The 274862-nt window shown below is 58.3% G+C and overlaps 13 protein-coding genes across 43 annotated transcripts in view; 7 read left to right on the forward strand and 6 right to left on the reverse strand.

The window, feature by feature from the left end:
- Window positions 1-10695: 10695 nt before the first annotated feature.
- Window positions 10696-83688, forward strand: MUC6 (mucin 6, oligomeric mucus/gel-forming). The gene is made up of 34 exons (XM_074273574.1): window positions 10696-10853; window positions 29863-29925; window positions 30367-30396; window positions 30748-30801; window positions 31625-31865; window positions 32131-32257; window positions 32340-32427; window positions 32728-32837; window positions 33022-33229; window positions 34793-34915; window positions 35227-35347; window positions 35794-35932; window positions 36084-36188; window positions 36874-36946; window positions 37425-37562; window positions 38300-38461; window positions 38918-39012; window positions 40662-40794; window positions 40975-41224; window positions 42474-42526; window positions 42720-42829; window positions 43209-43360; window positions 44403-44544; window positions 44779-44889; window positions 45881-46066; window positions 46545-46784; window positions 47323-47479; window positions 49520-49666; window positions 50164-50226; window positions 51125-51190; window positions 52153-52401; window positions 57783-58043; window positions 58922-59097; window positions 83589-83688. Exons 1-34 carry the CDS (start codon window positions 10796-10798, stop codon window positions 83604-83606), a joined length of 4449 nt encoding a protein of 1482 aa, XP_074129675.1. The 5' UTR covers window positions 10696-10795; the 3' UTR covers window positions 83607-83688.
- A 2153-nt stretch (window positions 83689-85841) lies between these two features.
- Window positions 85842-134306, reverse strand: AP2A2 (adaptor related protein complex 2 subunit alpha 2). Of its 4 annotated transcripts, none has more exons than XM_074273575.1 (23): window positions 134080-134306; window positions 117759-117827; window positions 113492-113634; window positions 112229-112422; window positions 108763-108892; window positions 105657-105758; window positions 98842-98950; window positions 98185-98335; window positions 97480-97648; window positions 97260-97397; window positions 96994-97176; window positions 96457-96554; window positions 96102-96333; window positions 95556-95729; window positions 91699-91862; window positions 90957-91034; window positions 90283-90365; window positions 90080-90169; window positions 88741-88864; window positions 87948-88064; window positions 87800-87869; window positions 87337-87471; window positions 85842-87256 (listed from the first exon to the last, which is right to left on the reverse strand). In XM_074273575.1, the coding sequence occupies exons 1-23, from the start codon at window positions 134144-134146 to the stop codon at window positions 87179-87181; spliced, it is 2898 nt and encodes a 965-aa protein (XP_074129676.1). In that variant the 5' UTR covers window positions 134147-134306; the 3' UTR covers window positions 85842-87178. The 4 variants fall into 4 exon arrangements, with proteins under 4 accessions (XP_074129676.1, XP_074129677.1, XP_074129678.1 ...); XM_074273576.1 differs by having other exon boundaries at window positions 98185-98332; window positions 134080-134299; XM_074273577.1 differs by lacking the exon at window positions 90957-91034.
- Window positions 134307-142060: 7754 nt separating this feature from the next.
- On the forward strand, window positions 142061-173963 carry CHID1 (chitinase domain containing 1). 8 transcript variants are annotated; one of them, XM_074273597.1, is made up of 14 exons: window positions 142076-142168; window positions 143390-143490; window positions 144804-144935; window positions 145419-145568; window positions 146792-146924; window positions 147673-147717; window positions 148403-148509; window positions 153823-153884; window positions 162238-162330; window positions 164875-164979; window positions 165363-165518; window positions 172141-172221; window positions 172897-172939; window positions 173718-173963. In XM_074273597.1, the coding sequence occupies exons 3-14, from the start codon at window positions 144825-144827 to the stop codon at window positions 173814-173816; spliced, it is 1185 nt and encodes a 394-aa protein (XP_074129698.1). In that variant the 5' UTR covers window positions 142076-142168; window positions 143390-143490; window positions 144804-144824; the 3' UTR covers window positions 173817-173963. The 8 variants fall into 8 exon arrangements, with proteins under 8 accessions (XP_074129696.1, XP_074129700.1, XP_074129698.1 ...); XM_074273594.1 differs by having other exon boundaries at window positions 142077-142168; window positions 173517-173963; XM_074273595.1 differs by lacking the exon at window positions 143390-143490 and having other exon boundaries at window positions 142061-142168; window positions 173517-173963.
- Window positions 173964-175969: 2006 nt separating this feature from the next.
- On the reverse strand, window positions 175970-229877 carry TSPAN4 (tetraspanin 4). Of its 10 annotated transcripts, none has more exons than XR_012483226.1 (10): window positions 227407-227575; window positions 218147-218218; window positions 209192-209271; window positions 187396-187587; window positions 182491-182565; window positions 180810-180911; window positions 177665-177796; window positions 177258-177341; window positions 176422-176584; window positions 175970-176345 (listed from the first exon to the last, which is right to left on the reverse strand). XR_012483226.1 is itself a non-coding variant. In XM_074273604.1 (10 exons), the coding sequence occupies exons 4-10, from the start codon at window positions 209252-209254 to the stop codon at window positions 176516-176518; spliced, it is 717 nt and encodes a 238-aa protein (XP_074129705.1). In that variant the 5' UTR covers window positions 209255-209271; window positions 218147-218218; window positions 227407-227520; window positions 229829-229877; the 3' UTR covers window positions 175970-176515. The 10 variants fall into 10 exon arrangements, 8 of the variants coding, with proteins under 8 accessions (XP_074129705.1, XP_074129707.1, XP_074129704.1 ...); XM_074273604.1 differs by adding an exon at window positions 229829-229877 and having other exon boundaries at window positions 175970-176584; window positions 227407-227520; XM_074273606.1 differs by lacking the exon at window positions 227407-227575 and adding an exon at window positions 229727-229877 and having other exon boundaries at window positions 175970-176584.
- On the forward strand, window positions 228324-229181 carry POLR2L (RNA polymerase II, I and III subunit L). Its single transcript, XM_074273620.1, has 2 exons — window positions 228324-228739; window positions 228857-229181. Exons 1-2 carry the CDS (start codon window positions 228645-228647, stop codon window positions 228963-228965), a joined length of 204 nt encoding a protein of 67 aa, XP_074129721.1. The 5' UTR covers window positions 228324-228644; the 3' UTR covers window positions 228966-229181.
- Window positions 229878-230583: 706 nt separating the features above from the next.
- On the forward strand, window positions 230584-231411 carry LOC141546085 (DNA-directed RNA polymerases I, II, and III subunit RPABC5). Its single transcript, XM_074273621.1, has 2 exons — window positions 230584-230946; window positions 231087-231411. The coding sequence occupies exons 1-2, from the start codon at window positions 230852-230854 to the stop codon at window positions 231193-231195; spliced, it is 204 nt and encodes a 67-aa protein (XP_074129722.1). The 5' UTR covers window positions 230584-230851; the 3' UTR covers window positions 231196-231411.
- Window positions 231412-231790: 379 nt separating this feature from the next.
- CD151 (CD151 molecule (Raph blood group)) lies at window positions 231791-236993 on the reverse strand. Of its 2 annotated transcripts, none has more exons than XM_074273616.1 (8): window positions 236865-236993; window positions 234801-234929; window positions 234103-234294; window positions 233367-233441; window positions 232995-233099; window positions 232713-232871; window positions 232492-232578; window positions 231791-232360 (listed from the first exon to the last, which is right to left on the reverse strand). In XM_074273616.1, the coding sequence occupies exons 2-8, from the start codon at window positions 234882-234884 to the stop codon at window positions 232301-232303; spliced, it is 762 nt and encodes a 253-aa protein (XP_074129717.1). In that variant the 5' UTR covers window positions 234885-234929; window positions 236865-236993; the 3' UTR covers window positions 231791-232300. The 2 variants fall into 2 exon arrangements, with proteins under 2 accessions (XP_074129717.1, XP_074129716.1); XM_074273615.1 differs by lacking the exon at window positions 236865-236993 and adding an exon at window positions 235819-235930.
- A 400-nt stretch (window positions 236994-237393) lies between these two features.
- On the forward strand, window positions 237394-251840 carry LOC141546082 (uncharacterized). 2 transcript variants are annotated; one of them, XM_074273617.1, is made up of 4 exons: window positions 237394-237626; window positions 241514-242370; window positions 243607-243880; window positions 251607-251840. In XM_074273617.1, exons 2-4 carry the CDS (start codon window positions 242059-242061, stop codon window positions 251708-251710), a joined length of 690 nt encoding a protein of 229 aa, XP_074129718.1. In that variant the 5' UTR covers window positions 237394-237626; window positions 241514-242058; the 3' UTR covers window positions 251711-251840. The 2 variants fall into 2 exon arrangements, 1 of the variants encoding a protein (XP_074129718.1); XR_012483227.1 differs by lacking the exons at window positions 237394-237626; window positions 251607-251840 and adding an exon at window positions 244135-244477 and having other exon boundaries at window positions 240237-243880.
- CRACR2B (calcium release activated channel regulator 2B) lies at window positions 238893-253048 on the reverse strand. 7 transcript variants are annotated; one of them, XM_074273586.1, is made up of 10 exons: window positions 252965-253048; window positions 248081-248262; window positions 247891-248002; window positions 247213-247390; window positions 245410-245556; window positions 244736-244826; window positions 244471-244563; window positions 240051-240238; window positions 239687-239758; window positions 238893-239417 (listed from the first exon to the last, which is right to left on the reverse strand). In XM_074273586.1, exons 2-10 carry the CDS (start codon window positions 248252-248254, stop codon window positions 239246-239248), a joined length of 1227 nt encoding a protein of 408 aa, XP_074129687.1. In that variant the 5' UTR covers window positions 248255-248262; window positions 252965-253048; the 3' UTR covers window positions 238893-239245. The 7 variants fall into 7 exon arrangements, with proteins under 7 accessions (XP_074129687.1, XP_074129686.1, XP_074129688.1 ...); XM_074273585.1 differs by having other exon boundaries at window positions 248081-248265; window positions 252965-253016; XM_074273587.1 differs by lacking the exon at window positions 252965-253048 and adding an exon at window positions 251441-251581.
- Window positions 250588-274862, forward strand: part of SLC25A22 (solute carrier family 25 member 22) — a 40547-nt gene continuing 16272 nt past the window's right edge. The window contains exon 1 of the mRNA XM_074273612.1: window positions 250588-250655. The gene's annotated coding sequence lies outside the window, so the exon portion shown is untranslated. The remainder of the gene's footprint in view (window positions 250656-274862) is intronic.
- Window positions 254639-263335, reverse strand: PNPLA2 (patatin like domain 2, triacylglycerol lipase). Of its 3 annotated transcripts, none has more exons than XM_074273589.1 (10): window positions 263168-263335; window positions 262348-262629; window positions 259766-259998; window positions 259370-259435; window positions 258714-258923; window positions 258279-258339; window positions 257870-258088; window positions 256916-257048; window positions 255518-255640; window positions 254639-255431 (listed from the first exon to the last, which is right to left on the reverse strand). In XM_074273589.1, exons 2-10 carry the CDS (start codon window positions 262532-262534, stop codon window positions 255188-255190), a joined length of 1476 nt encoding a protein of 491 aa, XP_074129690.1. In that variant the 5' UTR covers window positions 262535-262629; window positions 263168-263335; the 3' UTR covers window positions 254639-255187. The 3 variants fall into 3 exon arrangements, with proteins under 3 accessions (XP_074129690.1, XP_074129691.1, XP_074129692.1); XM_074273590.1 differs by having other exon boundaries at window positions 263153-263335; XM_074273591.1 differs by lacking the exon at window positions 263168-263335 and having other exon boundaries at window positions 254639-255425; window positions 262348-262731.
- Window positions 264434-265918, reverse strand: RPLP2 (ribosomal protein lateral stalk subunit P2). Of its 2 annotated transcripts, none has more exons than XM_074273619.1 (5): window positions 265784-265918; window positions 265409-265532; window positions 265279-265327; window positions 264644-264745; window positions 264434-264553 (listed from the first exon to the last, which is right to left on the reverse strand). In XM_074273619.1, the coding sequence occupies exons 2-5, from the start codon at window positions 265529-265531 to the stop codon at window positions 264480-264482; spliced, it is 348 nt and encodes a 115-aa protein (XP_074129720.1). In that variant the 5' UTR covers window position 265532; window positions 265784-265918; the 3' UTR covers window positions 264434-264479. The 2 variants fall into 2 exon arrangements, with proteins under 2 accessions (XP_074129720.1, XP_074129719.1); XM_074273618.1 differs by having other exon boundaries at window positions 264434-264556.
- Window positions 266259-274862, forward strand: part of PIDD1 (p53-induced death domain protein 1) — an 11474-nt gene continuing 2870 nt past the window's right edge. Inside the window, 14 exon segments of the mRNA XM_074275997.1 lie at window positions 266259-266398; window positions 266517-266731; window positions 270931-271287; window positions 271437-271850; window positions 272144-272200; window positions 272203-272352; window positions 272430-272484; window positions 272567-272768; window positions 272852-272980; window positions 273072-273251; window positions 273341-273479; window positions 273580-273715; window positions 273802-273952; window positions 274037-274160. Coding sequence (XP_074132098.1) covers window positions 266259-266398; window positions 266517-266731; window positions 270931-271287; window positions 271437-271850; window positions 272144-272200; window positions 272203-272352; window positions 272430-272484; window positions 272567-272768; window positions 272852-272980; window positions 273072-273251; window positions 273341-273479; window positions 273580-273715; window positions 273802-273952; window positions 274037-274160 — 2449 coding nt within the window.

Here is a 274862-nt window from a genome sequence, read left to right on the forward strand (position 1 = left end):
GACCTCTGAGAGCCGAACTGAGGTTGCATGTGAGAAAGAACAAGAGGCGCCCCAAGCAGCAGTTTCTGGAGGACTCCAGAGTTCCCTGGCCCGGGATTTCCAGCAAGGCCTAGGGAAAACCTTGTGGGGGATACAGGACTGGGCATTCCGGCCCAAGTGGGGGTGTGAGGAGTGTCGCCCCCCCCCCCAGCTCGGAGAGACTCTGAACTTCCCAGACTGGGACCTGCGCAGCAGCAGGAATGCAAACAGGCCCGTTGGGGTCTGGTCCATCCGAGGAGAGGGTCCTCGGACCACCCCTAGAGATTTCCTGTCCTCTTGGTGACTTGGGCTGTCAGCATGCACTTATTAAGCACCTACTAAATGCCAATCACTGTGTTCCATGCTGGCAAGACAAAGACAAAAACCCAGTCCCTTTCCTCAAGGAACTTCCAATTGAACTGCAGGATAACCAGAAGTTAATTCACCTGAGGGAAGAGGCTGACATGGAGGGGAATCAGGAAGGACTAGAACCACACTTGAGACCTAAAGGAAGCCGAGAAACACAGGAGAGAAGGGAGGGAGGGTGTTCCAGGTTTGGAGGACCGAAAAACACCCAGAAGCAAGGGATGGAGTGTCCAGAGCAAGAAGGCTCCTGTCACTGCTCCAAGGTGGGGAGGGGAAATTGGAAAGGTCGGCGCTCTGAAGAGCTGGAACCCCAAATAGAGCCAAACCGAGCCACTGCATTTCACATTTGTTCCCCAAGGCTCCAAATGGCCACTGGAGTTCATTGGGCAGGAGGTCACGTGGTCAAACACACGGTACAGAAAAATCTCTCTGGAGGCTGAATGGCGTGGGCAGAGACGGAGGCCACAGGTCCCACAGCCGTCCAGTTGTAAAGAAATAAGGGCCTGCACAGGCTTGGGTCAAGGACAGAGCAGAGGAGGGGACTTATGGGAGAGCTGTTACAGATGTAGAATCGAGGACGTGGCAGCTGATTGGATGGGAAAGGTGAGACAGTCAGGAGTGGAGGCAGATGCCCAGGCTGTGTCAGCAGGGTGCCAGGGGAAGGGAATGGTGCACAGCTGTGGGAAGGGGGGTGAAGGGGGACTGATGACTTCGGCACTGGACATGCTGGGTTCAAGATGTCTACAGGACATCCAGGTTGAGACGCCCAGCATGCTACTGGGGTTGGAAAAAACAACCCTGAGAATCGTCAGCATCAAGATGACCCCTTGTGCTCATGAGAGCTGAGGAGATTGTCGAGAGCAGTGAGTAGAGAGAGAAGAAAGGCAGAGAGAGAAGAAAGGCCCTACCCATAATCCCGGGGACCCCTGGGATCAAGGGATAGTCCAGCAGGTAGTAGGAGAGCCAGGGCAGTGTCCCCAGAACAGAAAAGTGTGGAGAGAAGAGAATGTTCCAGTGTTCAAGGCTGCAGAGAGGTCAAGAATTTGGTGGGAGAAAAAGCCACTCGATTTGGCCACTAAGGGACAATTGGTCATTTTGGAGAGAAGAGGGTGAGTTGGATGATGAGGTTGGGAACCAGGCTGTAGAGTCGAGAAGTGAGAGAAGTGGAGGTAGTTAATGTCAATGGCCGTGTAGACAGAGACAAGAAGGAAGCTTCCATTCAACTGGAAGTAGTCAGCAGGGAGGCACCTCCTTTCCCACTCTGCTCCAAAGGTTCATGGTTCATTGGAACCATGCAGCCTATGGGAGGGCTCTGGGAACACCGTGCCTCCAGAGACTTGGGCAGGGATGGGCCAGTTGGTCAATTGGCAGATGCTAGGCCTGGGGCTCTGTATGGATGCCCTCAGGGCAGGAGGTGGGACAGGATCCAGGCTGCCTGCCATGGTGCCCAGGATGCCAGGGGGCATAGAGATGGGAAATTCTGAGGTCAAAGCCAGTCTCAAATGCTTATTAGCTGAGTAAGTCATTTTAACTGCCTGCCTCAGTTTTCTCATATATAAAATGGGGATTTAATGAGTAGAGCACCTATTTCTCAGGGTAGTTGTGAGGGCCTGTAAATACTAGCTATTCTCCTTCTTATCCTTGGAATAACGGTACCCTCACCTCTGACAAAGCAGGCGAGCAGCTTCCCTGTACCTTAGGACAGAGACCGCTGCCTGGGGGGCTCACTCAGAAGTGAAGGGACTTGGGAAGGTCCCACAGCGCTGCCCCTGCCTGCCATGTTCCCCAGGGCAAGGTAAACTCCTTAGGTCTCTCTTGCCCCCAGCTGCTTTATTGCTTGGGCTCCTAGTTGATGCCATCTTAGCCGAGAGGGGAGGGGTAAGGGAGGCATTCACCAGTCTGGGGAGCTGTCAAGAAAAAGAACCCCTGAGTTCTGTCCCAAAGTGGGATGGGATCCATTGGGAGGGTCCCTGCGGGACTCCAGGACCTGTTAGGGATGTTGTGCGGGGTGCTCCTGGGCATCTGCAGATTGGACCGGAGGCCTCTGTGGTCCCTACCAGTTCTGAGGTCTGGGATCCTGGGAATCAGGCTGGCACAGAGGGAATCTGAGATTGGACTTCTAATTCTGGAGGCTCAGGCTGAGGCCCCTGGCACTTCCTCAAAGTTGCTGATGGAGGGGTAGGCAGCGGTCTGTGAGGCTTCCTGGGAGGAGGGCTGGTCAGCCCTGCCCTTCCAGGCAGCAACAACCACGGGGGGAGATGGGGCCCTTGGCTTGGCTCCCACCCAGGGCCACACAATGGCCACACCCCGGCACCTCTGAGTGTGTTTTTCCAAAGCTGTTAACTCACAATCCGTGCTTGACATTTCCTCTGCTTATCCTGGGGCTGCTGATCCAGCCCACAGAGATAAGGGGGAGATAGCGGGTCATTTTCCCACTAAGTCAGGACATGCCGCTAACAGGAGGGCAGCGGCCCTTTTCCTGGAAGGGGAGCTGAGGCCTGAGCCTGAGAAATCTCCACAGGAAGGTGGCCCCGCCTTGGGCTGCCCCATTAGAGCCTACCCCGGCCATGGATGCTCCTGGGCAGGGAGCAGGGAAAGTTTGGGCTCTTCTTTTCTAAAAGGCTGGGGAGCCCTGCTTTGTTCCTTAGATAGAGCCTTATTTCACTCTAAGTACAAGCGGTCCTTGGACTGGGACTCTGCCCAAAGCTCCAAGCAGGACTGGCAGTGGGCTCCAGGAGGAAAGGAGGGTCAGCTCTGTCCCTGGGGAGGACCCAGTGTTGGGGGAGGATCCCAGAGTGGCTTCAGACACCTTCCAGACCAACTCTTTTAGCCTCTTCTGCCCTGAGCCAGCTCTGATTGGGAGAAGCCCAAATCTGCTCCTCGGGCTCTGGCGTCTGCCCTGGGGGCAATCACAAGGAGGCTAGACCCTCATCCACAGGATGGCGCCCCAGAGGCTTGGAAGCAGCTGGGACTTGGCTTTTCCTGGCTGAACTGCTAAAATCTTTAAATCAAAAGTGCCAATAAAAACATAACGAACAATTCAAGGGAGTGTGAGGTTCTCTCCAAATAAATGTCCTGAAGGAAGAGGGTGGTTACAGAGGACTCTCAGAGAAGTGGCCTTCGTAGGAAAGCCTGCAATGCCTGAGTGGGGCCGGTGAGGTTACCCAGGGTGGTGAATGAGGACTGGTTGGGCTGCTTCTCCCCCAGTCTCTCTTTGTCTCTCACTTTCTCTCTTCTTCCCTTTTTCTCTCTTTTTTCTTTCTCTCCCTCTCTCTTCCTCTGATTCTCTCTGCCTCTCTCTTTGTCTTTTTCTCTGAGTGTCTCTTCCTCTCTCTGGCTCTTTCTCTCTGTATGTGTCTCTCTGTATGTGTCTCTCTGTGTCTCTCTTTTCCTTTCTCCTTCTGTCTCTCCCATCTCATTTTATCCCTCCATGGGTTTCATTATTACTTCTGTGCTAATGATCTCCAGACATCTATGTCCAACACCAGTTCTTCCCCTGATCTTTCATCTCACATCAATAATTGTCTATTGGACATTTATATCTTGATGACATTTCAATATGTACAATCCCAGAACTCATTATCTCTCCCTCCAAATCCCCCCTTCACAAACTTCCCTACTTCTGATGAAGGTGTCACTGTCCTGGTCTCCCAGGATTACTGCTTTGATGGTGCCCTTGATGATTATGAATCAAAACAGTGCCAAATCTTGGTGTTTGTACCCATGCCACATTCACCCCCTTCTCCATTCAGTCCCTGCCTTTTTTCAGGCCCTCAGCTCCTCTAGTTTAGACTATTTCAATGGCCCCCTAATTGCTCCCACTGCCTTAAACCTCTTCCCAGTCCAATTCAATCTTCACATAGTTGCCAAAGTGCAGGTCTTAAAGTCCCGGCCTGATTATTTCAATCCCTACTCAATAAATGATGAGGAAATTCAGAAACTAGTAAATAACAATGAGAACATTACAAGGTCTACCATCAGGATAATTTGCATATCTTTTAAAAGGCAGTACTTAATTCCATCAAAAATAAAATGCAAACTAAGCTGAGAGAGATAACAAGATTCTTGGCTCCAGAAGGCAAATGGGATTCAATTTTGTGCTGATAGTAACAATCCAAAGAGCTCTTATGATGCCCTGAAGGCTATTTATGGACTAAGATCTATGGAGTATTTCTATTCAGTGCTGATGGAGCCACATTGATTAATGATAAGCACATGATCTGGAGAAGTAGGCTGAATACTTTTCATAATATTCCAGAGAAAACAGAAGTGAAACAAGGCTGCCCATTCTCCCCGCTATTATTTGTAGTAGTTTTGGAAATGCTAACAAGAATAATAAGAGAAGATAAGAGAATTAGAGGCATAACAATAGGTAAAGAGGAGAGAAAACCATCCCTATTTGCTGTTGATATGATAGTAAACCTGAAAAATCCTAGGAAATTAGCAAAGATACTAATTGTAACTATCATCAGCAAAATTTCAGACTGCAAAATAAGCCCTCAAAAATCAATGGCATCTTTATTTAATAACAACAAAGCAAAAGAATAAGTAATAGGAAAGAAAATCCCATTCTAAATCAACTATAAAATACATGAAATAGCTGAAGATCAACCTATGAAAGCACACAATTACCAAGTGCTCCTTAGAGAAAAAAGAACAACCTAAATAGTGGAGAAATATTCAGTGTTCATGGCTAGGCTGTGCCAATACAATAAAAATGACAATTAAAAGTAATTTATACTTTTAATTATATACCTAGAGAAATCAAATCACCAAGGGAATATTTTACATAACTTGATAAAAATAATTACAAAATTCATTGGGAAGACCCAGAATATCAAAGGTGAATGAGATGAGGTGAGATCTTTCAAGACAGTTGTGAAAATCGAGTAAGGCTTCATCTACTTCAGAGTTCGAGTAGGCCTGAAGGACTCTGAAGTTCGAGCAAAGGGCATTGCCTTCCCCTCCAATGATATCATCTCCCTATTTCATCCAAATATGGGCAACTATGTACTTATTGGTCAAGTTCAATTTCTTGCGTTTAGAATGTAAGACTCTCAGCCAATGAGGATGAGGGTCAGTGGTGGGAGGGGGAGTTAGGGATTAAAGGCGCTGTCCTGCCCACAGGAGGCGCTTCCTCTCTTCCATTGTCTACTCCAAGGGTGGGACGCCCTTCTCGAGAGAATGTACAATAAACTTTGCTTTTCTCTAGAGCTCTCTCCAGCTTTTTTTATTAAATGGTGTTCCCTCACCATTTCCGTACCACACAAAGGGAAATATGAAAAGACACAGGCATGAAGAAAGAATAATACTTCTTGACTGTTTTATAAAATAGCAGTCAATAAATACCTAAAGAGCTATCAAACTGTGCATACCCTTTGATCCAGTATTTCTACTGGGTCTGTATCCCAAAGAGATCTTAAAGGAAAGAAAATGACTCACATGTCCAAAAATATTTATAACAGCTCTTTTTGTAGTGGCAAGAAACTGGAAACTGAGTGGATGCCCATCGCTGGGGAATGGCTAAAAAAGTTATGGTATATGAATATAATGAAATATTAATTTTCTATAAGAAATGATCAGCAGGATGATTTCAGAGAGGCCTGGAGGGACTTACATGAACTGATGCTAAGTGAAGTGAGTAGAACCAGGAGAACATTGTACACAGCACCAACAAGATTATATGATGATCAACTGTGATGGGTTTGGCTTTATTCAACAGTGAGGTGATTCAGGCCAGCTCAATGGTTTTGTGATGGAGAGAGTCATCTGCACCCAGAGACAGGACTGTAGGGACTGAACGTGAACCACAACGTAGTGTTTTCAATTCTTTTGCTGTTGTTTGCTTGCATTTTGTTTTCTTTCTCATTTTTTTCCATTTTTATCTGATTTTTCTTTTGCAACATAATAAAAGTGAAAATATGTATGGAAGAATTGCACATGTTAACATATATTGGATTACTTTCCATCTATGGGAAGAGATAGGGGAAAGGAAGGAAAATATGGAACACAAAGTTTTGCAAGGGTGAATGTTGAAAATTATTTATATATTTGTTTTGAAAATAAAAAACTAAAAAAAATGGGAAAATGAAAAAATAGTCATCAAAATTATCTGATATTGGTTAAAAAAAATAAAGAGATAGATTAATGGGAACAGACTGCAATGAGAGAATCAGAAAGAAGAGGACTAAATAACCAGTGTTTGATAAAGTAGAAAACATCAATTTTTGTTTCAGTCCTTTATGATTCTTGACAAAGGACTAGAGGGATTTGCTATTTTCTTCTCCAACTCATTTGACAGATGAGGAAACTGAGGCAAACAGGGTTAAGTGACTTGCCTACAGTCACACAACTAGTAAGTTTCTGAGCCAGATCTGAACTCAGAGAGATGAGTCTTCCTGACTACAGCTCAGAATTCTATCAACTGCTGTCTGTAAAACACAAATTACTTAAGAAAAACCTTCTTACTTGATTTTTGAAGTTTAAAGAAAACTGGAAAGCAGAGTGGCAAAAATTAGACTTAGATACTACATCCCACAGTACATTATTAGTGGATAATGCACTTAACATTAAAAAAGAGAGAGAAAGACAGAGACAGAGAAGAGAAACAGAGACAGAAAGAGACAGACACTGAGATTTACACTTCTCTCTGTATTCTTAATCAAACAAGAGATAAAGGCGATTACAAAGGCTAAAATCATTACCTTTGATTACTTGAAACTGAAAAACTTCTGCACATTAAACATTAATGCGCCCAAGACAAGAAGAGATTTGCTATCCAAGACTATATATTCATATTCATATACAAATATATTTATAATTATGTGTGAATAGAGAGATAGAAACAGAGACAGAGAAAAGGAGAGGAGAGAGACAGACACACACACACACACAAATACATACACACATGCTATTCCTAAATAGAGAAATAATCAAAGGGACAGTTCTTAAAACAAAGACTGCAAAGTGTTCAAAACTACACAATAGAATGACAAAATCACTAGTAGTAAAAGAAATAAATATGGAAACTACCCTGAGCTTTCGCTTCACTGAAAATTGGTCAAAATGTCCACTTTGGAGAAGGACAAGGACTTGTGGAATGACAGGCACACTAATACTTGCTACCATTTTGGAAAGCACTTTGGAATCATGCAAATAAGTGGCTTAAAGTCTATAGCCTTTGAACCAGAGATTCTACTACTGGGCTTATAGCCCAAGGAAGCCATCCATAGGAAGAAAGTCCCCATAACATAGTTACAACAGTACTTTTATGATCACTAAGAATTAGGAACAAAATAGAAGTCCATGAATTGGGGAATGGCAGTCCATGTAATGGAATATTATTGTATTATAAGAAATTATGTCTGTGATGGATATAGAGAAGCTTGGAAAGATCTACATGATCTAATGCAGAGTAAAGTCAGCAGAGTCAAGAGAGCTATCTACATAGTAACTTTAATAATGTCAACCAAAAGAATAAACACAGATTTAAAATTTAAAAAAAAAGCAAATGTAACAAAATTATAAAAATCAAGTTGTAGAGAAATTAAAATACCTGAGAGGTCCACATATACACACACCCATACACACTCACAAACATACATACACACTCTCACACACAAACACACATTCTCCCCAAACACATATACACACATCCTACACATCTCTTTCTCTCTCTCTGTCTCTCTGTCTCTGTCTCTCTGTCTCTCTGTCTCTCTGTCTCTCTCTGTCTCTCTCTGTCTCTCTCTCTCTCTCTCTCTGTCTCTCTCTCTCTCTCTCTCTCTCTCTCTCACACACACACACACACACACACACACACACACAAACACTCACACAGACACACACACATACTCTCTCACAGAGTGACCATCCTATTCCAGGCACTCATCATCTCTGTCCTGGACTATTTCATGGCCCCTAAGCATCTCCCTGTCTTAATTGTCTCCTCTCTCCATACAGTCACTAATGAGCTTTTCTTTCTCCCCAGCCCAACAAATTCCTGAGTGTAACTCTATCAAATATCAAATACCAGCTGTCTGGTGTTTAAAGTGCTTCACAACCTGACCCAGCCTACCTTTCTCCCTTGTTGGACATTCTTCTCCTTCACAAACTCAGAGGTCAAGCTAAATTAGCCTTCCCCATCCTGGCTGCCCTCCCAAAGTTGACACCGTCATCCCAATGAGGTCTGCCCAGGGCAGTGCCCAGTGGGATCATCTTCTCCGGGGTAAAGGAATCAGGGGGAATCATTCACTCTTTCCCCAGAAGCCAGGCCCAGTCCCATACCCCCTGCCCCAGCGAGAGGGTTCGAGAGGTCTGACCCAAGCCAAAACTGGCCATTAGAGAAGATGAAGGCATCTGTGTCTCCAGAGGGAAGACCTCCATCTTCCTCTCCTTGGCACCTTTTAGCCTTCTCTGGCTAGAAGAGAAACTCTTGGAGGGCAGGGACTGTCTTTTTGCTTGCATGTGTATCCCCAATGCTTTACACAGTGGGCTGCACACAGCAAGCACTTAATAAATGCATGTGGCTGTGGACTGACCCAGAAGCCTGTGGGGCTTTATTGCTTCTTCAGGCAGGAGATCTGGGGTGGGATTCTGCCTGTGACACTGATCATCTGCTTAGTTCTGCTCTCGGAGCCACAGGTTCCTTAGCTGTATAATGGGTCTGGCAATGTGGAGAGGACCTTTCTCATGAGGTCCTGGGAGATGGTGCTCCCAGACGGCCAGCTTCGCATCCACCGCCAGCCCCAGAAGCTCTCCATCCCTGGAGTCCCTTCTGACCAGGGACTCCTCCTCCTCCTCCACGACAGGACCTGACCTTCACCCAACACCCTGAGGTTTGCTGAGATCCTGACCAGCTGCTGCCAGAGCGTCCAGGAGCCGGGACTCCAGAGGGCTCGTTACCGGTCTCAGATATCGGGGCAGCTCCCACCAGCCACGCTCCTGCCAGCTGAAGAGAGGGCCCGCAGTGGTTCTGCTGGGAAGCCCCGGGTGCGGGGACCCCAGAGTCTCCGGGAGTAACCCTTCCTTGTCTGTGCTGGGACAACCCTCTTCAGTGGGAAGATTTCCTTCCAACAAGCTTGGATGAGCCTCTTTTATAGCCTCGGGTGTCCCATAAGTTCTAGTGCAGTTTTAAAGTCCCAGAGCCCGGGAGCCACGGGGCCTCGAGCTGCTGCAGGAGCTAATCAGCGGCCCTCGTCTTCGGCTGTCCTCCCTCTGGGCCTGCTCTCCATTCATCCATTCATTCATTCACTCATTCAGCAAATATTTACTAAGCACTTCCAGGTGCCCAGACACCTGGAAAGGCCCAGGAGGATCCAGGCCTGGCCCCTGGCCCTGAGGCTCTGAGGCTGGGGCTGATTCCTGGGCGCCTCGGGGCAGGCAGGACCAGGAACGCTGCCAGTGCAGGAGAATCAGTGAACATTCCGTGGGCCTACTGTGTGCCCGGCACCGAGCTTGTGTGAAATGGCCCGTCCCCCAGGGCAGCCTTGGCAGGAGATGGGCAAAGGCTGGCAGCCCCTGAGGTAGGGGATGTTGGGGGAGGCCATGCACAGGGGCAGGGGCTGGAGGCTCCTGAGGGCCCCGGCAGGCCCGTCCCTCCCTGGAGGGCTGGCCCTCAACAAAGCTGAGCGCCACATTGCCAGTGATCGGGTACCCCTCTCTGTGCCTTCCCTTTCCTTGGGCGCAGTCCAGCCCGGGGGCTGCCCTGCCTTTCCCTGCCCCACAGGAAACCACTCACTCACTCACTCACTCAGGAGGTCTCCCCTTGGGATTTCCCCGAGCCTGGCCCTCCATGGTCACCCCCTGGCCCGGCCGACCACCCAAGACCTTGCTAAAGGAGCGCATTGACGCTGGAGGCTTTTCCGTCCCTGGGACAAACAGTGAAAGGGGCTTTGGGTCAGAGGGCAGCCATATTCTATACCCTGCAGAGGGTGACCCTCACCCAACCTTGGTACAAGGCACCGGGCCGGGGGATGCCAGCAGTTGGTGCTGAGGAGCCGCGCCCCCTCTGCGGGGCTCTTCCAAGCTGGGCAGCAGCCCCTCCCACCTGCCCCCCTCCCGGCCGCACGCAGGATTCTGTTTGAAGAGAGCCCGAGGGGGCACAGCAGGGATGGTGCGGGAGGTGAGAGGGGTGCCCGCTCTGCTTTCCAAACACCGCTGAGGTGTGCTGCCGATAAAGAGCAAATCCTGTTTGGCCCCGGCCCGCCTCTGCCAGCTGTTGTAATCCCCGAGGTTCCTGAGAAGGAGGGAGGGCCCCACCTGCAGTACATAAGGTGTCCCAGCCTCCGGGGCAGGCTCAGAGGGTGGCGGTCTCCTCAGTGCCCGCAGAGCAGGACCCGCTGTCCAAGGCGGTCCTGAGGAGGAGGAGAGCGGAGGACAAAGAGGAAGCGGTCTCTCCCTTTCGGGCCCTGCCATGGTCTGGTCATGGGCACCATTCCTTCTGCTCTGCTGGGGGGCCCTGCATGGTACAGGTGAGTGTGCCCGCCTTCTGTCCGAGGGGCAGCTCTCGAGCACGGCAGAACGTGGGGAAGGGGAGAACCGGGGGTGCCCCTAACTTCTGAGCGGGCTCCCGACCCCCGTGGGAAGGAGAGCTGGGTCTTTGGCCAGCAGACATCCACTGGGCAAACAGCCGTCTCACATGGTTAAGTGTGATGAATGGGACGGAGGAACTGGGACTGCCCTGCTCCCAGGCTCAGCATCCAATAAATCACAGGGCGGTCGCTAGAGAGGCACCCTTTACCTGGAGAAGGGCCTCACCGGCAGGTACGAGGCCCCATTCCTTCCCCAATTTCAGCCAGGACGGCGGAGCTTCTGCTCCAGCCTGGGCATCCTCCTGGCCTATCTCAAAGAGCCTGGCACAGCGAGCCCCTGGGAAGCAAAGCCCAGCCAGAAGGCCTGGGAGAAGTGAGCTCATTTGGGCACACGAAGTAACTTCTACAATAGTGGAAAGGCCAGACAGAACTGGCAGGGCCCTGGCATGTCTGGGGCACAGCCCGGTTAGGATGGGGCATGGGCTCTGGGTCACGCTGGTCTCACGGGAGATTGGGCAAGGGGATGGCAGAGCACAGGGCTCTCCTGGACAAAGTCTGCTGCAGAAATGGTAGGGGAAGGCCGGAGGTGAGCTGCCCTCTCCTAGCCTCCCCGGGAGTTTGCTGCTCCTGAAAGCCACTGCCCAGCACTGGGGCTGGCAGAGGGGCTCTCCATCATCAGGGTCCACACAGCGCCCACTCATGGCTCAAACATCCTTAAAAGAAGGCAGACTGGGTCTTTTCCTGCTCCTCCCTCCTCTGGGTCAGGGGGACACCAGATACTGCCTTCCCCAACACTCACAGATTACAAATGATCTTGCAGCCTTTGGGGAGAGAATTCCCCCCAGGAATCCTGGGCAGGTCCCTACACCCCAGAGGTCCCTCCATGCTCTTCTTGATTTACTCTGTTCCTCTATCAAACCTCCATCTCTCTGAGTTCTCATCCCATTCCACCCCATCTCACTCCAGTCCCTTGGGGCTGCATCACTTGGTCTCCCAGGATGGATTTAGACCCAAAGCTCCCAGACGGGCCAGGGTAACACTCAAGTTCAGCTCCAAGGGGAACCACTGAGGTATCCCACAGAATAGACAAGACAACTCCCCAGCTTCTGGTGGGGGGGTGCTTCTTCTGGGAAGGAAGGCTCCTCCACTGGGGAGGGGGGAGGCAGCCTTCGGCCTGCCCTCTCTCCCAGCAATCCTGGGTTTGGAGATTGTTTGGCTCCCAAGTCTCCCCATTTCCAAGCTTCACAGGGTTTCAGGTAAAGAGAGATGTGGCTGGGGAGGCTGCCAGCAAGGGGAAAGCAATCACCCTGGAGTGTGGTGCAGGGGGCTTGGTGGCAGCCCTGCCTCTGACATTCCCTCCCTCTCTGATCTCGGGCAGGCGCCTCACTCTGGCTAAGCTTCCTCAGTTTCCTGCTTTGTTCACTGGGGCTTCTTCTAGTCCAAAATCCTGTGAACAGCCTGATGTCCCCTCTCTGGCCCCAAGAATGCAGCAGGTGCTTAGTCTGGTGACTAGGAAGGGACCGAGGGAAGGAGAACTCAGGAACCTTTCCCAAAAAGTCCAAGCAGGGCAACTTCTCCCTGAGCTGCTTCTAAGGTCAACCATCAAGAAGGGAAGACTAGATTGCTTCACCCCTCAGAGGGGTCATCACCTGCTCATGAAAATTGCTTTTTTCCTCTGAGATAGCGCACCCTCCCCGGCTCTTTCCCTGCAGAGTCGCCTGGTTTGGTGTTTGATATGAGTTCTTGGGCTCCAGTGGCCATCACCTTCTGGCCCCAATGCCAATTTACCCTTCCCCACTCCCACACAAACCCCAGCTCTCAACAAGTGAATCAATTGACAAGCATCAGTTGTTCCAGTCCAGTCCCAGCTGGGCCCTGGGATGTAAAGACAAAAGTGAAACAGGCCTGCTCATGAGTGGCCTCCCAACTAATGAAGGAGAATCATATATGTTGCTATAGATATACAAGATGTGGGTACAAAGGGATTTTGATAAGAAGTCTCCGGAAGCTGGGACGGAGTTGGGAGCAATCAGGACAGGGTTTCTATAGAAAATGACCTTGGGCTGAACTTTAAATGAATTAGCCTCTAAGAGGAGTACCTGAGGAAGGGGGCATTTCAAACATGAGGGAAAGCCAGAGCAAAGGCAAAGGCAGGAGGAGGTCCTCACAGGGTACGTGGAGGAGATCTAGAATGGGAAATCAAGTCAATTAGCAATTATTAAAAGCACCTACTAACTTTTAGGTCCTGATCTAAATGAGGGGCATACAGAGAAAGGCAAAAGGCAAGTCCCTGCCCTCAAGGGGCTCCCAGTCCAGTGGGGAAAATAAGATAAAAATAGCCAGATACAAACAAGATATATGCAAATTCGATTAAGGATAACATTAGAGGGAAGTCACTAAGATCAAGTGGGACTGGGAAAGGGTTCTGGCAGTAGTGGGGACTTTAGCTAAGAGTTGAAGGAATACAGGGAAACCAGGAGGTAGAGCTGAGGAGAAGGGAGTACATTCCTGGTATTGGAGGACATCAAGGGAAAAGGCCCAGAGTTCCAGGGTCTTGTTGGAGCAATGTCCAGGAAGCCAGTGTCACTTGGATGGAAATAATATATAAGAAGACTGGAAAAGTAGGAAGGAGCCAGGTTATGAAGAATGGCTTTGAAGGCCAAACAGATCATTTTATATTTGTTCCTAAAACTAATAGGGAGTCACTGGAGTTTATTGAATAAGAGAAAATGACATCATCAGATCTATGCTTTAAGAAAACCTTTAGTACCTGAATGGAGGATGCATTGATATGGGGAGAGAATGAAGACAGGCAGACTTTTAGCAGCTATTGAAAAGGTCCAGGTCTCAGGGGATGAGGGTCAATACCTGGGGGTGGCAGTGCCAGAAAAGAGAAAGGAATGCATTGGAGAGAAGCTGCCGAGGTGAAATTGATGAGAAAGTCTGTAGAGAAATAAACAAGAGATGTTTCAATGAAACAGACAAGAAATGTGGCAGAGGAAAAATAGACAAGAAATGTAGTGAAACTGACAAGAGATGTTGCAGAGGAGAAACAGACAAGAGATGATGCGGAAGAGAAATAGACAAGAGATGTTGCAGAGGAGAAACAAACAGGATATTGCTGAGGAGAAACAGACAAGAGATGTTGCAGAGGAGAAACAAACAAGATATTGCTGAGGAGAAACAGACAAGAGATGTTACAGAAGAAAAATGGACAAGAAATGTAGTAAAATTGACAAGAGATGTTGCAAAGAAGAAATGGAGAAGAGATGTTGCAAAGGCAGAATTGAAAGACTTAGACATAGGGGGAGTGAGAGATAGTGAGAAACCTATGACAAACCTAACTTGGGAACCTGAGAGATGGGGAGGATAGTGTTATTATGAACAGTAATAGGGAAGGGAGGATGTGGGGAAGGTTCATAGGGAAAGAATAAGTTCTACTTTTGACTTATTGAGTTTAAGAAAGCCATAGGAAGGAGGACCTGAGTTCAAATCTGACCTCAGACACATAATACTTCCAAGCAGTGTGACCTTAGGCAAGTCACTTAATCCCAATTGCTTTAGCCAAAAAAAAAAAAAAAAAAAAAAAAAAAAAAAAAAAAAATCCATATTAATCATATTGTAAAAGAAAAATCAAGAAAGAAAAAGCAAACAAAAAAGGTGAAAATAGTCTGCTTCCATCATTCTTTCTCTGGATGAGGATCCAAAGGCTGGAAATTGTTTTGGATCATCTCCTTGCTGAGAAGAGCTAAGTCTCTCATAGTTCATCATCATGCACTCTTGCTATTACTATGAACAGCGATCTCCTGGTTCTGCTCACTTCACTCAGCATCAGTTCCTATAAGTCTCTCCAGCCCTTTCTGAAATCATCCATTGTCAACTAAACGCTCACAATGTGCCCAGCACAGGCTGAGAGCCGGGGAGACAAAATGCAGGTGACAGTGTCTGCTCTGGAGGCTGTCCCAGCCTGGGACACAGGCAGACATGGTACGGGCAAGCTTTGGGGAGGGGAAAATGGAGCTGTCTAGGACAGCACTCATAGGAGGGTCAGGGAAGGCTCTTGTCCAACACAGGATGTTGGCTGGAATCTGAAGCTAGGATGCAGAGAGAGGAGGGATAGTACCAGCTGGGGGTGGGGGGAGGCAGCCAGAGAAAGTGCCCAGAGATGAGAGATGGAGGGTCTCACTCGGGGAACAGTCAAGAGGCCAGTGAGCCTCACTGGACCACAGAGGGGTAGAAAATGCAAGAAGATTGGAAAGAGGGAGGGGGGATGGCCAGCTTGTGAAGGGCTTTGAAGGCCAAGCAGAGGATCTGATGTTTGAACCCAGACACAATGGGAAGCCAGTGGAGTTTGTTGAGCGGGGAGGTAATATGTATTTTAGGAAGCTGAATGGAGGCCTGGAATGGGGAGAGACTTATAGCAGGCAATCCCACCAGCACCTATCCCAGCAGTCCAGGCAGATGAGCTCCTGTACTAGAGCATTTAGTGACCGTGGCCATGCAGGGAACAAGGGCTAGTGGAAAGGCAAAATTGGCAGGTTTGGACCAATTGGATAGAGAGAGTGGCAGATAGAGAACCTGACACGGACTTACGGTGACATCTGAGCAACAAGGAAGATGATGGGAAGTTTGGGAAAGTGGAGTGTTTAGGGTGGGGAAGAGTTCTGGACAAGCTTAGATTAATGTGCCTATGTGACAGCCAGTTTGAGCCATTTAATCGGCAGCTGAAGATGCAAGACTGGAGGTCAGCAGAGAGTTGGGAAAATAAGCAGATTTGAGAATCGTGAGCAGAGAGAAAATTACCAAATCCATGGAAGCTGATGAGAGGGAGAGGAGAAAGGAGCCAGGACAGTGTTCAGGGCCACCCACAGTTACAGAGAGCAGGCTGCCAGAGAAAGCAGGGATGGGATGAGGGAGCACGTGTCGGAAATATAGGGGGAGAATCAGGAGAAGGGAAGATCACAATATTCTAAAGAGAAAGGCCCACAAGGAGAAGTGTCCAAGGATGCCAAGAGATCAAGGAGGAAGAGGATGGGACATTCAAGGGGACAGTTAAGCAAGTGGAGTAAGTGTGAAGGGAGGCGTTGGTTGAATGACGAGGCTGGAACCAAACTGTAGTAAGCTAAGGGGCGAGCAAGAGGAAAAGGTAGAGGCGTCTGTTATAGAGTCCTTCCTCAAGAAATTAACCACAAAAAGCAGAAATAGGGGAGGGGGGGATCAGGAGGAAGAGACATGGGCATATTTGCAAGCAGGAGGGAGGCAGCCAGGAGTCAGGAAGAATCTGAAGATCAGCGAAGATGGAGCAAGGTGGTGGAGGAGATGGGCTAGAATGGGATTGCTTGTACAGCTAGAGGACTTGCTCTGGTAAGGAGGAAGAGGGGATCTTCATATGGGACAGACATGAGAGAGGAGAGAGAGAAGTGATGGCAGCTGAGGAGGAGGAGGAGAGAAGAAGGAGCTCTCAAGGAATGGTCACAATTTCTTCTGTAAATTATGAAGAGAGGATTTCAGCTAAGAAGGGGGAGGGAGAAGAAACTGTGGGAGGTTTGAGGAGGTTTGGAAGAGCTATAATAGAGAGTAAGAGAGAGAAAAGATAAGGAAGATGAGATGTGCTGAGCAGCAGTGAGAGCCCAGTTGAGGCTATGTAATATAAACTCATAGGGGAACCGGCCATCATGGTTTGTGATTTTTCACAAGATTCATTCAGCAGCAGGTATGCAGGAACAAAAGGGGAGATGGTAGGAGTGACCCAAGGCTGAGACTTGTTGAGGCAAGATCTTCAAGAGGACAAGGAGTCAGAGACCCAAGAGGATAGAATTAGGAGTCAAGCTGGGGAAAGGAAGAGAGTGTGGCCAGTGCAGAGGAGATGGCCTAGGAGAGCACTGAGAGGTTGAGTGTTTGGAGGTCACAGTGTAGACACAGAGCAGGGTTTGGAGTGCCAAGGTGGAGGAGAAAGAGTGAGGGAAAGTAATGTGGAATCACTGTGGGAAAACAGATGAGAACCAGACGGCGTTATATTTTTCCTTTCCATTAACCAAAGTCTTGTTTCTCTCACTCTCATCTTGCCCACCCTTGTAACAAGTATACATAGGCAAATAAAATCAATTCCACATTTGTCCAAGTTTAAAAACTACATGCCTCTGTGTACACTCTGGATCCATCACCCTTCTATCAGGCACCAAGCAGGGGGTTTCATCATCTATCCATCCCCTCCCATGTCCCAGGCTTCTAGGGGTGCAATGGAGAGGGAGCTGGACATAAAGTCACATCTGACTCTCCATGACTCTATTTGAGGTTTTCTTGGCAAAGATCCTGGAGGGGTTTGCCATTTCCTTCTCCACCTCACTTTTACAGATGAGAAGACTGAGGCAAACAGGTGAAGTGACTGGCCCAGGGTCACCTGCTGATCAGTGTGATCTGGATTTGAATTTGTCTTCCTGACACTAGGCCTAGCATCTTATATCCACTGCTCCCCACAACTGTCCATATTATTTTGTAATTGTATTCATATAGTTCCTGCGTAGGTTTTGATCAATAGAAAGTCTTTTATATTTTCTGTAGTTATTTTAAATACAAATTCTCTATTTTTTTATTGCTGGATTTTGTTGGTAATATATAGAAATTCTGGTTGATTTATGTGATTGGCTATCTCTTGCAATTTTTCTGACATCTCAATTCATTTTTAGTTTGTTGTGAAATTATTTGTCATATGTCACCTACAAAAAGTAACCATTTTGCTTTCTCTTTGCCTCTGTTTCGTCCCTTGGGTGTTTTTTTCTTGTTTTATTGCTAAACTGCAAATTTCTAAAACCATTGCAAATGGTAATGTTGATGTCTGTCCTTGCTTCACCACTGACCCTGCTATGTAGAATGTTGCCTCTTGGCATGAGATGGATGCTTGTTGGCACCCTGGGAGAGATCCCATCTGTGATTGTAATTCTAGAGCTTTTTAATTTGAGCAAAAATGAGTGAAGTATCAAAAGCATTTTCTGCCATCCATGGTCATAATCATGTGGTTCTTATTATCAATACAATCAATTATGCTGATTGTTTTCTCAATGCTGCATCTTGGTATAAACCCAACCTGGATATAGCTTGTAATCTCTGTGAGATGTTGCTATGTTGCTGTTCAGTTTTCATATAATTTTCAGTTATATATGACTCTTCATGACTTTAATTGGAATTTTCTTGGCAGAGATTCTGGAGTAGTTTGCCATTTCCTTCTCCATTCATTGACTGTTTTTATTCCTCTCTTTTGTTGATGAAAGTATTTAAAGATATAAAATTTCCTCCAACAACAGTATTGGCTGAATCTAAAGTTTTTTGTTTTTGTTTTTTTTAAATATATCTTCTCATTGCTTACCCTGTTTAATGAAATTATCTATGGTTTCTAGAATTTGTTCTTTGACTCACCCATTCTTTAGGATTAATTTTTTTGATCTCTAATTTCAATCACTTCAAGTGTCCCTTTATTGAGTATAATTGTATTGTATTATCATTAACATCCTGCTTCTTTGCATCTATTAAATTTTATGTCCTTTTACATGATCAATTTTATAAAAGTGGTATTAAAGCTTAGATTATAAATAAGAGCTTTATAATTCTGTTGCCACTCAATAGTCACTCATTTTACAGATTAGGAAACAAGGCAAACAGGATGAAGTAACTTGTTCAGAATCATATAGCTAGGAAGTTTCTGAGATCAGATTTGAACTCACAAAGATGAGACCTTCTGAATCCAAACATGGTTCTATGTGCACTATGGTACCACCTAGCTACTTATCATACGTTGCTATAATAACTTACATTTAAAAAAATTTACATCAATATTCATTAGGGATATTGGTTTATAGTTTTCTTTCTCTGTTTTGACTCTCCCTGGTTTAGGTTTCAAGACCATATTTATAGCACAGAAAAATTTGGTGGGGTGCTTTCCTGTCTTTTTTTTTTTTTCAAGTAACTGATGTAACACTGGAATTAATTGTTCTTTGTTTGATACAATCCTCTGGTCCCACGGTTTTTTTGGTTGTGACTATTGTTCTTACTTTTGGGAGCTCATCTGTGGCTTGTTCATTTTTTTTTTTCTGAGGTGATGTTAAGTCCTCTATTTCTTGTTTTGTAAATCTCGAGAATTGTATATTGTTGTATTCATCAATTTTATTTTGACTGGCAGTTTTATTGCATATAATTGGGCAAAACAATTTCTAATAATTTCCTTTATTTCTTATTTGTATTAATCTTTTTCTTTGATTCTGATCATTTGTTGTTTCTCATTTATAAAACAAATTAGCCAATGGTATATCTATTTTATTGTGTTTCGTAAACAGCTCCTGGTTATTATTCATTCCATCGAGGTTTTATGCTTTCAATTTCATCAATTTCTTCTTTACTTTTCATTATTTCTATTTTATTTTTTGAGATTTTAAAAAAATTTGATTTTCTTTTTTTTTTACACTAAATTCATTGACTCTTTTTATTCCTCTCTTTTGTTGATGAAAGTATATAAAGATATAAAATTTCCTCCAACAACAATATTGGCTGAATCTAAAGTTTTTTGTTTGTTTTTTTAAATATATCTTCTCATTGCTTACCCTGTTTAATGAAATTATCTATGGTCTCTAGAATTTGTTCTTTGACTCACCCATTCTTTAGGATTAATTTTTTTGATCTCTAATTTCAATCACTTCAAGTGTCCCTTTATTGAGTATAATTGTATTGTATTATCATTAACATCCTGCTTCTTTGCATCTATTAAATTTTATGTCCTTTTACATGATCAATTTTCATAAAAGTGGTATTAAAGCTTAGATTATAAACAAGAGCTTTATAATTCTATTGCCACTCAATAGTCACTAAAGGGCTCTCATATCTTTTAAAAAAATTTATTTAATATTTTTCCCAATTGCATTTAAAATATTTTTTATATTTTTCAAAAAACTTTTGGGTTCTAGATCCTTTCCCTTATCCCCAATCCCAATCCCCATTAAGAAATCACATATGAAGTTATGCAACACATTTGCATAAAAGTCATGTTGTGAAAGAAAACATATTTTACATCCTAATTTAAAAAAAAAAATGCTCGAGAGGTGTTTTTAATTTAATTTAATTTTTTAAAAATAATAGTTTTTATTTACCAGATATATGCATGTGTAATTTTACAACACTGACAATTGCCAAACCTTTATTCTAATTTTTCCCCTCCTTCCCCCCCAATACATGTTAAATATGTTAAAGTATAAATTAAATACAATATATGTACACATGTCCAAACAGTTGTTTTGCTGTACAAAAAGAATCAGACTTTGAAATAAGTGTACAATTAGCCTGTGAAGGAAATCAGAAATGCAGGTGGACAAAATTAGAGGGATTGGGAATTCTCTGTAGTGGTTCATAGTCATCTCCCAGAGTTCTTTTGCTGGGTGTAGCTGGTTCAGTTCATTACTGCTCTATTGGAACTGATTTGGTTCATCTCATTGTTGAAAATGGCCACATCCATCAGAAGTGATTGTTTTTTAAAGAGAGAATATGATTTAATCTGTATCCAAAACATTCAATTTCTTATTTTGGTACAGGTAGGATTTTTCATCCATCATAAGTCCTTCAGAGCAATTGTGGATTCTTTCAATTTCTATTTTACCCTCTGATTCTAGAATATCAGGACAGTTTTCCTCGATAATTTTTTTCTTTTTTTTTTTTTGATGAGGCAATTGGGATTAAGTGACTTGTCCAGAGCCACACAGGAAGTGTTAAGTGTCTGAGATAAAAATTTGAACTCAGGTCCTCCTGACTTCAGGGCTGGTGTTCTATCCACTGCACCACCTAGCTGCCCCTTAATAATTTCTTGAAAGATGTCAAGTCTCTTTTGCTGAGCATGGCTTTCAGATAGACCAATAATTTTAAATTATCTCTCTTGGATCTACTTTTCAGGTCAGTTGTTTTTTCCAAGGAGCTATTTCTATTTTTTCCCTATTTTTTCATTTTTTTTGGTTTTGCTTTATTGTAGCTTGATTTTTCATGACGTCATTAAGTAGGGCTCTCTTTCCAGAAGATGCACTGTCCCAAACTTCAGGGGTTTTGTATAGCTGTTTTCAGAGATTCTTCTAGGGATCTAAGCATAAATCCTCTTTTCTACCCTGGAATTGTTAGGAGTGTCCTCACCCTGCTGTAGCCGTAAGATCTAGTGTGCTAAAGTAACAGAGTTCTGCTTTGCTGATTGGGGGGACTGCCTGCACTGGCACTATACTGACTCCTACCCAGTTGCCACAGGGCTTTTCCAATGACCTTCCAGATTTTCCCTGGTGTTCCAGGCCAAGAGGTGCAGAAGCCATCAGTACTGTTGCTTATTAAGATTCAGAGGCTCTATCCTGCTGACACTGGGGCCTGAGCTGGAGCATCAGCCTGCACCAGGACTGCACCACAGTGTTAACAGACCTTTTCTGCTGAGCTTCTAAGTTGCCTTCAGCTAGAAAACATTCTATTCCATATTTGGGGGGGTTCTGACATTCTAAAATTTGATTAGAGTTATTAAAGGAATTTGGAGTAATTTGAGGGAGAGATTGGGTGAATTCCTGCCTTTACTCCATCTTGGTTTTGCCTCCAGTCTCTCATATCTAACTTTTCTTAAATTCTATTCAGGTCCTTAACTTTTTTGTGTTTGATTTCTCTAGGTCTAAAAATGGTACACTAAAGTTCTCCATAATTAAAAATTTTCCATTAAGTATCTAGATACGATATGTGTGTGGGCGCACATTTCACATCTATTTGATATGTAGATATTTGGTGTTCATCAATGGTTTTTATATGATATACCTTACATTTTCTCCCATTTTCCAAACTTTTTACTTTGTTTACTGTTTCTTGCTGTGGCATAGAGTCAGTAACTTTTATTTTGGTCCATTCTCATTTTTAGGGACTATGTTTGTTTGGTAAGTTTGTTGTACCTCATGCTAAGCTGTTGATTCCCTTTCTAAGTTTTTTCCTTCATAACCCTTTCTTTTCTAATATATTCTTATCGATTCTTCCGGAAAATCATTTGAAGACTCTTGGTTCATCTCATACAGGAGTTCTAGCTGAGTTTGTGTCCAGGCTATATTTTCCTTCAAGGCTTTGGTTTAGAGCCATTTTTCCCTCCCGAGTTTGTCTCTTGAGCATGTCAGTCACCCTACTAGCACTTTTTATCATGACCCAGCTGGGTTCTTCAAGGGTTTCAGCCTGGGAGACCTGCAAGCTTTCGGTGCACCCAAAGTTGTCTAACCCAGAGCAATGTCTGTTCTCCTGGTCTGTGCTTTGCAAATTCCTGACCTGGAGTTGGGTTGGAGCAACACAGCTGTGGGCTTGACCCTGACTGGATCACCAGTGGACTTCAGCTAGACTCACCTAGCCTCAGCTATTGGGATAGCTCTGCAGTGGTCCTCAAACTGTTTAAATAGGGGACCAGTTCACTGTCCCTCAGACTGTGGGAGGGCCGGACTATAGTAAAAACAAAAGGTCACACTCTGTCTCCACCCCTCAGCCCATTTGCCATAACCAGGCTGGCCGCATAAACGTCCTCAGTGGGACTCAGCTGGCCCGCGGGCCATAGTTTGAGAACCCCTGCTCTACAGCATCTAGCCTCAGTTATTCCATTGCAGACTTTAGAAGAGGCTGGATCTGAGCTCCATTCTGTGCAGCTGCTGCCTCCTGAGGCTTCTGTCTCAGTTTTGTGCACAGGACCACAGCCTTTCTTTACTCTGACATACTTCTCCCAGCCTCAGGTCACCTCCTTGGTCAGAGAGGATTCTGAGGGATTCTGGGGCACTTGGAGCTCTCTTTGGACTTGACATAGCCTTGCCAGGCTTGGCTGGGCTGGAGATTGGCTGAAGTGAATCCCCTGAAACTCCCGTGGCCATTACAGATGAAGTTTGGGGGTAGCAGGGGAGGAGGAGCTTCTCCTTGGAATGAAATCCCTCAGGGCTCAGCCCACAGGAATGTCTTTCACCCCAGGGCTGTCTTATTCCAGGCCAGGGTGGATGGAATTGTCCCTCAGCACCTTTTCCAGTGTGAGAGGTTCTAAAGGGAGGGCAGAAAAAAGGACCCAGAGTACCTGGGAGGTGCTAGTGTTAGAGGAATCCAAAGACCATCCAGCCTGAGGCATGCTGGGAAATGCTTAAGAGCCAGCTCTCCTAGGAAGGACTAGAGCACTCCTTGTCATCATGGACTCCTAGGCTTTTGAGACTGGACCATCCCAACATGGCCATCTTCAACAATGAGATGATCCAAATCAGTTCCAGTAGAGCAGTAATGAACTGAACCCCCTACAGCCAGTGGGAGAACTCTGGGAGATGACTATGAACCACTACAGAGAATCCCCAATCCCTCTAATTTTGTCCGCCTGCATTTTGGATTTCCTTCACAAGCTAATTGTACACTGTTTCAAAGTCCGATTCTTTTTGTGCAGCAGTATGGACATGTACACTTATATTGTATTTAACTTATACCTTAACATATTGAACATGTATTGGTCACCCTGCCATCTGAGGGAGGAGGTGGGGGGAAAGAGGAGGTGGAACAAAAGGTTTGGAAATTGTCAATACTGAAAAATTACCTATGCATATGTAAATGAAAAGCTAGAATAAAAAAAAAGACTGGACTATCCCCCAGTCAGCCCTAGCTGGCAGTGTGGGCCAATAGCCAAGGCTTGCCGTGCTCACACTGAAAACTGAGCAACAGGCCTGATGGGGACGTGTCCCGGCACACTCTCAGGGAGCACAGCCCTGTAGGCAGAGGTGGAAATGGGCTCCAAGGGGAAGCCCCTTGTCACTTGGCCCGAAGTTCCAGCCCAGCCTAGGACTCAGGATTTGTGGGTGAGGGGAAGGAGTCTGGATTCCATAAAGGCAGTGTCTGCTGAATCTCAGCTCTGCCGGCCCTGCCTGAGCCACACGGGGCAGGGCCCCTGCTTTCTGGCTGCCTCAGCTCATGTTGCAAAACCCCTGAACCCCTGGCCTCCAAACCCTGGGTGCTGAGCTTGGAGCGGGCCAGGGCTGCCCCAGGGAGCGCCTCTCCCCTCCCAGGGCTGCCTCGGGTCACTTCCTACGAGTGTCTTCAGAGGCCACAAATCAGAAGTTCCATTCCAGTGCCCCTCTGGGCTGCCAACTTTTCCAGGAAGGGGTAGGGCTGAGGGGAGGGGTGGCCCAAGGGCACTGAGCTGGGCGTGGGCAGAGGCCGGCTACCAGCTGGCCTCTGGGGGGGAACTGTATGGGTGGGCTCTGGCCAGGATGCTGAAGCTATCTGTGGTTTTCCATGGGCGGGCCAGAACACCCATGCCTTGGGATGATGGGGCTCGGCCCAGCTCTAGTCAGGCAGCTTGAGAGGAAACTTGGTGACTGAGGCCTCCTGGCCCCCTAGTCTCCCCCAGGCCCTTCCTTTGGTCTGTCCAGCCTAACCTCTGCAGACAGCCCCGGGACGGGGGGGGGGGGGAGAGGGGAGCCATGCTCCTCCCATCAGAAGCCCCACAAGTCTCCTCTCAGGCATCATAGCCCCAGGAGCTGAGCAGCGAGCCAGCCGGGCCCAAGGGTGCTGACCACCAGGCTTCCTGCAGCAAGGCAGAAAAGCTCTTCTTGGGCCCTCTGGACTCATGATCTGCCCTGGGAGGGAAATTGCACAGATTGCTGACCCCAATCACCAGATAAGGACCCTGAGGCTCCCAGAGGGAATGCCATCTGCTCAGACCTCCTGAGCTCAAGGCTCATCACGCCCCACTGTCTGTGGTCCACAACCCAGCTGGTTAAGCAGCGGGGTCTGTACCTCAGCAGCCCCTCAAGACTTGAACCTGTTTATAAACACAAGCCCCACCTGTCCAGCCCAGGAGGTGGTCCAGAGGCCTCCCTGAGCCAGCCACCCTGAGCCAACCGCCCGGTAAGCCAGCTCTCCTTGGGATTGGAACTTGTTCCAGGCTGATCTCCTCAGAGCTCCCGAACCAGTTTCCTGCCTCCAGTCTTTCATGAGGGCTACCCGCCAGGCCTGTGGCATGCTCCGTGCTCACCCCCCCAGCTTGGGATCCCCCACCAGCCAAAGGCCCGGCCTCCAGCTGAGAAGCCTTTCTGATGCCCCCCAACTGAGGACTGCCTTCTGGAGCCCCTTTCCCTGGCCCAGCCCCCTCCTGATCCCCAGCCAGTATCACAAGTCTGTGCAGAGGCGGGATGCTTTTGGCTCACCCACAAGACCCAACATGGGGCCCGCCACCTGGCTGGTGCCTTACTCAGACTTTCCCAACTGGATTAAGACTTGGGCTATGTAGACTGTAGTGAGTCATCCTGATCCGGGGCCCTGGATCCATATTTTCCTCAGCTTGCAGAGAGAGTCAGAAAGCAAAGAACTGCCCCTCCCCCTCCATTGGCTTCCCCTCCCCTCATTGGCCATCCTCTCTTTCCATCAGTTGCCCCTTCTTCCCTCCTCCCTCACTTGACCTTTCCCACTCCCTTTGGTCCTTCCAAAAGGACCAAAAGGTCTTGGGGCTCACCTGCTCTGAGGTCCTCTTGACTCCAGCCCAGAACTCTAGTTGCTATTCCATGCTGCTTCTCTGGGAGCAGCTGACCTGAGGGAAGGTGAGGACATGACCCAGAGATCATCAGTCATCCGAAACAAGGGGTCAGGTCATTTTGGAAGAAGCTTGAGCTCAGCCTCCTCCCCTGCACCACTAAAACAGATTTGTAAGGGACCATGCTGTGTGTCTAACACCTTCCATGGGTAGCCATCAAGTCTTTTCTCAAAGATCCCCAGGCATGGGAGCTCCTTCCCTGTAGGAGGAGTCCTTTCTGCCTAGTGCTGAGTGCCAACATCACCCATTGCCCCCTGTGAGTGAGTGCCCATTACAAAGATCCAGGAGTACCAGCGTCACTCATTGCCATCCAAGAAAGAATGCCCATTACAAAGATCCAGGAGTACCAGTGTCACTCATCTCCATCCAGGAAGGAGTGCCCATTACAAAGAGCCATACTTCAGTTTGCACTCAGTTTCAATCCTCTCTCTGGAGATGTATAGCATTCTTTCATCCTGAGTCCTTTGTCCCCATCTGTTAGGATTCTTACAAGGTGCTAAGTCAGTTGTCTAATTTAGCATGGTACTTAACAATTCTCTAGTTCAGAGTTCACACCTTTCACGCCTTTAAGAGAGCAATTAAAAGGACAAGCCCACTCTCTGGGAGGAAGAGTCAAGATTCATTCCAACTTCCACATTTATGCTGGCTGGAGACATTGGGAGGATGAGAGTCTGGAGGCTGAAGGACAAACCTTTGGATTCAGAGACATTCAGACAAGAGCTCTCGGGAGCCAAGAAGAGAAATAGGCCTCTACTAAAGCTAACCGGGGCCCAGGAAAAGATTCAGGATTTTGAAGGACACAATAAAGGATCTGGAACTTAACTCCTGGCTGCATTTGAGGTGATTATTTGAACTGAACTGAAATTAAGGCTGCCTCCAGAAGCTCTTCAAGAGATCTGCTCCCAGAGAACAATCACAATTTAGAGAACAGAACATTACACCCATCTTGGATGACTGCATGAATCACAGTAGCCCAGGCTCTCACAGTGGATCATCATGACAACACTGCTGTGAGTGGGATGATCTCCAGCGCTTCTCACTTCACCTTGCATCTATTCGTGGTCTTGCCATAATTCTTCTGAAACCACCTCCCTTGTCATTTCTTATTGCACAAGTGTATTCCTTTTCAATCGTATACCACAACTTGTTCAGCCATTCCCCATCTTAGGCATCCCTTCAATTTCCAAGTCTTTGCTGCCACAAAAAGAGCTGTTGTTGATATTTTTGTTCAAATAAATGTTTTACTTTTACTTTGGGATATAGACCTAGTCATGATATTGCTGGATCAGAGGGTTTGTACAGTTTTATAGCCACATGTCAGTTTCAAGTGCATCTCTTCTAAACAACACATTGTTGGATCTGGTTTCTAATCCACCCTGACCTCTGCTTCTGTTTTATGACTGCACTCATCCTATTCATGTTCAGTTATGACCCTCAAATGTGTAATTGCCTTCCTGTTTTATCTTTTGATTCTCTTTTTTTATCCTTTCTCTCCCCAACTCTATTTTGCTCCTAACCACTACTTCCCTTAATTCCCATTCTGCCCCTTATCAGCCTCCCTATTTCTCATCCTTTTCCCCATCTGAGTAAGCCACATTTCTATACACATGTATATATTGTCCTCCTTCTTTGAATCAATTCCAATGAGAGTAAGATCCAAACATTGGTACCACCCCCTGTCATTTCCCCCTTTACTATAAAAGCTCTTCCTTGCATATTTTCATTAATGTGAGTAAAATTTCCCCATTCTGCCTTTTCCTTCACCTTTCTCTCAGTGCATCCTCTTTCTCATCTCTTTCACAACTTGTTCAGCCATTCTCCATCTTAGACATCCCCTCAATTTCCAAGTCTTTGCTGTCACAAAAAGAGCTGCTGTCAATATTTTTGTTCAAATAAATGTTTTACGTTTACTTTGGGATATAGACCTAGTCGTGATATTGCTGGATCAGAGGGCATGCAGTGTTTTATAGTCTTCTGGGTTTAGTTCCAAATTTTCTACAATGGTTGGACGAGTTCCATCAACAGTGCATTAGTGTGTTTTTTTCTCTCATCTCTCTCCCCTCACTCCCAGCGTTTATCCTTCCTGATCGTTGTGAGACAGTATCTCAAAGCTGTTTAATTTGCATTTCTCTAATTTATAGAGATTTACAACATTTTTACTTCTGATGAAGCACAATAAATTCTGTTCCAGCACTTCATTTTGACTCCTCTTCATTTTTTGAGGGGATAGACCATTCCACACACAATCAACTCACATGCATGACCTCTATGAAAACTCTTTTAACGGCCCTAATAATGTTGAAGTTCTTCATCTTTCCGTGTAGAAATGGAAACAAACTTTATTGAAATCCTTGTGCTTTCTCTTTCATGTTTACCTTCTTAATGTTTTCTCTTAGGTCAAATTTTCTATTCAATTGTGCTCTTTTCATCAGAAAGGTCTTCTGTTTATTTCAATAAGTATCCATTTTCCCCGATTGTATATTTTGCTGGATAGGTGATTCTTGGTTGTAATCCTAGCTCCTTTGCCATTTGGGATAGCATATTCCAAGCTCCCCAATCCTTAAATGTAGAAGTTGCTAAATCTTGTGTAATCCTGACTGGTTCCATAGCATCATTAGTCCTTTGGGATTGTATTGGATCATTGTCCTGCTGAGAACACAGTTCTTCCTCAAACAATATCATTTTTATTGTGTATGATGTTCCCTTGGTTCTGTTCACTTGACACTGCATCAGGTTATAGAAATCTCTCCATGTGTGTCTACATATATATGAATGTATATATGTGTAATTTTGTATGTATATGTGTGTTGCATTGTTTTGTGTAGCAGCATGGTATAGACCTGTGTTGTGTGCATTGCATGCATGCATGTAGATATATATGCATGTCAATGTGCACTGTATGTATGCAGTGTGAGCATATTGACTTGTGCAACAACATGTTAAGTTGTGCTGTGTGCATATACATGTGTGTGCATTGTACACATGTAGACACATCTGTGTTGTGTTGTGTGAATGTATTTACTATGTGCATATACATCACCTGCCCCCCACCATCGGGCATATGCTGCCCCTTCTGCCAGCATCGGGACCCATCACTCTCCTCTCAGTACTTTAGAGCAGACCTGGACTTGGGCCTTCTCCCAGAAGTCCCTGCTGCTATTTAGCCCCCCGGCCTAGGCTGGTATTCTAAACTCAAACAGGATGCCAGTAGGAAGCAGGCAGGGCAGGAGGCTCCCCCCAATCCCAAGGCCCTCTTCTTAGCTCTGATCCGTGCCCATGCCAAGCACTCCCATTGGAAGGAAGGGCATCAGGGCTGCCCTCCCCTGCCATTGCTGCCCCTGTGCTAGCCTTTTCTCATCTGGCCTCCTCAAGTCTATACACTTTGCATGGCAGCCTGGAGCTGGGCATGCCCAAAGCCAGCCCTGGCTGAGGGCCAGCACCCCTTCTTTGTGCCCCTGGGTCTGGCCTGGACATTGATAGTGCCCAGGCTGAGTTCTCTGTCCTTCTCTGCCCTTCTCACTCTGGGCAGATCTCAGGCTGGGACTGGCCCATCTGACTCACCTCTGCCCCCTGACCCTCCTGGCTTCTAGGAATGGACCTGGGCTCTGTTGGCACCCGCCGCAGGTCTGCCAGGGTTGTCAGAGTGGCAAAGGGCAAGGAGTGGACCAGACAGGGTGACCTGCCACAGCCAAAGGTGTTGCCCACTCTTATCACCCTGAGCCGGCCCTGGCCATCCCGCCTGCAGGGGCTGTTGCCCTGACTCCCCCTCCTCTCCCATTCTCTCTCTTCTCTCCATCCTGGCCTTCCCACTTTGCATGTTGCTGAATCACCTTGTCCCTTGACCTCTTCTGTTCAAAGATCTCCATTGGTTCCCTTTGCCCACTGAGGAAAGTAGGAATTTCTGCCCAACACTGGGACCTTTCCAGGGCTGCTGCCATTCCAGATCCAGCTCCTATTCGCTTCCCACATTCCAGCTGCCACCCCTGGGGGGTCAGGAGGTCAGCCCATTGTCCTAGGGCCTGGCGTGGCCCCACTGCTGTCCCTGCTGCTGCCAAACCCTGACCCTCCCTCCAGCTCCAATGCCCCCCAAGGAAGGTATTCAGCAAGTTCTGCCCTTTGCAGCTCTGCCCCTTGGCCCCTGGGTCGGCCCCTGGCTCTGTCATCATGGGCCACATCAGGGAGGAAGGCCTTCTGGGATGCTCCACAGAGCCTCAGACTTGCCTCTCATCATTGCTATCATAGGTCATCCCCTTCTAGACTGTGAGCTCCCCAAGGGTGGGCACTGTGCCTGGCACAGGCACTTAATACATGGGGCATGAACAATGGGAGGGATGGGCCGAGTGCTTGATGGATGGCACCTTCTCCCCTGGACAGGCCTGGAGGACAATTATTTTGCCAACAAACTACGCCAGAGAGAGAAGAGGGCACTGATGTTGGGTGAGTGACTCCTGGCCCTATGACCTCAACCCAAGGCTCCCCAGGGAGGCCTGGGCTGAGAGAAGCTGCCCGAGCCAATCCGGGCCTCTGCCTCCTGCCCCAGCCAAGCTGGGCCAAAGCTCTAGTTTCTCCACTGACTCGAGGTTTGCTAAGTGCGTTTCTCACAGCACAGCCTGCCATGGGACGTGGCATTGCCCCCATTTAGCAAAAAGGAACTCTGAGACTCAGCAGGAGTCTGGCATTGCCCCCCAGCCAGAAAGCCATATCTGTGCCAGGAGTGGGCCCAGGGCCCCCCCGACTCCAACTCGGGTGCCCATAGCTCCCTGCTGTGCCCATCCCCTGCCCCCTGCAGTAAGGGCTAGGCAGCGGGGGCCCCACCTATCCACAGACACATCCAGGCACACGCAGACTCATTTCCCTACCTGGTTTCTTTCTTCCCAGGTGGCGAGACAGGGGCTTCGACCACCCCAGGTAAGGCCCTCTCCATCCCGAACACAAGGGGAGGGCAGCCTGGGGGGCCCCAAGCCCCGGCCAGCCTGCTGCCCCAGGGCTTGTCTTGGGAGAATCGGGACAGAGAGGCCCCTTAACTCCCCCACAAGGGCCACATGTGTCCAGACAGGAGAGCACGGGAGCCCAAAAGGATCTGAGGAAGGGTCAGAGTCTTGAGGGAGGCTGGGTGCTGGGCACCCCTGAGCTCTTCCCTGGGAAACCCTGTGAGAGGAAGCTGAGAAGGGCAGAAGGGAGACTAGGAGGAAGGCCAGGAGGGAGGGGACTAGGTGGGCACACTCTCCAGGGCTCTGAATGGCTCATTCTGCCCTCTAGGCCTTGGAGCTGCAGCATCCTTGGCCAGGGAAGAGGAAGAAGACTCGCCTCCCAGTAAGTAAGAGCTTGGCCCAGGGGGGGAGGGCAGCCCCTGCCCAGCATCGGGGTGGGCGTCCTGGAAAGGGAGACGGCCCAGAAGATAGGGGAAGGGGGCCAGGCCAGCCTGACCCCGCGCTTCTCCAAGCCCCCAACCTTGCCAGGAGAGCCCAGGAGACTGACCCATCTGCTTCCTCCCGCCCCAGGCCAGCCTGGCGAGCCGCTTCATGCTCCCTGGCAGGATAGACTCACCCATTCAGGCGGGTGCTGCCAGCCTCCAAGGCCCCCCAGGCAAAAAAAGGCTCCCAGTTCAGGTTCTCCTCTGGTCAAAGGAGACATGAATTGTAAGAGGGGCTTAGTCCAGCTGGCATCAGCAGGGTGGGGGGCAGTGTCTGAGGCACTGGCGGAGAGCTCTGGCTCCCCGGCCGGGGCAGATGAGGTCCCGCTGTGGGCCCCTGGCCCTCTGGGACGGGTGCCAAGGCCGGACCGCTGGTGAGACGGAGAGACTGAGCATCTGGAAAAGAGGGCGGGGAAAGCCCCCTGTCTGTGGGTGTGAAGGGTTGTGGCCCAGAAAGATCCAGGGACAGACCCATCCTGGGAGGGCAGGGGGCAGGACCAGGACCCCCGCCAAAAGGCCTAAGTCACCAGGGCAAACTGGCTCCGGGAAGTCTGGCTCACAATACAGGCCGACTGCCTGGGGGGGGGCGCTCCCTGGCCCTGGATGCGTTCAGGGAGAGGCAGAGAGACGGCGGAGGGCGTCCTGCGCTGGCCCCTGCCGGTCACCAGGCTCTCCCCCCTTGTCCGGGCGCCCCATGATCCCTGACTTGCTCTTCCTCCCCAGCCCCAGACAGAGGCTGGTGCTCGACGTGGGGGGGAGGACACATCTCCACCTTTGACAAATACCTCTACGATTTTGGGGGGACGTGCAACTACATCTTCGCGGCCGTCTGCGATGACGCGTCCCCCGACTTCGACATCCAGCTGCGCAGGGGCCCCAGCAAGAAGATCGCCAGGATCATCATTGAGGTGGGGCCCTCCTGCGTCACCGTGGAGGGCTCGGCCATCTCCGTCAAGGATGTGGGGTGAGCTCTGCCGGGCGGGGACTCAGCCTCCTGGGGGGCCGCGGAGCCGGGAGAGGAGGAAAGCGGGGGCCGGGGGAAGGGAAGCCGCCCGGGGGCCCACTGGGGGCAATTGACTGCCCGCTGGTCACTAGCGGAAGGGTCACCAGCCCCGCTCCCCCTTTCACCAGACCATTTCCAGCGCTGGCTCGCTGCTAGGCAACAGGGGGGGAGAGGGCGGGGCCCTGGGAGGGGCTGTGGGCGGGGCCTGAGGGCTGCTCTCTTCCAGGGTGGTCAGCCTGCCCTACACAGGCAACGGGCTCCAGATCGCGCCCTTCGGCCAGAGCGTGCGGCTGGTGGCAAAGCTCCTGGAGATGGAGCTGGTGGTGATATGGAATGGCGACGACTACCTCCTGGTGAGAGCCGGTCGGGGCGGGGGGCCGGGGAGCCCCCCGGAGGCCCCCAGCTCGGCGCTCACCACCAGGCTCTCCTCTCCAGGTCATGGTCGAGGCGAAGTACATGAAAAAGACGTGCGGACTGTGCGGGAACTTCGACGGAGAAGAAAACAATGAGTTCCAGAGCGAAGGTGAGGGAGCCGGGCCCTTCCCCTCCCTGCCTCCCCTCCCCCTCTCCCCTCCCCCCATCACAGCCGGGAGAAGGGGAGGCTCTTGGTGCTTGGAGCAGCTCAGGGGCCACGCCTCAGTTTCCCGTTAGAGCTAGAGTGGGAGGAAGCCTCTGGGGCCAGTCTGGGCGCAGCCAGCCAATGGTCACTGAGCTAGACTGTCCCCGGGGGAGGTCGGCTGGGAAGCGGGCAGTCCAGGGTGCCCCCGACCCAAGGGGCTGGCAGCGAGCTCTGGCGCCCACACGCTCCGCCCCTCCCTGCCAGGCAAGTTTCTGGAAGCGTTCGAATATGCCGCCCTGCAGAAGCTGGATGATCCCACGGAGATCTGTGCCTACGAGGAGCTGCCCACCGCCAAAAGCACGCCCAGAAACTACGTACGGGGGAGGCTGGCGCTGCTCCTGGGTGGGGGGCGGGGAAGGGGACCGCCCACACGCCCATGTGCCTCTCACACACTCACTGTCACACTCTGACACACACACACTCACACACTCACAAGCACACCCTGGGCCAGAGGACCAGATTCACCTCTGACACCAGCTGTGACCCTCCCCTGCACAGACCCAGCTGTGTCTCCAGCTGTTGACCCAGGTGGGCCCCAACTGCAACGTGTCCAAGGGTACCTTTGCTGCCCGCTGCCAGACGGACCTGCAGGCCTGCCCGGAGCCGGCCATGCCCAACTGCAGCTGCCACACACTGTCCGAGTACTCCCGCCAGTGTTCCATGAGCGGCCAGCAGGTCACCAACTGGAGGAGGCCCAACTTCTGCTGTGAGTGCCCGAAACGGAAGAGTTAGGGGCTCCCCTGACCTGTTCAGTAGAGTGGCAGGAGCACAGGAGCCCCTAGAAATCTGCTCCACCCCTGGGCCTCCTGGGACTAGAGTCTCCCCCCCACCCCACCCCAGGGCCACCTAAGATTGCAGCCTTCATCCAAACTTGAGGGTCTGAGGAAATGCTGGGTCCCCAAAGACATCTCTTCAGCCCCTAAAAAGTGAGCTTGCCACTGCCTTTTTCTGTCTCAAAGCCGAAGTGGCCCTTCTAGGGAACCTGCCCAATTCCATTTCCAACTCAATTCAACATTCATTAAGTAGTTCCTCTGTGCAGGCGTCCTGGCATGTAAACCCTGCTCCTTTTTAAGGGCAGGCTCAGCCCTAAGGGGGCCTAGGACACCTACCCAGAATAGAAGGCCTTCAGCGAAGGATATTGGGGCATTGGAGCTGATGTCTCAAGATCGTTGAGTCTGACCCCCTCTTTTGACAGAGGAGGAAACTGAGGCCCAACCAGGAGGCTCGGTCATTTAACAAAGCTCACAAAGGAAGTGGCAAGAGCAATGAATAAAATCAGGCTTCCTCTGAATCCAGGTCTAGTGATCTTTCCATGACACCAGACTGAATCAGGAATTCGGAACTCAGAGAGGCAAAAAACCCTGATAAAGTACCTACTATGTGCTAGGCCCTGTGCTAAGAGCTAAGGGCACAAAGAAAGGCCAAAGACAAGCCCTCCTTCCAGGATTCACAGCTGTAAGGCAGGAAAATGAGATGATGGAGAGAAGGGAAGGGAAGCACTCACATGGGGGGGGGCAAGAAAGTTTTCTTGGAGAAGAGGGATTTTATCTGGGATCCCAAATGAGCCAGAGGGGGAAATGAGGATAGACCCCAGGCATGAGGAATAGACAGAGAAAATGCCTGGAGGTAAAAATGAGGAGGGAGGGCATCCCAGGCACTGGACACAGACAGAATGCCCAGAGGTGACAGATGGAGGGGTTTGGGAGTCAGCCAGGAGCCCGGGGGCTTGGGATGGAGTCTGTGGCACACAGGAGGAGAGGCTTCCCTAGCCATATGGTCTACAGTCATTTCTCTCTGAAACTGTTCCCTCATCCGAGAAAACCACAATTGTTCCTCCGAGGAAAGCACTTTGTAGACAGATGAGTGAGAGGGAGGATCTCTGAGCTCGGAGTCCGGAGGGTGGCAGAGCCCCAGACAAAGCCTCAGGAGAACCTTCTCCCCATGGAAACCCTGAGCTCCTCGGCTTTCCCCTGCTGGGGATTTCCTTTCAGCAGGGGCTGCTGGGCCCTGGCCCAAGCCTCCTGCCGGGGCTACCTGGGGGCACCTCTTGGTCTAGAGCTGAGGGAGAAGTCCCACACCCACTTACCCATTGCCTGTGAGCAGCATCCTGGGCCTGCCGGGTCTGGGGAGGTGGATATGTGCCCCAGGGGTTTACAGTCCAAGTACAAGCTCCAAGCTAGCAGAAAGGGAGAGGGCTGGCCTATCAGCTGGGCCCCTCCTCACTGTGGGCCCCTGCTCACTGTGGGCCTCTCCCCGCACGTGGCTATAGCGCTGGAGAAGTGTCCTGCCAACCAGATATACAAGGAGTGCGGGACGCCCTGCAGGAAGACGTGCTCCAACCCAGCACACAGCTGCCCCAGCTTCTGTACCTTTGGCTGCTTCTGTCCTGAAGGTAAACCGAGGCCCAAAGTCCCTGAGGGAAATGGGGGGAGCTGGCGGGAAGAAATGAGAAGATGGCCAGTCAGGGTGTCCCTCCACATCATCCTGCTATGGAGAAGTAGCCTGCTTGGGGAGAGGGAAGGCTTCCTCTGCATCTCAGCCCTCCCCCTGAGTCTCAGCCCCCCCAGAGCACCCACTTTCAATCCCCAGCAAGGTGAGGGAAAACAAAGCCTGAGAGCTCCATCTCTGCAGAGCCCCCAGTGGGCCAGGGAGAATCTTCCCCACCCAGGGTTCCTTTCAGCCTTTGCTTGCATGTCACCCCAGGCACGGTGCTCGATGACATCTCCGGGAGCCACAGCTGTGTGCCCATCGAGCAGTGTCCCTGCACACTTAACAGAGTCACCTACGCCCCGGGAGAAGTCATGAAAGCCGCTTGCAGGACCTGGTAGGTCCCTGAGGAGGCGGAATCTGGGGGCCCCGGAGGTTGGAGGCAGCCACGGAGCACAGTGCACTTGGGCAGCTGCTGGCAGGGCAAGAACCTCCTGCTGGCGCTCTCTCCATAGATACAGGAGGCTCTGGGTCAGGCCCGGACTGGACCCTGTTAGCCCAGGAGTCTGGGGACCACCCGGGGGCCCCAAGGGCCCACCCAATAGTCTTGGCTCCCGGGGATGACCAAGGGGCCTTGGAGGGATACCGGGGAGCGGGCTGTCCTCCAACCTGGGGGACCTGGTTCAGGACCAGCCTAGACCGTCAGCAATAGGGAGCCCTGCCCTCCCCCACACCCATGCACCGCCCAGAGCGGGGCACATCTCTGGGCACTGGAGGCTTCTCAGACCGTCCCAGTCCAGACGGCAGCCCCGGAGACCCTCACCAGAGCTGTGTGCTTGACAGTCGGTGCGCCTCGGGCCAGTGGGTCTGCTCGGAGCTGCCCTGTCCGGGCAGGTGCTCCCTGGAAGGAGGGTCCTTCATCACCACCTTTGACTCCCGGCCGTACCGCTTCCACGGGACCTGCACCTACATCCTGGTCAAGGTAGGCCCGGGGCCCCCGCCAGGGAGCCCTCAGCACCTGCCCCTGCCCCTCGAGCCGGGGGAGGAGGGAGTCTGTGCTCCTGTGGGAGGGGGCGGGCCAGCCCGGGCTTCCTCGGCACCCAAACATCATCTCGTTCACCCGCCTGCCCCAGAGCCCGAGCCTGCCCAACAACGGAACTCTCATGGCCGTGTACGACAAGACGGGCTACTCTCACTCAGAAACCGCACTCGTGGCCGTCATCTACACGTCGACCAAGGTAAGCCCGGGCATGGGGCAGAGCCGGCGCCGCTGGGGGGTGCGGGGCTCTCTCTGGGAAAGCTTCCCCCCCGCCGGAGGCAGCCCTGAGGTGGGGCGAGGGGTCTCCGACAGTGTCCCCCCGACCCCTTCCGGACATGTGAGCTGGTGCCGGGGTGGGAACCAACAAGGAAAACAACTGCTTCTGCCCGAGACCCTCCTAGTCTGAGTGTGCCCCTCACTTAGGCTCAGGGAAGGAGGTCAGCATATAAAAGTGAGGGAGTGGGTGTGTGAAAGAGACAGAGACAGAGAGAGACACAGAGAGAGACAGAGAGACAGAGAGACAAGACTGAAACAAAGAGAAAGGTGGAGACAGAGACAGAAAAAGCAAGAGAGACAGAGAGAAGTAGAGACGGACAGAAAGTAAAGAAAGAGAAATAATCTGAGACCCAGAGAGAGAGAGAACGAGGTGTAGGGAGGAGAGAGACGGGCAGACCCAGAGCCCCCAGGAGGGGAACAGGAGAAAGCAGGAGCACGCGCTCCCAGGGCCTGCAGGACAGCGGCCGAGGATCCCAAAGCTTCTGGGGGACGGGGCGGAATTCTCGCCTCACCCTCCTCTGGTCTGGCCAGTTCCTCTGAGTGTACGCCCCCGTCACCCCCCCTCACCCATTTCCTCCTGCCCCCCTCCTCCCTCCCCCTCCCCCCAGGACAAGATCGTGATTTCTCAAGAGGAGCTCCTCACAGATGATGGCGACGTCAAGTGGCTGCCGTACCAAACAGGTGACGTTCTCCCCGTGGACATAGCCCCTTCCCACCCCTGCCCCGAGGCCCTGCGGGCGCCCCGGCTTCCCCTGCCCAGCATGCAGGGCATTCTGAGCCCGGTGCCCCTCCCAGCCGTGGGGCCCCTTCCTGATCACTGAGTCTCTGTGGGAAGAGGAGCCTGGGCTCAGGGAGACCTTGCCCTCAGGGCCCAGCCTGGAGCCTCTCTCCCCTGCCTGGCAGGTGAGGGCCCGGCTTAGGGAGCCAGGCTCTCAGGGAGGTTCGGTCCCCCAGCCAGGGTTGAGGCCCCAGGGCGTGGGCTGCGGGTGACACCTCGCCAGCCTGCCACGGCGCGGGCAATGGGGCGCCCCCAGTTCTGCCTCCGTGCACGTAGCTCCGGGACCGACACAACCCCTCCCAAACAGCCAAGCAGCCGCCGGGAGGAAGGGCTGGGGGGGGCCGGGGGGCCCGGGCCCAGCCTGAGTCGATCGCCTTGTAGGTGACATCACAATCTTCAGGCAGACCTCCACCCACCTGCAGATGTCCACGCTCTTCGGGCTGGAGCTCGTGGTGCAGCTGCGGCCCGTGTTCCAGGTTTACGTGAAAGTCGGCCTCCAGTTCAAAGGCAACACGCGCGGTGAGTGTCCCACCGGGCGCCGGAGCCGGGTGGGAGTGCAGCGGAGACCTCTGCTTGGTCCTCTGGATGCACTGCCTTGACTTACCCAGAGGCCCAGTCACCTAGCTGGTGATCACCAGAGGCAGGGCCCTCCCACTGGCCAGCCTGGAGCCAGAGCCCCAAGGGGCCAGTGGGGGACAGGGCGGGCTCAGCCTTGCGGACAAAAAACCGGGGCCGCCCGCTCCCCACTCCTGAAGTTCTAGCGCCCCTGCGGGCACCAAGCCTAAGGGACTCAGGTCTGCCCAGAGACTTCCCCCAGTGGATGAGGCCGGTCACCCCCCAGCCGGCCCCAGGCCGGGTCCCGTCGGCCGCTTCAAAACCCAGAGGTTGGCGACCTCTGAGCGCCTGAGGAGGGGCCTGTGTGGTCCAGCTCGGGCTGCTGAGCAAAGACAGGGAGAGGGAGAGGCTGGGCGGCTTGGGAGAGAGAGCTCGGGCGGACGAGGTTCCGGGCTCAGAGAGCGGGACAAGGAGAGGCTCCAGAAGGGAAAACTGCCATCGGACACATGGGAAAGCGCAGGGAGTGAACTCCCCCTTGGGGCAGAGGCCACACGCTGGAGGGGCCATGGTCAAGCGGGGAGGGGGGAAGGGGGGGAAGAGCTTGGGCTTCTGCCCCGTGAGCGGGAGTTCCGAGGGATGGAGAGAGACAGGCGGGCAGAGGGCAGCTGCCATCCTAGCGGCCGGGCTGCCCTTGTCTCTAGGACTCTGCGGGAACTACAACGGAGACACGACAGACGACTTCCTGACCAGCATGAACATCATCGAGGGCACAGCCTCCCTCTTTGTGGACTCCTGGAGGTCGGGAAACTGCCCCAGCGCACTGGAGCGCGAGACCGACCCCTGCTCCATGAGCCAGCTCAACAGTGAGTGTCTCAGCAAGGCCCGGAGCCTGGGACCCTGCCAGGGCTGCCCCTGGGGCCACCTTGGGCCTGCAGAGCCAGGGCAGGTGACCCTGTAGCACAGGAGCAGCCTCTGGGCCACCCGGGGCTTGGGGGGGAGAGGCGCCTCTGCTGGGCAGGGCTGCGGCCCCTCCTCCTGCCTCTGTCCTCAGGCTGGCACCCCGGCCTCTGCCAAAGATCCCCAGAGAGGTCGGAGCCTTTGGATTCCTGGCCTCCTTCGGCCCCCAGTCCGTTCTCCCCTGGAACCCCTACCCCTGGAACTCCCCCCAGCCATCCCCGGGCCAGCTCTACCCCCAGCTTCCCCCCACGGGCCCAGGACCATCGGCCCAGCCAGGCCCTCGTCACCCCTTGGAACACAGGGGGGGGCCATACCCCCCCTCATCCGGCCTGACCGGGCCCTCCCTGCTTGCCCTCCCCCAGAGGTGTGTGCAGAGTCTCACTGCTCCGTGCTGGTGAAGAAAGGGACGGTATTCGAGGCCTGTCACGCCGTGGTCAACCCAGCGCCCTTTTACAAGGTAGCGGGCCCCTGCAGTGCACACGCGCAGACGTGCATTCACATGCACTGCAACAGATCTACCCCACGTGGGCTGCACACACACACACACACACACACACACACACACACACACACTGCACGTGTGCGGCATCACGGCGGGCGTGCAATGGACACAAGCATGCGATGTGCACACCACGCACTACAAAGCACACATGCACGCTCACACACAACAGCCATGCGTGCACACAGGAGCACACCAGGATGACTAACTCCATTTCATAGATAAGAACACTGAGGCTCATGAGAAGATCAAAGGCCTCCCTCCTGGCTGAGGAGCAGCAGGACCGCTGCTCCCTGCTGTCCCTCCCTGGGCATCCCTATAGTCCCTACCTGTGCCAGGCTCTGTACCAGGCCCTTTACAAACATTTCATTTAATCCACACAATAGCCCTTCAGGGGCAGGTGCTAGTATTATTCCCATTGTATGTAACGGGCTCTCCTGGCAGTTACAATTACTAGCTTAATAACCGGTAGCGCACTCAAGGACAGCCACGTGTAATCTTAAAAGCCTTTATTATACCTACTCACATAATGCCCAGACTGATGCCCTGACTTGTTGGTTCCCGAGTGAACACCTGGTCAGAAGACCCACATGTTCACTACCAAACTCCTTACTTCTTTTGGCTATCCATCTTGGCTTGGCCACTCAGGCTAGGAAGCCAAGGTGAAGAACGCCAGGTCAAAGAGACCGCCTGCTGCCTGCAGTGGGCTTACATAGGGCCTGTGAGGTCACACACACAGCCAATCAGCGAGAGAGTCACCCATTACGAAGCTATCTCAATATGGCCAGGATCCCGCCCAAGGGCAGTCCTAATATCCACAGAAATTACTTCTGGGCCTCAGTCTCCCGATGCACTGTGGCACCCATTTAAAGGCCCCTTACAATTGTACAGGTGAAAAAAATCGAGGCAGATATTGGTTAAGTGAGTTTCAGAGGGCCAGGCCCTTACTGCGTCTGAGGCAGGACTCGAACTCCCCACCAGCTGCCTCAATGGCTTTCCCGGGACTGTTGCTCTATGGCCCCGAGCCCGGCAGCGAGCCCCTTTCACAGTGTAGGCCGCAGCCAGGACCACAGTGGCGTTGGCTTTGCGTTCAAATCCAGCCTCAAAGAGTTCGGGAGCAGCCCCCGGGGAAGGTCATTTAACCTGCTTGCCTCAGTTTCTTCATCTGCAAAATGAGCTGAAGAAGAAAATGGCAGACCCCTCCAGGATCTCTGCCCACAAGCCCCCACCTGGGGCCATAGAGCCAGACACACATTTGTCACAAGGGTCCCATTTCTCTTTCCTTCTTTCTCCAGGGGGGTGGGGAGGGGGAGGGGACATGGGATGTTTTTCCTCAGGAGGTTTATGCTTAAAAATGGCCAAGATGTGAGCAGGAAAAGCGAGGGACGAGGGAGAAGGTCCGGGAGCCCTCGCCCTGAGCCTGGGCCCGGCTCCCCGGGGCTTTATTCCATGACCGGTCCCCGTGCTGGCCGGGCAGAAGCCACAGAGCCGGGCTGCCCCCTCCTAGGTGTGTCCACACTGTCCCAGAAAGCGCCCGAAGCTCTGCAGAGCCTTCCCTCCCCCTCTGCGGCCCCCTGACTCCTCCCACTCTTCCCTCCTGCTCCCAGAGGTGCGTCTACCAGGCCTGCAACTACGAGGAGACCTTCCCCTACATCTGCTCGGCTCTGGGCTCCTACGCCCGCATGTGCGCCTCCATGGGGCTCGTCCTGACCAACTGGAGGAGCGCCGTGGACAACTGCAGTACGTGGCCCCCAGGGGCCCCCTCGTCCAGGGGAGGGCCAGGGCCCGCCCTCGGCACCTCGCGGGCTCAGGGAAACCCCGGGCAGCTCCAGAAACGGGACCCAGCAGCCTCCCTGCCAGTGGCCCTGAGGGGCTCTGGGACGGGCACAAAAAGTAATTCCTCCTGGTCTGTGCTCGCAGCCATCTCCTGCTCTGGAAACCAGACCTTCAGTTACGAGAGCCAGGCCTGTGACCGCACCTGCCTGTCCCTGGCCGACCGCAGCCTCGAATGCCACCCCAGTGACATCCCCGTGGATGGCTGCAACTGCCCCGAAGGGACCTACCTGGACCACAAAGGTGAATGTGTCCGCCAGTCCCGGTGCCCCTGCTTCCTGGAAGACCGGAAGTTTATTCTGGCCGACCAGTCCACCATCATCCGTGGAATTCCCTGGTGAGCTCCACAGAGCTGTGGGAGGCTTGCTCTCTGAGCATCCGAGGCCCAGGGGAGGAGGGTTTCTCCCCACTTTACAGATGGGGAAACTGAGGCATGAGGTCAGTGATTTGTCCACAGTTCCAACATGAAGCTATGGCCGGCCCAAGGGGACAGCTCAGCCTCCCATTGGCTAGGCCGGTGCCAATCAAGCCAGAACCAGGGCAGTAGAACAGAGCTTGGGCTGGGCAGGAAACTTACTGTTCTCCAGCTCAGAAGCAGAGCTCTCTCACAGACACACACTACACACATCAACACACACATCACACAGTCTACAAGACGCTAACACACATACACACACATACACACACACATACTCTCACACACACACGCACACACATACACACACACATACTCTCACACACACACACTCTCACACACACACACACACATACTCTCACACACACACTCACACATACACACACACACGCACACACATACACACACATACTCTCACACACACACTCACACACACACGCACACACATACACACTCTCACACACTCACAGACACACACATACTCTCACACACGCACTCACACATACACACACTCACACACACACACTCTCACACACTCACAGACACACACATACTCTCACACACGCACTCACACATACACACACTCACACACACACACACTCTCACACACACACGCACACACATACTCTCACACACGCACTCACACATACACACACTCACACACACACACACACTCTCACACACTCACAGACACACACACACACACTCTCACACACTCACAGACACACACACACACACTCTCACACACACACAGACACACACACACACACTCTCACACACACACACACACACACACGCACAGAGGTGCTCCATGATCACCCCAGCTCAGTCCACACTTTCCCCTCGCCCTCAGCTCCTCGGCTGACACATTTCCCCCTTCTCTTCCCCATCCACAAGTGTTTTGCCGGCGTCTGCCTGGAAAGAGGGCGGTGACAGCCCCAGAAACGGGAGAGGAGCCGCCTCCCAGCCCCCCTTCCCAGCCCTGGGGAACAGGAGTTTGAGGCAGGAAGGTGGCTCATCTGGGGATATGGGCAGCGCCCCCGGAAGCAGGGGCTCGGGGTTTGACTCCTGCTTTGGGCCACTGCAAACTCCAGTCCTCAGAAACGCTGTGGGGATCAAAAGGCTGCCCCCCCAGGGGCCACTCTGAACTCTGCCTTCTCCTCTGTTGCAGCTACTGTGTCAACGGGAATCTCAGCTGTACGGGCAAACCTTCCGATCCCTCAGGTAAGCGGGGATGGGACGGCTGGGCTGGACGGCCCCACGGCCCGCAGCCTGGGCTGGGGAGCAATGTCCGAGCTCTCTCTTCCTCCCCTCCCCCCCTTCCCTCACCCCTCCTCCTCCCCTCCCTCTCCTCCTTCCCCCTCCCCCCCTCCTCTTTCCCCTCCTCTCCCCTTCATTCTCCCGTCTTCCCCTCCAGAATCCTGCAAGGCTCCCAAGAAATACCTGTCATGCTCCCAGTCTTCAGACAGCAAATACGGCGCTGCCTGCGCTCCCACCTGCCAGATGCTGGCCACCGGCATCCAGTGTGTGAGTTCTCCGCCGGGGAGAGGGCAGAAACGGGGAGGCCCCCGCCCGCTGGGAGAGCGGCGAACCCCAAAGCAAAGCCGCTTCTCCCCTCAAGGAGCCCCACCCTTGCGGGGTCCCCCATGGGCCTCGGGGACGAAGAAGGGGGGGGACTGCTGCGCACCCCAGGCCCGGGCAAGGCCGAGAACCGGGGGCTGTGGAGAGCGGGGAGACGGCCAGTCTGGGGCGCCACGGAGGGGCTGGGGAATGCCCGGGAAGCCCAGGGAGCAGCAGCGGAAGGGACCCTGGAGCCCGCCGAGTCATCGCTTTCCCGAGGAGGCACTGGAGGGCCCCAGGCAACGAGGGGCGGCCGAGCTAGCCTGAATTAGCCCTCCCCCCCCAGGTACCCACTAAATGTGAGTCTGGCTGCGTCTGTGGCGGGGGGCTCTATGAAGACCTGAACGGGGACTGCGTGCCTCCCGATGACTGCCCCTGCGAGTTTGGGGGCCTTTCTTACAGCAGAGGAGCCCAGATTCAAACAGAGTGCAAGACGTGGTAAGGAAGTCGTCCCCCACGAGTCTGGGGGCGGCGAGGGCAGGGGCCTCAGCAAGGCCGGCTCTCTCTGGTCGTCTGCAGGAGAATCGGCACCTCCAGAGCGGGGGTCTGGGGGGGTGACTGGGGGGGGCATAACTGTGTGTCTGGTACATATATGTCTCTCGTGTCCCTGTGCGTGTCTCTGTATGTGTGGCTGTGGCTGCCTGGGAAAGGTCCGGGCGCCGCAGAGGGACGCCGGCCAACACGTGTGACAGGGCAGCCAGACACGCCCCGCCGCCACGGCTGTGTGAAGTGGGAGGGGATCCGTCCCTGGCCTTCTGCCCCGGCTCGACCTCCCCGGAGGCCGGCTTCCGTGTGGGCCGCACGGCGGGAGGACGTTCAGGAGCCAGACGGGGCCTGACGGTGGAGCAGGCGGGTGGCGAAGGGCCCGGGCCCCATCATCTCGCTTGGGCCGGAGGGCGGGAGGCCGACCCCGAGGGGAAGGCCGGAGCCTGCTCCAAGCTGGCCCGGGCTGTCTGGGTGTCCTATCCCAGCGCGGGAACTCCCACCCTGGAGGCTGCGAGGAATCCGAGTGGCTCCTTCATCCATACTCCTTGTTTCTCAGAGAGGCCTAGGGAGGGGAAGGGCCAGCGAGGGGCTCGGCCAGCAAGGGGCCAGGTCAGCGAGGGGCCCGGCCAGCGAGGGGCCCGGTCAGCGAGGGGCCCGGTCAGCGAGGGGCCCGGTCAGCGAGGGGCCCGGCCAGCGAGGGGCCCCGCACGGCGCCCTCCAGGGCCTTTGGCTAGATGGCCGTCCCCCATTCTCCAGGAGATAGCCCCAGACTGCCCCAGCACCAGGTGAAGTGACTCCAGAGTGGCCCAGTCAGGATCCAGGGGGCCCGGGCTGTGGGGCCTCGGGCTCCAGCTCCCTCCCAGGGCCCGGGCAGCCCCAAAGGGTTCACAAGCCCTCCTCCGGCCCTCCTCCATAGAACAGGAGACACCGTCCCTGAGGAAAGTGTCCAGAGCCAGGCCAGGCCCACTGACCGCTCTCTCCTGCTCCCCCCCAGTACCTGCATGAGGGGGAAATGGCAATGCGCCAAGAAGGACAAGTGCTCCTCCACCTGTGCCCTCTACGGGGAGGGCCACCTGACCACCTTTGACGGGCAACGCTTCGTGTTTGATGGCAACTGCGAATACGTCCTGACTACGGTGAGACGGCCCCCAACGGGCATGCGGCTGTGGCCCAGGGCACCCCTGCAGTGACTGGCAGCTTCGCCCTAGATGTGCCCCAGACCCCCTGCCCCACATGTGCCCCAGCCTCCCTGCAGGAGACTGGCAGCTCTGTGGCTCCCATCCACTTCTAACGGACGGGGCCCTGGCTGGCAGGAGGGGAGCCTTTCCATTGGCCTCCAGCACGTTACACAAACTTTTTCTCTCCCTCAGGATGGCTGTAGTGTCAACAATTCGGATTCCACCTTCAAGATTGTGACAGAAAATGTCATCTGTGGAAAGTCAGGGGTCACCTGCTCTCGGGCCATCAAACTCTTTATTGGGGTGAGGAGTGGGTTTGGGGCCTGGCAGGGATGGGGAGGGGTCTCAGGCCTCTGGACATTTTCTTGTTCTTGTGTTGTGTGTGTGTCTGTCTGTCTCTTTGTGTGTCTCTGTGTGCATTTGTGTTTGCTTCTGTCTGCCACACACACACACACACACACACACACACACACACACACACACACACACTCTTTTCTCAATGGTTCCCTCTCCTTCCCCTCCCTCTTTTTGCCCTTCTCCTCTTCTGTCCCCTTCCCTCTCTTCTCCATTGCCCTCCTCTCTCTTCCCTCCCTTCCTTTGCTTCCATTGCTCCCCCTTCCTTTCTTCTTCTCCCTCCCTTCCCTCTTTTCCTTCCCTCCTCTTCCCCACTCCCACTTCTTTCCCTGTCTCCTTCAAGCCTGCCAGAACCTGGCCCTCGAGGTGACCAAGTTTAACTGTCTCTTCTCCCCAGACTCGTGGGCCACAAGCCCAGGACTGGCCCTCTGAGACTTTGCCCCCCCCCCCCCCCACACACACACACAGGGCCTTAGAAAACAAGTTGCTTTGGAACTCAGGGCCCTGGAGCCCAAACTGCCCCTGGGTGACAGGCCCTTGTGCCTGCCTATGGGGCCTAGAGCGAGTGCAGAAGCCCCATGGCTCCCCCCACGCAGCTGTCTCCAGAAGCCCCCCTGTCCCCGGGAGTGCTGCCCTTTTTCCGGATTGGTTGACGCTCTCCCCGACTCCTCTACAACCACTAAGGGACCCTGCGCCAGCCCTCTCCCAAGCTCCTCCACTTGGCCCCGTCCCAATCTGTGAGGCGTCAGTGGCCCTCCAGTCACTCCAGCCCCGCCAAGGCCCAGAACTCCCAGTGGGAGGGTCCAGGTCTCAGGTCTGAGGCCCACAGGGCCGGGAGATGGCCGGGCCGAGGGCGGGTCTGGGGGCTTCGCTCAGCGCCCCCCAGCCAAGCGGCTGGGCCCCCTGAGGCCGGGACCCAAGGAGAGCTGCCCCTTGGCAGGACCTGTCCCTCGTGCTGTCGGACGCCACGTACACCATCACGGGGCAGAGCCCCAGGGTGAGCATCCACGTGAAAAAGAACGCTCTGCACCTGATGTTCGACATCCTCATCCCCGGCAAGTTCAGCCTGACTCTGGTCTGGAACAAACGCATGAGCGTCTCCATCAAGGTGTTTCGGGACTCCCAGGTGAGCCTGGCCCCGGGTGCCCGGGCCCCTCCTTCACTCCCTGGGAGCCCCCGCTGCCAGGCCTGCCGGATGCCCCCGTGGTAGTGGCCTGGGAGCTCAGGCCCTGCATCCCCCACCCTGCCCGGGGCCCCATCACGGAGAGGAGGGGAGGGGGGCTCTCTCATCTGGGACCCCCCCAGTCTAGAAATTCAATGCAGCTCAGCGCACTGGCTTCAGATGGGTCCCACGCTTTTTGCTCGAGACCCCTCACTTCTCTTGGTGGGGGAGGGAGGGATGGTAGCGGGGGGAGATCTCAGAAGAAAACATGAGCTCCTTCAGTGCCCCCCTCCACTCAGATTTAGGGACAGCTGGGGGTGGGGTGGGCAGAAGTGCAGGAGAGGGCAGAGGCCGGGCCGGGGGCAGGGCACGGGGGAGGGCTGAGAAGGACTGGGGGCCCACACGCGGGGCACGGCTGACCCGGCCCGGGCTCCTTCCTCAGGACCCCCTGTGCGGCTTGTGCGGGAATTACAACGGCAACATGAAGGACGACTTCGAGACCCGCAGCAAGTACGTGGCCTCCAGCGAGCTGGAGTTTGTGAACTCCTGGAAGGAGAATCCCCTGTGCGGCGACATCAGCTTCGTGGCGGAGCCCTGCCTCCAGAATCCCTACCGGAAGGCCTGGGCTGAGAAGAAATGCGCCATCATCAACAGCAACACTTTCTCTGCCTGTCATAGCAAGGTGTGTGGGGGGGGGGGGCTGGGCGTGTGTGAGTACATGTGTGTGGGAAGCAGGGGAGGGGGCTTGGTACTGTCCTTCCCTCCTGGGGGCCTGGGCACGAGCCAGAACTACCCAGTCAGATGCCCAGGCAGAAGTGGCAAGAAAAGGCCCAGCCTGGCTCTGGCAGAGGGGAGGGGGCCCCGATTTCCATGGAGGACCCCCCAGGGAGCAGTCTTTTCCCACAGGCTCCTCTGGCTTGGGGTCTTTGCTAGGGGAGCTTGATCTCAACCTGGCAGCAGCTAAAAGGCCCTGTCTGCCCAGTGTCAAGCACCTCCCCCCTGCCTGGTGCTAGGACCCCCAAGGGCCCCTTCCCCCTGCCCAGCACCAGGCACCCAAGTGCCCCTTCCCCCTGCCTGCTATCAGGCACCCAAGTGCCCCTTCCCCCTGCCCAGCACCAGGTACCCAAGTGCCCCTTCCCCCTGCCCAGCACCAGGCACCCAAGTGCCCCTTCCCCCTGCCTGTTATCAGGCACCCAAGTGCCCCTTCCCCCTGCCCGCAGGTCTACCGGATGCCTTACTACGACGCCTGCGTGCGTGATACCTGTGGCTGTGACTCCGGAGGGGACTGCGAGTGCATGTGCGACGCGGTGGCAGCCTATGCCAAGGCGTGCTTGGACGTGGGTGTCTGTGTCGACTGGAGGGCTCCAGACTTCTGCCGTAAGAGCCCCGCTGCGTCTGGATCTTCGGGCCTTCTCTCGGCTGCTCCCATTGCAAGGAGGCAGGCTTAGGCTGGATGGGAGAGAGCCCTGGGAACGAGACGATCTCAAAGCTGGGGGGGGGAGCTTTGCCTTGGCCCCGGGTGGGCAATTCCCTCTCCAGAGGGCATCCAGGGACTGGCCCAGAGGCTCTGAGGGCCCTTTCACGTCACATGGGCTGGGATGCTCACAAGCCCGACCATTGGTCCCTATCTCTGCTGCCTCATCCCAAGCAAGCGCTAGAGCCCTCAGACTATGAGCGCAGAACCTCTGGGCTCAGACTGGGGCCTGGCTTTCCTGGGTTATCTCCCTAGATATGGAAGGAGCAGAGAGGGCTCAGGATCCCCACCAGGGCATCCCCACCAGGGCATCCCCACGTCCATCAGAATGGGAAAAGAGCAGGGTCAGTCCTAGGAAGTGATGTGTGAAGGAGGGCAGAGAAGCTGAGCGTGAATTCTAGCCCTGTCACTTGGGACCCTCTGTGTGCCCTGGGATAGCTCTGTCAGCAAGGTGACCAGGAGTGGACGAGAGGCTCTCTCCTCGGGTCCTTGGATAAGTTGAGAACCTTTAAGTGCCCTCTCACCAGGCTGAGAAACTCGGACATTGCCCCCCTGATGAACAGGCTGATTCCACCCACATATCCATCCCGGTGCCCTTGCTCCAGAATTGATCATTCAAATAACCGCACTTACCCAGCATGCAAGATTTGTTTCTTGTGGTCTCGTAGGTCTGGGGAAAGAGAGAAGGCAATATGGATAGCCCCATTTTACAGCTGAGGAAGCTGAGGCTGGAAGAGAAGTAGATGCAGTCAGCTACTCCAGCTGAGACTTGTTTGGTTTTTTTGAATTCAATTTTATTTTATTTTTAGTTCCAAATGCTCTCCGTCCCATTTTTTGAGAAAGCCAGGAGGGAAAAACCTTACAAATGGATATAGTCAAGCCAAATAAATTCTTTGTTAGTGACATCTACAAAAAACAAGACGGGTGGGTTCTCAGATGCTCGGTCACTTCTCTCTCCAGCTGGTTACAATGTGTACAGTGGAGTTGCTAGTCTTTCAAAGTTGTCTTTACTATAGGGGCCACTAGATACATTGTTACCATTCTCCTCCATTTCCTCTGTCTGCTCACACAGATCCCAGGGTTCTCTGTCTTTACAATATCTTGTCACTAGATACATTGTTACCATTCTACTATATTTCTTCTCCATCAGTTCATACAGATTTCGGGGTTCTCTGAAACTGGCCCTTTCACTACCCTTTATTCTATCCCCTTTATATCCCAGAGCTTGTTCAGCCATTGCCCATTTGATGGGTCCCCCTCAATTTCCAGGTCACAAAAGGGGCTGCCATCAATGTTTTTGTGCATATGGGTCCTTTCGTCCTTTCTTTGATCTCTTTGGGATATAGACCTAGGAGGGATATCATTGGGTCGAAGGGTAGATTGGGTCACAGCTCCAAATGGCCTTCCAGAGTGGCTGGGCCACCGAGTTTCACTTTAAAAAGCACGAATGTCCCTGCATTGTCCCAGTAGTCCCTCCAGTATTTTTTTCTTGTCCTTTTCCCTTTTTTGTCAGCTTTGCCAATCTAATGGGTGTGAGGTGGTAGCCAAGGCCAGATGTGAATTCTGACCCCACAGCCAGCACTGCAGCCACTGGCCACCTGGCTGCCCCCATTACCTCCTTACCCCATCCTGTAAGCCCCCTGGACACAGAGCTACATTCTTCTCTCCCTCTCCCACCTACTTCAAGGGGGAGCAAACAGAACAGAGCTAGTCCCGGGCTTCCCAGTCCCCGTGTGCCTTTACCTTCTGGGCTTCCTCGGTTTCCTCTTTACCTCCCAGGCCAGCCCTTTGCCAGCCTTTTGGTGTGAACCCAGTCTGCTCCCGGGGAGCACCTGCTTGTGTTTGGGGTGTCGGCTCCCCCAGGCTGGTCTTTGTCCCGGCCTCTGCCAGCAGGGAGCTGGCAAGTTTTCTGGCTGCTGAGGGGAGATGACTTTGCATTTCAGCTCTCTATTGTGACTTCTTCAACACCCACAAACTCACCAGTGGAGATGGCAGCTACGAGTACACGAGGGAAGCCAACTGTACCTGGCATTACCAGCCCTGCCTCTGCCCGTTCTACCCCCAGAGTAACAAATACGTCAACATCGAAGGTGATGGCCTGACCACAGACAGGCACAATTTCCTGGGTTGGAAGGGGAAGGAAGTGTATTCATGCATTCATGTAGCACCCGCTGTATACCGGACACTGGGCCCACCACTCTACAGCTATGATCTCATTTGATTGGAGAGGAAAGTTCACTAGAGTTGTCCCTCGCACTACCCACAGGTGCACCAGCCACAGAGGCTCTCACTACTTGGGCCGGAGAATCAGTTCTGTCCTTGACATGAGCCCTTGGCCTGACAGTGGCCCCAGGGAGCAGGAGGGGGGGAGGAGCCCAGACGCCCTCAAGGGTTGGCCCCCAAGGGCCTCTGCTCCTCTCCCTGCATCAGTGTAGAGAGGCTGGGGCCCATTCCCAATGGCCACAGGGAGGCAGGTCCCTGCTCTCCAGCCCGCCCCACCCCCACCTCCAGGAGAGCCACAAAGGAGCCCCCACCCCTCTCAGCCCCTCTCAGCCCCTCTCACTTTCCATCCCCTGCTTTGCCATAGGCTGCTATAACTGCACTGTGGACCAGTACTTTGACCATGAGGAGGGCCGCTGTGTCCCTTGCTGTAAGTACTTTCCCACTAACCCTCTGGGGCGTCGGTCTCATCCTCAGCCCCTCCTTTGGCCCCGGGCCACCCCTGCAGGTAGGGCTCCTTGATCCCCATGGCTGGGGGGAGCTCAGGGCGAAGGGGCAGGACCAGTCCTGGGGAGGGGAGGTAGGAGCTGCTACCCTCCCCCCCGCAGGCCACCAACCTTAGAGCCTTGCTACCCAGACAGGCCTGTATTTGTGAGTGGGGGGATCCCCACCGAGGCTGTCCCGGGCTTGAGTCTCTGAGCTACGGGCGGGCTTTCTTCAGGGCCCTCTGGGGTCTTTTGGAAAGTCTAGCCACAGACACAGATCCCCAGGATGGACAGACAGAGGTCTGGCCCATGAAGGCCACTTGCCATCAGCAGCAAACAGTCAGAGCAAAGTTGCGAAGGTGGAGGGCCCCCCCAATGAATCAGTTGTCCCACCCGTCCTCCCCTGCCCGGACCTTTCCCAAGCTGGTGTTTCCAGCTCTGAGTTCCTGCTCTTCCCAGTTCTTCCCCTTAGAGCAGCCTTCTCCAGGAAGCTTTCCAGGATACCGCCTCCTCCCCTCCTCTCCCCTCAAACAACCCAGAGCCCTTTGCCAGCACCTCTGCACCTTTGCTCCCCCATGTGCCCACTCTCTTCCATGCCCTGGGCAGAGGCTCATGGAGACCCCCACTGTTACCCCTGCCCAGACCGCTAGTCCCTTGACCCTTTCATCTGGAGGGTGTCGAGGGAGGGGAGAGAGAAGCATGAAGGGGAGGCGGGCCCTGAGGGGCGCAGGCTCCCTCTGTTCTCAGAAAGGCTGGACAAGGACTCGCCACCTTCCTCAGGGGCTGGAGGGAGGCCTGAGGCTCGTGGCTCTTCTGTGACCCCCCCCCCCTCTTCTGTTTCAGCTAAAGCACTTCTCCCGACTCCATCAACGGCCACAACAGGTGAATGTAGCACCTCTAAATGTCAAGGTGACTCAGGCCCCCGGCTCAGCCCTGGCCCGTGCCCCTGCTGTCAGGGAGGTGTTGGCAGGCTCGGGGCCCAGGGAGACTGCTGCTGACCCCCGTGGTCCATGAGGAAAGAACCCCTGATTAGAGGGAGGAGTGTAGATGATGGAGCGGGGAGGGGGGAGGGGGTCAGTCTGACTCACAGAAAAGTCCAAATGGCCCGAATTTCTGCCAGAACACCGTAACCATACGGCCCAGGGGGAGGCGGGGGCGGGGGGGGGAGATGGCAACTCCTGGGCTTACAGGCATCGGATGGAGGCTCTCTCTGCATGAGCCCTGGGGAGGGGCGCTGCCCACCAACAGGGAAATCAGAGAGAGGAGAGGGGCTGGAGGGATCCTGGAGAGGGAGAGGCCCAGCACGGAGATGGGCGCGTGGGGCAGAGACCAGAGATGGCAGCCTGGGCTTCAAGGCCAATCCTGGGAGAAGGAAGGAAGGAGGGAGGGAGGAAAAAGGGAGGGAGGGAGACAAGGAGGGAGGAAAAAGGGAGGGAGGGAGACAAGGAGGGAGGAAAAAGGGAGGGAGGGAGACAAGGAGGGAGGAAAAAGGGAGGGAGGGAGACAAGGAGGGAGGGAAAAGGGAGGGAGGCCATGGGGAGGTCTGGGAGAGCGAGGACAGACACAAAATGACTTCACCATTAGGTATCTCAGGGACCAGGTGTTACTAGGTAGGGCTCAGAGGTCCTGGCTCCTCTGAGGACCGGGGCAAAGCCTGGTGCAGCCTGCGCCAGAGATGTGAGATGCTCCGGGGGGTGATAAATGGGGGTTCCTGCCCTGCTCACCTTTGCCTTCCATGCTCAGGACCGCTGCCCCAATCAGGTCCTGCCTCCTGGAGAGAGACAATGCCCCAGAGTCCCCTTTCCTCAGAGCTGAGTGGTAGATGGCTGCCCCAGGGAGGCAGTGGTAATAGCTAGACTATTTCCGCTCAGGACCACACTCCAAGACCACCCACCGGAGCACCAGGGGAACAGAAACCACCACTGTATTCACCACCAAGCCTTCGTCAAGCTCCCTCCAGACACCCAGCACATCATCCGAGCTGACCAGGCCAACTGGGACCGTCAGCTCCTCTTCCACACCAACCTCGGCCAGCCCTGCCACTTTTCCAACAAGCCCCCAGGCCTCTGGAAGGACCAGCTCAGCAGTCCTCAATAGCACGCAGCCCAGGATCACGAGTGGTAAACAGCATTCTGTCCTGGGCTCTCCCATCACCTGGCAGACCCCTGCTTGTTCACTCCCCCCGAATGCCTCTACCCTCAGCCTTCAAGGCCTGTCACCTTCACTGCCCAGGGCGGTGGTGGGAAAGAAAGCTCAGCAACCCAGAGGAGCTGGTGGCCCCACCCTGCAGACAAGGCCGCACTCTCTCACATGAAGTTTGCTGGAATGGGGCTCCTACAGCCCCTTCTTGGCCCAGGGCCTGCCCCCCAAACCCTCTGGGTTCCAGCCACCATTCTGGGCTCGGGCTCTGGGCTCCCTGCTGCCAGTGAAAAATGAGAAGGACTGACTCCAAGGGGCTCTGCTTTTGGTCAGAGGGGGTCCCATTGCTCTGCGTCCAGCTTAGCAGAGGGAACTGTACGGGACCATGGACAGGGCACCAGATCTGGAATCTCAGATACCAGAAGTACCAGTTGGCTTAGAATCCCTCCTCAGACAGTAACTGGCTGAGTGACCCTGGGAGAGCTAGTTCATCGGACTCGGTTTTCTCAACTAAAATGGTCATAAATCTCACACTTCCCCAGGGGGTGGTATGAGGAGGGCCCTTGGCACAACCTGAGGCTTTATTCCCTCATTTCTCATTCCACTGGCGTGCGGGATTCCTGGTGAGAAAACTGCGTGGGCCAATTCAGCTCAGCTCCCGCTCGGACAGTGAGAGTCCTAGAGTCCCCTGCCCTGAGGCAGGTCTTGTGCCCAGGTCTCTGGCCCGTGAGCACTTTGTAAGCCAGAGGCACTAGAGCATGCTAGCTAGTCTTAGAATTGGCAAGTCCGAGGTGAGCTTCTGTCATTATTTTTCAAGGACCATCACACACACACTCACACACTCACATACACACACTCACACACACTCACACACTCTCACACACTCACATACACACACTCACACACACGCACACTCACACACACACTCACACACTCACATACACACACACATACACTCACACACTCTCACACATACTCTCACACACTCACATACACACACACTCACACACACTCACACACTCTCACACACTCACATACACACACTCACACACACGCACACTCACACACACACTCACATACACACACACATACACTCACACACTCTCACACATACTCTCACACACTCACACACACTCACACACTCACACTCACATACACACACTCACACACTCATACACACACTCTCACACACACTCACACACTCACATACACACACTCACACACACACACACACTCACACACACTTGAGGAGAGTCAGCTGGGAGGGCTCCCCCTTAGGTGCAGGGTACTCTTTGGCAGGTTCTGGGTCACTGACCAGCCAGACCGTCACTCCCAGTCACACCTGTCCAGCAATTTAGAACTTTCTCACAGAATTTTGGGAGGCCATGGTCAGAAGGGAGCTCAAAGATCCCCAGACCAAGCCTGACCCTCCACAACAGAGTTATCAAGCTTCTGCACAAGGATCTTCAGGGAACGGAAGCCCCCTCCCAAGGCAGCCCTCCTAGACAACTCTCAGTTCTAGGCCTTTTTATCCTGCCATTGAATCGAAATTTCCTTTTCACCTTTCCTCCATTGTTCTTGATTCTAGACTCTTGATGTAAACAGAGTAAGTATGAATCTTCTTCCCCAGGACAGCCTTTTAAGTACTCGATGAAAGCAACCATGACTCATTGACATTACTATTTTTGATGAAATTATTGACTGTTTCTTGGATGTGTTCTTCATCCTATCCATTATTTAGTCTCCCGTTAATTTTTAATTTTTGTTTCAGTGGCCTTTTAGTGAATATAATTTTATTGCATTGTGGTCTTCAAAAGGTACACTTAACATTTCTGCATTTGTCTATCAAGTTTGATTAATACAGTTGATTTTTGTGAAGATGCCATACAGGGCTGAGGAACAGGTATATTTATATTCTGATAACATTCTTAGGAGTTTTCCTGTGGGTTTTCTTTTACAGTCACTGAACGTCGGGTTCTTTCATTTTCTACTTTTCCTGGTTTTAAGAGATCTGAGCAGTTTTCTTTCATTATTTCTTCAAATATGATGCCTAGACTCATGGCTTCAGGATAGTTCCAGTGATTATTGTTATCTTTCTTTGATCTGTTTTCCTGTCAGTTGTTTTCTATAATTTAAATTTTCAATTTTTAAAACTTTTCTTATTGTCTCACGGAGACTTTAGTTTCTATTTGGTCAATTCCAGTTTTCAGGGAATTTTATTTTTGGTATTTTGTTTCAGGTATTACTTCTGTTTCCAAATCTTTCTTCACTCTCAATTCCTTTCCGTTATTTCCTCTAGCATTTTCATTTTGTTTATAAAATAATTTTTAGCTCTTAAAAAAAAAAGCTCTTTGATTTATCTCTTCTGGGAATTCTAGTAGGTCTTGTGCCTAGCTGTGGTTTTCGTAGAGGCTTTGCTAGTCATTCCCTTCTTCTGGGTTTGTTTTTGGGCACCACTCTTCCCTGAGCTCTTCAAAGTGGAATTGTTTTTTTGTTTGTTGTTTACTCATTCTTCTAGCTAACTTCCAGACATTAGATTTTACATTGGTAGTGGGCTCTGAACACATCTGAAGGAAGTATCTCAGCTGAGCTTTTGTCTTTTGGGATTCTTCTGATCTAAGGTATTTAATGTGTTATTTCAGAATCTCAGGGACAGATCAGCATAGGGATCTGCAAGCTTTCAATGTTCCCAAAATGGTGAGATCCAGGGCCAAGTCTAATCTTGGTCCTTCTGGCCTGAGCTCAGCCAGTTCTTGGTCTGAGTTTAGTTCTGCACAACACACCTGTTGACTTGACCCTGGTGAAAAGTTCCAGTACACTGTTGCTAGATTCACTTGCTAACATCCAGCTGGAAGTTCTACGGATCCAGTGGGACAGAACTGCAGGCTCCCCTTGGGTCTGGGATTGCTACCCTGGTTCTTTCTCAGCAGGCTTCAGATAAAGCTGGAAGCCGGAACTGAGACCCCATTCTGTTTCTGGTGTCAGAGCCACAGAGATGCTGCTCACTGAATACGTTGTCCAGGGCCCACAACACTCCTCTCCTTGGAATGTTGCCTCAAGACTCAGGCTCCTTCCTCAGTCTACCCTGGATCCATGAGTTAATTCCTTTGGATGACACAGTAGCCAGCTGACATGTTTCCACATTCTCCCTGAGATTAGAATTCCCCTGAATGGATCCAGGACTTCTTGCCCTGATGCACAGACGCAACTCCTGCCCACTAAAATGCTCAGCAAACCCCTGGCCATACCCTGTCCTTGGTTTCCATGCCCTCACTGTCTTCCTGTGTTGACCTGGACTGGAAAAAAAAATCCTAGTGGATTTCCCAATCAGGATTCAACCTATTTTCTAATGTATTTTGTATGGGGGGAGAGGGCAGGTTTGCATCTTCCTGCTACTGCACCATCTTGGTTCCACCCTTCACAGACAGAGTTTCTAAATAAAGGCCAGAAAGAGAAGGGGTAGACCCAAGCTGAGTTTGCTGGTGCAGTGGACCACAGTGATCTCTTGCCCAAAGCTTCAAGCATCCACTTGAGAACTGAACCTCAGCATTTCCCATAGATACCACGCCCAAAGGATGCTTTTCCCACAGGAAGGCAGTGGAAATTGAGGAGTGTGTAAATACAGCCTTCTCCTTCCATAAAACCCTGACTAATCAATCTTTCCACCTCATCCTTCAATCAGTTCTGGACCAATGGAATTGTGCTGTGCACCAGCCCTCCTCCCTTGATATGGTTCCTAAGAATGAGGGGGTTAAACATTTGACTGAGTAAATTATCACCCCCAGATTCCCCTGCTCTATTCCTCTGGGAACTGCCTTGAAAAGGCAATATGGCCAATTTGGCCTTCAGGAGGCCCTGCTGGCTTTTTCCTTTTTTAGAATCTTGTCAGGAACTGAAGTCAAGTTCACTGGCTTACACTGCCCCTTCTATGGTAGCACTGCCCCATTTCTTCACAGCCTTTCCAAAGGATCTGAGGAAGGTGCAGATGTGTGTCCCACCTCTGTCAGTGCCATAAGATAGAGCACATCAGAGCCTGGGGCCTGACATCAAAAAACCCGGGCCAGCTTCTCTTCCTGTCTCCTTAGCTTAGTTACCCTGGATAGCTAGATGGTGCAGTGGAGAGATTACTGGGCTTGAAATCAGGAAGACTCATCTTTCTGAGTTCAGATCTGGCCTGAGACCCTCCAGAGTTGAGTGATTCTAAGGAAGTCACTCCACAGTGCTTGCCTCAGGTTCCTCATCTGGAAACTGAGCTGGAGAAAGAAATGGCAAATGATTCCAGTAGTTTTGCCAAGAAAACCCCAAAAGGAAAAGTCAGATAAAAGTAAAACAACTGAGCAAAAAGACCTTAGTTGCCAATTTCCTGTTCATTACTTTTGTTCTGTCTTCTAAGCATCCCCATAAACAGGGTGGCTTTTTCTCTGCTATCAGTGGTCCTCGTCCCATCCCTCCAGGTAGGTCTTCTCTGCTCTTGAACCCTCTTTGCTGCTGCGGGCTTTCTAGAGAAAAAGTTGGATGGTTGTTGCTTTCTACAGGTTCTTGTGAGCCCCTAAGGTTCTAAGGTTTAGGACTCTGGATGCATCCATACAGGACGCACTTTGGCTCCCATCTTCTGTATGAGAGTCCTAAGCTCATCGAGGAGCTTCCTGGGTAGCCACATCAGTCTCTTGAGATAATACTCACATTTCATCCTCATCAAAATCTTCTCTCTTCTGTGACCTGAAAATGTCATTTGCGGGAGTTTTCTGGGACTACCTTGTCGTGTATAATTCCCTGGGGTCTCCAATATCTCCCCTCTAAACTCCCAGAAATCTGCTCTGCCCAAATCCAGGGGGCAGATTAGACTGTGCCCTTCTTCCGGTCCTCCACCTCAGATTCTGAGATCTGACATTGAGGAAAGGGCCACAAGAGAGAGCAGCCTGGGATCAAAATCTGCTTCTGACCGGCACTCTAGCAGGTCCAAGTCAACGACTCCTGAATGACCTTCAGTTTCCTCAGCAGAAACATGGGGACACCACTTGTCATCCTGTCTTTGGTGTTGCCATGAGGTCGGAGGAGGAGGATTATGGCCAGTTCTCGAACTGTCATTGTCCGGGTCCCTGGGTGACCAGATCTTACCCAGGAAGGTCCCATGAGAGCAGTGGAAGCCTAGAAGAGAGACCCGACCCATGCAGGGGCCATGATCATGACTGTGCCCACATGCGGGCATAGGACACATACCCTCTGTGTGTGGGGAGTGGTGAAAGCTAGCCAGGAGTACCCTGGGACTGGGGGCACGCACTGGGGAAGGGCAGGAGGGAGGCTCAGCCATGTCAAGTGCAGGGGCCACAGTACGGCCATACTCTGTCTATGGTTCCCGCAGCAATTCCCATCACAGTGGCAGTTACCTCGTCAGCTGTCTCGGAAACCCTGGCCACCCTCCCACTGGGCTCCACCGTGAGGACTTCACCCATCACACAGGCCACTTCAGAGAACCCAGGCACCCTCCCAACAACAGCCACACAATCTACGGCACGATCCACGGCGAGCACCACGGGAACCTCCGGGACGTCACTGTGGCCCACGCTGACCACAGCCACGCCGGCAGGGACTTCAAGAGGGCCAGAGTCTCTACCACATACTGGTGAGCACTTTTACTGCTGTCACTCATATCTCTGAAAAATTATCCTGATGTGAGTTGAACTGCGGGGTCAGGCAACCCCACTGGCCTGGAGTACCTAGGGGAGGTGGGAGAGGATGAGTGGGGAAGCGTTCTGGAGCTTCCCCCTGGCCATGGCTGCGGCAGATCTCAGCCAACTAACAAAGCATGTGGGACTTCCGGTTTTTGAATGGTTCATTCAGCATGGCCCAGGATCCCACTGTCTCCCAAATTGGCCATTTCCATCTGGCTCCATTCAATATAAAGGAGGGAAGCCCTAATTCAGAGCTTAGGGTTCATGGAATAGCCCAGATTTAGTACTTTGGAGAATCCCTAAGCAAGGCAGGAGGCATATGGAAGACGAAACAGGGAGTGGGGTTAGCTATGTCAGAGGGAGGAAAGCTGAGATCATGGAGAGAGCTCTGGAGGATTCTGGGCCCTGGGGGCAAGGACATTCCCTGCATGCACTTCATATGTAGTTCATTATGTAGATAATTAGAGAGGTCACAAAAGAAGACCCACCAGGGGGCAACAAGACTGTAAGAAAGCTGAAGGAGGAGGGCAAGCTTGTCCAAGGAAATGTGAAGGCCCAGGGTCTGAGGCATCTCCCAAATCAGCCTGGGATACCATCACACCTGAGAGGAGGGAGGTTTCTCTACCAAGAGAAGGAGGCCCACAGAGGGGATCTCTTTGGCTCAGGATGATCAATGTATCCATGAACATGGCAGCCAGCACCTTGGACAGAAGCACAGGGAGAGACAGGCAGACACCTGTTTGCTGAAAGAACATTTGGGGAGAGAGTCCCCATTTACAAACTTACAAGAACATCAGAGGAAATGAAATCTTCTCTCCTGTTTCCTCAGTTTCTTCAGTACCCACAGGAACCCCTGAAAGCATCCAGACAAGGACAACCACGAGAGGTCAGGTGACGCACACGCCAGTTCCATGGACAGAAGCCAGCAGCACCAGCAAGTCAGAGTCCCCAACTCCAAGCCTAACATCTCAACAGAAACCGCACGCCACAGAAACGGCCTCAGTGGTAACGAGCATGCGGCACTCCACCACCAAACAGAACAAACCCACGGCCACAAGAATCACAAACAGCTCACCAACAGGGACAGCCTCCCACTCGTCACAAAGAACCACCACCACTTTATCACCCACAGCCTCCTCGCAGAGCACAACCAGAGCCTCATCTACTGGTCCTAACACGTCCTCAGTCACTGCACCAAACACACAACCACTGCACCCATTTCTGGACCCATCACCATGACTACAACCACCACTCGCACAACTGTTCCCCAAACTGGTTCCGTCCACACAGGGACCACCATGAAACCCACAGGCCCTGGCACTGCTGGGATCATGTCAACAACTGCCACACAATCAGGCACACACACACAGCACAGCACAACCATTCCTTCCTCGGAACCAACACCCACCTCTCTCCCTCACACAACACTCACCTCCTCATCTGTCCCATCCAGCACACGGACCTCTTCCACTACACTCACCACGGCCACCGTGAAAGGTACCACGGGATCCACGCCAACAGGGACAGCCTCCCACTCTTCACAAAGAACCACCACCACTTTATCACCCACAGCCTCCTCGCAGAGCACAACCAGAGCCTCATCTACTGGTCCTAACACGTCCTCAGTCACTGCACCACAACACACAACCACTGCACCCATTTCTGGACCCATCACCATGACTACAACCACCACTCGCACAACTGTTCCCCAAACTGGTTCCGTCCACACAGGGACCACCATGAAACCCACAGGCCCTGGCACTGCTGGGATCATGTCAACAACTGCCACACAATCAGGCACACACACACAGCACAGCACAACCATTCCTTCCTCGGAACCAACACCCACCTCTCTCCCTCACACAACACTCACCTCCTCATCTGTCCCATCCAGCACACGGACCTCTTCCACTACACTCACCACGGCCACCGTGAAAGGTACCACGGGATCCACGCCAACAGGGACAGCCTCCCACTCGTCACAAAGAACCACCACCACTTTATCACCCACAGCCTCCTCGCAGAGCACAACCAGAGCCTCATCTACTGGTCCTAACACGTCCTCAGTCACTGCACCAAATCACACAACCACTGCACCCATTTCTGGACCCATCACCATGACTACAACCACCACTCGCACAACTGTTCCCCAAACTGGTTCCGTCCACACAGGGACCACCATGAAACCCACAGGCCCTGGCACTGCTGGGATCATGTCAACAACTGCCACACAATCAGGCACACACACACAGCACAGCACAACCATTCCTTCCTCGGAACCAACACCCACCTCTCTCCCTCACACAACACTCACCTCCTCATCTGTCCCATCCAGCACACGGACCTCTTCCACTACACTCACCACGGCCACCGTGAAAGGTACCACGGGATCCACGCCAACAGGGACAGCCTCCCACTCTTCACAAAGAACCACCACCACTTTATCACCCACAGCCTCCTCGCAGAGCACAACCAGAGCCTCATCTACTGGTCCTAACACGTCCTCAGTCACTGCACCAAACACACAACCACTGCACCCATTTCTGGACCCATCACCATGACTACAACCACCACTCGCACAACTGTTCCCCAAACTGGTTCCGTCCACACAGGGACCACCATGAAACCCACAGGCCCTGGCACTGCTGGGATCATGTCAACAACTGCCACACAATCAGGCACACACACACAGCACAGCACAACCATTCCTTCCTCGGAACCAACACCCACCTCTCTCCCTCACACAACACTCACCTCCTCATCTGTCCCATCCAGCACACGGACCTCTTCCACTACACTCACCACGGCCACCGTGAAAGGTACCACGGGATCCACGCCAACAGGGACACCCTCCCACTCGTCACAAAGAACCACCACCACTTTATCACCCACAGCCTCCTCGCAGAGCACAACCAGAGCCTCATCTACTGGTCCTAACACGTCCTCAGTCACTGCACCAAACACACAACCACTGCACCCATTTCTGGACCCATCACCATGACTACAACCACCACTCGCACAACTGTTCCCCAAACTGGTTCCGTCCACACAGGGACCACCATGAAACCCACAGGCCCTGGCACTGCTGGGATCATGTCAACAACTGCCACACAATCAGGCACACACACACAGCACAGCACAACCATTCCTTCCTCGGAACCAACACCCACCTCTCTCCCTCACACAACACTCACCTCCTCATCTGTCCCATCCAGCACACGGACCTCTTCCACTACACTCACCACGGCCACCGTGAAAGGTACCACGGGATCCACGCCAACAGGGACAGCCTCCCACTCGTCACAAAGAACCACCACCACTTTATCACCCACAGCCTCCTCGCAGAGCACAACCAGAGCCTCATCTACTGGTCCTAACACGTCCTCAGTCACTGCACCAAATCACACAACCACTGCACCCATTTCTGGACCCATCACCATGACTACAACCACCACTCGCACAACTGTTCCCCAAACTGGTTCCGTCCACACAGGGACCACCATGAAACCCACAGGCCCTGGCACTGCTGGGATCATGTCAACAACTGCCACACAATCAGGCACACACACACAGCACAGCACAACCATTCCTTCCTCGGAACCAACACCCACCTCTCTCCCTCACACAACACTCACCTCCTCATCTGTCCCATCCAGCACACGGACCTCTTCCACTACACTCACCACGGCCACCGTGAAAGGTACCACGGGATCCACGCCAACAGGGACAGCCTCCCACTCTTCACAAAGAACCACCACCACTTTATCACCCACAGCCTCCTCGCAGAGCACAACCAGAGCCTCATCTACTGGTCCTAACACGTCCTCAGTCACTGCACCACAACACACAACCACTGCACCCATTTCTGGACCCATCACCATGACTACAACCACCACTCGCACAACTGTTCCCCAAACTGGTTCCGTCCACACAGGGACCACCATGAAACCCACAGGCCCTGGCACTGCTGGGATCATGTCAACAACTGCCACACAATCAGGCACACACACACAGCACAGCACAACCATTCCTTCCTCGGAACCAACACCCACCTCTCTCCCTCACACAACACTCACCTCCTCATCTGTCCCATCCAGCACACGGACCTCTTCCACTACACTCACCACGGCCACCGTGAAAGGTACCACGGGATCCACGCCAACAGGGACAGCCTCCCACTCGTCACAAAGAACCACCACCACTTTATCACCCACAGCCTCCTCGCAGAGCACAACCAGAGCCTCATCTACTGGTCCTAACACGTCCTCAGTCACTGCACCAAATCACACAACCACTGCACCCATTTCTGGACCCATCACCATGACTACAACCACCACTCGCACAACTGTTCCCCAAACTGGTTCCGTCCACACAGGGACCACCATGAAACCCACAGGCCCTGGCACTGCTGGGATCATGTCAACAACTGCCACACAATCAGGCACACACACACAGCACAGCACAACCATTCCTTCCTCGGAACCAACACCCACCTCTCTCCCTCACACAACACTCACCTCCTCATCTGTCCCATCCAGCACACGGACCTCTTCCACTACACTCACCACGGCCACCGTGAAAGGTACCACGGGATCCACGCCAACAGGGACAGCCTCCCACTCTTCACAAAGAACCACCACCACTTTATCACCCACAGCCTCCTCGCAGAGCACAACCAGAGCCTCATCTACTGGTCCTAACACGTCCTCAGTCACTGCACCAAATCACACAACCACTGCACCCATTTCTGGACCCATCACCATGACTACAACCACCACTCGCACAACTGTTCCCCAAACTGGTTCCGTCCACACAGGGACCACCATGAAACCCACAGGCCCTGGCACTGCTGGGATCATGTCAACAACTGCCACACAATCAGGCACACACACACAGCACAGCACAACCATTCCTTCCTCGGAACCAACACCCACCTCTCTCCCTCACACAACACTCACCTCCTCATCTGTCCCATCCAGCACACGGACCTCTTCCACTACACTCACCACGGCCACCGTGAAAGGTACCACGGGATCCACGCCAACAGGGACAGCCTCCCACTCTTCACAAAGAACCACCACCACTTTATCACCCACAGCCTCCTCGCAGAGCACAACCAGAGCCTCATCTACTGGTCCTAACACGTCCTCAGTCACTGCACCACAACACACAACCACTGCACCCATTTCTGGACCCATCACCATGACTACAACCACCACTCGCACAACTGTTCCCCAAACTGGTTCCGTCCACACAGGGACCACCATGAAACCCACAGGCCCTGGCACTGCTGGGATCATGTCAACAACTGCCACACAATCAGGCACACACACACAGCACAGCACAACCATTCCTTCCTCGGAACCAACACCCACCTCTCTCCCTCACACAACACTCACCTCCTCATCTGTCCCATCCAGCACACGGACCTCTTCCACTACACTCACCACGGCCACCGTGAAAGGTACCACGGGATCCACGCCAACAGGGACAGCCTCCCACTCGTCACAAAGAACCACCACCACTTTATCACCCACAGCCTCCTCGCAGAGCACAACCAGAGCCTCATCTACTGGTCCTAACACGTCCTCAGTCACTGCACCACAACACACAACCACTGCACCCATTTCTGGACCCATCACCATGACTACAACCACCACTCGCACAACTGTTCCCCAAACTGGTTCCGTCCACACAGGGACCACCATGAAACCCACAGGCCCTGGCACTGCTGGGATCATGTCAACAACTGCCACACAATCAGGCACACACACACAGCACAGCACAACCATTCCTTCCTCGGAACCAACACCCACCTCTCTCCCTCACACAACACTCACCTCCTCATCTGTCCCATCCAGCACACGGACCTCTTCCACTACACTCACCACGGCCACCGTGAAAGGTACCACGGGATCCACGCCAACAGGGACAGCCTCCCACTCTTCACAAAGAACCACCACCACTTTATCACCCACAGCCTCCTCGCAGAGCACAACCAGAGCCTCATCTACTGGTCCTAACACGTCCTCAGTCACTGCACCAAATCACACAACCACTGCACCCATTTCTGGACCCATCACCATGACTACAACCACCACTCGCACAACTGTTCCCCAAACTGGTTCCGTCCACACAGGGACCACCATGAAACCCACAGGCCCTGGCACTGCTGGGATCATGTCAACAACTGCCACACAATCAGGCACACACACACAGCACAGCACAACCATTCCTTCCTCGGAACCAACACCCACCTCTCTCCCTCACACAACACTCACCTCCTCATCTGTCCCATCCAGCACACGGACCTCTTCCACTACACTCACCACGGCCACCGTGAAAGGTACCACGGGATCCACGCCAACAGGGACAGCCTCCCACTCTTCACAAAGAACCACCACCACTTTATCACCCACAGCCTCCTCGCAGAGCACAACCAGAGCCTCATCTACTGGTCCTAACACGTCCTCAGTCACTGCACCAAACACACAACCACTGCACCCATTTCTGGACCCATCACCATGACTACAACCACCACTCGCACAACTGTTCCCCAAACTGGTTCCGTCCACACAGGGACCACCATGAAACCCACAGGCCCTGGCACTGCTGGGATCATGTCAACAACTGCCACACAATCAGGCACACACACACAGCACAGCACAACCATTCCTTCCTCGGAACCAACACCCACCTCTCTCCCTCACACAACACTCACCTCCTCATCTGTCCCATCCAGCACACGGACCTCTTCCACTACACTCACCACGGCCACCGTGAAAGGTACCACGGGATCCACGCCAACAGGGACAGCCTCCCACTCTTCACAAAGAACCACCACCACTTTATCACCCACAGCCTCCTCGCAGAGCACAACCAGAGCCTCATCTACTGGTCCTAACACGTCCTCAGTCACTGCACCAAATCACACAACCACTGCACCCATTTCTGGACCCATCACCATGACTACAACCACCACTCGCACAACTGTTCCCCAAACTGGTTCCGTCCACACAGGGACCACCATGAAACCCACAGGCCCTGGCACTGCTGGGATCATGTCAACAACTGCCACACAATCAGGCACACACACACAGCACAGCACAACCATTCCTTCCTCGGAACCAACACCCACCTCTCTCCCTCACACAACACTCACCTCCTCATCTGTCCCATCCAGCACACGGACCTCTTCCACTACACTCACCACGGCCACCGTGAAAGGTACCACGGGATCCACGCCAACAGGGACAGCCTCCCACTCGTCACAAAGAACCACCACCACTTTATCACCCACAGCCTCCTCGCAGAGCACAACCAGAGCCTCATCTACTGGTCCTAACATGTCCTCAGTCACTGCACCACAACACACAACCACTGCACCCATTTCTGGACCCATCACCATGACTACAACCACCACTCGCACAACTGTTCCCCAAACTGGTTCCGTCCACACAGGGACCACCATGAAACCCACAGGCCCTGGCACTGCTGGGATCATGTCAACAACTGCCACACAATCAGGCACACACACACAGCACAGCACAACCATTCCTTCCTCGGAACCAACACCCACCTCTCTCCCTCACACAATACTCACCTCCTCATCTGTCCCATCCAGCACACGGACCTCTTCCACTACACTCACCACGGCCACCGTGAAAGGTACCACGGGATCCACGCCAACAGGGACAGCCTCCCACTCTTCACAAAGAACCACCACCACTTTATCACCCACAGCCTCCTCGCAGAGCACAACCAGAGCCTCATCTACTGGTCCTAACACGTCCTCAGTCACTGCACCACAACACACAACCACTGCACCCATTTCTGGACCCATCACCATGACTACAACCACCACTCGCACAACTGTTCCCCAAACTGGTTCCGTCCACACAGGGACCACCATGAAACCCACAGGCCCTGGCACTGCTGGGATCATGTCAACAACTGCCACACAATCAGGCACACACACACAGCACAGCACAACCATTCCTTCCTCGGAACCAACACCCACCTCTCTCCCTCACACAATACTCACCTCCTCATCTGTCCCATCCAGCACACGGACCTCTTCCACTACACTCACCACGGCCACCGTGAAAGGTACCACGGGATCCACGCCAACAGGGACAGCCTCCCACTCGTCACAAAGAACCACCACCACTTTATCACCCACAGCCTCCTCGCAGAGCACAACCAGAGCCTCATCTACTGGTCCTAACACGTCCTCAGTCACTGCACCAAATCACACAACCACTGCACCCATTTCTGGACCCATCACCATGACTACAACCACCACTCGCACAACTGTTCCCCAAACTGGTTCCGTCCACACAGGGACCACCATGAAACCCACAGGCCCTGGCACTGCTGGGATCATGTCAACAACTGCCACACAATCAGGCACACACACACAGCACAGCACAACCATTCCTTCCTCGGAACCAACACCCACCTCTCTCCCTCACACAACACTCACCTCCTCATCTGTCCCATCCAGCACACGGACCTCTTCCACTACACTCACCACGGCCACCGTGAAAGGTACCACGGGATCCACGCCAACAGGGACAGCCTCCCACTCTTCACAAAGAACCACCACCACTTTATCACCCACAGCCTCCTCGCAGAGCACAACCAGAGCCTCATCTACTGGTCCTAACACGTCCTCAGTCACTGCACCAAACACACAACCACTGCACCCATTTCTGGACCCATCACCATGACTACAACCACCACTCGCACAACTGTTCCCCAAACTGGTTCCGTCCACACAGGGACCACCATGAAACCCACAGGCCCTGGCACTGCTGGGATCATGTCAACAACTGCCACACAATCAGGCACACACACACAGCACAGCACAACCATTCCTTCCTCGGAACCAACACCCACCTCTCTCCCTCACACAACACTCACCTCCTCATCTGTCCCATCCAGCACACGGACCTCTTCCACTACACTCACCACGGCCACCGTGAAAGGTACCACAGGATCCACGCCAACAGGGACAGCCTCCCACTCTTCACAAAGAACCACCACCACTTTATCACCCACAGCCTCCTCGCAGAGCACAACCAGAGCCTCATCTACTGGTCCTAACACGTCCTCAGTCACTGCACCACAACACACAACCACTGCACCCATTTCTGGACCCATCACCATGACTACAACCACCACTCGCACAACTGTTCCCCAAACTGGTTCCGTCCACACAGGGACCACCATGAAACCCACAGGCCCTGGCACTGCTGGGATCATGTCAACAACTGCCACACAATCAGGCACACACACACAGCACAGCACAACCATTCCTTCCTCGGAACCAACACCCACCTCTCTCCCTCACACAACACTCACCTCCTCATCTGTCCCATCCAGCACACGGACCTCTTCCACTACACTCACCACGGCCACCGTGAAAGGTACCACGGGATCCACGCCAACAGGGACAGCCTCCCACTCTTCACAAAGAACCACCACCACTTTATCACCCACAGCCTCCTCGCAGAGCACAACCAGAGCCTCATCTACTGGTCCTAACACGTCCTCAGTCACTGCACCACAACACACAACCACTGCACCCATTTCTGGACCCATCACCATGACTACAACCACCACTCGCACAACTGTTCCCCAAACTGGTTCCGTCCACACAGGGACCACCATGAAACCCACAGGCCCTGGCACTGCTGGGATCATGTCAACAACTGCCACACAATCAGGCACACACACACAGCACAGCACAACCATTCCTTCCTCGGAACCAACACCCACCTCTCTCCCTCACACAACACTCACCTCCTCATCTGTCCCATCCAGCACACGGACCTCTTCCACTACACTCACCACGGCCACCGTGAAAGGTACCACGGGATCCACGCCAACAGGGACAGCCTCCCACTCGTCACAAAGAACCACCACCACTTTATCACCCACAGCCTCCTCGCAGAGCACAACCAGAGCCTCATCTACTGGTCCTAACACGTCCTCAGTCACTGCACCAAACACACAACCACTGCACCCATTTCTGGACCCATCACCATGACTACAACCACCACTCGCACAACTGTTCCCCAAACTGGTTCCGTCCACACAGGGACCACCATGAAACCCACAGGCCCTGGCACTGCTGGGATCATGTCAACAACTGCCACACAATCAGGCACACACACACAGCACAGCACAACCATTCCTTCCTCGGAACCAACACCCACCTCTCTCCCTCACACAACACTCACCTCCTCATCTGTCCCATCCAGCACACGGACCTCTTCCACTACACTCACCACGGCCACCGTGAAAGGTACCACGGGATCCACGCCAACAGGGACAGCCTCCCACTCTTCACAAAGAACCACCACCACTTTATCACCCACAGCCTCCTCGCAGAGCACAACCAGAGCCTCATCTACTGGTCCTAACACGTCCTCAGTCACTGCACCAAATCACACAACCACTGCACCCATTTCTGGACCCATCACCATGACTACAACCACCACTCGCACAACTGTTCCCCAAACTGGTTCCGTCCACACAGGGACCACCATGAAACCCACAGGCCCTGGCACTGCTGGGATCATGTCAACAACTGCCACACAATCAGGCACACACACACAGCACAGCACAACCATTCCTTCCTCGGAACCAACACCCACCTCTCTCCCTCACACAACACTCACCTCCTCATCTGTCCCATCCAGCACACGGACCTCTTCCACTACACTCACCACGGCCACCGTGAAAGGTACCACGGGATCCACGCCAACAGGGACAGCCTCCCACTCTTCACAAAGAACCACCACCACTTTATCACCCACAGCCTCCTCGCAGAGCACAACCAGAGCCTCATCTACTGGTCCTAACACGTCCTCAGTCACTGCACCACAACACACAACCACTGCACCCATTTCTGGACCCATCACCATGACTACAACCACCACTCGCACAACTGTTCCCCAAACTGGTTCCGTCCACACAGGGACCACCATGAAACCCACAGGCCCTGGCACTGCTGGGATCATGTCAACAACTGCCACACAATCAGGCACACACACACAGCACAGCACAACCATTCCTTCCTCGGAACCAACACCCACCTCTCTCCCTCACACAACACTCACCTCCTCATCTGTCCCATCCAGCACACGGACCTCTTCCACTACACTCACCACGGCCACCGTGAAAGGTACCACGGGATCCACGCCAACAGGGACAGCCTCCCACTCGTCACAAAGAACCACCACCACTTTATCACCCACAGCCTCCTCGCAGAGCACAACCAGAGCCTCATCTACTGGTCCTAACACGTCCTCAGTCACTGCACCAAATCACACAACCACTGCACCCATTTCTGGACCCATCACCATGACTACAACCACCACTCGCACAACTGTTCCCCAAACTGGTTCCGTCCACACAGGGACCACCATGAAACCCACAGGCCCTGGCACTGCTGGGATCATGTCAACAACTGCCACACAATCAGGCACACACACACAGCACAGCACAACCATTCCTTCCTCGGAACCAACACCCACCTCTCTCCCTCACACAACACTCACCTCCTCATCTGTCCCATCCAGCACACGGACCTCTTCCACTACACTCACCACGGCCACCGTGAAAGGTACCACGGGATCCACGCCAACAGGGACAGCCTCCCACTCGTCACAAAGAACCACCACCACTTTATCACCCACAGCCTCCTCGCAGAGCACAACCAGAGCCTCATCTACTGGTCCTAACACGTCCTCAGTCACTGCACCACAACACACAACCACTGCACCCATTTCTGGACCCATCACCATGACTACAACCACCACTCGCACAACTGTTCCCCAAACTGGTTCCGTCCACACAGGGACCACCATGAAACCCACAGGCCCTGGCACTGCTGGGATCATGTCAACAACTGCCACACAATCAGGCACACACACACAGCACAGCACAACCATTCCTTCCTCGGAACCAACACCCACCTCTCTCCCTCACACAACACTCACCTCCTCATCTGTCCCATCCAGCACACGGACCTCTTCCACTACACTCACCACGGCCACCGTGAAAGGTACCACGGGATCCACGCCAACAGGGACAGCCTCCCACTCTTCACAAAGAACCACCACCACTTTATCACCCACAGCCTCCTCGCAGAGCACAACCAGAGCCTCATCTACTGGTCCTAACACGTCCTCAGTCACTGCACCACAACACACAACCACTGCACCCATTTCTGGACCCATCACCATGACTACAACCACCACTCGCACAACTGTTCCCCAAACTGGTTCCGTCCACACAGGGACCACCATGAAACCCACAGGCCCTGGCACTGCTGGGATCATGTCAACAACTGCCACACAATCAGGCACACACACACAGCACAGCACAACCATTCCTTCCTCGGAACCAACACCCACCTCTCTCCCTCACACAACACTCACCTCCTCATCTGTCCCATCCAGCACACGGACCTCTTCCACTACACTCACCACGGCCACCGTGAAAGGTACCACGGGATCCACGCCAACAGGGACAGCCTCCCACTCTTCACAAAGAACCACCACCACTTTATCACCCACAGCCTCCTCGCAGAGCACAACCAGAGCCTCATCTACTGGTCCTAACACGTCCTCAGTCACTGCACCACAACACACAACCACTGCACCCATTTCTGGACCCATCACCATGACTACAACCACCACTCGCACAACTGTTCCCCAAACTGGTTCCGTCCACACAGGGACCACCATGAAACCCACAGGCCCTGGCACTGCTGGGATCATGTCAACAACTGCCACACAATCAGGCACACACACACAGCACAGCACAACCATTCCTTCCTCGGAACCAACACCCACCTCTCTCCCTCACACAACACTCACCTCCTCATCTGTCCCATCCAGCACACGGACCTCTTCCACTACACTCACCACGGCCACCGTGAAAGGTACCACGGGATCCACGCCAACAGGGACAGCCTCCCACTCTTCACAAAGAACCACCACCACTTTATCACCCACAGCCTCCTCGCAGAGCACAACCAGAGCCTCATCTACTGGTCCTAACACGTCCTCAGTCACTGCACCACAACACACAACCACTGCACCCATTTCTGGACCCATCACCATGACTACAACCACCACTCGCACAACTGTTCCCCAAACTGGTTCCGTCCACACAGGGACCACCATGAAACCCACAGGCCCTGGCACTGCTGGGATCATGTCAACAACTGCCACACAATCAGGCACACACACACAGCACAGCACAACCATTCCTTCCTCGGAACCAACACCCACCTCTCTCCCTCACACAACACTCACCTCCTCATCTGTCCCATCCAGCACACGGACCTCTTCCACTACACTCACCACGGCCACCGTGAAAGGTACCACGGGATCCACGCCAACAGGGACAGCCTCCCACTCGTCACAAAGAACCACCACCACTTTATCACCCACAGCCTCCTCGCAGAGCACAACCAGAGCCTCATCTACTGGTCCTAACACGTCCTCAGTCACTGCACCACAACACACAACCACTGCACCCATTTCTGGACCCATCACCATGACTACAACCACCACTCGCACAACTGTTCCCCAAACTGGTTCCGTCCACACAGGGACCACCATGAAACCCACAGGCCCTGGCACTGCTGGGATCATGTCAACAACTGCCACACAATCAGGCACACACACACAGCACAGCACAACCATTCCTTCCTCGGAACCAACACCCACCTCTCTCCCTCACACAACACTCACCTCCTCATCTGTCCCATCCAGCACACGGACCTCTTCCACTACACTCACCACGGCCACCGTGAAAGGTACCACGGGATCCACGCCAACAGGGACAGCCTCCCACTCTTCACAAAGAACCACCACCACTTTATCACCCACAGCCTCCTCGCAGAGCACAACCAGAGCCTCATCTACTGGTCCTAACACGTCCTCAGTCACTGCACCACAACACACAACCACTGCACCCATTTCTGGACCCATCACCATGACTACAACCACCACTCGCACAACTGTTCCCCAAACTGGTTCCGTCCACACAGGGACCACCATGAAACCCACAGGCCCTGGCACTGCTGGGATCATGTCAACAACTGCCACACAATCAGGCACACACACACAGCACAGCACAACCATTCCTTCCTCGGAACCAACACCCACCTCTCTCCCTCACACAACACTCACCTCCTCATCTGTCCCATCCAGCACACGGACCTCTTCCACTACACTCACCACGGCCACCGTGAAAGGTACCACGGGATCCACGCCAACAGGGACAGCCTCCCACTCGTCACAAAGAACCACCACCACTTTATCACCCACAGCCTCCTCGCAGAGCACAACCAGAGCCTCATCTACTGGTCCTAACACGTCCTCAGTCACTGCACCACAACACACAACCACTGCACCCATTTCTGGACCCATCACCATGACTACAACCACCACTCGCACAACTGTTCCCCAAACTGGTTCCGTCCACACAGGGACCACCATGAAACCCACAGGCCCTGGCACTGCTGGGATCATGTCAACAACTGCCACACAATCAGGCACACACACACAGCACAGCACAACCATTCCTTCCTCGGAACCAACACCCACCTCTCTCCCTCACACAACACTCACCTCCTCATCTGTCCCATCCAGCACACGGACCTCTTCCACTACACTCACCACGGCCACCGTGAAAGGTACCACGGGATCCACGCCAACAGGGACAGCCTCCCACTCTTCACAAAGAACCACCACCACTTTATCACCCACAGCCTCCTCGCAGAGCACAACCAGAGCCTCATCTACTGGTCCTAACACGTCCTCAGTCACTGCACCAAATCACACAACCACTGCACCCATTTCTGGACCCATCACCATGACTACAACCACCACTCGCACAACTGTTCCCCAAACTGGTTCCGTCCACACAGGGACCACCATGAAACCCACAGGCCCTGGCACTGCTGGGATCATGTCAACAACTGCCACACAATCAGGCACACACACACAGCACAGCACAACCATTCCTTCCTCGGAACCAACACCCACCTCTCTCCCTCACACAACACTCACCTCCTCATCTGTCCCATCCAGCACACGGACCTCTTCCACTACACTCACCACGGCCACCGTGAAAGGTACCACGGGATCCACGCCAACAGGGACAGCCTCCCACTCTTCACAAAGAACCACCACCACTTTATCACCCACAGCCTCCTCGCAGAGCACAACCAGAGCCTCATCTACTGGTCCTAACACGTCCTCAGTCACTGCACCACAACACACAACCACTGCACCCATTTCTGGACCCATCACCATGACTACAACCACCACTCGCACAACTGTTCCCCAAACTGGTTCCGTCCACACAGGGACCACCATGAAACCCACAGGCCCTGGCACTGCTGGGATCATGTCAACAACTGCCACACAATCAGGCACACACACACAGCACAGCACAACCATTCCTTCCTCGGAACCAACACCCACCTCTCTCCCTCACACAACACTCACCTCCTCATCTGTCCCATCCAGCACACGGACCTCTTCCACTACACTCACCACGGCCACCGTGAAAGGTACCACGGGATCCACGCCAACAGGGACAGCCTCCCACTCGTCACAAAGAACCACCACCACTTTATCACCCACAGCCTCCTCGCACAGCACAACCAGAGCCTCATCTACTGGTCCTAACACGTCCTCAGTCACTGCACCAAATCACACAACCACTGCACCCATTTCTGGACCCATCACCATGACTACAACCACCACTCGCACAACTGTTCCCCAAACTGGTTCCGTCCACACAGGGACCACCATGAAACCCACAGGCCCTGGCACTGCTGGGATCATGTCAACAACTGCCACACAATCAGGCACACACACACAGCACAGCACAACCATTCCTTCCTCGGAACCAACACCCACCTCTCTCCCTCACACAACACTCACCTCCTCATCTGTCCCATCCAGCACACGGACCTCTTCCACTACACTCACCACGGCCACCGTGAAAGGTACCACGGGATCCACGCCAACAGGGACAGCCTCCCACTCGTCACAAAGAACCACCACCACTTTATCACCCACAGCCTCCTCGCAGAGCACAACCAGAGCCTCATCTACTGGTCCTAACACGTCCTCAGTCACTGCACCAAATCACACAACCACTGCACCCATTTCTGGACCCATCACCATGACTACAACCACCACTCGCACAACTGTTCCCCAAACTGGTTCCGTCCACACAGGGACCACCATGAAACCCACAGGCCCTGGCACTGCTGGGATCATGTCAACAACTGCCACACAATCAGGCACACACACACAGCACAGCACAACCATTCCTTCCTCGGAACCAACACCCACCTCTCTCCCTCACACAACACTCACCTCCTCATCTGTCCCATCCAGCACACGGACCTCTTCCACTACACTCACCACGGCCACCGTGAAAGGTACCACGGGATCCACGCCAACAGGGACAGCCTCCCACTCTTCACAAAGAACCACCACCACTTTATCACCCACAGCCTCCTCGCAGAGCACAACCAGAGCCTCATCTACTGGTCCTAACACGTCCTCAGTCACTGCACCACAACACACAACCACTGCACCCATTTCTGGACCCATCACCATGACTACAACCACCACTCGCACAACTGTTCCCCAAACTGGTTCCGTCCACACAGGGACCACCATGAAACCCACAGGCCCTGGCACTGCTGGGATCATGTCAACAACTGCCACACAATCAGGCACACACACACAGCACAGCACAACCATTCCTTCCTCGGAACCAACACCCACCTCTCTCCCTCACACAACACTCACCTCCTCATCTGTCCCATCCAGCACACGGACCTCTTCCACTACACTCACCACGGCCACCGTGAAAGGTACCACGGGATCCACGCCAACAGGGACAGCCTCCCACTCGTCACAAAGAACCACCACCACTTTATCACCCACAGCCTCCTCGCAGAGCACAACCAGAGCCTCATCTACTGGTCCTAACACGTCCTCAGTCACTGCACCACAACACACAACCACTGCACCCATTTCTGGACCCATCACCATGACTACAACCACCACTCGCACAACTGTTCCCCAAACTGGTTCCGTCCACACAGGGACCACCATGAAACCCACAGGCCCTGGCACTGCTGGGATCATGTCAACAACTGCCACACAATCAGGCACACACACACAGCACAGCACAACCATTCCTTCCTCGGAACCAACACCCACCTCTCTCCCTCACACAACACTCACCTCCTCATCTGTCCCATCCAGCACACGGACCTCTTCCACTACACTCACCACGGCCACCGTGAAAGGTACCACGGGATCCACGCCAACAGGGACAGCCTCCCACTCTTCACAAAGAACCACCACCACTTTATCACCCACAGCCTCCTCGCAGAGCACAACCAGAGCCTCATCTACTGGTCCTAACACGTCCTCAGTCACTGCACCACAACACACAACCACTGCACCCATTTCTGGACCCATCACCATGACTACAACCACCACTCGCACAACTGTTCCCCAAACTGGTTCCGTCCACACAGGGACCACCATGAAACCCACAGGCCCTGGCACTGCTGGGATCATGTCAACAACTGCCACACAATCAGGCACACACACACAGCACAGCACAACCATTCCTTCCTCGGAACCAACACCCACCTCTCTCCCTCACACAACACTCACCTCCTCATCTGTCCCATCCAGCACACGGACCTCTTCCACTACACTCACCACGGCCACCGTGAAAGGTACCACGGGATCCACGCCAACAGGGACAGCCTCCCACTCTTCACAAAGAACCACCACCACTTTATCACCCACAGCCTCCTCGCAGAGCACAACCAGAGCCTCATCTACTGGTCCTAACACGTCCTCAGTCACTGCACCACAACACACAACCACTGCACCCATTTCTGGACCCATCACCATGACTACAACCACCACTCGCACAACTGTTCCCCAAACTGGTTCCGTCCACACAGGGACCACCATGAAACCCACAGGCCCTGGCACTGCTGGGATCATGTCAACAACTGCCACACAATCAGGCACACACACACAGCACAGCACAACCATTCCTTCCTCGGAACCAACACCCACCTCTCTCCCTCACACAACACTCACCTCCTCATCTGTCCCATCCAGCACACGGACCTCTTCCACTACACTCACCACGGCCACCGTGAAAGGTACCACGGGATCCACGCCAACAGGGACAGCCTCCCACTCTTCACAAAGAACCACCACCACTTTATCACCCACAGCCTCCTCGCAGAGCACAACCAGAGCCTCATCTACTGGTCCTAACACGTCCTCAGTCACTGCACCACAACACACAACCACTGCACCCATTTCTGGACCCATCACCATGACTACAACCACCACTCGCACAACTGTTCCCCAAACTGGTTCCGTCCACACAGGGACCACCATGAAACCCACAGGCCCTGGCACTGCTGGGATCATGTCAACAACTGCCACACAATCAGGCACACACACACAGCACAGCACAACCATTCCTTCCTCGGAACCAACACCCACCTCTCTCCCTCACACAACACTCACCTCCTCATCTGTCCCATCCAGCACACGGACCTCTTCCACTACACTCACCACGGCCACCGTGAAAGGTACCACGGGATCCACGCCAACAGGGACAGCCTCCCACTCGTCACAAAGAACCACCACCACTTTATCACCCACAGCCTCCTCGCAGAGCACAACCAGAGCCTCATCTACTGGTCCTAACACGTCCTCAGTCACTGCACCACAACACACAACCACTGCACCCATTTCTGGACCCATCACCATGACTACAACCACCACTCGCACAACTGTTCCCCAAACTGGTTCCGTCCACACAGGGACCACCATGAAACCCACAGGCCCTGGCACTGCTGGGATCATGTCAACAACTGCCACACAATCAGGCACACACACACAGCACAGCACAACCATTCCTTCCTCGGAACCAACACCCACCTCTCTCCCTCACACAACACTCACCTCCTCATCTGTCCCATCCAGCACACGGACCTCTTCCACTACACTCACCACGGCCACCGTGAAAGGTACCACGGGATCCACGCCAACAGGGACAGCCTCCCACTCTTCACAAAGAACCACCACCACTTTATCACCCACAGCCTCCTCGCAGAGCACAACCAGAGCCTCATCTACTGGTCCTAACACGTCCTCAGTCACTGCACCACAACACACAACCACTGCACCCATTTCTGGACCCATCACCATGACTACAACCACCACTCGCACAACTGTTCCCCAAACTGGTTCCGTCCACACAGGGACCACCATGAAACCCACAGGCCCTGGCACTGCTGGGATCATGTCAACAACTGCCACACAATCAGGCACACACACACAGCACAGCACAACCATTCCTTCCTCGGAACCAACACCCACCTCTCTCCCTCACACAACACTCACCTCCTCATCTGTCCCATCCAGCACACGGACCTCTTCCACTACACTCACCACGGCCACCGTGAAAGGTACCACGGGATCCACGCCAACAGGGACAGCCTCCCACTCGTCACAAAGAACCACCACCACTTTATCACCCACAGCCTCCTCGCAGAGCACAACCAGAGCCTCATCTACTGGTCCTAACACGTCCTCAGTCACTGCACCACAACACACAACCACTGCACCCATTTCTGGACCCATCACCATGACTACAACCACCACTCGCACAACTGTTCCCCAAACTGGTTCCGTCCACACAGGGACCACCATGAAACCCACAGGCCCTGGCACTGCTGGGATCATGTCAACAACTGCCACACAATCAGGCACACACACACAGCACAGCACAACCATTCCTTCCTCGGAACCAACACCCACCTCTCTCCCTCACACAACACTCACCTCCTCATCTGTCCCATCCAGCACACGGACCTCTTCCACTACACTCACCACGGCCACCGTGAAAGGTACCACGGGATCCACGCCAACAGGGACAGCCTCCCACTCTTCACAAAGAACCACCACCACTTTATCACCCACAGCCTCCTCGCAGAGCACAACCAGAGCCTCATCTACTGGTCCTAACACGTCCTCAGTCACTGCACCAAATCACACAACCACTGCACCCATTTCTGGACCCATCACCATGACTACAACCACCACTCGCACAACTGTTCCCCAAACTGGTTCCGTCCACACAGGGACCACCATGAAACCCACAGGCCCTGGCACTGCTGGGATCATGTCAACAACTGCCACACAATCAGGCACACACACACAGCACAGCACAACCATTCCTTCCTCGGAACCAACACCCACCTCTCTCCCTCACACAACACTCACCTCCTCATCTGTCCCATCCAGCACACGGACCTCTTCCACTACACTCACCACGGCCACCGTGAAAGGTACCACGGGATCCACGCCAACAGGGACAGCCTCCCACTCGTCACAAAGAACCACCACCACTTTATCACCCACAGCCTCCTCGCAGAGCACAACCAGAGCCTCATCTACTGGTCCTAACACGTCCTCAGTCACTGCACCAAATCACACAACCACTGCACCCATTTCTGGACCCATCACCATGACTACAACCACCACTCGCACAACTGTTCCCCAAACTGGTTCCGTCCACACAGGGACCACCATGAAACCCACAGGCCCTGGCACTGCTGGGATCATGTCAACAACTGCCACACAATCAGGCACACACACACAGCACAGCACAACCATTCCTTCCTCGGAACCAACACCCACCTCTCTCCCTCACACAACACTCACCTCCTCATCTGTCCCATCCAGCACACGGACCTCTTCCACTACACTCACCACGGCCACCGTGAAAGGTACCACGGGATCCACGCCAACAGGGACAGCCTCCCACTCTTCACAAAGAACCACCACCACTTTATCACCCACAGCCTCCTCGCAGAGCACAACCAGAGCCTCATCTACTGGTCCTAACACGTCCTCAGTCACTGCACCACAACACACAACCACTGCACCCATTTCTGGACCCATCACCATGACTACAACCACCACTCGCACAACTGTTCCCCAAACTGGTTCCGTCCACACAGGGACCACCATGAAACCCACAGGCCCTGGCACTGCTGGGATCATGTCAACAACTGCCACACAATCAGGCACACACACACAGCACAGCACAACCATTCCTTCCTCGGAACCAACACCCACCTCTCTCCCTCACACAACACTCACCTCCTCATCTGTCCCATCCAGCACACGGACCTCTTCCACTACACTCACCACGGCCACCGTGAAAGGTACCACGGGATCCACGCCAACAGGGACAGCCTCCCACTCGTCACAAAGAACCACCACCACTTTATCACCCACAGCCTCCTCGCAGAGCACAACCAGAGCCTCATCTACTGGTCCTAACACGTCCTCAGTCACTGCACCACAACACACAACCACTGCACCCATTTCTGGACCCATCACCATGACTACAACCACCACTCGCACAACTGTTCCCCAAACTGGTTCCGTCCACACAGGGACCACCATGAAACCCACAGGCCCTGGCACTGCTGGGATCATGTCAACAACTGCCACACAATCAGGCACACACACACAGCACAGCACAACCATTCCTTCCTCGGAACCAACACCCACCTCTCTCCCTCACACAACACTCACCTCCTCATCTGTCCCATCCAGCACACGGACCTCTTCCACTACACTCACCACGGCCACCGTGAAAGGTACCACGGGATCCACGCCAACAGGGACAGCCTCCCACTCTTCACAAAGAACCACCACCACTTTATCACCCACAGCCTCCTCGCAGAGCACAACCAGAGCCTCATCTACTGGTCCTAACACGTCCTCAGTCACTGCACCACAACACACAACCACTGCACCCATTTCTGGACCCATCACCATGACTACAACCACCACTCGCACAACTGTTCCCCAAACTGGTTCCGTCCACACAGGGACCACCATGAAACCCACAGGCCCTGGCACTGCTGGGATCATGTCAACAACTGCCACACAATCAGGCACACACACACAGCACAGCACAACCATTCCTTCCTCGGAACCAACACCCACCTCTCTCCCTCACACAACACTCACCTCCTCATCTGTCCCATCCAGCACACGGACCTCTTCCACTACACTCACCACGGCCACCGTGAAAGGTACCACGGGATCCACGCCAACAGGGACAGCCTCCCACTCTTCACAAAGAACCACCACCACTTTATCACCCACAGCCTCCTCGCAGAGCACAACCAGAGCCTCATCTACTGGTCCTAACACGTCCTCAGTCACTGCACCACAACACACAACCACTGCACCCATTTCTGGACCCATCACCATGACTACAACCACCACTCGCACAACTGTTCCCCAAACTGGTTCCGTCCACACAGGGACCACCATGAAACCCACAGGCCCTGGCACTGCTGGGATCATGTCAACAACTGCCACACAATCAGGCACACACACACAGCACAGCACAACCATTCCTTCCTCGGAACCAACACCCACCTCTCTCCCTCACACAACACTCACCTCCTCATCTGTCCCATCCAGCACACGGACCTCTTCCACTACACTCACCACGGCCACCGTGAAAGGTACCACGGGATCCACGCCAACAGGGACACCCTCCCCATCATCCTCCATAAGTACACCTTCAGCAAGCACAGGTTTCTCTGGACATACAAGTCATGTTTCATCTCCTAGTCTTTCTGTCTCATCATCCTCCACTCTTCAAAATAGCATCGCCCCTATTACCAGCAGCACAGCTAAGGTTACTGTGCACCCTGGTACCAGTCCAGCACGCTCCAGCACTACTATTGTCTCAACTTTCCCAGCATCCTTCTCCGTCCCTGTCTCAATGCCCTCCTCCACCATCCTTTCTTCCATGCACACCTCTTCCATCACTCTGACCCCACCCCCTGCCACAGGCTCCACTCACTCCCCCCCTCTGCCCTCCTCTCCCCTGCCTTCTTCCCCTACCGCCACCCCATTTCCTGGGACCAAGCCCTTTTCTTCCCCTCTCAGCTCTGTCACTTCTCTTTCATCGTCCAGCCCCAGAACCCACTCCCATGTCACCTCTTCCAGTGCAGCCCTTCCTTCCTTTAGCACTGAAAGCCTTACTTCTCACCCCCCCACTTCTTCCCATGTTTCTCAGTCCTTTCTCTCATCACCATCTTCTCCTGCCTCCTTAAGCCCAACTAGCTCTCTGGCCAGCTTCTCCTCCCCTGCCTCCACATTTGAGCCCCCACTCCGAACTACTCTAGTTTCTCCTGTGCCCTCCCCAAGCCTCCATCCCCCATCCAGCACTGTGTCTCAGAGCACTTCGGCCGTGCTCCCTAATGTGACCACGTCTACTGCCTTTCGAACCAGCCGTTCCCCCGGCACGGGCTCTCCTCCCACCCCGTTGTCCTCCTCCCCTGTGACGGGTTCTGCCTCAGCTTCTCCCCACCACAGCCTTCCCGCCTCCTCCACTGTGCTTTCCACCATTCTTACCACACCTGTGTCCACCTTCGCTCCCCTGTCCAGCAGTCCCACCGTCCCCTCGCCAGGTTCCGCTTCATGGCCTCCCTCTCCGCCCGCCACTCCCCCTCCCTACCCCAGCACGCTTGCACCTCCTCCAGATTCCACAACCGCCACGGCTGTGTCTACCGCGAGAACTTCCTTCAGCACCCCACCTCTCCCCACTACTTCCACCCGGTTTACCACGTCCCAGTCGACCGTGCTCACCACTCGGGTCCCCACGCCAAGCCTGGCGCCCACCACAATCGGATTCACGCCCTTCCCTTTGTCCACCACAAGCCTGACCTCAGCCTCGCCAGCCCCGTCCACAGTTCTGAGCACTGCGCTTCAGACCAGCTCCTTCCCGGGGTCTTCCGGCTCCGTGTCCTCCCCAGCCAGCACCTGGCCCTCAGGCTCCACAGGTAAGTCCTTGCTTCCTATTAGACCCTCCTGTTCTGCATCCTTATCAGCTGTTAGCTGCTGTGGGGTGGGGGTGGGGGGCACACAGACACACCCACACTCACACTCACTCCCTCACAGATACACACATTCACTTACACACACTCATACATGGACACACTGGTACACACACATAACAGTTACACACACATTCACACTCACACACTCATACACGCACACTCACACTTACACTCATACAGTCACACACACTCTCACACTTACACACACACTCATATACTCACAATACACTCCCTCATACACTCACAATACACACACACTCATACACACACTCACAATACACACACACACACTTACACTCATACACACACTCATGCACTCACAATACACACACACTCATACATACACTCATACACACTCATACACTCACAATACACACACACACTCATACACACTCACTCATACACTCACAATACACACACACTCATACACACTCATACACACTCATACTCACAATACACACACACTTACACTCATACACACACACTCACTCATACACACACACTCATACACACTCATACACTCACACAACACACACACTCATACACACTCACTCATACACTCACAATACACACACACTCATACACTCACACAACACACACACACTCATACACTCACAATACACACACACACACACACTCACAATACACACACTCATACATATACTCATACACACTCATACACTCACAATACACACCCACTTTCACTCATACACACACATTCACTCATACACTCACAATACACACACTCATACACACTCATACACACTCACTCATACACTCACAATACACACACTCATACACTCACACAACACACACACTCATACACTCACACAACACACACACTCATACACACACACTCACTCATACACTCACAATACACACACTCATACACTCACACAACACACACACACTCATACACACACACTCACTCATACACTCACAATACACACACATACACACACACACTCACAATACACACACTCATACATACACTCATACACACTCATACACTCACAATACACACCCACTTTCACTCATACACACACATTCACTCATACACTCTCAATACACACACTCATACACACTCATACACTCACAATACACACTCACATTCACACACTCATACACACACTCACACACTCATACACACACATACACACTCACCCACACGTACACTCATACACACACACACTCACAATACACACACACACACACTCATACACACACACTCACAGACACTCATACACATTCACTCATACACTCACAATACACACACACACACACTCACAGACACTCATACACATTCACTCATACATTCACAATACACACACTCACACTCACACACACTCATACACACACACACACACACACACTGACACACTCACACACTCACCCCCCAGCCCCGAGGCCCCTTCTCTCTCCAGCTGCTCTCAAACCCTCTGCTTCCCTCCAGCCGGGGCCTGCAGCGTGAAGGAGTACGTTGAGGAGATCACCTTCCAGGGCTGCTCGGCCAACGCCACCCTGACGCGCTGTGAGGGCTTCTGCCCCTCCTCCTCCAGGTGAGACTCCGGGCCTCCCCTTTTTCCAGCCCCCCAGTTTCCAGCTCCACCTTCCTGGGTGCCTGCGGCTCGGAGGGGTTAGTCCCTTTGCTGAGGGCCCTCCCAGTGTGGAGGGGCGGCTGTGGAGCTCCTTTCCCCTCCCCCTGCAGAACCCAGGGCCCCACCCTGGCCCTTCCAAAACGGGGTCCTCGCCTGGCTCAATCTCACGGCTCCTTAGATTCCCTGAAACTCAGCCTTTCTTCAAAGGGTGAACAGCATTATTGTGAAAGAGGATCCTGACTTCCCCAGTGTCAGAGGGGTTCGGGGCACCCCCAGGGTTAAGAATTCCTGCCGTGGAACAGAAATGGGGCAAGGGGAGGCCTAGGCCCGGGGCAGCGCTGGCGGTGCAGTGAGAGAGAGCCGGGAGCCCTCTGTGAGGCTGGGGGAGCGGCCCTCGCAAGCCCTCCCCCGTCAGGGTGCCAAGGGGCAAAGGCTCCGCCCGGTGCCCTGAGCCCCCCTTGCTCTGTCCAGAATCAATCCGGACACCTTGAAGACAGAGACCGGCTGCGGCTGCTGCCATCCTCTCGCCACCTACACCAGAGACCTCTCGCTCCACTGTCCAGAGCCAGGGACGCCGGGAAGGCGGCTCGTGGTCCAAGTGCAGGTGTTCAGCAGCTGTGTGTGCAATTCCCAGCGCTGCACACCCTGAGGGCGATGTCTGCGCTGCCCCGGGGTCCACTAGGAACCGCAGGCTCTTATGCCCCAAATCAGCAGCACGGCAAGTGCGCCCACCCTGCGCTGGGGCTCTGGCCCTCCCCCCGCAGCTGCCCGCATGGGGTCATTCGGACGCTCTCCTTGGACAATTTCCCCGAACTGGCTGAAGGGAAGGGGGACCTCGGCATTTCTGGTCTCCTAATCCTCCGGAATGAGGCTGGGGGAGGCCAGGCCCTGAGGCGGGGGTGGGGGGGATGCTGGCACCTGGACCCTGGAGGAAAGGGTCTGGTGCAGCACGGCCCCTCCCCCCGCAGAACGGTGCCCCTGATTTCCGTATTGTAAGGGCTAGATGTAAATTTTTAAAATAAAAAATTTTTGCTAGACTAATCAAGTACTTTGGAATAACTCAAGTCCACTGTGGCTGGAGGCTGTGGCTTGATTTCCCGCCCAGGGGGGGCTGGGGGGCCAGCTGGGGGCCCCCAATTCTTCAGGCAGCAACATGATCAGCATGGAAAAGAAACGGGACAGCCTCGCACTCAGAGCCCGGCTGTGCCGCCTGCGGGAGGGGTGGGGGATGGGGAGCTCCACTTTACACACCAAGTCGCCCGCTCAGGGTCTCTCTGGCCTGGGGCCTCCTGCTCAGAGCCGGCCAGGTCCTAGAGGCTGCCGGTGGTGCAGGCTCAGCCTCTGCTCCAGTCCCGCCTCAGACACTCAGCGGCTGGGCCCCTGGGCAAGCCCCTTCAGCCCTGCCTCAGTTTCCCCACATGTCAAATGAGGGCCCAGCAGCGGCAGAGCCCGGGCTTCTCGGCGTGTCCGGCTCTCCTCAGGCCCTTTCGGGCTCGGCCATTAGGCTGGATCTGAGCCTTCCTGCCTCCGCCCGGGGCGCCGGGACACCAGCACAGTCCGCACTTACACGCCCATCTTCCTCCATCTAAGTGAATCCCCGCCCCCTTCTGAGGGGGCTGCCTAAGATCCGGGGCTCGGACACCCCTCCCCGCCAGGACTCCCAGCTTTGGCCGATGGACCCACGAGGGGCTGCGACCTTGGCGCCTTCCTGTGCCCCAAGCCCAACGAAAGGGAAGCAGCTGCCAAGTGTCGCCCAGGCTCCTCCAGCGCGTCTAGCTGCCCAGCCTCCCACCCTGACCACAACGCGGCCTCTGCCCGCGGTCCGCTCGGGCCTCTGCCTCCTCCACAAAGACTCCGTGCTCCAGCCCGCATCCCTCCCGGGTTCACGGGGTGTCTCGAGCCCCATGGCTTTGCTCAGCCCAGCCCGACATCAGCCCCAAGCTGTGGGTGGCACAGAGTGGGCAGTCTCCCCCGCCGGCCCTGGCCCTGAGAGGAGCCCGCGGCAGGTGCCCCAAAGCCCACTCCACACGAGCCCCCCCGGAAGGCAGAGGGTCTGCAGAGAATCCTCCCCAGGAACCCCGTGACAAGGACAACCAAGACGTTCTGGGTCTGTTCTAGCCATTTATTTCTCTTTTAAAAGATAACACACTTTTCTGACGAATTCACGGGTTTTCAAAATGTCATGATGAAGACTCCTGAGGGAAAAAGGAGGCACTGGGGGAGGGGTGGGGACAGGGCCACGAGAGCCGAGCTACTTGCCATCCACACCTCGTGGGTCCACGTCTCGTGGGTCCACGCGGTGGGAGTCACCCAGGGTGGCCAGCCCACCCAGCCCAAGGCGGGACCTGCGGGGTGCTCAGTGCCTTTCACACGGCGACGCCTAAATACTGCGTTTTGAACAATAACACTGTTTCCATGAGCTCGAGGAACAGAGAAGGACAGGATACATCACTCTGGCAAGCCCAAGTCACGACAGGATGACACAAACGAGGATTCGGTGGGTTCTGGCCAGGTCACTGCACAGCATGGACGCTCGTGGCCAGAGGGTGGGGGCGCAGGAAGGAAGCAGGATCAGGCTGGGGTTCGCTAGGCCCCGGCCCAGTCAGGCCCCAACAGCAGGAACTGGAGCAGTGTGTGCTTGAGGAGCCGGGGGTCTGCCCGGGATCTGGGCCAGGGCAGGGAAGGGCCCCCGGGGCAAAGGCCGACCTGCCAAGCCGCAGGAGCCAGCCCTCAGTAAGCCCCCAGTCGGTGTCCTCCATCCCACCATCCCGGGCCCGTGGCTCTCCAAAGGGTGGCCGGGAGGCTCCACTGACCAAGCGCCTCCGTTTCCCTTAACAGTTCCCAGGAGAGTGACTTGTTTTGAGGTGAAGCGGGGGCATCCGCTCATGTGCCGGGTCCTTCACCTAGCTGTAGAGGCACAGAACGTAGGAGCCTGCCAGCCTTGAACCCCAGCTCCTCTTCTCTGTCCTTGCCCAGCTCATGGCCACACACATCGCGTGAAAGCTAGTGGGCCAAGAACACCCCGAGCCAGAGGTCTGCCAGCCCAGAGGGCAGCCCCCGGGTGCCACCCCCCCTGCTTTCAGACCCTGGTCCCCGCTGCCCAGTCAGCCCCATGGCTGACAGACATTCTCATTCACACCCACTCGTCTCCTCCTCCTCCTCCTCCTCCTCTCCCGGCAGACGTCAGCGAAGAATTGTCTCGATTCCCGCGAAAGCGGACGCTTTGTTCCCAGCGAGTGATCCAGCGGGGGGCCGGCAGCTGAAACCAACACGAGAGTCCCTTCTGACGCCGCTATCTGACAGACGGACCACAGGTTGGGGGGAGTCCTCAGGCACACGGCAATATTCAGACACTGGGGTACAAGGTATATTTATTTGCGGGGGATAATGGAGACAATGAGGAGGAATACACGCCAAAATCGCACTGATTCCGCATTCCCGTTGGTTAAAACTGCTCTGAGAGCAGCTCACATAATCGCTGGGAGACGGTCTCTTTACTCGTCCGAAGAGTCAGCCGGTACATCTGCAACGAGACAGCCGTGTCGGTCTGGGGGGGTGGGAACTGCCCTGAGCTGGGCCCCCCCCGCACTAGACTCTCCTCACCTGGGCCTGCAGGTTGGGTTCCAGGCGCAGCAAGCACCCGATCTGGGCCGTCCTGGTGTGGATGATGCCGGCCCCCACAAAATTGGCCGGGTTGGGGTCCACCTCTTCCAAGAGAGCAGAACCGAAGCCGATAATCTGCCCGAGAAAAAGGGCAGGTGAAGGAGCGGCGCGGCAGGGCCTGCCTTGGAGTCGCAAGCCCGAGGCTTTCGGCGCCCCCCCAGGAGAGGCAGCCTCCGGAAGTCTGTCCAACGGCTCAGACCACGAGGGCCCCGGAGAGCCTCCTTCCGGTCCCTCCGCTCCCAGCCGAGCAGACCCGGGGCCCCCTACGGCCCTCGGTCTATTTGGGGATTCCAAAGAGATCCGAGACGGAATCACCAAACAGGACAGAGAGCCTCTCCGCTCCGGGGGCCCAAGTTCCGGCCCAATTCGGGGCCCTTCCCTGGGCCGCCGACGCCCGCCTTACCTTGGCCTTGGTGATCTCCGGGTCCATGGGGTGCTTGGCCTTAAAGATGTTCTGTACCTCCTGTTGGGGACTGAGGGAGCCGGGAGTCAGAAAAAGCCGCGACCCCCGGGCGCCACCCCCCGGCCCCAGCTCGTCACAAAGGCCTCACTTGCTCAGCTGCTTCCAGCGCTGGAAGAAATCCTGGGAAGCCATCTCCGTGGGCTGGAAGAACTTGTTGAGCGTGATGGGCAGCTTGACCGAGACGTTCTGGAAGGTTCCCCCGTACCTGCGCACCGGACACATGAGACAGAAGGTGGTTCAGGGAAAACACCCGCGCCTCTGGCGCCACTGACCCAGGCCCACTTTGGGCTTAGAAAGCGCCCGGGGCACACGGCGGGGGGGGGGGGGGGGGGGGGGGGGGGCAGCGCCGAGACCTCACTCCCAGGACTCGCTCAGGCAAGCAGGCTCGGCTCGCGGCCGACCCAAACCCAAAGGCCCAGGGAGGAAGCGGTCGGCCCCTCCAAGCTAGGGGAGCCCGCAGACCCCGACTCTGAGGAAGTAGGAGGGGGCGCTCTTGGCGATGTTCGGACAGCCAGGTGTTTCTGCACCGATTTCAGGCGTGAGGGGCCCATTTCGGCACCGCCCTCCCAACGAGGGCCCCAGACTGGCAGGGCCGGCCGCTGCCGTCTCCCTCTAAACTTGTCTCCAGCAAGGCCCCAGTTGGCATCTTTCTTGGCAGAAAGGCTCTCAGAGCTGGGGGAGTCCCTGCCATGGCTATTTCCCAACTGCCAGTGTACCCTCTGAGAACCAGCCTCAGAAGGGCGGCTCACAAAAGGCCCCAGGCAAAGCGGGGCGTGGTGAAGCATGGCACCGAGGCAGAGGGCACCAAGGCCGATAGCGTGGCGGGGCACGAGACCCCCTGCCCCCGGGGGCCGGCGCCAGAGTCCCGCCTCCACACTCACCTAAACTGAATGTTGAGGACGGGCGCCTCGGTGAAATCGGAGATGCACTCGATGTTCACCACCTGCTGCACCTGGGCACCCCCGTCCACGGTCGGGTCCACCGGCTTGGTCTGCAGGTTCAGATGTGCCAGCGGGTTAAGGAGCCCAGCACGTGAGCAAAGGCAGGAGTCGAAGGCCCCGCCCCCAGCACCACAGCGTGGGCCCAGAAGTGGGGCCCCAGCCCTTGGGAGGCCCGGGGGCCCTGGCATTAGGGGAAGGCAGGTCTGGGAGAACCCCCTGAAGAGACTCCAAAGGCCAAAAAGAGATGAGGAGATCCACCCAGATTCCCTAAGCAGCAAGAATGATGAGGAGGGTAAACTGAGGCTGGGTCCTCATCACTCTAAAGCACCACAGCGTGCTGTCCCCCAGAAGTGGTCCCCAAAGGGCCCGTGGGCTGGGGAGGACCGCAGTGAGGGAGGCTCCCATTTTGCTGCTCTTGTCTCCCTCATTAGACGGAGAGCTCCAGGGGAGCAGGGACCAGCTTTTGCCTCCTTTGGTATTCCCAGCACCTCACAAAGTGCCTGGCACACAGTAGGTGCTTAAGGACAGACCCTCCAGGTAAGAGCCCTGAGAAAGCCTCGGGCGGCTCGGCGTGGGCCCAGATGCCCCCCCTGCTCTGGCAGCTTTCACCTGCCAACTAAGCTAGGGCCCAGCCCTTGCCCATGGCCCTTAAAGATTGCCTAGAGGATTCCCAGGAAAACCACAAAAGGCTCCAGTGGCTGCTTCACACCATGTTAGAGATGCTGACCCGGGTGCAGCGCGCAGAGGCCTTAAACGCCGGACAGGGAGCCCGGCCTGCAGCTCTGCTCAGGCTCCCCGCTTCCTGTGTGCCCCTCGCCCCGGGGAACCGGCTCTTTAACAGAGAGCCCCAGAGACACCCCCTAAGCTTGACACAGGAAGGCTGTCGCCCCCTTCCCGTGAGGGCGCCGACCCGGAGGCCCCAAGCAGGGCTAAATCCCACTGGGCAACACGACGAATCATGGCAGGAGAGAATCAAAAGGAAGAGACCTAAAGGAGCCCAACCAAGTGGGTCTGGGCCGGGCCCCAGAGCGTGCTGGGCATGGGGCCCAGGCGTGTCCGTCCCCTAAAAGCTGGGACAATGAGATGACTGAGCAGGGGCCCGAGAGCAGAAGGGGAGCCCACCGGGCCCTTGCCAACCACCAGGTGCCGCAGTCTGCCAACCCCACAGCACAGGGGGCTCACGAGAGACCCGTGGGCACGTGGGCCTCAGGCCTTCCCCAGAACAGCCTGGGACCCCACGTTGAGCGACGGGGCCCGCGGAAGCGGGAGGAAAGGATATTGGACTGCAGCTCGTCGGAGCAGATCAGCGTCGGGGTGAAGGTTAAGAACTGCGTGGAAGTCTTGTTACCGTAAAATATAAACATGCGGCCTAGGAGAGAAGAGAAGACCCAGTTTTGCACCCCCGCATCCGGCCCCACGTCAGGAGGGGGGAGGGGGGCGGACACCCCGAGCCCGGGAAGCGGGAGCCCGCCTGCAGCTCACCCAAGTTCTGGCGGAACTCCGACTTCAGTCCGATCTGCAGCAGCTGGTTCTCGAACAGCACCCCGTTGTTCTTACAGACAAACCTGGGGAGAGAGAGGGACGGGCGGGGGCTCAGGGACCGGGCCAGGCGGGAAGCGGCCATTTTCAGAACCGGGGGGACCGGATCGCCAACCTCATGGGCGTTCCCCCGGACGCCAGCCGCGCCCACTGCCCAGGTCTCCACCCTCCCTGACCTAAGAGCCATTGAGGCTGGGGATAAATGAGGTGGGGACACCCTCATGGTATGGAGGCGTCCGAGCCCTCCGGCTCTCTGAGGAGCTGGAGGGAACACAAGGTCAAGGGCCTCCTGGAGGACGAGTGCAAATCTGGGAACAAAATTCTGCCCCCCGGGAGCCACAGGAACAAGCTGGCCTCTCAGAGGCCGAGTCCTGGGGGGAGAGGAAGAGGAAGGGAGGAAGAGGAAAAGGGGAAGAAGACAAAGAGGAGGGAGGAAGAGAAGGAAGAGAAGAGGAAGGGGAGGAGGAGGAAGAGAAGAGAAGAGGAAGGGGAGGAGGAGGAAGAGAAGAGGAAAAGGGGAGGAGGAAGAAGAGGAAGAGCAGGAGCACAGCAGCCGCAGCCGCAGGGGGCCCTCTGCCCCCGGCAGTGCCCGGCCCCGAGAGGGGAGGGTGGCTTACTTGTGCGTCAGCTCATCGGCACCCCGCGCCGCCTCAGCGGGCTCCTCAGAAACCAGCTCAGATGAAGCCAGGTCGGGGCTAAGAGAAGCGGCGTGGAGAGGAGATAGAGAAGGAAGCAGCAGAGACCAGAGTCAGGGTTAGTGTAGACAGAGCAGAGCCGAGCCGGGAGGGGCCGGTGGGGGGGCCGAGGGCGGCGCCATTCATCCATGGGCGTGAATTCAGTTGAAGTCGGGCCAGAGAAAGCCCCCCTCCCCCTTTTGCTAGGGGCTCCAAGGCTGCACGGAGGGGGTCAGAGGCCAGGGGGATGCTCCCGGGAGGCAGAGAGGGGCCCCGAAGATGGGCCCGGGGAGCTGCGGGGACCCTGGTCAGACCACAAAGCAGAAAGGGTGGGAGCGGAGGCCCGGCAGGGAAGCGAGACCCAGACCGGACCAGAAGCAAGGGACAAGCAGTTAAGCAGATGAGGGGGAGAGAATGAAGGGGGAGCCGGGCCTCCGGGCAGCACCCGAGCCTCGGGTCATGAGGAGGGCCTACCCCCCAGTGAGAGAGGGCCGGGAGGGTCACTCAGCCACGAGTGCCCAGGCCGCAGCCCACGCGCAGGAACAAGGGCTGGTAAAAACCTGGGCACAGCGCTGGCACGAGGGGGGGGGAACACGGGGACTGCAGCCGGTGCCCGGACGAGGAGGCCGGCCGGAAAGCAGGCATCCTTCGGGGTCCATTCAGGAGCCCCCAACATGCCAACTACCTTGCAAAGTTTTCCTGTGAGCCAGGAGCGAGCTGGGTCACCGCAGAGGCAGGCTCAGAGAACACGTCCACCAGCAGACTGCCACTGGAGGCCGGAGCGGGAGCTGCATTGGGCGGGGGGCCGGTGCCCAGACCCAGGAGGTCTGCGGACGGAGAAGGAGTGGACTGCAAGAGGAAACAGTGCGGTCACGGAACGGGAGCCTCCCTCCCATGCAGCCGCCCGCCAAGCCCTCCCCCGTGGGCTCGCCCAAAGCCGCCAGGTGCTCCTCAGTGGCCAGCGCCCACGAGGCAAGCCTCCCCTGCCACGGACACACGTGTTAACAGCCCAGCCAAGCGGTGCCACGAGGACGGAGTGGGTCAGGGCCCCGCGCTCAGGCTCTCCCCACGCCTGGGGCGGCAAAGGGAAATGGGCACTCGGAGAACCGGGTGAGGGGCAGGGCGAGCAAGTGCCCCTGGAGAGAGCGCGGCCCCCACCCGAGGCTTGCACAGAAAAGCCCCCTGGGCATGTGCTCTTGAAGAACAAGTGGCAAAAAAAAAAAAAAGAAAGAAAAGAAAAGGCTTTTGAGAAGTAAAAACAATGAAAAATCCTTAACAAAAATCCGCTACGGACTCCATAGACCGTCTCTGTACAATCACATCTATTTCCACGGTTGTCACATGAGAGTAGACAAAAGGGAGAACCACAAGGTCGAAGCCCAAAAGGGGCAGCGGCTGCTTCGGTCCGCAGCCGTCTCCACTCTTCTTCCTCGGGATGCGGGTGCCATTTTTGCCCTTAGCCAACCCGCCCTGGTCCCGCGCCAGCTCACGTCAAGCTCTCCGGGCTTTTCGGAAATCCACCCAGCATCAGTTCCCATGGAGAGATCCCCAACATGAGCAGCCCCCCAGCTTCCAGGTCTCTGCCACCTCGAAGAGCTGCTCTCCCCTTCCTGCACGTGTGCGTCCTTAATCTCTCTGGAACTGCTGGATCAAAGGGCAGGCGCAGCTGCAAAGCCCTCTGGGTCTAGCTCCCCATCACTGGTGCATCAGCGACCCGGTTTTCCTGGTCCCCTCCAGCATTTGTCCTTTTTGAGCAGCTGGAAGCTCGGGCTGTTTTAATTTGCCTTTCTCTAATCTAAGGGACCCAGAGCACTTTTTACGTGACCAGAGCTCGGATTTCCTCTTGGGAAAACTGCCCTTTTCCGTCCTGTGACCATTTCACAACTGAGGGAGGGCTCTTATCTTCAGAAAGTCGCCTTCCTTCTATCCTCAGCGAGGTCTCTCTCAGACTAATGCTGCCTTCGAAGCGGGCCCGCGTTACCTCTGAATCGGGCCCGTTTTTGCTCTCGCCTTGTCGAGATGGCGACCGCTGCCCTTTTCACCTCAGTTGCAGCCTCTATTTTAACTCGGTGGTCTCCGCCTCCCGTGCGCCTCCCGTAACTAGGCGACTGCCGGATCCTGGTTCCTAATCCGCTCTGCTGCTGCTTCATGGCCGAGCTCGTCCCGCTCGGCTCTGTCCCGATCCCTAACTGCGAACTTGCCTCTTTCCTGCTCTGTGCATCCTTCTCTTCTATCCCGCCCCTCCTCCGAAGTCTCTTTTGCTTTTAACTGCTCCCTCCCTTAATCTGCTCTTCCTCTCAGCCCTCCACCTCCCCCTCCCCCCTGGGAAAGGTATGTTTGCCTAAAAGACTATTTCACGGCTAACTCCCAGAGTGCAGATGATGGTCAGCAACACGAGGACACTCAAGAGCTCTGGGACTGACTGGGCAGCATGGGAGTGGCTTGCAGTCCTCAGAGAAGGAGCCGAGCTCGACGAGCAACGTAGCTCAAAAAGCAATGTGCGATGAGCAGACCCGGTCATTTTCCCATATAATTTCTTGACTCGTGTGGGGGCAGGACCATGATGTCTAGGCTCTCTCTCTCTCTCTCTCTCTGTCTCTGTCTCTCTCTGTCTCTCTTTTTTTATCATGGCTCTCAGGGCGTCCAAAAATTCTTAAGTCCTCTCTCCTCAGTCTATTTTCTGGGTCATTTATTTTTCCTATAAAATATTCCCCATTTTCTTCTACTTTTTCCTTCTCCTAATTGTTTCATCGCTTCTTGGTGCCTCGGGGAATCATTCGCTTGCCCGACTCTAACTTCCAAGGACTTACTTTCTCCAGGGCTTTTGGACTTCCTCTTCCATCTAGCCAATTCGCCTTTTTTAAAAGAGTTCTTTACCTCGGTGAATTTTCTTCAGCACTGTTTGTGTCTCTGACCAAGCTGGCGATTCTCTTTTAATAATTTCCTTGTATAGCTCACTTTTCCGTTACTAATTCAGACCTTTCTTTAACTTTTCCAGGGGTTCTTGCTGGGCTTGGGTCCAATGGGCATTTTCGTCCCAGGCAGCCGTTTTCACCCTGTACCTTTTCAGAATCGCGTCTTCTCGTTGCTATTTGCTCATTTTCCCGCCTGTTTCCTGACTTTGGCCGCTGCTCCCCCAGTCTCGAGTTTGCCGGAGTCACTCCTGGGGTCTGCAATAACGCTCCAAGGGGAGTCTGAGGAGAGGTCTTTCAAGGCCCCAACTCTCTTCCAGACACGACTGCTAGAATCCTCTCTGCCTCAAAACCGTGACCAGAGTCCCGGCTCGCAAAGGGCAATGACGTGGCTGCTCCCACACTCGGCACATCGCTGCTGGCCACAAGGGGGCACAACCAGCAGCAGAACCGTCCTCTCCGAGTAGCGAAAGCCCAGGACAGAAACGGGGCGTTGGGCTCCCGGTGCAAAGCTTCTGCTCCCTTGATGGCAGCCCCCCCCAGTCGCAGGCCCCGAGCGCCCCCTACACTTGTGGCCGTCCAGCTGAAGAAGTGCACCCTGGGGCGGAGCCCCCTCCACGAAGAGCCAACCACGTCCAGGGCCGGGCAAGGGCCCCCGCCATGCAGCCCACACCCAGACCAGCCGTTAGTGATGGCCAGAAGCTGCCTCGGGCACGCCCCAGCCCCCGAGCCAAGACCCAGGAAACCTCCAGAAGGGATTCTCCAGGGCTCAGCAGAGGTGCTCCTGGCTGAGGGCGGGACAGACCCCCGAGGGGAGGAGGCAGAGAGACCAGGAGAGCGGAGGGGCGAGGTCTGGACACGGGAGCCGGCTCGGGCCACACGTCCTGAGACAGGGCAGCAGGAGACACCTTCAGAGGGCGCAGACATGGGGAGTCACGGCGTGCCGGGATGCCCGGGGGCAGGACTCGGGGCCCCCCAGGCCACGTCCCCCCTGCCCCGAGGGGATGAGTGCCAGCCAAGGGCGCCCCGTGGGGCTCTCGGGGCACAAACCCACCAAGGACTGGCTGCATTCCAACCCGTGCCAACAATGCCGGGGCCCGGCCCCTCAGGGGCAGTTCCAGCCGGCTCAGGGCTCATGAGCTTCAGAGATGGGGAAGCAGCCCCCCAAGTGCCCCCTCTCGCCCCCTCCAAGAACCCCACACAGACCCCGAGGCCTTTGCCAGTCTCGGACCCGTTTCCTCCAGAGACTGGTGTGCGAAAGGACAGCCTGGAGCTCAGGTCTGACTCGGCCTCCCCGGCCTGGGCCCTGAGGCCTTAGTAGTGTGAGCACGGGGCTGACCCCGCGGACCCCCAGGCCCATCTGTCTGTGGGAGAGGACGGCTCACCGAAAGACGCTCCGAGTCGAGAAAGGGACCGGACGTGTGAAGGGCCCGGGAGGCACCGACCGAGGGGCGCCCCGAAATACGGAGGCCTTCGTCCAAAACCTCGCGCTTGGGGGAACCGCGGACACCGGCCAAAAGCCTGCGGCCGCCCCGGAAAGGCTGAGCGCGGTCACCCAGCTCCGAGGAAGTCACTGTCCCAACAGGCAGCGGGCACTTCAAGGGGGCGGGGGGAAGGCGGAGGCACGTACCACAGCGCTGGCGTTGACCGGTGCTGGCTCGGTGCCCCCGTTCATGTCCGCGCTCCGCTCCTTCTTGGTTTCCTCCAGGTCCGTGACGGTGCTGGGCCCCTTCTTCTTCTTCAGCTTGGCCAGGATGGACGACTCCCGCTCCGGGAACGGAGGCATCTCCTCCAGCACCGTGGCCTTGGAGAGACGGGCGAGGGCGGACTCTTCAGCCGCCTTGTTCCAGCGTGAGGGGGGGGGCCCCACCCCCAGCTGTGCTGCCCCCCACCCCCCCGCAGTGCTGCCCCCCACCCCCAGCTGTGCTGCCCCCCACCCCCCCCGCAGTGCTGCCCCCCACCCCCAGCTGTGCTGCCCCCCACCCCCCTGCAGTGCTGCCCCCCACCCCCCCCGCAGTGCTGCCCCCCACCCCCCCGCAGTGCTGCCCCCCACCCCCCCCGCAGTGCTGCCCCCCACCCCCCCGCAGTGCTGCCCCCCACCCCCAGCTGTGCTGCCCCCCACCCCCCCGCAGTGCTGCCCCCCACCCCCCCGCAGTGCTGCCCCCCAGAGCCCCACCAGGATGTCCGTGCTGGCGATGGTGCTGAGCCTCAGGTACTCCACGGCCCTCTGCTGCAGCTCCACGTCGGCGTTCTTGAGCTGGCTGTCGCTGCGCAGGACGTCCTGGATCGTCGTCTTGATCTCGGGGAAGAGGTTCACGAACTTGATGTAGGTGGACAGGAGCAGGGCCCGCGTGGGGACGCTGCACAGGTGGAACTTGGAGTGCAGCAGGTTGAACTGGATGAGAGGGCTGGGTGGGAGGGAGAGAACCCGCGGGGAGAGTGAGGGGGGGGCCACAGCAGGCCCCTTGCCCCCAGCCTCCCCGCCCCCCACGGGTGCTGGGGCCCGGGCGGAGCACGGGGAGGGCTCTCACCTGGACCTCGGGTCGCCTGCTATCAAGTTTCCAAACTCCCCCAAGATGTAGCCGCCGACTTTGACCAGATTCTCGTGGCAAGCCGGTGCCTGAAGAGCCTGGGGGACGAGCGGGGCCGGGTCAGGACCCCCGCCTGCCGGGGCGGCCCGACCCCGAGCCTTCCTGCCTCGTCCTCCCCTCTCCCCGCCCACCGTGCTCTGGAAAGCAGGGCCCTGCCGGCCGACAGACGGAGGGAAAGACAGAAGGACGGCCAGCACGGGCCCCATCTCGGGCTGCTCCCAGCCCCCGTGGCCACCCCCACCCTCCTTCACTCCCAGAGCCCTCGCCGACTTGGGGGTGGAAACTTCACGTTGTCCCCACGTGGGGAGGGACTCTCCTCCCAATTCGTCCAAGGGTGAGTGGGCCAAAGGGCAAAGGGCAGCCTCCGGAACCTTCTATCGCCCAGAGAAAGGAAACCTTTGACCGAAGCTGGAAGGCCCGGGGGGCAGCCCCGACGCCCAGCGGCCCGACATCACCCCAGAGGGTCCCCGGACCCACCTCAAACACAGTCTTGGCCGCGTAGCCCTGCACGTCGTCCCGGTTGATCACGATCTGAATCACGCGGTACCAGACCTCCTCGCTGACGTAGTCCCCGGCGATTCGAATCAGGTTCAAGATGGTGTCCACGTACCAGGTGTAGTCCACCGCGTACTTCTCAGCCAAGATGGCCACCTTGAGGACCTTCGAAGGGAAGAGCCCGGCTCGCTCTGACCCGACCGCGAGGCGGCCCGGCCCCCCCTCCCCCCGCAGACAGGAGGACTCACGATCTCTTCCCGGATGGAGTAGTCGGCCGTCTCCAGGTAGTTGAGCATCTCGGCGACGATCTGCTGGGCGTTGCTGCGGTCACACATGGCGTAGAGGAGGTCCACCGCTCTCTGCCGCACGCTCACGTCCCTCTCCGTCTAGGGCACAGAAGGAGGGGCCTGAGCGCTCTCAGCGCGGGGGCCGGGGGCCGGGGAGCGCGGGACGGGCCACGGCACCCACCTTCAGGGCGTTGATGACCGTCTCTATGTGGGTCTTCACGGCCTCGTGGGAGAACTCGGAGCTGGCCAGGGTGCACATGCTCTCCAGGGCCAGGTACCGCAGGTTGGTCTCCCTGTGCTGCAAGAACTGGCCCAGCTGGTTACAGGCGCGGACCAGCAAGTTGGGTTCGCTGCCAGGAGGAGAGAAAGAGCCGAAATGAGGGGGGTCCTGGGGGCCCCAGCACGAGGGAGGGGCCTCTGCAGCCCAGCGACTGGGGAGGGCACAGAGCCTGCGGGTCCCCCACCCCGGATGTCGGCACAACGGCACTCGGCCCCCTCTGGGCCCGCTCTCTGTGCCACCAAAGCAAATTCTGCCGGATGGGACCTGGGCCCTCAAGGTGTCGCTTCGACCCAGAAAGGAAACCCTACAAGGTGCCCAAAGGAACGAGGTCATTTGTGGGAGGGCGCAGAGCGGGAGGCAGGGTGGCGCGGGCGCACTTAGGAACCAGGGCCCAGGAGGGGTGCGCTGGCGGCCCAAGAAAGGCTGCGTAGGACTCCTGGGCTTGCTCTGGCCACTCCCACTGACAAGGCGTGGGGCTTCTGGGGGGTGGGGGGGGGCCTGGCTGAGCCCGGACCTCCCCGGGCCCCCAAGGGACCATCAGCTTCCCCGGGCTGCCCCTGAGCCACCCCTGGCCCCTAAGCTCCCCCAGGGCCGCCGCTGGCGCACCTGTCGTGATGAATGATGAGGCTGATGGCCTCGAAGAGCACGGCATTCTTGGCGTTGGAGTGCTGCACCTTCTTTGACTTGGGGGGCTCCTGGGCTTTGTTCAGGATCGTCTCGAGGCACTCGGTCAGGCGGCCCCGCACGGCAGGGTCTTCTAGGAGACACCCAAGACACTTAGGGGCGGTCCGGCCGCGCGCTGGGGGGCGGCCCCTGGCTCCCCGCACAAGGCGCTGTCCCCCCTGCCCGGGCCCCTCCCCACCGACGCTGGAACAGCGAGGTCCCCTCCATCTCGGCTCCTGTCTCAACAACCCACGGGGCGATAAGCCCGGCTTCGACGTCCCCGCCCCGTGTGACCCCAGGGAGCCCCGGACCTCTCACACCAGCGATGGCCTGAGGCACCTCCACCATACCTCCAGCTCATCCCGAATCCTCCTCCCCGGCCAGCCCCCGGACTCAAGCGAGCCTGGCCACCTCTGACCCTTCGGGAGCTCTTACTCAATGCCCACAGTGTACTGAGCCTCCCCGAGGACACGCCAACTAGCAGAGGGGAAGCCTGCCCCGCGGCGAGTCCGAGGGAGGGAGGCCACAAGTACGCCGCTCACACCGGCACAGGAGGAGGGCCTCGGGTGCCCAGCGGGCGCGCTCTGGGAGCCACGTTACCTGGGGGCGGGTAGCACTGCAGCAGCCGCAGAAGCTTCACCGACAGCCAGGGAGCCGGCACAAAATAGTAAGTGTAGTCCTGGAGATCGGTCGACGCGGACGTCACAATCTGGAGAAGAAGCAAGTGGACCATGGGGGGAGGGTAGGATCGAGCCGCCCCCTCCTTCATCTGCTCCCAGGGGACCCCCGAGGAGACCACAGCCGTCCTTGCCCACCTTCCATGCTACAGGTGAATAAACAGGGCGAGCAAGGGAGAGAATGGCACAGGAGGGAAGGGAGGGGAGAGGCCGGATTCAGCCCCCCCCCCCTCCCAGATCCTCACTGCTCATCCCTCCTTCTGCTGAAGACCTCAATGAAACCCCTCACTCTGCCCAAAGCTCGTGCCCTTCCCCCGGCCAATCCCGAATCGGCTTTCTGCTGGACGGGGGCGTTCGTCCACCTCGCGTTTCTGCCATATAATTTGTGAACGTCCTCCCCATGAGAACGGACGCTCAAGTGCAGGACTGTCTCATTCTTTGTTACCCCAGGGCCGGGGGCGCCAATGCTGGAAAGGCCCGATGCTGTGTGTCCCGGGGACCCTCTGAAAACCCTGGGAAGGATGGGCAGCAGGGAGTGGAATGGGTGGTCACTCCCGGGCTCACAGAGCCCCCCCCGGCCCATCAGTCACTCAAGGACCGAGAGTGCGAGGTCTTCCCGGGATCTCAGCATTCCAGCAGCAATTCCCTTTCTTATTCTTAAAATGATTCTATTTTACTTCCGGTTCCCGATTCTCTGCTCCCTCCACTCCCTCTCCTTCCATATTCACTTAGACAAACCGCACGCACCCTTCTGGTCACACAAAACAAATGAGAAACGGACAGCTGGAGAGAGCGCGCGAAGAGGAGAGAAAGGGGGAGGAGGAAAGAGAAAGAAGGACGTCTGCTCTTGCTCTCTGGGGGGACGCAGAGCGCTGCTCGTCGTGCGCCCCTCGCCTTCCAGAGCTGACCACCCTCCCAATGCGCTGCCGTGCACGCGTCCTCCCTTCTCCTCGGCTCACGTCTTCCCAGGATTTTCTGAAACCATCCCCTTGTCACTTCTTAGCGCAACAGCGTCTGTCACGCTCACAGATCACAACCGTCCAGCCATTCCCGTGGATGGGCATCCCCTCATCTCCCACCCTTTGCCAGCCCCAAGAGAACTGCCACAAATACTTCTGTAAATATGGGCTCCGGGGTGCAGACTGGTAGTGGTGTTGCTGGGTCTAAGAGTGGGGGAGCAATGGCTGAACTAGTTAACATTCCCATCCAGTGTGCTAGTTGGCAAGGAACTGGAAGCTGCGTGGATGCCATCAGGTGGCGCCCGGCTGAGTAAGTTCTGGGATAGGAATGTTACGGAACATTATTGTTCTGTAAGAAGCGAGCAGCAGGAGGGTTTCAGAGAGGCCTGGGGAGACCGACAGGAACTGATGCTGAGGGAAGGGAGCAGGACCGGGAGATCCCTGTACACGGCAACAACAAGATCATATAATGATCCATTCTGATGGACTCGGCTCTTTCCAACAATGAGATGATTCAGGCCGTTCCACTTGTTGAGTGATGATGAGACCCATCTACACCCCAAGAGAACTGTGGGAGCTGAGTGTGGACCACAACATAGCATTCACTCTTTCTGTTGTTGTATGCTTGCATTTTGTTTTCCTTCCAGTTTTTTTTTTTCCTTCTTGATACCATTTTTCTTGCGCAGCAAGACAATTATATATTTTAACAAATTTAACATGTATTCACTGCCATCTGGGGAAGGGGTGAGGAGAAAGGAGGAGTAAATTTGGAACACAAGGTTTTACAAGGGTCAATGTTGAAAAAATTACCCATGCATAAGTTTTGTAAATAAAAAGCTTTCATTTAAAAAAAAAGAAAAAAAGTGTATCCATTTCCCCCTAATCCCACCATTACTGACTTAAAGCATTTAAATAGAGCTATTGATAATTGGTTTTATCGCTCGTGCTTATTCCTTCAATATTGAATAATGTGGCTTCTCTCCTGATATAACTGGAAAGGCGGGTTCCAGCTTGTGCCCATTACAGATAATAATCGCTCTTAGTTTAGATACTACTTAGCATTTTAAGAAAAACTCCATTTATTTTTGTGTTGTTATACAAGAATGTGTATTGCACGTTCTCAAAGTTTTTTCTGCATATGTGGAAACAATCGTGACTTTTACCACTTTTGTCACCGATGTGGTCACTTATGTTCATAACTTCAGAAATACAAATCAGTCCCGAATTCCTGGCATAAATATAGCTTAGTCACAATGTATGATCTTTATGATATAGTGCTATAATTTCTTTGCTAGTATTTCATTTCATTTCAATTTTTGCAACAATACTCATAAGGGAAATTGAGCTATATTTATCCGTCTCTATTTTGACCCTCCCTGGTTAGATATCAAGACCATATGTATGTCATAGAAGGAATTTGATAGGACTCTTACCTATTTTTTCTACTATTAGAATTAATTGTTTTTTAAATGTCTGGTAAAATTCACTTGTAAATGCATCTGATTCAGCTTTTTTTTCTTAGAGAATTCATTTATGGACTTGCCTAATGTCTTTTTCTAAGGCACAGTTATTTCTATTTCTTGTTCTGTCAAATGGGCAAGTTATATTTTTATAAACACTCATACATTTCATTTAGATTGTCAGTTTTATTGGCTTTAGTTATATGGCTCCTATTAGATACTTTTATTTCATCTTCATCGGTTAAAAATCCACCTTTTTCTTTTGTGAAATTAGTAATTTGGTTTTCTTCTTTTTTAAAATGGTTTATCTATCTTACTGTTTTGTGTTTTTTTTTTTAATTCAAGTTCCAGTTTTATTTCAAATTTTAAACTTTCTATTTTGTTCATCTTTCCTTCAATATTCAGAATTTCTGTTTTGATGCTTAACTAGAGATTTTTTTGTTGTTGTTGGATATTTAAGGGTTTGGGAGATTTTTGTTTGTTTTTTAGCTGCATGCCCAATTTGTTGATCTGCTCTTTTTTTCTTTTTGATGTAAACATTTAGAGATAGAAACATTCCCCTGAGTACTGCTTTGGCTGTATCCTACAAATTTTTGGCATGTTTCATTGTAGTCATTATCCTTGATGAACTTACTGGCTATTTCTCATGATTGTTCTTTGATACATTCAATCTTTAGTTATTTCGTCTCCAAATAATTTTTAATCTATGCTTCAAAGGCCCTTTATTGAATATAATTTCATTGTATTATAGTCAGGAAAAAAAGCACAGTACTTCTGCAATTGCTTGTAAGATTTATATGACCTAATATATGGTCAGTTTTTGTGAAAGTGCCATGCACAGCTGAGAAATAAAGAAACTCCTTTCTATTACCAGTCAACATTGTCCAAAGGTCCATCATATTTAACTTTTCTAAAATTCTATTAATTTCTTTAACTTCATTCTTATTATTTAAAAATATAAATTTAATGAGGCAAAACAAAAAAAATTTTTAATATTTTAAATTAATATTTGTAATTAATAATCATTAAGGTTAATATTTGGGAAGTTAATTCATTGTCTATAATATCTCTTAGCATCTAGTTTCCTTGATTCTCTTTTAATTAGGTCTATTTTTGCTTTCTCTTGAGATTGTAATTGTTACCAGCGCTTTTCATTCAGCTGAAACATAACAGATTTTGCTCTAACCCCTTATTTTAACAGTGTGTGTGATCTTTTTCTTTTGAATGTTTCTTATAAATTACAAAGTTGGATTTTGGTTTCTAACTCATTTGATTCTATGGTTGAGTTTATTCTATTTACAATTAAGATTGTTGCATATGTCCCGCTGTCCTATTCTCTTCTACTTAACCTTTTTTTTAAAATCATTACCTTTCTAAGAGTCTGTTTTGCTATTCACCCAGGAGTTCTAGATTTTACCTATAATGTTCCTGGGAGTTTTCATCTTAGGGTTTCTATCTGAAGGTTACCAGTGAACTTTTTCAGCTTCAATGTGCCTTCTGGTTCCAAGGTATCTGGGCAGTTATTCTTTATTATTTCTTGAAATAGAATGTCCAAATTCATTTTTGGTTCATGGCTTTTAGGTAATTCATTCTGAAAACTTCCATTTATTTTCCTGATCAACTGTTTTGCCTATGATATATTTAATATTTTCTTCTATTTTTTTTTCAGTTTTTTAAAAAAAATTTATTTCTTAATGTCTCATGAAGCCATTACTTTCTATATGGCCAATCTTAATTTTCAAGTTTTTTTCTTTTCTTTTTTTAAATAGTATTTTTTTCCTCAAATACATGCAAAGATAGTTTTCAACATTCACCTTTTTAAAATCTTGTGTTCCAATTTTTTCTTTCGTCCTTCCTTCCTCTCTGCCCCCTCCCCAAGACAGCAAGCAATCTATATAAGTTAAATATGTAAAATTCTTCTAAACATATTTCCATATTCTTCATGCTGCACTTGAAAAATCAGATCAAAAAGGGGAAAAAAAAAAACATGAAAAAGAAAAAAAGCAAACAAACCATAACAAAAAGGTGCAAATACTATGCTGTGATGAACAGAAAATCTCCATACTTCTCTCTCTGGATGTGGCTGGTATTTTCCATTCCTGGTCGATTGGAATTGTCTAAGATCACCTCATTGTTGAAAAGAGTTCATCACAACTGACCATCACATAATCTTGTTGTACACAATGATCTCCTGGTTCTGCTAATTTCACTTAGCATCAGTTCATGTAAGTCTTTCCAGGCTTTTCAGAAATCAGCGTGCTCATCATTTCTTATAAAACAATAATATTCCACTACATTCATGTATACCATAACATATTCAGTCATTGCCCAAATCAAGGAATTATTTCCTTTAGTAATTTTGTACCTTTCTTACCAAACTGCTGATTCTCTTGTGGTAACTTTTTTGCACAGCTCTCATTTCTGTTCCCATTTTTTCCCTCTATCACTTTTACTTGGTAATATTTTTCTTTAGATCTCCTGGGATTTCTTGTTGGACTTGTGTCCAACCTGCATTTTTCTTTGAGGCCCTGCCTGACAATGTTTCAGACATTATATATTATTTATTATCAGACTCTTTCTCTGTTTGTTCATTCTTCCAGCCTCCTTGCTGACATTGGATTTGATGTTGGTGTTAGGCTCTGCTCACCTATGGGGGAAGGTCTAGCCTGAGCTTGCTCTGACTGGGGGTCTACTTGCTTTTGGTGTCCTCGAAGCGGCGAGATCTGGGAAGAGGTCTGTTCACTGCCTCCCAGTCCGAGTTCTGCAATTCCTGACTGAGGTATGACCTGCTGACTACTGTGTGGTTTTTTCACAGACTGCTGCTGAATTAGGTCACCATAAACCCTGTGACAGGCTCTGCAGGTTCAGAGGAAACAATTAGCTTCTCTGACTCCCCTTTGATCTGAGAATTCTGCCCTGGGTTAAATCTGACGGGCTCCTAGACACTGGACTAAAGATTGGAACAGAGTTCCCCTCTGCCTGTGGGATCAAAGCCACACCCTCAGTGTTTGGAACTTGCACCAGGCAGAGGTGAGGAGTGAGAGAGCTTCTGGATGGCGCTGCCCTGACCCCAGGAGGAGGTCTTCAGATTCAGTCTAGAATTCAGCTAGAACTTTTCTTGCTGCTGTGGCCAGCCCTGTCAAACATCCCCAGAGCTCTTCTCCTATCCTCCTGAGCTGGCCTGGGTTGGAACAAGGACTCACTGTGGCTTTTTTTGAGGGGGGCTTTCCCTAGCAGAGCTTGCTCTGGTGCATTTTCTAAGTTGCTGGGAAGGTGGTGTGCCAGGGACACAGGCTTCCTCTCCCTCTACCCACCCTCCACCCCCATCAGCAATTCCTTTTCAAGTAAATCTTGTCATATTCAAGGGCTTTACTGGCACCACATGAGAATCCACCTATTCCTTCTTCATCCTGCCACGCACTGGCCCAAACTCAGGAGACAAACAGTACCGCAGAGCCCTGCGGAGTCTGCCTTCAGGACCCCGGAGCTGCCGAGAACCATTTCACGGACGACTTGTCGGCAGGAGACAGCCCCGTCCGGTCACCTCCCCTCATCTCCCCTCCCCTCCCCACGATTAGGACTCCCTCAGAAGGGCAGGGTAGGCAACGGAGGGATCCAAAGGCACCTCCACATGAAGAGTGCCTCCCATGACCAGCCCCAGACTAGACTAAGAAGTGCCTTTTCTTGGCAGAGAGAGGGCAGCAATGAAGGGAGCGGGCCCGACACACACTCGCTGCAGAAAAACAAAAACCAATTCTTTTCCAAGTACAAATGGTTTGGGGCCCTTTGGCAAACTCGCTCCCACCTCCAAGTGGCCTGGAGGGCTGAGAGGGGAAGTGGACCGCACCGGATCACCCGTGCCAGTCCCAAGGCTGATCCTCCATCCACTGTGCCAGGGCTTCTCAAGGGCAAGCACCAGCTGGTGACTACATGGCACTGAGAGCTTTTCAGCCACGGGCAGAGCTCAAAGGGACATGGAGCGAACCCAGCACGACCTAGATCTGTCAGCCAGACACACACCGAGCTACAAGTGACCACAACCACACGAGGGCCTGGACCCCCCCCCCTTCAGCTCCTGCTCCTGGGGACCCCCGCCACTTTCCACCTCTCCTATCCAAATTAACACAACTGTTCCAAGAAAGGTCACGGGTTGATCAGCTGCTCTACAAAGCCGCTTCCCCTCCCCCCCGCCTTTCCTTAGGTTATTATGGCTCCTTCCTGATCGGGGAAGGCCCTGGTTCAGGACTTGGGACAGGGCCCAGCAGAGCCTGCACTTCATGCGAGCGGGGAGGAGGCGAGGTGAGGAAGGAGAATCTTACTCTGCTTAATCTGGAAACTGCTAAGGACACAGAGGTCTTGAACTCTTCTGGGTTCTTCTGGGCCAGCGTGGTGATGAGACTCGTAGCAGCAGTGACCACACCCTGAAAGAAGAAAGGTGATCACAACCCGGCCCTTTTTGCCACCGGCTCTGTCTTTAAATTCACTTTCCCAAAGAAATGTCCCCCTTAGTGATGGCTACAGAAAACAAACCGACCGTCTTCGTTTCTGTCTTTTGAGCACCTGGGTTTGGCACGGGGTTACAAACAGCAGGTGCTCAATCAATGCCTAAAAAAATCAAGTGAAATATTGTTTTCATATTCTCATCTCCATTATCTTTAGTTGTAGCCCTAGAACACTGGGGGAATTCCCCAGCGAGCATGAAACAATAAGGAGCAAGAGATCCTCTCCCTGATGGCAAAACAGATTCCTCCAGGTTCTTGCTGTGACTGCTGGGTCCCCATGATGCCGCTGGGTCAGCCTCTTCTCTGCTGATCCCTTCCCCTGCCAGCCTCGCTCTTGGTAACCCAGAGAACGGTCACCTGAGGTGCCATTTGTTCCTACCATGGGAGAGGGATCCTGTGGAGCTCAAGCGAGGTGGCCCTGCCCGCAAGAGGCTGGGGCAGAAGGGAGAACCCAGGTCTTCCTTAATTGAATGCCTCCCCCAGCTCCCCTCTAGGGCAGCGAGGGGGTCCCACGGTGCCGAGAGCCAGCCTGGCACCAGAAGCCAGGAAATGCACAACATGGGGATAGGAAAGGGGGAGGGGGCAGCCAGGCACTTCTCCTACATTCCCATCCATGGAAGCCTCTCAGGGACAAGTCCTGGGACTTGATCTGGTCACATTGTGGCTGTTCACTCCCAAATTACAGGAGCCAGTGTTCCCCAAATCTCTCGGGCTCCTATGTGGTCACACTGTGGCTGTTCACTCCCAAAGTACACGAAAGGGGGGGCACTAGTGCTCCCCAAATCTGATGGGCTCCTATCTGCTCACACTGTGATTGTTCACTCCCAAAGTACAGGAAAGGGGGGGCACTAGTGCTCCCCAAATCTGACAGGCCCCTGTAGTCACAGGCTGGAAAAAAGCAGAAGGAACCCACCCCAAGAAGAGGCAGCTTTGCAGAAAGCTCGAAACTCTCCTATTTCCCTTTATGTGGAAGGAGGAACGAGGGTGGCAGGGTCCCAAATCAGGACACCTCCTCAGAAAAGGAGACTTCCATGGAAATCTTCAACATAAAGAAGATCCAACTCACTTCCAGTTGATCAATGATGGACAGAGGTAGCTACACCCAGAGAAGAAACACTGGGAGGGGAATGAAAATTGTTAGCACTAATATCTGTCTGCCCAGGTTGCATGTACCTTCGGATTCTAATGTTTATTGTGCAACAAGAAAATGATATTCACACACATGTATTGTACCTAGACTATATTGTAACACATGTAAAATGTATGGTATTGCCTGTCGTCGGGGGGAGGGAATAGAGGGAGGGGAGGATAATTTGGAAAAATGAATACAAGGGATAATATTATAAAATATATATATATATAATTAAAAAAAAAAAGAAAGAAAGAAAAGGAGACTTCCAGACAAGTGGCCCACTGCTGGACAAAGGTCAGGAAAAGGTGAAGGCAGGGACGGATCGAGCTCATGGAGAACAACATCTGATTCTCCCCCTTGGCTTAAGTCACAGCCCCTGCCCCTCCAAGACAGCTGGCCAGCAGGGGAAGCCTGGGGGAGGCTTAGGGTCCAAATGAGGTCATCCAACCTCGGTAAGGGGTGAGAAAAAAATAAAGGCCCTGAAACACAACCTCCCCTTGTAGGTCCATGGGCCCTTAAGGCCAAGAGTCCTCCTGCTTCGTTTTAAAAAGGGAGAAATCAAGGCTGGAAGCAGCAGATACACGCACCCACAGGAAAAGGGCCTTCTTCTCAGGGGCGGCCATAAAGCCAGCCTCCTTCCTGTCCCAGCATGCTCATCTTCCCATTGCAAATCTTATTTTATCTATGTTTTATCTATTGGGACAAAAATGTCCTGAGCTGCACTGTTCACTGGACAGTTATGTTCTTCAGAGGTAGAGAGCCTGAAATTGTCCCTTCTTTCATACTTCTCTGGTTCTACTGGTTCTACTCAGTTCACTTGGTACCAGTCCAGATGAATCTTCCCAGATTTTTCCAAAACTATCCCATTCCACATTTCTTATAGCATGAGAGGATCCCGTCCCATTCAGAGACTATTCCCCAAACTGAGCCTGCTCTTCCTTTCCAATTTTTTGTCACTAGCAGAAGAGCTGCTATGATATTTTGGTACACAGGATCCTTTCCTTTTTTCTTTAATCACTTTGAGGTAGCTACCTGGTAGATTTGGGGGCATGGTACCAAACTGCTTTCCAGAATGGCTGACGGACTAGCTCACAGTTTCATCCACCACACATTAGTGAACCTATTTTCCCTCCACCTCTGATGTTTAAAAAGTTCCGGAGGCATAATAAAGGATGTCAATATTCCAAGGAAAACGAAAGCGTCATTTACTTCTAAGATAGCCCCAACTTAGACAATCTATTCAAATAATTTATTCCCACCAAAAACTGAGTCGACCACAACTGAGTGGGGTCTGAACAAGGCTGTTAAGAAAGTTAATCCAACCTCATTCTCAGCAACGTCCTCTAGAGACTGAATTTTTGAAATGAGCACTAAAGAAAAAGGGGCTACTCTGGGTCTCCCCAGATCGCTGATTATTAAACATCATTTTTCTAATTCCGCCTGTGATCATATGGAGCCTCAATGAATCACTAACACAACAAGCACTTCAGCGGGGGTTTCTAACTAGGGAAAAACAATGTGACAGGAAAGATATTATCCCTTTCAATGCAACAAACGCTGACCCATCATTGCTCCGTCTCCGCCTCTTTCCTCAAGTGTGGGGCTTCCAGGCGGACCCAGTTATGATTTTTTTAAGTCATTTTTTATGCCAAGGTCAAATCCATGGCCTCTCTCCCAGGACCAACCTTGGAGCAAAGAGAGACCACAGGAGTGATGTGAAAAAAGTCTAACTGTCCTGTCCCTTCGCCAAAGGCACCCGGCCTCTAGCTCCCCCCGGCCCAAGATGCTCACCAAGTGCTGGTCATTAAGGAGATGCACCACACGGGAGGTCCAATCGCCCATTGGCACAAGGTCCGGGGACGTTCTATACAAACGCAGCAAGCACAAGGCCGCACTCTGCTTGACGCTGTCCATGGTATCTCTGAAAGACCAACAGGCCTATCCATTAGGAAGAACAACTCACAGGTACAACCAAGTGCTCTGGAGCCCCGCTGGGTGGAAGAGAAGGAAGCTCCTACTGGAAGGACTTCCAGCTCCACTGTCCCAAAACAGGGGAAGGAGCCAGAAGAAAGAAGCCAGCCTTCCGGACAACATCGAAGCCGAGGAAGGGGGAGAAGAGAGAAGGGGAGCTACGCTGAGCGACACAAAGTTGGAAGCTCCCCAGAGTGTTGGGAAGCTCTCTACTAGGCGAGACTGTTATTCAGCCCTACGTGTTTCCCCATTGAGCCCCTCTCTCCCTGGAAGTAGAAACAAGAATCAGAGGAGTGCCAATGCTATCTCTTGGGGTCCTTCCCCAGACCCCCAATCAGCGCTGTTCAGGGCTAGCCCTCCATTGCCTGTATCCTGATACAATCAGGTCCTAACACCTAACATGAGCCTATCAATCTGAAGGGAGGCCAAGTGAGCCTGACACCGAGAAGATCTTAATTCTTTTTTTTTTTTTTTTTTTCCTGAGGCTGGGGTTAAGTGACTTGCCCGGGTCACACAGCCAGGAAGTGTTAAGTGTCTGAGACCAGATTTGAACTCAGGTCCTTCTGACTTCAGGGCTGGTGCTCTCTCCACTGCGCCACTTGGCGGCCCCCAAGATCTGAATCTGCAGCTCTCACGCGCCTCTAAAGACTCCACTCTGCTGGAATCACCCCGCTCTTTCATGCTGTGTTGCAGCATTCCCCATGTTCAGAATGTGCCATTCACAAAGGGCTGGTGCTCAACCACTGCTCAGGGAATAGCTGTCAGGACCAGACTGGGGAGGACAGCTACAGGGGCAGGGCAGCTGTCAGGTCATCTCTGAGAACAGGCTCCAACAGACAAAAGACAGGGCTGAGAGTCGAGGAGAAACATGTTAAGACCCAGGAGGAGGGGAAGGACCTCGACATGGAGGCCACCAACTCCTGCCAGACAAGGGCTATCCTTTGTGATGTCTTTCTCACCTCTCTATTCTGCCACACCCTCACTTAGAAATGAAAGAAATAAAGCTCTGGCTACAAACAAGAGTAGTCACGGTACAACAAACGTCCGCGTGTGTGCCCATGCATGTGTGCATCCTTCACTTTCCCTCAGAATGAGCATGGCAGCTTTTATCACGGTCATTTCGGTGACCAGAGTCCCTGCATCTTTCAGAGACGTTTGCTTTATCTGACCGCTGTCAGCGCCTAAATCATTTTCCCACTTCTGTTCCTTCACATCGGTTCATACAAAGTCTTCCTTCTGCTTCAACGTTTCCTATAGCACAAGAATAGGACTCTATTACTCTCCACTGGGCGTCCCTCCAACTTGCCATCTTCTCCACTTACTCAAAAGGAGCTGGATGTTTTTGTACATCCTTATTTGTTTTCCGTAGAACTAATCCGCTGCCTCAAACTAACTCTTTCTTCTCTCCTTTCCTTCCTGTTTTCACTGCTATCTATTTCCACAGTGAACACTGCGTCTGCATGTGTCTCCTCTGATCAATTCAGACAAAAGATACAAGAGCCAGTCTCTCTCCCCACCTCTTTCTCCTTTTCTTGTATTGACGTGTATGGTCTGAAAATGGGAGACACTTCTCCCAGACTTTCCTTTCCCTTCCCTGTACTCCCTTTCTCATCTCTTTCCATTCTTCTCCTAAGATCAACAAAACAGAAAAACTCCCAAGTCTTGCGGCTAATTCGACTCCCTTTCTGACCACAGATAAAGTTTACAAAATTAAGATGAAAGTCGTTAATCTATGTTTAGTCCTTTATCACTGTTCATTCATGTTTCTCGTATTTCCTGTACTTGAACTTCAAATTTTCTTTCATCAGCAATATTTGGAAGTCCTCTACTTCAAAAATCAATTTTCCTCCTGTTTTGCTGGGGAAGTTATTCTTGGCTATCAACTCACATTCTCCAGAATACATATTCCAAGCTCTTCATTCCTTAAAAGTGCAAGTTGCTTAATCTTATGTGACTGACTATAGCTCCTTGGGCCTTGAATTGTCTTTTTGGCTATTTGCAGGATTTTCGCTTTAACATGGAAGCTCCGGGTTTGGGCTGGGACAGACCTGGCCATTTTCACTTTGAGGAGTGACCAGGGGATTCTTTCCACTTCATTCCCCTGGTTCTCAGAGATATGGACAGTTTTCTCTGAGGGTTTCTGAAATCTGAAGTCTCAACTCTTGTTTTCTCTCTCTCTCTTTTTATGTTTGTGGCTTTCAAATGATCCAATGATTTTTAACATGTTTTTCCTCATTGATGTTTTCAAGGTCAGTAATTTTTCCTGTGAGATACTCTGGCTTTTCTTCTTTCTTTTTCAGTCTTATGACTTTAATATTGTTTTTTATCTGATGGAGTCACTGGCTTCTCTTTGGTGCTTTTTCATTTTCAGGGAGTTTGCTGCCTGGGCAAAGATCTGTATCTCGGGTGCCAAGCAGAATGAATTCCCTTCCCAACCCCGTCTTCCTTGGCTCCCATTTCTTTCCCCTTTTCTTCCTCTCCCACTTTCAATCCATTTATAGAAACAGTTTCTAACTTTTTTTTTAAGCCTTTGCTTTTTTCTTTTCTAGGAATTCTTAGTTGAGTTTGGGCCCAGTCTGTATTTTCCTTTCAGGCTTTGTGGATGTTTGGGAGTCATTCCCTCCTTCCGCATTTGTGCATTGAGCTTCCCTGTCTCTGTAAGAGCACTTTTATGATGGACTCTTTCTCATTCTTCAAGGATATCTACTGAATTAGGAGGACTTTCTGTCGGGGTTCTGAAGGGAAGGTCTGGGCCACTTCTGCTGTCACTCTCTGGGAGGGGTGAGTGCCGCATGGATCTCAAGAGACAGCTCAGAAATGATCCCAGAGTGGTCTGAAGCGGGTAAAAGCTACTCTCTGGCCTCTGGTCTGAGTTCAGGTTGGATCTGAGCCTCAGCACAACCTGCTGGAGAGGCTCCCGTCAGCCAGCAAGGAAGCTCTGTTGGCCCTAGTGGAAGGACTGCAGACTCACCTCTGACCAGCTGTCTGGCTCACCCTGGCCCTGCCATCTATCACAAAACAGGGCAGGGGCCTCCTCCCTCGCAGCAAGCCGTCAGAGCTGGGGGAGTCTGGGTCCTCTGGGACATGTGATGGCTTTCTCTGCCCAGCAGAGATGGGGAGAGTCTCTTTGGACCTCCTCAGCTTTTCTACACTGTCCAAAGGCCGCCTCTTAATCCTTACAATAATATAACTCCGAGGGGTCCCGAGGAGGAGCCCCCCAGTTCCCTCCATGCGTTAAGCGGGGGCTCCCATCTTCTCGGTCCACTGCTCCAGGGCAGATACGTACCCAGCCACCAGGATCTTGGGGATTTCCCCAGCAAAGGCCTCGGCCATCTCGCGGCTGCCCACGTTGGCGATGCAGTGTAGAGCCAGCCCCATGAAGGTCGGGTTCCGGCTCGCCAGGTCGTTCTTGATAGCGTTGTTGATCAGGCGGATCAGCTCGCTGTTGGAGTTCACTAGGACAGAGATGAAAAGGTAGCCCTGTGTCCCAGGGAAAAGAGAGTGAGACAGGAGCAGCAACAGCCCAGAACTGATGCAAAGGGAGCGCATGCACGGACCTGCCCTCCCACAACAGGACCTCCTCAGAGATCGCCCAAGCTTGCCGGGGACTCCCAAGATGCCCACCAGCCCGTGGAGGAGCGCAGGAGCGACCCCGGGTGACCCCTCCCTCCCAGAGCAGTTGGGACAAATGAGACTTTGTTATTTGTAAAGTGCGAGGTGCAGTGCCTTGAAAACAGCCGGTGTTAAATAAGTCACCAGCATCATGATCCTGGCTCTCCACCCACAAGTCTATTCTGGGCCCTCCCCTCCCCCCTCCCTAGATGATGTCATCTCCTGGGGGACAAATCACATGCTCATTGTCAGTGATCCCAGGACTGCACAACACTTTACAAAGATGATCTCTTGCAATCCTCATGACTCTGGGGGCAGATGATGCGACTGACCCCCATTTTTCCAGAAGAGGAAACTGAGGCAGAGGGAAAGGTCACATGACAGCACTGAGCCTAAATCTGGACTCACATTCCCTCTGACTCCAGACCTCCCGCCGCCCCCAGGTATCCCCGTGTCCTTTCCCCAGCGCCAGGTCTCCCTGTCCAGCACCCTTCTTCAGCGCTCCTCACTCAATCAACCCCAGTGGCTCCTACTGACCAAGCTCTTCTACTTGGTTTCTAAAGCCCTCAGGAGCCACACCTCCAACCTCCCCCCAGACTTACTGGACACAACTCTCCCTTCAGCTCCAACTCCCTGCTCCGTGGCAGGGATGCCCTCCCTCCTCCCCCTCCTTTCAGACTCAGCTTTCCCTGACCTCTGCCAGTTCCTGGGTGTGCCTTCCCTCCCAGACCCCCGCAGGTGGGGCTTTGGTCTTCTCAGTGCCTTGGACAGTTTTCTGGCAAACTGAGCTCCGCCCTGCCCCCGAGGTGGAGCCCTGGCACAAGGGGCCCGCCCTGGCCGAGGGGTGCTCTGGGACCCCGAGAAGGGCAGGAGCCGAGCCCTTCCCGGCTGCAGCCCGCCCCAACTGAGGGGAGCCCAGCGACAAGGCGACACTCACGATCTGCTTTTCCGTGTAGCGATTCGAGCTCAGCAGGTTCACCGCTTCCATGTGGCCGAAGTCGATGTCGTGGCCCAGGAGGAAGATGAAGAGCAGCTTGCACACGTACTTCTTCTTGCTGTAGCCATCAAGAGCCTTGTCGCCTAAGGGGAGGGGGGGAGACTAATGAGGGTCTGCTTGGTCCATGTCCCCACTCTGCACACTACACCCCCGGGGCCAAGGCGGAAGAGCGGACGGACAGACTGCTGTGGACGGCTCCTGGCCCCCGGGATCCAGGCTGAGATGTGCATTCGTGTGAGTATGAATGTGTGTGCACTCGTGTGTGTGTGTGTGTGTGTGTGTGTACGAGTGTGCACACATGCCCCAGGCTGCTTGTGTCCTCCCAGGATCCAGGCGCTTGGAGCCAAGGGCAGAGACACCCTGGGTTGTGTGTGTGTGTGTGTGTGTGTGTGTGTGTGTGTGTGTGTGTATGTGTGAGACACAGCAGGTATGTGTGCATGGACCTTCACGTCTTGGACCTGTGAGGAGAGCGCCATGTGTCTGGACCGGCAGCAGGCCACCGGCTGTCTGACTTTCACCCAAGGGAGGCGGGGGAAGGCTACGGTTTCCCAGATCTGTGCTCTCCTCCATGAGCCACGTGAGGAGACGCCGCCTTCTCTGAGGAGATGGGAGCCGCCAGGTTGGAACGCCACGCGGGGTCGGATTTTTTGTGAAATGCTGACTACTTTGCTGAGCTTTCTGGGACCAGATAAAGAAAGGAGACAGCAGGAAGTAACGTGACATAAAACTCCCCCCCAAACCCCTGTGAGAGGCAGGTACGGCACCAGGACGCCCCGGGGCCACCCCAGGCTGTCAGTTCTATCAGTCTGGGGAAGGACAGACTGACACAGGAACCTAAGAGAGAACAGGGAAAGGGGAAGGAAAGCTGCCATGGGGACAGAGGCACAAAGGTCACTAGGGGCACAAGGTCAAGTACAACTCTGCTAAGGAGGTGCTGGAAGGTAGGGTTCCACCAGGGGATGCTGTGTCCCAGCTTAATAGGGTCTCAAACTTCCTTCTTCTTCCTTTGGGTTCCTATCACCAATGTGTGCCTGACACGGGGCCGGACACCAGGCCATCTGGACTCAGCCCATCCCAGCACGGCATCTCCCAGGGAGGGCGGCCACAGACCACTGGGCTCCTTGCAAACATCACACAGGTCAGCGGCCCCAGGAACAGCTTCAATGAGACCGCTGTCTCCTCTAAACCAAACCCAAGAGCCGGCGGATGACAAAGGACCATCCAATGGAAACTGGGAACTCTGCTGACGGTGGTGATGATGGCGGCTCATACAGCGTGAATGATGACAATGGCAGCCTTATCCACAAGTATTCCTCCAACAGTAAGCATGTGCTCCATCCAGCTGTCCATCCATCCATCGCTAAACTCCAGCAGGAAGGTGCTCCTCCAACATCGAGCACTCCCTCCATCCGTCCATCCGTCCATCCATGAGCTGTGTAAGGTGCTCCTCCACACTGAGCACTCCCTGCAGCCATCTGCCATCTAGCCATAAATGGTATTCCTCCAACATTAAGCATTTAGTCCTTCTGTCCGGCCATCCATCCATGAGTCATAAAAGGTGTTCCTCAAACAGTAAGCACTTCCTTGGTCCATCATCCATCTTTGAGCTATGTACGATATTCCTCCAACATTAAATATATACTCCACCTGTCAATCCAAACATCCATCCATCCTTCCATCCGTCCATCTAACTATCCAACCATCTGTCCATCCAACCATCCATCCTTTAATCCGTCCACCCATCCAACCATCCATCCATCTAACCATCCATCCATCCATCCATCCGTCCGTCCACCCATCCAACTATCCATCCATGTCCATCTATCTATTCACGAGCCATGCAAGGTGCTCCTCAAACACTAGACACTCTCTCCTTTAGTCTCTGCCATCCTCTGGTTCCTATGACTTCAATTAGCACCTTTCTACCACTGAGTCCTGAACCCCAAGCTTTCCCTTGAGACGAATCCTCCCTGCTTACGACTGTCATCGCAGAGATCCGCTCGGATGTTCCACGAGAGCCCAAACAAATACGTCAAATCGACGAACGAGCTATTGTGGTTGTTGGTTTCTCATTCTTGAAAATGACCGTGACATCAGGAAGGAGATGCCATGGCATGCAAGTGAACTGGACTGAAGTGAGGAAGGGCTACACAGGTCCCTGCCTCGCTGTCCCCTCCAGAGCCATCTGGGCAATGAACACGTAACCAGTTCCTAAAGCTTCACAGAAAGCGAAAACGAAGCAGCCTCTGACCTCAGGGAGTTTCCTGGTAGCACACGGTGGAGGGAAAAGATCTAGGGCGAGAGCTACCTGGGGGAGGAGAGGGCTGTGAAGGGAGAGCGCCCCCAATCTCACATCCACGGGCAAGGGGGCCGAGAACCAAAATCCCGGGAACAGCGCAAACAGTTCCACCTGAAGGCCGTCACATGGTGGTACTGGAGTCTTTGCCAACTGATCCCGCTGATGCCGTGGCCTTCGAGACGTTCGCTGCCGCTAACAGGCGCCCCCCACCCTCAGCACTGAGCGATCCGCAAGTTGGAATCTCTGCGGCGTCCTGAAGCGCCTCGTGGCTTACTACCACGGAACACAGCTGGGACATGACTTGCCACAAAACTGGAAATAGCCAGCTGATGCTTAGGTGGATTTCCATTTCTGTGAGGAGGCTGCTCGGCCTCCGTCGGGTGACCTAGCTGGCCTCTTCCACCTGGCCAAACTGGGGTCTGGCTCCTGGCCGTCGGCATTATCTGTCCAAGATGCTCTCTGGGCTGATGCTCCACCTGCAGCTCGGGATCTGGACAAGAAATGCTCCTCATCCACTTGGGTTTTCTTGTTTAGATTGCGGCGCTGAACTCTGGAGAGATGTGCTTGTCAGGGGGCTGAGGCTTACTGCAGGCAGCACAACGTCAGCAGCAGACTGGAGCCATTCCCGGGGACTCATCTGGCTCCTGGGGAGGGGGGGATGGCATCCTTGGGGAGCTCATGTCTGCCACTTGCTAGATGAGAATCGGTCAGACCCAGCGCCCCCAAGAAAACCCCAGCCAACACGTCTGCCCCGAGCTCCGTACGCTTGAGCCATCAATCAGTAAACACTGACTGTGCTGCGCCAGGCCCCGGGCCAAGCTTCAAGGCCACCCAGGGAGAGTGCCAGACCTCAAGGGCTCACCCAAGCTTCGGGGAGACAGTGGGCAAACAAGCACACTTACTCGGGCTCTGGGCAGGAGAGGCCGCACTGAGAAAGGGCACCGCAACGAAGGGGGCTTGGGGAGGCGTCCTACCCAAAGTGCAGGCAAGCTGGGGCTTCAAGGAAGCCAGGGAGGTCAGTATTGGGAACGGAGGGGGGAGAGCACTCCAGGCTGGAGCCGAGAGATGGAGGGACAGCCACGAGGCCGGGGCCACTGGATGAAGTGACACGAAGGCCTTTGAAGACCAAACAGGGCATTTTGTACTTGATCCTGGAGGCGAGAGGGAGCCACGGGAGTTTACTGAGACAGGCGATGACAGAGTCCTACACTGTGGGAAAATACTCTGGTGGCTGGACAGAGGAAATATCAGAGACCCGAGGCAGGCGGACTCCCAGCAGCTACTGCCAGGGTTCCAGCATGAGGTGAGGAGGATCACGGGGGTGGGGGCCGGGTCAGAGGGAGGAAGGGGGAGTGTGTGAGAGGTGCAGCAGCAGAAGTCTGGGGGGGTTGTGGGTCAGTTACTTTGGGATGGAAAGTGACAACCAGCAAGGAGTCTGAGATGACTCAGGTTGGGGGCCAGGTGGCATCACATCCCCCTTGTCCCCAGCGGCCCTGCCCTCGGTGCTGAAATAATGAACTCCTCCCTCCACCAGCCCCCATTCTCCTTCTGGGCATTGTTTCCCCCTTTAGCCCCGAAAGTCCTGGGGGCAGGGGATTCGGATCCCTGAGTGCCATGGCCGGCACACGGTAAAGTGCTTGAGCCACACTTCTTCAGTCATTCCTCTGCCCACGTGTCTGGGAGAGCCCGGCAGGGGCTGGAATCATGGGAAGCTTTCGCCCCCCACGCCCACCCCATGCCAGGAGCGAGATCCATCGCCCAAAGCCCGCCTCGCCCCTTCTCACGACCCTCCTCAAGGGCAGGACCCGGGGGACAGAAGGGTGACTCCTCGGCTTGGGGAAACCAGCACGAGAGGGACCGACAAAAGCAAAACCAAGGGCCCGCCGGCTGAGCCGTCCTGCCACTCACCTTTGAATTTGGATCGGATATTGGCCAGTTCTTTGTTTATCCTTTTGATCTCGGCCTCCTTACTCTTGCCTGAAAAAGAACAAACCAAGTGCCGCCTTTAGCCACGCACAAAGGAGCCTCCTCCTCAGGCAAAAGGCTTGTTCCCAGCCATTGGGTGCCGGGGCTCGGAGGCCGACGCAGACCAGGGCCCTGGATCTAACAGCGCCATACACAGGAAAAGGAGCCCAGATTGGGAGTCCGAAGGCCCGCTGACTCCCGGCTCCTCTGTGCCCTCACCCTCGTCGTGCCCTTCGCTCCCCTGAAGGACCCCGGGCCCTGGTCTTCTCCTCCAAGGTGGGCAGATCCTGCCTGGAGGCCAGTCTCCTTGCAAGAACCTCAGCCAGCATCACCCCCCCCCCCCGACTGATAAATGGTCAACAAACAAGAACCGGTCCCAGATAAGGCGCTCGTGGCCATCTAGAGCCATGTGGCATGCTCCACGTGCGAGCTGTCCTAGGACCCATCAGACGCGCTAACAGCCCGAAAAGGGAAGTGACCCTCACAGGCCAAAGGAGAGCAGGCAGACGAGAGCCGGCCAGAAATCGGCATCTGGAAGCGGGGAGGGGGGATCTGGAGGTTTGGGGAACTTCCTTGGAGCTTCTGAGGAAGCTAATTCCATCTTAAGCGCGGCGGTCACTAGAACACTACAGCGCGTTTCTAGAGAGCATCCCGGGCCGTGTCTGCCTCAGACATCACCGGCGGACCTCATGACTTTATTGCTTCCGTTTCATGTATGGGCGAAGGGGAAGCTGTGAAGTGAGCCAAGCGCAGGAGGCAGGACTGAAGCCGGGCTCCCGACCCCGGAGCCAGGCAATGGCACTAAGCCACCCACTGCCTGTTTGGCGGCGTAAGGAGGCAAGTGCTGCTGTCTCCTGCTGCATTCACAGCTCTCTGTCCTAGTCAGACGGCCCTCAGATTTTCATTTGAAGAAAACAGTGGTGAGCTGGACAGTGCCGGCGGCAGAAACGAGGCGGCAAAGGGAGCGGTACCGCTTCCCCCCGAGGATCAGATGGAGAGGCTGGAGGTGATGCTGAAGTCACAAGAGTTTCCCAGAATGCAAAGTAGGGGCTCCTTCTCACTGGACGGCCCCCCCGCAGAGGCTGACTGCCCACAGCAGGGCTCCAGACCCCAGCTCAGAACGCACATCCTCTCCTCCACCCTCGGACAGTCTCCCAAGGCTTGCCCGAGAGAAAACGTCCCTCCCTTGCCCCTCTCGTGTCGTCTTTAGGCTCCCTGCCTGAGCCCCTCCTTCCTGGTCTCCCTTCCCGGACTGTCACTAACTGTGGGAACCTCTTGGTTCGGTGGTGGGCCCTCTCCTCTTCTCCCCGGTGCTGCTGCCCTCGGCGATCTCAGCGGTTCCCACAGATTCTATTACAGCTCGGTGCTGATGCTTCTCAGATCTATTTATGTTATATTTCTGTCTCCTGACTGCGCTCCAGGCTCAGCTCTCCAGGCCATCTCACACTGGATCTCATCCTGTCCACATCTGACCTCATGCTCTTGCCCCCCCATCCCCCCCTCTTCTAACTGTCAAGGGCGCCCCTAGCCTCCCCGTCCGCCAGACGCCTCCCATCTGCCATCCCACTGCCCCGATGCAGGCCCCCCAACGCCTCTCACCCGCTGCCCCGATGCAGGCCCCCCCGACGCCTCTCACCCGCTGCCCTGATGCAGGCCTCCCGACACCTGCCTATCGCAGTAACTGCTGGATGATCTAGGTGCCTCGGACCTCCATTCCATCCCAAAACATCATCTTCCTAGATCTCCCCTGTCGCCCTCTGCTCAAGCACCTCAGATAGCTCCCTATGGTCTCCAAGAACAAATACAACATGCTCTGGTCAGCTGTGGGGCCCTCCCACCTCTGTCATTTGCTCCATGACTAGGCTTTACACAAGACCTGCCATCTTTGACTGGGGGCATCTTCACGGGACCTCTCTTCCTCCTCATTTCTGCCTTCAGGCTTCTCTGACTTCCCTCAAGTTTCAGCTAATATCCCACCTCCTGCCACGGGCCTTTCCCCAGTTCCCTTAACCTTCCCTCAGAGATTCTCCTGCTCAAAGAGAGCTCTGGGTACACGGTCTCCCCCATCAGACCACAAGCTCCTTGAAGGCAGGACTACATTCTAGCCTTCCTTTCTATCCCCATCATTTTGCACAGTGCCTGACATGCAACAGGTGCTTAATTAATGCTTGGGGAGCGGCTGCCTCAGGAGGCCCGTCTCCCTTACTGAGAGCCTTCTTGCTGCTCAGCATATGCTGCTCCAGGGCAGATCGTGAGCTCCTTGAAAGCCTGTCTCCCTAGCACCCGGCCCAGGCCTGGCACTTCCTCATTTCCAGGAAATGTTGGATGGAGAAGGGAGGAGGGTGGGGTCGCCCCTCCTCACCCCAGCGGCTCCAGGATCCCAGAATTCTCAGAACAAGCCAAGCTAATTGCCACAGCCACAGATTCAGCGAACATGTGACAAGCCAGAAAACTGCAATTAGAGGCCTTCGCTTGGGTAAGCTGCCTGTTTTTCCAAGTTGGCAAGTCCAGATTGAGCTGCCGGGACTCTGGGGACGCTCAGAGGCTGACAATAGACAAAGGAAATCCCAGAAAAAGCTCACAAACTCACAGATCTAAATACAGATGCCAATGAAAGAGAGCCCCGGGGACTGCGCTGGAGCCATCTCTGGAAAAGAGTATTTGCCAGAAAAGGATTTCTGGGCACTTGGGAAGGGGTTGGTATAAAAGCCAATTTTCACCCAAGTCCTAATGATGAACATTTCCTTTATTTTCCTTCTGATTTTTAAAAACATTTTTACTTGAATTTTGAAGTTTCAAATTCTACCCCTCCCTCCCTATCTCTCCTCCCACAGACAGTGAGCAATCAGATATAAGCTCCACACGGGCAATTAGAGCTAACGTTTCCGTTAGGCGTTTTGTACAAGAAGACTTGAGTCGAGAGAAAAAAAAATGAAAGAAAGAAAAACTAGAACGCTACGGGATGCATTCCGCAGTTCTTCCATGGAGTGGCAAGCACGCGTCATCACGAGTGCTTTGGGATCCCGTTGGATGGCTGTATTAGTGAGAACAGCTAAGTTATTTACAATTCCTCGGACAGTACTGCTGGGTGCGCCATTCTCCTCCTCCTGCTCACGTCCCTTTGCATCAGGTCACCCGAGTCTTTCCAGGTTTTTCTGAAAGCATCCTACTTGTCATTTCTTACAACACTCTACTATTAGCTTGTTTGGCCATTCCCCCGATGGGCATCCCCTCGATTTCCAATTCTTGACCACCCCAAAAAGAGCTGCTATCCGTAGTGTTCTACAAATAGGTAGCTCCCGATTTGGAACTATGCCCAAAAAGGTATCAAACTGTGCACACCCTTTGACCCAGCAGTGCTACTACTGGGCTTATAAACCAAAGAAACACTAGAGAGGGGAAAGGGACCTGCAGGTGCCAAAATGTCTGTGGCAGCCCTTTTCACAGTGGCTAGAAACTGGAAACATGTCCATCCATTGGAGAATGGCTGAATAAATTGTGGTAGATGAATATTCTGGAATATTAGTTAATCAACTGAACCAGCTCCACCCAACAAAAGAACTCTGGGAGATGACTATGAAGCACTACAGAGAATTCCCAAGCCTTCTATCTTTGTCCGCCTGCATTTTTTGATTTCCTTCACAGGCTAAGTGTACACTATTTCAAAGTCTGAGGCCACCGAAGCAAGAGCCCCAGCACGTGGGCCCTCCTTCCTCAGGACCTCCCTCCTGCCGCTTCCCCAGCCGCCCCCATCCCCAATAATACCGTCGCCAACCTGCTCCAGGGCCAGCAGGTAATTATGGCAACACTGTGGGAACCAATATGTGGCCCTTGGCTAAGCCCGGAAGGTCTGCTGGGCGCTGGGCGTGCTGCCCCAACTTCCCTAGGGGGCTTCCTCCCTGGGTAACAGTGTTCGGGTTAGGGCCAAGTCAGCTTAGCCTGTGGGAAGCAGGGTCGGCACCCCCTCCCAGCAAGGCAGGAGCTGGGAAAAGTTTCGGGGAAGTAAAGGCTTTGTACACCACAGCTTCCCAAATAGGAGCTCACAGACCCACAGCCCGAAGGCCTATAGGAGGCGCTCTGTAGGCCATCCCCAAAGAACACAGACTGGACAGAGCAAGATTCGAACATTGGAGGGTTTTAACCCAGCTGGCAACTCCAGACAGAACATCAAGGGCCTGGAAATTGCCCTGGGGTTCCGGGTCCTGGCCCAATGTGGGCCAACCCAAGCTGCTGGGAGTTCTTAAATCAGAGCCCTGTACCAGCTGTGCCCATCCTCTTGGGGGCAGCGGCGGGGTGGGGAGGAAGCGGGTGCCCACTTAGGAAGGCCACCATCCTCATGGTCATCCACCTGGCGCCTTCTCTTCAGCCCTGGGTCTCCTGCCCGGAAATGAAGGCGGGAGCGCCCACATCCTGGGGCCAGACCCAACAAGAGAGAGCGACGACCGCCAATCCCACGTCCCCCTTCAGGGTCCTCGAGTCTCCTGAGCACTTCCCCACAACCACCCCGGCCTTGCACACAGCCACTAAATCCACACCCAGGAAGAGACAAACAAGTGGCCGGCCTGCTCCCGAGATTAGCTTAGAACGAGGTCCCTGCCCTGCTTGGCTGCCCCAGATAACAAGGTCACTGCTGGCTCTCTCCCTGTGAGAAATCCCCGAGACAGGAGGAGCTCGGCCCCTTCCGGGGCACAAGGACTCAGGGATGGAGGGATGGAGCCCTGCCCAGAGGAAGGCTTGCCGCTGCATCCCTGACCCGGAGAAACGCTGAACTTCAAACAGAAGTCGGAAAAATGAAAAGGTCGTTGTTTGTCATCATCCAGGCTCACTCACACCCTGAAACCCGGCCCATGAACCCGCAGGTGCGCCATATGAGAAAGCCCTGCTCCCTATCACGAAAAATGCCACTTCAAACCAAGATAAATCAAAGAAAATTCTTTAGAAATAAAAAAACAGTGGATAGAGAACTGAACCTGGAGTCTGGAAGATGGTTCAAATCGAGCCGCACACTATCTAGGTGACCCTGGGCAAATCAGCCAACCTGTCTGCCTCAGTTTCCTCATCTGTAAAGTCACCAAAAATAGTCCCTAGCTTCCGGGATTGTTATGAGGATCAAATGAGATATTTATAAAGCACTCGGCATGTGTCTGGTTCACAGCAGGCATTTAATAAACATGTTCCCCTTTCCCCCAGTACTGAACGATGCATTGCTCAAACCGAGGAAAGAAGGAAAAGCTCACGGTGAGCGTGCTTTTGTTGCCCGGCACCCACCGTAATGCACCCGCCCCAACCTCCAGTGTCTGGCTGGGCCTGCATCCTTATGGTCCCCGCCGGGCCCCCTGTCAAGCAGAGGAGACGCCGGCACCCACAGGATCACAGCTGGCTCTGCTTGCAGTCAGGCTCTTCAGCCTGCTCCGACAGAACGCCCTCTGACCTTCCATAAAGCAAAGGCGACTCCCCACAGAGTCAAAAGCTTGGCTCGGAAAGAAGGGGCCTTCAAACTGTCACTGAAACCAGAACCCGCTGAACGTGCTCACCGGCCCCAGGCCAGAAGAGGTCCAGTCAGCGGCCAAGAGAACGGCGGTGTCACGTCTCCCAGGAATCGCTGTTCCAAGACAGTACCAGAAGGATGCAAAGAAAATGATTGAAAATGGCCCACGAGGGGACTGTGAGGTGGCGCAGTGGCTAGAGCACCAGCCCTGAAGTCAGGAGCACCCGAGTTCAAATCTGGTCTCAGACACTTAACACTTCCTAGCTGTGTGACTCTGGTCAAGTCACTTGACCCCAATTGCCTCAGCTAAAAAAAAAAAGAAAAAGAAAAAAGCCAACGACTCAATTTTTAAACCAATTAAATCTATTCTTAGGAAGGTGTATGTCTCACTGACCCGTCACCTCTACAAGCTGGACATCTGGCCACCCACGAGGCAGCCGCAGAAGCTGCTGAGGCGCAGTGGGCTCCGATGGGGACTCAGGGAGGTAAGGGCAGCCTGTTCTGTTTGCTGGGATCGGTTACACTTGCTTTCCTATCTTTCAATAGAGGGAAGGGGAGGGAAACAAGGCACATGATAGTTTGTAGCAAGAATAAAATTTAATTTAAAATGACAACTGGAAGAGTCAACAGAACTGCCTCAAGCTTTATTTCGTGAAGCCCATCGCCCGCCCTGGTCGGTGGGAGGCAAACCCAACCCCCCCACAGGGCAAAAGCTGGCCAGTGTAGCCCAGCACTCCGGCCCAGTGAGGAAATGCCCAGCATCCATGCTGTCCACGGGCACTAGAGAACCCAAAGCTACTGAATCTGGTGCCTTCGTCAGGGCCTAGGGCCAACCCGGGGCCAAGCAGCCTCAACTTGCCAGGTCTGAGCAGAGCCTCCCTCTCTGCCCTTCTCGGGCCTCTGACCCCACCTCCTGCCACCTCTGGCCCTTCGGGTCGCCCCCGGGAAGAAGCCGAGCAGGAGGAATCTGGCCAGCACTCAAAGTCCTCCCTCCTCACACGCCCAGGACCAAAGGGTGCGCTCCTGCTGCTCCCCTGCTTGCGGCAGCTCTAAGAAGGGAGGGGGGAGGGCACCGTCGAGGTCCCCAACAGCAAGAGAAAACGGAAGGCTCTGCCAGAAGCTGCCGGCAGCAGGAGCCTCCCTGGCTCAGCGGGCTGGGCAACAAGAGAGGGAGAAAAGGCAGCTTTTCGTGGATGGGAAAACCATGAAGAGAGAGCGACCAAACCAAGGCAGGAAGCTCCCGAGGGCACTAACAGGCTCTCCTTGACCAACCATTTTACTGCCAGTGTCATTAAGCTGCCTTGGCAATGACGCCACGGAGTAGAGATAGTCTACACTTTTTTCGGAAGGATGCCAACAACCCTTCGAGAATCCACCTCCTTCTTCATCTTCTCCACTCCAATATGGGTTTGGTCCCAAAAGGGAAAGGCCCAAGAGACCAAGGAGGGCCGTGTCTGAGGAAGCGGCCTCCCCTCGGCCTTCTGGCCTCGGAGCTATGAAGGCTCCCAGCTACCCGAGCTTCGGTTCTTCCAGTAGAACCCGGGTCCAGTCCCTCAACAAAGCTCCAGCTTCGCAAACCTCATTGCATCCAGGAGTGCTCCCAGTTACCAAAGAATATGGCAAAGAGGCTGCACCCATGCCTGCGAAAGAGGAAGGCCCAGCGGGAAGGGGGCGGCTTTTGCCTTTGGTCACAGGCGTGGCACATGGCAGACACTTCATAAGGGCTTGCGGGAATGGATGGGAATACATTTCATCAGATGACTCTGAAAACCAGAGTTATAGGGGCAGCTGGGTGGTGCAGTGGATAGAGCACCAGCCCTGAATTCAGGAGTTCAAATCTGGTCTCAGACACTTAACACTTCCTAGCTGTGTGACCCCGGGCAAGTCATTTAATCCCAGCCTCAGGGGAAAAAAAGAAAGAAAGAAAACCAGAGTTAATTGTCTTTGGAATAAAACTCCACTGGCCTCTTTGGCTGCAGGGAGAAAGAGGAGAGGGAAAAGGAGAAAAGGAGAAAGGGGGAATGGAGGAAGAAGGGAAGGAAAGAAGGAAAAGGGGAAGGAGGGAAGGAAGGAAAGAAGGAAGGAGAGAGGAACGAGGAAAGGAGGGAAGGGGGGAGGAAGAGAAATACAAAGGGAAAAAGAAACAGAGAAAAGAAGGAGAGACAGAGAGAACATGTCCCTGTTTACCCAGAGCTCTGGCAAGCAGACACCCAGACTTCCAACAGCTAACCCCCACAGCAAGCGTTCCAGCCAGCTAGCTACCTTCTAAAAATCATTTCTCTCCAATGACGTAACTGCCTTTACTACAGCCTTTGGGCACAAAACCCTAGTAATGGAAGACAAACAGCGTAATTAGTAGATTTTCAGATTAACTCTAATAATGTTCACAAAAGTCTGATGAAAGAGGTGCCTTAGGTAATGCTTTCGAGGTCAACCAATGGAGCTCTCCTTTCAGGGGATCCAAGTCAGGAAAGCCCGTGGGGAAGTTCCCTGCCAGGCTTCGGGCCGGGGGTTGCCAGGGCCTCTCTGCAGGGGCGGCCCGGAGAGCACAGGAGCCAAGCCCACTTTGGGGGGCACTCCCTGCACTAACAAACTCCTGGGATGTGGCAGGAGGATCCCCGTTTTCCTGGCTTCGGGTACCCCAGACAAACCACTTCCCGTCATCACGGGCGGGCGGGACCCTCCGCCCATGAGGTACAGGTGCAGCCTCTTTGTTACAAAAACTGAGCGTTCCTAAACCCAGGAAGGTTTGCTAAGAGCTTCACAAATACCGTCTCCTTAGATCTCACAACACCCTTGGAAAGGAAGGGAGGTGTTATTCTCCCCATTTTACAGGTGGGGAAACTGAGGCAGAGAGGGACTTGACTGGTCCAAGGTCACACAGCTAGCCCATGACAGAAGCTGGATTTGAACTCAGATCTTCCTGACTCCTGGCCCAGAGCTCTATGTCCTGTGGCCCCTCCCTGGCTGCCTCCTGGAAAAAGAAGTAAAGGTGGTCTAAAAAAAGATATTGCAAGCAGAGCTCGAGACGGCCCAGAGAGCTCAAGTGAGTCACAGGAGGGATTGGGAGGCGACTGATAATGCCAGGCCCCGGGAGAAGTGCTGGGAACGCAAACAGCCTCTCCTCCGAGGGACGCCCTGCCAGCCACGCTGGGCGCTGCCCTCTGAGTAGCCCTTCCCCCTTCGCTGGAGGCGAGGGCATCCCCTCCAGAGGCAAAAAGGACTCCCATGGAGGTATCAACGGCCCATAAGACAGACTCTAAGGCTCCCCACGGGGAGGCGACCCGTTTGCTGGCTGGGAGGCGCAGGCCAAAGGCACCTGGCTCTCTCTGCGGCCCGTGGGCTCAGGCCAGCATGATGTAACACATAGTAGGAGCCTACTGTGTCCCCGGCACTGCGCTGAGGTTTGATGGGGTTCGTAAAGGATTTGGCCCGTGAGGAGACAATGAAAGCACCCTTACAATCCGAATATTTTGATGACTCCGGGCGGGGGAAGAGACAGTTCTGAACCTGAGTTTTTAATGACTTTATTTTTTAAATATATAGCATGATCGGGGTGACAACTAAGATCCGCCATTTTAAAATTCTACTAAAGATAAAATGGAACTTCATAGATTTGACCCACCCCCAATCCCAGGGAAGGGGGGAGCAGCGTGAGGACAGGTAAAGGCCGGCCCGTGATAGGATCACTGGCATTTGGAATTCACAGGGCAGATTTCAAAGTGCATTTATCATTTCCCACCGGCAAGTTAGGGTCGAGCCATTTCAGCATGTGGAGCCAGAGTTCTTATCAGCAAGAGCAGGGCTGGTCTCCAACAACCTGCAGCTGCCCCCTCCCCCCCAGTGAGAGAAGTGAGCAAAGAGAAGCCTGAGGAGATTCAGGGAAATACTTCCTTGAACAGAGGAGGAGGAGCAGAACCTCAGGAACAGGAACTACTTTGCAGACTTTTGTACACAGATTAAGATTTATAAACAGAACAAGACTGAAGAGTCACGAGCCCAGATCCATGAGATCTAAGGGGCAGAGACCAGCCCCTCTAGAGCCTTCAGCCCTCACCTCCCCCTAGAGACACACCGGGGGCTCAACTGGCCCAGGAGGGAAGGGCCTGGGTGCGGGTTCCTCCCAAGTACATAATTTGCTTTTAAATGGAGGGTGGGGAAGGGGATGCAGATTCTGTTCCTTAAAAAGAGAGAACCTTTAAAATTCAGAATTGTAGGAAAGGCTCAAGGTCAGTGTGGGATTACTGAAGGTCATTTTTTTCCAATCCAAGTTCAAGTCCCCTCCAGGGTAAGAAGCTCTGTTCAGGGAAAGGCAAAGTGGGAGCAGAGTCTGGGTTCAAAGGGCCACAGAGGGAAGAATCGGTCACTGCGGAAGGGGAAAAACCGCCCTTCTCCCACATCCATTTATGACATGGGAGGTGATGACCCTTTCACACTGTAACTAGAAGAGCGGACAATTTAAGCTTCTCTTGTTCATCTGTGGGAAGTGTATAATTGTCATTTAAATGTTAGGTGAAATGTTAAAAACCAATCAACACATATTAAGTGCCTACTGAGTCCCAGGCACTGTGCTAAGGCTGGGGATACAAGGAGATCGAGGAGAGGCCCAGGCTTCAAGAGGCTGGAAGAAATGTCCCAAAGCTACAAAGCGGGGCAACTTCTGATAATATGGAGGAAATGCTTTGGGTGGGCTCAGTGGGGCCCTGACACCCAAGAGTACCCAAAGAAATGTGACCCCTGTTCCTTCAGACACTCTTCCCACAAGCGAATGATCCAAAATCAATGTGGTGGTTTGGGGCCGGCCTTTCCCTCCCACTACTCTTCCCAAGCATCCGTCTGTAACACTACCCCTGGATTCACAGGTCTCCCAATCAAAGGATTGAGTCCTTACTACATGTGAAGCACTGTACCAGAAGCTTTTATGCAAGTACAACCCCCCCCAAACCCCCCAGCAATTCCTACTCTTAAGGGGCCTGCAGTTTAACTCTGGGTGCAGAGTGGGGGGGAGGGTGGAGCAGGAGAATATGACAGGGACAAGTCCTGAAGAGTCTGGGAGGACCTAAAGGAGAGGATCCCTTTGGCTTGAGGAAGAAGAGGTGCTGACAAGGGCTTCATGACATCCAAGGGAGTTCAGGAATCCTGGGAGTGGGAAGATGCCGCCAGAGGACCAGAGAGTAACCGCATGGGCTCTTTAAGACCCTCTACTATGTTAGGCCCCAAAGTCCCTACTCAGAAGAAGTCCTGCTCTACAAATCAAAAACCTCCAACAAACACAAAGTAATTGTCAGAGGAAAGGCCCCTCAATAGATACAAAGTAACCATCGGAAGGCCAGGCCTCCCCCCAAGAGATACAAAGTTACTGCTAGAAGGAACACTCCCTCCTCCCCTCTCAATAGCTACAAAGTAACTCTCAGAGGGCGCTGACTTCATAGACACAGTATCCCTCAGAGAGAAGGACACAGCCGCTGACAGACACAAAATAAGACCTCCCTTAGAGGGAGGCCTTTCCCCCTTTCCTCCTCTTCTCCAGCTAGGAGATGCAAAGTAACAACCCTCAGAGGGAGGTCCCGGCCACCAACATCCCCTCTTCTTCTAGAGAATGAAGCAGGAAAACTCCTAACACGCCAGAGAAAAGAGAACTGAGCAGGAGATGGGGCTGGGGTGGGAGGAATCGGAGAGAAAACCCAGGCTAGCAAGGCCGTGCAGGCCTCCTGGAAAAGGCCAACAGAAGAAGCCATACTTGTTTGCTGAGGTAAGCCTCAGGACCAGGAGGGAGGCTTTGCTTTCCCTAGCACACTGGCAGCTGCAGGGAGGCGGGATGAAGGGGCAAAGACACCTCGGAGGCATGAAGCCGAAGCTGGAAGCCTTCAAAATTCTAGCACAGCAGGAGCAGGGCCGGGGTTTTCTGTAGGCAGCGTTTTTTGAAGGGGAAGCGGGTTGTGAAGCCTGAAGGGGAGGGACTACATGCAAGAATTGGAGTAGGAGAAAAAAAAAAACTTAATCTGGCCCGAGCCAGACATGTGGGATGGGCGAGAGAAGGTCGGAGCTGACCCCTTGGGCACACTGCGCACTGCCCAACAGCCTATCCCCACAGTTAAGAAAGCTCCATTTAAAAGTGGCCAGCCCATTCTCAGCTCCCAGGAGCACCTGCTTGGGACCCTACCCAGTCCTCCATGAATGACTAAATCATCTGCCCCCCCCCATGTGAGCGCATGGATAGAGACCCACATCCTCTCACCCAGAGCTCCCGACTTCATTTTCTGCTCCAGAGAAACTCTCCTCGTCTTTAAGCTAAGCAGCTTTTGTAACCCCAGAGGCCTCCAAGTACTTACTTAGAAGGATAAATGCTTGGAGGCTGATAGGACCCAATCAATAAATACTTGTTTTCATTTCATTAGTTACAGAATTAATCTGAACAGAAATAAATAACTCTAAAGGATATGAGCAGGTTGTGTTACACACACACACACACACCCCCACACCCCCCTCACGTTTCTCAGAGCTGTGAGGCTTCGGTATTATACAAGAAGCCATTTCTGGTCAACTAATCACTTGTGTCTTCCTGGCTAGACTTTCTAATCTTGATTTAAATAGATTTAAATCCAATGTGCTCAAGCTGGTAGAGGCTGTGTCCCAAGAGGGAACAAATAGGAAACACGGCATGGCAGGAGGCCCAGATGGGTGCCCCCAGACCGCCTGGTGCCCGTGCCCAAACTGCCCCTTCTTCCCTTGATCACTGGAGGAATATTCTAGAAAAAAGCAGAGCCCTTTAAGGCATTTCAGGATCCCATCAAGCTCTGGGAAGTCAGAGGATGAAGCCGCGCACCAGCCAAAGCGAACATATGACACTGTTGGGGAAAACAATCTGTTCAGTGAAGTGAGTGACACGGATGTCCTACCCGGAGAGCCCTGGAAGGCTGAGGATGGCCACTCTGCAGAACCCGACTCCCCGAAGGGTGTGGAACCTGCACACGGTAACGGGCAGCCCAAGAAGGGACCCACGTAGCCCAGAGATGTGGCCAGCAATCACCGGGAGAGCAAGGGACACAGCTCGGAGCCCACCAAGGGTGGGCCGGCCAGAGAGGACCCGCTCCAGGAGATGCCCGGTGCTCCCCAAGGCTCTACCCCAAGCCCCCTTCTCTCATCCCTCTGAGATCTCAGCACCTTCCGCCCTCCCTTCCAGATAGCCAACTCCTGAGCTGAACCCCAACTTCCAAAAGGAGATACCATCATGCCCCCCAACAGTCAAACAGTTCAGTCCCCGAGTGTTTACTTGTGTGCTGGCCATGGCGCGAAGCAGGGCCAAAAGCCTGCCCATCCTCCCAGCCAAAGCAGAAACCCCCTGGGCATCTCGGAAGGAAGGCGCCAGCAGCTCCAGAGCCCGATGAGGGCCTCTGCCAGGAGGCAGCGTCCAGATCTTGGAAGACACCAGGGCAACTCCATGGCAGGAAAGGCACGGAGACGGAACTGAGAAGGCATGGGGTGCGCTGTGGGGGAGGCTGGAAGGGGAGGCTGAAAAGGGAGGCAGGGGCCAAGCAAGGAGCAGATAGGAACAGCCAAGGAATTAACCAAACTGGGGAGAGGGTGGTGGTCACATCAACACTTTGGCAGCCAAGTGAGGCGGGGAGATAGGCGAGGCCAGAGGCTACCCCAAACCAGGGGGGCGGCCCCAGGGGCAGAGACCCTCAGGAGGCAAGGTGTGGCTGTAGAAAGGACTTGGCCAGGAACAAAAGGAAAAGGAGAGTCATCAAGCCTAACCCTGCCTCAGTTTCTCTGAGGTACCTAACAGAGGTGTCCTGAGGCTCCAATGAGAGATTATTTGTAAAGCCAACAAACAAGCAGCCTGGCGCCGTGCTGGCAGGTGCCTGGCAACCGCTTCTCCGCTGCCTTCCAGGGCCTCCTTCACTTTAAGGCAGCATCACTGCAGAAAGTTCAGCTGCAGGGCCAGTGGCAAGGCCTGAGCGTGCCCGAGTGTCCCTGCGGCCACTGGCAAAGCCCGAGCGTCCCCGAGGGAGGAGGCCCCCAGGTGACTGTCAGGAGAGCCAGAGAGGATCCGGACAGGATGTCCTGGAGATGTCGAGCAGCCAATTAGGGATGAAGATGGCACCAGGGGCTCAGGAGAACAAAGGGCCTGCCGAGACCTGATAATTTACCTCAAGGGAGAAGTCGAGCTCAGCGAGTGCCATGGTGAGCTGGGAAGGCGTGGGCCCGGGCCAGAGCCAGCTTTGCAGGGTGACTCGGAGAAGAGACCCAGAGGGGCTGCAAGGCTCTTGCAGGCTGGGGGACATAGCGCACGCACTCCCAAGAACCGCACATTGTCTGGCCAGACAACCCAGTGGGCAGGCCTGGGGTGCGGCCAAGAGCTTTAAGCACAAGGCAGCCTAAGGGTAGGTCTCCTGTGAGGCTGAAAGGTAAGAAAGTAAGAAAACACCGTCCTCCTTTGAGAAGCTCCTCCCCTTCCTGCCAGCCTCTGGCAGCACCCATTTCCCAAAGAGGGCCGAACCAGCCCAGAGGGACCAGAGGCCCAGCTTCTGTAAACTTACAAAATCATCGGTCAGTCTCCTTTTTAAAAAGCTGCATCTGGGGCAGCTGGGTGGTGCAATGGGCAGAGCACCAGTCCTGAAGTCAGGAGGACCTGAGGTCAAATCTGGGTCTCAGACACTTAACATTTCCTAGCTGTGTGACCCTGGGCAAGTCCCTTAACCCCAATTGTCTCAGCAAACAAAAACAACAACAAAACAACAACAAAGCAGTGTCTTGAGCTTCATGTCAAGCACCTAAAAGTCCCGAGGGGGGATTTCTGCCATGGGGGCCTCCAATGGCCTTCACCTGGGAGCTCTAGCCATCCCTTAGGCCTGGCCCTCGGGCCCTGTTTGGCCCCCTCCAACAAATGAACCTGAGAACCTGGCAAAAGGAGCCCCTGGAGGTGCCCTGCCTCGCTGGGACTGTCCCGCAGCCTCTCTCTGTCCAAAACATTGTCCTGAGCGGTTCTAGACAGGCCCAATGGCCCCCCACCGGCTCTGGGAGAAGCAGCGGATGTCCCCTCCGACCGACTCACTCTCCGGGGGGTAATGGCAGAGGTCCCAGAACCACCCAGAAGAAGAAGAGCCCCTTCCCTCCAGCTCCCAGCCCAGCAGGAGGTTCCCAGGAAGCTCTTCTCCGGCCGGACCCGCACTGCACACACTAGGCCTAGCGTTCACTGTCAGCCACGTAAGAAGCGCACACTTCTGGGGGCAGAGACGCGGGTCCGAGGCCGGGTCACTTGTCACTAAATGGGGAGCGGGCGGCTGAAAGCAAAGGCAGAGAAGAAAGGGGCTCCAGCCCAGAACCCCACGGGGGCAGCCGGGGACCCTCCAAAGGAAAGGCTCTCAGCCCGAGGAGGTCACAGCTTCGGCTTAAGGAAGCAGGGAAGCTGGGGCTCCGGTAAGAAGCAGCTGGGGCTACTTAGCCCCCCCAAAGGGGGGTGCCCCAGTCACCAGCAGGATCTAAGCTCCAAGGAGCCTCCCGCATAATGACCGACTCCATCCAAGGCCAGATGTGGCCGGGAAGGGGCAGCTGTTCCTGCAGGGGGGAGCCAGAGTGGCCAGAAGGGAGTGGCCCCCTCCCGGCCCCCCCCAGCCCAGCATTGGGGGGTGCTTCCGGTTTCCCGGGGAAGGGAGAGGGGGGCTGCGGCCTCCATTTCTTTCCTGCCCCTTCCCAAGTCACTCATTTACTCAGACTTCCCCCCCACCCCCACAGGCAGCAGCCTTCGGACCCCCCACAGAACTGCTCCCTGCAGTGGGGGGGGGAAGCCCTCTTCTCCTCTGCCCCTCCCCCCCAAGCCAGGTAGGGAGGCCCCTTCCCCTCCCCCCCCCCAGCAGGGCCAAGTAGCCTCAGGCACCTCCCTGCCTTTGGGGCTCATTTGCAGGGGAGGAAAGGAAGAAAGGACACCCCAAAGCCACCAAAGCGAAGGCGCGGGCATTTCCCGGAGGCTCCATTTCCTCCTCTTTCCCAGAGCTCACTTACAACAGCACCCCCCCTGCGGCTAGCTGTCACCCCGACCTCCCCAGGCCCTGGGGGGGAGCGGCCGGCCCAGGCGAGGCCCGGATGCAGCCCCCAGGAGGGGGCCGGAGCTCGGCGCTCACCTGACCGCCCGAGGGGAGGGCGGGCCCCTGCGCGCCTCTGGCCTTTTCTCCGCCTAAGCTCCGTTTTCCTGGGCCGGACCCGGCACAACAAAGGCCGCAGGGGCTCCGGGGGGGATCCCCATCGGGAACGGGGATGTTACCGGGGGGAAACTGAGGCGGGGGAGGGGAGCGAGGGGGAAGAATCCAGGGCTTCCAAGGAATTTAAATTAGGAACGAGACCCAGAAAGGCTGCCCCAGGTCGGGCCCCTCCCAGAGCCCCCCCCAGGCCCCAGGGCCGAGGCTCCCAGCCGGGCCGGGCCGCCCTTTCCTGCCCACTGCAGGGGCCCTGGAACCCGGAGGAGTTCCGCCCGGAGGTTCTAGTCCTGGATGCCCCCTCCCCCGCACCGGGCCCAGACCCCGCCCCCTCTCCCCCTCCCCCAGCCCCGTGCAGACCCAGGCCGGGGTGCTCCGAGCGCGCGGGGGTCCCGGGGCTCTCCCTCCTGCGTGCCCGCCCCCCCCCCCCCCCCGCCGCAGCCCCCCGCGGTGCAGGCCGAGGCCGGGGGGAGGGGCGCTCCGCGGGTGGCAGGTCGAGCCCCGGCCCGGAGGGGCGAAGTACGGTGGGGGCGGGGTGGACACGCAGCCCGCTCCCTCCCCTCCCCCCGGCCGCACTCACAGTTGCGGATGTCCGAGATGAACACGGCCAAGCCCCGCATGCCATCGCCCTTGGACACGGCCGGCATGATGGCGGCGCTCGGAGCCTGGGCGCGGCGTCTCTGGCCCGCTCTCTGGCCCGGTCTGGACTCTGCCTCCCGCCGCCGCCGCCTCCGCTTCAGCCTCTCCGCAGCAGGAGCAGGAGCAGCAGCAGCAGCGGCAGCGCGCGCACGCCCCCGGTCACGCGCTCCCTGGCCACGCACGCCCCGCCCAGACGCGCGCGTGCGTGCGCGCCCCCGCCGGCCCAGGCGCGCGAGCCCGCCCTGCTCACACCCCGCCGCGGGCTCCGCGAGCGCCCCCTCCAGGTCGGAGGGCGAGGGAGGGAGGGAGGAGAGCCCCGGGCCGGGCACCTCCACCTCTTGGTCAGCTACACAGGCCGCGGGGCAATCCGGGAGGGCTTCCCGAAGGAGATGTCTCGAGGGGCCGAGCGGGGAGGGAGCCGCGCATTCAAGGAGGGGTCTTGGTTCGGATTCGCCCCTCTCCCTCTCTGGGCCTCAGTTTCCCCTCGATGCCTGGAGGCCCCACAGGACACCAGCTTGCTTTCTTTGGGCGGTGCTGGGCACACAGTGGGCGCCTAAAGCTGGGACAAGAGGCTGGCTGCTCAGGCCTCCCTCAGAATGGAAATCGGAAGTGGGGCTCGCCCGGCCCAGAGGCCCTGGCCACTCCTCTCGCCTCTCTTGGGGGGGCTCAGTGGGCACCTGCTCTCTCTCCAAGCCCCTCACACAGCCCACAGGTCCCTAAATCTCCCAGTGCTCAGCAGCCACCCCCGCCTGAATGGGGACAGCATTAGCCCTTGGGAAGCCGTCCGGCCCCCCCTCCCTCCATGACTGCCCCCCCCTGCTTTAAGCTGGAAGTCCTTAAGGTTGGCAGAGCCCTGGCGATAGCTCAGCGGAGCCTCCCAGCACGCCCGGGAGAGAAGCGCTAGGACGGCCGTGCTGTGGAAATCGAGGCAGGCAGAGGCTAAATGGCCACGCCTAGCACAGCCAGAACTTGAACTTGGGTCCTCCTCACTTCAGCCCCCGCGTTCTAGGCACTGTGGTGTCCCCTGGCTGCTCCCGGCCAGCCACCCACAGCTCTCCCTCCCTACTCCTGCCAAAAGCTCGCTCTCCCCTCTCCCCTCTCGGTCAGGAAACTGGGGTTCGGTTCATCAGTCAGCCAAAAACCATTTATTAAGCGCCCGCTGTATGCCTCCATGGCTGAGCACCCCCCCTTCAGGAAAGACCTCCCCCAGGGCTCCTGCCCTCCCAGCAGTGCTGTGCTCACTCGCTGGCCCTCTGAGCCAAGCCCCGGGCCACGGCTCTGGAGAAGGGAGCATCTGGGGCCCTCCTGTGCTGCAGAAGCGGCTCCCTGAGCCCAAGCCCTGTCTCACTGTCCCTGCCGGCCGGTTCTTGGCCCTGTCACATGATCAGGATCCTCTTTGAACTCCACTCTACCTCCCAGCAGCCTCTGGACTGCCTTCCCTGCCGGTGACTGTCTGGGTGACCCGTTCTTCAATGGCCTCAGTTTCCCACTCTGTAAAGGAGGGGATGGACAAAAGGGTGGATAAGTAACTTGTTCAGCTTCTCCCAAGCTCCTTGCTGGCCCTGGAAGAGGAGGCCGCTCCCAGGGTCCCCAGGGCCCCTTCCACTGAGTCAGCGCCTGCCAGCAGCTGTAGGCTGCCTGGGGGAGGGGGAGTCGGGGCCAGGGCAGTGCCCAGAGCTTACCCGCTGAGCGGACAAGCTTGCAGAAGGGCCCGGGGCAGCGTCCTTCCCGAGGAAGGGCCCCTGCAGCTGGCCCGGCGGGGGGCTGGGAGGGGCAGGGCAGAATCTGCTGAGTGCTCAGAAAGAAGGAGCGGCAGGAAGCTGTGCTGGGGGTTTCTGGGGGCGGGGAGGGGGACTTGGGTGCATCTGGAGGCACTTTGCCCAGAAAAGAGGGATGACAAATGCTTTTGTCCAGAACGGTTGAGAAATCTGGGTGGAGGAAAACGTGCTCTTCCCCCTTCCTGTGCAGCTCTTCCTGACGGAGGTCCCAGCCAGCCTTGGCCTGGGGTGAATGAAATGGAGCCTGGGGGAGGTGGGTCAAGGGGGAAGGGGAGAGCCCGAGCCTCATGACCAGCCAGGAATTCTGGGAAAGAAGGCTCTCTGACCAGGAAGTGAGGGCGGGACCCCTGAGGGACAAAGCTCCTTCTGGCCAAGGGGCTCCTCCACAGCTGGGACAGATGTTGGGTAACTGTGACAGAGCTGTGGTCTCCACCCAGTTCAGAAAAGAGAAGTCATGCTCTCTCCAGGGCCATGAAGGGCCCGGGGTTTCCTGCAAAAAACAAAAAAACAAAACCCGGATTCCGTGCTCGCCTGGAGTTTTGTGAAAATCCATGTTTGAGGGAAGAACAGGGAAGGAGCTTCTCTTGCTGGGCAAACCCCCCAGAAAGGAGCCTTGTTCTCTCCTAGTGGCCAACGGGACTGTTCCTCCTCATCCGGGAGGGCCCCCTGGCCGTGGGGGCTGGCCGGGGCTTGCGGGGGTTAGAGTAGGGGGGTTAGTGTTTAGGGAAGCAGATAGAGGAGGCTGAGGGAGCCCCCCTGGGGGGGTTGGGCAGTGCCCACCTGTCAAGGAACTTCTCCAGGCCTGCTCACTTCTCCTCAGGGTGATCTTCAGCCGCCCCTTGGAGCAGGGAGCTCCACTCTCAAGGTTCCTGAGGTTCCCGCTGCTCCGTGCTGCTCACCCTACTGGCCCGAGCCTAAATGCCCTTTGTAACCTGGGCGGCCCGAGATCTTGGCCCCCCGAGGAGCAAAGGCGACGTGAAGAGAAGAAAGCCTCTCGGGAGCACTGGGGGTGCTGAAAAGGCCAGGGCAGCTTCGTGGAAGCGAGAGGCGTGGGGGCCATGTTTGCAAAGGCTTTTTGGACAACGTCTAGCACGGACCGGGCATGGTGCTGGATGCTGGGGTAAAAGCCCCCAAACCAGCTCTTGCCCTCCAGAAGCTTCCGGGGGGGATGGTAGGGGTGGCAAGCAGAAAAGGCCTCATGGAGGAGGTGGCAGCTCTGAAGGGAGCCCTAGATTCCAATAGGTAAAGATGGGAAGGGTCTTCCTAACGAGAATGCCAGGCCCGGGCCAGAGGCAGTCCCTGTCCCCTGTTTGCCCTGCAGGTTGGCCCAGGATCCCAGGCTCAGGAAGACAGTCAGACTCCATGGCTTCAATCCCAGCCGCACGGCAGGCTCGCTCTGGGTGGGCCACACCATGGAGCCCGGAGCCCATCAGGTGCAGTACAGGCAGCTTCACCCCCTCCCAGAGAAAAAGGGATAATGTTAGGTGCCAAAGGCCCTGGGGTGATCCCAATCATGCAAGAGTTTTGTGTCTGAGCCTCCAGAGACGCTGGCCACAGGCCCGGGGCTCAGACTTGCCCTTTCGCCTCCCCGGGACAGCCTGGTCGGTGCCAATTGGGTGATCACTTTTCCATCATTTCTCTCTCTGGCAACTCTTCCCCCTTTGGCCAGTCTCTGTCGTCACAACTCTTACGAGTGCCCTGGTGGCCAATGGTTGCCCAGGGGGGGCAAAGATGCCAGCTGTCCTAGAAATCTCCCAAGACCTTGTTTAAGAGGCAAGGAGACAGGACTGGGCAGCAAGGAGACGGGACTGGGCAGCAAGGAGACGGGACTGGGAGGCAAGGAGAAGGGACTGGGAGGCAAGGAGACGGGACTGGGAGGCAAGGAGAAGGGACTGGGAGGCAAGGAGACGGGACTGGGAGGCAAGGAGACGGGACTGGGAGGCAAGGAGACGGGACTGGGAGGCAAGGAGAAGGGACTGGGAGGCAAGGAGAAGGGACTGGGAGGCAAGGAGACGGGACTGGGAGGCAAGGAGAAGGGACTGGGAGGCAAGGAGACGGGACTGGGAGGCAAGGAGACGAGACTGGGAGGCAGTCCCGTCCCAGACGCAGGTTCACCACGTGCTCAGAGCTCGGTGCAATGGGGCAAAGGGCATTTCCCTCCCCTTCTCCATATTCAGAGTCATCCTTACACGCTGAGACTGGCAGGAAGGAGAGACCTGAAGTGCAGAGGAGGTCTCTCCCCCCACCCCCTCTGCCTCAGGGGACAATTTTGAAAGTCCCAACAGCCAAAGATGGTCAGAGCTCTGCCTGCTCTGAAGGGGGGTTGGGGAAGGAAGGGCTTTTCCATTAGAAACAGCCCACTGAGGAGAAATCCTGGCCCGAGGGTGGCGCAGGCTGCCAGCAAAATGTTACAGAGACAGGGCAGCTAGGTGAACTAGGTGAGTCCAAATCTGGTCTCAGACACTTAACACTTCCCAGCTGTGACTCCAATTACCTCAGCAAAAAAAAAAAAAAAAAAAGTTACAGAGACAGGAGATGAAAGGCTGTGGCAAGTGAGAAGTAGCCGGAAGGTCCCTCTGGTCAGCTTGGAGGAGAAAAGGCCACTCAAGGGCCACGGGGCCACAGCCAGCAGCTACTGTTTCTCCATTGTACCTCTCACACTAAAGCCCTAATAAGTGCATCGTGGAAGGAGTTCCCTCTGTTGCCTGTTCCCCGGAATCATTTAAGAGCATCACATGTGCTCACCTGGAAACTGCAATTTCAGGACGCTGCACAGCGGACACTTCAGAAACAATCAGCAAGCCCTGGGAACAAGAAGAGCAGCGGGCGTCCTACCGCTTTCTCTAGAATGATTGATCATGAAGATGTGATCGCCGGGGAATGAGATCAGGGAAATCTGGCTCGTGCGGTAAGCACCCTCCTCGCCCTGTCGTGACGCTCTCACAACATGTGGGAAAAGTCAGTCCTCCCAGGTTTGGGACCGCACCTCGTATCCCGACGTTCCTCCGGAACACATCCCCCGCCACCTGTCCCCGGCCTCCCATGAGTCCCTCGCAGCAGAGCCGCCCAAGGCCACCGGGCTATTTTCTGTAGAGAAGTCACAAAGCGAGATTCCCAGAACGTTTTAACAACTGGAAGTGGCAAAGTCCCAGCTGTCTGATAAACGCTGTGGTAACACTGTAACTTCAGAGAGACAGAAGAAATCCTGAGGCAGAGCGCAATCTCTTCAGATTTCTTTGCTACTATTGCCATTGAAATACCACGCCCACCTCCCCCGGCCCAGCATCCTCCAGGCTTTGCGGTGCTTCCCTGGGAGGCCTCTGGTCTTTTCTCTGAATACAAGAGCAAGTATATACAAACACAAAGCACAAAGTAAGGAGTTTCTAGGGCGGGATGGTAGGGGATGGCATCAGAGAAGGCCTCCTGGAGAAGGTGGCAGCTGGGCTGAGCGCTTAAGGGAGCTATACATTCCAAGAAGTAGAAATGAGATGGGAGAGTCTTCCTGACAGAGAATGCCAGGCCCAGGGTCTGTCCACGCCAGCTTCCTCGGCCCTGCCTCCATTCACTGGGGTCATCTCCGTCATGAAGTCTTTCTGGATTTCGGCACCCTTCTGCTCCGTGTCACTCGGGTTTTGTTTGGTTGTTTTTTGCTGAGGTAAATGGGGTTAAGTGACTTGCCTGGGGCCCATGTCACTCTTAATGCCATTGGTTCAATCATTTCCTGACCACAAGAACCACCCCGGGGCTCTTTCATGCACGGTGGACACTGTGCCTATGTCTAGTGCTTCTCTGCCGTGAGCCACGAACACTACTGAACGGAGAACTGTTGGTGGCCTGGTGGAGCTGATGAGGTTCAGCACAGGGCGGTCCCCCGGGGCTCCCCTCATAGCGCTCAGAGCAGCCCCCCGAGTCAGAGAGAGAGAGAGGTTGGGGGCTCCCCTCATCAGAGCTCAGAGCAGCCCCCCAAGTCAGAGAGAGAGAGGTTGGGGGCTCCCCTCGTAGCGCTCAGAGCAGCCCCCCCGATTCAGAGAGAGAGGTTGGGGGCTCCCCTCATCAGAGCTCAGAGCAGCCCCCTGAGTCAGAGAGAGAGAGGTTGGGGGCTCCCCTCGTAGCACTCAGAGCAGCCCCCTGTGTCAGAGTTTGGGAGCTCCCCTCATCAGAATGCAGGATGGCCCCGAGTCAGAGACAGTTTAGGGGCTCCCCTCGTCAGAGCCACAAGGATAATCAGAATTCCTTCAAAAAAGAAGCGAAAGGTGGTTTCTTTCTTTTTTTTTTTTTAATTTGGAATTTTTTTTCACAGTGTATATGCATGAGTAATTTTTTTTTATAACATTATCCCTTGCATTCATTTTTCCAAATTTTCCCCTCCCTCCCTCTACTTTCTCCCCTAGATGACAGGCAATCCCATACATGTTACATGTGTTACAGTATAACCTAGATACAATATATGTGTGTAAATCCCATTTTCTTGTTGCACATTAATTATTACCTTCCGAAGATATAAGTAACCTGGGTAGATAGACAGTAGTGCTAACAGTTTACATTCACTTCCCAGTGTTCCTTCTCTGGGTGTAGCTGTTTCTGTCCATCATTGATCAGTTGGAAGTGAGTTGGATCTTCTTTATGGTGAAGATTTCCACTTCCATCAGAATACGTCTTCATACAGCATTGAAGTGTACAGCGATCTTCTGGTTCTGTTCTTTTCACTCAGCATCAGTTGATGTCTCTCCAAGCCTCTCTGTATTCCTCCTGCTGGTCATTTCTTACAGAACAATAATATTCCATAACCTTCATATACCACAATTTACCCAACCATTCTCCAATGGATGGGCATCCATTCATCTTCCAGTTTCTGGCCACTACGAAAAGAGCTGCCACAAACATTTTGGCACATACAGGTCCCTTTCCGCTCTTTAGTAGTTCCTTGGGATATAAGCTCAATAACAGCAATGCTGGGTCAAAGGGTATGCACAGTTTGACAACTTTTTGGACATGGTTCCAGATTGCTCTCCAGAATGGCTGGATTCTTTCACAACTCCACCAACAATGCATCAGTGTCCCAGTTTTCCCACATCCCCTCCAACATTCATCGTTATTTGTTCCTGTCATTCTAGCCAATCTGACAGGGGTGTAGTGGTACCTCAGAGCTGTCTTCATTTGCATTTCTCTGATCAGTAGTGATTTGGAACACTGGAAAGGTGGTTTCTGCTCTGATGAGGGGCACATCCTGCACACAGGAGAGAAGCAGGGCCCATCGGAGGCAAGTAGCAGAGGGGAAGCATTATTAAGAAAGACCAGGAAAGGCTTCCTAGAGAAGCGAGAATTTAAGCTGGGACCGAAAGGAAGCGGAGGGGGGGGAGGGGAGGGCAGAAGGGGCAGCCAGAGAAAGTGCCCAGAGAGGGTAAATGGGAGCGGCTTGTGCCAGGAACAGCACAGAGGGGCACACAGTACGTGCTGGGGAGTAAAGGGTAAGAAGACTGGGATGATATTGGGGGGGGTAAAAAGGGCTTCGAATGCCAAACGGAGCATCTTATCTGTTTGGTCTGGAGGATCCCTATGGAGGCAGCCATTGGAGTTTATGACAGTGAGGAGTGGGTGACCCAAAATCTGGGTTTTAGGGTGATCACTTTAGTGGATGAATGGGAGGTAGACTGGAGGGGGAGGCAGACCCCCCCCAACTATCACAAGAGTTCAGGGGTGAATGATGCCAGCCTGCCAGTGTTGGGAGAGGAAAGTGGGCGTATTCCAGAGACGCTGCAGAGGCCAAACTGACCAGAGATGTTGTGGAGGCGAAATCAACACCCCTTGGTACCATATCGAATTGGGGGAGGGGGAGACAGTGAGGAGCCTGAGATGAGCTTAAGGAGCTGGGAGGACGGTGTGTTCTCTACCGCAGTGGGGGTGGGGGAGGGTGAAAGGGGAAATAAGGCGAGTCCGCTTTGGTGCATTTGGCTCCCTCGAGGAGGGGTCTGACTTGCTTGTGGCGGCTGTTAATGCTCTCTTATCCCCATCTGCCCACCTACTTATCCATGCCTATCTGGGCCCCCCCCCCAGCAGCCCCAGCTGGGGAAGGCCCCGAGGCCTCTCTGCCCACTGGGCGGTGCCCTCCGACCCCCTGCCTGCTTCCTGCCCCCCCCCCCCCCCGGGGCCGTTACAGCCTATTCAGGGGCCGGGACTGGCTCAGGCTGGCGGCGGCGGTAGCGTGGAGGAAGCCGCTCGGGCCCTAAGGAGGAAGGGCCGGCCTGGCGGGAGGTAGGGAGCTGGCAGGAGGTAGGGAGCTGGCCTCAGGTGGGCCACGCTTCCATTTCCGCCCCTCGGGGGAGATGAGAGGGGAGGGGAAGCCATGGGCCGGACCTCTTCCAGAAGCTTCCCCTCCCCCCCCCCAGGTCCAGGAAGAGCAGGGGCCCAGCCCGCTTCCTACCCGCCCCCCTCAGGGCCCACGGCCGACCTGCTCAGCTTTGGCCCCACAGGGGACCAGGGACCCAGAAAAGACTGAGAGTGAGGGAAGAATCTCCGCCTTCCTTTCGGAAAACAGCCCGGGTCCTTGGGGACTGGAGCCTGAGCGCCCCCCTCCGGCCCCGCTGCAGCGCCTGCTTCCCAGAGCCAGTGGGGACTCTCCCGGCTGGCACGGCGGGACCTCGGCCAAAGGTCCGGAGGGCGTCAGCGACCCCTGGTGGCCAAGGCGCTCGCAGCCTTCCCCGGGCGGGCGCACCTCGGAGAGCCGGGGACGGCCGCGCGCCCGCGCCGCGGGGCACGCGGGCTATTCTGGATCGCGGTGGTGACGTGTTTGGAAGCCTCGCCGGGAGGCTGCCAGGGTTCTCGGTTTTGTCATCCTTTCCCGGGCTTTCTATTGTTTTTTAATAAAATAAAAATTTAAGAAGCGAGAAACAAAGCCCTGGCAGCTCCTGCCCACAAGGGGCCGCCCGCGGACACGCGCACGGGGTCCCTGCCGGGCTGCCCGGAGGAGGAAGCCCGAGCGGTCCAGCAGCGGGCGCGGAAGCCGAGCGGTCCGGGACTGAGGCCGGCCTGGAGCCGCGCCCTCACGCGCACTGGCGCAGTCAGCCCGGCCCGCGCTCTGGGCCCCCCACGGGACCAGGGGGTCAGCGCCGCGAAACGGGGCTGGGCAGCACCCGGGGCGCCGCCCAGAACGGCGGGAGGGGGCAGAGGGGCAGCGGCAGGAGGGACGCACTCAGAGGAGAAAGGGGCTGACGTTCCTACCCCCGGGGACACCGTCAGGGTCGGGGCCCAGCCCGGACTCCGGGGAAGGAAGATGAGGCCGAAGAGCCAAATTGCGGTGCCCTTTAACTAGGAGCGCCCTCTCCTGACCCCGCCCCTCCCCCGGCCCCTCCCCTCCCCCGGCCCCACCTCTTCAGCGGGTCCGGTACTCAACCTAGTGACATCACCGCGTCTCCCTGCGTGGCCCCGCCCTCCGCCGGGCTGATGCGGCTGCGTCCCCTTGGTTCCTTCCCGAAGCTGCTTCCCTCACATGGAGCCCACGCTGGGCGGGACTTCCTGACCGGCACCAGCAGCTTCCGGCCGTCTCCAGCTACCTTTCCGGGAGACCCGGCCCGCAGGTGAGCTCCCTCCTGCATTGTGACTGGAGGGAAACCGAGGAGGCGCGAAGGCCCTGCCCCTCCCCCGCGGCCTGCCTCAGTTTCCCTACCCGAGGGCAGGTCAGCAGGCGCCGGGGAGCCGCACCCCAGGGAGCTCCAAGCGTCTGAGCGGACCCCAGCTCGCCTCAGTCTCCCCATCTGCGGAGCAGGGATACGCTCGGCGCGTCCCTCCCGTGATGTAGGAGGCGCCAGCCAAGTGCTCGCCCGGAAGGGCCGGCGGAGCCGTAGTCCCCGTCTGCCTCAGTCTCCCCATCTGTAAACCAGGGCCGAGCACAGCCCGGACTTCCAGGCCCGCGCCGTAGTCCGCGCTTGTAACGTTAGCGCCGGAGCGTCTCCGATCGTCCCGCCGCCGGCCGAGAGCCCGGGAGGAGCTGGGGGGCGGAGGGAGTGCGCGCGTGCGCCGCGTGTCACCACCCGGGGGCCTGTTCTGTGAGCCCGCGGCCGGACTCCCCCTGGGCTTGGCTGAGTGGGACGGGGCGGCGGCGGCGGGGCGTCCCGGCCCTCAGTCCGGGCTCGGAGATAGCGGGGCGTCCCGGCCCTCAGTCCGGCTCGGAGACAGCGGGGCGTCCCAGTCCCTGGCCCAGCTCCGTGACGGCGGGGCGTCCCGGCCCTCAGTCCGGGCTCGGGGACGGCGGGGCGTCCCAGTCCCTGGCCCAGCTCCGTGACGGCGGGGCGTCCCGGCCCTCAGTCCGGGCTCGGAGACAGTGGGGCGTCCCAGGCTCGGAGATAGCGGGGCGTCCCGGCCCTCAGTCGGGCTCGGGGACGGGGGGGGGGGGGGGGGGGGGGACGGGGGGGGGGGGGGGCTCCTTGGCAGCTTTGCCTCGGGGGTTGGGCCGCCCCAGGGCTCCCCTCATCCCGGGAGGGCTCCCCGGAGCTGGACCTGAGAAGGACCCCGGGCGGCCCCTTCCTCTGCCCTTTCTGGGCTGCAGGGGGTCTCGGCCACTCGAGGGCTCTGAGGTGTTTTGTCCGCATCGGGCCGCCGTCCCCCCCCCACCTCTGCCCTCGCCTCCTGATGCTGGGGGGGGGCTCAGGACTGGCCCGGCCCCGGGGGACCTGGCGGGAGACCTGAAGCTCGGTGGACTTGGCCGGGAGGCCATCCTCTGGTCGCCCCCCGGCCCCCCTCGATCCCGAGCGCGAGGGCGACTGTGCCCGGCTGTCAGGAGGTCCCGGGTCCGGGGCCCACCGGGCGCCCGCTGCTGGGCAGAGGCTCGTAGGACAGTCGTCCAGCAGTCGCCCCGGAGCCTGAGCCACTCTCTCCTCCTCCTCCCGTGCAGCGGAGCTCCGCAGCCCTCGCCATGACCAGCCCCCTGCCTCTGGTCTGCTTCGTCCTGGCCTGGGAGTTTGGTGGTGCGACTCTGGCAAAGTCAGACCCCAAGAAGGTGGTCTCCAGGACCCTGCAGGAGAAGGTAGGGGTGCGGGGAGCTCGGGCCGAGCAGCCCGGCAGTGCCCTCCCCGAGGCCTCGGGGCCTCTGTCCCCAACTGGCCCGCCCAGAAGCGATCGGTCCTCCATGGGAGGGGTTTATAATTCGCCTCAGTTCTCAGAGCGTCCGCGGCGGGCACAGAGGAGAGCAGCAAATGCAAACTGTGGAGAGCAAATTCGGGGGGCGGGGGCGGGGGAGCCGAGGGCGGGCTCTTGGGGAGACCCGCAGGCCTGGGGTGGGCTGCCCACGGACCCCTCCTCTTCCGGACCCTCTGAGAGACAGCAGCGCCAAACTGCGCTTGCAGATCTCCCTCGTCTTGCCTGAAGTGCGGCCTCCTGTGGAAGGGTCGCTATCCCGGACGCCCCAAATGGCCTGTGGACGGCTCCGCCCCCTGTAACCACGGGAGAACCGAGCGAGCGCTGACCGGGGCCTCTTCTCTGTCTCGTTCTCGGACTTGTCCTGGACCAGACCCAGCTGTCCCCGCTGACCGTCCAGGAACGGGGCCTCGTGGTGCCGGACCTCAAGGCCCAGGACGTGGTGTTGGAGCACAACAGCTACTGCGCCCCGAAGACCAAGGAGAGGCACTTCTCTGGACACGTCCTGGGCTACGTCACACCGGTAAGGGGGGCCCTGGTCACCGGGGAGATCCCAGCGGGGGTGCCGAGGGGCCTGGGTGCTCAGGGGAGGGTGCGTGCATCTGGCATCTGTGTGTGGCAGTGCCATGACTTACACACCTCACCCTCAGGGCGCCCCGGCGGCCCCCTCTTCCCGTCAGGCCCGGGAGAAAGTCCTCCCGAGGGCCCCTCCCCCCGCCTCCTCTGCAGGCCCCACGGTGACCTTCCCTGGCACGGTTCGGGCTCTGCCCAGGCTGGGGCCCAGCCGGGGGCTCCTCCCGGCCTCCGTCCTGGCGCACTCCACTCTCCCCCTTCCGTGGGAGGCCTTTCCCTGCTCCTCCCCAGATGCCCCTCGCGGGCAGGGACTGGCACAGAGCCCCATCACCCCTCTTCACCTCCTTAGTCTGCCCAGAATTCAGCCTCTCAATCGGGACAGCGGTAGAATTCTGTTTTGAAGCTTAAATGTCTTTTCTCCCCATTAACAACCTCTCCACGCCCCCAATCAGTGACAAAATCCAAAGTGCTCATAACAGTCATGCCCTGGTGCCCGGGTGCCCATCTCCCGAGGTCGGGCGCTGCTCTCGCTGCCCCGTGGGTCTGTCTGCTGACAGTACCCCCAGTCTCCCACAGGCCCTGCGCTCGGAGGTCAGCCCTTACCCTCACATAGTGCGCCCGGGGAAGCCGGGGCAGAACTCTGCCCGGTAGTTGGGGTCTGGGAGGGCTTCGTGCCTGAGCTGAGACCTGAGGGGCGGGGGGCTTCAGAGGCGAGAAGGGCGAGTGTGCCGAGCAGGGGGCTCAGCTCGTGCCAAAACCCCCAGGGAGGACGCAAAGGGAAGAGAATAAGCGTGTGTTGCGTGTGCTCAGAATGAGTAAAAGACAGCGAGGGGAAGGGAGGGGGAGCGAAGCCGGCCCACAGAAGCCCGAGCCCAAAGCTGCGCTCACCAGAGGGGCCCCGGGCAGCCCCCGGCTGGGAAGGAGAGAAACCCGGCCGGAGCCTGGCAGAGGGGCGGGGGAGGGGGCGCAAGGCTGGGCGAATCTGCTCTGAATGTGCTCAGTGGGCCAGGGCAGCTCCTCTGTGGGCACCCTGCTGCCCCGCAGGATCCTCCAGCCTCCTTCTCCTCCATGCCCGGGGGGAGGGCAGCCAGCCCCCGTGACCCCCGCACCAGCCCTAGCCCGCCCGCCCGCTGCGGGGCCCTCACTAATCCCTGTCCCTTCCGCTCCTGCAAGTGGAACAGCCACGGCTACGACATCGCCAAGATTTTTGGGAACAAGTTCACAATGATCTCCCCAGTCTGGCTGCAGGTAAAGAGGCGGGGCGTCGAGCTGTACCAGATCTTGGGCCTCCATGACTCTGACCAAGGTATCGGGCTTGGGGACGGGGGCCTGGGGTCAGGCCGGGGACGGGGGCAGGGCTTGGGCTCTTCTGGGCTTAGGACCGAGGGCTGGGGAGAAGGGGGAAGAGCAGTGGGCGTGGGGGGGGGGCTATCTGGGAGTGCTCGTGGGGGGGGGTGAGTGTGTAAGTGAATGTGTGTGTGTCTGTAGAGTGTGAGTTTGTGTTATACGTGTGTGTGTGTGTGTGTGTGTGTGTGTGTGTGTGTGTGTGAGTGTGTGTGAGTGTGTGTGAGTGTGTGTTGGGGAGAACTCCCCACAGTCCTCAGTGGGAGGGTCACGTCCTGGGCACCGCGGGCTTGGCCCTTCCAGGTAGCATCTTGGGGCCAGGTTGCCAGGACTGACCTTGCAGCAAAAGAGCACACCCGGAGAGACGCTGGTGGGGTTTAAGGAGCAACATGCCCACGGCCCTGTCTCCCCCACACAGGGCCCTCTGCCAGGTCTCTGGGGAGGGAAGCCGGGGGCAGGGGCCAGGAGTCGGGTGGCAGGGAAGCCTAGCCCTTCTGGACTTTTCGTTGGCGCTGTGACAGCTCTTGATAGGCCCTGCGTCTCTGGAACGGGCGGTTTGCTGGCCAGCATTGCCGTGGTGGAAGGGGCGGCTCCTGGGCCAGCCCCCTTCTTGGAGCTGCCTCCGGGCTACCCAAGGCCCATCGGCGCCCTGAGGCAGGGGGCTGCCCCAAGTTTGTGGGCTCATTTTTCTGTTTCTTCTCTTTTAACAGACTGGATGAAAAGTGTAAAGAAGCAAGCCAGAAATGTGCGCATTGGTGAGTGGGGCCTGTGGAAGGGAAGCCGGGGGAGGGGCAGAGCCCCCCCCCCCCCGGGTGCAGTGGGTCTGCACAGCCAGTCTAGGGATGAGCGGATCAGCCCCTGGCTTGTGGGCATCCAGCAGGGAGAGCTGACAAGCCCAGTCCCAGCGCCTCCCCCAGTGCTGGCTGGAGAGCTAGGGAGGCAGACAGACAGACTGACAGGCAGGCAGGCAGACAGACAGGCAGACAGGCAGGCAGACAGGTAGGCAGGCAGACAGACAGACAGGTAGGCAGGCAGACAGACAGGCAAGCAGACAGACAGACAGATAGGCAGGCAGGTAGGCAGGCAGGCAGACAGACAAGCAGACAGACAGGTAGGCAGGCTGACAGGCAGGCAGACAGACAGGCAGACAGACAGACAGGTAGGCAGGCAGGCAGGCAGACAGGTAGGCAGGCAGGCAGGCAGACAGAGGGCGGGCTTCCATGTACATTCACAGATTTCCTTTTGGGAAGATTGCCTGGAGCATCACAGGGGCCTACTACTGCAAGTAGGGGCTCTCCCTTCTCCTCCAGTTTCTTCCTTTCACTTCCTCGCCTTCCTTCCTCCCATTTCTGCCCCCTGTCCAGATACCTCCCCAAACCTCCCCTGCCGGGTAGGGCCTCCTGCAGCAGGTCACCCTCCTCACTGGCACATCCTTTGCAGTGCCTCGTATCCTGTTTGACAAGTGGACCCGAGATGACTACAAAAGCTTGTTTACCAGTGAAGATGAGATAGAAGAGCTGGCTAAGATCTTGATCCAGGTGGCAAAGGTAGGTCTTGGCCCTGCCAGGGTGCCATTCAGTCGCCTCCTGATTACGTCCCGCTGGGAAGGGGATGGCGGTGGTTTGGCTCCAACCAGCCACGTGCTCCCACCTCTTTAGTGGATTCTCTTGCTGGATGGCCACTTCCTGTTTACTTCCTCAGAATGGCAGACGCTTTCCCTGTGGGACAGTGCTTGCATCCATGAGATTATCAAGTGATGAAACAGCCAAGAAATGAAAAAATAGAAGAAAATGCTAAATATTCCATTGGGAAAACAACTGATCTAGAAAACAGATCTAGAAGATTTAAGTTAAAAATTATTGGATTACCTGAAAACCATGTTTAAAAAATTTTTTTAAAGAGTCTGGCCATCATAATTTAAGAAGTTGTCAAGGAAAACTCTCCTGATATCCTAGAATCAGAAATAGAAATTGAAAGAATCCACCAGTCTATCTCCTGCAAGAGAGCCCCAAATAAAAACCCCCAAGAATATTGTAGCTAAATTCCAGACCTCTCCAGTCAAAAAGATAATATTGCAAGTAGCCAGCCAGAAACATTTCCAATCACCATGGAGCCACAGTCAGGATCACACAAGATTTAGCAGCTTCTGTTCATCGGGCTTGGATTATGAAAATGAATATTCAGTGAAATAGAGCATTCCTGATGAAAAGACCAGAGCCGAATAGACAATTTAATTTCCATATATTAGACTCAAGAAGCATAAGAAGGTAAACAGGAAAGAGAAATCATGAGGGATTCAATTAGATTAAACTGTTTCCATTCCTACATGGGAAGATGATACTTGAAAATCTTAAGAACTTTTTCGTTATTAGTTAGAAGGAGTATATAAATTGAGGGTATGGATATGAATTGATTATGATGATTTCAAAAAAGTAAAATTAAGGGGTGAGGAAAAGCATTGGGAAAAGAGGGAAATTCTAGAGGTAGAATCGGGTAAATTATCTCACATAAAAGAGGTGTGAAAGGAATAGTTTTTACAGTAGAGGGGAGAATGTAGAAAAGGTGGGAAATAACATTATTTGAACCTTACTCTCATTGGAACTGGCTGAAAGAGAAAATACCACACTCTTCAGTTGAGCAAGAACTTTGTCTTGCTCTTGTTACAAGAAAGTAGGGAAAGGAGGGGGGCAAGAGAAGAGGGTAGATTGGAGGAGATGATGGTCAGAAGCAAATCAGTCTTGAGGAAGGACAGAGTAAAAGGGGAGAGAGAGAGAGGAGAATAAACAGGGCGGGGAATAAGATAAAGGGAAATACATAGTAGTCATAATTGAATGTACACTATACTAGTGAGGGACCGCAATTGTCTCTTTCCAGAACTAGATAAATCTAACTAAAAATTTGACAGCGGGGGAATTCTGGGTGAGGTATAAGACCCTCCAGCCCAGAGGGAACCTTCTGACGATGTCTGGTTCGGCTCCTCATCTCCCCTCAGGGTTTTCGGTCTTCCTGAGAAGTCAGGGGGCAGTGAGAACCTGTGTTGTAATTGAAGCAGAGTGATACCAGGTGGCAAATTACATATAATAGCAAGTTGTTTTATGTGTTCCCACATGCGCAGTATATACTGGGCACATGCCCAGTGTTTGTTACATAAGGGTATGAGGGCATAAAAAGGGGAAAATCCTTGAAATAAATGGACTCCATTTTTCCACCACTTTGGGGAGTCCTGCTTCATCACTTCTCCGCTAGGAAGGTATATTTTAATCACCTGGCGTGGGGACTCTAGAAAGCATCGGTACATTTTGTCACCCCAACTTGTGGGGCTCTAGAAAGCAGGACACAACAAAAATTAAACAAGAAGTTAAGGAGGTGAATAGAATTTTAGAAAAGTAAGCTATGGTAGACTTCTGGAGGTAATTGAATGGAGGGAGAAGGGAATACATCTTTTTCTCAGTGGTACACCTATACAAAAATTCGCTCTGTATAATGCACAGAAACCTTATAGCCAAATGCAGAAAAGCAGAAATAGTAAATGTATCCTTTTCACATCATAATGCAATAATAATTACATACAATAAAGATCCATGAAAGTACAGGTAAAAAAAAATTATTTGGAAACTAATCCAATACCATCAGGAAGCATTATCTATATCTATAACAGGGGTAAACTAGAATAAGATCACATTAAGATGGGGGTAAAGTATTTCCATTATCATGACTATTATTCAGTATCATACTAAAAATGTTAGCGATAGCAATAAAGTAATTACAAAAAGGAAAGTGAAGGAATTAGAATGAGGAAACAAAACTTATTAACGAAAAAGTAGTTGAAATAACAATTTCAGCACAGTTGAGGGATTTCAAATAAACCCACATAAATCATCAGCATTTCTCTATGTGACCTATAAAGTCCAATAGCAAGAAAGAGAAAGAAATTCCATTGAAAACATGAAGGCAGCCAGACGATACAGTGGACAGAGTATTGGGCCTGGAGTCGGAAAGATGCATCTTCCTGCCTTCAATTCCAGCCTCAGACACAGCCGGGTGACTCTGGCCAAGTCACCCTGCTCGTCTCTATTCTTCATCTGTAAAATGGGCTGGAAAAGGAAATGGCAAACCGTTCTGGTATGTCTGCCAAGAAAACCCCAAATGGATTCACAAGGAGTTAGGCAAGAGTGAAGAAGACTAACAACAGTAACAAAAGGCAATCTAAAATACTGAGGAGTCTGCCTGCCAAGACAAACCCGGGAGCTCTCTGAAACAATCACAAAACACTTACCTCCACAAATATAGTCAGATCTAAACAATTGGGGAAATTTTAATTGCCGATGGGTAGGCTGAACCGATTTAATGTCAAGTCTTACTCAGTGTCATTCTAATCAAACTACCAAAAAATTATCCTATAGAGCTAGAACTACATAACCATTCATCTGGAAGAACAAAGGATTAAGCATATCAAGAGACTCAGTGGGGAAAAAATGTGAAGGAAGGTGACCTAGCAGTACCAGATTTTAAGTTATAAAGTGGTACTCACCAAAACAGTCTGGTACTGCACAAGAAATAGAGGAGGAAAAGAGTGGAACAGATGACCATAGTAATCTAGTGTTTGATAAATACAAGGATCCAGGCTTTGTGGACAAGAACTCAATATTTGTCAAAAATTACTGGAGAAACTAGAAAGTAGTTTGATAAAAATTAGGTATAGATGAATATTTTACTTTCCGTATCAAGATAATTTCAAAACGGGTACATGATTTAGACATACAGGGTGATAAACAAATTAGGGGAAGATGGAACAGCTTACCTGTCAGGTCAGTGGATAAGGGAAGAATTTATGACAAGACAGGAGTGAGTGTTATGGGAAGCAAAATAGATAGTTTTGATTATATTGCACTAAAAACTTTCTGCACAAATCAAACTGTTGCAACTATGATTAAAAGCAAAGCAATAAGCTGGGGAAAATGTTTATGGCAAATTTCTCCAGCTGGGGCCTCATTTATCAAATACAGAGAACTCAGTCAAATCTATAAGAATACAAGTCAGTCAGGGGACCCAGTGAATATAGTACTAAGCCTGGAGCCAAGAGGACCTGAGTTCAGATGTTTACCTTTGTGATTCTGGGCAAGTCACTTAGTTCTAAGTGAGTCAAAAAAAGAAAGAAGAAAAGAATATGAGTCATTCCTCAATTAATAAATGATCAGCATAAGAGTAGGTAATTTTCAGAAGAAGACAAATCAAATCTATTTATAGCCATATTTAAAAATATTCTAAATCACTGTTGATCAGAGAAACACAAATTAAAACAATTCTGAGGTAGTAATTCACATTTGTCAGATTGACTAATATGATAGAAAAGGAAAATGCCAGCTGTTGTAGAGGATGTGGAGAGATTGGGACATAATGCATGGTAGGTGGAGTTGTGAACTGTTCCGATCATTCTGATGAGCAATTTGGAGCTGTGTCCATAGTGCTGGAAGACTCTGAATACCTTTTGATCCAGAAATAGCACTACTGTTTGTTGCTGTCAAAGAGATTAAAAGAAAAAAAGTTTCGAAAATATATGTACAAAAATATTGATAACAGCTCTTTTTGAGAGGCAAAGAACCAGAGACTAAGGGGATGTCCATACGTTGGGAATGGCTGAACAAGGTCTGCTCTGTGGTTGAATACTCGAAGAATTGACAAGGAGAATGCTTTCGGAAAAACCGTATTTGAACTGATGCAAAGTAAAGTGAGCAGGACCTCGTACACAGTAGCAGCAATGCTAGATGATGATCAACTGTGCATAAGGTAGCTATTCTCAGGAATACAGTTATCTAAAACAGTTTCAGAGGACGGGTGAAAAAGAACTGGTAGTCTGAATGCTGACTGAAACAGACTTTTAAAACTTTAATTTTCTTAGGTGGGGGAGGGGGCGCTGTTGTGGTCTTCTGTTTGTTGTTTTTTTGGCTAATATGGAAATGTTTTGCATAGTTGCACATTTGTAATCTATCGAATTGCTTGCCTTTTCAAAGGGGGGAGGGAAGGAAAGGAGCTCAAAATTTAAAAACAAATGAATATTAAAAATTGTTTTTATATGTAATTGGGAAAATGTTTTAAAAAAAAATTTTTTAAGGGCCTGATTTCCATGGAAGGGTCCCAAGGGAGCATATCTGGGGGGGAGGGCTTTGTTCCCCTCACTGGTAACCTGCACAAACTTGTGGAGTGCGAAAATATGTTGTTGGAACCCTTGAGCAGTGCTGTCAAGATACTAGAGGCATAGGATGTGTCCGCCGAAGTAGCTGCCTGGGTCCTTATGAGCACCTGTCCTCACAGCTATTACCGACCTCTGAATAAGATCCCTTTGGGGCCTGGTTAGTACCTTTCCCCCCTCCCCCCTTCCCCCCCACTGTGGAGGTTTCTATTCTTCCCTCAACACAGCATGCCCTTGGTCCCACTGCCGGATGCCACTGCCAGACCCCGTCGCCTTTTATGGGACCTGGCCCACCATCCAGGGCTTCAAGGGCACAATGTCAGCTATGAAGAAAAAGAAGGGGGGGGAGGCGCCTGGGTTAAATTCCTGCTTATTGGGAGAGATGAGTATGGCCGCTAAGAGAGCAAGTATCATGGGCCTCAGCTCTAGGCTCTGAAGGCTTCGGAGCCGGGCCCGCCAGCTGCTTATCCCACGGCAGGAGGCGGCCGTGGTTGTAGAAGGTTCCGGGGCAGGCTCTTAGCTCCCAGCTGGGAGTGACTTGTCAGAGGTAGCGAGGAAAGCAGGTTGGTGTGGCTGCCCAGCTACTTAAGGGTTTGCTCAGGAGAACCTGCTGCCATCTTGGCGGAGGCATTCCCTGGGAGAGAGCTCTTAATCTCCTTTTGTCTTGCAGAATAAGCACTTTGACGGCTATGTGTTGGAGGTCTGGAGCCCTTCTTTGCAGGAGCAGCAAAAGTGAGTGGGGACATGGGTGCCAACCCATGTTACTCTCGGGTGCCGGTGGTCAAGGGGTTTCTGTCCGGGGGTAAATGGCAGGGGGTTTCTGTCCGGGGGTAAATGGCAGGGGGTTTCTGTCCGGGGGTAAATGGCAGGGGGTTACTGCCTGGGGGGTTATGGCAGGGAAGTCCTAGCTCAGGGTGATTCTGGTTCAGCAGGAGATGGAATTGTCTTAGTTCAAGTGGTGGAATCCACTAGGAAGTCCCCAAGGAGGCTGGGAGACCAAAAGCAGAGGCCCTTCAGGCCCTTAAAGTCTCTTCAGGGGTCTGCCTGGGCCCAGCTACGGGCTGGGAGCTGGGGCTGCTCAGAAGGAGCTGTTGAGGAAGAGGGTGGAAACATCTGCATGGCTTTCTCCGCTCATTCCTTTTGTTGTGTTGCTGTCACCTCTGAGAGCAAAACAAGAGGAAGGGGACTGAGGGGATGAAGGAAGATGAGAGAAGCCCCTCTGCTAGGCAAGCATACTTGGTGCCAGTTACTGTGGCAGCTGCGGGAGGGAGTGGAAACGATCGAGGAAAAGGTGCCATGGTGGTGGCTCATGGGACATCTTTGCCAGCATCACGTCCCCCTCGGGCATATTGTGGAGCCAAAGCTAGTTCCAGTTTTTCTATTCTAAAAAAGTAGGAAAAAATGGCTGCCAGAATAGACTAGGCCTGAGCCGGAGGAGCTGCAGAGACCCTGGGTAGGGAGAACCTTTGAGCTCATCTCCTGGGGGTGCCGTTAGGGGGACTTTGGGAGGCAGCGCAGCGGAGCAGTGAGAACACATGCCTCAAGTCAGGAAGCCTGGGATCGGCCCTGGGCCTCCATCCTCCCACCTACAAAGAGCATTTTAGTCAAGTGCTTTGCCCGCCTTCCAAGCAAGAGGACCAGGGCACGGGGCTGGAAAGCCTGAGGGAGCATCCTCTGACAGAAAAGCCAGACCCTGCCACTGCCCTGCGGGCACGCCTTAGGGGCCGGCTCCCTGCTGCCCTCAGCGGCAGATGGCACTGCCTGGGCTCACCACTTGGGCTCCCTCCTCCCTTTCACCCAGTCAGGCTGACAGGCAGCCCCGCGCACAGATGGAAACACAGGTGGATGCACAGGTGGAGAGGCCGGGGGATAAACGGACTAACGGCCAGCAGAGAGAGCGTGCTAAGTGTCAGGGACACGGACTCCAGGGTTCAGAGGGAGTGTCCTGAGCTTAGAGTCCAATAGGGGGGGCGAGCCTATGGGGGCCTGGAACGTAGTTGTGTGGTCGTCGGTGGGGACGCGTGCAGATGAGGTGTGCGAGTGTGTGTGTGATTGTGAGTGTGTGTGGGGGTGGGGGTGGGGGTGTGAGAGTGTGAGTGTGTGTGCGTGTGTGTGTGTGATTGTGAGTGCGTGTGTGATTGTGAGTGCGTGTGTGTGTGTGATTGTGAGTGTGTGTGTGATTGTGAGTGCGTGTGTGTGTGATTGTGAGTGCGTGTGTGTGTGTGAGTGTGTGTGTGATTGTGAGTGTGTGTGTGTGATTGTGAGTGTGTGTGAGAGAGAGCATGTGATTGTGAGTGTGGGGGGGGGTGGGGGGTGTGCGTGGGGGTGATTGTGAGTGCGTGTGTGTGTGATTGTGAGTGCGTGTGTGTGTGATTGTGAGTGTGTGTGATTGTGAGTGCGTGTGTGTGATTGTGAGTGTGTGTGTGATTGTGAGTGTGTGTGTGAGAGCATGTGATTGTGAGTGTGTGTGTGATTGTGAGTGTGTGTGTGATTGTGAGTGCGTGTGTGTGTGTGAGTGTGTGTGTGATTGTGAGTGTGTGTGTGTGATTGTGAGTGTGTGTGAGAGAGAGCATGTGATTGTGAGTGTGTGTGGGGGGGGTGCGCGTGGGGGTGATTGTGAGTGCGTGTGTGTGTGATTGTGAGTGCGTGTGTGTGTGATTGTGAGTGTGTGTGATTGTGAGTGCGTGTGTGTGATTGTGAGTGTGTGTGTGATTGTGAGTGTGTGTGTGAGAGCATGTGATTGTGAGTGTGTGTGGGGGGGGTGGGGGGTGCGCGTGGGGGTGATTGTGAGTGCGTGTGTGTGTGATTGTGAGTGTGTGAGTGTGTGTGTGATTGTGAGTGTGTGTGTGAGAGAGTGTGAGTGCGTGTGTGTGATTGTGAGTGTGTGTGTGAGAGAGCATGTGATTGTGAGTGTGTGTGTGTGATTGTGAGTGTGTGTGTGATTGTGAGTGTGTGTGTGAGAGCATGTGATTGTGAGTGTGTGGGGGGGGTGGGGGGTGCGCGTGGGGGTGATTGTGAGTGCGTGTGTGTGTGATTGTGAGTGCGTGTGTGTGTGTGATTGTGAGTGCGTGTGTGTGTGTGATTGTGAGTGCGTGTGTGTGTGTGATTGTGAGTGTGTGTGAGAGAGAGCATGTGATTGTGAGTGCGTGTGTGTGTGATTGTGAGTGTGTGTGTGATTGTGAGTGTGTGTGTGAGAGCATGTGATTGTGAGTGTGTGGGGGGGGTGGGGGGTGCGCGTGGGGGTGATTGTGAGTGCGTGTGTGTGTGATTGTGAGTGCGTGTGTGTGTGATTGTGAGTGTGTGTGATTGTGAGTGCGTGTGTGTGATTGTGAGTGTGTGTGTGATTGTGAGTGTGTGTGTGAGAGCATGTGATTGTGAGTGTGTGTGTGATTGTGAGTGTGTGTGTGATTGTGAGTGCGTGTGTGTGTGTGAGTGTGTGTGTGATTGTGAGTGTGTGTGTGTGATTGTGAGTGTGTGTGAGAGAGAGCATGTGATTGTGAGTGTGTGTGGGGGGGGTGCGCGTGGGGGTGATTGTGAGTGCGTGTGTGTGTGATTGTGAGTGCGTGTGTGTGTGATTGTGAGTGTGTGTGATTGTGAGTGCGTGTGTGTGATTGTGAGTGTGTGTGTGATTGTGAGTGTGTGTGTGAGAGCATGTGATTGTGAGTGTGTGTGGGGGGGGTGGGGGGTGCGCGTGGGGGTGATTGTGAGTGCGTGTGTGTGTGATTGTGAGTGTGTGAGTGTGTGTGTGATTGTGAGTGTGTGTGAGAGAGTGTGAGTGCGTGTGTGTGATTGTGAGTGTGTGTGTGAGAGAGCATGTGATTGTGAGTGTGTGTGTGTGTGATTGTGAGTGTGTGTGTGATTGTGAGTGTGTGTGTGAGAGCATGTGATTGTGAGTGTGTGGGGGGGGTGGGGGGTGCGCGTGGGGGTGATTGTGAGTGCGTGTGTGTGTGATTGTGAGTGCGTGTGTGTGTGTGATTGTGAGTGCGTGTGTGTGTGTGATTGTGAGTGCGTGTGTGTGTGATTGTGAGTGTGTGTGAGAGAGAGCATGTGATTGTGAGTGCGTGTGTGTGTGATTGTGAGTGTGTGTGTGATTGTGAGTGTGTGTGTGAGAGCATGTGATTGTGAGTGTGTGGGGGGGGTGGGGGTGCGCGTGGGGGTGATTGTGAGTGCGTGTGTGTGTGATTGTGAGTGCGTGTGTGTGTGTGATTGTGAGTGTGTGTGTGATTGTGAGTGCGTGTGTGTGATTGTGAGTGCGTGTATGTGTGTGATTGTGAGTGTGTGTGTGAGAGAGCATGTGATTGGGAGTGTGCGCGTGGGGGTGATTGTGAGTGCGTGTGTGTGTGATTGTGAGTGCGTGTGTGTGTGTGATTGTGAGTGCGTGTGTGTGTGATTGTGAGTGCGTGTGTGTGTGTGATTGTGAGTGTGTGTGAGAGAGAGCATGTGATTGTGAGTGCGTGTGTGTGTGATTGTGAGTGTGTGTGAGAGAGAGCATGTGATTGTGAGTGCGTGTGTGTGTGATTGTGAGTGTGTGTGTGATTGTGAGTGTGTGTGAGAGCATGTGATTGTGAGTGTGTGGGGGGGGTGGGGGGTGCGCGTGGGGGTGATTGTGAGTGCGTGTGTGTGTGTGATTGTGAGTGTGTGTGTGATTGTGAGTGCGTGTGTGTGATTGTGAGTGCGTGTGTGTGTGTGATTGTGAGTGTGTGTGTGAGAGAGCATGTGATTGGGAGTGTGCGCGTGGGGGTGATTGTGAGTGCGTGTGTGTGTGATTGTGAGTGCGTGTGTGTGTGTGATTGTGAGTGCGTGTGTGTGTGTGATTGTGAGTGTGTGTGAGATTGAGCATGTGATTGTGAGTGCGTGTGTGTGTGATTGTGAGTGTGTGTGTGATTGTGAGTGTGTGTGTGAGAGCATGTGATTGTGAGTGTGTGGGGGGGGTGGGGGGTGCGCGTGGGGGTGATTGTGAGTGCGTGTGTGTGTGATTGTGAGTGCGTGTGTGTGTGTGATTGTGAGTGTGTGTGTGATTGTGAGTGCGTGTGTGTGATTGTGAGTGCGTGTGTGTGTGTGATTGTGAGTGTGTGTGTGAGAGAGCATGTGATTGGGAGTGTGCGCGTGGGGGTGATTGTGAGTGCGTGTGTGTGTGATTGTGAGTGCGTGTGTGTGTGTGATTGTGAGTGCGTGTGTGTGTGTGATTGTGAGTGCGTGTGTGTGTGTGATTGTGAGTGTGTGTGTGAGAGCATGTGATTGTGAGTGTGTGGGGGGGTGGGGGGTGCGCGTGGGGGTGATTGTGAGTGCGTGTGTGTGTGATTGTGAGTGCGTGTGTGTGTGTGATTGTGAGTGTGTGTGTGATTGTGAGTGCGTGTGTGTGATTGTGAGTGCGTGTGTGTGTGTGATTGTGAGTGTGTGTGTGAGAGAGCATGTGATTGGGAGTGTGCGCGTGGGGGTGATTGTGAGTGCGTGTGTGTGTGATTGTGAGTGCGTGTGTGTGTGTGATTGTGAGTGCGTGTGTGTGTGTGATTGTGAGTGTGTGTGAGAGAGAGCATGTGATTGTGAGTGCGTGTGTGTGTGATTGTGAGTGTGTGTGTGATTGTGAGTGTGTGTGTGAGAGCATGTGATTGTGAGTGTGTGGGGGGGGTGGGGGGTGCGCGTGGGGGTGATTGTGAGTGCGTGTGTGTGTGATTGTGAGTGCGTGTGTGTGTGTGTGATTGTGAGTGTGTGTGTGATTGTGAGTGCGTGTGTGTGATTGTGAGTGCGTGTGTGTGTGTGATTGTGAGTGTGTGTGTGAGAGAGCATGTGATTGGGAGTGTGCGCGTGGGGGTGATTGTGAGTGCGTGTGTGTGTGATTGTGAGTGCGTGTGTGTGTGTGATTGTGAGTGCGTGTGTGTGTGTGATTGTGAGTGCGTGTGTGTGTGTGATTGTGAGTGTGTGTGAGAGAGAGCATGTGATTGTGAGTGCGTGTGTGTGTGATTGTGAGTGTGTGTGTGATTGTGAGTGTGTGTGTGAGAGCATGTGATTGTGAGTGTGTGGGGGGGTGGGGGGTGCGCGTGGGGGTGATTGTGAGTGCGTGTGTGTGTGATTGTGAGTGCGTGTGTGTGTGTGATTGTGAGTGTGTGTGTGATTGTGAGTGCGTGTGTGTGATTGTGAGTGCGTGTGTGTGTGTGATTGTGAGTGTGTGTGTGAGAGAGCATGTGATTGGGGGTGTGCGCGTGGGGGTGATTGTGAGTGCGTGTGTGTGATTGTGAGTGCGTGTGTGATTGTGAGTGTGTGTGGGGGGGTGTGAGTGTGTGCGCGTGGGGGTGATTGTGAGTGCGTGTGTGTGATTGTGAGTGCGTGTGTGTGTGTGATTGTGAGTGTGTGTGTGAGAGAGCATGTGATTGGGGGTGTGCGCGTGGGGGTGATTGTGAATGCGTGTGTGTGATTGTGAGTGTGTGTGTGAGAGAGCATGTGATTGGGGGTGTGCGCGTGGGGGTGATTGTGAGTGCGTGTGTGTGATTGTGAGTGCGTGTGTGATTGTGAGTGTGTGTGGGGGGGTGTGAGTGTGTGCGCGTGGGGGTGATTGTGAGTGCGTGTGTGTGATTGTGAGTGCGTGTGTGTGTGTGATTGTGAGTGTGTGTGTGAGAGAGCATGTGATTGGGGGTGTGCGCGTGGGGGTGATTGTGAGTGCGTGTGTGTGATTGTGAGTGTGTGTGTGAGAGAGCATGTGATTGTGAGTGTGTGTGGGGGGGGTGTGGGGGGTGCGCGTGGGGGTGATTGTGAGTGCGTGTGTGTGTGATTGTGAGTGCGTGTGTGATTGTGAGTGCGTGTGTGTGATTGTGAGTGCGTGTGTGATTGTGAGTGTGTGTGGGGGGGTGTGAGTGTGTGCGCGTGGGGGTGATTGTGAGTGCGTGTGTGTGTGTGATTGTGAGTGTGTGTGTGTGTGATTGTGAGTGTGAGTGCGTGGGGGTGTCATGGCAGGTGCCCCGTCCCCTGGGCCGGACCTTGGCAAGGTCGGGGCTGAGATGGCTCACCAGGGCTCCCGAGCAGAGAGGGCTGAGGTCACACGAGTATGAAGCATCCGGGGCAGGATTTGAACTCGGGGCCAGGGCTCTTTCTGACTGTCCAGAATTAATTTTCAGTCTTTGAGTTGCCAGCACCCAGCGGAGTTGCAGGCACACAGTTGGTGCTTAATGCTTGCTTACTGGGGAGAGACTCTCTTTAGCTGCTGCAGACCGGAGGCCTTTTTGTCATGAGTAGAGAAGCGGCCACCAGAGGGCGCCCGGGGCTGCCTTTCTCTGTCTGGGAGCCTCCCTGGAGCTCCAGGGTTCCCCACAGCAGTGGGCAGGGCCGGGCCCCTTCTGGAGATGTGCCCCTCCCTCCCAGGGCTGCCCCTGCCCAGCACCATCCCCCACTTCCAGGCCTCCCCATCTCCCCCCCACTTCCAGGTCTCCCCATCCCCCACTTCCAGGTCTCCCCATCCCCCACTTCCAGGTCTCCCCATCCCCCACTCCCAGGCCTCCCCATCCCCCACTCCCAGGCCTCCCCATCACCCACTCCCAGGCCTCCCCATCCCCCACTTCCAGGCCTCCCCATCCTCCACTCCCAGGTCTCCCCATCCCCCACTTCCAGGCCTCCCCATATCCCCCCCACTCCCAGGCCTCCCCATCCCCCACTCCCAGGCCTCCCCATCCCCCACTCCCAGGCCTCCCCATCCCCCACTCCCAGGCCTCCCCATCCCCCACTCCCAGGTCTCCCCATTCCCCACTTCCAGGCCTCCTCATCCCCCACTCCCAGGCCTCCCCGTCCCCCACTCCCAGGCCTCCCCATCCCCCACTCCCAGGTCTCCCCATCCCCCACTCCCAGGCCTCCCCATCCCCCACTCCCAGGCCTCCCCATCCCCCACTCCCAGGCCTCCCCATCCCCCACTCCCAGGCCTCCCCATCCCCCACTCCCAGGTCTCCCCATCCCCCACTCCCAGGCCTCCCCATCCCCCACTTCCAGGCCTCCCCATCCTCCACTCCCAGGTCTCCCCATCCCCCACTTCCAGGCCTCCCCATATCCCCCCCACTCCCAGGCCTCCCCATCCCCCACTCCCAGGCCTCCCCATCCCCCACTCCCAGGCCTCCCCATCCCCCACTCCCAGGCCTCCCCATCCCCCACTCCCAGGTCTCCCCATTCCCCACTTCCAGGCCTCCTCATCCCCCACTCCCAGGCCTCCCCGTCCCCCACTCCCAGGCCTCCCCATCCCCCACTCCCAGGTCTCCCCATCCCCCACTCCCAGGCCTCCCCATCCCCCACTCCCAGGCCGCCCCATCCCCCACTCCCAGGCCTCCCCATCCCCCACTCCCAGGCCTCCCCATCCCCCACTCCCAGGCCTCCCCATCCCCCACTCCCAGGTCTCCCCATCCCCCACTCCCAGGCCTCCCCATCCCCCACTCCCAGGCCTCCCCATCCCCCACTCCCAGGTCTCCCCATCCCCCACTCCCAGGCCTCCCCATCCCCCACTCCCAGGTCTCCCCATCCCCCACTTCCAGGTCTCCCCATTCCCCACTTCCAGGCCTCCTCATCCCCCACTCCCAGGCCTCCCCGTCCCCCACTCCCAGGCCTCCCCATCCCCCACTCCCAGGCCTCCTCATCCCCCACTCCCAGGCCTCCCCGTCCCCCACTCCCAGGCCTCCCCATCCCCCACTCCCAGGTCTCCCCATCCCCCACTCCCAGGCCTCCCCATCCCCCACTCCCAGGCCGCCCCATCCCCCACTCCCAGGTCTCCCCATCCCCCACTCCCAGGCCTCCCCATCCCCCACTCCCAGGCCTCCCCATCCCCCACTCCCAGGTCTCCCCATCCCCCACTCCCAGGCCTCCCCATCCCCCACTCCCAGGCCTCCCCATCCCCCACTCCCAGGTCTCCCCATCCCCCACTCCCAGGCCTCCCCATCCCCCACTCCCAGGTCTCCCCATCCCCCACTTCCAGGTCTCCCCATTCCCCACTTCCAGGCCTCCTCATCCCCCACTCCCAGGCCTCCCCGTCCCCCACTCCCAGGCCTCCCCATCCCCCACTCCCAGGTCTCTCCGCCTCCTGGTCCTCCTGCATGCCGACCTGCCCCCTCTCTTGCAGGGATCTCCTGCACACGCTGACGCATGTGGTGGAGGCATTGCACCAGGAGCAGCTGATGGTCATCCTGGTTGTCCCGTCCACCATCGTCCCAGGGTGAGTCGAGAGCCATGGAGGACGCTCGGTCGCCGTCCGCACCCAAATGGGGCCCCAGAACTGGGGGGCACGGCCTCAGGGGGAGTGTTTGGCGCCTGTTAAGGAGGCTTCTGCCCAGTTGGGAAGACAGGGCCGCCCAGCGTGAAGTGCTTCCGGGAGGATGTGGAGCAGCCTCCAATGAGTAGGAGGGGCTGAGGAAGACCCTGAGACGCCCTGTAGGTCCCGGCCGTGCGGGGGGCTAACCCTCCCCCACCACAAGTTCCCCCTTCTTCCCTGCCCCTGTTGGCTTGTATTTCCATGCCCAACTCTGTGGGTGTGAATGGGGTGTTTGTGATGGGTGTGCTGTGTTAGGACCCCTGCAGGTGCGGGGGAGGTTCACGCTCGCCTTGTTGCAGACCCATCTATCTGTCTCCCCTCATCATGGGGACACAAGCGGGTCACTCTCCCTTTCTCTCTGCCCGGTAGCGGTCGGCTTCAGAAGCGCGGCTGCACGGGAAGCGCTTTATCCGGGTCCCGCCCTTCCCGGAGCGCTGGCGCGCTCACCCGTCCACGTTCCCCACGTGTCCTGTGCCGGGAAGCCGGAGCTTCTCTGCCTGAGGAGCACTCGGGAAGCTTCTGCCTCCGGGAAGGCCCCTTCCTTCCCTGTCGGCCGTCCTCGGTTTTCCTGGGCAGGTTCTTCTTCCAGCCCGTGTTCCAGGCTCTCCGCTCCCTCATGGTGCTGGCTGCTACGTCACGTGCGCGCCCGCCTGGGCCCCTGGGCTTGTTTTGGGGCGGGCCGGCCGTTTTCACTTTGGGGTTTCATTCGGGAGGTGACACACCCGGACGCCCCCACGCGACGCGGTTCTGGGAGATCTGGAGTTTTCTCTGAAGGTTCTTGACATCTGAAGTCTCGACTCTTGTTTTTCCTTTTTATGTTTGTGGCTTTCAGCTGCTTCCGCGCTTCTTAACATTTTTTCCTCCTCATCGATGTTTCCAAGGTCAGTAGTTTCTCCGGTGAGACACTCTGGCTGTTCTTCTTTCTTTTTCAGTCTTCTGACGTGAATTTTGTTTTTTACCGCGTGGAGTCACTGGCTTCTCTTTGGCGCCTTTTCATTTTCAGGGCGTTTGTGCCTGGGCAAAGATCTGTACCTCGGGGGCCAAGCTGAGCAATTCCCTTCCCAACCCCATCTTCTTTGGCTCCATTTCTTTCCCCTTTTCTTCCTCTCCCACGTTCATTCCATTTATGGAAACAGCTTTAACTTTTTTTTAAGCTTTGCTTTTTTCTCTTCTAGGAATTCTAGTTGAGTTTGTGCCCAGTCTGTGCTTTCCTTTCAGGCTTTGCTTGGGACCTTTGGGGGTCATTCCCTTCTGCGTTTGGGCCCAGAGTGTCCCTGTCTCCATAAGAGCTCCTTCTTCGGGACCATTTCCTGAACTGGGAGGGCTTTCTGGGAGGCTCTGAAGGGGAGTTCTGGGCTGCTTTTGCTCTCACTCTGAGCTGTGAGGGACGGCTCAGAAATGATCCCAGAGTGTTCCATGAAAGCTGCTCCCTGCCCCGCTGGCGGCGTGCTGCGCCAGCCCCCTCAGCCAGCAGGGAGGCGACTGCGGGCTTGCCTCTGGTCTGGGAGTCCCTGGCCTGCTGTGTGTGAGAGACAGACACACAGATAGAGCCAGAGGGTCATTTCCCTGGCTCCTGAGCCCACGCGCCAGTCTGAACCTTCCCGGGGCTTCCCCCATGTGTGGCTCATCTAGAAGGGAGGGAGGCACGCAGGTGGCAAAGCCTGGCGCGGCCTGTAATTGCTTCTGTGCGGTTCCCCTCGTGAGCCATCAAAATCAATTTGCAGCAGATGGGGCCTCCAGAGCGAGTCCTGCCGGGCATGGCTCAGAGCGGGAGCCCTGGGCATTGCCCGTGCTTTCCCCCGGCACGCCAGCCCCTTCCTGCTCCTTCTCCCAGCCACTGCTGACCCCTCTGTCCCCCAGGGGGTGACGCTGGCTGAGCCGGCCCTGGAGATCTCCTTTGGGGAATAGAGCGGGGACCGTTGCTGTCTGCCCATCCCTGGGGCCCGCAGGTGCCCCTCTGGGGCCCGGGGGGCTGCAGACCCCACAGTGGAGCAGCGGCTCCCAAACCACTGAGGACCCCCCGAAAAGAGCTCCGGGACATCAGCACTTGCCTTTTAATGCCAAAATTAGCCCTACCCCCGCTGTGGGGGAGGGGCAGCGTGGAGGGTGCAGAGGGCCCCAGGTAGGACTTCTGGGGGGATCACCGTGGAGGTCAGCTGTCCCAGGGGGAGGAGCCTCTGATGATGACGGCAGGAACTTGGGGTGCCCCCACACCCCCAGACTCAAAGGGAAACCGGCTTCTGGCAGAGGAGAGGCTTCCCCATTTGGCCATTTTGTCAGGGGCCTTCGGGGGCCGGACGGTTCGGCCTCGGGGTCCAGCAGCCCCCGTGGGCCAGGGCGCCGCGAGGTTCTGCTTGTGGATTGGCCGGCAGGCCGCTGGCTCTGAGGGACCCGGCCTGGGAGGGAAGGCCCGGAGTGGCCCTTGTGACGCCCTGGCCGTCTCTGCAGGAAGGACCACCTGGGGATGTTTACCAAAAGGGCCTTTGACCACCTGGGCCCCATAATCGACGGCTTCAGCCTGATCACCTACGACTATTCTGCCGCTGCTGAAGCGTGAGTAGCCGTGGGCAGGGCCCAGCCCCTGGGGGTCCCCTAGGGCTGCCCCTTTCTCCCCTGGAGCAAGGGGCACCTGTCACAGAGGGCACCGAAAATTCCCTATGGATGGACCCTCGCTGAGCTCGGGGATGTTCCCCTGGCCCCTTGAGGGAACCCTGCCCGAGGCTGGAGAAGGGGGGGATGCCTAGAAATGGGCCTGGGGCCCTCTCCCACCTGGGTTCTCCCCACCCACCACTGGCGCGGCCTTCCTAGTAGCCGGGCCTGGCCCAGCAGGTCCCGCGGGCCGGGGGGGCCAGATCGGCGGGCCGGGGTCAGGGTCTCCGGAGACATCCCCGGGAGTGTGCAAAGTATACCTCCTCCTTCCTTCCCTCCTGCCTTAGGCCTGGCCCAAACGCGCCTCTGTCCTGGGTTCGAGATTGTGTCGAGATCCTCGATCCGGACTCCAAGTGGCGAGACAAGATCCTGCTGGGCCTCAACTTCTACGGCATGGACTTCTCCGCCACCTCGGACTCGAGGGAGCCGATCCTCGGGGACAGGTGAGGCCGTCCCGGGGCTAGAGCCGGCCTGTGCCAAGCTGAGCAGGGAGGGCGGAAGGGCAGGCGGGGGGAGCGGCAGCGGGGCCGGACTTTGGCCCTGTGAGAGCCCAGCCGACGGCCCGGGCCACCTCTGCCTGCCGTGGGCTCTTGCCCCAAAGGCTGCAGGCCGCTGGGCCCATTGACTTCTATCTGCTGGGGCCTGGTCTGTTTCCCTGTGCTGCGGTTTGAATGATGGGCTGGGCCGCGAGCTGGCACTGCCAGGCAGGGGCTCTGTGCCCGTAGTTAAGCCATCACTGTGGACAGCAGGGACTGACTGGTTGGTTGGTTGGGTCATCCAGAAATGCAGATTAAATTCGAAAATGAGGTTGGGCTTCTTCCTGCTGGGAGAGGGTGCTTAGACATTGTCCCGCGTCCCATTGCCGCTGAGTCCCTTTTGTTCGTACATTGTCCCCATGATTTCCCTGAAGGGCCTTCACCTTTTTTCCCATCACATGAATTTTCTTAATTTTTCCCTAGCTCTTTAAGTAACGTTCTGGCAGCTTAAGTGCGTTGGCCCTGGACAAACAAATTAATTCAGTCGGTACTATCATTTTCATCCCGTTGGCTCAGCCTGTCCACGGACAGTTAATTTGCTGCCCGAGCGTTCTGTCTGGGTATTCATTAAGGCTCCTGGGGGTCCCTGGGTAGATGGACTCCTAACACCTCGTAGACCCAGCGCTTCTCGCAGACTTCTCTCGCCGCCTCCTCCGACGGGACTTGGTGATAATGTATAGAAACGTCGATGCTCGTGTGGGTTGGTAAAAGTATTGCTTGTTTTGAGGAGTTTTTTCGTGGACTCTCCAGGGTTCTCTAGACCAGGGCCCCTCGAGTCGTGTGGGCCCCTCTCCGATCTGCACCGAGGTGTTTCTGGCAGCGGTCCTGCCCGCGCCAAGGGCCACGTCGTGTGCCCGGAGCCGAGGCCGCAGGCAGTGCAGCGGGCCAGCGCTGCCGGAGACTCGTCGTGGGCCGTTGCCCTCGGGCGCTCTCTGCTGCTGCCACATTTTCCTCGACGCCCCCATTCGGTCGCGCCACCCCATGCCCCACGGCTCGAGAAGCTCTGCTCTCCCCAAGCTGTCTGGGTCCCTCGGGGTTGTCCCTCGTCTCATTGGTCAGCTCCTCCGTAGGCAGATCACAATGGGGACGAGCCTGGCGCATAGTGGACTGTTTAAAAAAGGCGAGGCTCCCATACAGCTAGAAAGGGGGTGCGTGTATCGCACTCGGGGCGCCCACCACAACAAGCGCTCCTCTGCATTTGTCCTAACGGCCCGAGCTGTCTCTTACTCCGGCACCGCCGTGAACAGGCTGGCGCAGGAAGCCGTTGCCCGACGCCGGTCTCAACACTACATTGTGCGTTAATGAAACGAGCCCCTCGAGCCCCCTCTGTTGCTCCATCCGTCGGGGCAAACAAGGAAGGCTCCGACACGCGGACTGACTGGTCCCGCCGGCCGCCAGACAGATGGCGGCCCTTCGTTTGGCCCCTCTTCGGGCTGCTTTGTGTGAGACGCTCCCGGGACGGCGCTGACAGGGCAGCGCCTCCTCGAGGAGGGGGAACGCACTTCGGGGACGGCAGCGGGCCCGGCGAGCCCGGAGACACAGGTTGGGAGAAGCTTCTTTGCTTATTAAGAGCTTCTAGTTTTCTCTGGAAACCTCCTTCTTGCCCACCCACTGAGGGTGTGCGTTCAGGGTTAGGGTTTTATTTGTTAGATTTCGTGCCATGAAAAGAGATCCGGGAGTCTCGTCTTCCTGTTTGAGCCCGGGGGCAGTGCAGGGATCCGACGTCTCGGGGGGCCAGGTGCCTGATGCCGCCACACGGGGGTCATTCTGGGCTTCGGGGGCCTCGCTCGTCTCTGCTTAGTCAGTTGTTCCGGCAGATTCCTCTCCATTGGCCCATCCCAGAGGAGCCGTGGCCGGCAGAAAGCGCTTCCACCGGCTGGGTCACGGCCGACCTGCCCAGGAGTCCCCTGGGCACACACGCGCACACACACACAGACACACACGCGCACACAGACACACACACGCACACTCACATGCACACACACAGACACAGACACACATGCACACACACATGCACACACACGCAGACACACAGACGCGCATGCACACACACTCAACAGCACACGCGCGCGCACACACACAGACACACACACGCGCACACATACACGCGCACGCACACACACAGACACAGACACGCGCGCACACACACGCACACACACACGCGCGCGCACACACACAGACACACACACGCGCACACATACACGCGCACGCACACACACAGACACAGACACGCGCGCACACACACGCACACACACACGCGCGCACGCACACACACACACGCATCTGCGCGTGCACAGGACTTAAGGCGAGGTCACTGAGAAGCAGACCTGAGGGAGCCCCTCTGGGGGCCACACTCCCCCCGGCCTCCCCCACAGAGCCTCTTCCCCGCCTGCTTTTGTCTGCCTGGACTCAGCCCCTTCTTCCTTTGAGAAAAGCCGCCCCTTTGGGCCAGAGCCACGCCGGGCCCCTCCGCCAAGCCCCAGGGAACCGTGGAGGCCGGATCTCTGCGTCCTGGCATCCCGGCGGGGGGCCGACATCTCGGGCCGGGCGAGCTTCCCCGTGGCGGCTCTCCCTCCATCCACAGGGCCCCGAGCATCCGCCCTCCAACTCAACTTGTGTCCTTCCTCCGCCCGCTGTTCTTCCAGACTCCCCGGCTTCTGGAGTGCAGAGGGTCCCTGCCCCTGGGCCCAGGCCTGCGCTGAGCCCCGGCTGCAGAGACCACTCCCTGGTGCCATCCCAGTCTGGAGAGCTGACAAGTGGGGGCAGCTGCCTCCCCTGGGGACTAGGACCCCCAGCCCTTGCTGCTATCGTCTCTTCCCGGCTCTGTGCTGTCCCAGGTCTGGAGGCTCGGGCCCTTTGTTAGGAGCTGTCTGTGGTGCTGATCCTGCCTCTGCTCCCAGCATCCTGGGATCCCCCTCGTCTTGGGGGTACGGTCCTGGGAGCCTGGCCTTCCAGATCTCAGCATGGTGTTTGTGGGAGGGGCTGGAGGAGGTGCTCACTGTGCTCTTCCTGAAGGTCGTCTGCAAGTCCCTGTGCAGGAGCCCAGGTGCCAGCTCAGCAGGGCGGCGTGCCAGGCAGGCGGGCTGGCGTAAACAGCTCAGGGCCTCAGAGACACATTCATACTTCAGCTGCCCAAGCGAGGTGTCCGGGCCGAGGGCCTGCCGCCGGCACAGAGGAGGGCCCTTCATCCTCCTCATTCTGGAGGCAGCTGCCCCCGGACTGTCCCCAAAGGCCCTTCTGAAGCAGAAGGGAGAGACCCTGGGATGAGCAAATGAGATCTCCCTTCTCTCGGCTTTTCGGGCCCTTGGCCCGTCTTGCTGTGGAAGTGGGCGCGTCGTGCTGTGACCAGGAGGGGTATCAGGGAGGCGACCTCCGGGCCCCATTTGGGGCCAGCTGCTGCCCAGCGCCAGACCACCGGGGACACCGCCTTCCTCGGCCGTTCTCGCCCGATTCCTCGGCATCGGCTTCCCTGGGATTTTTGGTCTAGGAGAGCAGGAATCCCTCGTGGCTCCACCACCTGTTGGCAGGAGGGCGTTTGCAGCTTGTTCTGTGTTTGTGACTGAGAGTCAGCAGAGAAGGGGCCGGTGGAGGAGCACGGTGCTCCAGCGCTGAGCGCTGTGCTCCCTGGCCTTCCTGGATGGCGAGTGTCCGCAGCCTCTGCCGCGGGCGCGTGGTCATCCGGGCAACCCCTCACTTCCTGATTCCACCCCAGTACTTATCGAGAAGGCGTGTTCATAGAAAGTAGATCGTCCTGAGCCAGTCCAAAAAGGAAGGAGACAGGAAGGGGATAGCCGCCCTGCAGGGGCGCCCCGAGGCCGCAGCTTTCTGCAGGCAGACGCCAAAGCGCCCGAGGCTTCTGGAGTCCAAACTCTAGAACATTCTGCTTCTCCTGCTCTGTCCCCGTAACAGTTCTTTTAGGTCTTCTCAGCTTTTTTCTGAAACCATCCCTGTCATTTCTTATCACATGACTTATCACATGACCGTATTGCATGGCATCCACTTCCATCTCCACCTGATGGCAGCCCCTGCCCGCCCACTGCCTCCACAGAAGCACGCCACAGCTTGTCCTCTCCACCCCTGCTCACCCCAGAGCTTGTGTCACTCCTTCTGACGTCACCTTTTGTGGCTAAATCCCGTGCGGGCAGCTCAGGAATGCGGTGGGGAGAGCCCTGGTTCTGAGGGACGCGAGTTCAGATCTTCTCAGACACTTAACCCTTCCTGGCTGTGGGACCCTGGGCCAGTCACTGAACCCGGTACCTGGTGAAAACAAGCAGAGTCATCGCGGACTGCTTTGTGGGCAGACGTGCGACACGCTGGGCTTGCTTTCCGCCAGACTACTTTCCACTTTTCCGAAAATGCTAAGTTCTTATCCCCAAAGCTTGGATCTTGGGGTTTGTCACGTGTGCGCTTCCTCTACCCTGCGCCACTGAGCTTGCCCAGATCCCACTCGTGTCCTTGATTATGGCTCCATTGGATGTCGGGATACGCGATCCAACTGCCGGTGGCTGCTGGACGTCTAACGGGGACCCCCCGTCACCCTCACCCCGCAGGGACCCCCCCCCGTCACCCTCACCCCGCAGGGGACCCCCCCCGTCACGCTCACCCTGCAGGGGACCCCCCCCCTCACCCTCACCCCGCAGGGACCCCCCTGTCACCCTCACCCCGCAGGGGACCCCCCCCCAGTCACCCTCACCCCACAGGGGCCCCCCCATCACCCTCACCCCACAGGGGACCCCCCCCCCTCACCCTCACCCCGCAGGGACCCCCCCCCCGTCACCCTCACCCCGCAGGGGACTCACCCTCACCCCACAGGGGACCCCCCCCTCACCCTCACCCCGCAGGGGACCCCCCCGTCACCCTCACCCCACAGGGACCCCCCCCCCGTCACCCTCACCCCGCAGGGGACCCCCCCCCCCCCCCTCACCCTCACCCCGCAGGGACCCCCCCGTCACCCTCACCCCACAGGGGACCCCCCCCCCCGTCACCCTCACCCCGCAGGGGACCCCTCCCGTCACCCTCACCCCACAGGGGACCCCCCCCCCCGTCACCCTCACCCCGCAGGGGACCCCTCCCGTCACCCTCACCCCGCAGGGGACCCCCCCTCATCCTCACCCTGCAGGGGACCCCCCCCCCCGTCACCCTCACCCCGCAGGGGACCTCCCCCATCACCCTCACCCTGCAGGGGACCCCCCGTCACCCTCACCCTGCAGGGGACCTCCCCCGTCACCCTCACCCCGCAGGGGACCCCCCTCCCCCAGTCTGATCCTCACAAAGACAAGCTCCACTGGCCAGCTGACCTCGGGCTGGCAGTGAGCCCCGGGCTGTGGGCCTGGGGCATGCCCGCCTGCCCGCCCTCCTCAGCATCTCCATAAATAGCCGCTGAGCGGAGGCTGCGGGCGACCTTGGCAGGTCTGCTGAGCCAGCGGCTCCCGTCTGCTCAAGGTCCCCCGCCCGGCCCAGTCGTGGCGAGGGCTCAAGGCCCCCCGGGGGCAGGGGCTGCTCGGTGCCCATTTTTACCCGGGGGCAGCCCGGGCTCCCCAGCTAGGAAGAGGGCACACGCTCGGAGGAGGCGGCAGAGGGCTCCCCAGCATCTGGGCCTGTGGCTCGGGGTTCCCGGGGCTCCCCCTCGTGGCTGGCCTCTCCGGGGCCCCCCACGCTGCCTTAATTCCGTCTCTGCTGGTTTGCCCCGACTTTTTCCTTAGAGTCTTGGCTACATCTTGACTTAGATCTGAACGCAAAGGATTCTGGGGAAGAGAGAAAACTCTGCTCTGGATCCCAAACCCGGGGCCACCAGCAGGCAGATCTGCCAGAGCTGCCCAGGAAGTGCCCCCGCCTCCGGGCACCGTGCCGGGCAGAAACCGTCCTGCTGTTTCATTAGAGCAAACATTAACTGCCAGCTGTGTGCAGACCCCTGTGCTCAGGGCTGGAGAGATCTGATTGACAGCCGCTGAGGCAGTGGCGGAGAGGGAGCAGCCAGGGGGCCCGAGGCGCTCCTGGAGGTCATTTGAGGTGTGGCCGGCAGTCCTTGTCCCACTGTGGGGTCCCGGCACAAACAGCTTAGGCCTTAAAAGGAGGTGGGGCCCGAGACACCCCCTACATCCCCCCCTCGGTGTGTGCTCAGTTTCACCCAGGAAATGCTTCATTTGCCCTTCGGGACGTTCTTTTGTCTAAATCTGACTTTAGGCGACTAGAGCTGGAAGCCAGCCCGTCCTCCTGACCTCGGTAACTCTGGGAATGCCCCACGTGGCTCCGAGGATTCTGGGCTTCCCCCAGGACCCAGAACCACCCCGAATATCTGGGGTTATCACCCCCATTTGAGGCCCCCATTTATTTGCGTTCACTGATATCCATCTACTTTGTTTACAAGTTGTGCTGGAGCGAGTGAGGCAGAGTGCCTGCGGAGAAGGATGTTGGGGGGCCTGTGTGAGCGGGTGCACAAAGGCCTGGGCTGGGGGCGGCTCCCGGGGCTCTGGGGCACGTTGGGCTGCCCCAGCCTGACGCCCTTTGGGGTTTTTCCCGGTTTCCTCAGGTACATCCGGGTCCTAAAAGATCACAAGCCCAAGCTGCTCTGGCACCAAGAGTTTGCCGAGCACTACTTTGAGTACAAGAGGTGAGCGCTGAGCCCCTGAGTGGTCTGGGGCTTGGGGGGGATGGGGGTGGGAGGGGGCCTGGACCCGGAAACCTGTGCCCTCTACCCCCCAGAGGGTGCAGCTGCAGGGCTGAGGGGCATGTGAACATCAAGCTTCCCAGGCCGGGGTCATCCGGCCCTTCCTGCTCCCCTCGGGTCCCCTTGTCCAGGTCTTCCCTGCTCCAGAAGGGTCCCTGTGCCCCACGGGCAGGATGGCGCCACGCTGGTGGGAAGGCCGGCACCTGGAGGACGAAGGCATGACTGGACAGGCCCGAGCCTCGGCATGCATCCCACTGGGTGGAAGCAGAGCGAGTGCCAGGAAGCCGGGCAGGCCGGAGAGCTCAGTGGGCATCCACAGCTGACTGACCGGCCAAGCCAGGAGACGGTCGGGCTCTCAGAGTGGGCTCGTTCTCCTTGAACAGCGTGGGCAGGAGCAAGGACCACAAGGCTGGGGAGAGGACTCCCCAACGTGGCCACAGACCCTTTACCCTTAGTGCCTCCTAGACCTGGGACTTTAGGGAGCCCGTCTGGAGCAGGGCAAGGTCTGGAGGGGGAGATCCAGAGTGGGGGGGCCTGGCAGTCAGCGGGACCCTCAGCTTGTACCGAGGAAAGTGGCTGAGAAATCCCACTCCCCACACGCCTCCTTGTGTCTTTCAGAAGCAAGAGCAGAAAGCATTTGATCTTCTTCCCAACCCTAAAGGTAGGTTGGTTTGTGCTCCTCCCAGAGGCCTGGGGGTTGGGCGTCAACCCCAGGCCCTACACTGGGGAGCCTGGCCTCTTGCCCCTCCCCCAGACCCTTCTGGTCGCCCTCCCCTGCCAGGGCCGTGGAGCAGATGGGCCTGACTCTGCCCAGGAGGGCCATTGGTCTCCCAGAGCCGGCGTACCCTTGACCCCCCACCCTCCAACTTGGGGAAAGGCCGGAGTGAGAGCAGGCCGGGCCGTGCTACCCATGGGGCCCGGGTGCTGGATTCTGAGCTTCGCTCGATAGGACCAGAGCGTAATCCTGCAAGATATGGGGGGCATGCCAGAATGTTGGGGGGCCGCAAAGGTAGCCCCCACCAGCAGCCTCGGCTCCCGGCATTGGCCGCAGGTCCCGCTGGCTTAGCGAGGTGTTGTCTGGGCCGATCGTGCCCTCGTCCGGGGTCTCTGCAGGACCAAGGCCGGGGGCACGTGGGGATGAGATGGGCCCCCGAGGGACCTGGTTGGACCAGCTTGGTTCCCCCTTCATTTGGGTGACTTTTAGGGGGCTCTTTCTCTGTGTGACCTCTGACCCACAGACCTGCTCACGTGCAAAGGACAGGAACGTTTCAGCCCCTACTCCTTTTGTCAATTTGCCCTTCAGAGGCCACAGTCAGGGCCTTTGTGTCTCGGAGCGGGTTCTTCCCCACCTGGCGTTGGGCGCCCTCTGCCGAGCGCAGCGTTGCTCTCTGACCCGAGCACAGACCCCGGGAGTGACCGGGAGGTCTCCTCTCTCTCAGTCCATTCAGCTGCGGCTGGAGCTCGCCAAGGAGCTGGGCACGGGCGTTGCCATCTGGGAGCTGGGACAAGGCCTGGACTACTTCTACGACCTCCTGTGAGGCTGGGCGCCGAGCTCCCGCGGCTTCTCTCCTCAAACTGAGCCAGCGTCCTTGGTTGTACTTTTTTTAAGAATTAGACTTTTGTATGTCATTGGGGGTGACGGGGAAATCTCCGTGGAATACACGTGTCTGGTTCTTTCCTGTCAAGAGTTGGCTCTGGTGTCTCCCTGGGGCCGGGACCTCTTCTGTCCTGGAACTGAGAGGGAAGGGGGGCGCCCAGAGCCCGGGATCCCCGGGGACGAGCCTGCTGGAGGCCGCTCTGGTAGTGCTCATTAAGCCAGGCAGCTTTCAAAGGCAGCGCCCCCTGGGGACGGCCCTTGCAGGCGGTCCAGACGGCTCAGAAATGCCTGCTTAACCCTTGGCTTTCCACGGCAGCGGCTCCTGCAGCCAGCGCCCCAGGTGTGTGGACCCAGCCCGGCTGGGGATTTCCCAAGAGCCCTTGGGAGGGGGGAGAAGGGGAGGGGCCCACGGCCTGCTCTGGGCATCCCCAAGGGCCGGAGTCAGTGAGAGGCTGCCTGCACTTCCTCACACAAGCCCATGGAGCCACCCGCTCACCTGCACATGGGGGGGGCGCTGCTGTCAGTCAGGAGGGGGGGAGGGGAGTCTTCCATCAGCACCATGGTCAGCTCTGTGGGGGAGGGGGGATTCTTTCATCGGCTCCATGGGAACGCCTGGCCATCCTGAGGCTGGGGGGAGGTGGGAGGGAACTCTTCCGTCAGCACCACGGTCAGCTCCATCCCAGGGCTGGGGGAGGGGAGGACTTTCTCCCGAGTCCTAAGTCTCTGTGGGAAGCCTTAGCCTGGGGGAGGGGCGGGCCTTCGTCAGCACCAGGGCCAGCTCCGGGGAAAGGCCTGGGGCCGGGATCCAGGCTGGGCACAGATTTCCCGGCTCCAGGTCCGCGCTGGCAAATGGAGCCTCGCGCTGCCGGGACGGACTAATGGGCCCTTCGTTTTCCGCCGGAAGCTCCGGCCCCATTCCCTTGGACTCCCGAGCCCAGCCCCTGGCCCTGAGGGCCACAGAGCCGGCGGGAGAGGGGCCCTTCTCCCCCAGACTGCCCTGCCGTGGGGGGCGCCGGACCCCCTCCTGTTTTAACTCGGCCATAAGCGGATGCAGGCCGCCCACACCCCCCAGCCCCCCAGCTTCCTCCTCGGCCGAGGCTCCGAGCCGGCAGGTCCCGCAGGGCCCGGCCCCCTTTGTCCCCCTCCTCGCTGGGCAGGGGTCAGGCTCGGGACTAAAGGGGGGACGCTGTGGGCCCACGTGTACCCCGCGAATTGTGCGCAGGCCCTTCCCTGACTCCGCCATGAGCAGGACCAGCGATTCAGTATGGTTGGCAGGGAGTGCTCCCCCCACGCCCAAGGCAGCTTGGCAGGCGCCTCGGCTCCTCCCGTCAGGGAAGGGCCCCCAGGCAGATGCCCCGGCCCAGGACCCCACCAGGCCCAAGGAAAGCCCTTCCGCGCTGGGGTGGCTGCTGACAACGACCCCGGGCCCTCTAGGGAGACAGGACCGGGCTGCTCCTTCCCCCGGGCAATGGTTCCTTGGAGTCCATTCTGCACCCCCCAAAATCCCCTGCTCCTGCTTCAGCGTGTCTGCCTCGGCACTGACCCGGGCCGCCTCCCGGCCTCCCCCAGCCTCATCCCCCTCCAGCTTCCGGGTCCGGCCCCGCTGCGGGCCAGCCTGGTCCCGAGGGCCTCGGCGGGCATTGCGTCGGAGTTGGGGCCGAGGCTAGCCTCGCAGTTTGCACAGGGAAGAGAATACTTTGAACCCTGGTGCGAGCCCTCGGTGAGCCCCAGCCCCCTCCCCACCTCGGGGCGCCAGGAGCACTCCTTTACTAGAATGGCGGCTTGCGTCCGGCTCCTCAGGCTCGGACACAAGAAGCGCTGCATTCGCGCTGCTGCCCGGCGGCAGAGCGAGCGTGGTTTCAGCCCCCGGGCCCCCATCAGCGGCCCAGGCAGCCGAACTGCTCCGAGGGGACGGGAGCCCCGGCGCGGCCAGTTCGGGCCTAGGAGAGCTCTGGCTGCGCCGCTGGGGGGCTTGGCTGGGAGGGGCTAGTGTGTCCTCGGGTGTTCCCTCTCCAGATGAGTCTGGGGGGAGACCAGGTCCGAGGCAGGGGCCCCCGGGACCACAGCGGACGGACACACGCGTGGACAGAAGGCTGCTGCGCACTCACAACGTTTACTGAAGTCGAGACACATCCGCAAACACAAAGGAGCCTCCTGGGTCTGCCCCCCCCGCCCCCCGGGGCCGCCTCTGGTCCGAGTCCCGCAGATGGTAAATGGGAGGACTCACCCGCCAGCAGCAGGGAGCACTGCGGGGGCAGCGGGGAGGGGCACTCTCCTTTCACCGACCTGCTCTGGTCCCTCCCCGACCTTAGGGGGCGCCCGCCTGGAGGGGCAGACTCCTCCTGAGTGGGGCTCTGGGGGCAAACACAAGGAAGGCCTGAGGAGCCGGAGCCCGGGGCAGACTGACCGAGGATGCAGCGGGGGTTTCGGGGGAAGCCCCCCAAGCGCTCCGGGTCAGTGGGGGGGGGGGCTGCTCAGGTCCTGGGCGCCCGCCCTTGACCTTGGGCCCTCCTGGGCTGGGGGTCCGTGCCCCCCCCCCGGGAAGCCGTTTACGAGGGTGACTAAATAGGGTGAATGAACGTGAAGGAAACTGTCCCCGGGTCCTTTGGGAGGGAGGCGGGGGCGGCCGCAGGCTTGGCTCTACGCGCAGTAGGTGTCTGCCTTCACCACTTGGCAATACATGGTCATGGCGAAGGTCAGGCCGAGAATCTACAAGAAACAGGGAGGGGGGTGAGCTCCTGGGCTCCCCCTTCCCGGACTTGTCCCCCTCCCCTTTCGTGGTGTCTTCTGCCAGAGGAAGGTTCTCGAGGGCAGGGGCTGCCTGGCTTCATGCCCTTATCCCCAGGGCCGGCTCAGGGCCTGGCACTTCATGTTTATTGGCAGCTGACCTCCTGGGAGCGGCCCAGCCCGCAGCCATCCATTCGTTCATTCACAGGCCTTTAAGCCAGGACCCCAGGAGGGCCAAGCGGAGAAGAAAACTGGGAAGAAGCTGAGCCCCCGTGCCCAAATCCCCGGCCGGGGGGGGGGGGCTGACTCAGTTTCCCCATCTATACAGGGGGAGGCTTGGTCCCAGAGCTCTCCAGGTCCCAGCTCTGAGCTCATGTGGCGCCACCTGCAGTGGCTGAGGGAAAGCAGCTGAGGAAGGGGCTGCCATCCTTGGGTCGGGTTTGGGCCCCGGGACGGCGGCAGCCCACGGGCACCAGCTGTTGGGACCCTCGCTCCCTAAGGCAGCTCACCGGCTCTCCAGGGGATCACCGGGCCGTGGGAGGGGCCTGGGTGGGGCCCATCTAACCCCAGGCCAGAGGAAGGTCCAGGTCCCTGGGGCGCCCCCTGCCCCAGGCCGCCTCCTAGATCCCGATGGTCCAGAGCCAGGCTCCCTCACCTGGACCAGAGCCGTGCACAGCCCGAAGATCCCCACGGCCAGGAGGTTTTCCTGAAGCCAGATCTTCACCGTCTCATAGCAGGGCTGGAAAGACAGCAAGCCTCAGCTGGGCTCGGCCCCCAGAAGCCCCTCCGGCGGGGACGTCCGAGGTCCTGGAGACCGACCCAGTGTGGCGACCTAGAACCTCTCAGGGGCCCTGCCTCCCACAGACCTGCCAGATCCACCTGCTCTGAGACCAGAAGCTTGGGGGCAGGAAACTAGGCGTGGGGGCCCCGCAGGGACTTGGCCGCGGCCCCGGCTGACTGTGGGACCCTCTCCCACCATGAGTCGGGCAAGGGGCCCCGGGGAATGGCACCGTCACTAAGGAGACTCCCGGGACGGCAGGCTGGGGGCTCGCCCGGACTCACTGCTTTCCACCAGGTGCCCGGAGAATGGAGCCCGCAGCTCTCGCTGAACTCCAGGCAGCAGGAGTCGGGCACCCTCGTGCTGTTGTACACCTCGAACCAGTCGGTGTAGTTGGAGACCCCACAGCACCGGAACTGGAAGAGCAGAAAGACCGGGAGGACGCGGGGTGGGGGGCTGCCCTGTGTCCAGGCAGTGTCTGCACCCCTCAGATGCAAGCACCCCTTGGGCAGCCTGAGGGTACCCGGGAGGGCTTGGAAAAACCTCAGGCTGCCCGCCCCCTAACCCCGCTGCCCCCACAAGACTCCAGGCAAGCGAGAACTGGAAGGAAAACCCCTGGACAATGTTGATTTCCTAACATCAAACGTGCCGGCACAAACAAAACCAATGCAGCTAAAATTAGAAGAGCAGCAGGAAAATGGGGAAAGGCTTTGCGGGAAGTTTCTCTGCTAAAGGCCTTATTTTTAAGATGTGTAGAGCATTGAGTCAAATTTATAAGAGTCATTCCCCAATCGATGAAGTGGCCAAAGAATATAAACAGTCTTCTGAGGAAGAACTCCAAGCAGTCCGTAACCATATAAAATTCGAGAAGGGAAAAGAAGAAAAAACATGCTCACATTCACCAACTTTTTTGTCCATTTTTGGCAAAGTTAACAAAAAGGGGAAATAACTTCTGGAGGGGTTAGGAAAAAGCAGCGACATTCGGGTCCTGGAAAGAAGCTGAGAACCATTCTGAGAACAGTTTGGAACTACGCCCCCAAAGCTATTGAATTGTGCCTAGCATCTGACCTAGGGATACTTGTCCTAAGTCTACACCCGCAAGGAACTTTGGAAACAAATGCACAAAAATATTCCTAGCGGCCTTCTTGCAGTGGCAAAGGGCCCAGCAGCCGGGAACGGCGCAACAACTGCTGCCCTATGAATGCGATGGAGCCATAAGACGTTGTGGGGGGAGGGGATTCAGAGAAATCTGAGTAGCCTTGTATGAACTGAGGCAGAGGAGAGGGAGCCGGCCGGGCGAAGACAACCGTGACCAATCCGGACCAGCCTCCGGAGGCTGTGAGGGGAAGACCGAGGAGCCGTCCCTCCCAAGCCCCGAGCGGCTCCACCGGGACGGCCCAGGGGGTTCCCCAAGCCTGCCTCCTCCCCGTGTCCTTGGGGGCTTGGATCGGGCTCACCCTCACAGTCTCGGGGCACAGAGGCTCTCTAACAAGGAACAGGGAGGGCTTCTGGGCAGCCGGCCCAGCGCTGTCCACACTGGCCGGTGCTGACGCCGACGCCTGGGATCTGGGGCTGGGAGGGAAGCTGGCCGGCCGGCCGGGCAGGCGGCCCCACGGTGACCGCAGTCTTCCCGGCCCGGGCCGCTCTCCATCGCGCAGCCAGACTGCCAGCAGGTGGCTGGCTCCGCGCCGTCGCAGAATGAGTCAAAGGCAAATAGAGGGGGCTCTGTCCTTCCGCTTGTTTACGGCACCGCGCGGATGAGTCTCTGCGGGCGCCCCCGCCTCCCGCACTGACATTTGGGAGGGAGGACGCTGCTGACTGATGGCGGACATGGCAGGCGGGGACCTTTGGGAAATCGTTTCCTCCTGACTCTTGGCTCCTTGCCTCTGCTCAGAAATGGGAGTGGGAGTGCTGGCGGGAAGGGATTGACAGCCCCGGCCCAAGGCTCAGCTCCCCCTGCCTGGGCGGCTGGTCCCGCACCTCCTGGCCGGCAGGGCCCGGCTCGGGGCCTCCTCCCAGAAGCACTCGGGAGCCTGTGCTACTTCCTCAGTGGGCCGGCCGCCTGGGCCGCACTCCTCTCCCCTCTTCCCTCACTTGCTGACTTTCCCTGGCTGGGGCCGGGGGGCTGTGGGCAAGCCGGCTGCCGGTGACAAGAGGGGAATTTGCCCGAATTGGCCACAGGAAGGTGCAGCAGCAAAGGGGCAGCTTTGCTGAACTCTGTGTGTCCGCTCCTTCTGCCCCCAGTGGGAGGGAGGGCAGCGTCCCCGAGCCCCGGCTTCTCTCCCCATATCCCCTCTGCTGGACCCAAACCTGGACCCAGTCCATAAGGGGCAAAGCTGCCACACAGAGAAACATCAATGGGAAGAGGAGCACAGCAACCGCCACCACCCCTTCCCCGGGTAAGTTCTGGGGCCGTGGGGTCCAGAGAACTCTGGGAAAGGCCCTGAGGAAGCCAGGCTCAGAGAACCAGCCCAAAGGGTCCCCCGACGTCATCACCCTGAGCACTGCCCTGTCCAGCTAAAACTCAGGAACTTCCTTCATCTGTTCACCAAGTGCCAGGCGCCCCTTGGGACGTTTCAGCCACATTGAGGACAAAGGAGGGTCAGAGAAGGGGCAGGAGCTTGGCCCTGTCTGCCAGGGAACACCAGAGGACCCAGACAGAGAGCACCACACGCTCCCTGCTTCAGCCCCCCCCCCCCCAACAAGCACTGGAGCAGGAGAAGGAAGGCAGCAGCCAGTGGTCCCTGCCCTCGGGGGCTTCCAGCCCACTCTTCCAGACAGTAATCAGCCCGGGCTTGGCCCAATGGCTGGGGGAGGGGCCGTACAGATGGACTCATTGCAAGGAAATGGAGAAAGTCCCTGGATCCACTGGGAGACTCTGGGAAAGACCCCAAGGAAAGGGAAAGCGTCAAACATCACCTCAGTCCCCCCCAAAAACCACCCCCTGGTGAGCCGACTTCTTCCCCTGAAACCCTTGGCCGACCAACCCGGGCCAGCCAAACTGCATCCAGACGGTCAGACCGGCGACAGACAGGCTGCACACTGGCCAGATGAAAGGCAGCTTGGAGATCCCCCTCACCTAGATTTTCCCAGAGCACTGGGCAAAATCCCTCGGACAAGATGGAAGCCTGGGCTAGGCCCCAGCACGGTGAGGAGGGGGCGAACCGCTCGGGCAGCCGGAAAACCGCAGTCCTGAGTGGAAGCGGCTCTGCAGGAGCCCCCCCCGAGCATCCGTCCTGGGCCGCTGGACGCTCATTCGAGCCCTCAGACAGGGCCTTCTGTCTGCTGGGCTGGCCCTCTGGCAGCTGACAGAGCTGGGAGGAAAAGCTCCCTCCGGAGCCGCAGACCGCGACCAGCCAGAAGAGACCCTAGCCGAGGCTCTGCTGAGCAAGGGCCGAGCACCTGGCCGAGCACCGTGGGAGCACTTACATCTGTCTGGATGATGCTCCAAGCATTGGTGAGACCGATGTTCCCCTCAGTCCCGTACAAGTGCAGCCCCTTCTTCAGGTCCCGCTGGGCGTACGTGTCAATCTGGAAGAGAAGCAGAGGAGGCTGGGAGGCTCCCACAGGGATGGAGGCCGCCCTGGAGGAGCGGAGACCCCGCAGGTGCCTGCCCCTGGCAGCCCCACCCCCTAGGGCGTTGATGAGCCCTCCCTTCCAGCTGGCTCCCTGAGGTGAATTCATGCTAATTTACTGCAGCCCCCATTTATACAGGACACTTTCCTGGAGGGACCCTGAGGGCCGGGGCGGGGGAACAAGCACCGTGGCCTCCATTTGGCTGAAAAGGAACCGGGCTGGAGCTTTGTCTAAGGGCACACAGCTGGGAGGTTTCAGTCAGGACTGCGAGGTGCCTGAGAACCAAGAGGCGGCCTGTGGGCTGGGCCGGCGGCTGCTCTGAGGACGGTGCCCCGAGTTCCGGGGCTCGGGGCCCCTAGCCAGAGCTGGCCTGAGCAGGGGAGCCCACGAGCTCGCCGGTGGAGGGCTCCTGGCAGGACCGGCACAAGTCTAAGCCTCCCTGGTCCTTGCAGGGTCACCGAGCAGGCTGGCCTCTCCTCCTGCCCCTCCCAGGCTGCCCCTGCCTCACCTCCGGCCCATTGTAGAAGCCCAGGGGCTCCAGTCGCCGCTGGGAGCCAGAGAAGAGAGGTAGGTGCTTAAGGACCCTTGGCGGGACGAGCTGAGGGTCCTGCCGTCCACTTATTCCGGAGGCCCAGACCAGATGGGCCCGTCTTTTCTGACCACTACCGGATCTTCCTCTGCTTTCTTCCACAACACTCAGCCAGGCTATATCGGGGTTTCACCCCCCCAGCCCTGGGGTCTTCTCTGGCCGGGCTGGGCTGGAAGGGGCATGGTGCAGAGGGAGGGGGAACTGGGGACCCACAGCAGGTTCTAGGGGCTTTGTTTGCAGGCAGCCAACAGCCTCAGACACCAGCTCCAGGGCAGAAGAGCCAGCCCCTCCCTGACACCCGGAAGGCGGACGTGGGCCTCTGGGAATGGGATTTCAGGTGCTCGCCAAGGGAACCTCGGGAACCGGGGACCACAGCCTCAGGAGTCCCTCCCTCCAGCCCCCCTCATTTGCATGCTCATTTTCTGTGGTCCAGGCTGATTCTGGAGGAAAGAACTCCATTTGACGACATCCTTCCTCCCTCAAACAGCCCAATTCACAGGGCTGGAACAACCAAGCCCAGCCTCTGTTTTAAGCTCAGAACCTGCAAGTGTAGACAGCTCCCAAGAACTCCAGGCCCCTCGGGCCTTCCTCACTGGCCACCCGGCCCCTCAGGCCTTCCTCACTGGCCACCCGGCCCCTCGGGCCTTCCTCACTGGCCACCAGGCCTTTCAGACCTTCCTCACTGGCCACTAGGTCCCTCGGCTTTTTGTCAAGTGCCAAACACACAGTAGGCGCTCCATAAATGTGTGTCCCCTCCCCTTCAATGCAGAGGATCCCCAGACCTACTGCTCCAGCTGGCCCTCTGCGGCCCCGGCCCAAGGACGCGCCAGTAACAGCGGGCACAGTGAGGGGTGCAGGAGGGAGCCCCTCACTCTGCAGTGAGGCCGATGGGTAACCGGCGAGGGATGAGGGGGACGGAGAAGCAGACAGCCGGCAGCCACTTACCTGGTCTGTGTAGACAAAGAAGAGGATGGCCACGGTGAGCTCCAGCAGGAACACAATTAACAGCATGACGAAGAACTGAGGAAGAGAGGAAGGTGTCAGAGACAGCAAGGCCCCCAGTGCCCACTCAGGAGGCAGCCCCAGCCCCAGTGCCCCCCCCCCCCCCCCCCGCAGCCCCAGCCCCAGTGCCCCCCCCAGGCAGCCCCAGCCCCAGTGCCCCCCCCCAGGCAGCCCCAGCCCCAGTCCCCCCCCAGGCAGCCCCAGCCCCAGTCCCCCCCCCAGGAGGCAGCCCCAGCCCCAGTGCCCACCCAGGCAGCCCCAGCCCCAGTCCCCCCCCAGGCAGCCCCCCCCAGGCAGCCCCAGCCCCAGTGCCCACCCAAGTGGAACCATGACCAAGTCCTTCCCTTCAGAGCGTGTGGGGGGTGCACACGTGGGCGGCTAACATACATGAGCAACAGAGGGATGACCCCGGGAAAGAAGCAGATTGTGGGGGGCGCCCGAGGGCATTCTGGGGTAGAACCCAGGCGGGCGCTGGGAACCAGAGGTGCAAGTCGGGATGCAGGGGGGAGGGAAGAGGAAGGGGACCAGGACCGCCGCAGGCGGACCGTTCCTCCAGGGAGGGTTTTTATCCCTTAAATAACACAGGAATGGGGTGGGCTGAGAATCCAAAGCCCCGCCCCCAGCCAGTCTCCTAGTTTTCGTCCTCCTCTCCCGCCCCCTCAAAGCCCACGGGGATCCTCCCCCTCCAGAAGCCTCTCTCGTCCCGATTAATGGCCCTCCCCGGCCCCAAGAGCGGCCACGCCTTCCCCCAGCCCTCCCGCAGCCCCTCGGAAGGCGGGATGATTCAGAGAGGGGGAGGGGAGGCGGCCGCTGCGGCTGATGAGAAGCGGAACCCTTGAACCCATAAATTTTCAGGATAAAATAAAGGGCCAAAGACGGTAGGGAAGGAAAGACAATTTCCCAGGAGCACAAGCCCGCCCTTCTCCCACCTCCGGGGAAAAGCGGGGGAGAGGGTTAGGAGGCCAGGGAGAGGCAGGAGGGGGGGAGGGAGGGGCGTGGGGGGTCAGGTTGGGCTCCGGAGGTCCCTCCCGCTTGGGACGGGAACACTCCAGCTCTGCCAGGGCTGGCGCTGGCCTGGGTCTCACCCACCGCTCCCACTCCCTTCTCCGCCACGGCGGCCGCGTCTCCTGTGGGCTCACCTAGACTCCATTCTCTGCGGCCCCGAGCCCCCCCCCCCCCCAGCGCCAGAACCCTAAATGGCGGGGCGGCCCAGCCCCTGCGGCCACAAGCAGAACCACACAGAGCTTGGGGCGGGCTGGAACGGCGGGAAGCTCCCTGGGGGGGGGGGGGGCAGGACCCTGGCGGCGGGGGGCGCGCCGGAATCTCCAGCGGGTAGGGAATCCCAATGAGCCCGGGTCTCGGGAGAGCGGGAGTCGGGAAGGCGTCTTCTCCGCCGAACAGCGCGGCCGGGACTAGGAATGAGCCTGCGTCCTGGGGACCGGCCCTCCCGCTTCAGTGAAGGGGCTGGAGATCGGGCGTACAGAAAGCAGAGCGTGGGAGCGCTGCCCTCCATGGATGACGGCGCCCTGCTGGTGCTGGGGCTCCGCCGCCCAAGCCTGATCACCAGGGAGCGGACACAGATGAAGGGCCCTAAGCCGGGGGTCCTGGAAGAACAAGGGGCGGCAGAGGAAACCGAAAGGTCCCTCTCCGCTGGCAGTGTGAGTCCGGCAGACGGAAGGGCCAACCTCTGATGCAAGTCTTTCCTTCCGCGGGTCTGGGGGCGGCTCTGTCCCTGCAGGGCGGTGCTGCCCAGAAGCCCCTCTGGAATATTCTCTCTAAAGTGTAATGTTCTGGGTTCGATTTGCTTGGGGTCTCCGGAGGCAGCCTTCCTTTCAGTTCAGTAACCACCACACGTGCAGCCAGGGATTCGGGGCCTTGATGGTCTTTTTCCAGTTCTTGTCTCCTTTCCTGCGGCCGGTTAGCTTTCTTAGAGTCCAGATCCTTTATCCTCTCCCTCCTGGGGCTGGGCAGCCTTCTGGAGGCCTTTCAGTCTGCCCTTGGTCCTGAGAGCTGGAGCTCCGGCCTCCTTCCCCGCCCGCTGAATCTCCCCGAATTCCAAGGGCTTGTGCTTCAGCCTCAGCCACCACCCAGGTGGGCGATGGAATGAATCTGGCCCAGCCTCGGGAGCTTCCGCTGCGCTTGTCCGGCTGCGCTTGTCCGGCTGCCCTTGTCCGGCTGCGCTTGTCCGGCTGCCCTTGTCCGGCTGCGCTTGTCCGGCTGCGCTTGTCCGGCTGCCCTTGTCCGGCTGCGCTTGTCCGGCTGCGCTTGTCCGGCTGCCCTTGTCCGGCTGCGCTTGTCCGGCTGCCCTTGTCCGGCTGCGCTTGTCCGGCTGCCCTTGTCCGGCTGCGCTTGTCCGGCTGCGCTTGTCCGGCTGCGCTTGTCCGGCTGCCCTTGTCCGGCTGCGCTTGTCCGGCTGCCCTTGTCCGGCTGCGCTTGTCCGGCTGCCCTTGTCCCGCTGCGCTTGTCCGGCTGCCCTTGTCCGGCTGCGCTTGTCCGGCTGCCCTTGTCCGGCTGCCCTTGTCCGGCTGCGCTTGTCCGGCTGCGCTTGTCCGGCTGCCCTTGTCCGGCTGCGCTTGTCCGGCTGCCCTTGTCCGGCTGCGCTTGTCCGGCTGCGCTTGTCCGGCTGCCCTTGTCCGGCTGCGCTTGTCCGGCTGCCCTTGTCCCGCTGCGCTTGTCCGGCTGCCCTTGTCCGGCTGCGCTTGTCCGGCTGCGCTTGTCCGGCTGCCCTTGTCCGGCTGCGCTTGTCCGGCTGCGCTTGTCCGGCTGCCCTTGTCCGGCTGCGCTTGTCCGGCTGCCCTTGTCCGGCTGCGCTTGTCCGGCTGCGCTTGTCCGGCTGCCCTTGTCCGGCTGCGCTTGTCCGGCTGCCCTTGTCCGGCTGCGCTTGTCCGGCTGCGCTTGTCCGGCTGCCCTTGTCCGGCTGCCCTTGTCCGGCTGCCCTTGTCCGGCTGCGCTTGTCCGGCTGCCCTTGTCCGGCTGCCCTTGTCCGGCTGCGCTTGTCCGGCTGCGCTTGTCCGGCTACGCTTGTCCGGCTGCCCTTGTCCGGCTGCCCTTGTCCGGCTGCGCTTGTCCGGCTGCCCTTGTCCGGCTGCCCTTGTCCGGCTGCGCTTGTCCGGCTGCCCTTGTCCGGCTGCGCTTGTCCGGCTGCCCTTGTCCGGCTGCCCTTGTCCGGCTGCCCTTGTCCGGCTGCGCTTGTCCGGCTGCCCTTGTCCGGCTGCCCTTGTCCGGCTGCGCTTGTCCGGCTGCCCTTGTCCGGCTGCCCTTGTCCGGCTGCCCTTGTCCGGCTGCGCTTGTCCGGCTGCCCTTGTCCGGCTGCGCTTGTCCGGCTGCCCTTGTCCGGCTGCGCTTGTCCGGCTGCGCTTGTCCGGCTGCGCTTGTCCGGCTGCCCTTGTCCGGCTGCGCTTGTCCGGCTGCGCTTGTCCGGCTGCGCTTGTCCGGCTGCCCTTGTCCGGCTGCGCTTGTCCGGCTGCCCTTGTCCGGCTGCGCTTGTCCGGCTGCGCTTGTCCGGCTGCGCTTGTCCGGCTGCCCTTGTCCGGCTGCGCTTGTCCGGCTGCCCTTGTCCGGCTGCGCTTGTCCGGCTGCCCTGAGAGCTTCCGGCTCATCCGCCCCACACTGAGCGCACAGCAGTCACCAAATCACTAGGAACCACTATTTGTTGCAGGATGAAATCAATGCTGAACTAGTTTAACCACGTCTCCTCAAGTCCGCTCAGTGCCTTGCCTCAAGTTCTGGCCCATAACATCTTGTAGGAATAAATCAACCCTACTGAGCCGTGTATCGATCGTCTCTCTCAATTCCCACTGACTTAGCACCTTGTAAGAATCCTTTCTTTCTTCAAATCTCCTCAGACACTTAACATCTTACTTAGCTGTGTGACCCTGGGCAAGTCACTTCACCCCAATTGCCTCAGCAAAAAAAAAAAAAATTCCTTCTTTCAAGTTCAGAGCTCTGGCCCATAACAGCCCTCGCTCCTTCCCTCCTTCGGGGGAGTCCAGCCCTGGGCAGGGCAGTGAGTCTGGAGGAAGGGCTTAGTTGAGGCCCCCAGAGAGGTTAAGCGGGATCCCTCCCTCCTCTATCAGCCCGGATGCGCCAACTCTTAGACCGCGCTGTGCTCAGCGGCCAAGGGGCCTCCGGGGTGGCTTGGCATTCAAAGCCCTTGTCACCCCACTCGCTTTCCTCATGTGCCCCCCCAGCCGTCTCCCCGACGACCCCTCCCTCTCCCTCTGGATGTCCCCCGGAAGGCTCTCCCCTTCTCTGTTCTGACCACTGCACTCCCCTGCCCCCTGGAAGGCCCTCGCGCAGCCCTTCCCGAGCCTGGCGCCTTCCCTCTGGGGTTTCCCCAGTTGTCGGGCCTTTGCACTGGGACTGTCCTCTCTGTACCCGGCGCTCAGGGTCTGCACACGGTGGGCACTTGATGGGTGCTTTCTGACTCATTCTGGACAGGATTTGTGCTTGGGGGCGGACGCTGTGGTGCCAGGCGATGAGCCTGGGGCAGCAGCCCCAGGCGACTCCGGCAGGAGGAGGAGGAGGGCCCGAGGGACCGCCCGGGCCCGGCCTCCGCAGGGCCGGCTGCCTCTGGCCGCGGGGGGAGGAAGGGGAGGCCAGAGCCCTTCCGGGCGCCACCTGCTCCCCCAGAGCTGCCAGGGGGCGCCGCGTCCCTGGAGGCCCGGGGAGCATTTTCCGAAGGCCCCGGCCCCAGGTTGCCCCAGCTGGGTCCGAGGGGCCACGGCGGGCTGGGGGGAGGGGCCGCTAAAGAAAGCGGCCGCGGGCGGCTTTCCCTGGGCCCGGGGCCCTCCTCCTTCCCAGAGCCCTCGGCCCCGCCCTCCCCCGCGCCCCCGCTGCCCCACTCACGCTGAGGAGCAGGCATTTGTTTTCCTTGATGGCCCCGATGCAGCCCACGAAGCCGATGACCATGACGAAGGTGCCCGTGACGATGAGCAGGTTGGCGGCCGAGAGCGAGGGGAAGGAGGGCGAGAGCGTGGCGAAGTTGCCCTGCGTCACCGCCAGCCAGATGCCCACGCCCAGGATGCCGCATCCTCCCAGCTGGGGGCACAGAAAGAGCCGTCAGGCCAGAGCCCAGGACCCCCCCTTCCTCAGCAAAAATCCGCAGATCCCGAGGCCCACAGCGCCCCTCCCCCCACTCCCCCCGCGGGGGGAACGAGGCCGCCCCCGCCCGCCCCCAGCCTCCCTCAGGGCTGAAAGGCTTCCCTGAGCTTCATAAGTGCTCATTATCACGGAAGCCAACTTTAAAAGCGACCACGGAGAGAAAGCTCCTCGGCACTCCCGGGCCTCTAGAAGCGGACAGTCTGGGGGGAGGGGGAGATGGCCAGCCCAGGGGACCACTAGAATCGAGGCTGGGGCGTCATGGGGGAGGAGGGGAGGGGGAGGGAGCCTATGGGGAGGGGGGAGGGGAGCCGAGGGCCGGGTCTCTTTTTTTTTTTTCCTGAGGCTGGGGTTAAGCGACTCGCCCAGGGTCACACAGCCAGGAAGTGTTCAGTGTCTGAGGGCAGATTTGAACTCGGCTCCTCCTGACTTCAGGGCTGGTGCTCTCTCCATGCGCCCCCTAGCTGCCCCCAAGGGCCGGTCTCGAAGGGCGGAGGCGGCTCCATTTGGCGAAGGCACGCCGCCCCGCCCCCCTTCCCCGTCTCCCTCTCCTTGGGGCCGGCCTCCGGCTGGTTAGCCCAGCCCGGCCCCGCCCCGGCCCGCGGGCGCTCACGGGACACTCCCCGGCACTGGGGCCAGGCTCAGGGCGCAGGCGAAAGCCCTGGGGAGGTGACCAGGAGTGGGGGGGGGTCGGGCCTGGGCTCGGCCGGGAGGCGTCAGAGGCGCTTTCTGGGGAGGGGAGACAAGCCGGGGCGGGGGCACGGGGGGGGGGGGGGCCCGGGTCTGCACCGCGGGGAGAAGGCCAGCGGCTGCCTCCCCGGGCCGGCCGCCCAGCTGCGCGCTGCCCCCTCCCCAGGGGACCGCAGTGAGAGTGGGCTCCCCGCCCGGGCCACAGAAAGTGGGGGATCCGATTCCAGATGGGCCGAGTGGGGAGGCCGGCTCAGGCCGGAGGGTCTCCAGGGGCGCCGTCCCCCCGCCAGCCTGAGGCAGGGATGGGGGGGCTTGTGTTGTTGGGTGACCTTGGCGGGAGGAAGGAAAGGGGTCGCCGCAGTGGGGAGGGGGCCCCAAGAAGAGCGGGCTCCGCCTGTGTCTGGAGGGGAAGATGGGGCGGGGCAGGGGCTGGGGGGGCGGTAAGAGATGGCGGGCCTGTCCACCACTTGGCGGCGGGGGCCCTGACCTCAGTCACTGAGAGCTGCAGATCTTCCTCCCACAGAGGAGCCCCCTAGAAAACCACGGGGCTGACTCCCCCTCCCCTCCCCCCCCCTGGGCCCCTGTTCCTGGAATCTCCCAGACACTCTCCTTTCTTCTTTCCCCAGCCCCTCTCCGAGGTTTGCATTCACCAGCTCTCCTCCTTTCCTTTCTTCCCTCTCGCCAAGAAGCAGGAAGCCTGCCTGGAATGCTGCTAATCTGGGGGGGAGACCTGTGGGCTGGCCGAGGCCCCCGGCGGCCGAGAAAGGCTCTTCTTCAGTCAGCCCCCCGTGAAGCTTCTTTCTGAAGCTCCGCAGCCACCAGCCCCGGTCCAAGATGTCCCGAGACCTCCGTCCTCCCGCACTCAGAAGCCCATCTTTGCAGAGCCCTTGGGGCGAAGCGGAACGCCCCGGACCGGGATCTTCGTCCTCAGCTTATGTGGAGGGAGCGGTCTGCCCTCAGTCTCCCCCCTCTCATCCATCCTCCCCTCAGTGATCTTCCAGAACCCAGGCCCGGCCACGCCTCTCCCTATTCTGGAGGTTCTCCACCACCCCAAGGTCAAGTACAGAGGGGCCCGTGTGGCCCTCAAAGCTTGACATCAGTGCCAGAGTTAATTCAGCCCCTGGCAAGGCACGGACTCCCCAGATGGACGAGTGCCTCGCCCACCCGCCTCGGGCTGTCTCTGTCTCCCTCCCTTCTCCACATCCCCTCCATCCCTCCGGAATCTGTTCGCCTCAAAGCTTCCTGGATGCAGGTCCAGCTCTCCGGGCTCCGTTGCCTCCATGTCAGAAGGCGCCCGAGCGGAGACCTGAGGAAAACTAGAGATTCTCCCAAGGCAAGATTAGGAGCAAGCGCATCCTGGGACAGCCTGTGCAAAGGCCCGGAGGTGGGACAGGAGCTGTCAACAGGGAACAGTGAGAGAAACCCTGAAGGGAAGAAAGCTCCGAGTCTCCGGGGTCCGGCTGAGCCCCCCCGGAGCCAGGCCTGGGACACACGATTCCCCCGCCTCCCTTGTCCCGGGGTCCTCTGGCTGAGTTCCAGCCTGGCCGGCAGCTTGGATTGCCAGGACAAGGACAAACACCTGCAAAGGGAGCGCTGGAAGGCCCTGAGGGCCGCGCCGGACGCCCCCACGCCAGCTCCCCGGCACCCCAGGCCCTTGCAGGAGACCAGCGCTCAGTCATCTCCCGGCCTGGGGTTCTGGAGGGGAAACGCCCCGCCTCGCTCTGTGTGCATTCAGACACACGCTCACACACGTGGGCACACAGGAGCTCCCGTGGGAACCCCGGGCTGCAGGACCGGGAGCCTCCGGCGGAAGAACAGGTGGGGGGACCCGCAGAGGCCGATGTTTCCTTCTCGCCTGTTCCGAAAGGCCCCAGGGGCGCCTGGAGCTGTCCACGGTCCTGAGATGCCAAGTGCGAGCCTGTCACTGTGCACAGTCCAATAGTTCTGACATTTGAGGGCCGGGAACAGCCCCGGTGACTCCCCCCCCCCGCTTCCAACCTCGGGGGGCCTGGAGCCCGCCCGCCCTCCTGTCCCGGGCTGCTGATTCTGCCAGCTAAGGATGAGCTAGGGAACAAGGGGGGCCTGGGAAGGCGTGGGGGGCGGTGGAAGGAGCCAAGGAGGGTAAGCCTGGAGGAGAGAAGCTGGGGGCCTCAGGGGTGGGAGGGGCTCCACTGAGAGACAGCAGCGTTGCTCCGCTTGGCTCTAGAGGGTGCGGCTGGAGGAAGGGCGGGTTTTAAGGTGCATTTCCGTTCGATGCCAGGGAAGCCCTCCCAATAACACAATCCGACCCTTGAGGGAAGGCCCCCCACTATAATGGTCTTAGGCTGTCGGGGGAGGAAGGGGCTTATTCAGGTACCAAGTGGATGAGAAGCCTCGAGCCCCCTCCCCAGCCTGAGACTGACTCGTCTGCTCACAGAGGAGGGTCCCCACAGTGCGGACATGGTCTGGGGCCTCTGGTCCTCGGCCCGCAAGGGGTGGCGGCCTGGGAGGCCGGCAGGGACTGAGGGAGCTCCCCATCGGCCTTCAGGCTTCCTTAATCCAGGCAGTGAGCGGAGGACAGGGAGGGAATCTCCCAAAAGAGGTCATCCCCAATGGGCCTCCATGAGTGTCCTGGGGGGAGGGGAGGGAGGCTGACCCAGCTCCCCCCCCAAAGCCTTCTGCTGTGTCACACTGAGGGACGGGAGAGGTCTCCCACCATGGGGGCTGAGCCCCAGCTGGAAGGAAAGAGGAGGTTAGGGGCGGGAATGAGGGGACACGTTCCAGGCCCAGGGACAGCCAGGGAAAACGCCCGCGGCCGAGAGAGCCCCGTGATGGTGGGCCGGGAGGAGGCCGGCGGCGCGCCCGAATGAGGGGGGAGGAGGGAGGTGGCGGCCAGTTTCAGAAGGGCTTTGAAGGCCACCCGGAAGTGCTGTACTTGTCCTCGGGGTGACAGAGAACCACCGGGACCCACAGCCGAGGGGGTGACGTGGCGCCCAAGTGGAGGATGGATCAGAGGGGGGAGACCGAAGGCAGGCAGACCCCCTCATAGTCAAGGCCGGAGGTGAGGAGGGTCTGCAGGGTGGGGGAGGGTCAGGGAGAAGGGGGAGCGCTGTGGCCGCGGGACCAGATTGGAAAGGAGAGGGGAGGGTCCGGGCTGACGCCCAGATTTGGGCCAGGGTGACTGGCAGGACCTTCTCCCACCCCAAGTCTGGAAGTGGGGGGGGGCAAGGAGCCCAGCTCAAAATGTGTTGAGCTTTTGGTATTCAAGACATCCAACAGGCGGTTGGAGGTCCCAGGTTAGAGGCTGAGAGAGGTTAGGGCAATAAATCTGGGACTGCACGCAGAGGATCATGGGAGCCCAAGGAACAGATGAGAGCACCGAGAGAGAGAGAAGAAGAGCAGGGGGCCCAGGACAGACCCTGAGCGGCACCTGGAGGAGGAGCCAGCTAAGGAGACAGAGAAGGAGAGGTCAGAGGAGGAGGAGGAGGACAAGAGCCTGAAACCCAGAGCGAAGAGGGTGAGAGGTCAATGTCAAAGCTACCAAAAGCTTTAGGCTGGAAGCAGAGTGCAGTTAAAAGGAAGAAGAAAGCCTGCTGCAGGTGACCCTGGCCGAGAGTTAAGCCACAAAGCAGAGGCCCCAGGACGAGGCTGCTCCGGGCAGGGGGGGCCTTGTCAGGAGGGGGCATGGTCATGTAGGAGGCAGAGAGGAGGAGGGGGGGGGGGCAGCCTGGGGGGGGGATGGAGCAGGAGAACGGCACCTCTGGGTGGGGGGGAGGGGGGGAGGGACGCTCAGTGAATGGTCACCCAGGAAACACCAGGCAAAAGTCTCAGCTCCGGGGCTGGGGCGGAGGGGGGAACCCGGGGGGATTAAGTCGGAAAATCCGCTGTGAGGGGCAGGTCAGGGAGTCGGGGGCGCACCGGGATCGTCCTGCCCCAGGGAGGGGCCGAGTGAAATTAGGGGACAGAAACTGGCAGCGAAGCCAGTCTGCAAGGTTTTGTGCTTTTTTTTAAGGAGCAAAAGCAGAGGATGGTGGGAATAATCCAGGGAGGAAGCTTGACCTGACAAGATCCTTAACAGGCACCCCTCCCCCTTAGCTCCCCTGCTCCGAATCCTCTGTCTCTGTCTCTCACACACACTTTGCGCTCGCTCTGAGCCCCCCCAGCCCCTGGCTCTGCTCCTCGGGGTCTCAGCCTCTCTGCCCAGTTCCCCACTCCGGGCTCCTTCTGAGTCCCCGGACACCAATGGCGGAGGCTCTTTCCCTGCTCAGCCTCTGCTTGGAGGGAACCAGGAGGGAGGGGAGGAGGAGGGAGGGAGAGGGTGGGAGCACCGCGTCCCTCCTCTGCTGGGCCTCTGGGCCACGGCGCAGACACGGCTCTGCTCTGGCACAAAAGCTTTCAGAGAGGCACGAGCCACCCCAGAGCCTCCCTCCCAGGCTGCCCGCCGTGCTGGGAGGGGGAGGGGGAGCGGGAGACGGAGGGGGGCAAAGACAGGGCGAGAGAGCGGGGAGGAAGGTGGGGGGAAAGAGAGGAGGCGGGGACGGGGGAGACAGACAGAGACAGAGGGAGACAGAGACAGAGAAACAGACAGAGAGACAGACAGAGACAGAGGGAGACAGAGACAGAGAAACAGAGAGACAGACAGAGACAGAGGGAGACAGAGACAGAGAAACAGAGAGACAGACAGAGACAGAGGGAGACAGAGACAGAGAAACAGAGAGACAGACGGAGACAGAGGGAGACAGAGACAGAGAAACAGAGAGACAGAGACAGAGAAACAGACAGAGAGGGAGACAGAGACAGAGAGACAGAGACAGAGAAACAGAGAGACAGAGAAACAGAGAGACAGAGACAGAGAGACAGACAGAGACAGAGAGACAGAGACAGAGAAACAGAGAGACAGACAGAGACAGAGAAACAGAGAGACAGACAGAGACAGAAACAGAGACAGAGAGACAGACAGAGACAGAGAGACAGAGACAGAGAAACAGAGAGACAGACAGAGACAGAGAGACAGAGACAGAGAAACAGAGAGAGAGGGAGACAGAGACAGAGAGACAGAGACAGAGAAACAGAGAGACAGACAGAGACAGAGAAACAGAGACAGAGAGACAGACAGAGACAGAGAGACAGAGACAGAGAAACAGAGAGACAGACAGAGACAGAGGGAGACAGAGACAGAGAAACAGACAGAGAGGGAGACAGAGACAGAGAAACAGACAGAGAGGGAGACAGAGAGACAGAGAGACAGAGACAGAGAAACAGAGGACAGAGAGACAGACAGAGACAGAGAGACAGAGACAGAGAAACAGAGAGACAGACAGAGACAGAGGGAGACAGAGACAGAGAAACAGACAGAGAGGGAGACAGAGACAGAGAAACAGACAGAGAGGGAGACAGAGACAGAGAAACAGACAGAGAGGGGAGACAGAGGACAGAGAGACAGAGACAGAGAAACAGAAGAGACAGACAGAGACAGAGAAACAGACAGAGAGGGAGACAGAGACAGAGACAGAAAAACAGAGAGACAGAGAAACAGAGAGACAGACAGAGAGACAGACACAGAGAAACAGAGAAACAGACAGAGGGAGACAGAGACAGAGAGACAGAGACAGAGAAACAGAGACAGAGAGACAGACAGAGACAGAGAGACAGAGACAGAGAAACAGAGAGACAGACAGAGACAGAGGGAGACAGAGACAGAGAAACAGACAGAGAGGGAGACAGAGACAGAGAAACAGACAGAGAGGGAGACAGAGACAGAGAGACAGAGACAGAGAAACAGAGAGACAGACAGAGACAGAGAAACAGACAGAGAGGGAGACAGAGACAGAGACAGAAAACAGAGAGACAGAGAAACAGAGAGACAGACAGAGAGACAGACACAGAGAAACAGAGAAACAGACAGAGGGAGACAGAGACAGAGAGACAGAGACAGAGAAACAGAGAGACAGAGAAACAGACAGAGGGAGACAGAGACAGAGAGACAGAGACAGAGAAACAGAGAGACAGACAGAGACAGAGAAACAGAGACAGAGAGACAGACAGAGACAGAGAGACAGAGACAGAGAAACAGAGAGACAGACAGAGACAGAGGGAGACAGAGACAGAGAAACAGACAGAGAGGGAGACAGAGACAGAGAAACAGACAGAGAGGGAGACAGAGACAGAGAGACAGAGACAGAGAAACAGAGACAGAGAGACAGACAGAGACAGAGAGACAGAGACAGAGAAACAGAGAGACAGACAGAGACAGAGGGAGACAGAGACAGAGAAACAGACAGAGAGGGAGACAGAGACAGAGAAACAGACAGAGAGGGAGACAGAGACAGAGAAACAGACAGAGAGGGAGACAGAGACAGAGAGACAGAGACAGAGAAACAGAGAGACAGACAGAGACAGAGAAACAGACAGAGAGGGAGACAGAGACAGAGACAGAAAAACAGAGAGACAGAGAAACAGAGAGACAGACAGAGAGACAGACACAGAGAAACAGAGAAACAGACAGAGGGAGACAGAGACAGAGAGACAGAGACAGAGAAACAGAGACAGAGAGACAGACAGAGACAGAGAGACAGAGACAGAGAAACAGAGAGACAGACAGAGACAGAGGGAGACAGAGACAGAGAAACAGACAGAGAGGGAGACAGAGACAGAGAAACAGACAGAGAGGGAGACAGAGACAGAGAGACAGAGACAGAGAAACAGAGAGACAGACAGAGACAGAGAAACAGACAGAGAGGGAGACAGAGACAGAGACAGAAAAACAGAGAGACAGAGAAACAGAGAGACAGACAGAGAGACAGACACAGAGAAACAGAGAAACAGACAGAGGGAGACAGAGACAGAGAGACAGAGACAGAGAAACAGAGAGACAGAGAAACAGACAGAGGGAGACAGAAAAGGGGGCAGAGAAAAGAGGGGAAAGGTAGGGAAAGGAGTGAAAGGGAGGGGAGAGGGGGAAGGGAGAAGGGGGCCTGGAAAGCGAGGCTGCCCGGCTTCCTGTGCAGAAGCAGTGGGAGACAGAGCATTTTGTCCTAAGCTGGAGACCGTAAACTTTAGGAGACGGCAACGGGGAGCCGCCGAGGCTGGAGGAGGAGGCGCGGGGGGGGGGGGGGGGGGGGGGGGGGGGCAGGAGGCGGGGAGCCCCTGCAGCTTCCGGCTCTGCGCTCAGTCCAGCCCAAGGACGGCGGCCCCCTGGCTCTTCCTCCTGCTTCCCTCAGCACTGCTCTCCCCTGCCCCACAAGCCCCTTCCCCTCCCTGAGCCTCGCTCCCTCTCCTGGAAATCTAGGGCTTTGGGGGAGGCCTCCTGTCTCCCGCACCCCCACCCCCGCGCAACACACTGATGCACACCCGGACGGGCGCTGACGCAGGGACCCACGAGCACGCGCACAAGGACCGGGCGCCCGCCATCCCCAGTCCCAGCTGACCACCCCTCCCCCCCAGGGAGCGACCCCCGACTCGGCCGAGTCCTCGCAAAAAAAAGCGAAGGGCCGGCTTCACCCCCTGAGACTCGGGGCCCCAACCCCCAGGGGCGCGTCCGGCTCCTCGAGAGCCCGGCTGAGGTGGTCTTGGCAAAGACGCCGCAGCGGCTCATTTTGCAGATGGGGAAATTGAGGCAAAGGGGTTAGGAGACTTGCCCAGAGTCACACGGCTAGGAAGAGTCAGGTAACACTTGAACTCAGGCCTCCTGACTCCATCCCTGGCACTCCAGCCGTTGTGCCGCCCAACTGGCAGCTCTCTCTTCTCCATGATCCCCCCCCTCCTCCTCCTCCTCTCCCTCCCCCTCTCCCTCTCCCTCCTCCTCCTCTCCCTCTCCCAGCTCCTCCTCTCCCTCCCCCCTCCTCCCTCCTCCTCTTCCCCTCCAAAGCTGACATTGAGGCAGAGTCCCTGGGGAGCCGCTGCTGGGCCCGGGCGGGATCCAGGCCAGCAGTCGGACAATTTTCCTATTTCAGTAGAGGAGAAGATGGAAGGGTCCCGGCCGCCCCGCGAGCTCCTCGATGGGATCCGGGAGCTGCCATCGATTTCCGAGTGGATGCGCTCGGCCGCCAGCAGGCGAACCCCGGGATCGCCCCTCCCCCGGAGCGGGGACTCGGACCCCAGGCCTGCCGGGCTCTCCCTGACTCTGCCCGAGCCCTGACCTCTGGTTCTGGAGGGGGGGAAGCTGGGCATAGGGTCAGAGCTGCCCAGGAACAGCCCTGCCTCCCAAAGTCTGCTGGGAGACCCCCGAAGGGCCCTCACCCTCGTGGGCCCTGCAGCCCCCCCCCCCCCTTTGCTGAGACAAAGCAGCATCTGCTCGTTCTTTACTCTACACTGGGACCGGGCACGGGGGGGGGCTGGGACTGGGGGCTTGTGCCGGCCAAGGGGCAGAGGACCAAGAGATGGTGAGTCGAGGGGGCAGGAGCAGTAAAGCAGCCCGAGCCTCCCGAGGAGAGGGGGGAGGCTCATGGTGCGGCCTCGGGCCGAAGGCCTGGAGTCAAATCCCCCTTTGTGGCCCTGGGCAAGCCCGAACCCCTGAAATGTCTATGGGGTACCCAGTCCCGGGTGTCCGGCTGCGGGCTGGAGGTACCAGACAGGAGCTCAGGGGAGGGGACAAAGGTGGTCACTCAAGCTGAGGAGGCCAGAGGGAGACCATCTCCTTCCTGATGCTCCTTCTGGCCCCATCCCTAAGGAGAAGCCTCAGCTCCCGGGTGGGCTTTTGGGAGCTCTGCGAGGCTGGCGAGGGGAAGGATGGCTCTCTGCCCTGATGACCTTCTGCCTGGGGGCTGACGGCAGCCTCTCGGTGCCCTCTGCCAGGGGCCTGACGCGGGCCCGTCCACCTCCCGGGGCCCCTCACTCGCCAGCGTCTGGGGGGCCTGCGGGGGAGCGCCAGCACTCCGGGAGGAAGCGCCAGTTGTGAGGGATTTGGCAGGAGCGGCGTGGAGCGGGAGGAAGGCGTGGGCTCGGCGGCTCTGACAGCAGATCGATAACTTCCTCCGGCCCGGAACGGGCGCTGGCGCACAGAGCTCTGAGTCAGCTCCAGGCCAGCAGTGATGGGGAAGGAAGAAGGGAGAGGCTGGGGGGGGAAGGGGTGGGGAGCAGGGGGAGGGAAGGAGCCTCGGACCAGAGTCAAGTGGAGAAGGCCGGAGGCCCCACGGGAGGCCATTCCAGCGAGCCCCTATGTCCAATGAGGGAGCCCCGAGCTCCCCTGTGGGGTTCTAGCTCGGGGGCAGACGCACCTGGAACCCCCCGGGGCTCTCTCCCCCCTGCCGTGAGGGCGGCGAGACCCCCACTAAGTGCTCTCTCCTCCCAGGAAGAGCCGCTCCAGGCCCGACTCCCATCCAGCTCCGAGAGCTCCGCGGCTGCTGCTGAGAGCTGGCGAAACTTCCAGCATCCCGTGGCCGGAGCGGGGCGGACTCACGGGCTCCCCCACGGGCTCCCTGGCAAGCCCACGCCAGCCCGGGCACCCCACGCCCACACGGGCGCACACGCCCCGCCCTTGCTCCCGCACCCCCAGCGACCCGAGCCCGGCCCGGCCTCCGAGTCCCTCTTGGGTACAAAGCACGAGCTAGCCACCGAAGGAAGCAAAGGCTCCCTCAGGCCGGAGCGGATTATCCCGGGGCCACACGTGCCCGGGGAGGAGGGTGAGGGCTGCAGGGATGACGAGGGCGGTCAGAGCTGGGAGGGGAGAGCCTCCAGCCGGGAGCACCCAAGATCTAGGAAGCAGCGAGCCAAACTGACCCTTAATTACAGGGAGAAAAAATCACATCGTTATAGCCATAGATGCAGAACAGGCTTCTGACAAAATACAGCGTCCACTCATGTCCAATAGAAGTGTGGAAAAGGAAAGGACTAAATGAACTTTTTCTTAATATGGAAACCATATTTACCCAAAACAAAGGATCAGTGACACCTGCAATGGAACCTGTGAGAGGCCGCTCCCCAAAGATCGGGAATAAAGGGGACCGTCCCCTCCCGGCTCCACTGTTGGAGTCCCAGGAATGCTCAGCAGAGCAATAAGGGGAATCAAGGGAAGGGGCACAGGCCAGGAAAAACAAAATCATCCCTTTGGCGAGTGACAGGATGGTCTGCCCAAAGAACTTAGAGATTCAACCACAAATTAATTTAAATAACTTCAGTAAAGGAACAGGATAGGAAACAAACCCACAAAACACCTTTTCTGTATATTACCAGCAGGAAGAGACAGAAAAAAAAGAAATTCCATTAAAAAGAACTATAAAATGTATTCAAATTTGAAGACACATATGGAAATTGTATGAATACAACCAAAAATACTCTACAGAAATATAGACCTGAATAACTGGAGAAATATTAATTGTTCATGGGTAGGCCATGTCAATATAATAAAAATGATAATGCTACCTAAATTAATTCACAAAAATGTCATATCAAACTACCAAATGATTTCTTTACAGAAAAAGAAAAAATAAACAAAATTCATCTCAAAGCAAAGAATCACAAGAGAAATGATTAAAAAAAAAAAGAAGGAAGTGAGAGAGGAAGGAATCACTCGTTACTGATCTAAATTTATCCTACTGAGTCAAATACCAAAACTGGCACTCCTTAAAAATGTAAAAATGATCAATGGAACAGATTAGGTACAAGAGACTCAGAAGCTATCAAGCATGGCAGCCCCGTGTTTCAGAAAACCCGAAAGGCTGCGATTCACCACTCGACGGAGAGAGCGGACCAGTAGCCTAGCAGACATCAGGTTTAGAGCATCTCACAGCAAGCACAGAGCACCAAATGAACAGAGTATCGAGGCAGAGCCGTCGTGTCAAGAAGGGGGAACCCTCCACAACCGTGGCCACAGAAGGAGCCTCGGACCGAACAAGGGATAGAGACGACTACAGCAAGCAAGGGGCAATTGTGATCATGTAAAATGTAAAGATTTTGCCCAAAGTTTAAACAGAAAGGAAATAGTTAACTGGAAGAAACAACAAAATTCTCAAACATCCAAGAAATAAAGATCATCGAAACAGGTCCTGTAAACGGCGTATCAGAAAACTTCGGTGCCATCGTAAGCTTTACTAATGGGCTTAATGAAATAGCTTGCTTCATGCCTAGGAAGACCGAAAGAGAAAATGTGGAAAATGGCAATTGCTGGAAGGCTGTAAATTGGCCTGAGGATTCAGGCCCAAAGTGCTTGCACTGGACTCTACCTTCAAGGTCCTGAAACTGTGTGGGCCCTGTGTCCGGGTCCCGTCAGCACCAGGCTCACACCCAAAGGCAGAAGGAAAGGGTGCAGGGTCACACAAATACTGAGAGCAGCCTACAGGGGAACCCAATGTCACCCATTGTTGCTCCAACAGAAAGGAGGGAAGGAGGGGGTGTTTGAGCTGATGTGGGGGAAGGGGGGAAGCCGAGAGAACAATTCCAACACTGACGACAGCCCTGGAAGGAAAACCGAGGGTTGGGGGGTGGCTGGCACGGCGGCAGCCCCTCCCAAGGCCGAGAGCGGCCACGATCCCTGGCAGGGAGGCGGCGAGCTCTGCGGGGACGGGCACGGTCAGGCCTGGTCGGACGCGGCGTTATTTCGGGGGCCCTTTTTGTGACGAGGGGGGAGCCACGCGACTGGGATGTTTAAAGGCAGAGCAGAAGGTGTTTTTCAGTGAATCACACATTCAGAGGCGAGCAGAAGGCAGTTCAGATAACAGGACACAGGGAAGGCGGGCACATTGGGACACTGGACATTTTTTTAATCCACCATGTTGTACATGGGGGGAGTTCACATCTTTTTTTCCCCAGAAAATAAGAAGCTGCCAAGATTCTGGGAGTGGAGCGCCGGGGCCAGCCCTCTGCCACCGGAAGGTCACTCGAGCGCCTGGGAGGAGGATCCTCCAGAAAGGGAGAGGCAAGAAGCAGAGACCGCTGAGAAGACTGGCAAAAGTCCGGCTGATAGTCCAATGCTCACAGCACGGGCCGTGTGAGCGGAGAGGACAGATGGAGGGGGGGGGGGACTGGCCAGACCAGATAGGCGGGGGAGAGGGAGGGGCTCAGGATGACTCCAGCTCGCCAACCCGGTGACCCCCTGCAGACTGTACAGATGACCGGGGGCTGGCTCAGAAGACGTGACGGGAGACGGATCTGGGAGATCTCTGCCCAGAAACGATGGGAGTGATGAGAAGGGCTGGGCGGGGGCCACCCCAAGGCTGGGAAAGCAGGGAACCTGGGGTCCTCTCTGACCCAGCAGCCAGAGCCCCAGCAGCCCCGGCCCAGGCAAGGCAGCTGAGGAAACCCAAGGAGCCTCAAGTGTCTGAGCAGAAAGCAGCTGTCCACTGCAGCCCCCCCTCCTTTTACAATCAGGAGCCTGAGGGCGGGGAAGGGCTCAAACCCCTGCAAAGTGGCAGATCCAGGACTGGGCGGGTCTCTGTCCCTTGTGCCACGGCCTAAAACCTTGTCCGAACCCCTGGTGTTACGGGGGGAACAGACACAGGAGGCGGAACAAGGGCTGGCCCCCGACTCAGCCCAGGTCTCTCGGTCCCCAGGATCCCTCTGCAGAGCCCAGGCGCCACGGGGGTGCCCCAGCTCCCTAAAGAGGCGGCCCGGGTGCTTTCCCAGCCCTCCAGCAGGACGGTCCTGAGGGAGGCCCAACAAAACAGGGCGCAGATGTAAACCAATGAGGCCTCCCCTGGTCCTTCCTCCCCACACTCCTCCCCTCAGCCAGCTCAGTGCTCCTCACCCTCCGCACCTTCCACAGACATTTGGCCACGTCAAATAAATGAGGGAAGAGAGAGGTGGGGGAGCCCTGGGGTCCCCGACAGGCTGGGTCACACAGCTAGCAAAAGTCGGAAGCTGGATTTGAACCCAAGACTCAGCACTCTACCCCCCCACCCAGCTACCCCAACCAGGGTGAAGGGAGGCTTCCAGCTCCTCACCGGGGTCAGTGGGTTCAGAGGTCACCACTCTCCAAGAGGGACCTGGGACAGGGACGGGGCACGGCGGCCACCAGGCTGCGGAGCAGGCGGCGAGAGGCTGGACGGCGAGACCGACGTGGAGGCCCGCCGGCCTTTCCCTGGGCTCCAGCCACTACCTCGTCAGGTCCCTGGGGCTCATGAACCCGCGTCACGGAGCAGGGAGCTGGAAAAGCTTCGAATCCTAGGTCTGGAGCCGGCCGGACAACCAGGGAGGCCCGAGGGCCTGGGCCCTTCGGTGGCAGAGGGACTGTTTGCCAAGGCCGGGCAGGAGGGAGCTCAAGAGCTGGGCCACAAACAGCCCGGCAGAGGGGGAGGGGGGGGCCACAAACAGCCCGGCAGAGGGGGAGGGGGGCCACAAACAGCCCGGCAGAGGGGGAGGGGGCACAAACAGCCCAGCAGAGGGGGGGGGCACAAACAGCCCAGCAGAGGGGGAGGGGACCACAAGCCACCCAACCTCGTTTTCCAGACTAAGGAAGAGAAGCTGAGACTCTTGCCCACGATTTCCCAGCTAGAAAGGGTCAGAAGCAGATCTGCCCTGCAGCACACACGGACCCCCCAGCCCCCAATCCTTCCTACCCCCAGAGGCCCGGATGCCAGATGAGGAGGGGGGGAGATCCCCTTCAGGAGCCCGGAGCTGCCAGGGACCCTTAGGCCCCTTCTCTGAGCAGGGTACCCAGACAAGAAGGGGGGGGGGGCAGGCTGGGGCCTGGCAGGGCTAGGCTGCTGGAGCCACCCCTCCCCTAGGCCAGGCCACTGCTGGGTAATTACTTGTCAGAACCTGTTAGCCAGAGAAGGCGGCAGCTCAGGCTGTTAATCCCAGAGATTCATTTGTTTTAATGACTTTTGGGGATCAGAAGCCCTCAATCTGCCAGAGCCTGGGGGTGGGGGGCTTCTAACTGGGAAAGTCTTCTCCCTCCTCTGGGGCTGTGCAGCTAAGAGCCGCCAGGGCAGAAAGAGCCTCCCCGGAAGCCCTCACCCCCCTGCCCAGACCCCCCTCATTGCCAGACACGCGACACTCAAGAGTTGCCCCCCCAAAGGCTTCCTGTCTAAAGTCCTGCCCCCCAGGTGCCCCGAGAATTTGCAGGAACAGAACTCATCAGTCCCTTCTGCTCCCACCCTCCCACCGCATACCAAGGAGCCATCTGCGGCCGGCACCCGGGCTCCGAGCCAAGTCACTACGAAGGGCAGGGGTGCTCGCAGACACAGAGACAGAAGAGACAGAGACACTGAAACTGAGACAGAGAAACAGAGAGAGAGAAACAGAGAGAGACAGAGAGAAAGTCAGAGACACAGAGAGAAATAGTCAGAGAGAAACAGTCAGAGACAGAGAGAGACAGAAATAGTCAGAGAGAAACAGTCAGAGACAGAGAGAGACAGAAATAGTCAGAGAGAAACAGAGAGAAACAGTCAGAGAGAGACAGAAATAGTCAGAGAGAGACAGAGAGAGACAGTCAGAGAGAGACAGAAACAGTCAGAGAGAAACAGAGAGAAACAGTCAGAGACAGAGAGAGACAGAAATAGTCAGAGAGAAACAGTCAGAGAGAGACAGAAATAGTCAGAGAGAGACAGTCAGAGAGAGACAGAAACAGTCAGAGAGAAACAGTCAGAGAGAGACAGAAACAGTCAGACAGAGACAGAAATAGACAGAAACAGTCAGAGAGAAACAGTCAGAGAGAGACAGAAACAGTCAGACAGAGACAGAAATAGAGAGAAACAGTCAGAGACAGAGAGAGACAGAAATAGTCAGAGAGAGACAGTCAGAGAGAGACAGAAATAGTCAGAGAGAGACAGAAATAGTCAGAGAGAGACAGAAACAGTCAGAGACAGAGAGAGACAGAAATAGAGAGAAACAGTTAGAGACAGAAATAGTCAGAGAGAGACAGTCAGAGAGAGACAGAAACAGTCAGAGAGAGACAGAAACAGTCAGAGACAGAAACAGTCAGAGACAGAGACAGAAATAGAGAGAAACAGTCAGAGACAGAGAGAGACAGAAATAGTCAGAGAGAGACAGAGAGAAACAGTCAGAGAGAGACAGAAACAGTCAGAGACAGAGAGAGACAGAAATAGTCAGAGAGAGACAGTCAGAGAGAGACAGAAATAGTCAGAGAGAGACAGAAACAGTCAGAGACAGAGAGAGACAGAAATAGTCAGAGAGAAACAGTTAGAGACAGAAATAGTCAGAGAGAGACAGTCAGAGAGAGACAGAAACAGTCAGAGAGAGACAGAAACAGTCAGAGACAGAGACAGAAATAGAGAGAAACAGTCAGAGACAGAAATAGTCAGAGAGAGACAGAAACAGTCAGAGACAGAGAGAGACAGAAATAGTCAGAGAGAAACAGAGACAGAGAGAGACAGAAATAGTCAGAGAGAGACAGAGAGAGAGACAGTCAGAGAGAGACAGAGAGAGAGAGAAACAGAGAGAGAGACAGTCAGAAACAGAGAGAAACAGTCAGAGAGAGGCAGAAACAGAGAGACAGAGAGAAAGTCAGAGACAGAAATAGTCAGAGAGAAACAGTCAGAGACAGAGAGAGACAGAAATAGTCTGAAAGAAACAGTCAGAGACAGAAATAGTCAGAGAGAGACAGAGAGAGACAGAAACAGTCAGAGAGAAACAGTCAGAGAGAGACAGAAATAGAGAGAGACAGAAACAGTCAGAGACAGAGAGAGACAGAAATAGTCAGAGAGAGACACAGACAGTCAGAGAGAGACAGAAACAGTCAGAGAGAGACAGAAATAGTCAGAGACAGAGAGAGACAGAAATAGTCAGAGACAGAGAGAGACAGAAATAGTCAGAGAGAGACAGAGACAGTCAGAGAGAGACAGAAACAGAGAGAGACAGAGAGAAACAGTCAGAGAGAGACAGAAACAGTCAGAGACAGAGAGAGACAGAAATAGTCAGAGACAGAGAGAGACAGAAATAGTCAGAGAGAAACAGTCAGAGACAGAGAGAGACAGAAATAGTCTGAAAGAAACAGTCAGAGACAGAAATAGTCAGAGAGAGACAGAAACAGTCAGAGAGAAACAGTCAGAGAGAGACAGAAATAGTCAGAGAGAGACAGAAACAGTCAGAGACAGAGAGAGACAGAAATAGTCAGAGAGAGACAGAGACAGTCAGAGAGAGACAGAAACAGTCAGAGAGAGACAGAGAGAGACAGAAATAGTCAGAGACAGAGAGAGACAGAAATAGAAAGAGACAGAGACAGAGAGAGACAGAAATAGTCAGAGAGGCAGAGAGAGACAGTCAGAGAGAGACAGAAACAGTCAGAGAGAGACAGAGAGAGAGAGAAACAGAGAGAGGCAGAAACAGAGAGAGAGAGACAGTCAGAGACAGAGAGAAACAGTCAGAGAGAGACAGAGACAGAGAGAGGAAGAAACAGAGACAGAGAGAAACAGTCAGAGAGAGACAGAAACAGAGAGAGACAGTCAGAGACAGAGAGAAACAGTCAGAGAGAGGGCCCAGCCTCAGACGCAGAGGTGGAGGAGAGAGGCCCACGCAGAGACGCCGAACCCCAGCCTGAGAGAGACTCGCTCGAGCTGCACAGGTGGGCACACAGGACGGATGCCCACCAGAAAACAGCCACCTGTCAGGGGCAGGCCGTGGCATTCCCCTTCGCTGTCCAACGAGGTGGAAAGAGCGAGACGAGCCAGCCAGAAGACAGCCTCCCGCCTGCAGCAGAACGGGGACACCTGCTCACTGGCAGCCATCCTGCCAGTGACTCTCAGCTCATTGAGGAAGAGGAGGAAGGGGCAGCTCACAAGCACGCCCAGCGTTTCCCTTGGCGCCTCCCCCTCCCGGCAGAGCTCGGGGTGCTTCCTGCCTCAGGGTCTGAGCCCCAAGCTGGAGGAAGCAGTCATTTCCATGCCAGGGTACCTGGGGATAGGGATGGGGCAAGGAAGGTCCCAAATCCAGTCCAACAAACCCCTTCCTCCATCTGAGCCTCCCGCCTCAGGGCCTCCCCCCTGCCCAGGCCCTCCAGGCTCGCCATGACCCTCTCTCCCCACCCCAGAATAGGTCCAGGCTCAAGTCTGGCAGAAGAGGGGTCAGCACCATGGCCAGCGCCCTGTGGGCCCCAATCTACTTACACAGGTTCCCACCCACACACTCACAATCACAATCACACACACACACACTCTCACAACCATACACAAACATCACACTCACACACACCACACACACTCACAATCATACAATCACGCACACTCACATACTCACAATCATACACAAACACCACACTCACACACTCACAATCATACACACCAAACACACACCACACTCACTTGCAATCATACAATCACGCACACTCACATACTCACAATCATACACAATCACGCACATTCACACACCACACACAATCATACGCAATCACACACACCACACTCACACACACATTCACACACCACACTCACACTCACAATCACATACATTCACAATCAATCACCACACACTCACAATCACAATCACACACACACTCTCACAACCATACACAAACACCACACTCACACACTCACAATCATACACACCAAACACACACCACACTCACTTGCAATCATACAATCACGCACACTCACATACTCACAATCATACACAATCACGCACATTCACACACCACACACAATCATACGCAATCACACACACCACACTCACACACACATTCACACACCACACTCACACTCACAATCACATACATTCACAATCAATCACCACACACTCACAATCACAATCACACACACACTCTCACAACCATACACAAACACCACACTCACACACTCACAATCATACACACCAAACACACACCACACTCACTTGCAATCATACAATCACGCACACTCACATACTCACAATCATACACAATCACGCACATTCACACACCACACTCACAATCACACTGGCACAGATACAAGACATCAGACCTCCTCGGGCCTGCAGCTCCGGCGCCCGCCCTAGGGCTGCGGGTGTCTAAAGGACGCCTACAGCTGGGAAGACTTGGTCGCGCAGCCTCAGAAGCTCCCACTTGTGCGACCCTGGGCGCACCCCTCACCCTCTGCTGTAAGCCGGGGGCCAACAGGGGCTCCTCCTCCTCCTCCAGGTTCTGTGACAATCATTGTCCAGCGGGGGCCCCAAGGGAGAGCGGGAGCCAGCGGAGCCGGGAAGGAAGGCCCGGGGGCCCTTGGGGGCTGGCTTCCAGCTCCACAGTCAGGGCGGACCCATCCCCCCCAACAAGCTCTGGCTGGGCACCCCAGGGTCACAGGACTTCACACCCAGGTCAGTGTTCTGCCCTTTGCAGAAATCGGTACCCATGAGACTCCCTGGAGGCTTCATCCTCCCGGGAAGCAGAGGCCAGGCTGTGCTGGGAAAGGACCCCGAGGGAGCGGCTTTAGGCCCCTGGGGACTAGTGCAACAGCGCCCTGAGGCGGGAGCAGCGGCCCAGGATTCCTGGGGAGGCTCAGGACAGCGGAGGTGGAGCTTGGAGGAGCAGCCCCGCCCCCGGCTGCAGGGGTCACTGCCTTTGCCACCAGGTGGAAGTGAGCCCCGGGCTGGGCTCCCCAGTGGGCGCTCAGCAGGTTCTGCCGGCCCGGGGCTTCGAGCTCCCCTTCTTGGCTGCCGCTGGACAGCAGCAACCCCCTCCCCCCCTCCCCCCTCCCCCTGCCCTCAGAGAACATTCAGACGCAAATGGAGACGGGGGAGCACCTCCGGGAAGGTGGGAGGGACAGATAGACCCCCCTTCCCAGGTGAGGGGACCTGTGGGGGGGGGGGGTTGGAGGAAGGAGGCAGCAAAGGGCCAGCAGCGGCCTCTTTCTCGGGTCCCTTTTCCAGGTGCCAAAGACAAGAAGAGGGAGACTCGGCCTCCTTCTGTCGGTTGCTGTCCAGCCAGTTTCACCTCCTCCGGGAAGCCTGCCCTGACTGCCTCAGCCCATGACCATAAGACCAAAGATTTGCAATTGACGGGACCCAAGAGATCCCCAGAGTCCAAATCCTTCCTGTTAAAGGGGAGGAAACGAGCCCAGAGTCACACGGCCAAAGTCGGGGGCAGGACCTGAATCCAGGCCTGCCTCCAAGTCCTGCACTCTCTCCATTGCTCGGGTCCTCCCCTCTGGGCCCCCCCCCTTCCTGGGCAAGACCCGCCGTCTGACGAGTGCTCCCCTCCCCCTGAATCCTGGCCGATCCCAAGGGTGCGCTGCCTCCTGCTGGGACTGACCCGCGTCCCTGCCCCCACACCTCTTCAGGACAGAGGACACGGCACATGGGGGGGCCTCAAAAGGTAGGAAAGGCTCCCTTCACCTCTGCAGATCCAGGGCATTGTGGGAACTCGAAGGGGGGGGGGGGCGGAAAACCCGTCAGTTTTCACCAAATCACAAGAAATTCGGGCTGCCAGCCCCCCCTGGGTTTCCTGGGGAGGGTCTTCGTCCCCTCGTTCCTAGGCTTGCAGATTATGAACTCGGCTCTTGAGAATCGGGGCCTGGCGGGGGTGGGCGGCGGGGAACGGGGCCTGGGGGACCCTCAGGGTCTGACTCACGCCCCTCGTGCTCTGGCTTCGGTCCTGTCTCCCCAAGAGCTAGTCCCAGCGTGCCTGGACCTCCCATAGCCGGCTGGGGCCCCAGGGTCCGAGCTGGTCCCCGTCTGGGCTCCGGGCACTCGCCGCGCTGGGGCCTCCCCAGCCGGGCTGCCACAAGTTCGGGGGTGAGGAAGGCCGGGCGGGGGTCAAGGGTCCTGCTCTCTTAGACCCAGGAAGGACAGTGCTCCCCCAGCCCTTAAGGAGAGAACTCCGGGCATTTGCTGGGTGGGAAGTGACCTGGAAAACCAGGGAGTGGGACTGGGCTGCCTGCTGGGTGGGCCTTGGGCCCAGCTTCCAGAAGGCCTCTGGGGCTGCCCCCCCACTGCCCTGGGTGTGCCCTAAGGGCTTCTTAAAGAGCCCACCCCGCCCGGCCCTTCCAACAGGCCCCATTCTGAAGTGCGGAAGAAGAAGTTTGGGGGGAGGGCAGGAGCCCACCGGCCCGTCCTCCCCCAGGCTAGGACTGGCTCCCCACGTGCCCCCAAAGCGGCCAGTCCTGCCCACCAGCCCTGGCTCCCAGCAGCACCGAACTGCCTCTGCCTCAGGCTGTTTCAGCCCATTCCTCAGGGCAGTTAGCCAGCCTCTGGGCAAAGTTAGGGGGGGGGGGCGCGGTCTGCCTGAGGCTGGGGGGGCAACACCTCCAATCTGCCTCCTCGGCTACCAGGTGCCCTGCGCCCGGCCCCACGGCCTCCCCTGGGCCGGCACTACGTGCTGGGGAAGCTGGAAGCTCTGTAAGGGGGTGAGACACCCGGGGTCCCGGCTGGGAAGTGGCCTGAGACAAAGGCAGCCTGGGGGTGCCGAGCCTGGGCCACAAACCGAGGCTACGCAGGGGCCCCGCCCCCGGGGAGGGAGAGTCCCAGCCAGTCCGGGTCCCCAGACAGGGGGAGCACAAGGCCCGGGGCGGTCCGTGCGCCCTGGCCCCCAACGGCCCGGCCAGAGAGCCAGGCGGAGCTTGGAGCAAAGCGGCCGACCCCGGGATGTCTGGCCGGCTTGCCGGCATTCTGGCTCTGTGGGGCTCTCCCTCTGCTCGGGAGGGTCCCTCCCCTGGCCGGGAGCCCCCGGCTCTCCTCCGGCTCCCCCCCTCGCCCGGAGCCCCCCGGCTCTCCTCCGGCTCTTCCTCTGGCCGGGAGCCCCCCCGGCTCTCCGGCTCCCTCCTCCCCTGGCCGGGAGCCCCCCGCTCTCCTCCGGCTCCTCCCCTGGCCGGGAGCCCCCCGGCTCTCCGGCTCCCCCCTCCCCTCGCCGGGAGCCCCCCGGCTCTCCTCCGGCTCCTCCCCCTGGCCGGGAGCCCCCCGGCTCTCCTCCGGCTCCTCCCCTGGCCGGGAGCCCCCCGGCTCTCCTCCGGCTCCCCGCCTCGCCCGGACCCCCTTCGCCCCGGCGCCCCCCCCCGCCCCCGCTCGGCGCTGCACTCACCCAGAAGAGGAGATTGAAGACGAACATGAGGTACTTGACGCCCTGGAGGCAGGTGTGCGCCATGCCGCAGCGCCGCAGCTCTAGGAGGAAGATGAAGGAGAGGTCCAGGTAAAAGACCACGTACTTGTTGCCCTTGGGGGACGTGTACTTGGCCTTGGCGGCTTTGGGGCCGGGGTTGCCGCGGAAGCCGAAGAAGGAGGAGCCGGCGTCCTGGCCCCCCGCCGCCGGCCCGGCCCCGGCCCCGTAGAGGCCGCTGTAGCGGCGGAAGGCGCCCGGCGCGAAGCCCAAGTCCTTGCTGTCCAGGGACGGGCTCCGGCGGTACGGAGACTCGTCCGTGCTGGACCTGCGCATGGTGCCCGGGCTCCCGGCCTGCTGCTAGCGGCGGCGGCCCGCCATCGCGGGGCCGGCCCCAGGACGGGCCCCTCCCGCTCCGGCGCGCACCTTGCCCGGCGCCCGCCCCGCGCCTCCCCCGCCGCCGCCGCCCGCAGGGGACGGCCTCGCCCCCGGCTCCGCGCCCCGCCCGGCCCCGCGGGACAGCGCCCCGGCCCGGCTGGCCGCCCCCCGCCGGGCTAGCTAGCGGCGCCTCGGCCCCGGGCCGGCCTCCGGCTCCCGGCTGGCTCAGGGGCCGCCGCTCGCACACGCGCCCGCGCCGCCGCGCTCCGGGGCCGTGGCCCTGTCCGTGCCGCGGCGGCCGAGCTCCCGGAGCCCCCGGCGCCGCCGCCGCCTCCCCGCCGCCCTCCCGGCGGCTCCCGCTCGCTCGCACTGCGGGCTCAGCACTCTCGCTCTCGCCGCTCCCGCCCGCCGACCTCGGCCAATGGTAGTCTGGGCCCGCGCCCCGCCTCCTCCCGCGCCCCGCCCCCTCCCGCGCGGCCGCCTTTGGAGCCCACTCCCAGCCCCGCGGAGCCCCGGCCCCTCCCGGCCCCTGCCGCCCCGTCCCTCCCGAGCCCGTGGCGGCGGCGGCGGGAACTGGCCAAGAGCGAGCTCCCCGGGATCTGGGGGCTCGGCCCTCCTTCTTCCCCAGGGCTCGGGGCTCGAGGAGGGGGCGGGGCCTTTGGGACCTGTCAGTCTCTCCTTCTGGGCCCAGGGCAGGCCCCCCCCCCCCAGGCTGAGTTCCAGCAGCCCCGGGCCTATAGCCCTAGGGGGTCCGCGGGAAAGGGAAGAGGGAACCTCAGCCCCGGAGCCCGGAAACAGTGACTCGAGGTCCCCGGGAATGGATGAGGAGGGAAGGGGCGGGGGAGGGGTGGTGAATGCGGGCACAGCCCCAGAGGGGGTCCCCCGCTGCCCTGCACAGGAGTGAGGAGACCAGGGGCAAAGGGGCCCCAGCCTTCAGCCCGGCCGCCCCCATCCTTGGGACGCCGGCAGAGCAGCTGGCACCCTCAGAACAAGTGCGAGGGACCCTGGGCCCACTGCGCCCGACCAGGTGCCTTCCGGCCTGGGGGAGAAGCCAGGACCCGGCACCTATTTCTGAGGCAGGAGGCAGGAGGGAGAGAACCTGGGGCTGGAAGGCCAGGCTTGGGAGTAGGGAGGAACAAGGGGGGGCAGCTGCCCAGGACCAGCGACCTTGGAAGGAGGCAGGCCTCGGGGAAGTTTGGGGAAAGGCAGCCTGGCCTGGCCGGGACTCGGCAGGGGGAGGCAGGGAGTCTGGGAAATCGGGCCGGGGCCTTCGGAACTGGGCAGCTTGAGGCCCGGCAGTGGGGAGGAGGGGTGTCTGGGTCAGGGGCCCCACATCCAGCCCACGGGGCTGCCACTGGAAGCAGGGTTTAGAGTGTGGCTGTCCCAGGGGCAGGAGAAGAGAACCGGGGCCCCCAGGTGTGTGCCCTGAGAGGGAGGAGGGGCTCAGGACAGACTGCTCCGGAGGGCCCAAGGACTGGGGGGGAGATGGTGTTTATAAGGTCAGAGGAGAAAAACTGGCCAGAAGGGTCACACCTTTCTCCCCGCCAGCCCACTGAGGCCGCAGAGAAAGAACATTCTCCCCAGGAACAAGTGGGTCAGCACGAGAGAGGATCGGCTCCCTGCACACTCACACTCACTCACATACACACATACACACACTCAGAATCACACTCACACACTCACAATCACACACTCTCAGTCACACACACACTCACACTCACACACACACTCACTCACAATCACACACACTCACAATCACACACTCTCAGTCACACACACACTCACAATCACACACTCTCAGTCACACTCACAATCACACACTCTCAGTCACACACACACTCTCACACTCACACACACACTCACTCACAATCACACACACTCACAATCACACACTCTCACACTCACTCACATACACACATACACACACTCACATACACACACACACTCAGAATCACACACACACTCACTCACAATCACACACACTCACACATTCACAATCACACACTCTCAGTCACACTCACACACTCACAATCACACACTCTCAGTCACACACACACTCACTCACAATCACACACTCACAATCACACACTCTCAGTCACACTCACACACTCACAATCACACACACTCACACATTCACAATCACACACTCTCAGTCACACTCACACACTCACAATCACACACTCTCAGTCACACACACACTCACTCACAATCACACACTCTCAGTCACACACACTCACTCACAATCACACACTCTCAGTCACACACACACTCTCACACTCACACACACTCACTCACAATCACACACTCTCAGTCACACTCATACACTCACAATCACACATTCTCAGTCACACACACACTCACTCACAATCACACTCTCAGTCACACACACACTCTCACACACACACTCACTCACAATCACACACTCACACACACACACACTCACTCACAATCACACACTCTCAGTCACACTCATACACTCACAATCACACACTCTCAGTCACACACACTCACTCACAATCACACACTCTCAGTCACACACACACTCACTCACAATCACACACTCTCAGTCACACACACTCACTCACACACACACACACTCACTCACAATCACACACTCTCAGTCACACTCATACACTCACAATCACACACTCTCAGTCACACACACACACTCACTCACAATCACACACTCTCAGTCACACACACACTCTCACACTCACACACACTCACTCACAATCACACACTCTCAGTCACACTCATACACTCACAATCACACACTCTCAGTCACACACACTCACAATCACACACTCTCAGTCACACACACTCACTCACAATCACACACACTCACACACTCACACTCACACACTCACAGTCACACTCACACTCACACACACACACTCACACACTCTCAGTCACACTCACACACTCACAGTCACACACACACTCACAATCACACACTCTCAGTCACACTCACACACTCTCAGTCACACTCACACACTCACACTCACACACACTCACACACTCACACACTCTCAGTCACACTCACACACTCTCAGTCACACTCACACACTCACACTCACACTCACACACTCTCAGTCACACTCACACACAGTCACACACACACACTCACAATCACACACTCTCAGTCACACACACACACTCTCAGTCACACTCACACACTCTCAGTCACACTCACACACTCACACTCACACACACTCACACACTCTCAGTCACACTCACACACTCTCAGTCACACTCACACACTCACACACTCTCAGTCACACTCACACACTCACAGTCACACACACACACTCACAATCACACACTCTCAGTCACACACACACACTCACACAGACCCTCCCCAGCAGCCTGTCAGGAGGCCCAGTGGGGCTCTCTCTGGCCAACAAGGAACCCTGCTCAAATGCGGGGGTGGGGGGTGGGGGAGGGGAGAGGCTCACCACCTGGGGATGCGGGAGGCTGACGGGCCTCTGCCCCCCTCCCCCCCAGCTTGGACACTGGTCAGTGACCAGAGCAGCCGCCCACACAGATCCTGACCCTCTGCTGACACCTGTCGGCTCCTGAGAGAACGCCACCCCAGCCGGCCAGCTGGGCTCCTCCCGCCTCAGCCCCTCCCCCTCCACTCTCCCCAGGCCTCGGACAGGCCCCAAGCAGAAGCCGGGGTGGGCACCGGCCTCGGGCCCTCCCCAAAGCCAGGAGTGGAGCCTCCCAGGGCCGCCAGAGGGCCGCCGGCCTTCTGGCTCCATCTAGTGGCCAGATCACCGCATGAGCGCCTCTGAGGGCCCTCAGTTCCCCCTGTGGGTTAAATAGGAGCTGGTCAAGATACTTTGTGTTCTGGAGTCAAGTTCCTGCGTTCCAGTTGGACGGAAGCAACTCATCTCCCCCGGTTTGCCTCAGTTTCCACATTGGTCAAAGGGCCTGAAGGAGGAAATGCCGAACCCCTTCAGGAGCTCTGCCAAGAAAGCCCCGGGGGGGGGGTGCGGCGCCCCCCATTCTGCAGGAGGGGGACAGCAGCTGCCTGCATGGGGGGTCCCTGTGGGGGCCGCCCTCAGGTCTGTGCACGGCGGCGTCCGGGAGTGTGTGCGTGCGCTGTGTAGGTGTGTATCTGGGTGGCGTGTGCTTGTGTGTGTACGTGTGACTGTGCCGTGTACATATTTGGGTGTACGCATGGGCACATGTGCTGTGCGTTATGTGCATGTGCATAGATGTGTGCCTTACTGCCCTGTGCACACGTGTTTTGTGTGTGTATCTGTGTGTGCACGTGTGTTTTGTGTCTCCTCTCCCCCCTCCCCCTTCCTCAGCATGGCCCCCCAACACCCTCTGACTGTGAGCCACTACTTCTGCCGCTCTCCCTCTCTCCTGCCCCCACAAGAAATGGTAACTTTGGGGGCGTGGGCTCCGCCCCCTGCATGGCTGCCAGCCACCCCCTCCTCCGCCCGGTCCAGCTGACCCCTCCCCCTTGGACAGAGCCCCCAGTCTCTGCAGCCTAGGGAAGGCTCCCCGAGATCCATCCCCGATCAGTCTCTCTGGAGGCTCCCCCTCCCCTGCATCGGCTCCCTGGGAGGCAGAGCAGAGCCAGAGGTAGCACCCCCTTCCTTGGCCAGGGTCCTCAGCACCTCAGTCCGGACAGCGGCCTCCTCTACCTCCCCCCAGGACATCTCACCTCTGGCCCGCCTCTTCCCAGAAGCCTCCCAGGATTCCTCCCCAAGCGCCAACCCCATCAGGGCCCCGAGCTCTGGACTCACACACACGAGTACCTGGGGAGGGGACACAAGCTCCCCAGGGCAAGAACAACATCAGCCCTGGCTGTCTGCCCCAGACTCGAGAAAGAAGTGGAAAGCTCCTGCCAGAGCCCTTTTCTGAGGAGGGGGTGCAGGCTCTTCCCTCGCAGAGCCCTTTTCTGAGGAGGGGGTGCAGGCTCTTCCCTCGCAGAGCCTCCATCTGAGGAGGGGGTGCAGGCTCTTCCCTCGCAGAGCCCTTTTCTGAGGAGGGGGTGCAGGCTCTTCCCTCGCAGAGCCTCCATCTGAGGAGGGGGTGCAGGCCCGCCATCTTGTCTTTTGTCCGCCGGCTCCTTCGGACTTTTCCATCCTGCCCATGACAGGCATTTCCACTCCCCTCCTCACCTGGCTCCCCACGCTCTTCAGCTCCTTCTCTGTGCTGTCTGCTCGGAAGGTCCTTAATGGCCCTTGGCACAGTGCCTAGTATGTGGTAGGTGCCAAATGAGCCACTTAATGAATCATTTTTCTTTCATTCATTCTATCCCAGTAGTCTCAAAAGAAAAAGGAGGAATGAGCAATTCTGCCCTCCCACTGCCATCCGATCACGGCCCCATCCACCCCAGGGAGCCTTCGGTTTCCCTCCACCTGCTGCTGCTGCTTCCGCGCCTTATGCCCTTCTTCCCATCTTCTCCACAGGGGTTTCAAACCCCAGAACTGGTGGGCGAGCTCCCTGGGCAGCCGCCTCAATCTCTTCGGAGCAATCCTCTCATTCCTCCTCACACAACTCTGTGTCTCTGTTTTTCTCTCTGCCTCTGTCCATCTCCTCTCTCTCTGTCTGTCTCTGTCCATCTCTCCTCTGTCTCTCTGTCTTTGTGTCTCTGTCCATCTCTCCTCTCTCTGTGTCTCTGTCTCTGTCCATCTCTCCTCTGTCTCTCTGTCTTTGTGTCTCTGTCCATCTCTCCTCTCTCTGTGTCTCTGTCTCTGTCCATCTCTCCTCTGTCTCTCTGTCTCTGTCTGTTTTTCTCTACCTGGCTCTGTCTCTCTCTGTCTCTGTCCATCTCTCCTCTCTCTCTGTCTCTGTCCATCTCTCCTCTGTCTCTGTCTCTCTTTCTCTCTGACCTGACACTCCTGTTCCCCTCGGACGCTCCTGTCCGTCAGATTTAGCCCGTCACCTACATTTTTTCTCTAAGCCCCCAGACTCCCTCTCCCACAACTCAAGGACTCCGGTGACCATCCTTCCTTCCCTAGGGGACGTCACATGATGACTGTAACTCGCGCCCAGCAGAGCATCTCCCCTTCGTGCCTCATGGCCAGAGCAAGTTCCCGTCTTCCTCTTCCTGTCCCCTCGGTCTGGGCCCCGATAACCAGTGACTCGCATTCCTCCCCCGCTGCCGGCACTCCGACGTGCTTGCTTTTGCGCAGGGCATGAGCCCCCTTCCCGGGGTGGAGGTTCTCCCCCCCAGCCTCGGGCCGCTGCGCCTGCCTCCCGGACTCTGGTCCCTCTCACCGTGCCCGGGGACCGGCGCCAGGCCGTGGTTGTGCCGCGGGTGTCCCCTCCTTGGGTCTTGTCTCTGGGGTCTTCAGGAGGCTGGGGCAGCCTTCTTGCCTCCAGCCTCCAGCCTCCAGCTCGGCAAATCCCCAAAGGCAGCTGGCTCCCTCCCCCACCCTTTCCAGCAAGTCCTTTCGATTCCATCTGCAAGACGCCTGGAAAACACATTTGGGCAGCCTTTGTCAAGCGCCCGCTCCGGCCGTATCCTGTTGTTCCTGCCTTTGAAGCGGCCCAGGCCCAGAAGTCTGAAGCCCATTCCAGCCGAGAACTCTTTGACCTCAGGTGGCCTCTCTTCAGCCTCCCCCGCTGGACCTCGGGGGAGGGGGCCCTCTTCAGCCTCCCCCGCTGGACCTCGGGGGGGCCCTCTTCAGCCTCCCCCGCTGGACCTCGGGGGGGCCCTCTTCAGCCTCCCCCGCTGGACCTCGGGGGGGCCCTCTTCAGCCTCCCCCGCTGGACCTCGGGGGGGGGGGGCCTCTTCAGCCTCCCCTGCTGGACCTCGGGGGGGCCCTCTTCAGCCTCCCCTGCTGGACCTCGGGGAGGCCCTCTTCAGCCTCCCCTGATGGATCCTGCCACACGCTCCAAACTTGAGTTGTCAGCCGCAGACCCCTCTGGCCGGGGGTCTGAGGGTCCCTCCGGCAGGAGCCCCTGCGCCCTCGTCAGTCCTCAGGGCTGTCACCCCTTTGATAGCAAGGGGAAGCCCGCTGCCGCCTCTGCGTGGGGACCTGCCCCAGGAAGGTCTACAACCAGGGGACCCTGTGACAGCAGGGGCAGTAGAAGGGAGTGCATGGAGGGGGGTCCCCCACACCCAGACCCTTGTCCTTCCTTCCAGGACAGCCTCCAGGGGCTTCCCTCCCCCTAGGCTGGGACTCCCTCCCACCCTCAGGGCTCTCAAATTCAGCTTCTTGATCCTACAGACAGCGGACGGCTGCTACCACTCGGGGGACAGCTTGGGTCAGCCACTCATCCTCTGTCAGAGGGACCCCTCATCTCTCAGAGAGACCCCTCATCCTTCAGAGAGACCCCTCATCCCTCAGAGAGACCCCTCATCTCTCAGAGACCCCTCATCCATCAGAGACCCCTCATCCATCAGAGAGACCCCTCATCTCTCAGAGAGACCCCTCATCTCTCAGAGACCCCTCATCTCTCAGAGACCCCTCATCCATCAGAGAGACCCCTCATCCCTCAGAGGGACCCCTCCATCCTTTAGAGACCCCTCATCCATCAGAGAGACCCCTCATCTATCAGAGACCCCTCATTCCTCAGAGAGACCCCCTCATCCCTCAGAGAGACCCCCTCATCCCTCAGAGGGACCCCTCATCCCCTCAGCTTGCCCAGCTCAGCCTGCCAGGGACGAGGATGCGGTCTGGAGAACGCGCCCCCGCCTCTCCCTTTACCCAGTTATGGGATCCTCAGGACTGTGTGGAGGCAGAGGCTGGGGTACCGGGGTCGCCGGGGTGACCCAGAGAAGCAGGGAGGCAGCCAGCGGTCAACGCAAAAGGCCGGAGGAGCCGGGCCGGGGCACAGCAGGACCCCCAGGACCGAGAGAGGGGCCCGTCAGCCGGCCGAGTTGCAGGTTTCAATCGGGGCGAGCGCGCTCCTCCCCATCCCCCCACCTGCCACGCGCCCGGCCCTGGGGGACAGAAGCCCCTGTGGCCGAGGGGCCGCTCCCCGGGACTTGCTTTGTCTGCAGACGGGCCCTCGGGGGGCTCCCCGGGCACAGGGCGGCCCCCCAGAATGAGGAAGCACGGTGCCGAGGGGAATCACACCCCGGTTTCTGTTTGACAAACAAAACTTGCCTAGTTCTCCAAATGCCGCTGGCCGCTGCGGCCCCGGCAGTCCGGAGGACCCGGCCCATGGTGGGCAGCGAGCCTCGGACCAGCCAGAGGGGGAGGGGCCGGGGGCATCGCCTCGCACCCCCCCCCAGGCCGGGCTGAGGCAGCCCAGCTGGTCACAGCTGAATCCGGGGCCCAGAAGAACTGGGGGGACAGCACGTGCTCCGCACTGGAGCCCCAGGACCAGGGCCTCGGGATAGAAGGGGGCCTGGTCTCCCAGCACACGCGTCTTCCTGGAGCCGGCCACCATCCCTCGCAGCCCTGGGCCGGTCCGAGGACGGTCCCCGACTCCCCGCCGCCCCTGCCAGGAAGGGCCCCGCTTCTGCCGGCCCGGGCCGGCCCACTCTGGACAGTGAACGGGGCCAGATGCCCCCACGGAGGGGTGGGGCTGGCCGGCAGGGTCTGGGGGGGTCCCTCCGCCCCCCACCCCAGAGCCCCCGCCTCCTACCTGATCTCAGGCCCGGAGGAAGGTCTGCTCAGGACGGTCCCGGAGGCCCGGCGAAGGAGGAAGCGGAGAGCCCTGCAGGAAGGAGCCAACTGGACGTCAAGGGTCATTCCGCACGTTTCCTGTCTTCTGAGCTGGGGAGGGAGGCTCCGGGACATGGGAGGGGACTGCCCGGCCGAGGGGGGGGCGGCCAGAGCCAGGACAAGGCCGGGACCTGGAACCCGCGGGAGGCGCTCTTCACCCCCCAGGGCTCAGGCCGCCCCTCCCCCAGACAAGGCAGGTCTTCCTGAGCCACTGGCGGGGGCGGGGGTCCCGGGACAGCTTCAGCCTTGGGCCCTCGCCCAGCACTGACCAGCGCTCCTCGCCCCGGCCCCCTCCCTCCTGGTCCTCCGGGCTCAGGCCCCCAGAACCCGGCTCTTCTCCCCACCAGGCCCAGGCCGTGTACACAGTCAGTACTCAATAAATGTCTGGAGCCCCCTTGAAACCTGAGGGGCCAGGTTCCGCACCTGCCTCCCTCTTCCCCAGCGGGGCCCGGCCCAGCCCAGGGCGGGAGATCTGCAGGAGGGGCCGGGAGGCCGCGGGGCGGGCACAGGGGGAGCTGCTCCCCCACCCCCACCCCTGCTGGGAGAGTCTGGCCCTCGGGGACCCTTGAGGAGGGGGCAGCCAGGGGGCCCCTCGGCCCAGGCCCAGTCGGCGCTGCCCCCACTTCCATAGCCCGCCCCCTCCTGGGACTCCAGCCCTCCCAGGCCAGGAGCTCCCGACCTCCCCATTAATAATGAGGCCCCAAATGAAGCTGTTCAGGAGCCCTTAGGCCGGGGATAAACATTGGGGCCCGCCCCCGCCCCCCCAGCCTCGCCCGGAAGTCAGCAGCACCGCGCCCTCCAGGGGATGACTCTCAGAGCACAGTTGAGGAGCACCGGGCTCCCAGAGCCGCTGCGGAGGCTTCGCTCTCAGCCTCGGTTTCCTCATCTGTAAAACGGGGATAACTGTAGCACCTCCTCCCGGTGTTGTGTGGACCAGACGGGTAACACGTGCAAGGGGAGCTGTCACTGTTGGCAAGTGGGGAAACTGAGGCAGGGCAGGACGGGGTCTGCCCAAAGTCAAGGACCGAAGGGCGGAGCTGAGGCTGGGCCCCGCTGCCCCCCCTGCCCCGCGCCGAGGCCGGCATCCCCCTCTGATGCTGTCTGTGGGAGACGGGGCACCCCGGGCCAGAGCCCCCCTCCCCCCATTGAACCCTTTTCTGTCTGAGCCCATGTCCTCTGGCTGACCAGTAAAAGGGACCACACGGGCGGGGCTCCGGGCATGACTGAGGGGCGACTCTAACACCCCGCCGCCACCCCCCCCAGCAGCGCTCCGGGCCGGGAAGCGGGACGGACGCTCGGCCCCTAGGGGGCGCCCTCAGGAGGCTCCCGGGCACCAAGGGCCCCCAAGAACTTGGACTTACATCGGGCTGGCGGGGAGCTAACGGGGGAGCCGGTGGGATGCCCCAGCAAGCGGAGGACGCCAGATCAGAGGAAATGGGCCCCCTCCCCCCACAGCCAGGCCACCAGGCTCTAAAAGCCCAGAGTTCGAATCCTGCTCAGCAGCTCACTAACGGGGTCATTTTCCAAAAGAGTCAGGAGTTGTAGAGCCCAGGAAACAGCAGGCGCCGAATAAATGCTTTGACTTTTCCGTTGGAGGGTTGGGGAATGGGAGCTGGGGAGCCCTCCAGGCGGGGAGGCGGAGGGGGGCAGGGAGCAGAGGGCTGGCAAGAACGACATTCCTCCAGCTAAAAATAGCCCCGCACCCCCCTCCGGGAAGTGTGGGCTCCCAGAACTTCGGGTCAGCAGAAAGGGGGAGGAGAGGAGGGGCCGGGGTCTCTCTCGCCCCTTCTCCCCGCCGCGCCCCGCCTTCCGAGCTGGGCCCCGGGGGGGGGGGGGGAGGGGGGCTGGAGCTGTCTGGGCTCTGGGTGTGAGGCCCGGGAGCCCATCGGGGACACAGGGCGGGCCGGGGCTGCGCAGCGCGGGGGAGGGGAGCAGCCTGAGGGGGAGCAGGGGAGGGGCGAGCTGGGGGAGCAGCCCTCCGCTTCCGCAGGCCCCCTCCCTAGCAATGCTCGTCCCTGCGGAACGGCCAGGGCAGGTCCGGAAAGAAAAGGACCCACACTGTAAAGGCACGCCCCCGACGCCCCCCTCATGTGGGCGCCCACAGTCACGGACATCCCTCCCCCACCCCCCCACTGGGCGCTGCGCCCCTCCCCCCCTCTCCTTTAGGGTTTTCTAAGTAAAAACATCTGGCTCCACTTCCACCCTGGGGGGGAGGGGACGAGGGGGCGGGCGACGTCGGGTTACGCCCCCGCCGCCCCTTCCCAGCACACGTAAATCGGCCTGTCGGAACCCACAGGTTCCCTGGGGCTGGGCCGGGGGTTCTAGAAGCAGCCCAGGAAAAACCTGCTGGACGCCGGTTCCGCCGGGTCCGGTTCGGCCCTGGGCAAGCTGGCCAACCTCCCAAAGGCTCCCGGTGGGAGAGAGGAGGAGGGGGAGGGAGACAAGGGAGGGCCCCAGAGGAGCCCCAAAGCGGGCGGGGGGCTGGGGGGCCAGGGGCGGCCCCCGCGCCGCCTTTTCTGGGAACTCGGTGCAACTTGTGACTCCCCTCCGGCTGGTCTCCCTCCGCTCCGAACCGGGACCAGAGCCCAGTGCGGGAGGGGGGGAGGAATCCCGGTGCGGGCCGAGAGCCGAGACTGCCGACGCCCCTGAGCCCTGGGAGTCCTCTCGGTGTAGCTCCGCCCTCCCCTGAAGACCCCCATCCAGCTCCCTGCCTCGGCTCCTCCCCCACCCCTCCAGAAGCCCCGAGGGCCGCCTGTGGCTCCCTGGCCTTGTTGGGCCCCTCCCCCCGCTGCAGAACGCCCCGCTGTTCTTGGGGGGGTCATGCCCCTCCCTAGTCGCGCCCCCCAGGCCGCTCACTCACTAGCATGCCTTCGGGTCCCTCGGGCGATCCCCGGAGCCGCCCGCAGCCGGCAGCTCCCGCCCTTCCCGGTGTCTGACTCACCCTTCCCGGCTCAGAGAGAACTCCCCGAGTAGGGTTGGTCCGGGAACTGCGGCAGGCCCTGGGGAGCGGGGATCTCCAACACCGGCAGGAACGGGGGGGGGGGGGCGGGGGGGGAGGACTAGGACCCCGGCCCCCAGAGGGCCTCCCCCCCCAAATCCAGCCAGGAGCCAGGGCAGGGGGCAGAGAACCGAGGGGGGGGAGTCCGAGGGGGGGCAGAGAGCCGAGGGGGGGCAGAGAGCCGAGGGGGGGGTCTGAGGAGGGGGAGAGTCCGAGGAGGGGGGCAGAGAGCCAAGGGGGGGTAGTCCGAGGAGGGGGGGCAGAGAGCTGAGGGGGGGGGCAGAGAGCCGAGGGGGGGGAGTCCGAGGAGGGGGAGAGTCTGAGGAGGGGGGGCAGAGAGCCGAGGGGGAGTCCGAGGAGGGGGGGGCAGAGAGCCGAGGGGGAGTCCGAGGAGGGGGGGCAGAGAGCCGAGGGGGGGGTAGTCCGAGGAGGGGGGGCAGAGAGCCGAGGGGGGGGCAGAGAGCCGAGGGGGGGGGTAGTCCGAGGAGGGGGGGCAGAGAGCTGAGGGGGGGGCAGAGAGCCGAGGGGGGGAGTCCGAGGAGGGGGGGAGTCCAAGGAGGGAGAGAGTCTGAGGAGGGGGGGCAGAGAGCCGAGGGGGAGTCCGAGGAGGGGGGGCAGAGAGCCGAGGGGGGGTAGTCTGAGGAGGGGGAGCAGAGAGCCGAGGGGGGGGGTAGTCTGAGGGGGGGGGCAGAGAGCCGAGGGGGGGAGTCCGAGGAGGGGGAGAGTCCGAGGAGGGGGGGCAGAGAGCCGAGGGGGGGTAGTCTGAGGAGGGGGGGCAGAGTCCCAGGCAGGGCAGAGAGCCTGAGCGCTCCACACTGGAAAGGCTGCCAACCTCACAGGAGACTGGGCCAGGATGCGGTGGGAGTCCCCGTCCCCATAGGCCTGAGCCCGAGGCCCAGGGTGGCCCCCCCACCTGGTCTCCTTGCAAAGTAAAGGCCTTGGCAAGCAGCGGATCCCAAAGACAGACAGACACACAGGCCGTCCCACCACAGGAAGCGAGGCAGAGGGCCAGGGAGCGCCCCCAAACTGGAGTTTTACTTTAAAAGCCCCCATAGGCCCCAGAAGCAGAGGGTAAAGGGGGAGTCAGCAGGACTGAGGGCAAAGGGGAACCCCGAGTGCTCTGGGAGGCTAAGACCTCCGCCCAGGAAGTCTGCTTCCTTTTCTAAGTGCCTCCCTGAGAAGAGTGCTCCATGGGGCAGAGGCAGAGAGCAGCCCCCAGACACAGCCCCCAGACACAGCCCCCCAGAAGCATCATCAAAAGGCCCCAGGCTTCCCGATGGCATCAGACAGGGCAGTGAATCCCCACAGGCAGGGAGGGGGGCTGCCTCTGCCCCCCCAGCTACCTCTGCAGTCAGACCTTCCGAGAGTCCCACCAGCACTGGAAGTGACCCTCAGGGCCGGGCACAAAGGGGCCTAGAGTATTAACCACTCGCCCAAGAGCCGGGCCCCGGGCACAGCCCCTTCCTGGCCAGGGAGACCCCCGAAGCTCGAGCCCCAGGCGGCCCGCCAGGAGTTCTGGGGCAGCCTGAGGCCCCTCCCACCCCTCCACCCCCCCCCCCCCAAAGAGCACTGAGCCACCTTTGAGCTCAGCTTCGGACCGCCAAAGGCAAACATGCCTGTGGTGAGCGTCTGCTTGGCTGGGGCCCCCAAGGCTGGGCAGAGGGGGAAGATGGAGGCCCCAGGCCCCTGAAAAGGGCAGCATCCCAGCCCAGGAGAGCCGGGGCCTCCATCCAGGCTCCCCCGGGGAGGAAGGGTCACATCCCTTTGGGAGGAGGGGGAAGGAGTAGGAGCGGGTCCCCACCTCAAACTGAGGGGGGCCGTCTGGGAGAGGAGCAGCCTTCCCAAACCCTGGAGTGGGCTGCAACCTGAGGGCCTCCCATGGGGGGAGGGGAAGGGGCTCCACGAGGGCTGGGGGCCCCATGCGCCCTGTCCTCAGCCTGGTCCCGCAGTTCCAGGAGTCAGAGCCCACCCCACCCCCCCCATTCTGGGCCAGCCTCAGGTACTTTCTGCCATTCCCTGGGAGAGACAGGCCCCCCGGCTCCTGCCCCACTGGCCACGAGCCTCTTCCCAAACTGCCGCCCAGACCGGGCAGGTCCCTTGTGGGCTTCCCACGCTGTACCAGGGCGGAGGCTGGCAGCCTTCTCCCCCAGGGACTCCTCTCTGAGCAGCTCGGGGCCTCCCGGTCACTCCCAGATGGCAGAGGTCCGCAGGGGGTGTCACGGAGCAGGCCCCCTTCTCTCGTGGCCCCGGGCCGGCCAAGGCAGCACTTCCTGCCACGGATTCCAGCCCTGACCGGGCAGAGAGGAGGGGAGCCTCCCAGGGGCCGAAGCCCGAGGCCCAGGGGCAAGAACGGCGGGGCAGGACATGGCTGTGGGGGTTAATGGCAGTGGGGGTGGGCTGCACCCCTCGACCAGCCCAGGCCACGATCCCCAAGCCAGACCGACTTCTGCTCCCTGACAAGCCCAGGGACTCTAGGCCAGGTCTCAGTTTTACAAATGGAGAAACTGAGGCCCCAACGTTAGGTGATGTGCCCCAAATGGAACTCTGATGGCTCCAATGGCGCTCTCTCACCCAGGGGTCACCACTCCGGGCCCTGCCCATCACTGCACTGATGCCCGGCCTGGAGGTGGCTGTCAACACCGGCAGAGTCAAGTAACTGGCAACAGGAATACTGGGCGCGGCGGCCAGCGCGAGGGGGGGGGAGGCTGCTGGCCCCTCCAATCCCGGTTCCCTTAGTCACCAGATCTCTCCCCTCCCCCGCCCCCATCTGTTTCCAAGGCTCCCGAGGCCCCAGAAGAGCCCGGGCTTGGGGGGGCTCCCCATATCAGACCCCTTCATTTCCTTTTGTCTCCCTGCCGAATGTGACCCAGCCTCTGCCTGGAAATCTTGGGAAGCGGATCCCCGCCCACACGCTGGCCTGGGGCCACAGCTCCCCAATACCCTCCCTCCTCCCCCCGCCCCCCCTCCCGGCCACAGAGCTCGACCCCCGGCCCAGACCCTGCCCTCTCCCAGGACCCGACACCCGGAGCCACAGAAATGTGGCCAGACTCCCCAAGGGCCGGAGCGGGGCCCCCAACCTGGGGGGGTTCGAGGACAAAATGAGTCCCACAGCTCCATCCGGCTCTGGGCCTCCCAGACCCAGCCTGAGTCTGGATGGATGGAGGCGCCCCCTCATGCTGCCAGAAGCAAGAAGGCCAAACAAGAAGCCCGGGACTAGGCCGGGCACCAAATGCCCTTAGCTCGAATCCTCCCAGGGACGGGAAGCTCAGCCCCTAGTCAGCCAAAGTCCTCCCCGCAGTGCATGGGAGCTGGGGCTATTCTGAAGCTGTGGCTGGACCCCCTCCCAGCCCCCTCCCTGCCCAGGAGCCCACCAGGGCCTCAGCCTCCCTCCAACCAGGCCCGGGACTACGAGTACCTACTATGTGCCTGGAAGTCTAAAAACTGCCCACAGCCCTCCCCTTGTCCAGGAAGGTCCAGAACAGGCCAGGACAGGACAGGACACAGGCCCCAGGCCCGGGATGGGGTACGAGCCAGGCCAGGACGGGCCCCAGGCCCAGGTCGGCTCTGCAGGCCCAGGGCTCCCAGCTGATCTGGCCATGGATACCTCCTGGAAAGCCTGGAGCTCCCCTGCTGCTGCTGCTCCCCTCCAGCCTCAGGGAGCCCATGTCATGGGCACCTCACAGGAGGCCCTCCTCCAGGAAGCTCGCCTGGGATCGCCCCCCCCCCCGGCTTCTCCCTTGGCTGTCTCAGGGTCTCCCTGGCTCCCCAGGGATAGGGGCTGGGGATGGCCCACCAGGGGCCTTCCCCGGTCCTCAGAGCTGTGCCCACCTTCCAGCCTCTGCCTACAAGGGCCTCCCATCTGAGAGCCCAGCCCTGTGGGGGATTGAGGCTGGCACCCAGGGAAGAAGAACAGGGTGGGGAGCAGACCTAGGGGCCTCCCCCCAACCCTGTGGAGGTAAGGACCAGCTAGAGGGTGGGAAACCCAAAGGGGTGGGCTCTGGCTGGGCTACTCAGTGCACCATCCGGCTGCCCATGGGGGTCTGGGTCTTTGCCTATGGGGATCTCTCACACGGGGGCGCTAAGTCCCCCTAAGTCCCCCTCGCCAGGATGTCCAGCAGACATTTCCAGGTAGATGTGCTCCGAGGGGTGCAAATGGAACCCCCTTCCAGCATCTGGGCCACCGACACCCCCCGGGGCTCCCGGCCTCTATGCCCCCAGAAGCCCCGGGCAGAATCAGGCCCTGGATTAGACTTAGTCTGTCTCTGGCTGGGTCCTGGGGCCTAGGAGAGAGGCCCTCCTCCCGTTGACTTCACCCTCATTGCCCCCCAAGCTGCACCCGGACTCCCTGCCCCCTCCTCCACTGAGAACAAGGGAGTGGAGGTCTAGAGACAGAGATTAGAAAGGGGCAGGGAGAGGGAAGGGGGGGAGGGAGACAGTGAGGGAAGGAGAAAGGAGAGGGAAGGAGGGGGAGAAAGGAAGGGGAGGGGGAGACAGACAGAGGGAAGGAGGGGGGAGGGAGGGAGGGGGAGACAGAGAGGGGAGGGGGAAACAGACAGAGGGAAGGAGGGGGGAGGGAGGGGGCAGGAGAGAGGAGAGGGAAGGAGGGGGAGGGAGGGAGGGGGAGACAGAGAGAGGGAAGGAGGGGGGGGAAGACAGAGAGGGGAGGGGGAAACAGAGGGAAGGAGGGGGGAGGGAGGGGAGGGGGAGGAGAGAGGAGAGGGAAGGAGGGGGGGGAGGGGGAGACAGAGAGAGGAAAGGAGGGGGGGAGGGGAGGGGGAGGGAGAGAGGAGAGGGAAGGAGGGGGGAGGGAGAGAGGAGAGGGAAGGAGGGGGGAGGGGGAGACAGAGAGAGGGAAGGAGGGGGGGAAGACAGAGAGGGGAGGGGGGAAACAGAGGGAAGGAGGGGGGAGGGAGGGGAGGGGGGGAGGAGAGAGGAGAGGGAAGGAGGGGGGGAGGGGGGAGACAGAGAGAGGGAAGGTGAGGGGAAGAAAGGGGCAAAAGGGAAAGTTGGCAGGAGGGATGAAAGAGAGCGGGAGGAAGAGGTCCAGAAGACCCCAGCTCTGGAGATCCAAGCTCTGCCCAAGGAATTGGGTGGGGCTCAGACAAGTCCCTTCGCCCCTCGGGCCCAGCCGGCTCCGGCACAGGAGGAAGGGGCCACTGACAGATAAACTGAGACCTTCAAATCCTAAGGTCCCAGGCTCCACCTCTGGTCCACCTTGGCCCCGCCTCCCCACCCCCAGGGCCGAAATTCCCTTTTAGGGGATGGAAGCCACCCCCGAAAAGCCTCCGCCACTGCCAGGCCCAGGCCCCCGGCCCCGGCAGCCGTCTCCATCCTGATTCCCCGCGGTCCGTTTCCTTTCCTCATCCCCCCAGGAGCCATTGAGGGGAAGGCCGGAGGCCCGGACCGCCCTTCCTCTCCCCCCCCAGTCCCCAATAGGACCAGGAGGGACTTGGCGGCCCCCACCCTCCTGGCGCTTCCCCCAGCTGGCTTTTAGTGGTTTCCAGGCCCCAAAATCCAGGTCCAGCCATTAAATAGCAGACGGAGAGGCTGAGCCCCCCAGCTCTTTCCCGCCTCTCTGGGGACCGGCTCCTGAGCCTCCGGGGGGATCGGACCATCCCAGCCCTGGCCCAGAGAGCCAGGACCCCCACCCTCCTCCTGCCTGGGACCCCTCCCCACCTGAAAGGCATCCCCTGAGGAGAGCCTGGCCCCTCCCCCGCTCCCAGCCCCTAGCTGCCAGGGATCACTGGGGCTTAGTACAGATTGTCCGGCCTCCTCCCTCCAGAGACTCCCCAAGAACAGCCCAGCTGTGGCCGGGGATTAGGCCCCGCAAAGCAGAGCAAGAAGCGGGCGGGAAGGGCTAGCTATCAGGAAGACGTTGCTCCGGGTGAGGAGGCTGTCCCAGAGCGGCCCGGGGCGCCCCCGACAGGGGGGCTGGCTCAGCCCAAAAGCGGGCGCCCGGCATCCGGCCCAGGCTGAATCTCGCCGTTTCGGGACCAAGGTCTCGACTCCTCGCCAAGAGCCGGGGGCCGGCGAGCGCTCCGCCTCCCCACAAACGCTCGACCGAGGAGGAGTCTGGCCGGGGTCCCCGCTCCCCTCCGTCTGCCGATCCTCCGGGCCGGCCCCTCCCCCAGCACAGGGGCGCGCCCTGGACCCGGCTCGGGAGCGGCTGCCCAGCCACTTACCTCGGCCCGAGCTCCGCGGCCTCCCGCCCCCAAGCAGCCCCCCCCCCAGGCCGTGAGAGATGGAGGGCCACGGGCGGGACGGGACCGAGGCGAGCCTGCGAAGCGCCGGAGCCGCTGCCAGCTCTCCGGGGAAAAGCCCAGCACCCCCTTCGGATCCCCCGGGCCTGGAGGCCACCCCCCTGCTTCCGTCTGAAGCCAATTAGGCAGCGGGGATTCGCAGGGGAGGGGGCGGGACGCGAGTGGGGGCGGGGCGGCCGAGTGCCCCCCGTCTGGGAGTGGGGGGGACTGTGTGCGTTGGTGGGGGGGCACTGTGTGTGTTGGGGGAACGCTCTTCCGGCATCCGAGATGCCGAGAGCCGTGGGGGCTGGAGGCAGAGAGATGGCGGCGAGGGACGACCCCCGGGGGATCGGGGTCCTTCTCCCGACCCCTTCCCTGAGGACTCCGTTGCGGGCTCGGAGATGGAGGAGAGAAGTCAGAGTCTTCTCGGCCCCCACGCGGGTCGGCGGGTCCATCCCCCCTCTCCGAGCCCGGCAGAGGACGATCGGGCTGTCCGAGAGGACCACGCGCTCGCTCCCCGGGGCCCCGAGCGCCGGCCGGGCAGAAAGCCTCCTCCAAGTCCTGGGGCCAAAATGGGGCCCCTGCCGCTCCCCAAGGGCCTCAGGGCGTTACGCGAGGCAGCAAGTTCCAGCCCGGGCTCGCGCCCTCAGCGGCGGCGCCTCCGCCAGTCGCGCCGTCCAGGCCCAGGGTAGGCGGCTCTGCAGCAGGGACTCCCGGAGCGCACCCCGCGCAGCGCGGAGCCAATGAGCTCGGGAGGCGGGGGCGGCAGCTCCGCCTCGGACTCAGCCCCGCCTCCCAGCTGTCACTCAAATCCAGAGCGAGAAACGCGCCCGGGCACGGGCCGAGACCTTCTGGCCTAAGCGCGCCGCCGTAGGTGTGGGCGAGACCATCACCACACCGGAAGAGAGGTTGAGATGCGCCCCCACGCCGCCGCGGCTTCTCGGGGCCACGCAGCCCGAGACCCCACACGCAGAGAACCGGGTCTGCGGCCTCGGTGAGAACTTCGAGCGGGGTGAAAAGGGAGCGGGGCCGAGCCACTTCCTGCCTCCCTCCCCCCGCTGTTCCAGGCAGTGGAAACAGCCGGAAGCGGAAGCGGGGACGAGAGGAGGCGGGACTCCCAGTGTTGCCGGAACTCGGGCTGACGAGGAACCGAAACCGAGCTTACCTCCGCCGCCTCCGCCATGATCATCCCGGTGCGCTGCTTCACGTGCGGCAAGATCGTGGGCAACAAGTGGGAGGCCTACCTGGGGCTGCTGCAGGCCGAGTACACCGAGGGGTGAGTTCCCGGAGCCCGGGGGGGGGGAGCACCGCGGGGGGGGAGCTCCTGGGGGAGGAAGGGAGGGGCCTGGGGCCGGCGACCCCCCCCTTCAGGACCCTCTTTGGCCTATTGCAGGGACGCCCTGGACGCGCTGGGCCTGAAGCGCTACTGCTGCCGGAGGATGCTGCTGTCCCACGTGGACCTGATAGAGAAGCTTCTCAACTACGCGCCCCTGGAGAAGTGAGCCCGCCCCGCGGGGAGGCGCGAGCCCCGTGCGAGGCGAGGCCCCCCAGCCCCGGCCGCCCCGGGATCCCAGCGCGAAATTAAGCTGTGTTTGGGAAGTGGTGCCGTCTCCCGGGGGCTCCTGCGGGCCCCGAGGCCCCGCCCCCTCCGCGCCGAAGACTTTTTTCAGTGTGTTAAAATTGACGTTGCATGGCGTGAAATAAAAGTTTAAACACTGGTCTATTTCAGGTGTACTTGAACAAATCCCTCGGGACCCCTGGTGACGCCCCATCAGCCCCCCCCAAGCGAGCTGCCCCTCCGGGGCTGAATTGCTTCCCCTTTTAAAGTTCACCACAGCGGGGGAGCTCCGAGGAGGGCACCCGCCGAACTGGGGCCCGGCCCGCCCTTCTTCCCAGCATGCCTCTGTGTGGGCCCCCCACTGAGCCTCGGGCCTGGCTTGTGCCCAGGCCGTGCCTCCTGCTCCTCGTGGGCTTCACCCGCTGCCTGGCACTGCGGGCCTTCGTACATGCGGGTGGGCGTGAGCCCTTGCGCTGGTCCCTCAGCAGGGGGAGCCTTGGTGCTTCCCGGATGGAGCTGGCCCCCCATTTTATTCCCCCAAGAAAGACCCTCTGTCGGATGACCAGGAGAGTGTTTTATTCAAGCGTCCCAGCCCTCCTATCCCCGGAGCAAGACCCTCCCGGGAGAGCCCAGGACCACCGGCCCCTCCCCCAGCACAGGGGTGCACCCTGGAGAAGGCTCGGGAGCGGCTGCCCAGCCACTTACCTCGGCCCGAGCTCCGCTGCCTCCCGCCCCAAGCAGCCTCCCCCGTCCCCCCCGAAGCCGCGAGAGATGGAGGGCCACTGGCGGGACGGGACCGAGGCGAGCTGCCTGCTCTCCGGGGAAAGCCGAGCACCCCTTCGGATCCCCCGGGCCTGGAGGCCACCCCCTGCTTCCGTCTGAAGCCAATTAGGCAGCGGGGATTCGCAGGGGAGGGGCGGGACGCGAGTGGGGGCGGGGCGGCTGAGTGCCCCCGTCTGGGAGTGGGTAGGGACTGTGTGTGTTGGGGGAACGCTCTTCCGCCATCCGAGATGCCGAGAGCCGTGGGGGCTGGAGGCAGAGAGACGGCGGCGAGGACGACCCCTTCCCTGAGGACTCCGTTGCGGGCTCAGAGATGGAGGAGAGAAGTCAGAGTCTCCCAGCCCGGCAGAGGACGATCGGGCTGTCCGAGAGGACCACGCGCTCGCTCCCCGGGGCCCCGAGCGCCGGCCGGGCAGAAAGCCTCCTCCAAGTCCTGGGGCCAAAATGGAGCCCCTGCCGCTCCCCAAGGGCCTCAGGGCGTTACGCGAGGCAGCAAGTTCCAGCCCGGCCTCCCGCCCTCAGCGGCGGCGCCTCCGCCAGTCGCGCCGTCCAGGCCCAGGGTAGGCGGCTCTGCAGCAGGGACTCCCAGAGCGCACCCCGCGCAGCGCGGAGCCAATGAGCTCGGGAGGCGGGGGCGACAGCTCCGCCACGGACTCAGCCCCGCCTCCCAGCTGTCACTCAAATCCAGAGCGAGAAACGCGCCCGGGCACGGGCCGAGACCTTCTGGCCTAAGCGCGCCGCCGTAGGTGTGGGCGAGACCATCACCACACCGGAAGAGAGATGCGCCCCCACGCCGCCGCGGCTTCTCGGGGCCACGCAGCCCGAGATCCCACACGCAGAAAACCGGGCCTGCGGCCTCGGTGAGAACTTCGAGCGGGGTGAAAAGGGAGCGGGGCCGAGCCACTTCCTGCCTCCCTCCCCCCGCTGTTCCAGGCAGTGGAAACAGCCGGAAGCGGAAGCGGGGACGAGAGGAGGCGGGACACCCAGTGTTGCCTTAACTCTGGCAGACGAAGAACCGAATCTCAGTTTATCTCTGCCGCTACCTCCGCCATGATCATCCCGGTGCGCTGCTTCACATGCGGCAAGATCGTGGGCAACAAGTGGGAGGCCTACCTGGGGCTGCTGCAGGCCGAGTACACCGAGGGGTGAGTTCCCGGAGCCCGGGGGGGGGGGAGCACCGCGGGGGGGGGAGCACCGCGGGGGGGGGGAGCTCCGGGGGGAAGGAAGGGAGGGGCCTGGGGCCGGCGACCCCCCCCCCTTCAGGACCCTCTTTGGCCTATTGCAGGGACGCCCTGGACGCGCTGGGCCTGAAGCGCTACTGCTGCCGGAGGATGCTGCTGTCCCACGTGGACCTGATAGAGAAGCTTCTCAACTACGCGCCCCTGGAGAAGTGAGCCCGCCCCGCGGGGAGGCGCGAGCCCCGTGCGAGGCGAGGCCCCCCAGCCCCGGCCGCCCCGGGATCCCAGCGCGAAATTAAGCTGTGTTTGGGAAGTGGCGCCGTCTCCCGGGGGCTCCTGCGGGCCCCGAGGCCCCGCCCCCTCCGCGCCGAAGACTTTTTTCAGTGTGTTAAAATTGACGTTGCATGGCGTGAAATAAAAGTTTAAACACTGGTCTATTTCAGGTGTACTTGAACAAATCCCTCGGGACCCCTGGTGACGCCTCATCAGCCCCCCCCCCAAGCGAGCTGCCCCTCGGCGGCTGAATTGCTTCCCCTTTTAAAGTTGGGGGGGGAGCTCTACTGGGGCTCCGGGCCCGCCCCTCTTCCCAGCATGCCTCTGTGTGGGCCCCCCACTGAGCCTCGGGCCTGGCTTGTGCCCAGGCCGTGCCTCCTGCTCCTCGTGGGCTTCACCCGCTGCCTGGCACTGCGGGCCTTCGTACATGCGGGTGGGCGTGAGCCCTTGCGCTGGTCCCTCAGCAGGGGGAGCCTTGGTGCTTCCACGATGGAGCTGGCCCCCCATTTTATTCCCCCAAGAAAGACCCTCTGTCGGATGACCAGGAGAGTGTTTTATTCAAGTGTCCCAGCCCTCCCATCCCCGGAGCAAGACCCTCGGGGAGAGCCCAGGAGCACCGGCCCCTCCCCCAAAGCCCCGTGCGGGGGACCCTGACCTTCCCTGCCCTCCTTTCCACAAAAGGCACAGGCTAACGGGTGGACGCTCTCAAGGCACTTGATACCCCCCCAGGGGTCATGGGGCTAGGGGTCAGCCTGGAGATGAGGGGTACCCAGGGGAAAGGAGACCCACTCTGGCCCTGTCCCCTCCCCCATGGGTGGAGGCTGCCTCCTGGCCTGGCATCCGCCCCTCTTCAGGAAGGGTCCAGGACCTCCCCGGGGGGCGGGGCTTATCAGCAGGCTGGGTCAGCCAGTGGGGGGCAGAGGCTTCCCCACCGAGTCAGTAGTTTCTAAGCAGTAGTCGTGCTGGGCTGTAGCTTAAGTACAAAGACAAAGGAAGGCGGCAATAACTTAGCGTGGGGCAGGCGGGCGCCCCTTCCCCTGGAGTCGGCCTAGTAGTGCTCCAGCTTGAGGCTTTTGTACAGGCAGCAGGTGAAAATCATCCCAAAGATCTGGGGAGAGAAGGGAATCGGGTTACGGGGCCGCCGGCTCCCCCAGAGAACTGTGCGCCCCTGCCCGCCCCATCTCCCCTCTGCGCCCCTGCCCGCCCCATCTCCCCTCTGCGCCCCTGCCCGCCCCTCACCTGCACACAGGCAATGCCCAGGCCCACGGCCCCGATGATCTTCAGGTGCTCCTGAATGAACTTCTCCAGTTTGCTGATGCAGCCGCCCTGGGGGACGGGAGGGAAGCCTCCTGAGGAGGGCTGGCGGTGTCCCGGCCAGATCCGCTCCTAAGGGATCCCTCCATCCCCTCCTTGGGGGGCAGAGAGGGCACAGGCAGCTGTTTCTCCCAGCCCCCACCTACCTCCACTTTGTAGATGTTGGAGGCGTGGTCGCGCTGGCCACAGCCCTCCACCACCGTCTTGCAGCAGCTATCGGGGAACTTTCGGCCTCCGGCCTCTCCGGACCGAATCCACGTGCTCTCAGCCCAGTCTCGGGAGTTGTTGCTCCCGCAGCACTTGAACTAGCGTGGGCGGCAAAGGGGAGGCCAGAGTGAGGAGAGGGCCCTGGAGAAGGGGGCGGGGGAGGGGGCCCCAGGGTCCAAGGCCAGAGGCTCAGTGGCCGGCGAGGGCACAAGGGCACCGACCTCCTGCTGCAGCTTGTCCACCGCCGTGGTCACCCCTTCCTGGCCGGGCTGCTGGTACTTCTGGACCATGGTGTCCTTGAGGTTATCCTTCAGCTCAGAGCTCAGCTGGAGGCGAGGGAGGGGGCAGGCCGTGAACCCGGAGCTCCCACGGGGGAGGCGGGGGCCCAGCTTCCCCCCCCCCCAGTATTCTGTCGGTCCTTAGGAAATGTTCATGTCACTTTGGGCCGAAGCAGGGCAGTCCCTGAACCGAACCCGGGTCAAAGCCAGAAGGGTCTGCCCGCCGGCCCCTCCCCCCAGGACCCCAAGCCCTCCAAGAGGGGCAGGGAAGGCTCCCCCCAGGGTGCCTCCTCCCACCCCCACAGCTTCCCCCACCTGCTGGTAGTAGACATAAGCCAGGATGCCCGCGATGACCTCGAGCAGGAAGATGATGAGCAGCAGGATGAAGTACTGGGGAGGGAAGGGGGGGTGAGACCCTCACAAAGTGAGTCAGCAGGCCCTGCCCTCCCCCAACTCTGGCTGCAGGAGGAGGAGAGGGGAAAGGGGAGGGAGAGAGGGGGAGGAAAGTGGGTAGGAAGAGGGAGGGAAGGAATGCCCCCCCTCAGCTCCCCCAAGGGCAGAAACACCCCCAAAGGCTCGGGACACACCCAGAGCTGAATAACAGCCCTCACATCAGCAGTGATCTCATGCAACCTGAGCTGAGCCTGCAGACAAAGGCCTTGTTCTCCCCCCCCCACCTGGGAGAGGGGAGACAAAGGCCTCCAGTCTGGGGCCCAGGGAGTGTCTCCATTTCCTCTCCAGCCCGGGCACCACAGGGCCCGGAGCCGCCCCGGGCTCAGGAACCTCCCCCTCCTGGGTTCCAGGTGTGACCCTCGCCTTCTCATCTGGAAAATGGGCTGGAGAAGCAAGTGGCAGCCCGCCCAGCGTCTCTGCCAAGAAGACCCCCGAGGGGGCCAGGAGAGCTGGACCCGGCTGCACAGTGACTTCCCCGAGCCCGTTCCCTTCTCCCCCAGGAATGGCCTTTAAGAAGTGGGCGCCACAGACATCTGGGGGTGCCAGAGGCAGGCTGACCCACCACCCCCGCTCCCCAGCGACCGGGGGCCTGACCCACCAGCCGAAGCAGGTTCCTCCGCTCCTTGAAGGTGGCGCAGCACCCCAGGATGCCCGTCACCATGACCACGGCCCCGGCCACGACCAGGATGTAGGCGATGGCCAGGTAAGTGCTGGAGGCCAGGAGGCTGATGTAGTCGCTCTTGAGGGCCAGGGTCCAGATGCCCACGGCCATGACGAACAGGCCGGCCAGCTGGCGGGACACAGAGACTCACCACCGGGCCCCTGAGCCCGCCCCGCCACGGAGGCCCTCGACACGTGAGGAGGGGGTCAAGGAGGCACCAGCCCGCCCCCCCCCAAAGGGGCCCCGGCCCTCAGTGTAACCCTGAATGGGGGTGCTGTCAGAGGGGGGCAGCAGTGTCTGGGGGACCGGGGGGCCAGGGAGATCATGGAGGCAGCGGGAGAGCGAGAGGCCAGGCAGAAGGAAGGCCCCAAGGCACAGCCTTTACCCTCCCGAGGGGCCGCCGCCCAGTGGAGGAGACCCAGGGCAGCCTAGCAGGAAGGGCTTCAGGGGGCAGGGGCGGCCTGGAAGGCCGGAGCCCAGCTCTTGGTCCGAAGCAGAGCCCCAGGTGGGGCCTGGGCGCCCCTCCCTCTCACGCCCCGCCTCCTTCTGGGAGGGGGGTCTTCCTCATCCTCCTCTGGGGGCCTGTCTTCCCTCCCCAGGCCTGGTCCTTGTCTCCCCCTTCCCTCCCCCCTTACCCAGAAGCAGCAGTTGAAGGTAAAGAGCAGGTACTTCAGGCAGATGGTCCCACATGTCTCCTTCTTCTCGTTATACTCGCCCATGGCGAGCGCCCAGGTGGGGAGGGGGCTCCCAGTCTAAGGGGAGACCTGGGGGGCGGCAAGGCCGGTTAGGGAGGCGGCCCGCGCGGACACCCCCTTCCTCAGGGACTCAGGACAAGGGCCGGCTTCCAGGCAGAAATGACGAGTCCAGAAGGGAAGGGCCCCCCTCCTCCCACCCCCCCAGCGGCATGGCCAAGTTCATTTCCTCAGCCCTGGGGACCCAGGCGTCCAGAGGAAGCCCGAGGGCAGGAAGCCCCCCCAGGCCCAGGGAGCAGGCTCTCCCTCACACCCGGCCCCGCCCCGGCCCGCATTCCCTAGGCCCAACGTCAGGCTGGGCCCAGCCAAGGGGAGCGGAGCCCGAGCCGGGCAGGAATTGACCGGCCCTGGGGGAGGAGGAAGCTCTGGAACCCCTGGGGGAGGAGGAAGCTCTGGAACGGAGGGAGGGCAGGGAGGGCCAGTGGTCAAGGCCGGCTGCCTCTGCCCTGCTCTCCCTCCGGCCCCTTGGAGACCTCTCCCTCACCGGGGGACCTGGGGGGGGAGGGGGCTGGTCCCTTTTCTATAGGATGAGGCTCCGCCTCTCAGGGCCCTTCCTGCTCTAACCATTGGTCTCCAGCACCTACTAAACAGCAGAAGCTTCTCAGTGCCCCGTCTGCCCGGCTGGCTCCTTCTCTGGCTCCGACCCTCAGCCCAGCCCGTGGAGGCCGCCCCATCTGGGGTTTTTGGACAAAATGGCTGAAGGAGCCCGCAACCAGAGGAGAGGAAGGTGGGCCGGGGCGCCTGCCGGCCGGCCCCCAACCAACCCTGGACAGCAGCAGCCGCTGCTCGGCCAGCCTGACTCGGTTTCCCGCCCTCGCCTGGACTTTAGCCCCCTGGCTCCTGCCCAGCAGCCTGCCCTGCCCACTTATCGGCCGTGTGCCTCCCAGCCCTTCCTGTGCACCTGGTGTGAGGAGAGGTCCCGAGCGGGGGAAGGGGCTCCGACTGCGACTCCGGCCCCCAAAGGAGGTGGCCACTCTGGCACAGGAGAAGGGAGGGTCAAAGGCCAAGCCTTCCTAGAGCGAAGGGAGAATCTCAGGGCCCCCCCCAAGGCTCCCAGAGACCCAGCCTCTGTAAACATTCAGAGGGCGCCTGCACTCTGGGGGGCGGGGGCTCCAGGACCTCAGCAAGCTAGGGCCAAGGGCGGAGGGGGCCGGGAGACCTGGGCTACCAGGACAGCGGGCAGCCCCGCAGCCCCTCGGGAAGTCCCGTGGCTCCCAGAGGTGCCCCTCAGGGGTCAGGGCGCCCACGGGTGCCCCCCGTGCAGAGAAGGGGAAGGCGCCGGACGTGCCCCTGCCCAGCCCGGCTTCCCAGGATCTGAGCCCAGGATCTCCCAGGAGATGCGGCCCCAGAGGCTGCCCCCGCTCTCCGACAGAAATAGCCCTTCCAGTCACAGGGGACAGCCCAGGGCCCCACCCCCCACGCAGCTCCCTCCACCCCGTGGCCTGGCTCACTCCCCAGAGATGCTGGGGACAGTGGGGGGGCCCCAGCCCCCCACCAGGAGCTCCCTGCACTCAGCCAATGAGGTGGTGGGAAACAGAGGGCCCCTGCCAGGCCAAGGGGGGCTTGGAGGCCCCCACAAACACCCCCCAAACGAGCAGGCACCCCGCCACTCCTGCCCCTACAAACATCCCTGCCCTCCAGAACAGGTGCTTCATGGGGGACCCCCTCCCACTCCTTGGGACCCTCTTTCCCGGACAAGCGCGACCACCATGGCTCTAGAAGGGAAACTGAGGCAGGGAGTCAGGCGAAGGGGGCGGGAGAGTGGGAGCCTTGTGGGCTGGGGGGGGGGGGGGGCAGAAGCAGGCCTTGGCCCTCTGCTGCTCAGGCCGGCCCGGGCCCACCCCGGAGAGGGGGGGAGGAGGGAGACGCGCGCGGCCCGGCCGGGGATCCCCCCGGCCCCCTCCCTCCCCTTCCCCCGCCCGGGCGGGCGGGGGTCCGGCCTCTCACCGAGCTGTTGCGTGCGGCGGGCGCGGAGGCGGCGGCGGAGGCTCCGGTGCAGGGAGGAGACGTGGATGGGCCGGGACGGAATGTGAGGCCTCCGGGCCAGGCCCCAGACAGACCCCGCCCCGGCCGGGCCCCGCCCCCAGGGACGGGCAGCAGGCGGGCGCGCAGGCCCCCGTCCCCAACCCCGAGCCAGCGCCCCCTCCCCCAGCAGTCTGAGAACTCCGCCCCCTAGGAAAGGACGCCCCCTGGCGACCTTCGGGGGTCCCCCCTCTCAGCTTGAGGGCTCCGAGCCGGCGGCCTCAGTGGGCCCAGTCTAGGCGGCCTGAGCAAGGGGGGGGGGGGAGCGGGAGGGGCCGCTGGGTGGGGCGGAGCTCTCTCCAGAAAGCGCTTAGCCTGGGCTTTACAGGAACTCCCCCACCCACCCACCCCCGCGTCCCGACTGGGGGCGGGCCCTTCAGTAAAAGGGCCGCCCCCACAGCCGTCCAGCTTCCTGTGCCGGGGGGGGGGGGGGGGGGGCCGGGGGAGGGGGGAATGAAGGATCCCCCCCCACATTCCTGTACGTAGGGGTCCCGAGTGGCTGCCTTCTGCAGCCGGTGCCCCGCCCCCCCGAGCAGAGCCGGGTTCTTCCTGGCCCGCTCCGGTGCCAAGTCCATCTCTCCTCTGCGCAGGTTCGGATCCCAGCCCTGCCCGCCTCCCGCTGCGCAGCCGCTGGCGCTGAAGGACTGTCTCCTGAGCTGTCTGCGCGGAGAGCGCTGAGTAAACTGGGTACGAGAATGTTACTGTTCTGTGAGAAACCACCGGCGGGAGGGGTCCGAGGGGCCGGGAGGGAGGTGAGCCGGCCCGGGGGGCCGTCCTCGGGGCCGCAGCAACACTGCGTGATGGCCAGTCCCGGCGGACGCGCCTCTCCTCCCGGGAGACGAGCGGAGCTGAACCCGGTGGGCCGAAGAGCTCGGCCGGGCGACTCGAACCGCCCCGGGGATTCCCGTCCCTGCGTTTTTGCCCGCCTGCATTTCCTTCACGCGCTAATTGTGCACTGAGTCCCGTTCTCCTCGCGCACGACTGCTGGGGCGTGGAGACGGGTATCGTATTTAACTTAGGCTCTAACATGTGTAGCATGGATGGGGCTCCGGCCGTCTGCGCTGGAAACTCACCCGGCTCCTAGCTGGTAAATGAGAACTATCCAAAGCAAACAAATAGCTGTCTCTTGCCTGGTGAGTCAGGGGCCCCACCCTCCCGAGCGCCTCGGCCGGGGTCGGAACGTTCGGCGCCCCCAGCGCGCCCCCAGCGCCGCTCCCCTGACTGCTTCTGGACGCCCCTCCTGGGGAGAAAAGGGCCGAAGCCGCCGTCTCCCCGCCTCCCGGCTATTCCGGGGAGAGGCTCTCAAAGGAGCCTCTAGGGGGCGCCGGGTGCACGGGGCGCGGGCCTGGGGCTGGGCCGCTCAGCGGCAGTGACCCTGGTCACTTAACGGGATAAATAGGGAGAAATAACAGCCCCTCCCGGCCAGACTTGTGGGGATCCAGTGAGATTGCAGTTATAGAGCGCCCAGCAACACATCCCTCCCCCTCCTAAGCAGTAAGGGGCCGTGACAAAAGTCGCTCCCAGAGGGGTGGGGAGTTGCTGGGCCCAAGCCCCGAGGCCCCGAGCTCCCCAAGCCGCCAGGGGCCTAAGACTCCCAGGGCCAGGCTCGGGCTTGGTTGCCCGACTCAGGAAGGGCAAGTGTAGGGTGCTGGGCCTCCCCCCCAACCTCTCCGCCATCAGAATAGCCAGCCCCATCTAGTGGGGAAAAGGCAATAGGGGCGCATGGCCCAGCCTGGGGGGCGGGGCCCAGCCTGGGGGGCGGAGCCCGCCCCCCACCTGGAAGGCCTCCCCCTCCTGGGCCTGTCCCAGAGCCTGCCTTCTCCCCCCCTCCCCCCCCCCCCCGTGCCCCCCCCAGCAGCTCGGACAGTGGGCTTCCCGCGGGTGTCAGTGGTGGGCCGATCGCCCACTCGTGCTCTGCCCCCCAGCCCCAGAAACACGCCAGGGCCGGTGGGTGCGTGGCCAGCTTTATTTGGGAGTTTGGACGGAGCCTGCTCAGGACAGGACAGAAGATGCGGCGGGTCAGTCCTGCCCCTCCAGGGAAGGCTTGCTGGGGACCAGGAGGGCTGTGGCGGGACGCAGGAGCTGGGGGGACGCAGCCCCCCCTCCCCCAGGGTCAGCCGCGACCTTCCTGAGGCCCGTCCCACAGCCAGCACAGAAGTGAGCCGACAGTTCCCAGGGGGAGCTGCTCCCTTATGGCCTGCACCAGACTGAGGCTTTGGGCTGCGGCCCGCCCTGTCAGGGAGAGGCTGGAGACGGGAGGCAGGGAGGTGCTCCCACGGGGGCCCAGCTGGGCCGGGCAGCCTCAGTCAGGGCCCGTTGGCGAGGGCCCTTTGGGAGCACCCACAAGCGCAGCAGCCGCCACAGCAGGTGCCCTGGGGGAGCCGGGCAGGAGGAGCTGGAGCCTTCCTCCTCCGCCCACTAAGCAGCTTCCTGGCGTCAAAGGCGTCTCTCTCATCCCGCAGCCTCCTGTTCAGGTCCCTGTGAAGCAGAGAGAGAACAGGACATCAGCTTGGGGGGGGGGGCACTCTGACCTCAGCTGAGTGCTAAAGGAATGAGGTGGGGGCCATCCTGCAGACAGAAATCGCAAAGAGGGAGATGGGAGCCATCGAGGCTAAAGAGGGAGGGCAGCGGCAGGGGAGCCAGGAAGTCAGAGGTGGGGAATTTTTCAGAATCTGGGTCTGGTCCAAGGGGGGGTCTGAAAAAAGGAGCGGTGGAGGAGCCCAGCCAGGCCTCGGTCCCAGACTGACCTCAGGAGCTCCAGTTGCCGGAGGAGGCTGTGTTTCTCCTTCTGCATGTTCCTAGACACAATGACCACATCCCTGTGGACCAGGGAGCAGGATTAGGGAGACGGCGCAGATCTCCCCCTTCGATGCCCTGTGGCTCGTGCCCCTTGGGCCTTGCTGGGTCCCCAGAGATCAGGTCATCTCCAGCCTCCCTCTCTCCAGGGTCAGAGGCCCCGTAGGGTAGATGCTTGGCTCCTTTCCAGGTAGGGGAGGGAGGGGCAAGAAGAGAAGGAAAGGCAAGGGAAACTGAGGTAGCACAGCTGCTCTCAGAATGGGGGCCAAGATCCCGGGGGCTCCCGCCCCCAGGCCCAGAGTCATATTGCGGGACCTGTGCTTCTGCTCCTTCTCAGCCTGGGCTTCCACTTGCAGCTGCAGCAGCTGCTCCTGAGCCACCTCCAGCTGGGCCCGGCTCTGCTCCAGCTGGGTCCGGAGCTCCTCATTGGCCAGCCAGAGCTGGGCGTTCTGCACCTGCATCTCCAGCCGCTCCGAGGTCCGCTGCTGCAGCTGCTGCTCTAGCTGGGAGGGAGGAGGGCGGGAGGAAGGCTCAGGCCTGCCGCCGAGACCCCACCGGGCGGGAGTGGCGCAGGGGACCGGAGGGCTAGGGAAGCAGCATCCCGGACACGGCGTCTGGGCCCTCCTGGGAAGTGCTCCTCTGCTGTGCTCTCCCAGGAGCCTGATGACCCCTAGCTGGAGTGGGATGGTCCTGCCGTGACCTGATGCTATCCTTGGGCACTCACCTGCCTGCTGGCAGCAATGTTCCTGGCCAAGGCCCCCCATCCTCCCCCCTGCCCCGTGCCTTTCAAGAGCCTGAGACAGCTTCCAGAACTGGGGAGATCCAGAACGTCTCCTTGGAGGCCCAGCAAATGGGAGCCCCTCCGTGGCCGAGCCGGTCTTGTCTCCCCCCAGGAGCAATCTCAGAGTCCACAGAGCGATGGGAGCCAGTCCTGGCTCCCAGAGCCTTCAGGGTGTGGGGAGGGGGGACACAACTCCCTAGTGCAGAGAGGGACGCAGGGGGCTCAAGGACAAGAGGAAAGCTCCAGTGAGGAATTCCAGAGCGCTGGGCTAGAGACCAGCATCTGAGGGTTAGGAGACTGCTCTGGTCCACTGAGTCGGGAGGAGGCAATGGATGAGGAGCTTGGGCAAGGGCGTCCGGGCCCTCTGCCACACACAGAACATGGAAGGATTTCTCGATTTGCCTCAATGACAACTTTGTCCTTCAGGTTCGGCAAGGACTTATTAGTCAGCCTGGGTCATGGGGAATGACATTATTGATCGGCCTGGGTTACACCCATGCTAGTGCTGCAGACATCCCCATGCAAACAAAGCAGCCCAACAGGAAGAAGCTGCCATGGTGGGGTCGGAGGGTAGATAACAAGGACATATATAAATATAGAGAGAATCAACAGAAAGAGAGGAGACACAAAATGTGCTCCAGGGGCCAAAGGCCCAAAGTGTCAGGAATTCTTGGCGGTCTGTGGGAGCAAAGAAGGAGAAACCGAGCGTGGCCATTCCTGCCAGCGGGACTGCGTGGCCGCAGGGTGCGGGGCAGAAACAGGAGATAAATCAAGTTCAGAAACTGCACCCGAGCTCCTGACGGTGGAAAGGCGACAGTCAGTGAAAAGGACCCTCAAAGGAAAGCCCTTCTGAGCAATTAGAACCCCCAGCCGCCATTCCCGAGAATGAGCCTATCTCTCCTCCTCTCCCCAGAGAGGTGGGGACTGGGGGGGTACATTCGTTGGCTAATACAGCAGGTCACAGGTTTGTACTTAATGACTTTTCTCTGTCATAAAGGACACTTAAAGTGGAAGGTAGAAGGCTATATCCAGGACAGACTGAAGGAAGAAAGAAGAAAGAAGGGGGGAGGAAGAGGAAGAAGACACCGACATGGATCCAAAGGACACTTGTCACCTGGATGAGGTTTAAACATGGTGAAGAGGCGAAAGAAGGAAAGGCGTTTGGGTTGGTTCATATCTACAGGACACAAAGCAGAGAAGAGAGAAGGAAGACGGTGGAAGAGCTTAGAAGAGCTCTGATCCTGCAGAACAAACTGGGAGGCTGGCTCCGCTTTCCTGGGCACTTCTGTGTGGGAGGATGCCTGAGGACAGCCACAGGCCCACAGGGAAAAGGGGAGTAATGGAAAGGCCAGGACTCCTCCTTGGGATGTGGGGGACCGCGATTCCCAACGACCGAAGGGCAGCCGAACTTTTTCATTCTTATCTGGCTCCTGTTTTCTCTGCCAAGAATGGTCCTCAGACTAGAGCAGGCAAGCCAATGTGGCTGATTGGTTCCTGGTGGGTAGCAGGTGAGGAGAGGAGAATAAAAAAAGACCCAGTGCCATGGATCAAGCAATGAAAGAACAGGCCCCGGGAGGGTTCCGTCTCTCCTTCTTCGTCACCCTTGGTGAGAAGGTCACTAAACTGGAGAAGAAGATGGTCCTGAAGTTTAAAAAGGGAGGAAGGATGACATTTCCAGAGCTCAGTCGGAACCCTGGCATTATTAAAATTAGTGAATATTCCAAAAAGGAGGCAACGGGCGCCACAAGGTGCCCAGGGAATGGTTCTGTGGAGACCAGGTCACATCAGAACAACCCGAGTCATCCAAAGCGCAAAGGACACGACCTGCCGATAATCTACCTAGAGTGCGACAAAGTACGTCCCATTTCCCGGGACACTGGGAGGGGGGAGAGTGGGGGATGTGGCGAGGCAACGGCATGATTCTGTGAATCCACGAAGCGGGCGGAGTGGCCAGATCCAGAGAGAGGGCCTCCTGGGCCCTGGCCACCGTGGAGTCACCTCCAGGGAGGGCACTTAAGAACAAAGGCTGCCCGGCCTTGAGCTGTCGGCTTGGATGAAGGCACAGAGCAGGGAGCGCCCTAGTGGAAGGCAATCAGAACCAAAAACATGCTGATGAGAAGGATCCTCCCCTGGTCTCCTTGCTCCCCAAGGACAAGCTGAAGGGAAGGGAGAAGATGGGAGGGGGGCGAGTGCAGCAGAGCAAAACCGAGAGGGCCCAGGGCTGAGAACACCATCGCCATCTCAGGCTAGGAGGAGAGGGGCAGAACTTGCAGCACCAGGGACGGGCCAATCCAGCGGAGGAGGGCTCCCCTCCCAGCCTCCCCTGGAGCACTGTGCCTAGCTCTGTGCCCCCCAGTTAAGGGAGGACATCAGTGTGCTGCAGAACCTCCAGAGGAGGCAACAAGGACAGGGAAAGCATGGAGCCCGAGTCATAAGGTGGCCTAAAGGAACTGGGCATTTCAGCTGGAGGAGAGAAGGCTCGGAGCAGATGGGATGGCCTCTCTGGGCTTCCAGCTTCCCTCCCATTTGTCACCTTCTGCACTGCCCGTGGCCCTGCCTTCCGGGATGCTCAGCAACCTGGTTTACCACCTGGGCCCCTCTCCACAGGCTTTAGGCCCAGCTCAGGCACCCCCCTTTCAGAAGCCTCTCCAAAAGCCCAAGCCCAGGCACCCCCGGAGCTGGATCTCTGCTCTTGGTTCTGCCCACAGGGGTCAGGTGTTCTGTCCCCTTGTCCTACAGGCTCCTCACAGGCCAGGGTATCATGGAGAGAAGGAAGGGTGAGACTTGTAACTTTGTATCACTCCCAGTTTTGTTCCTTGATATTTTGTTTCTCTGGCTCTGCCCAGGGGGGTCATGTGTTCTATCCCTTTGTCCTACAGCGCCCCTCACAGGCCAGGGATACATGATACCCTTGGAGAGAAGGAAGGGTGAGACTTGTAACTTTGTATCACTCCCCATTTGGTTCCTTGATACTTTGTTTCTCTGGCTCTGCCTTCCCTGGACCCCAGAGCCCTCCAGGCAAGGACTGAGGCAGGCCTGGCTGAGCCCCGGCTTCCTGATTCTTCCCTGCTCCCTCCATTCTCTCATTAGCACCAAAAGAAAACGGCCTGGGTTCGAGCCCAGGCTCCCACACTACGCAGCGGCTCACCCTGGGCAGGTCTCCTCAGCTTTCTAACCTTCAGTTTCTCCTCTGGAGAGAACAGTCCTTGCATAACCCACTTGGTTGGTGGCTGTTTTGAAAAAGCCTGCTGGAAAACCTCCAGAGCTAGAGAAGGGGATGGTGATCTCATCCAGCCCAGCATGAGCTTCGCAAGACCTGGCCCAGATGCCCGAGCAAGGCCCTTCTGGGCCCCATGTGTGGAAGGTGGGTTATCGTGGGCTGTTTAGGAAGGAAGGAAGGAAGGAAGGAAGGAAGGAAGGAAGGAAGGAAGGAAGGAAGGAAGGAAGGAGGGAGGGAGGGAGGGAGGGAGGGAGGGAGGGAGGGAGGGAGGGAAGGAAGGAAGGAAGGAAGGAGGGAGGGAGGGATGGAGGCAGGGAACGAAGGGAAGGAGAGGAAGGGAGGGAAGGAGGGGGGGAGGGAGGTGGATGCTTGCAGCATGGGACTGGACCAATCCTCAGATTTCCAGGGTTGCTGAGACCTCCCCCAAGCAGACTTCAAAGAGATGCAGTTTTCCTTGGGCTTTTGAGGGTCAGTGTGGACCTTTGCCCTGGCGGGATGGGGTGAGCAGGGCAGGGACACCCGGGGAGGCGGGAGGGATCCCAGGGCCACCTAGAGCTCTGATGGTACAGCTGGATTTTGGCATTGGGGATCGTCCCCCACCCAGGGGTTCCGGGGCTGTGTCCACGGAGGGGCGCTCTTGAGAGATGGCCCTGCCCCCAGGGACGGGCCCCGGCTGGGAGCCCTGGGAAGGTGGTGCCCCACCATGTCCCCATGATCCCCGGCGGCGCCGTCACCTCTCTCTGGCCGCGGCTGGCCCGATCTAGCTCCTGGTCCCGGTTCTGCAATTCCTGCAGGATGTGACTGAGCCGGTCCTGACGAGAGGAGTCCTGTGGGGGGAGGGGCAGAAGGTGTCACAGCCCCTGGACCCCGGCACCAGCCTTGTGCCCGGGGAAGAGCTTAAGGGCTGCCTCAGGGAAGGGCTGCTGACAGAGGGCCGGCCCCCTCCTCCCAGCGCCTGTGACCATGGGGGGCTGGGGGGCGCTGCGGGACACCCCAGACCTGGTTTTGCAGCCGCTCCCGTTCGGCGCAGATCTGCTGCTCCATTTCTTCATACAAGCACTGCACTTCCTTCTCGTGGTCGCTCTCGCGCCTGGGGGAGGGAGCCGGAGACCCCGAACCCCAGCAGTTCCCAAGAGCCCCCGGCCCGGCCCGGGTCACGTCCAGCACCGGGCCGAGTCTCTGCGTGGGTGCTCAGCCACGAGGGCTCCTGGGCCCCCACGCCCACGGGCCCCCCACATGCCCCACGCCCACACGTGCCCCCCACACCCACGTGCCCCCCATGTGCCCCCCATGCCCATGCGCCCCCACATACCCCCATGCCCACACGTGCCCCCCATGCCACGTACACACGCGCCCCCCACATGCCCCACGCCCACACGCCCCCACGTGCCCCCCACGCCCACGTGCCCCCACATACACACATGCCCCCCATGTGCCCCCCATGCCCATGCGCCCCCCACATACCCCCATGCCCACACGTGCCCCCCATGCCACGTACACACGTGCCCCCCACATGTCCCCCATGCCCACACGCCCCCACATGCCCCCAGGCCCACACGTGCCCTCTATGCCACGTACACACGTGCCCCCCACATGTCCCCCACGCCCACGCGCCCCCACCTGCCCCCACGCACACCCCCCCAGACACAGCCGGTGTCCGGCCCCCCGGTCACCTGCACAGGGCCTGCTCCACGGCCTCCCGCGCGCGCTCGGCCTCCCCCAGGCAGGAGGACACCTGCACCAGCACGTCCTCGAAGCTCCCCAGCAGCTCGGGCCGCTCCCTCCGGAGCCTGGCCCACAGGGCTCGCACCTCGCGTTGCCTGTGGGGATGAAGCCGGGGTCATGGGGAACACCCCGGGGCCCCTCCCCCCAGGAGCCGGCCTCCAGAGCCCCCCAGCGCTGCGCCCTCGGCCGGGCCCCACCCTCACGGTCTGTGGGTTGTGGCTGCCTGGGGTCCAGCCCTGGGCGAGAGGGGGAGACAGGTCAAGCCCGGGAAGAGGGTCCCGCAGAGGGAGCTCCCTGACTGAGAGCCCCTTCACCTGGAGGCACAACCAGCAGAGCTGAGAGGGACCGTCCCCGGCCCCAGGGAGTGCCCCCCAATAAAGCTCCCCTCCGTCCTACCCCCTCCTCCCACCCCACCACCCGCTGACTTCTGCTGCCTCAGAGGGCCACCGAGACCCCTGGATCGTTGCTAGCGGCCTTCTCTGAGCCACGCTCTCTCACCGAGCCCCCTCTCCCCCTTTTCCTCTGGCTCGAGGTTCAGTCTGCCAAGATCTGAGTCCTCCCCTCCACCTGCTCCCTCCTCAGGCCCTTGGGCACCAAGACCTCCTCCCCTTCAGCCGGGGGGGCCCAAGCCCGGCTCTTTCTGGAGGCCGGTCACCCACCGCCACACGGCCTCACCCTGGCCATGGGCTTCTGTCCCGAGCCAGAGCAAGGCCCCACCTGGCTCCAGGTGCCCACAGGAAAGGCCTCCCTTACTGCAGGGCCTGAGAAGGGGAAACTGAGGCAGATCCAGGGCTCTGGGCCTGCTGCCTGTGTCTGGGGGAAACTCTTGCATGGTTCCTGTATCTGAGGGGGGGGTTTCCAGCATGGTTTCTGTGTCGGGGGGGGGCTTCCAACATGGTTCCTGTGTCTGGGGGGGGGTTTTTTCCAGCATGGTTCCCGTGTCTGGGGGGGGGTTTCCAGCATGGTTCCCGTGTCTGGGGGGGGGTTTCCAGCATGGTTTCTGTGTCTGGGGGGGGGTTTCCAGCATGGTTCCTGTGTCTGGGGGGGGGCTTCCAGCATGGTTTCTGTGTCTGGGGGGGGGTTTCCAGCATGGTTCCTGTGTCGGGGTGGGGTTTCAGCATGGTTCCTGTGTCTGGGGGGGGGGGTTTCCAGCATGGTTCCTGTGTGTGGGGGGGGTTCCAGCATGGTTCCTGTGTCTGGGGGGGGTTTCCAGCATGGTTCCTGTGTCTGGGGGGGGGCTTCCAGCATGGTTTCTGTGTTGGGGGGGGGGTTTCCAGCATGGTTCCTGTGTCTGGGGGGGGGCTTCCAGCATGGTTCCTGTGTCTGGGGGGGGGTTCCAGCATGGTTCCTGTGTCTGGGGGGGGGGTTTCCAGCATGGTTCCTGTGTCGGGGGGGGGGCTTCCAGCATGGTTCCTGTGTCTGGGGGGGTCCAGCACGGCTGCCTATCATGGAGATTTCTGAGTGCAATTTGGGCCTGCAAAGGCACATGTGGTGGGAAATGATACCCAGGCACTTCCGCAGACATCCCTGAGCAAGCACAGGCGTGCTCATGGGGCACGGGTACACGTGTGTGCACACAAACACCCCACATACAAGCGCACACAAACACATGTGCCCACCTCCCACTCCCACACGGGAAGCAAACTCTGGCGCCTGGAGCCCACCCCCACGGGGCTTCCCTGAACAGCCCCTGCGCCCTCAAGGCCCAGACCCAGCTCCCGAGAGCCAGGCCGCCCCAGGCCCAGACTCACTCGGCCAGGATGGGGGCGGCCCCCAGCTGCTCCATGGTGGCCCCAAAGCCGTCCTCCTCGGCCGCAGCCTCCTCCTCCTCCGGGGCCCCGAGCCCCGGGACCCAGCCCGACTCAAAGGTCTCCTCCTGGGGCCCCGAGGGGGGGGCGCTCCCCGGCATCTCCGCGCCCACAAACGATCCTGTGGAGACGGGGGCCAGAGCATCGTCCCGGACTCCCCGCCTCCCCCCCTCCCCCCCTTCAAGCACTCCTGCCCAGCTCCCAGCGGCCCTGTGCACATCCTGCACCCCCACCCAAGTTTCCTGTTTTTCCGCCCTGTTCTCCAGCCGGGAACCAGAGGAAGTCGGGCCCTTCACCCTGAGACGGGGTGGATGCCTGGGTCTCCTCAGGGCCCGGGGGAGGCAGGAGGAGCCCCAGTAGATGCCGGAGGCACAGGGAGCCGGACCCACCAGGCTCTCCTTTGCTCAGATTCGGAACAGGGAGACCCCCAGTCCCATCCTCAGGGACCTCCCTCCGGGCCACCCAAACCCCCAGCTGGGGAGGCTCAGCCCCATCTCCTAGGCAGGAAGGCTCGCAAAGGCTGGGTGCCGCTCTGGAACGGGCGTGCCACGCAGTGCCCTCGGGTGCCACAAGCACGGATCCCCGTGCGGGTGCCCACCCAGGTGCCAGGTGCTCCCTCACCGAGGCCCATGCTGAATTCTCGGGGGGTCAGGAAACCCGCGTGCCCTCGGTCCAGGCTCTCAAACACAGACTCCAGCTGCTCCCGGGTCAGGGGAAGCTCGTTCTGAAGCCTCTGGGGAAGAGAGGCCGAGCTGGTGAGGGCCAGAAGGGCCGGTGGGCGTGGGGCCGGGGCGGCCGGGCTCCCCCTCACCTGCAGGTCCGCCTTGGTGATGAAGCCCTTGGCCTCCTTGTCACAGAGGAAGAAAAGCTCCCGGGCCTTCTCCAGCATTTCCCCGGGGTCTCCCCCCGACATGGCCGCGCCCGGGGGGTGGGGGGCCTCCTCCGGCCGGTCGTCTCCTTCTTGGGCCCCCCCCCGGCCGGCCATGCTGGCACCTGCTGGGGGATGGGAGACAAGTCAGCACCGCCACCGCCTCCCCTCCCACGTGCACACTCTCTCACACACACACACACACACACACACACATACACACTTACCACGTGCACAGATCTGGCACACATGTTCACCCACACTCACTCACACACACACAGGCACATTAGGCATCCACATCAAGCCCCTGTGGGGACAGGACAGTCTGCTCCGGCCTCCTCCTCCCTTTTCCCACAATCCACTTGAAGCCTCCCCCCCCTTCGGCCCCCAGGATGTGCCGATTCCTCTCCTCTGAGCCCCTGCACCCGGCAGGTGAGAAGCAGTGGCAGCTCAGGCCCCATTAGGCCCGGAGCCTAACCATAGGGCTCTGAGAAGGCAGAGGCCGGCTGGGCTGGAGCTCGGGAGGGAGGCTGGGGCCTTGAAAAGGAGCAAGTGAGATCTGGAGGAGCACAGAGGAAGGATGGCAATGGGAGAAGGGGAGAAGGAGACGTGGTTGGGGGGAAGGTCCGGAGAAGCACGAGTGGAAGTGAGACAAAATGATGAACCCTGGCTTTTCTTCTGGGCCTCTAAGAGGGAGCCTTGGAAGGTTCTTAGAGACAGATCCAGGGGGCTGGGCTAGCTGCCTAATTAGGGGGTGGATTACCGAGGAGGAGAGGCCGGAGGCAAGGAGACCTTTGAAGTCTCTCACAGCTGACCTGGCCGGTGAAGAATCCCCAACCAAGGTGAGCTGATGGAACATCAGAAACAAAAGCCAGAGAGCAATCTGGGAGGAAGGCGAGCAGTCCAGCACTGATGGCGGGAGGCCTGTGGCGGGCAGAGGCAGTGGGGAGGAAGAGGACGAGCCTGTCTGGACTGGGAAGGTCCCCTCCTGCTTCCTCCTCCCTCTTGCTCTGGGCTGGGGGAAGAGGCCCGAGGTGAGGGCTCCGGGGCAACAGGAGGGACCTTCAGGCCAAAAGCCTGGAGCTGGGGAAGCAGAGGAAAGCTGGCCACAGGGTCCAGAAAGAGAGGAAAGAGAAAAGGGGAGCGGACTGGAGGAGCAATGTGGGAGGCTCCAGTGGGTGAGGAGGATGGGGTGCAGCAGGAGCGCAGCCAGGTCCAAAGAGGGGGACTGGGCAGTAGCTGGGGGGGCAGCGCGTGTCTGAGGACTACAACGTTTCTGTCCCGTCACCTTTGCCTCCCTCCGCAAGGGTGTACGGCCCCGCTCACACTAAATATGGAATGGAGAAAAGGGGAACCAAGGAGGAAGGAAAAGATGGACAAAGGAGGAGCCGGGGAGGAAGGAAAGGATGGAGAAAGGTGAAGGGGAGACAGGGAGGAAGGAAAGGATGGAGAAAGGTGAAGGGGAGACAGGGAGGAAGGAAAGGATGGAGAAAGGTGAAGGGGAGACAGGGAGGAAGGAAAGGATGGAGAAAGGTGAAGGGGAGACAGGGAGGAAGGAAAAGATGGACAAAGGAGGAGCCGGGGAGGAAGGAAAGGATGGAGAAAGGTGAAGGGGAGACAGGGAGGAAGGAAAGGATGGAGAAAGGTGAAGGGGAGGAAGGAGAGGGGAAAGGAGACAATGGAATTAGGAAGGGGAAGAAGGGAAGGAGAGGATGGAGAAAGGGGAGAGGGACCGGGAGGGATGGGAGACAGGAATGGGGGAGAGGGGCTGGGGAGGCTGGGAGAAGGGACTGCACCGTCCCCCGACAGCCTTTGGCCACAGCCAGGGAGCCGGCCTTGCCGAGGAGACTTCCCTGGGACCCTTGGAGTCGCCTCTTTTTCAGACTCCCCAGGTGCTCAGGGAATGGGGTGAACGTGGGCCCCGGAGGCCGCCTTGGAGCAGAGCCACGGCTCCATTGGCTGGGAGGGTCCGGCCTGGCCACAGCCCCTCCCTCGAGGCCACGGAGGAGCCAGGTGCTGCACTCTCAGGCCCGGCCAGCTGTGCCAGGTGGGGACCAGCGCTGCCCATCTCCCCGGACACAAAGCGAGGAAAGGGTTAAGGAGCCATTTGGACACCTTGGGCCAACAGGGAGGGGCCGTTCACGTGGTGATCTAATCGCTTTAATATCAGGACCTCCCAGAGGCCGGAGAACACTGGGCCCTGCCCTGGGGGAGAGCTGGTGCCAGCCCCCACCCCCATCCCGTGGGCAGCTGCGCCCCGGCACCCCTCAGCCCCCCCATTTCTGGCAGTCCCGGAGCCATTTGCAAGGCAAAGATGGGGCCCGGGATCCCAGCGGGAGAGCAGTAACTCTACCCGGCCATCCCTCCGGCCTCCCCCATTCTGCGGCCTGGGAGGCCCCGTGACTCACCTCCAACCTCCGTCCCCAGCTCAAATCTCAGCCCAAAGCCCCACGGGGGGGGGGGGGGGGGAGGGGGGCAGACCTTGGGGCTCCAGCGCCCGGCACTGCCAGCCTCAGCTGTCCCAGAGCCGCAGGGACTCAGCGGCTCCCCGGGGCTCCCAGAATTCGGACCCCCTCCCCTCTCCTGCAGGTGCAGGGACCCCAGTCTCCTCTGGGCCGTTGTTGCTCCCAGAGCGAATGAAGGCTCCGGGATCCTCTTCCTCTCCCGCAGGTGCCTTTGGGCGGCGCCCTGGGCCGCTCCGCACCTGTCACTGCAGGTGGGAGGCAGAAGGGAGGGAGAGCACCCCCTCCTCGCATTCCGCCAGGGGAGGCTCCAGGCCCCAGGGAGGCGGGAGCCCAGGAGGGAAGGCCAGGTAGGGAGGTGTCCGTGTTCCTTTTGCTCCGGCTCCTCTCCCCCCTTGGATGGAGGAGGGGAGGGGAGAGAAGAAATGGGGCCGGAGGGGCCAGAAGTCGCTGCCAGCCGCCCAGGCCGGCTCGCCAGGGGGTTGTGACAGGCCTGGGGGCCCCGGCTTCGGGCGACCTGGGGCCTGCCTGCCCCCCCCAGGAGCTGCCGGCGCGGAGCCCCCAGCCTGCCTCCCGGGGCTCCAGCCCCCCTCACTGCGCCCTTCCCTGGCCCACCGCCCCTCGGCCTCCCGCCGCAGCGGCTTCTGGCTCCCGCCTTGGGCCCCCGGGCTCCGCTCCCGCTTTGGGGCTGAGGCTTCGGGAGGGCGCGGGAGGAAGTCGGGGAGCCTCGGCCGGCCCGGCGGAGATTGGGCGGGGCGGGTGGAAGGCGCCGGGACGGGTGGCGCTCCCAAGGCCGAGGTGCCCCTTGCCAGCGCCCTGGGAGCGCTCGCCTGGCTCTTACCTGGGAGCGCCCGCACCTGCGGCGGGCTGCCGGCCCCGGCCCGGAGGGGAGGACGGCGAAGGGAGGGGCGGGCTCAGCGGCAGCTCCTCCCGGAAAGGGGGAGGGGGCAGGCGGGGGCGCCGGCCACATAAGCCCTTTCCCGGCCACATAAGCCCTTTCCCGCCAGGCCGCGCGGGAGCCGGGAGCCCAGAGGGGACGGAGCGAGAAAGGAGGCCGGCCGGGAAACAACCTTCTGGATCCGCGGCTCAGGCCCGACCACCGTGCTCCTGACTGGGTTGGGGGCGGCACCCTGCGGGGCAGGCCCCGTCTCCCCAACCCCCTCCGGCTGCCCGCCCCCAGCGGGGTCCCGCTTGCCCCGCACTTGTGGGATGTCCAAGACTTAGCGCCCGCCCGGCCAGTCCCGGGCGCCCGGGGGACGGGGCGGGGGGGGGGGTGTCGGGGCGCCCCGGGGGACGGGGCGGGGGAGGTGTCGGGGCGCGGGGACCGGGCGGGGGAGGTGTCGGGGCGCGGGGACCGGGCGGGGGAGGTGTCGGGGAGCCCCGGGGGACGGGGCAGGGGAGGTGTTGGGGCGCGGGGACCGGGCGGGGGAGGTGTCGGGGGCCCGGGGACGGGGCGGGGGAGGTGTCGGGGAGCCCCGGGGGACGGGGCAGGGGAGGTGTTGGGGCGCGGGGACCGGGCGGGGGAGGTGTCGGGGCGCCCCGGTACCTCTCTGGGAGCCGGTCGTGAGCCCCCTTCCTGATACACCCGAGCCTTCCTCGGGATTTTAGGGCCGGGAAGGACAGAACCACTGACATGGACCTCTGGGGGGGGGGGAGAGAGACAGAGACACAGACAGTGACAGAGAGACTTAAGATATGACAAAAACAGAGACACAGGGAGAAACAGAGAAACAGTGATAGAAATAGAGACAGAAAAACAGACAGAGAAACACAGATACAGGAAGAGACATAGAGAGAGACAGCAGAGACAGACAAAGAGATCACAGAGACACAAATAGTGACAGACTCATAGGAGAGACAGTGAAAGCCAGAGACACACAGAAGCAGACACAGAGACACTCAGAGACATAGAGAGTAACAGAGAGACTTAGACACACCCAGAGACAGCCTCAGTGAGACCTGATGGAAGCTTGCTGGTGACAGGTGGGGGATGATTACTGGGGACCTCTCTGTGGGCCCCATGGGTGAGTGTGTCCGGGCCCCGGTTCAGGGGGATCCTTTCAAGCGGGCTCGATCGTCCCTTGCACGGAGAGGAACTTGGGGGTGGTTTGCGGGGCTTGTCCTGAGAGGGAGTAGAGGGTCCTGGCCCCTGACCCCGGCGGAGCGGCTCCGGCTCCACCTGGGCTACCCCAAACCCGGAAGCCCAGAGCTGTTACAAAGCCACACTGGGCCTCGCGCTCCGGGCCCTGGTCTCCCCCAGGCTCGGAGCCCAGGAAGAGCTGGGAGGGCTACGTGGCCGGGGTCCCAGGGAGTCTACCGGAAGGATGGAGTAGGGCCGCCCCCCGCCCCCGGCTTCAGCCCCCACCTGCAGGCCGGGAGCCTCCTCCAGGCCGATGCTCCCCGCACGAGCCCCGGTGCGATCTGGATGGGGGGAGGGCTCCACATGGATCCGGCTGATCCAGCCAGGGCCAGCGTGGTCAGGTTTGGCCCCCTGCCCCGGAGGCCCCCCCCTTTAGGGACACACAAGGAGGCTGGGACTGGCCCGACAGGCTCTCCCGGTCTACTGTCTCCGTTATTGTAGGAAAGCCTCCAAGGGCCTGGGGCTTAGTCCCAGTGGGGAAGGGGGACTTTTCAGATCCCCCCCCCCCGGGGCCCCAGGCTGAGCCGTCTCCTCCCCCCACTCTCATCTCTGCAGGGAGGGGGAAAGCCCACCCAGAGCTGAGGGAGCCCCGCTCCGTTCCCCCTTGTGCTGTTCCCAGAAGGGGCGGGGTAAGAGGTCTGCCCTCAGTTACATGGGGCACCCGGGGAGGAGGGGCTCCTTGCCCCCTCCCCGGCCCCCCCCCAGCTCTGCTAGGAAGGAGGGAAGGGGGTGGGCAGGGCCCCCTCCCAGAAGGAGGCTCTTTGGCCTCCAGGACTTCGCCCGGCAGCCCGCCTTCTCTCTCCGGGCGCTGGAGGAGGGAGCTGGGGTTGGGCGCTCTGCACAGCCCTGGGGAGCTCCCCCCTCCCGGGGCCATGGGGAGACGGCCCCCACCCCTCCTTCCTTGGCTCTCATCTGACCCAGAAGGCCCCGCGCGGCGCCGCTTCCCCAACTCAAGCATGGCTGTGGGACGTGGGGGCCTTCCCCTCACTGCACCCTTTTAGGGTCCCGCTGCGCCCCAACCTCAAGGGGGTGCCCGGCTACTCCTCCTCCAGCCTCCTTCTTGGCTCTTCTTGACCTCAGCTGGGGACGCCACCCTGGACTCTCCACCCCCTCCCCGAGGCCAGGAGTTCTTGGTGAGCTCCCCAGCCACACAGGCCCCAGAAACGCGGAGGGCTCCCGCTGGCCAGTCCCGGCCCCCGGCTCCGAGGGGCAGCTTCTGGGGCAGTCTGCGGGGCACCCGGGCCGGGGGTGCTGCTCTCCCCCTCCCTCCCTGCCGCATTTCCCAGCCTGAGAATGCCTGCTGCACGAGGGGCGACCCTCCCCAGATTAGGAGCAATGGAGGGAGGGGGCATGGGGGGGAGGGGCACGGGCGTGCAGGTGGCATCTGGATCTGCCAGTTGCAGAGCCTCCAGCTGTGCAGACAGCATGATTCCCAGGTTAGGGAACCCCTGGGCTCTAGGCTCCCTGGACTCCAGACCCCCTGCGTTCTGGGCTCCTTGGATTCTAGATTCCCTGGACTTGACCCCCTGGGTTCTAGACACCTTGGATTTTAGGTCCCTGGACTCAATCCCCTGGGTTCTAGGCTCCCTGGACTCCGGACTCCCTAGGTTCTAGGCTCCTTGTATTCTAATCTCCCTAGGCTCTAGACCTCCTGTATTCTAGGCTCCAGACCCCCTGGGTTCTAGGTTCCCTGGACTTCAAACCCCCTGGTTTCTAGGCTCCCTGGACGCCCGACCCCCTCCAGGCTCCCTGGATTCCGAACCCTCCAACTCCAGGCCAGCTGCCCTCCAATCTGAGAACGTGGGGAGCGTCCTTGGCCAAGGGCAGCAAGGCCGACCTTGTGGCCAGGGTCCCCGCCTCCATCCCCACCCCCCACAAAGCAGCAGCCCAGCTCCAGCCTTTATTATGACATCTATTTTCACCAAAATAAATAGTTCTGTGTACATTCCTCTTAAATGCAGGGGGAGGCACAAGCGAGGGTGGGGGGTGTAATACTGCTCTTGGGGGGGCACATTCGCCCCTGCCCGCAACACCGGGCTGACCAACTCCTAGGGAAGTCTAGCTTCAGCTTACTCACAGGGTCTCAAGCCCCCAAAGCGGGCTGGGGCCGGGGGGGGGGGAGTGAGAGGGGTGTGAAGGTGGGGAAATAAGGCACAGCAGGGACATCCTCCTCCCAGGGTAGGAGCCCTGACTCGGCCAACTTTGCAGGGAATGGCCCCAGAGTCCCTGGGCTGGCCCTCCCTGCCCTAAACATGAGGGGGAGGGGCCGGTCTTCCCCGAGGCGCTGATGGGCAGCCCTCCCAGGAGGGGAACTCCACAGAGTGGCAGCCCCTCACCCCTCCCCCTCCTTCTGTGTAGAAGCACCAGGCCCGGGGCCCCGGCCCAGGCCGCCGGGTTCTCCTCTGAGGGAGAGCTGGAGACCCCAGGCCCTCGGCAAAGGGAGGGCTCTCAGTGGTGGGGGAGGGCGGGCGGCCCAGAGTGGGGGGGCTTCATGCGCAGGGCGTCCGGGGGGAAGGCCACGTTGGTACAGAAGAGCCCAAGCAGGAGCTGGCGCTGGTACTCCTCCCACTTGGCCACCGCGTCCCCCAGGGACAGGTTGTTGCGCATCCAGCGGGGCAAGGCGTCTCCGTAGAAAGACTGGGGCACCGAGGGCAGAGACTGGGCCCGCCGCAGCTCCAGGGGGTCGCTGAACCTGCGGGGTGAGGGCAAGGCGGTGGGGGCTGGGGAAGAGGCGGGGGCCCCTCCCCCCGCCGGGCCAGGCCCTCGGCTCCCCATTACCTGGGACAAAGGTGGCTGCCCAGCTTCCTCTTCGCTCGCATCACCAGGTACTGGCAGATGCTGCCCGTCTGCTCCTTCATCCACCGGATGTCCTCGGGGACGTCGGGGAGCCACTCCAGCAACCTGGAGGCGCGGAGGGGGCGCTGGGGGCTGCCCTGCTTCTGCCCACGCCCCCCAGGCCCGCCCGGCCCGCCCGGCCCGCCGTCCTCTTGTAGCCACACATCCCCCTCCTTCTGCCTCAGTCCTGATCACAGCTACTTCTGGGCCCATTTCCTCCCTATATTCAGATCTCACACTCTCACTCACACACACTCACACACACACTCATGTACATACACACACACACACTAACACTCTCAGTCACACACTCATGCACACTCACAATCACTTAAAATCACACAGTCACACACACTTACAATCACACTCAGTCACATCCACTCACACACAAACTCACACGCACAGTCACAATCACATTCACACATTCTCACACACACATTCACAATCACACACACACACAATCACACACACACACTCAGTCACACTCACAATCACTTATAATCCCACTCATACACTCTCACTCACACACTCACAATCACATAATCAGACTCTCACACTCATGTACATACACACACACTCACAATCACACATAATCACACTCACACACACTCTCAGTCACACACACATACAATCACACACTCTCACAACACTTGCACACACACACACACACAGTCACATACTCACATACGCTCACAATCACACACACTCACAATCACTTATAATCCCACTCATACACTCTCACTCACACAATCACATAATCACACTCATGTACATACACACACACTCACAATCACACATAATCACACTCACACACACTCTCAGTCACACACACATACAATCACACACTCTCACAACACTTGCACACACACAGTCACATACTCACATACGCTCACAATCACACACACTCACAATCACTTATAATCACACTCATACAATCACATAATCACACACACTCAAACATACACTGTCACACTCACAATCACACTCACACTCATGTACATACACACACTAACACACACACTCTCAGTCACACATACACACACTCACACACACTCAGTCACTCACACACTCTCAGTCACACATACACACACAATCACAATCACACATACAATCACGCTCTCACACACTCACACACTCTCAGTCACATACACACACACACAATCACAATCACACACTCAGTCACATACACACACGCACAATCACACATACAATCACTCACAATCACATGCTCACTCACACACTCTCAGTCACACATACACACACACACAATCACACATACAATCACACTCACACGCACGCTCTCACACACTCTCCCGCCCCTCCCGCTCCGGCCGCACTCACCGGATGGTGAAGGACACGGCGCTCTCCAGGGGCAGCGTGTAGGGCACCATCATGGCCGTGGCCAGGCGGACGGGGAGCATGTTGGAGAGGGTGCTCATCAGGTCCTTGGGCTCTACACAGGCCTCCAGCAGGGCTGCAAGGGGGACACGTGGTTCTCCGAGGGGCTCGTGCGCCGGCGCCTCCAAGGGAGGGCTGGGGGCGCCTTGACGCACATGGACGTGCGGCTTTTTTAACTTGGGGGGGGACATCATGGTGATGTTTGCAGGACAACGTTTGAGGGCGGAAGAGAATTTGCAACTCAAGGGTTTCTTAAGTGGACGTTAGAAATTGTCTTACACGTAATTGGAAAAAAAGAAATACACAAATTCTGTGCAATGGAGGAAATGCTGCTCCTTCCTGCTCTCCTTTGCCCCCGGGGGCCTTCTGGCCCTCCCCCCAGGCCAGCGCCTCCTGTCGCCGGCTCTGGTGGGGGGGTCCCCGGCCCTTCTCAGTCCTCCTCAGTTCTCCCTGAGCACCAGCTGCTTCTCTGCTGCCCACAGACTGGAAAACGGCCCCATGTCCTCAGCGGCCCCTGTGCCGAGCCCTCCCCGCTCTTCGGGTCCAGCCCTCACCTCCCTCCTGCCTTTCCGGCTGACCGCCGATGACTGAGCTCGAGTCTCCCCTCCTCCCCTCCTCCCCTCCAAAGTCCCCCTCAACGGCCGCCAGGGCCCAGTGTCTCCCAGGCCGTGACCAAGATCCCGCATTGTTCCCTCACTCCCGCTGTCCCGGGGCCAGTGCCGTGCACACAGTAGGTGTGCATTTCCAGCAGCCCCTGTGCCCCCTGACCGGAGGGCATCGCCCCCCAGCAGCTCCCCAGGAGGCCTCATGGCCCCTCTGCACCGGCAGTGAGTGGGCACAATCCCTCCGAGGGCACTGCCCCCTGCGGGCACAGGGGCTGGGGGGAGGGGCAGTTACCTTCGTTGAGCCTAGCCGGGAGGTGCTCCAGGATATGGTCTTCGGCGGGGGCCCGGTCCCCCGGGGGGGGCTCCCTCTGCCTGACCTGGGCTCGGACCACGGCCACCCGACGCTCAGTCCCCTCCTTCTCCCTGTCCTCTTCCTCTTCCTCCTCCTCCTCCTCTGGAACCTTCCCAGAGGGGGGCAACGCCAGCAGGGGGCTGGGCCGGTTCAGGAGCCCTGGGCAGTGAGACAAGGTCAGCTGGGGGGGGGGCAGCTGGGACAAGGTCTAGACCTCTGCATTCTCCCAGCAGGGGGCAGCGTCCCGACCTGCTCTCCCCTTTTCTCAGATGGAAGCCCTGGCTGGGCGGGGAGGGGGGGGGGGCTGCTACTTCCCTGGGTCAGACGGAGGGCCAGGGCCCCCACTCACCATTCCGCCGCAGGAAGCGCAGGCCGTCCCGATAGCCCTGTTTGCACATCTCCCGCAGCACCTGGGGGGCAGTTCCAGAACTCGCTGGTCCCTTGGACCCCCCCCACGCGGATTCAGGCCTCCTCGACGATCCCCGATTCCCCTCATTCTGAATCCGGCTGGGTCCGGCCACTCTGAGGCCCCCCCCCCCCCCGCTCCTGGACGCCCCCTGCTCCTGCCCCCCCCCCCCCCCGCTCCTGGACGCCCCCCTGCTCCTGGCTCCCCCCCCCCCGCTCCTGGACGCCCCCTGCTCCTGCCCCCCCCCCGCTCCTGGATGCCCCCTGCTCCTGCCCCCCCCTGCTCCTGCCCCCCCCCTGCTCCTGGACGCCCCCTGCTCCTGCCCCCCCCCCCCGCTCCTGGGCCCCCTCCACCACCCGTCCTGCCGCCCGCCCTCACCAGGGGCTCGGGAGGGAAGAGCGCTTTGGAGAGCCGGTACAGGTTCCTGAGGTTGAACTGGATGCTGGTGTTGGTGACCCGGAGCTCGTGGATGTTGGTGGAGCTGTCCTGGGGGCAGATGTCACTCTCCCCCGAGAACGGGGACACCGTGATGGTGTTCTTCAGCTCGTAGAGCGGCAGGTTGTCCGAGATCCCGCCATCCACGTAGCGCTGCGCCGGGCAGAGGGCTCAGACTGCCGCCTTTCCCCCCGCCCCTCCCCCATGCCCACAGCCCGCCCCTCCCCCAGGACCGGCCCTCCTGATCCCTTTCCCCTTTGCTCTCCTCCTCCAAGGAGGGGTTGGCTGAGGGGGGGAGGCTGTGCCAGTTTGGGAGACACTCCCCCTTTCCCCGCTCTCCGGGACTATTATTAGCCACTCCTGCCCGCTGCCAGCTCCCCACAGTAGCCTTTCACCCAGTGGGCCGGACCAGACCCTCTGCCCGTCCTGCCCAGGGCCCGGGCACCCCTGCGGCGGCACGGACAGTCCCAGAGCTTCTCCAAAGGAGGCCCCGAATTGTGCAACTCGGGGGAGGGGCCGGCCCCCAGGGAAGCTTCCCCAGCTCTACCCCCCCCACCGTCCTGCCAGGCTTCGAGGGGCCGGGGAGGGATGGCACTCACCACGCCCTGCAGGGTCGGCGGGATGAGCCCACAGTACACGGGGATGAAGGTGCTGCAGACATTGGCCTGGGAGAGCCGGGGAATGAGGGCCGGAAACGGGCCCAGAGCCCAAAGCACAAGCCCCCTGACCCTGCCCGACCCTGAGGGAGCCCCCGACCCTGAAGGAGCCCCGGACCCTGTGTGAGCCCCAGACCCTGAGGGAGCCCCGGACCCCGTGTGAGCCCCAGACCCCGTGTGAGCCCCCGACCCTGAGGGAGCCCCCGACCCTGAGGGAGCCCCAGACCCCGTGTGAGCCCCGGACCCTGTGTGAGCCCCGGACCCCATGTGAGCCCCCGACCCTGAGGGAGCCCCCGACCCTGAGGGAGCCCCCACCCCTAGGGCATCTCACATGCCCACCTGGACCAGCTCCTCCTTGGAGCTGAAATGGGACACGAGAACATTCTCGCCATCCGACACGCGGGTGAGGGAGATGCCCAAGCGCCCGTTGGCGTGCTCATGGGCATCGGCCGGCAGGGTCTTCAGCAGGCACCCCCGGATGATCTTCACCAGGTTGAAGGAGGGGTGCAGGGGCCCCAGGAAGCGCTTCCTCGCCTCCTTGGACACCTCGATGATGTTGGCCCCGGCCTCGCCTGGGTGAGACGCGGGCGTCAGAGGGACGTGCCAGGCCTGACCCCCCTGCCCTGGGCTTTCCCGTCCCCAGAGAGTAACCGCAGCCAGGGCTACTTCTCTCAGCCCCGAGATGCACCGGAGTCTGTGCCGGATGCGGGAGGCCCGACCCCCTTCCCGGGACAGGGAGGCCTAAGGAGAAGCACCCAACGTGGGGCCGTGTGAATAGGAGACCCCCGGGCACATGCCCACGAGGGCTCAGGGCTCAGCTGGGAGCAGAGGGCAGGGCCTCGGGGGGCAAGGGGCCCCAATAACTTCTGCTCTGCCACATGGGCCCCAAGGGCCAGGAGGGGCCCCGCCGAGATGGGAGACCCCGGCCACTTTCCCGAAAAGGGGGCCAGCAACCTCTTCTGTCTGTCTGTCTGCCCTGCTCCCTCCCCCGTTCTCCGGCAGCGGCCTACAGGAGCTGAGAGCTCACCGATGGGCAGAGTCCCCCCTCCCCCCCGGAGGAGGCCGCTGGGACCCTCGGGCAGAGACCCCCCCTCCCCCCCGGAGGAGGCCGCTGGGACCCTCGGGCAGAGACCCCCCTCCCCCCAGGAGGAGGCCGCTGGGACCCTCGGGCAGAGACCCCCCCTCCCCCCCGGAGGAGGCCGCTGGGACCCTCGGGCAGAGACCCCCCCTCCCCCCCGGAGGAGGCCGCTGGGACCCTCGGGCAGAGACCCCCCTCCCCCCAGGAGGAGGCCGCTGGGACCCTCGGGCAGAGACCCCCCCTCCCCCCCGGAGGAGGCCGCTGGGACCCTCGGGCAGACCCCCCCTCCCCCCCGGAGGAGGCCGCTGGGACCCTCGGGCAGAGACCCCCCCCCCAGGAGGAGGCCGCTGGGACCCTCGGGCAGAGACCCCCCCTCCCCCCGGAGGAGGCCGCTGGGACCCTGGGGCAGAGACCCCCCCCTCCCCCCCGGAGGAGGCCGCTGGGACCCTCGGGCAGACCCCCCCTCCCCCCAGGAGGAAGCCGCTGGGACCCTGGGCAGAGACCCCCCCCCAGGAGGAGGCCGCTGGGACCCTCGGGCAGAGACCCCCCCCCCCAGGAGGAGGCCGCTGGGACCCTCGGGCAGAGACCCCCCCTCCCCCCCGGAGGAGGCCGCTGGGACCCTCGGGCAGACCCCCCCCTCCCCCCAGGAGGAGGCCGCTGGGACCCTCGGGCAGAGACCCCCTCCCCCCAGGAGGAGGCCGCTGGGACCCTCGGGCAGACCCCCCCTCCCCCCCGGAGGAGGCCGCTGGGACCCTCGGGCAGACCCCCCCTCCCCCCAGGAGGAGGCCGCTGGGACCCTCGGGCAGACCCCCCCTCCCCCCCGGAGGAGGCCGCTGGGCCCCTCGGGCTCCGTCTGTAACCCCCCCTGGAGGTTGGCAAAGGGCCGCACCGACCCCGCCACCGGAACCACTAGAAGGCGTCTCCTTTCAGTGAAACCCCAGGGACGGCGGCCCCGGTGAGGGTGAGGCTGGGCCCACAAAACGCCCCAGGGCCCTTCCCGCTGGGCGCCCCTAAGGCCGGGGAAGGAGCCCTCCAGAGCCCCTCGCCGCCTCACCAGGCTGGGCTCCGCTCAGTGCCCGGACCCTGAACGTGCCGCGCCGGGACCTGCCCTCTGCCCTCCGACCCCCCTGAGATGAGCCCCCCAATCCAAGCCCTGGAGACACTGGGGGCTGCCTGAGGGGGAAGGGCCTCGCCCTCCCCACCCAAGGGGGCACAGGTGCCCGTCACGCACGGGCACAGCGGGCAGAGCACCGAGCCTCCGGTCAGGAGGAAGCCTCCGCGCAGTCGGCCTGCCGCCCCGCCTCCTACTGGGCACTGTCCCGTCCCCCAAGTCCTGGTTCTAAGGGCGAAGGGGGGGCCAGGGGCCGGGACCTCCGGGTGCCCCCCCCAGCCCGGGGCCTTCCTTCCTCGGGAGCCCGGCCGGACTCAGACGGAGCGGGAGGCAAAGGTCGCCAGCCGCCCCCCCCCGCCCCTCCCCCCGGGGCTCTCTCCGCGCTGGGTCCGGGCCGCTGCCTCAGCCTGAGTCCCAGGGCCACCTCCCGGGCTGCCTCAGTTTCCCCACCTGAAAGGCCTGAGGCCCTGGAGGCTCATGGGGGGGTCCCCGCCACTCGCTGAGGGCGGCCAGACCGGACCGGAAAGCTGACGCTGGGAGGCCCGGGGCGCTGGGCACGGCGCCTGGCACTGCCAGCCCCTGGGAGGGCGGCCTGGAAGGGGGGCGCCCGAGCTGGAGGAGCGGGAGGCACCCTCTGCCCCCCCAAGCTGGGCCCGACCCCCCCAGGCGGCTCCCCCCAGGCCCCGCCCCGCGGCGCAGGAAAACAAGCGGCGGCCCCGCCCCGGCACTCACCCAGGCAGGCCCCGGTGACGAGCGCCGTGGCGGTGAGCGCGCCCGCGGACGCGCCGTAGATGCGCCGGGCATTGGCCACCAGGAAGGGCGCGTGCTCCCGCAGGCAGCTGGCCACCCCGATGTGGTAGACGCCCAGGAAGCCGCAGCCGGCGAACGAGATGTTCCAGGCCGTCTCCTTGGGAAACATCGCGGGCCGGGCGGGCGGGCCGGGGTCAGCTGTGGCCCGCGCTCCGGGCTTCTCTCGCGGCGGAACCGGTCCGGGAGGGGAGGCGGCTGTGCCGGCTGCGCGGGGGAGGCGGTGTTATGAGAGTGGGCCGAGGGGCGGGGCTGGCCCGGAGCCCCTCCCCCGCAGGCCCCGCCTCTCCCGGCCAGCTGGGAGCCGGGGCCTGGGGGCGGGGCCCGAGCACCGGGGGACCCAATGGCCAGCGCGCTGAGGCCCCACCGCCCCCTCGGGAGGAGCGGTTCCGGGAACCGGCCGCTGCCCTCCAAGTCTCCCCGGGGACGCGGACGCACGCGCACACACGTCCAAGTGCACGCACTTTCTGAGATCGCCGCCTCGGACCCCCGAGCGCTCAGGAACGCCGGCCCCCCCCCCCCCCCCCCGCACAGGGCAGCAGGCGCGCCGAGGGCTCCCCCCGCTCCCGATCGCCTTACACACAGGCCGGCCCCCACCTGAGCCCGGGCCGGGTCTCGGCCTGGGGCCGGCTTTGTCTGTTGCCCGGGCCACCAGGTTCTGTTTGGGCCCAGACTGAGGCCAGGGCAGTGACTTCTGGCCAATCAGAGGTCATCAGACGCGCAGCCCCACCCTGCCCCCAATTACCCTTGGACCTCGCCGCACCCCCGGTGACGTCACCCTCCCCGGCCGTTTCCGCATTTCTGGGGCCGAGCTCACCGGCTCCTGGGCCCGCCACCCAGCCTGGGCCTTCCAGGGATGCAGCAGGGACAGAGCTCCCCCGGCTGCGCCCCTTTGCACCCCCTGTCTCTCCGTGACTCAGGCAAGGAAGGCGCCGTCATGTGGGATCCTGCTCAGAGCCAAGTGCAACAGCCCTCTCCTCCCCGGGGTCAAGCAGGAGGGGCTGTGGCCAAAGCCAAGCTGGGGGTGGGGCAGCCTGCTTCAGGGCCAGGTGCAGAGTGCCCAGCCCACTGCTAAGGATGCCCTCGTAGCCCCCCTTTGGCTGGCCCACCAGAGGTCTGACCCTTGAACCCAAGGCCATGAAGAAGGGGACCTGGTCTGGCTGTGCCCAGTGCCAGCTCTTTCCCCTACTTTAAGGGGGTCAGAGGGAAGCCAGGCCCCTGCTCTCCCCAGACGTGGAGCACACGGGATGCAGGGCCTCTGGCCTCCTTTCCAGCGCGGCCCGCCCCTGTGCCCCCCCCCAGCTTCCCCTTGCCCCACTCTCCACATCCAGGAATAAATGGAACAGCTTGCTCCTTGCTCCACTTCTCAGAATGCGCAGAACTCTTTCCAAGGGCCTCTTGGGAGGTCTGGTGGAGGGGGGCAGGAGCCACTTCCCTGCATGCTTCACTCTCCCCAGCTCTAACAGGCCTAAACCAGCCTCTTCCCCAGTGTGGGTACAGAAATGCCCCAGCACGCTTCCTCCCAGGCCCACCCAGCTACCTGCTCCAGCCTTCAACTGCCCACCCAGAAGCAGCGAGAGCAGACGCAGGGACAGCAAAAGCAACACCATGGAAGGGCCCCGGGGCCCAAGCTCAGCCCCTGCCGCCTCCTCAAGGCCTTTGGGGCTGCCATCTTGGCAGGACCCCTTCCCCCTGAAAACAGCCAAGGGTCTGCAGAGCCAGGCAATGCCCGCCCTCCCTCAGACCACAGCTACAGCTGCCCCTCCGCTGTGCCTCAGCAACGCGAGCGCCTGGGCAGAGCCCCCAAGCCCTGTTTCTGTCTCCATTGCCCAACTCTCTTGTTTTGTTTTCATCTTCCCGGCCCCGTGGGGCTGTCCCAGAGCCCTGGCTCAGAAAGGAGGCCTTCTGAGGGAGGGGAGGGCTCCAGGGCGCCTCTGGGCAGGGTCTCAGGCCTGGCCCGGAGCCGCTTCTGCCCTGCTACCCTTGGCCCACTAGACACCAGGAGGCAGCCTTCTTAAATAAAAGGTTTATTTGCTCTGGGATCAGGGGGTGGACGCTCAGTCAAAGAGCCCGAAGCCCATGTCATCGTCCGACTCGTCCGACTCCTCCTTCTTCTCTTCTTTCTTCTCCTCTGCTGCAGAGATGAGAAAAGGGGCGGTGGTGAGGGAGCCTGCCCCCCTCCCCTCCTGCCCCCCCCCCCCCGCCCTCCCAGCACACTCACCGGCAGCAGGAGCAGCACCGCCAGCGGCGGGGGCAGCAGAACCTGCACTGGCGGCCACAGGGACGGCACCACCGGCGGGCATGGATGCCAGCTTACTGCTCCCTGCGAATGGAGAAAGGGTGTTGGAGGCTTCCCCGGAGGGCAGCAGCTGAGCCGTCAGAGGCCTGGATCCAGAGCCTACAGGCCCCGCTTGCGACCCCCCAATCCCCGGCTGATCTGGACTTCGGACCTGAAGGCCGGCCCCGCCCGGGCCAGCAGCCCCATTTCTCAGGCCCAGGCTCCAAGGCTGGGTCAGCCGAGGCCCCCGGCCTGTCTGGGAACAAGCCCCCCCCCTGCCTGTGACGGTGTCTGGGAACAAGCCCCCCCCCCTGCCTGTGACGGTGTCGGGAGACCCCAGGGCCCCGAGCCCACGGACGGCCAGGGGCCAGAGGGGACTTCTCTGTGCTTTGGTCCACCAGCGAAGCCTGGAAGGTATGGTTGTGACCAGCAGGAATTAGGGTGGACGAGCCCGGGAGGAGCCCAGGCTCTCGCGCTCAGGCCACAAACCCCTTTCGAGACTGGATCTGCAGCAGAAAACCCGCTGCCCCCTCCCCCCCACAGCTTCTGGATGCCCCGCCCCCGCTCGCCCCCCTTACCCTGGGCGATCACATCTTCTATGTTCTTGCCGCTCAGCTCGCTGATGACCTAGGAGATGGGAGAGGGGTTACCCAAAGGCCCGAGCACCGCCGGGACCCCCCGGAGCCCCCGCCTCAGCCCCCCGCTGACCTTCTTCAGCCGCTCCTCGTCGGTCTCGATGCCCACGCTGTCCAGGATCTTCTTCAGGTCCTTGGAGTTGGGCGAGTCGTTGCCGCCGAGCACGGCCAGGAGGTAGGCAGCCACGTAGCGCATCCTGCGGGGGGGGGGCGGGGGGAACGTGGTGAGCGGGGCGGGGAGGCCGGACAAGCTGCCTCTGCTCTCCCCCCAGCCCGGGGGCTCAGAAGCCTTAGCTCCGACTAACGCGGTCCGGCCCCGGGGCCGCTACGCTGGGCCAGCCGCTAGGCGCTCCGGGCGCAGCACGAGGCGGGCCATGCCGCGCGGGCTGCCCGCCCCAGGCCTAGGAGCAGCCGCCGCCGCCCCGCCTCGCCTCGGTCCCGTACTCACTTGGTCAGAGTTCTCCTCGGGGCCCGGCCGGTGGTCGCGATGTGGGGCTGCGGGGGTGGCGGGAGAGGCGGCGAGCGCAGCAAGTCCAACTTCGGCGGCGTCAAGGCCGGGAAAGGAAGAGGCGGCTGCAGGGGCGGGGATTAAACCTCTACCCGTGAGCCTCCGGGACGAAGGCCGCTGCTCCCGCCTCTTCCGCCCGGGCGTGCTGACGTCACTGGGGGAAATCGGCCAACGAGAGGAGAGGCCGAACCATCGACCCCGGGACGCAGGGGTGCCAGGGCTCGGTGGATAGAGCAGGAAGTCCAGACCGAGCTGAGTGATAGCCCCTTTGGCCACTGAAGACTTCCGAAAAATCTGGAAATCCGAGTCTTTATTGAAGAATTCGTAAAGAAGGAAAGGACGCACTCAAGGGCGAACCTCTCGCCGAAACCTCCCACCCCTGCTCCCACTAACTCCGGCGTCTTCCGTTTTGCGCATGTCTGGTGCCGCCGAGAACTCCTCGTCCCAGCATGCCTCGGGGCCGGAAGCACAAGGGCCTTTTCGGCCTCTAGGCGCACATGGCCCGCAGGGCCCTGCCGGAAAGATTGTCTGGCGCAGGCGCACTGATATCGGCGGGTCTGTGTGGGCAAAAGCGCCCCCTGGGGGCTCCGTGAGGTCCAGCGGAACCGTCTCTCCCCCACCCAACATACGCTGATATACGTGCGCACGCGCATACTGGTCGGAGGGAATAAAGGGACGCCTCGTGTCGGGCTCCCGGGGGTCACCACGGGTTCTGGAGTCCGGGAAGCGGGTCCGAGAGCCGGAGATGCGGTCCGGGGGTGGAGCCTCTTCGGGGGCGGGGCCTCGGCGGAGGCGGGAGCTCGGGCAGGAAGCGCGGGAGCCGATCCCGGCCCGACCTTCCTGGCCCCTCCGTCCCCTCCGGGATCCTGAGCCGCTGCCGGACCCCAGGTACCCGCCGCCAGCCCGGGCCTGCCCCGCTGGGTGACCTGCACCGGACACAGGCACTTGCCCTACACACAGCCCCCACGTGACCAGCATGCATCCCCCCCCCCCCATACTGTACAGTGACTGACCCCCTGCTCCTACCTGGGCGGGCGCCTGGTGCCCTCCGCGCCGGCCTGAGCCCGAGCCGCTCCCCGGGGAGACCAGGAGGCCGAGCGCTGCTCCCTTTGACCTCGGCGGTGATCCGGCCCACAAAGCCTCGGCCCGGGGCTCCCCCCGGGAGCGCGGCCTGGCACGCTCCGCCCCTCCCCCAACAAGCTTCTGGCTAACCTGGTGTGCGAACCCGAGACCCCCACCCCGGGCCCCTGGGGCAGTGACGGGACCACCCGGCCGCTCCCCCCCTGTCCCTGTCTCTCTCTTTCTTTTTTTTTTTTTTTTTTTTTTTAATTTTAAATTTTTTTATTTTATTTTATAAATATAACATTTTTTGACAGTACATATGCATGGGTAATTTTTTACAACATTATCCCTTGCACTTACTTCTATTCAGATTTTTTCCCTTCCTCCCCCAACCCCCTCCCCCAGATGGCAAGCAGTCTTATATATGTTAAATATATTACAGTATAATTTAGATACAATATATGTGTGTAGAACCGAATTTTTTGTTGCACAGGAAGAATTGGAATCAGAAGGTAAAAATAACAGTTTACATTCATTTCCCAGTCCTTTTCTGGATGTAGCTGGTTCTGTCCATCATTAATCAATTGGAATTGGATTAGCTCTTCTCTATGTTGAAGAAATCCACTTCCATCAGCATACATCCTCGTACAGTATCATTGTTGAAGTGTATAATGATCTTCTGGTTCTGCTCGTTTCACTCAGCATCAGTTGATGTAAGTCTCTCCAAGCCTCTCTGTATTTCTCCTGTTGGTCATTTCTTATAGAACAGTAATATTCCATAACATTCATATACCATAGTTTACCCAACCATTCTCCAATTGATGGACATCCATTCATCTTCCAGCTTCTAGCCACTATGAAAAGGGCTGCCACAAACATTTTGGCACATACAGGACCCTTTCCCTTCTCTAGTAGTTCCTTGGGGTATAAGCCCAGTAGTAGTATGGCTGGGTCAAAGGGTATGCACATTTTGATAACTTTTTGGGCATAATTCCAGATTGCTCTCCAGAATGGTTGGATTCTTTCACAACTCCACCAACAATGCATCAGTGTCCCAGTTTTCCCACAACCCCTCCAACATTCATCGTTATTTGTTCCTGTCATTTTAGCCAATCTGACAGGTGTGTAATGATACCTCAGAGTTGTCTTAATTTGCATTTCTCTGATCAATAGTGATTTGGAACACTCTTTCATATGAGTGGAAATAGTTTTAATTTCATCATCTGAAAATTGTCTGTTCATATCCTTTGACCATTTATCAATTGGAGAATGGCTTGATTTCTTATAAATTAAAGTCAATTCTCTGTATATTTTGGAGATGAGGCCTTTATCAGAACCTTTAACTGTAAAAATTTTTTCCCAATTTGTTACTTCCCTTCTAATCTTGTTTGCATTAGTTTTGTTTGTGCAGAAACTTTTTAATTTGGTGTAATCAAAATGTTCTATTTTGTGATCAATAATGGTCTCTAGTTCTCCCTTGGACACAAACTCCTTCCTCCTCCACAAGTCTGAGAGGTAAACCATCCCATGTTCCTCCAATTTATTTATGATTTCGTTCTTTATGCCTAAATCTTGGACCCATTTTGATCTAATCTTAGTATGTGGTGTTAAATGTGGGTCCATGCCTAGTTTCTGCCATACTAATTTCCAGTTTTCCCAGCAGTTTTTGTCAAATAATGAATTCTTATCCCAAAATTTGGGATCTTTGGGTTTGTCAAAGATTAGATTGCTATTTTTATTCACTATCTTGTCCTGTGAACCTAACCTATGCCACTGATCAACTAGTCTATTTCTTAGCCAATACCAAATGGTTTTGGTGACTGTTGCTTTATAATATAGCTTTAAATCAGGTACACTTAGACCACCTTCCTCTGCCTTTTTTTTCATTAGTTCCCTTGCAATTCTCGACGTTTTATTCTTCCATATGAATTTTGTTGTTATTTTTTCTAGGTCATTAAAATAGTTTCTTGGGAGTCTGATTGGTATAGCACTAAATAAATAGATTAGTTTGGGGAGTATTGTCATCTTTATTATATTCGCTCGGCCTATCCAAGAACATTGAATGTCTTTCCAATTATTTAAATCTGACTTTATTTTTGTGGCAAGTGTTTTGTAATTTTGCTCATATAATTCCTGACTCTCCTTTGGTAGATATATTCCCAAATATTTGATACTATCGACTGTTATTTTGAATGGAATTTCTCTTTGTATCTCTTGCTGTTGGATTGTGTTGGTAATGTATAAAAATCCTGAGGATTTATGTGGATTTATTTTGTATCCTGCGACTTTGCTAAAATTCTGAATTATTTCTAATAGCTTTTTAGCAGAGTCTTTGGGGTTCTCTAAGTATACCATCATGTCATCTGCGAAAAGTGACAATTTGATTTCTTCATTTCCTACTCTAATTCCTTGGATCTCTTTCTCGGCTCTTATTGCCAAGGCTAGAGTTTCTAGTACTATATTGAATAGTAATGGTGATAGTGGGCAACCTTGTTTCACTCCTGATCTTACAGGGAAAGGTTCTAGTTTATCACCATTACATATGATGTTTACTGACCTGTCTCTCTCTTTCTCTCTCTGTCTCTGTCTCTCTGTCTCTGTCTCTCTTTCTCTGTCTCTCTCTCTGTCTCTCTGTCTCTCTCTGTCTCTGTCTCCATCTCTGTCCCCCTCCTTTCTGCTCTCCTCCTCTGTGTCTCTCCAGTCTCCTCTCTCTCTGTCTCTCTCTGTCTCTCTCTGTCTCTCTCTTTCTCTGTCTCTCTCTGTCTCTGTCTCTCTCTGTCTCTCTGTCTCTCTGTCTCTCTGTCTCTGTCTCTCTCTCTCTCTCTGTCTCTCTGTTCTTTCTCCTTTTTCCCTCCGTGTATCTCTCCCCCCCTCCATTCTCTCTCTCTGTCTCTGTCTCTCCCTCTGTGTCTCTCCTGTCTTCTCCCTCTCTGTCTCTGTCCCTCTCTGTTCTTTCTCCTTTTTCCCTCTGTGTATCTCTCCCCCCCTCCATTCTCTCTCTCTGTCTCTGTCTCTCCCTCTGTGTCTCTTTCTCTGTGTCTCTCTCTCTGTCTCTGTCTCTCTCTCTCTGTCTCTCTGTCTCTCTCTGTCTCTCTCTGTCTTTCTCTCTGTCTCTGTCTCTCTTTTTGTCTCTCTTTCTCTCTCTGTCTCTCTCTCTCTCTGTCTCTATCCCTCTCTGTTCTTTCTCCTTTTTCCCTCTGTGTATCTCTCCCCCCCTCCATTCTCTCTCTCTGTCTCTGTCTCTCCCTTTGTGTCTCTTTCTCTGTGTCTCTCTCTCTGTCTCTGTCTCTCTCTCTCTGTCTCTCTGTCTCTCTCTGTCTCTCTCTGTCTTTGTCTCTGTCTCTCTCTTTGTCTCTCTTTCTCTCTCTGTCTCTCTCTCTCTCTGTCTCTATCCCTCTCTGTTCTTTCTCCTTTTTCCCTCTGTGTATCTCTCCCCCCCTCCATTCTCTCTCTCTGTCTCTGTCTCTCCCTCTGTGTCTCTCCTGTCTCCTCCCTCTCTGTCTCTGTCCCTCTCTGTTCTTTCTCCTTTTTCCCTCTGTGTATCTCTCCCCCCCTCCATTCTCCCTCTCTGTCTCTGTCTCTCCCTCTGTGTCTCTCCTGTCTCCTCCCTCTCTGTCTCTGTCCCTCTCTGTTCTTTCTCCTTTTTCCCTCTGTGTATCTCTCCCCCCCTCCATTCTCCCTCTCTGTCTCTGTCTCTCCCTCTGTGTCTCTCCTGTCTCCTCCCTCTCTGTCTCTGTCCCTCTCTGTTCTTTCTCCTTTTTCCCTCTGTGTATCTCTCCCCCCCTCCATTCTCCCTCTCTGTCTCTGTCTCTCCCTCTGTGTCTCTCCTGTCTCCTCCCTCTCTGTCTCTGTCCCTCTCTGTTCTTTCTCCTTTTTCCCTCTGTGTGTGTCTCTCCCCCCCCCCCTCCTTTCTGCTCTCCTCCTCTGTGTCTCCGTCTCCTCCCTTTGTCCCATCCGGCTCCGTTCGGCCCCCGCCTCTGCCTCCTCCCTCCCTCCAGTTTTCTCACCTCTTCTCTCTTTCCAAGGAGCCGTCCCCCTGGAGACCCCCGGCCCTGCCTCTGCCCGCCTGCCTGGCACGCTGAGACATGCCCGGGCCACCAGGCACCAGGTGGGGGCCCAGGGGGAGGAGGAGCAGAAAGGAGATGCGGAGGAGGATGCTGAGGATGCGGCCGCCCCGGACCTGGGCTCCCTCCTGGCCAGCGACAGGCTGAACCTGGACGTCTACCCCGGGGGCTGCGGGCTCCTGCTGCGCCTGCTGCGGGAGGACAGCTCGCGCCTGCAGCGGGTCCGGTTCCTGCGGCTGAACTGCAACGAGGAGCAGATCAGGGCCGCCCTGGCCGCCCTCCCCAGCCTCCGGCGCCTCCGTTCTCTGGTCCTCAAAGGTGAGCCGGGAGCCGGGGGGGGGGGCGTCGGGGAGGCCGGGGCTGTCCGGGCCGTGGGCCTTTCAGCCCCCGCCTCCTCCCTCAGCGCCTCTTTGTCCTGCCCTCTCCCTCCCTCTCCCTTGGTCTGACCCGCCTCCCCCCACCCTCAGGGGGGCACCTTCGGGATGACTGGGGCTCCTGCCTGCGGGGCTCCCTGACCACGCTGCCCTCCTGCCTGAGCGACCTGGCGCGCCTCGCCCACCTGGACCTCAGCTTCAACAGCCTCCGCGAGCTGCCGGCCTGTGTCCCCCGGATGACCGGCCTGGACGCCCTGCTGCTCAGCCACAACCTGCTGGAGAGTCTGCCCGAGGCCCTGGGGGCCCTGCACGCCCTCACCTTCCTCTCCGTGTCCAGCAACTGCCTGCGGGCGCTGCCGGCGGGCATGGCCAGGCTGAGCGCCCTGCAGCAGCTGGACCTCTCCGAGAACCAGCTGGATACGGTGCCGGAAGAGATCGGGGCCCTGAGCAGCCTCACTCAGCTCAACCTGGCCTCCAACCGCCTCCGGAGCCTCCCCAACTCCTTGGGTGAGAACGCAGGAGCCCCCGGCCCTTCCAGCCACCCCTCCCACTCGGTCAGCTCCCAGGAAGAGGAATAAAGCCAGCCCCTTCGGCTCGGTCTTTCTCACGGCCTCCCCCTCCTCCCCGTCCTGAGGGGTGCAGCTCCAAGCCTGCCTCCCCCAGGAAGGCCTCCTGCATCAGCATTTCTCCTGGCCTCTGGGGCGCCGGGAGTCCCCCTTTCCCGATTCCCCTGGGGGGTGAGGGAGAATGGGGCCGGGGCTCAGAGAGGCTCCCCCTCAGCCCTCCCCGTCTTCCCTCAGCCAGCCTCCAGTCTCTGCAGCTTCTGTTCCTGCACAGCAACCTCCTAGTCTCTGTCCCCCCAGCCTCGCCCGCCTCCCGCTCCTCGCCCTGCTCGACCTGAGAGACAACAGGCTTCGGGCCGTGCCCCGGGAGATCCAGGAGGCCCCCTTCGTGCGGCTGCAAGGGAACCCCCTCGGGATGCCCGAGCCGGTCCCGGCAGCGTCTCCAGGTGGCGGCAGATCTGGGGGAGGGGAGGGGGGGGACCCCCGGTGCCACCACACTCACCGTCCCCACTGTTTGGTGCAGGGGAAGACCCGGCCTCGGAAGTTCCCAGGGTCCTGCTGGCTTCTGATGTAGACAGGTGGGAAGGGAGGCCCCAGGGGGGGAGGGATGGGGGGCCACCGTCCCCTCCAGTCCAGCATCTCTGGGTTCCGGCCCCACAGTTTCAGCGTGACCTCCCGGGGATGCTCCGTGGTTCTGGCCTGTGGGGTGCGCCTGCTCTTTCCCCCGGGCGCCACCGCCGCTCCGACCATCGTCTCCTACCGCCAGCTGCCCCCGGAGCCTCGCCTCGTGCGGCTGGGCCCCCACGACGCCCTGCTCAGTGCCGTCCTGGAGCTGCGGCCCCACGGGACCCCCTTCCGACAGGTCGGTGCCCGAGGTCGGGACCGCGGTCGGGGAAGGGCTCGGAGAAGGGCGGGGCACCGACAAGGAACTCTGTGCCGTGGCAGGAAGTCCACCTGTGGCTGCCCTTCGTGTCCCCCCGGGCTTGGCGTGGCCGTCAAGTGGTGGTCAGGACCCTGAGCGGCCACACCTGGAAGGATCTGGACACACACTTGGAGCGGGAAGACAAGCCCAAGGTTGGGGGACGCAGGAGGGCCCGGGGTCAGGGGCCTGGGCTCTGGGTCCGGGGTGGGCCTGGCGGACCCCTGAGCCCACCCTCCCCCACAGCGGCTCTGGGCCAGCTGCCAAGTACCTCATTTCTCCTGGTTCCTGGTGGTCTCTCGTCCCGTGGAAGACAGCTGCTTGGTGCCCCAGCAGGGGGCCCTTCTCTGCTCTTCGGCCGACCCCGAGATCAAGGTCATCTTCCCGGCTGGGGTCACCACCGAGCCCCGACACGTGCGCATGCAGGTATCCCGGAAGTAGGGGCCAGGCAGCCGGGGGGGGGGGTAAGGGGGGGGGCACGCTCCACGCCCCAGCTGCGCCTCTCTCCTCTGCAGGTGGTGAAGGTGCCAGGCTGGGCTCTGGGCGCAGACGGCCACACTGCCGCCAGCCCCCTGCTCTGTGTGTCCCAGGACGGCCCCCAGCGCTTTCTCCGGCCGGTCACCGTCCAGCTGCCCCTGCCCCCCGGCATCACAGGTGAGACCCTGCCCCCACGGCCCCTCGGGGCCTGCTGGCTTCAGGTGTCAAGTGCGCCAGTGTGGCCCTGCGCTGGCCCTCCTTGCACTGTCCCCTCCAGGCCTGAGCCTGGACCGCAGCCATCTGCATCTGCTGCACGGGGATCCTCAGGTGCCGGCGTGGGACGACATCACGGCTCAGGTGGCCCTGGAGCTCACCCACCTGTACGCCCGCTTTCAGGTCACACACTTCTCCTGGTTAGTGCCTTCTGTCTGCCCCCCCACCCCCACCCCCCAGCCCCCGCCCTGGCAGGGCCCCTGTGACCCCGACCCCTCGGCCTCAGGTACTGGCTCTGGTACACCACCAAGAGCTGCGTGGAGGGCCTGGCCCGCAAGGTCTACGAGCGGCTGCGGCTCTACCGGGTGAACTTCATCGCGCTGCAGAGGCGGCGGGACCCGGAGCAGGTGCTGCTGCAGTGCCTGCCGGGAAAGAAGGTAAAGGCAGGGGGGGGGGGGGAGGGCGGGGCGGAGCCTGGCTTCGGGCAGGGCGCCCTGACCCCATGCCGGCCCCTCCCCCAGGTGGAACCCACCCTGAAGAGGCTGCACCCCAGGTACCGTGGTCCCGAGCCCTCCGACACCGTGGAGCTCTTCGAAGGCGAGCAGTTCTTCGCTGCCTTTGAACGCGGAATCGACGTTGATGCTGGTATGGACCCTGAGGGCGGGGGGCCTGAGGCGGGGACCCCTGAGGCGGGTGCTGGTCCCCCCTTCTCCCCCCCCAGTCCCCAGCTCCATGGGTCTTTGACTCAGAAGGCCTGCCCTTGGCGTCGTCCCTGTTTCCCCGTGTTTTTATTTCCTTCAGCCTTCCCTGTGATATTTTCATGCTGACTGCGTCTACTCGGGGCACATTCGTGGGGAGCCCAGCTTTATCCCTTGGGCGTACCCCACGCCTTTCTGTCTTTTCCAAAAGAGAATTGGGAGTTAACTTTAAAAACAGCACATGAGCAAACTCTCATCTCCGCCGCCGCTCCGACTTCTGGGTCTCGGGGCCCCGGCGGTCCGCACGGTCCAGATGCTCGGGCCGGTTCGCGGCGATGCTGGCGGGTGGCGCTCGGCGGTCACCGCTCTTTTCTGGAAGTTCCCTCGACAGCCCTGCGAGCCCCACGTGCAGATTCGCGTCAGAGCCCGCGCGGGCTCGCCAGGTCTGTGAAGGCCGCGTCCTCCTTCCCTCTGGGCTCGGAGCCGTCTTGCTTAGCCAGGGAGGACGTGGAGCAGTGGAGGCCGCGCTCCTGCTAGAGGCCCGCCTGCCCGCCTTCGGCTTCCGGCTCGTGGCCCAGGAAGCCGGCTCTGCTCTCAGATGCCGCCGGCCGCCGGGGCGTCCGCTCTCCAAAGCGTGTTTCCCTTCTTC

This window comes from Sminthopsis crassicaudata, chromosome 6 (genome assembly GCF_048593235.1).
Source record: "Sminthopsis crassicaudata isolate SCR6 chromosome 6, ASM4859323v1, whole genome shotgun sequence".
NCBI lineage: Eukaryota > Metazoa > Chordata > Mammalia > Dasyuromorphia > Dasyuridae > Sminthopsis > Sminthopsis crassicaudata.

What these genes read in the sequence shown, in the direction of transcription:
- AP2A2 (XM_074273575.1), bottom strand. Translation starts at nt 134,146, where the DNA reads ATGCCGGCCGTGTCCAAGGGCGATGGCATGCGGGGCTTGGCCGTGTTC. An exon ending in CGGTCATCAACGCCCTGAAG is followed by an intron (nt 97,398 to 97,479) that starts GTGGGTGCCGTG and finishes TCTGTGCCCTAG; the next exon opens with ACGGAGAGGGACGTGAGCGT. An exon ending in GCAGGCGACCCGAGGTCCAG is followed by an intron (nt 96,334 to 96,456) that starts GTGAGAGCCCTC and finishes CCTCCCACCCAG; the next exon opens with CCCTCTCATCCAGTTCAACC.
- POLR2L (XM_074273620.1), top strand. Translation starts at nt 228,645, where the DNA reads ATGATCATCCCGGTGCGCTGCTTCACGTGCGGCAAGATCGTGGGCAAC. An exon ending in CAGGCCGAGTACACCGAGGG is followed by an intron (nt 228,740 to 228,856) that starts GTGAGTTCCCGG and finishes GGCCTATTGCAG; the next exon opens with GGACGCCCTGGACGCGCTGG.
- TSPAN4 (XM_074273601.1), bottom strand. Translation starts at nt 209,542, where the DNA reads ATGCGCAGGTCCAGCACGGACGAGTCTCCGTACCGCCGGAGCCCGTCC. An exon ending in TCTTTGTCTACACAGACCAG is followed by an intron (nt 180,912 to 182,490) that starts GTAAGTGGCTGC and finishes CTTCTCTTCCAG; the next exon opens with ATTGACACGTACGCCCAGCG. An exon ending in GGAGCATCATCCAGACAGAT is followed by an intron (nt 177,797 to 180,809) that starts GTAAGTGCTCCC and finishes CTGCTCTTCCAG; the next exon opens with TTCCGGTGCTGTGGGGTCTC.
- RPLP2 (XM_074273618.1), bottom strand. Translation starts at nt 265,531, where the DNA reads ATGCGCTACGTGGCTGCCTACCTCCTGGCCGTGCTCGGCGGCAACGAC. An exon ending in AGAAGATGTGATCGCCCAGG is followed by an intron (nt 264,746 to 265,278) that starts GTAAGGGGGGCG and finishes CTCCATTCGCAG; the next exon opens with GGAGCAGTAAGCTGGCATCC. An exon ending in CGGTGCTGCTCCTGCTGCCG is followed by an intron (nt 264,557 to 264,643) that starts GTGAGTGTGCTG and finishes TCATCTCTGCAG; the next exon opens with CAGAGGAGAAGAAAGAAGAG.
- MUC6 (XM_074273574.1), top strand. Translation starts at nt 10,796, where the DNA reads ATGGTCTGGTCATGGGCACCATTCCTTCTGCTCTGCTGGGGGGCCCTG. An exon ending in CAAACAGAGTGCAAGACGTG is followed by an intron (nt 43,361 to 44,402) that starts GTAAGGAAGTCG and finishes GCTCCCCCCCAG; the next exon opens with TACCTGCATGAGGGGGAAAT. An exon ending in CCATCAAACTCTTTATTGGG is followed by an intron (nt 44,890 to 45,880) that starts GTGAGGAGTGGG and finishes GCCCCTTGGCAG; the next exon opens with GACCTGTCCCTCGTGCTGTC.
- CRACR2B (XM_074273586.1), bottom strand. Translation starts at nt 248,254, where the DNA reads ATGGCCGGCCGGGGGGGGGCCCAAGAAGGAGACGACCGGCCGGAGGAG. An exon ending in TCACCAAGGCGGACCTGCAG is followed by an intron (nt 248,003 to 248,080) that starts GTGAGGGGGAGC and finishes TCTCTTCCCCAG; the next exon opens with AGGCTTCAGAACGAGCTTCC. An exon ending in GGGAGCGGCTGCAAAACCAG is followed by an intron (nt 244,564 to 244,735) that starts GTCTGGGGTGTC and finishes CTCCCCCCACAG; the next exon opens with GACTCCTCTCGTCAGGACCG.
- CHID1 (XM_074273595.1), top strand. Translation starts at nt 144,825, where the DNA reads ATGACCAGCCCCCTGCCTCTGGTCTGCTTCGTCCTGGCCTGGGAGTTT. An exon ending in CACTACTTTGAGTACAAGAG is followed by an intron (nt 172,222 to 172,896) that starts GTGAGCGCTGAG and finishes TGTGTCTTTCAG; the next exon opens with AAGCAAGAGCAGAAAGCATT. An exon ending in TCTTCTTCCCAACCCTAAAG is followed by an intron (nt 172,940 to 173,516) that starts GTAGGTTGGTTT and finishes TCTGACCCACAG; the next exon opens with ACCTGCTCACGTGCAAAGGA.
- CD151 (XM_074273616.1), bottom strand. Translation starts at nt 234,884, where the DNA reads ATGGGCGAGTATAACGAGAAGAAGGAGACATGTGGGACCATCTGCCTG. An exon ending in CTTATGTCTACTACCAGCAG is followed by an intron (nt 233,100 to 233,366) that starts GTGGGGGAAGCT and finishes CCTCGCCTCCAG; the next exon opens with CTGAGCTCTGAGCTGAAGGA. An exon ending in TGGACAAGCTGCAGCAGGAG is followed by an intron (nt 232,872 to 232,994) that starts GTCGGTGCCCTT and finishes CGCCCACGCTAG; the next exon opens with TTCAAGTGCTGCGGGAGCAA.
- LOC141546082 (XM_074273617.1), top strand. Translation starts at nt 242,059, where the DNA reads ATGGATCAAGCAATGAAAGAACAGGCCCCGGGAGGGTTCCGTCTCTCC. An exon ending in TCTACCTAGAGTGCGACAAA is followed by an intron (nt 242,371 to 243,606) that starts GTACGTCCCATT and finishes TTCTCTCATTAG; the next exon opens with CACCAAAAGAAAACGGCCTG. An exon ending in CTGGGCCCCATGTGTGGAAG is followed by an intron (nt 243,881 to 251,606) that starts GTGGGTTATCGT and finishes CTTTCCCGCCAG; the next exon opens with GCCGCGCGGGAGCCGGGAGC.
- PNPLA2 (XM_074273589.1), bottom strand. Translation starts at nt 262,534, where the DNA reads ATGTTTCCCAAGGAGACGGCCTGGAACATCTCGTTCGCCGGCTGCGGC. An exon ending in TCTTCCCTCCCGAGCCCCTG is followed by an intron (nt 258,340 to 258,713) that starts GTGAGGGCGGGC and finishes ACTGCCCCCCAG; the next exon opens with GTGCTGCGGGAGATGTGCAA. An exon ending in GCGCTTCCTGCGGCGGAATG is followed by an intron (nt 258,089 to 258,278) that starts GTGAGTGGGGGC and finishes CTCACTGCCCAG; the next exon opens with GGCTCCTGAACCGGCCCAGC.
- LOC141546085 (XM_074273621.1), top strand. Translation starts at nt 230,852, where the DNA reads ATGATCATCCCGGTGCGCTGCTTCACATGCGGCAAGATCGTGGGCAAC. An exon ending in CAGGCCGAGTACACCGAGGG is followed by an intron (nt 230,947 to 231,086) that starts GTGAGTTCCCGG and finishes GGCCTATTGCAG; the next exon opens with GGACGCCCTGGACGCGCTGG.